At 40.6% G+C, this 269048-nt stretch overlaps 2 protein-coding genes, 1 long non-coding RNA gene and 2 pseudogenes across 15 annotated transcripts; 2 read left to right on the top strand and 3 right to left on the bottom strand.

Annotated features, from left to right (window-relative positions):
* Positions 1-6847: 6847 nt before the first annotated feature.
* On the top strand, positions 6848-36312 carry LOC130842067 (uncharacterized). The gene is made up of 3 exons (XR_009050338.1): positions 6848-7317; positions 8280-8350; positions 36106-36312. It is a non-coding gene; the product is annotated as an uncharacterized LOC130842067 (long non-coding RNA).
* On the bottom strand, positions 12454-13199 carry LOC130842066 (60S ribosomal protein L7-like; annotated as a pseudogene).
* A 30585-nt stretch (positions 36313-66897) lies between the features above and the next one.
* On the bottom strand, positions 66898-215774 carry HUWE1 (HECT, UBA and WWE domain containing E3 ubiquitin protein ligase 1). 13 transcript variants are annotated; one of them, XM_057717533.1, is made up of 85 exons: positions 215668-215774; positions 215369-215470; positions 209440-209576; positions 183696-183764; positions 178523-178621; positions 177741-177947; positions 176226-176378; positions 158469-158531; positions 156796-156873; positions 155884-155931; positions 155734-155802; positions 155195-155294; positions 153802-153923; positions 153356-153506; positions 153090-153217; positions 152389-152529; positions 152081-152186; positions 149360-149485; positions 148740-148841; positions 148205-148285; positions 138607-138713; positions 137602-137779; positions 136659-136750; positions 135802-136013; positions 130674-130731; positions 129505-129681; positions 126774-127019; positions 125114-125247; positions 124254-124348; positions 121590-121781; positions 119102-119318; positions 118581-118703; positions 117688-117925; positions 117075-117305; positions 115671-115793; positions 115129-115224; positions 114262-114531; positions 112570-112722; positions 111323-111450; positions 111032-111113; positions 110191-110367; positions 109549-109708; positions 108886-109244; positions 106281-106476; positions 104920-105087; positions 103757-103902; positions 103276-103342; positions 100506-100720; positions 96808-97019; positions 96171-96353; positions 93854-94026; positions 93353-93501; positions 92515-92590; positions 91592-91690; positions 90871-91004; positions 90515-90683; positions 88958-89186; positions 88150-88328; positions 87774-87863; positions 87444-87598; positions 86224-86269; positions 84442-84729; positions 83163-83418; positions 82835-82965; positions 82092-82306; positions 81722-82010; positions 81479-81581; positions 80055-80601; positions 78754-79357; positions 77934-78055; positions 77666-77822; positions 76311-76443; positions 75863-76065; positions 75134-75261; positions 73749-73845; positions 72713-72868; positions 72066-72311; positions 71680-71797; positions 70873-71013; positions 69592-69879; positions 69363-69468; positions 68617-68734; positions 68128-68309; positions 67650-67840; positions 66898-67123 (listed from the first exon to the last, which is right to left on the bottom strand). In XM_057717533.1, exons 4-85 carry the CDS (start codon positions 183738-183740, stop codon positions 67021-67023), a joined length of 13275 nt encoding a protein of 4424 aa, XP_057573516.1. In that variant the 5' UTR covers positions 183741-183764; positions 209440-209576; positions 215369-215470; positions 215668-215774; the 3' UTR covers positions 66898-67020. The 13 variants fall into 13 exon arrangements, with proteins under 13 accessions (XP_057573516.1, XP_057573520.1, XP_057573518.1 ...); XM_057717537.1 differs by lacking the exon at positions 209440-209576; XM_057717535.1 differs by lacking the exon at positions 215369-215470 and having other exon boundaries at positions 215668-215748.
* On the top strand, positions 180312-180503 carry LOC130841357 (cytochrome c oxidase subunit 7C, mitochondrial-like). Its single transcript, XM_057717546.1, has one exon. The coding sequence runs from the start codon at positions 180312-180314 to the stop codon at positions 180501-180503; it is 192 nt and encodes a 63-aa protein (XP_057573529.1).
* Positions 215775-241641: 25867 nt separating the features above from the next.
* LOC130841515 (REST corepressor 1-like) lies at positions 241642-248865 on the bottom strand (annotated as a pseudogene).
* Positions 248866-269048: the final 20183 nt, after the last annotated feature.

Below are 269048 nucleotides of genomic sequence, written 5' to 3'. Positions count from 1 at the left end.
TGACAACATGAAGCCCCCCCCCCCCGGCAGTCTATAGCACTCTTCACTAAGCCCAATATCTTCCATCCACAGTGCCCTCTTTGTGTTCATCTTTGTTTTGTTTTGTTTTTTAATTTTTATTGGGGTATAGTTGATTTACAATGTTGTGTTAGTTTCATGTGTACAGCAAAGTGCATCAGTTATATATATATATATATATATATATATATACACACACATATATATATATATATACACACACACACACACATATATCTGCTCTTTTTCAAGATTCTTTTCCCATATAGGCCATTACAGAGTATTGCGTAGAGTTCCCTGTGCTACAGTAGATTCTTTTTAAAAAATATTAATTACTTTATTTATTTGGTTGCCCTGGGTCTTAGTTGTGGCAGTCAGGCTCCTTAGTTGTGGCATGCATGTGAGATCTAGTTCCCTGACCAGGGATTGATCCCAGGCCCCCTGCATTGGGAGCACAGAGTCTTAACCACTTCACCATGAGGGAAGTCTCAATAGGTTCTTATTAGTTATCTATTTTATATATAGTAGTGTGTATATGTTAATCCCAATCTCCCAATTTATCCCTCCCTGCTGTGTTCATCTTTGAATTAGCTATTCCCTCTGCTTGGAATGCTCTCCTCCTGATCCTTGCATGACTGCATTTGTTGCTGTTGTTTGCTCATTCAGAACTAAGCTTAAATGTCACCTCCCCTCCCTGACCTCTCAAACTGTAAGCCACCTAGTTACTATTCCATTGTATTGGAGGATGTCAAGAGGACATGAGCTCTCGTTGACTGCAGAGTTGGACCCAGGCATTGGGAGGCTCCTTACCCCCTCCTCTGTCCTTGGAATATACCCATCATTCCCACAGGTGGAGCTGTTTCAAGGACGCAGCCTTGAGAGAGTAAGGTGTTGAGACCATCTGAACTGAATACATGACTGAACCCAATTAATGCCTCTATATAAACTTTAAGATTCTGGCAGGTGGGTGAGGAGATCTACTCATCTTTCGGCCACCCAAAACAAATGTTGGAAGTTCCCTTGCTCATTAAATCTGCCACCTACCAGTCTGGAGTGGTCTGCCTCTTTCTTCAGTCTCTCCTTGCCCTCCCTGTTCAGGGGCCAGTTTTTGAGTCAACACATTGCATGTTTGAATTCTCTGCATAGCACTTACAGGTCCATCATCTTTTTTCCAAACTTGGGGCCAGATGTGATTTGGAATTCAGAATTGATTTTTTCAATTTTAGAAAGGAAGACAGATACCCTATATTACATAACTCTATAGACTGCATATACTCTATATTACATAACTACTGAGAAAGGTCTGGAGCATCACATAAACATTAATTTCTAGAGTCAAAAGTATGAAAATTCACACTGAGTGAATCAAGACTACAAATAACCTCATGCTACTTCAGATCAGGTTTTATCACCTAATGAGTTTGGGCTCCAAAGTATGAAAAAACAACCTTATACTTTTCAGAACTTTCTTGGCATTGTGGAATTGTGCCTCAAGGCTTTTGAGTCTTGTCTAACCTGGCCTTGTTTGTGTGCGTGTTTGTGTTGTTCTCCTTGTCCTGGAAGGTAAACCCCATGGCAGCAGGGTCTTGTCCTGCTGGTTTACCTCTTGGCTACCTAATGCCAAGAACACTGCCTGGCATGTACTAGACACTCAATACAAATGAAGCAATTAATCAATCAATTGATCAGCCAATCTTGGGAGAATGTGCAGGCCCAGCTTCATGATTCTTTCATCTACTCAGCTCCAGGGACCTCCTCTCTACTTTAACCACCTCTGTCTAAACCGCATTGTTAACCTTATCATGCCCTGGAATGACTCTTCCACATCTACACACCAACGTCTCTCACTCTGATCATATTCTTCCAGTCACCTTGGGTCTTCTCCTCTACACGACTTCTTTTATCTCCTTGAACCCTATTGATCTGTGGGCCTTTCAGTGCCCTCAACCCATTTACCCCTTGGCATTCTACCAATTCACCTCCTTGACTTTTCAGCACAGATTCTGAAGCCAGAGGTCTGAGTTTGTTTGTTTGTTTATTTTTGGCTGCTGAGGGTCTTAGTTGCAGCATGCGGGCTCTGTAATTTGTGGCATGCAGGCTTAGTTGCCCTGCAGCATGTGGGATCTTAGTTCCCCAACTGGGGATGGAACCCACAACCCCTGCATTGCAGGACAGATTCTTTACCACTTAACCACCAGGGAAGTCCCCAGACTGTTGTGCCTCATTATCCTTTTCCATAAAATGGGTATAATCAAAGCACCTCCCTTGTAGGGTTGTTAGGAATAAATGAGTTAACAACTACATAAGAAAAAGAAAAAGGTACTTAGAACAGTACCTGGCCTTTAGGAAGAGGTATGTAAATGTTATCTACTGTTACTCTTCAGAGTAGTGTCTCTTAGCCTTTTTTATGCTAAGGACACTTCTGGCAATCTGGTGAAGTCTAAGGAACCCCTTACCAGAATAATGCATGCATAAGATAAATAAGGATTACAAAAGAAACACAATTACCAAAATAAGAAAGACATCTGTAATGTAGTTATATAATTGCTTCTTTGTTAATACATTAAATCCCAAACTCTATCTACAGGTCTAGTGACTACCATGATTTCAAAATAGTGATGCAATTTTGAGAGATCTGCAACAACCATGATATGCTATGAAAATCTGATTTCTATTGGTGACAAAGCCACAGGGACTGCTAATACTACTGTAGTTTGTTATCCACATCCCCTAGAAGGACATGCTACATATCTGTTAGTGATAGTGAAAACAAAGATGCAATCCGCCCCCCCCCCCCCCACCGCCCCGGTCCATGGGCTCCTTGAATTCTCTCTACAGACTGAAAGGGCTGTGGACCCTGGGTTAAGAACTACTGCATTTAAAGCAAATGGAGGCCATTAGGTGAAGACCTCCTCTCTTTTCACTGCCAACATTGTCTCTACCCACACTCTCCTTTCCTTGGGTCTCAGAGAAGAAAGGTCCTGTTTGAGGCTTGCCCTTCCCACTGGGCTCTTGATCCCAACCCCTTCCACTTCCTTGGGGATTTGTGCCATTGAGCATCCCCTCTCTTTACTGTTCCCACTTCTGTCTCAAGATAATTAGAAAATAGGGAACAGGACTCCCCTGGTGGTCCAGTGGTTAAGACTCCACGCTTCCACTGCAGGGGGCACAGGTTTGATCCCTGGCCTGGGAGCTAACCCCACACGCTGTGCCCCCACCCCCAAATAGGAAACAGAGTGAACTTTTGCACACAACAGATACTCATCAGTTAGGATGCAGAAGTCCAGAAGTGAGCAAAAAGGCATCTCAGGGACACCAGAGCCAGCAACATCCAGCATTACCCAGGGGGTATTAGCTCTACCAGGAGGTGAGAGAAGGACAAAGGTGGTCTTCACTCCTGGGAGATAAAAACCACAGGATAACCCATTTAACCCTTGTGGGTGCCTGCAGTTATCCCTGCAAAGGCAGAGCTGCACTAGCTCCAACCCTGAGGTGACATTGGCAAATATAAAGGACCCCAGCTGATGAGTATGGAGAGCATCTGAATGTGTGCCTGTAATTTCCGAATGAGTCGGGGCACAATTTGAATGAATGGTTTAAATTCTGAAGGAGTGTGTGGGATGTGAGAACTGTGGTGAACATCTGAGAGAATGCTGAGGACGCATACTAGCTGAGTGTTTATCATTTGAATAAATGAGACTGATGTCTAAATGAGCCTGTTCGATGTCAGCCTAAGGTCATGATGACTTTACCTTTGCCCAAATCAGTGGTCATTGTTCAGCCTTTGTGTAATCAGAACTTTCTGGCTGCATTTGACATGGCTGATCACTTCCCCCTCCTGGAACCATGGCTTGGCTTCCATGACACCTTACTTTCCTGGTTCATCCTGCTTACCTGTTTCTTCTTGGCCTTCTCCCTGAGTTCCTTTTCTGGGGAGCTCATCCATCTCCTGGTTTCAATATTGCCTCTCTGCTGAAGACTTCCCAATCTCAAGGCTCACCTTCTTCATTGAATTTCAGAATGAGATAGCCAGTCATTTGCTGGCCTTGTCCCTTAGGCACCAGATGTCCCTTAGGCACCTCCAACACATGTCCTAAACTAAACTCAATCATTGCCTCCAACATCTGTTCTATCTCAGTTGGTAGCAATACCATCTTCCCAGACACCCAAGCTGGACCCTGGGAATGATGCCCTCCTCACTCCATCTAATCAATTGCCAAATCCTGTTGATCTAACTCCTACATACTTCTTAAATCTGGGACCTCCTCTCTCCTATCTTCCTACTATCACTACCCCAAATCTCTTGTTGATACTATTATAACTAGTGAGGTCCCACTGTTGTCCCTCCTAAAAGGATCCTCCAAGAAGCCAGAAGAAATCTCTTCCTAAAACTAAAATTTTATTATGTTACCCCCTCCTTGCTTTAAACCCTTTGAGTGGTTCTCTCTCACTTTTAGGGCTCTCCATAAGTTGCTGCATTCTGACTGTCTGACTTCAGCCTGTATAACACTGTACTTTCCAGCAACAACAAGTGACTTGATACCCCCCACAGTAGTGCTGCCAGATGAGATACAAGATGCTCAGTGATATCTGAATTTCAGATAAACAACAAATAAACAAAAATACAAACACACAAATATATACAAAAATACAAAAAAATACTAAAAAACAAATATTTTTAGTATATCTCCCATGCACTACTTGGGACATACTTATACTAATATTATTTAATAATTAAAATTATTTATTTATCTGAAATTCATATCTGAGTGGGACTCCTCTGTTTTTGTTGACCAAATATGGCAACCCTACCCCACAGATAACCCCCGAGATATTCCTCCTCAGGCTCCCACAGCTCTCTATGCCCACCTCTGAACCAATACATACCCTCTTGAGAGATCAGGGATATATTCTGATTTCTGTATCTTTCATTTGCCATACAGGACCTGGTGCAGAACAGACAGCAGTTTGCTGAGTGAATGAATGCGTATGTGTGACATCCCAATAAACCTGCATCATTTGGTGGAATCAATGTGTTGTGATCAGTACACAGGGTCAGTTCCACTTGTCACCTTCCCTCCACAGACTTGGAAGAATTACCTCATGGTTTACATATCCACCCAGCAGGCCAACTAAAAGGCTGGCAGTCGTCCGCAGGCTTAGTGCAACCATTATATTACCAGTTGGGTTTGGTTTTTGCTTGTTTGGAGAGGAGGAGTGGGAAGGAGACGACAGTATTCTGGCGATATGGAGGTCGAGGAAGGCAAGGAGGACGGGAGCAAGGGAGAAAGTGGGGAAAGAAGGGAAGGGGATGTGGACAGCCGGTAGGAAGGCAGGAGAGGGAGCAGGTAGGGATGAAGGCGGAGAACCAGGAGCCAGCTGGCGCCGGAGTGAAGAGTGACAGCCGCCGCACTCAGGGGGCGGGAGCCGGGAGGAGGGAGGCTCCGGGAATGCGGGTGGAAGCATTCTTCTCCCTCCGGGCTCCTCATCGCCCTTCCTCCAGGCGGCGCGGAGCACCCCCGCCCTGCTCCAGGCCGGAGGCGGACACTGGAGCTAGCCCTCTAGGGGCCTGCCAGCTCTCCAGCCCGGGACCTAGACTAGTTTCTCCAACAATGCTCCGGGCCCCCAAATCCCCTCCGCGTCAGCCCGGGTCAAGTTAGGAAAGACTCGTAACAGAATAAAGGGGTGTGAGGGAGATGAGTCAGCCCGGGCCGGGCGACAGTGACTGTGAAACCCCCGCCAGTGTGACTGGGCAACACCCAGAAGTGGGGGGTCCGCGGGGCAGGGGTGCCCATTCTGGGTGCGAGGCTTTAGAGGCACTGTCTATGATAAGTCTTGACCATGCACCCACTAAAGGGGCCGCTGTGGGACCTGGGTCGAGTCTTCTTCGTCTTCCGGCCTCAGTTTCCTCCGCCATCAAGTGGGAATAGGAAAACTCGCTTTATCCTAGTGTATCACGTCTGGCATAAAAGGTGGTCAGTCAGTAATAACTGTTGTGTTTAGTGCTTGTGCCCTCCACCCTAGGCCACTTGTGCCATGTGAGACTGTCCCATTGGCGGGGATATGGGACACAATGGGGAGACCCCGATCCGTCACCACAGGGAGCTCAAAGGTGGCTCAGGCCCTCAAAGAGACTGGCGAAGGGGCTCGGCAGGAGCGAACCCAAAGAGTCCAGCGAAGGGGATCGGCAGGGGGCAAGTTCCCTTTTTATTTCTGCCACTCCCAGGTGGGTTGGAAGAGTCGCCTGCTCTGGAACCAAGGATTGGTTGGCAATGTACAGGCTGCACCCACTCTAAGCAAGTCAACAGATTCAATATGCTTGTTACTCATTCTTTTTCTTTATTAGAGGGGTTGCTAGCTAAACGGAAGGATTGACACTAAGATTTCAACACGGAGCTGTTCTATAGTCCTGACTGATTGTGGGAAGACGAGACCCAGGGAGAGGAAGGAGGGCGGCAGGGCGAGCAGAGACGGACAAGTCTAGTTTAGTCACCACCCACTCAGCCCATCTTCAGTTCTGGAGCGGTGTACTGCATCTGCGCATGAGCAATCCGCCCCTATCAGGCCCTCCAGTGAGGGTCGGGCTGTCCTCTGTAGAGACGCTGTCCGCGCATGCGCTTTCGGCTCACCTCTTGCTCCCAGTGGGGTCGGAGAGTGCCTTGTGGAGCTGGCGGTGTGATTGAGGGGAGGACTGCGGCCCGACCCATAGGGGGTGGATGTTACGAGATGTGGACAAAGCGGCGTGTGACAGCAACAGGTCACAGAGAGAGGAGAAGTGCGGCAGCCCGGGGCGGTTTAGGCAGGCGCAGTCTTCGGAGGTAGACAGGCACTTGTGGTTGCTCCTTTCTCCCGGATTGCAGTTTGCAGTCCCCTGGGGAGGCAGAAAACCAGAAGACGGAAGGGGTGGGTGTGTTAGACCCAGAGGAAACCCCTCTCGATCCCGTCCTCACATCTCCATGCACTAAAAGGGACTCAATCTTAGGTCCAGTGGACCCCAGATCATCCCCCCGAAGAAAAGCTAAATTTGGACAGAGATGGCGCCGGACACAACCCCCAGTCTTTTAGTCAGTTCCAGGGGCTCGTTCCACACTCTGGGGACTCTGAATCGAAAAGGGGGTCCCTGGGGCAGGGTGGGGTTAAAAAGAATTACTGTGGAGCTGTCTCTGTGGCCTGGGAAAACCGCTGCTTCCTCATTGGCCACTGAGGTCGAGGAAGACTCCCCTCCCCCCCCAGACACGCCCAGCCAGCGCCCAGAAGAGTGACTTCAGACCACAGATCAGGCAGTGAAGACTGAAGGAGGTGAGAATTGGCCCAGTGGGAGACTGGGTTAATGACTCTGACCTCTGACCCCCAGACCCCTGTAAGGAAAGAGAGGGGAAACTTTGGCTGCTCCAGCTGCAAGTGTGAAGTCACAGAGGCTCCAGGGACCTTAAAGCCTGATACTTCTTATGAATGAGGATCCCTAGACCCAATCATACTATTTAACACTTATATATGACGTTCTGCTCTGAATGTATTTACTTTGTTAGTCCTCACCGACAACCAACCCTATGAGGAAGGGATTACCATCATCTCCAGTTTACAGATAAAGTGAATGCTGAGAAGTTAAGCCACTTTCCAAAGTCACATAACTAGTAAGGAGCAAAGCGGGACTTCACATTCAAGGCAGTCTGGCTCCAGAGTCTGCACTCCTAAGAGCACAAGCTATAGGCACTGTGTAAGAGACCAGATAAGAGAGACCCAGTAAAAGGTCAAGCTTGGAACTCATTTCCTGAGCACCTACTCTCACATTGTTCTATTTCTCTCATGCCATTTCAGTTTCCCAACAATCCTGTGAAGAAGGGATAGCTTGGAAACTGAAACAGAGAGGTTCCATATCCTGCCCCAGATTACACAGATAGTAGTTGGACCAAGTTGATGAAGCAACTTGACTCAGGTAACAAGTTAACGAAGACAAATGATGAGACTAAAATCTGGGTCTCCTATCTCCCAACCTTGGGGTCTGTATGGTCAGACCGCTCAACATGGCAGTTCTCTTGCTCTCTGTATGTCCCCTGCTTGACCAGTGCCGGCTTCACCTATATCCTACTCACATGACTAACCTTCCTACATACTTGCCCCAGGCCCCAGCTACTGACGAATGTTCTTATCAGTGGGGCAGTGAGGGGTGTGCTCCTCTGCTAGTTTCCTTGGTAACTGATGAGCCAACCTGACGTCAATTCGCCCTATAACTGGCAATCTCCCCTTCCCCTGGAGCGAAGACTGCAGCCATGTCCTGCCCGCCATCCGCAGCACACGGTGGGATGTCACTCCAGGACCTTGCTTCAGACGTGTAAGTGATTATCTATTAAACCACTGATGCCTCTGTCTTGGACTCTGGGCTCTTTCTTCGGTCTTGAAGCTGGGCAAGCACAGGGCTTGTAGGCCTGTGGGGCAGGGTGCAGCCCAACAGGGTTTTTTTTTTACTACATGCATTTTAACAAACGTTTATTTGTTCATTGAGCAAATGTTTGTTGTGCCAGTCATTCTTGGAGACACTTAGGATTCAGCAGTGAACAAAACAGACAATGGTCCCTGTCCTGGAGTCTCTGAGGGAGGGTGATGGTGAGAGTGTCAAAGATCAACAAAGCTGGACTTTAGTTAAAGCAGTGAAAACAGATTTTGTTTAGTAACTACTGACAGTAGGGGAAAGAGGTTAGTTAAAGCAGTGAAAAGAGATTTTGTGCAGTAACTACTGACGGTAGGGGAAAGAGGTGAGCCCCGTTGTAATTTGTGCAGGGTGTTTTAAAGGGCAAATGAGAGGAGGGAGGAGGAGCAAGCAGGGGCTCAAGTAGAGTGAGGGAAGTGAAAAATTACAGAAAGCAGGTAAGAGGGTTGGTTGGTGTAAGAGTGATTATGTTATTCAAAAACTAGTTTGCCTCTTGGTGGGTGTTGAGCCAAAAGATACAACCAAGTCAACAAGCAGGAGAAGGAAGGATTTATTACTTGCAGCAAGTAAGGAGAACACTGAGGATTTTTCACAAAGCAGTGTCTCCCCCCAAAATTGGGGAAGTTTTAAGCTAAGGGTATATAAATATTCATGAAGGGGATTGGGCAGTGTATGCATATCCATGGAGGGGCTTGAGCAGAGGAGAATTCAGCATAGAATTGGGGCAAAGGTCGTCAGAGTCCAAGCTATAGTTGAAGTCATGACGTCAGCAAAGGTCAACATCATCATCCCTTTAGGTTCCAGTTGATCTGGTGGTTGAGCACTTGAGCAGGGGTTGAATTCTGCAAAACAGCTCAAGAAAGTGCTTCAGTCTAATTTTTACCCTTGAAGCAGAACTGGGAGTCTTTACCACTGATTTATTATCTTTGCTATTATTACTTCTCTTGTTTGTTCTTTTGTTGCCTTAAGATCGTTATTGCTGAGACCTGTTCAAGGGCAAGCATTGTGCCTAGGCTTAGATCACAAAATGGCTTAGGCCTAAAATGGCGTCTCTCTCTCTTTTATTTATTGAAGTATAGTTGATTTACAATGTTGTGTTAGTTTCTGGTGTACAGCAAAATGATTCAGTTATACATATATACATATATTTTTCATATTCTTTTCCATTGTGGTATATTGTAGAATATTGACTATAGCTCATGGTGCTATACGGTAGGACCTTGTTGTTTATCCATCCTATATATAATAGTTTGCATCTGTTAATCCCAAACTCCTAGTCCTTCCTTCCCCCACCCCTATTCCCCCTTGGCAACCACAAGTCTGTTCTCTATGTCTGTGAGTCTGTTTCTGTTTTGTAGATAAGTTCGCTTGTGTCATATTTTATGTCACATTCCACATATAAGTGATATCATACGGTATTTGTCTTTCTGTTTTTTTCTGGCATGCCATGTGGCTTCTGGGATCTTAGTTCCCTGACCAGGGATCGAAACTGGGCCCCCAGCAGTGAAAGCGCCAAGTCCTAACCACTGGACTGCCAGAGAATTCCATCTTTCTCTTGATTTACTTCACTTAGTATGATAATCTCTGGGTCCATCCATGTTGCTGCAAATGGCATTATTTCATTCTTTTTTTATGGCTGAGTAATATTCCATTGTATACATATACCACATCTTCTTTGTCCATTCATCTGTCAATGAACATTTAGGTTGCTTCCATGTCTTGGCAATTGTAAATAGTGCTGCTGTTTCTCTGAATATATGCCCAGGAGTGGGATTACTGGATCATATGGCAACTCTTTTTAGTTTTTTGGTTTTGAGTGAAAGCAGATTTATTCAGGGAGATACATACTCCATAGATAGAGTAGGCCATCTCAGAAGGTGAGAGCTCTTTTTAGTTTTTTAAGGAACCTCCACACTGTTTTCCATAGTGGCTGCACCAATTTACATTCCCACCAACAGTGTAGGAGGGTTCCCTTTTCTCCACACCCTCTCCAGCATTTGTTATCTGTAGACTTTTTAATGATGGCCATTCTGACTGGTGTAATAAACTAGCTTCTCATGTCAAAAAGCTGTATCTGGTTCTTTTCTACCAGGGAACCCCTACCCTATTGGCTTACAATTAAGCCAGCTGTGTCTGTTAGCTGGCTATTATTAGGATTGTTCTATCCTCTCACAGTCACTGGGAGGAAGAGGAGGCCCTATCCTTCCTTGATGATCACATTTCAGAGGAATGGCTCTCAGGACCTTGAGAAAGACGTTTCTGAGTCCTAGGAGATATGTATACATCTCAAAGAGACAGAGGAATTCACAACTGTAAGCCCTTTTTAGTAAATGCTCTAAGAAAGGGAGGTCAGGGGCCTATCATCTGGTGTTGACTAGAACAAATGGTAGCTTCTTTTGACAGCCTTGAGCTTTTTCAGACAGGAACTCAAAAGGGGGCTGGGTCATCCTAGGCACTGAGGCGTAGGCTGTTAGAAGTCAGGGTAAAATTTGGGCAAGTCCCTTAGTACAGGGTTTGGGGTGGTGGTGGTGATGTTTGAATGGAGTGTTCCCTGTGGAGAGTATTCCCTTTGCAGTTCTCTAGGGAGGTGGAATCAATAAACTTGTAAATAAGACTTTCACGGGTAGTGAGGGTATTGAAGGCCTGGGAGACTTGGAGAAGGGATTGACCATATTGGTGAACTGAGAACCCTGATCTGCAAAGGTTTGGGAAGGAAAGAAAGCAATGGGGGCAGGGGGTGTGTATATGGGGGGGTGGAGAGCAAATGAAAAGCCCTGAGGCAGGACCAGGCTCCTCTTGGCCAGGGCCAGAGTGAAGGCCTGTGCCCGGGATTGCAGGTAACATGCAGCGAAAGCAGTGTATGATAGCAGGGGAAGGTGGGACAATTGAAGTCTGAGGTCTTGGGGACAGTCAGGGGCCAAATCACAAGCACTTATTATGTGCCAGCAGTACTGCCCCATAAAGGTGTGCGAGTTTTCCCTGTACAGGAGGACACCTTGTGCTGAGGGGGTGAGGATGGGGGGCATTTTTTTTAACTTTCTCACTTTATTTTAAAATTGAAGTATAGTTGATTTACAATGTTGTGTTTAATTTCTGCTGTATAGCAAAGTGACTCAGTTATACATGTATAGTCTTTTCATTTTCTTTTCCGTTATGGTTTATCACAGGATATTGAATATAGTTCCCTGTGCTGTACAGTAGGACCTTGTCGTTTATCCATCCTATATATAATAGTTTGCACCCGCTAATCCCAAACTCCTAGTCCTTTCCTCTCCGCCCCCACCCCTGCCTTGGCAACCACAAGTCTGTTCTCTATATCTGTGAGTCTGTTTTTGGTTCATAGATGTGTTGATTTGTATCGTATTTTATTTATTTTTAATTTTTAAATTTTATTTATTTATTTTTGGCTGTGTTGGGTCTTCATTGCTGCACACGGTCTTTCTCTAGTTGTGGCAAGTGGGGGCTACTCTTCGTTGCAGTGCGAGGGCTTCTCATTGCGGTGGCTTCTCTTGTTGCGGAGTATGGGCTCTAGGCACCAGGGAGGGCTTCAGTAGTTGTGGCACACAGGCTCTAGAGCGCAGGCTCTTAGTTGTGGCGCATGGGCTTAGTTGCTCTGCGCCATGTGGGATCTTCGTGGCCCAGGAATTGAACCCGTGTCCCCTGCATTGGCAAGCGGATTCTTTACCCCTGCACCACGAGGGAAGTCCTGTATCATATTTTAGATTCCACATATAAGTGATATCCTGTGTTATCTTTCTCTTTTTTTTACACTTTAAATATATGCAGTTTATTGTATGTCAATTGTATCTCAATAAAAGTTCTCAAAGAAAAAAATAAAAAATAAATATCCTCAAAAGGAGAAACCAAACCAACTACGATCATATAAGATGGTTGATTCCTTCCCCCACCTCTAAATACTGCTTAGAACTCAACCAAACCCTTATCAGCATTTAAGGCACTTTTACTCCAGTATTAAGTAAACTTCTTTCAGGATGTAGCTGCTCACCTTAGTTCATTCTTCTAATAAGCCTGTTGATCTGGTCTTCCCTATTGCCAGCATCTCCACCTTCTACAAAATGAGTGGTCTTTTTCTTCATTCACCCTCGTGGAGAAGACAATTTGAAGGGCCACAGGAAGTTGTTTGCTTCTTTGAAACATTTTCCAACAGTATAGATCTCATGAGTCAGATCCTCCATGCAGATGATGCCATATTTGCCAAGAGATTGAGCAATCAACGCGTTATCTGTCAGGACAATTTCGCTTCTTGTTGATTTTGCCATAACCATGCTTGTAGATTAATTCATTTACTGACTTCAGGTTTGGGTACTCCCATGCAATGTATGGTTCCACGATTCTCAGCATGTTAATTGAAGCCTTGTTGAGCTTCACAAAGGTGCCATTGAAGATCTGAGAAGCGAAGAAGCTGCAGCACCTTTCGAACCTTTGGGCTCACACCATTGATACCTCTGATCCTGATGACAAAAGCCAATTTGGGTTCCGCAGGTACATAGAAGTTGCCAGCTTTTCTTGCCATCCTAGCTACTCAGATTTCAGTTCTGTACATCTGCCTGTATTCTTTGTGATAGTGCTTGGCTTTTTCATAGATAAGTTTCCTTCTTGCCTTTTGAAGCATCTTTTGGGCAAACTTCTTTCTCAGGCGCTTGATCTTAAGCTCTGCAAAATTCTTTCGCTTTTTCTTAAGGGTTTCTGGCACAGCAGGAACCTCCTTTTTCTTCTCTTCTGCACCCTCCATGGTTCCAGCCGGGAAGGAGCTATCTTCCTCTTTCTGACTTACTTCACTTAGTATGATAATCTCTAGGTCCATCTGTGTTACTGCAAATGGCATTATTTCATTCCTTTTAATGGTTGAATAATATTCCATTGTGTATATACATACATACATATATACCACATTTTCTTCATCCATCTGTTGATGGACATTTTGGTTGTTTCCATGTCTTGGCTATTGTAAATAGTGCTGCTATGAACATAGGGGTGCACGTATCTTTTCAAATTATAGTTTTGTCTCAGTGTATGCCCAGATGTGGGACTGCTGGATCATAAGGCAACTCTATTTTTAGTTTTTTGAGGAACCTCCTTAGTTGCAGCTCACTGACTCCTTGGTTATGGCATGCAAACTCTTAGTTGTGGCATGCATGTGGGATCTAGTTCCCTGACCAGGGATCGAACCCTGGCTCCCTGCATTGGGAGCGTGGAATCTTAACCACTGCACCACCAGGGAAGTCCCCCATTTGTTTGTTTTTGCCTTTATTTCTATTGCCTTGGGAGACTGACCTAAGAAAACCTTGGTACAATTTATGTCAGAGAATGTTTTGTCTTTGTTCTCTTCTAGGAGTTTTATGGTGTCTTGTCTTACATTTAAGCCATTTTGAGTTTATTTTTGTGTATGGTGTGAAGGTGTATTCTAGCTTCATTGATTTACATGTGGCTGTCTAACTTTCCCAACACCATTTGCTGAAGAGACTGTCTTTTCAGGATAGGGGATCTTAAAGTCAACTGTTCCTATATTCAGTTCCTATATTCTGTGCAGTGTATCCTGGTGCAGGGCTGTGCCATCCAGGAGAGAAGGGGGGCTTTTTCTAATAATCACAAGCTAGTCACACTGAGCCAGAGGAGCTGCCTCTGTTCAGAAGGGCACCTTTGTCTAAATTGAATGAAAGTGCTAGTCGGGCAAGCTGCAGCTTGTATGCCAGGCCCTGAGCTAGTAGTTGCCAGAGTAGCAGATCAGTTCTGAGGTTATTGAAAAAACTGAGCAGCTGTCTTATAAAAGAGCACCATGAACAATGACTTTGTTACCTTATTACAGGGCCCCTAGTTGGCCACGCAGTGGGATTGTTCAACCCCTCCACAGAGAAACTGCAGTTGCAACTGAACAAGGTAGAGGATGATAGTTGGGTACCCACTGACATCTGAGGGTAACTTCATCCAGGTGAAGGAACTCCTCTTCCCCCTCCTCCTGCACTCCCTCCCCTCTCGCCCTTCAGGCTCTTCCTGGGTCTGTCTCTCCCATTCCTTTCGTTTCCTTCAAGGGAACATATTGTGCATTCATTACTTGGTGCAGTGCATGCAAAAATGTCCTCAGCAACATCTCCAAAATCAGGTAGAGGAAACAGACAAGTTTGTAAAAAATTTATTGTTATTGATTTATACATCTCTATTTTACAAAAAGGATTTGAAGCAGCTGTCAATTCCAAGATTTATCATTTCCTGATTCTATACCAGGGTGGACAATAGAACTAAGCTAGGGCAAGATGATAAAAATCTCTTTTATTTATTTTGCTTTAAAAATGTTTATATCTTTCTGTTGTATAGTTATTTTATTATCTTCTTTTCAAGTGTGTGGAAAAATAGAGAATAGTATAAAACACCCCCAAGTTTATCAAACCTTCACATTTTGTCATAGTTACTCCAGATTTGGTTTTTAATTTTTTATTTATTTTATTATTTTTTCTTTTGGCCACGCCATGCAGCTTGTGTGATCTCAGTTCCCTGACCAGGGATTGCACCTGGGCCACGGCAGTGAAAGCACCGAATCCTAACCACTGGACCACCAGGGAACTCCCCAGATTTGGTTTTTTAAAGAGAGCATTAACAGTACAGTTGAATCCCCCTCAGCAATTCCCCAGGTGCATCCTTTCCCTGCCCCAGTGACCACTGTCCTAAATTTGGAGTTTTTCATGTCCATACGTGTTTTGTTCTTCAACTTTATATGAATGTATCCATAACTGTCTCATTATTTTGCAAACATGATATAGTCTTTTTCTTTTTTTTTTGCCACACTGCGTGGCTTGCAGGATATTAGTTCCCTGACCAGGGATCAAACCCATGCCCCCTGCAATGGAAGCTCAGACTCCTAACCACTGGACTGCCAGGCAATTCCTAATATAGTCTTTTTATTTATTTTATTTATTTATTTATTGGCTGCGTTGGGTCTTCATTGCTGTGCGTGGGCTTTCTGTAGTTGCAGAGAGCAGGGCTACTCTTCATTGCAGTGCGCAGGCTTCTCGTGGTGGCTTCTCATGTTGTGGAGCATGGCCTCTAGGCGTGCGGGCTTCAGTAGTTGTGGCACACGGGCTTAGTTGCTCCGTGGCATGTGGGATCTTCCTGGACCAGGGCTCGAACCTGTGTTCCCTGCATTGGCAGGCGAATTCTTAACCACTTCGCCACCAGGGAAGCCCCTGATATAGTCTTGTTTTGCATGAGTGGTATTAACACTGTATGGCCCCTATGCTGGTCATGCAGCCCTAGATATTCCCTACATCTCCACAGTGCTCTCCAGCACCCAAAGAACTTTAGGGTCTGTTATTTCCTGTGCTCCTCACACAAGCTTCTTAAGAAGCAGAATAAGAGTTATGATCCCCCATTCGACTCAAGAGGAAATGAAGATCCAGAGTGAAGGGCCAAGACCACAAAGGGCAGAGGCCCAGGCTCACTGCCGGCCTTCCCAGCTCAGTGTGGTTTCCACTATTCAGTTGCCTTGTGGGTCATATCAAGGCAATAAGTATGGGGCTTCCCTGGTGGCGCAGTGGTTAAGAATCCACCTGCCAATGCAGGGGACATGGGTTTGATCCCTGGTCCAGGAAGATCCCACATGCCACGGAGCAACTAAGCCCGAGAGCCACAACTACTGAGCCCACATGCCACAACTACTGAAGCCTGTGTGCCTAGAGCCCACGCACTGCAACGAAGAGTAGCCCCCACTCACCACAACTAGAGAAAACCCACACACAGCAACGAAGACCCAACACAGCCAAAAAAAAAAAAAAAAAAGGCAACAAGTACGAATGCCTGGAGAACAAGCCAGTGGAAGGGAGAAGAGAGGAATGTGGAGACAAGGGTAGGAAGGAAGGGTAGGACATGGGAGGAAAAAATAAAAGGGCAGAGCCAGTGGTGGCAGCTGTATTTCTTTAAATCTACCAGTGACTCTCAACCTTGACTGCTCTTTGGGATTGCTTGGGGAGCTTCAAGAAACACTGATGCCTGGGACCCACCCCCAGAGATTCTAATGTAACGGGCCTGCCAGGCATTCTGAGCAGCAGGATGTTGAAAGGCTCCCCAGCTGATTTTCTAATGTATAGCCTAGGTGAGGACCATTGAGTAAGCAAAGCAATTTGTCAGGCAGTGAATTGGTTGAGGGGGCGGTACTCAAAGGCTGGCTTGTTAATCTTAATAAGATCTTAGACCTCAAAGCCTGGCTTGATAATACAAGGTAAATAAGGTATTGAGATCTTAGCCCTAGAGTCTATGGACAGAAAAGGGCTAAAATGAAATAGGTGATATAATCCGGTTTCCTCAGTGCTGCTCATACTAGTCTTAGATTATTTTGTTCAGTTATCAGGGCTTTAACTTGAAGGGGAGACCAGCAATTTTCAGAATGAATACCAGTAAATCCCCATAGAGTAATAGAATTTGTCAAACATTCTCTAAGTACTTCCTTTGTGCAGGATCTGTGCTATAGGGAAGTAAGAGAGATGGAAAAATCACAATACTTGCTCTCCAGAAGCTCAGACTAATTGGCAACCCAGACAAATATATGACAATTAACACAATGTGCTGAGTGTTAGAAATAAGTCCAAAGTGTGAGGGAACAGAGGGCAGAGACTACCTAACTCTACCTCAGGGAGACTAGCAGAGGGGCTCAGAGTAGGCTTCACAGGAGTGCTGCATGAGCTGCATCTTGAAGGATGACTAGGAGTTGGTTAAGGGTATGGTTGAGGCTGGGGGTTTGGAAAAGCATGTGCAAAGCCTCAGGCATAAGTGCGGTGGCAGAAGGGCAAATAGTTTGGTATGATACAAGCAAAGGGAATAAATATGTGTTGGGGGAGAACTTTACCTGTAGGTAGCAGGAAATCATCAAAGGGAGGAGTGTGCGGAGAACAGCAAGGTCCTTATGGAGGAGAGGGCATCTAAATTAGGTCTTGGAAGATGAGCAGAAATTCAATAGGCAGGGATGTGGGATGGAAAAGGCTTCCCAAGACAGGGTGGGAGTGGGAGGGGGGATAGTGTGAGCAAAGTTGTGGAGGCAGGAATGAGCCTGACATGTCAGGTGCATAGAGGAAATTAATCTGGTAGGCATGATCAAAATCATCTGGGGCGCTGTTTAAAAATGTCAATGCCTGAGCTCCACTAACCCACTTCCCTAGAGATTCCAATTTATACGGTCTCTGGGGGCGGTGTCCAGGCCTCAGTATTTAAAAAAAAAAATTCTCCCAGGTGATCCTAACATGCAGCTGGGCTTGAAAGCCACAGCTGTAGGGAAATTATTGAGCATGTAGGTGGAAAGGTAGGCTAGAGCTAGATAATTGTGATGATAAATGAGCTAGTGTTTATTAAATGTTAACTATGTGCCAGACGCTCCATTAATCCATTTTATCCTCATAACTCTATGAGGATAGGTACTATTATCCTGTGTTGCAGGTGAAGAAACAGTAATTTGACCAAAGTAAGTGGCAGGCAATCTGGCTTCAAAGCATATCTTAGAAGGATGTTGGCTGGTATTCCAGGCCAAAGAGCTTGGGTTTTCTTCTGTAGCCATCTTTGTTAGTTTATTGTGTCCAGAATACCTTTATGCGTGTACAAGCAAGTATGAATACATATTCCCCCCTTTCTTACACAAAAGGTAGCATACTAGATACACTGCTTTGCATCTTGCTTTATTAACCATATATCTTGGAAATCTTTACAAATCAATACATAGAGAGCTTCCTCATTCTTTTTTATACACTTCCTGAGCATTCGTTTCTGTGTATATACCATAATTTATTTATTCTTGGGTTGTCTTCAGTTTCTAGCTATCAAAATGCTGTAATGAATAGTCATATATGCATTGTTTTGCACATTTCCAGAAATGAAATTGCTGAGTCAAGGGGTATGTGTGCATTTGTAATTTCAATGAATATTGCCAAATTGTTCTCCATAGGTCTTGTATTATTTTGCATTCCTACCTGAAGTGTATGACAGTATGTAGCCACAATTTTTTTCATGAAATAAGTTTTACTAATCATTTCAAAGGTCAATATAATTGAAAAATTTCTAGTAGGACTGATCAAGAGAAAAAATGAGAATTCAAATCACTAACACCAGGAATAAAAATTAGGACATCACCACATATATATCCTACAGATATATGAAGGATAATAAGTAAATACAATAAACAGCTTGAATAATTTGATATCTTACATAAAATGGGCAAGTTCCCTGAAAATAAAATGACTAAGATTGACATTAGAAGAAATAGTTAATTGTTCCATAAGTGTTAAAGAAATTGGATTCAACAACATTCCCCCACAAAAAACTCCAGGCCCAGATGGCTTCACCAGTGAATGCTATCTAACATTTAAGGAGGAAATATCAATTCTACATGCTTATTTACAGAAAATAGAGGATGAGGGGATATTTCTTTTTTTTTTAACTTTTTTTCTTTTTATGTTTTACAAGAAACTGCATATATTTAGAGTGTACAATTTGGTACCCCAATCTTCCAATTCATTCCCCCCCCAACCCTCCCTGCTTTCCCCACTTGGTGTCCATATGCTTGTGCTCTACATCTGTGTCTCTATTTCTGCCTTGCAAACCACTTGATTTGTACCATTTTTCTGCAGTCCACATATATGTGTTAATATAAGGGGATATTTCTTACCTCATTTTATTTCAGCTTACCGTGACCAAAACTTGATTGTCTGTATCTTCTCCTGTTCATTTGGAGAGTTGTGTTTTTCAAGGAATTTGCCTATTTTAACCTAAATTGTGAAATTTAGTTGCATAAAATTGTTCATAACCATGTTTTAATACTTTCAATGTCTATAAGATCTGTAGTGATGTCCTTTTTTAAAAAAAATCTATCTATTATTTTTGGGGCTGCATGGCGTGGCATGTGGGATCTTATTTCCCCGACCAGGGATGGAACCTGTGCCCCCTGCACTGGAAGTGTGGAATCTTAACCACTGGACCGCCAGGGAAGTCCCCTTCTCTCTTTATTCTTGATTAATTTTTCTAGGTGTATATCAGTTTTTAAAATGTTTTCTAACAACCAACTCTTGGTTATTAATATATATTTTTTTGTACATTAATTTTCTGGGTTTGTTTTCTGTACTTCCTTTTTTTTTTTCCTTTTCGTTGCTGCCTTGGGTTTTATTTGTTCCTCTTTTTCTAGTTACTTAAGATGAAATCTGAGGACTTCCCTGGTAGCGCAGTGGTTAAGAATCTGCCTGCCAATGCAGGGGACACGGGTTCAAGCCCTGGTCCGGGAAGATTCCACATGCCATGGAGCAACTAAGCCTGTGCTCCAGAACTACCGAGCCTGCTCTCTAGAATCCGTGAGCCACAACTACTGAGCCTGAGTGCCACAACTATTATAGCCCATGCTCCACAACAAGAGAAGCCACCACAATGAGAAGCTTGCACACTGCAACGAAGAGTGCCCCACTCACCACAACTAGAGAAAGCTGGTGCAGCGGCAAAGACCCAATGCAGCCAAAAATAAATAAATAATAAATCTTAAAAAAAAAGATGAAATCTGAGGTAATTTTAAAAAATAAATTTATTTATTTTGTTGGCTGCGTTGGGTCTTCGTTGCTGTGCGCGGGCTTTCTCTAGTTGCTGAGAGCGGGGGCTACTCTTCGTTGCGGTGCTTGGGCTTCTCATTGTGGCAGCCTCTCTTGTTGCAGAGCATGGGCTCTAGGCGCTCGGGCTTCAGTAGTTGTGGCACACGGGCTTCGTTGCTCCTCGGCATGTGGGATATTCCTGGACCAGGGATCAAACCCGACGTGTCCCCTGCATTGGCAGGTGGGTTCTTAACAACTGCGCCACCAGGGAAGTCCAGGCTGAGGTTATTGAATTTCAGCTTTTGCTTTTCCCAACATAAAAGTTTCTTTAAGGACTGCTTTGGCTGTACCCCCTAGTTTTGATATATTTTATGCTCATTATCATTCAGTTTCTAATTTGATTTCTACATTGATCCTTCTGTTATTTAATGATGTACTAAATTTCCCAGCAGTTCTGGATTTTCTAATTATCATACTGTTATTTATGATATCACATATTTCTACTATGATCAGAGGATATGCTCTGAATTATTTCGGTTCTTTGAAAGTTATTAAGCTTACTCTATAGCTCTGGATATAGCTAATTTTGGTAAATGTTCTATATGCATTTCAAAAAGTTTACTTTGTTGTCATTGGCTGTGGTGTCCTGTATATGTCAATTATTAACAGTTGTTCAGATCTTTTATATCCTTCCAGATTCATGGAGTGGAACTGGAGATGTTTGGGTCTAAGTTCTTATTTTTTGTATTGAAGTATAGTTGATATACAATATATGTTTCAGGTGTACAACATAGTGATTCAAAAATTTTAAAGGTTATACTCCATTAATAGTTATTATAAAATATTGGCTGCATTCCCTGTGCTGTACAATATATCCTTGTAGCTTATTTGCTTTATACGTAGTAGTTCGTACCTCCTGATCCCCTACCCCTCTCCTGCCACCCCTTCTCTCTCCCCACTGGTAACCACTAATTTGTTCTCTATATCTGTGTCTGTTTCTTTTTTGTTATATTCACTAGTTGTTTTAATTTTTAGATTCCACATATGTGATATCATATAGTATTTGTCTTTCTCTCTCTTACTTATTTCACTTAGCATAACACCCTCCAAGTCTATCTATGTTGTTGCAAATGGCAGAATTTCATTCTTTTTTATGGCTGAGTGGTATATATATACACCACATCTTTATCCATTCATCTGTTGATGGACACTTAGATTGCTTCCATATATTGGCTATTGTAAATAATGCTGCTATGAACATTGGGGTGCATGTGTCTTTTCTAATTAGTATTTTCTCTTTTTTTCCGGTTAAATACCCAGGAGTGGAATTGCTGGGTCATGTGACAGTTCTATTTTTGTTTTTTTGAGAAACCACCATACTGTTTTCCATAATGGCTGCACCAATTTATATTCCCACCAGCAGTGTACAAGGTTTCCCTTTTCTCTACATCCTAACCAACATTTGTTATTTGTGGTCTTTTTTGATGATAGCCATTCTGACAGGTGTGAGGTGAAACCTCATTGTGGTTTTGATTTGCATTTCTCTAATGATTAATAATGTTGAGCATCTTTTCGTGTTTTTGTATGCACTCTTACTTCCAGAGTTGTCTGATACTGTTAATTTTGGAGTCTTCTGGGGATTCCACTTTAAATATTATACTGATTTTTATCCTACCAACCAACTGCTAGTATATGATTTTGCTTTCTCTGGTCTGCTGTATCCATTACTACTCATCCATATGCCTCCCACATACCAAAATACATTCCAGAATTTTCTTCTCCAATTCTTTTCATCCTTATGGGTTGATGTCTTTTTTTTTTTTGTAGGCACAGTTTAAAGAATTGCTTAAATTTGGGATAGGTGATATGCATTTACTTCAAAAAATGAAGATTAAAAGGTGTGCAGTGGAGGGACTTCCCTGGTGGTCCAGTGGTTAAGACTCCACCCTCCCAATGCAGAAGGGGGCATGGGTTCGATTCTCGGTCAGGGAACTAAGATCCCGTATACTGCATGGTGCAGCCAAAAAAAAAAAAACAGATTAAAAAAAAAAAAAAAAGGTGTGCAGTGGAAAACTTCCTGCCATCACTATCCATCTACCCAGTGTCCACCCTCCCCCACATTAACATTATTATTATTATTATTATTATTATTTGCCACAAGGCTTGTGGGATCTTAATTCCCTGACCAGAGATTGAACCTGGGCCCTCAGTAGTGAGAGTGCAGAGTCCTTAACCACTGGACCACCAGGGAATTCTCTAACATTATTCTTTATTAATAATATTCTAGTGTTTTCATTCTCTTCACCCCCCACCCCGTCCAACTCTCTCTCTCTCATCTCTCATAGGGATTTTTAAAAATTTATTTATAGAACTTCTCATAATATATACAAAAACAAAGAATAATTCTGAAAGGAGGAAAAGTCTGAGTCCTATGAACTGTCAAAACAGCCACACTGGAAACACCGGGAGTAGAATCCAATGTGAGTAGGGGGAACATAGAGTTAAAGGAAAAAGAAGATCCAGATAAAAGTGAGGGAGAACAGAAACCCCAATATCTCAGAGCAATTTCCCACAGTTTTGAGCTCTTCACAAAAACGGAAGAGGGAGCTGTAGAGCCATGAAAGTTAAAAAAGCGACCCTGAACCATGCTTCCCTTCTAAACATTCAAGAAAATTGATTTCATTTAAAAGAAGGGAGGTCAAATCCCATATAACATTATAAGAAAAAAAGAGGATAAGGAGCAGAAAAACATTCCTATGGATACTGAGAGAATGCCAGAAGGACATGCCTACGAAACCAATGAAAATTCCATCCTAGTATTTCCAAATGAGCTAAGACATTAACAAATGGTACAAGATATGAAAGAGCAGCACAAATCAGAATGAGAAAAATCCAGAAATGAAGTAATAGAATTAAAGAATTAGAAACAAAACAAAAACTCATTTCTGAAACAAAGACTAAACTAGAAGGAACTTAAGAACAAACACAACAGATGATGGCTTAAGAGAAATGGATGAAAAGGAAGAAAGCTTTTAAGATAAAAAATAAGTGAAAAGGACTTCCCTGATGGCGCTGTGGTCAAGAATCTGCCTGCCAATGCAGGGGACACAAGTTCAAGCCCTGGTCCCGGAAGATCCCACATGCCTCGGAGCAACTATGCCCGTGTGCCACATCTAGTGAGCCTGCGCTCTAGAGCCTGTGAGCCACAACTACTGAGCCCATGCACCACAACTACTGAAGCCAGCATGTGCTCTGCAACAAGAGAAGCCACCACAATAAGAAGGCTGCACACTGCAATGAAGAGTAGCCCCTGCTCTCCACAACGACAGAGAGCACGTGCGCGCGCAGCAATCAAGACCCAATGCAGCCAATAAATAAATAAATAAGTAAATAAACAATTCTAAAATAAATAAATAAATGAAAAGACTTCTGGTTTCAACTTGGACGCGTAAGGAACCGAAGAAAATAAACCCCCATCCTTACAACAAAAAAGAAGTTGGACAGAGAGCAAATTAACAATGGTGTGAACTCATCAGAGAACTGAGATCACAGGACAGATGGTTATCCTGAAATCTGGAGAGAAACTAGTGCCTGCAGGGAGACACAGGACCAGAGCATTTGCTCACCTGGGGCAGAAGCCATTAGATGCTATATGAGCTGAGAGGAACATTAAACTGGAAATTTTGACAGATTGCCAGAGGCTGAGTGCAGGCTAGGAGAGAGTATGAAGCTTCTGGGGGCTGCAGTGCAGGTTTTTACTCCAGGAACCCCACCAAGCTCTCACAGGGAGGATAAGGGACAATCTGGAGGAAGTTCCTTCCCTGGCCCCATGGTGGGAGGAGGGAGAAAGCAGCCACAACACCAGACCATCCACACTGTCCCCTTATCTGCAGGGGGCAGAGTAAGGCTTCTAGGGTGGCTTCGGGACAGTGTCCCAGGTGTGAGATTTCTTAGTTCTTTGAGGATCTGTGTCCTAGGGTGCAGGGTCCATAAACTGTTTGGGGCTCTGCTTCCCAGTATGTGAAGACTTTGAGTACTTTGGTCTATGTTTCTTTTTCTTTTTTTTTTTTTACATTTTATTTATTTACTTAATTAATCTGTGTGTCTATTTATACATTTATTCATTTATGTTGGAGGGGATATTTTGATTTATTAATAAACACATGTAACAAATTTCATCTAAAGGCTATTCATTAGATTTTCCCTGACTTCAACTGTGCTGTCCTGCAATTTATTTATTTATTTTTTCTTTTTATTTATTATTATTTTTTTGAGGTACACCAAATTCATCTGTATTTATACACATATACCCATATTCCCTCCCTCCCTCGACTCCCCCCCACCCTCCCTGTCCCAGTTGGTCTATGTTTCAAGGATATAAGCCCTCTGAAGTATTTGGGGGTTGCTGACCCACAGTCTGAGGTTCTGAGATGTTTGGGAGTCTGTGTCACAGGATGTGAGGTCACTGAGATACTTGTGTTTCTTTGTCTCAGGCTGTGAATTCCTTGGGATGTTTGGGGGTCTGTGTCTGAGAGTGTGAGGTCTCTAGGCTGTACTCAGTCTGTGAGGCTTCTGAACCCTTTGGGGTTCTCCTTCTCAATGTGTGACATCTCACACTTTCTAGCATGTGCAGTCTCTGAGCTGATGTGTTTTTAACCGTGGCATGAGTTCTCTGAAGTCTTTATGGGTCCATTTCCATAGTTGAGAGGTGTTTGATATTTTGAGATTCTCTTCTTGAATTTGAGGCCATGTTGCTCTTCCAGGGTGTGTTTAACCATGTGTCAGGTTTCTGAGCTGATTTAGCAATTATGTCTAAAATGTGGACATAAGCTTTGCAGGATGTTAAATGCACAAGTAATTTTGGGAGTCTGTCTTCCAAATTGTGAAATCTGAAAGGCTGATGGGGGCATTTTATCATGATACTAGTATCACCTGGTGATACTAGGTATTTAGGGGTTCTGTGTCCCAGGGTGTGAGGTGTCTGAGCTGCTTGAGGGCCTTTGTCTATGTCATGATATCTTTAATCTGTAGTTTATTTTTTAAAAAGTATTTATTTATTTGGTCGCACTGGGTCTTAGATGTGGCACTCGGGATCTTTGTTGCTGCGTGCAGGATCTTCAGTTGCGACATGCAAACTCTTAGTTGCTGCATGCGAACTCTTAGTTGCAGCATGTGGGATCTAGTTCCTTGACCAGGGATCGAACCCAGGCCCCCTGCATTGGGAGCACAGAGTCTTAGCCACTGGACCACCAGGGGAGTCCCTAAACTGTAGTTTTTTTTTTTTAATAAATAAATTTATTTATTTATTTATTTATTTATTTTATTGGCTGTGTTGGGTCTTCGTTGCTGCACACGGGCTTTCTCTATTTGCAGCGAGCGGGGACTACTCTTCATTGTGGTGCGTGGGCTTCTCATTGTGGTGGCCTCTCTTGTTGCAGAGCACAGGCTCCAGGTGCGTGCGCTTCAGTAGTTGAGGCATATGGGCTCAATAGTTGTGGCTCACGGGCTCTAGAGCGCAGGCTCAATAGCTGTGGTGCACGGGCTTAGTTGCTCCACGGCATGTGGTACCTTCCTGGGGCAGGGATCAAACCCGTGTCCCTTGCATTGGCAGGTGGATTCTTATCCACTGTGCCACCTAGGAAGTCCCCCCTAATCTGTAGTTTTAATATGTAGAGTCTCTATACCATGGTGTGTGATATCTGAGTTACTTGGGTCTTTGTTCCATAGAGTGAAATCTCTGAGCTCCTCTGTGTCCCATGATGTGAGGTCTCTGGGCTTTTGGGGGATCTGTGTCCCAAGTATGAAGTCTCTAAGCTGTTTGGTGTCCTGTTTTCTATTTTTTTCTTTTTTCTTGGCCACACCGTGCAGCACGTGGGATCTTAGTTCCCCAACCAGGGATTAAATTCATGCCTCCTGCAGTAGAAGTGCGGAGTCTTAACCACTGGACTGCCAGGGAAGTCCCTGGTGTCTTGTTTTCTAGGTTGTAAATTCTTCAAGCTGATTTGTCCATTTTCTACCTGAGTTTGAGGCCTCTGAGCCCTTTGTGCTTTTGCTGTCCAGGGTATGGGGACTCTCAACCTTTGCGAGACTCTCCCTGATGGTGAGGTTTTGATATTCTGTGGGTCTGTGTCCCTGAGTATGGAGGCTCTGGCATTTTAAGGTTTTCCTTCTTGGTTCCTGTTCAGTGGTATGTTTCAGGCCTCTGAGCTGAGCTGATTTAGTACCTATGTCCAGATTGTGAGGTCACTCAGCTGTCTGGGTTTCTGTTCAAGACGATAGCGCCCAAGCAGTTTGTGGGTCTGCATCCTTGGATGTGTGGCATCTACAGTTGTTTGGGGGATTTTGTTGTAGAATGAGATGTCTCTTCTCTGTTTGGGATCTGTTTCCAGGATGTGCTGTCTCTGAACTCTTTCTAGGACTGTTTCTCTGGGTGTTAAGTTCTCTATGATGCTTTTGTGGAGATGGGCCACGTAATGAGGATCTTTGAGCTGATTTAAGTTTTCTGTCTTAGGATGTGATGTTTGCAGTTTTCAGGGTTTCTATGTCCCAAGGTGTAAGGTCTCAAATCTGTTTGCGATTCTGCACCCCTGGTATGAGATGTGCAGACTTTTGGGGGTCTGTGCCCACTGTATGTGGCCTATGAGCTTTTGGTGGATCTGTGTTTCAGGGTGTGTAGTTTCTAAGGTGTTTGGGATCTGGTGTGGGATACCTCTGAGCTCTTTGAGGATTTGTGTCTGATGTGTGAGGTGTCAGAGGTGATTGGGGTCTCTGAGGTTTGGGCAGGTTTGTGTCACAGTTGGAGGTCTAAGAACTTTTGGGAGGTATGTGTTTAATGTATGAGGTATCTAAGTTGTTTGCTGGTTTGTTCCAGGGGATGAGGTCTGTGCTATTGGTGGTCTGTGCCCCAGGTTGTAAAATTCCTGTGCTTTTGGGGAGGTTCTTTGTCCCAGGGTGTGAGATACCTGGGGGATTGGGGGGTTATGAATTTTGGAGGTTCACTCCATGTGGGAGGTTTCTGAGATTTTCACGGCTCTTTGTCAGGATTTGAAGTCATAATGATTTGGGGGGATGTTTTCATGGTGACTGGTCTCTGATATGCCTAGGTGTCTGTGTCCATGGGTGCAAAGTCTTTAAGATGTTTTGGTGTCTGTTTTTTAGCATGATTTGTTGGGTACTAGAGGAAATGAGCTCAAGCAATGAGAAGAGGTTGCCTGAGAGTGGGATGCATGAACTTAATATTGTACAGGTTCCAGTTTGGGTGATGATGTCAAGATTATTTCTGTGGGAGTGAGTGACTGAGAAGATCAGTGGAGGAGAGGAGGTCAGGGAAGGGAGGCCAGGTCTCTGTGTGGAGGTGGAAGGGTCATTTAAATGGAAATGAAATCAGCAAGGTTCAAGGGAACGGTTATATTAGAGAGAGGCATAGCAACCTAGGAGCTAAAATTCTAGAGAAATGAGAGTTGGTAGATGACTTCGACCAAATTGGGACTCTTGTAACATGAGCATTGAAACTGAGGGGCTTTGGTGGGGAGGGGCAATATAGGGGTAGGGGAAAAAGGGTTATTATGGGATTATATGAAATTATGTGTGTGAAACTTTTGGAAATGTTAAAGCACTATAGAATTTAAAGAATCTTTCATTCAATAATTGTTTTTTAAAAAAACTGAGGGGTTTTAGGACAAAGGAAAGCAGAGTTGTTTGAAAGTAATCTCTGTGTAACAAGGATTTTAAAAATAACTCATACTGAAGAAGGGATGATGGACTCTCATCACTTTGCATACCCCTAATGAAATAGTGGATCCAGGCAATGGCTCTCTAGGGCCACAAAGTCACAAGAGAGAGCTGGACAGACATCCCTCCTGATGGAAGACCTCACAACACCACCTATGAAGGATTCTTGCCCCAAACTGAACATGTAGCCTGTAAACTTCTATATCCAACTACCAGTTTATAGATATCAAGGCGTCAGAGGAATATGTTGAACTAGACCATGAGAAGCAATCAACCTAATAATCCAGGCTTCCTTCAGGTCTCTGCTTGAATGTCACCTCTTCAGTGAGATCTGCCCTGACCAGCCTCCCTATCCCAACCCCCCTGCACTCCCTCTCCCTTTGTTCTGATTTGCACTCAGTATCATCATCTGAGTTTCTTATTTTTATTACTTGTTTATTATTTGTCTATGTCTTGTGAGAAAGTGACATTCATGAGGGCAGGGGCTTTGTCTAGTTGCTGTGTTGTGTGTCCCCAGCACCTAGAACATGGCCGGGTACAGAGTTAAGCAATGCATAAGCATCTGTGGAGTACATGCGGGCATGAGTGAATGGATCTGGCAGAGCATCAGAGCAGTAGTCCCAGCCCAGCTCAGCCCTCATGATAATTCTCCCACCTGCTTTCTGTCCATCAGGAAGCCCTTCCCCCCACCCCCAGGATGTTAAGGCAGATGTGGGCTTGGGCTCACAGCTCATCTTCAAAGGCCATTGCACCTTTTGTCATAAAACATACTCCCTCAATCCTAAACACAATAAATATAACTTCTGCTTCTCTTTTCCTGGAGTGTGGGGAAATGTGGAATAAAATTCTATCAACATTCTTTTCTTTAAAATTGGGATATATTTGTTTTATAATGTTAGTTTCTGCTGTACAGTGAAGTGGAGTTCCCTGTGCTATACAGCATGTTCTCATCAGTTATCTATTTTATATGTATTGGTGTATATATGTCAATCCCAATCTCCCAATTCATCCCACCCTCGCCTTTCACCCCTTGGTGTCCATACATTTGTTCTTCTACATCTGTGTCTCTGTTTCTGCCTTGCAAACCGGTTGATCTGTACCGTTTTTCTATATTCCACATATATGTATTAATATACGGTATTTGTTTTGCTCTTTCTGAGTTACTTCACTCTGTATGACAGTCTCTAGGTCCATCCATGTCTCTACAAATGTCCCAATTTTGTTCCATTCTATGGCTGAGTAATATTCCATTGTATATATGTACCACACCTTCTTTATCCATTCATCTGTTGGTGGACATTTAGGTTGCTTCCATGACCTGGCTATTGTAAATAGTGCTGCAATGAACATTGGGGTGCAAGTGTCTTTTTGAATTATGGTTTTCTCTTGGTATATGCCCAGAAGTGGGATTGTTGGGTCATATGGTAATTCTGTTTTTAGTTTTTTGCGGAACCTCCATACTGTTTTCCATAGTGGCTGTACCAATTTACATTCCCACCAACAGTGCAAGAGGGTTCCCTTTTCTATCAACATTCTTTAGGTGAATTCCTAGTACGTGGAGTTACTTGAGCCACAACAAGTCCATTGGGGAATTTCCTTTTTTCTCTACTCTAGAACAGTTTATATCAAGTTTGAGACAAAGTGATGGAGACATATTATCTAGAGCTGCACTGTCCAATATGGTAACCACTAGCTACATGTGTCTATTTGCACATAAATTAATTAAAATTAAAGTATTTGACACATGCTACAACATGGATGAATCTTGAGGAAATTATGCTAACTGAAATGAGCCAGTCACAAAAGGACATATACTGTATGATTCCACTTATATGAAGTACCTAGAATGGTCAAATTCATAGATACAGAAAGTAGAATGATGGTTGCCGGGGGCTGGGGGAGAGGGTAATGGGAGTGATTGTTTAATGGGTACAGAGTTTCAGTTTTGCAAGAAGAAAAGAGTTCTGGAGATGGTTGGTAGTAATGATTGCACCACAATGTGAATGTACTTAATACTACTGAACTGTATACTTTAAAATGGTTAAGATGGTAAATTTTATATTACTTTGTATATTTTACCACAATAAAAAAATTAAAATAAAAATTCAGTTCCTTAGTCACACTTGCCACATTTAAGTCCTCAATAGCCATATGTGGCTAGTGGCTGCCATATTGAATAGTGTAAAAATAGAACACTTTCATCATTCAGAATGTTTTATTGGACAGTGCTGGTCTAGAGTTATGGCAGAAAGCACTGGAAGAACTAAAATCAGAAAGAGGTTGAAGAGGTATAAATGGTTGTCTCTGGGCCTGTGATATGGGGTGAGGAGGGGCAGGCAGAAACCTTGTTTTTCACCAAAAGCCCCTCAGGACTGTGGGACTTATTCCCATGCTCATAAATTACTGTGATAAAAATGTCTAAAGGTTGAAGGGTACAAACTTCCATTTATAAGATGAATAAATTCTGGGGATATAATGTACAGCAAAGTGAATATAGTTAACAGTACTATACTGTATACTTGAAAGTTGCTATGAGAGTAGTTTTTATGTTCTCACCATAACAAAAACAAAATGGTCATCATGTGAGGTAAAGGATGCATTAACTAACCTTATTGTGATAAGCATTTCACAATATACAAGTGTATCAAATCATCACATTGTACATCTTAAACTTACGCAATGTTGTATGTCAGTTACATCTCAATAAAGCCGGAAAAAATGTCTGAAGGAAAACCCACTCCCCCAGGCCCCACCAGAGAGTTAGATTCCCTTCTCCTTCCCCTTCTTTCCTCCTCCTTCCCTCTTTTTTTGCTTTCTTTCTTTTTATTGAGGTGAAATTCACTTAACATAAAATTATTATAAAGCGAGCAATTCAGTGACAATTAGTATATTCACAATATTATGCAGCCATTACCTCTATCTAGTTCCAAAATGTTTTCGTCACCACCATAAGGAAACCTTGTACCCATTAAGCAGTTGTTTCCCATTCCATCCCCACTACCCTCCCAGCCCCTGACACCGATCTGTGTTCTATCTCTGTGTATTTATCCATTCTAGAATCATACAGTATGTGACCTTTTGTGTCTGGCTTCTTTCACACAGCATAATGTTTTCAAGATTCATCCACATTGTAACGTATATCATATAGCATGTACTTCATAACTTTTTATGACTGAATAATATTCCATGGTATGTATATACCACATTTGGTTTATCCATTCATCTGTTGATGAATATAATGGGCTGTTTCCATATTTTGGCTACTGTGAATAATGATGCTATTAACATGCATGCATATCTATTTGTTGAGTACTGGTTTTCAGTTCTTTTGGGTGTCTACCTAGAAGTGGAATTGCTGGATCAGGTGGTAATTCTATGTTTAGCTTTTTGTTTGATTTTTGAGGAACCACCAAACTGTTTCCACTGTGGATGAACCATTTTACATTTCCACTAGCAGTGTACAAGGGTTCCAATTTCTCCACATCCTCACCGACATTTATTTTCTGTTTTTTTTTTTTTTTTAATTATAGCTGTCCTATTGGGAATGGTACCTCATTGTGGGTTTGATTTGTATTTTCCTAATGATGAATGATGTTGAGCATCTTTTCGTTTGCTTTCTAGCCATTGGAATATCTTCTTTGGAGAAATGTCTGTTCAAGTCCTTTGCCCATTTTAAAAATCAGATTTTTTTTCTTTATGTTGTTGAATTTGCTTTTTTTTAATGTAAGTTTTTTTCCATATCTTTATTGGAGTATAATTGCTTTACACTGTTGTGCCAGTTTCCGCTGTGCAACAAAGTGAATCAGCTGTATTTATACATATATCCCCTTATCCCCTCCCCCTTGAGCCTCCCTCCCACCCTCCCTATCCCACCCCTCTAGGTCATCACCAACCATTGAGTTGATCTCCCTTTGTTATGCAGCAGCTTCCCACTAGCTGTCTATTTTACATTTGATAGTGTATATATGTCAGTGTTACTCTCTCACTTTGTCCTAGTTTCCCCTTCCCCATCAGTGTCCTCAAGTCCATTCTCTACATCTGCATCTTTATTCTTGTCCTGCCACTGCGTTCATCAGTACCATTTTTTTAGATTCCATATATATGCATTAGCATATGGTATTTGTTTTTCTCTCTCTGGCTTACTTCACTCTGTATGACAGACTCTAGGTCCATCCGCCTCACTACAGATAACTCAATTTCATTCCTTTTTATGACTGAGTAATATTCCATTGTATATATGTGCCACATCTTCTTTATCCATTCATCTGTCGATGGGCATTTAGGTTGCTTCCATGTCCTGGCTATTGTAAATAGTGCTGCAATGAACATTGTGGTACATGTATCTATTTGAATTCTGGTTTTCTCAGTGTATATGCCCAGTAGCGGGATTGTTAGGTGAGTTGAAAGACTTTTAAAAAATATATTCTGGATACTAGATCCTTATCAGACATATGATTTGCAAACACTTTCTCCTATTCCATAGTTTGTCTTTTCGCTTTCTTGATAATGTTCTTTGATGCACAAAAGTTTATGTTTATGTTTATGAAATCCAACTCATCTATTTTTTCTTTTGTTGTCTGCACTTTTGGTATTATACCTAAGAATCCATTTTCTTTTTTAAAAAAATTTATTTTATTGAAGTATAGTTGGTTTACAATGTGTTAATTTCTTCTGTACAGCAAAATGATTCAGATATACATATATACATACATATATATGTACATACTTTTTGCTTTTTGGGTGGTTTTTTTGGCCGACCAGGGATTGAACCCAGGCCATGGCAGTGAAAGCCCAGAATCCTAACCACTAGGCCATCAGGGAACTCCCTATACATTCTTTTTCATATTCTTTTCCGTTATGGTTTATCACAGGATATTGAATATAGTTCCCTGTGCTATACCGTAAGACCTTGTTGTTTATCCATCCTATATATAATAGTTTGCATCTGCTAATCCCAGACTCCTAGTCTTTCCCTCCCCCAAGCCCCCTCCCCCTTGGCAACCACAAGTCTGTTCTCTATATCTGTGAGTCTGTTTCTGTTTCATGGATATGTTGATTTGTATCATATTTTAGATTCCACATATGTGATGTCACATGGTATTTGTCTTTCTCTTTCTGACTTACTTCACTTAGTGTGATAATCTCTAGGTCCATGCATGTTGTTGCAAATGGCATTATTTTCTTCTTTTTTATGGCTAATATTCCATTGTATATATGTACCACATCTTCAAGAATCCATTTCCTGTTTTTTTAATGTATTTTTTGTTTGTTTTTTGGTTTTTTTTGACCATACCACACGGCATGAGGGATCTTAGTTCCCTGACCAGGGATTGAACCCATGCCCTCTGCAGTGGAAGCATGGATTCTTAACCACTGGGCAACCAGGGAATTCCCAAGAATCCATTTTCAAATCTAAGGTCATGAAGATTTACTAGAGCCTCTTCTTGGGATGGGGCTAATCTCATGGCTCCTGGTATCTTGGTATGTACTCCTCTTGGTCACTTTCTAGCCCCACCCCATCTCCCACCCTGGGCCCCAGTGGAAAGAGGCCACTCCACTGTCCAGGATCCTCCCCTGGATGCCCGATTGCTAAGTGACCAAGGTAACCCATATCTAAGGATTTTTCACCCCAAGATTTTGCTTTACCATCATCCATGCTGCTGCCTCTGGCTGCAAAACAGTTGTAGTGAATTGACCTAGACTTGATTGAAGGTGTTTTTCTGGTACCACCCAGGACCGGAGCTAAACTCAAATTATTTCCAAATCATAGAGAATTCAGCACATTGATTTTTCAGCAAATTAGCTTTCAGAGGTTTGATGGTTTGGTGAATTGGCCAGTTAGTCTATTGGGTTTTAAAAAGAAAGTGCTATCTTTTAATAATAATAAAGAAGAAGGAATAAGAATATAGACATGTATCTGCTTATTTTTGCAAAAAGAAACAGAAAGGATAAAGGAATTCCCCGGTGGTCCAGTGGTTAAGACTCTGCGACTTCACTGCCGAGGGCACGAGTTTGATCCCTGGTCTGGGAACTAAGATTCCACAAGCCACGTGGTTAAAAAAAAAAAAAAGAAAGAAAGAAAAGAAAGAAAGAAAAAGAAACAGATAGGATAAACCATAAATGAATGTAATTGTTCACCACAGGGCCAGGGTAAGCTTATGGGAACTCTGAAAGCCTTTGAGTTTCTGCCACTTTCAGGGCCCCGGGGTGGTGGGAAAGGCAGGGGAACCCTCCCTAGAGGGACTCTGGGCCTGCCTGGGCAGGCAGAGGCTCCTCTTAGCTGAGCAGCGTCTCCATGATACTGCTCAGCGCAGGCACAGTTAGGGCAGTGACCCTACCCAGCTCCCAGGTGTAAGGTCCCTAGGAGCCAAGGGTGGGTACAGGGAGTGTGTCCAGTGTGGGAACTGCCGGGTGCAGGGTAGCCCAGTGCCCTTGACCTGACTGGTACTGTGACTTCACCTTCAGCCCAGTCCGTCCTGCCCTGCTTCAGGGCTGTGAGCAGTGAGGCCAAAAACCGAGGGTGGGGGAGATGGAGGACACTGAGAGATCTTTTAATTCAACCAGTCACTTCCTTACTGAGCACCTACACTATCCTAGGTGCTGGGGACACTGTGGTGAACAAAACAGATATAAACCCCTGTACCCTGGGAAGCTGTTATTCTGGCAGAGACAGCAAACAGTGAACAAAGGAATCAGTACATTATGTCAGGGTGATTATGCCCTGAATAAAGTGAAGCAGGGAGGTGAGGTAGAGAGGACTGAAGGGGTGGTCACTTACCAGTGGTGATCAGAGAAGGCCTCTCTGAGGTGACACATGGACTGAAACCAGAATGATGATCTGAAGGAGCTAGCTGTGCATTGGTCTGGGGGATGGGTGTTCCAGGCAGAGGACAGTGGAAAGATCCTGAGCTGGGAATAAGCTTGGCTAGTGACAAGGATCCAATAGGAGCAGAAGTGCTTTGGGTTTGAGTTTTTCCAGGCACATACTCCATCTTGGGTCAGTCTGGTAGCACAGGGGGAGAAAGAAGACGGGGAAAGGAGGGAGGGGAGAGGCTCTCCTGGAGTGGGGCATGTGCAGGTGGTGGTGGGAAGATAGGCACAGGAGGTAGGTGTGGGTATATGGCATTTGGGTGACTCCGCTGGGAGTGGGGCCAGCATAGAGTTAATCCTTGAGGGCCCAGTGAGTCAGGGTTAGAATAGGGAGGGGGGGATAGGAAGGATGAGGCATTCCTGGACTCTTGGGAGGGCCCCAAGGGGCCACCTCACCTCCCTCCTTCTTTCCTTCCTTCTCTCTGTCCCTGGGGGAAGCCCTACATCTAGGGAGAGCCCTGGGTATGGGTGGCAGGTGCTTCCCACCCAGTGGATCTTGCAGTGCATGCCTGAGACTGCAAGATGGTGGCCTTGACCTATGGGAGTGGGAGGGGAGAAGATTCTACATCAGAGTCTTCTTGCTATCTCCCTCTCTTTCAGTCAGAGGTACAGATACAGTCCCCTGAGTGACCCACAGACACCCACATACAGTGACCATGTGTTACTCACACACCCATAGCACACAAACCCAGACATAGGCACACACACTCTGACACGTGGCAACAGCAAACAGAGACACATGCAGATACAGTCACCCAGGGACACACAGTATAGTGACCATCAGTCACTCACAAAGAGACACAAATCCCATAGAGACCCATATGCCATGCAGAGACACAGCCCATGAGCACAGATATGAGCAGAGCCCATGAAGGCTAACACACAGCAATGCCACACCAGACCTATATAGACATAGCCACACAGGCAAAGGTGCGGAGAAACAAAGGGGTGTGCAGCCTGGAGTCACACACACCCATAAGCAGCCATAGAAATTCTCCTAAAACACACTGTCAGACACAGGCACACAGAAGGGAATATGGTTATCACATCTGGTGATATCCAGTGTGTCTCTTTTTGGGATGAGGCAATCATTAGTGATCACTTCCTAAATCTATATTTTCATTAGGAAATAGGCTGTAGTGAATCAAATGAAATAAGAGAGGTATGAGCAAACATAATTATGGACCATAGAATTTAAGCTGGGTAAGGAGGGAAGTGAGGACATGAGAGAGGTCTCAAACAGTGGAAAGGTAGTAGGGTCAATAAATTCTGGGTCCTGATGGGGTTGGAGGGTGTGATGGTTAATTTTATGTGTCAACTTGACTGGGCCATGGGGTGCTTCCTGTTCCTACATCCGTGTGCTCTGCTGGTCTAGAGGCCTTAGTTCCAAAGGGAGGAATGCTTCCACCAGGAGATGCAACAGTAATTCCATTGAAATGAAAGTTGACTGCTGCCCCCTACCACTTTGGTCTTTTTGTGTCTCTGAATCAACAGGCAAAGAAGGGAGTTATTGTGCTGGCTGGGATGAGTGATCCTGACTACCAAGGGGACATTGGACCACTACTTCGTGATGGAGGTGAAAAAGAGCATGTCTGGAATACAGATGATTCCTTAGTATTACCAGGCCCTGTGATTAAGGACAATGGAAAACTACAACAACCCAACTTAGTCAGGGCTTATAATGGTCCAGATCCTTCAAGAATGAAGGTAGGGAACCACAACCAGCTGAGGTTCTTGCTAAAAGTAAAGGGAATATGGAGTGGGTTGTGGAAGAGGGTGAATACCAGCCACAAGCACATGACCAGTTACAGAAATGACGACTGTAATTGTGAGTACTTCCTCCTTATTTTGTGCTATACTGAGTTTTTGTGTCCCTCAAAATTCACATGTTGCAGCCCTAATCCCCAATGTGTTGGACTTTGGAGGTTTTATTGAAATTTTATTTTAAATTTATTTAAATTTTTTTTAAATTTTATATTGGAGTATAACTGATTAACAATATTGTGTTAGTTTCAGGTGTACAGCAAACTGATTCAGTTATTCATATACATGTATCTATTCCTTTTCAAATTATTTTCCCATTTAGGTTATTACAGAATATTGAGCAGAGTTCCCTGTGTTATACAGTAGGTCCTTGTTGGTTATCTACTTTATTATTTATTTATTTATTTATTTATTTATTTATTGGCTGCGTTGGGTCTTCATTGCTGGATGCCGGCTTTCTCTAGTTGCAGTGAGCGGGGGGCTACTCTTCATTATGGTGTGTGGGCCTCTCATTGCAGTGGCTCCTCTTGTTGTGGAGCGCAGGCTCTAGGTGCGTGGGCTTCAGTAGTTGTGGCACGTGGGTTCAGTAGTTGTGGCTCATGGGCTCTAGAGCGCAGGCTCAGTAGTTGTGGCGCACGGGCTTAGTTGCTCTGTGGCATGTAGGATCTTCCCGGACCAGGGATTGAACCCTTATCCTCTGCATTGGCAGGTGGATTCTTAACCACTGTGCCACCAGGGAAGTCCTGGTTGTCTATTTTAAATGTAGCAGTGTGTACATGTCAATCCCAAACTCCCAATCTATCCCTCCCCCCACCCTTCCCCCCTGTTAACCATAAGTTCATTCTCCCCAATGTATTGTACTTTGAATGTGGAGGCTTTGGGAGGTAATTAGGTCATCAGTGTGGAGCCCTTAGAAAAGGGATGGGATCAGTGGCCTTAGAAACTCCAGAGAGCTCCCTTGCCCCTTCCACTATGTGAGGACATAGTGAGAAGATGAACATCTATAAACCAGGAAGCAGGTCCTCACCAAACACTAAATCTACCAGCACCTTGATCTTGGACCTCCTAGCCCCCAGAACTGTGAGAAGTAAATATTTGTAAACCACCCAGGCTATGGTATTTTTGTTATACTAGCCCACATTTTGGTGTGTGTGTGTGCGTGTGTGTGTGTGTGTGAAATATCTTTTTCTTCTCACTCTTATTCTCTTATCATGGAACATAAGATGTTTTCAGTTTATATCATAGTATTTAAGTATTATTAACTTTACATCATAATATTTAAGTTGTGAGATATCAAGGAGAAAATTAAACATCACTCAGGGACTTTACCTCCTCTTCTGGGGAAGGAGTTAGTGCATTTTTGGTGTACGCAGGATAGCTGAATCATGTTAGGTAGAAGGATAACCTTGTTATTTTTTTATTTATTTATTTATTTTTGAAGGATAACCTTGTTATTATCTTCATTTGGAGATTAAGTATAACTTAAGGAGATGTGTGTGTGTGCCAAGTTGATAAGGGGTGGACTTGTGGTAGTTAATTTTATATGTCAATTTGACTGGGCCATGGAGTACCCAGATATTTAGTGAAACATTATTCTATATGTTTCTGTGAAGATGTTTTTAGATGAGATTAACATTTAAATCAGTAGACTAAGTAAAGCAGATTGCCCTCTCTGATTCAAGTGAGCCTCATCTAATCCATTGGAGGCCTGAACACAACAAAAAGGCTGACCTTCCCCCAGGTAAAAAAGAATTCTTCCTGCCTGACTGCCTTTGAAGTGGGACATCACCTTTCCCTGCCTTTGACTGTGAACTAAAATATTGACTCTTCCTGGGTCTTGAGCTTGCTGGCCTTTGAACTGGAACTACACTAACAGTTCTCCTCGTTCTTAGGACTTCAGGTTTGGACTGGAACCACACTGTTGGCTCCCCTGGCTCTCCAGCTTGCTGAGTCACCACCGTGAAGATCTTGGGACTTGTTAGCCTCCACAATTGCATAGGCCAATTTCTCATCATAAATCTCCTTATATACATCCTATTGGTTCTGTTTCTCTGGAGAACCCTGACTAATACAAGAGGAAAGTGAGTTGGAAGAAGAGGTGGTGGTCCAAGAGTGAGAACCTTGATATTGAGATTGTAGAGAGGCTGCACTTAATGTTACCCATACAGGTTAGGGTGTAATGATGGGAGTGGGTGACTGAAGGAGGGTGGGCACAATATTAATGGAGAAGAAGAGGTTATGGAATAGAGAGGCCAGAGGTTTGGAATGTGTATTTTGAATCCACCATCATGTAGATTTTGAAATCACCAAGGTTCTGAACAAGAGAGGAATTGGAGAGAGTGACAGCGAGCCAGGAAGAAAAAAACTCCTCAAAACCTAAAGAGAATGACAGATGAATGGATGAAGAAGATGCGGTACATATATACAATGGAATATTACTCAGCTGTAAAAAGGAATGAAATTGGGACATTTGTAGAGACATGGATGGTCATAGAGACTGTCATACAGAGTGAAGAGAGTCGGAAAGAGAAAAAGAAATATTGTATATTAACAGGTATATGCGGAATATAGAAAAATGGTACCAATCAACCAGTTTACAAGGCAGAAATAGAGACACAGATGTAGAGAACAAACATATGGACACCAAGTGGGGAAAGCGGGGGCAGGGGGAGTTGGAGGGGATGAATTGGGAGATTGGGATTGCCATATATACATTACTAATAAAAAATATCAAATTGTACACTTTGGATAGATGCAGTTTATTGTATGTCAATTGTATGTCAATAAAAGTTCTTAGGGAAAAAAACAAAAAACCTAGAGAGGAGTTATGAGGGGTGTGGTCAATGACTGTAACAAAGATGCAGAGAAAGCCATGTAGACTGATGCTTATGCCTCAAAGGACCTGGAAGACTTCCTGAGTAGGAAGGGAGCATGATCTGGGGGCTGTGTGTGAAGTGCAAGGACATCTATGCCTCCTAAATCACTGGTCTGAGAGCTATGGGAGTGAATTCACTGTTCAATAGGGCTGCACTATTGTCCAGGAAGACTGATGTTCCCACTGCAGCAAGAATGCAAACTTAACCTTCAGAGAAGAGGTTGAGGATGGAGGGATTCTGCTGATGACTAAGTATAAGTTCCAGAAGGCACCATCTCGGGAGATGGGTCAGAAAAGAGAGTTTGGGGACTCTGTTTCCAAGCCATGATGGAGTAACAGGGACTAGATTTACTTTCTTGCCTTAAACAACTAAAAAACCAGATAAAATATATGGAACAATGGTTTATAGATATTAGACAACAGGAAACATGGGACCATGTTTCCTCAGCGAAGGGAAACGAATGAACCATATGATTACCTGGAGAGAATTTCCGTGTGTAGTGCAAGGATGTGAGTGGGGAAGACTCAAAAAGAACCTGGTGGTCCTCCTGAGCTTAGAAGACACAGTTAAGAGTTTTTGGAGGTCACAGCAGCTAGAATTCGCAGGACAGGGCAGAATTCTCTCTCTCCTATGGAGGAGAGAGCTAAACACAGAGAGAAAGCTGTGGAGACCTACAGAGGGTTCCCTTCAAGTCTTCAACCAAGTACCAATCTGCAAGCATATGTGATGAAACTGCCTGAGGCCAGGGAAAGGCCACTGAAAAGGATCAGGAGGAACAATCCTCAGAGGCAGGAATAGTTCATCTCCACACCAGCCTGAGTGGAAAAACATCCTAGCCCATGAGGCATTGAATAGAGAACTCAGAAAGACATTGCCTTAGTACTAAAGGTAATTATCAGTCAAACTAGCCCTGGGCTAAAGGCTGTTCAGGTCCTGCCTAAAAAAAAACCTTAAAAGCAAGCCTCAAAAGGATCAAATTGATTTACTATGTCCTAGAACAAAGCCCCCCCAGCCCCCCCCCCCCAATTTTTTAAGTAACAACCCCCCCCCAAACTCAACAAGGGATAATTTACAATGTCTGGCATCCAATAAAACAAGGAAGCAGGAAAATACAACCCATAAGAAGGAGAAAAAGAATCCATAGAAAATGACGCAGATGATAGAACCAATAGACAAAGGACATTAAAACAGCTATTCCAAACATAATCCATACAATCAAGAAGGTAGAGGAGAGCATGAGCAGGGCTGAAATACAGCACCCAAGGAAAACCCTACCCCACCCCTGCTCCCCCAAACTGAGATTCAGTCCTTGTTGGAGAGAATATGCTTGTGGTTCTCTGAATGGTGGAACTTGCTGGAAATCTGCTTTCTGGAACTTGGCAGAAATCTACTCTTTAGGGAGCCAAAGAAGGCTGTTCATGGGGAGGTGTGTCATCAGAGGCACTCCCCTACAAAACTACCTGAGGAGGGGTGCTGGGGCGGGGGGAAGGGGGGAGTGGCCGACTACTGGTCACTGCTGGTTGTCATGCGTGCGCGTTGCAAGAACTGGAGAATGGTGATGCTGTGTGAGTGTTTCAGAAGCCGCAGGCAAACTGCTGCTGAGCCGGCTGATGGGGGATTCCAGAGAGGGGCTGCTGGCCACTGGGTGCTGGCAGTTACCACGCATGGCAGGAGCCAGGCACTGAAGAATGTGTGGGTGCTTCAGGCCCCCGGTGCTGGAGAAGGCTGTGTGTGCCGCAGGACCCTGATGAGTGGGCACCCCAGAACCAGTAAGCAAAACCATTTTCCTCCTTGCAATCTCTCTCTCGCGCCCTCTACTGGCAGAGCCTCAGTGCCGGCTGACAAAGGAAAAAATATTTAAATAGACCAGATCCATTTGTGCAGAGCAGTTATAAAGAGTGGATTTGAAGCCAAGAGGCAAAAAATCAGCAAGTGGCACAGTCCACTCCTTTGACTACTCAGCTTCTGTGTGAAACCTTTTTGAATTCTTGAACAAAAAAACAATTTTATTTCTACCTAACAAGATATAGCTACTCTTCTGGTAAGAGAGGAAGTTATCACTCTTTCCCCCAAATGAGGAGACATACAGTTCCAAAAGTCATTGTATCCATTAGAGGCTGTTAATTATTCCTTAAATTTAGTCACAGTTCCACTGATATTGTTATCTAAAGACTAAATTGTAAAGTTAACTTCCAACAACTATTTGTATATAAAATAAAAATGGGAAGGAGAGAGAAAAAGAAAATGGCTAGCATATACAAATAAACACATAAATTTAACAAGCAAAAAGAAAATAGGCAAAGCTACAATAGTACTCATTTCTGTATTTGATCATGAGGCTGTAATCTCCATCAATGGCTTCCTTCTTCCTTCTTCCACTATCCATTCTATATTTCCCCTGCCTTCTTCCAGAACCTCAGATGCTTTTTCACCTGATGGAGTGACTCAAACTTTTATTCCTGAGTCCTCAATCATCCTGCCAGTTTTTAGTTGCTGTAGTTCTCTATTATTTTTTACTATTGGGCATGGAAGTACTAAGAGGCACCCCAGATAATCCTCTGGGTTGCAGACATAGTTCTCCTTCCCTGTGTTATGCAGCAGCAACCCATTTTCCCCTTGGTAATGAAGAACAATTATTCCAGCCAGTAAATTAACTCTGCCTTCCCCCATTTTTTTTTGCCTGTAGTTTCATTGGCATAGAGCCTAAAATGTCTCATCTTACCATTCAGTGGAACCATTGATGTGCCTCCTGGTAGAGGCCTCTCCCACTGACAGAGAAGGCTCATCGGAATTTAGGGCACAGTGTCCCCAGCTTCATTAGGGTCTTCCCACATGTACCCATTCCATCTTACAGGATCCTATTCCTTCTCCATCAATATCCTCAGTTTAATAGTAGATACCCTGCGAGGCTAGGAGTTCAACTTGCATTGTAATTCAGCCAGTCACAGGATTAGAGTCTGTGTTTGAATTTTCAGCAGAAGACTGATGTCCCAGTTCAAAGACAGTCAGTCAGGCAGTGAGGGAGTGAATTCTCTATCACTCAGCCTTTTAGTTCTATTCAAGATTTCAGCTGATTGGATGAGGCCAACTCACATTGGGGAGGGCAATCTGCTTTACTCAGTCTACCAATTCAAATGTTAAGCTCATCCAGAAACACTCTCAAAGGCATATGCAGAATAATATTTAACCAAATATCTGGGCACTCCTTGGCCCTGTCAAGCTGACACATAAAAATCAAAGGGACTTAGATATCCAAACTAGAAAAGCTCCAAGTTTCCAAGATGGGAAACAAAAATTCTGCGAGTGAGTTATTAGGTGTAATAATTAGAGGGACCACTCCTAATTCTACCCCTTGATTTCAGGACCCATTTATACTGGCTGTGGAGGGAGACAGCACCATATAATGGTCTCTGATTCAAAGTATATACATCCTATAAAACAAAATCCTATCCTTTTAGGGTGTTGTTTCCCAACTAGCATCATAACTGAGTCTTTAAAGCCATTCCACCTCTCAGGCCAGCTGCTTCTAGATGATATGGCATGTGGTAAGACCAGTTAATTCCAAAGGCATGAACACTTTGCTACACATCCTTTGCTGTGAAATAAGTTCCTGGATCACTTGCAGTGCTGTGCAGAAGAGTCCACAGATGGTGGTGCTGGCACAAGCATTGTGGGCAGGGAAGGGAAAACCATATCCAGAAAATGTGTCTATTCCTGTGAAGATGAATCTCTGTCACCTTCCATGATGAAGAGGTCCAATATAATTAACCTGCCACCAGGTGGCTGGCTGGTACCTATGTGGAATAGTGCCATACTAGGGGCTTAACTTGGGTCTCCATTGATGGCAGATTAGTCACTCTGCAATAGCATTAACCACACTATCCTTAGTAACACGAAGACCATGTTATTGAGCCTCGGCATAGTTTACATCGCTGCCACTTTGTTCATGGGCTTCTATGGACTGAATTGTGTCCCTCGAAATTCATATGTTGAAACCCTAAACCCCAGTGTGATGGTTTTTGGAGATGGGGCCTTTGGAAGGTAATTAGGTCATGAGGGTGGAACCCTCATGATGAGACTAGTGCCTTTATAAGAAGAGACATGAATTTGGGAGATTGAGATACCAAATTGTACACTCTAACTATATACAGTTTATTGTATGTTAACTGTATCTCAGTAAAAGTTCTTAAAAAATAAATCGAAGGCAGAGAAAATCTGTCTGCCCAAGTCAAAAAAAATAAAAATAAAAATAAACTGCTAAGGGAGACACTGAAAAAAAAAAAAAAGAGAGACATGAGAGAGCCCTTTTTCTCCACAATGTGAAGACACAGCAAGGAGATGGTTACCTGCAAATAAGGAATAGGGATCTCACCAGAAACCAGATTGGCCTGCACCCAGATGGTGGAACTTTCCAGCCTCCAGAACTATGGGAAATACGTTTCTGATGTTAAGCCACCCTGTCTATGGTACTTTTGTTATTGTGGCCTGAGCAGACTAATATATATGCGCCCATTGTTTCTTTTTTCTTTTTTAATTAAAAAAATGATTTATTTATCTATCTATCTATCTATCTATCTATTTATTTATTTATTTATGGCTGCATTGGGTCTTTGTTGCTGCATGCGCGTGGGCTTCCTCTAGTTGCTGCTAGTGGGGGGTACTCTTCATTATGGTGCTCGGGCTTCTCATTGCGGTGGCTTCTCTCACTGTGGAGCATGGGCTCTAGGCAGGCAGGCTTCAGTAGTTGTGGTGTGCAGGCTCAGTAATTGTGGCACATGAGCTTAGTCACTTTGTGGCATGTGGGATCTTCCTGGATCAGGGATGGAACCTGTGTCCCCTGCATTGGCAGGCGGATTCTTAACCACTGTGCCACCAGGGAAGTCCTGGGCCCATTGTTTCTTTTACCAAACACTAGGGTCACTGGTGAAAAAGGCTGATTGATAGGCAGAAAGCACATCATTTTGTCCACCCAGTTATTAAGAGTCTGCTCTGCAGTGTGTGCCTTTTTGTGGGCATTCACATGGGACACAAATATCTTCACTGTCTGTGTCCATTCAGAGGTCCGTCCACCTCTCTCTTCCCTAGACTTCCTGGTCACTAATATTCCAGTCCTGTTCCTTTCAAGTCCCTGACCACACGTCAGCACAGGTCTATACTTTTGACCATCTCTCAGTCTAGACACAGTGGACAATGAATATACTGCTCTGTGTTCTGCTCACTGGAGAGGATTTTCCTTCACTACTGTTATTCAGGGTCACCCCTGCGTAGAGCTGTAATGTGCATCTGCCCATTTTCAGATGGTACCAGCATATCATGAAGATGCATATGTAAGTCAGGCTTAAGTGTTTTCATCCTCAGTCAACTGGTCATAAGGAACACCCCATGACACCATAGACATTGATTGAAGGAGAGGAGGCAATACAACAGGAACTGGGGTCGAAAGAGTCTGAGCCACTTGCTCAGGCAACTTACTTGGACCTTCTGGACCTGCCCAACTTCGTCTCTTCTATACCATTTTCATTTGATAATAGATTGCTGCTACACATGGCTTATGGCATTATGGCTATGTGGGTCACACAAGACACCTACGTGGGGATCTTAGGCTGTATGGTTACCTGCTGCCTCATGGTTAGGTGTTCAATCTCTGCCAAGGTCCAGTACTAAGCCAGCAGCTGTTTCTCAAAAGGAGAATAGTTATCTGCAAAAGAGGGCTCAAACTTGCTCTAAAATCCTGAAGGCTTACACTGCGAGTGATTCTTTCATTGGTGCTTACCAGAAACCATACAGCATTCTTCTTTGTCACAGACACTTCAAGTGTGATTGGATCTGCTAGATCATAAGGTCCAACTTGACGAGCAGCTTGTCCTGCAGTCTGAACTGCAGAGCTTTAGCTTGTTCTGGCCCCATTCAAAACTGGAAACCTTGTGGGCAACTCTGCAGATAGGTTCAAAGTATCACACTCAAATGTTGCTTCCAAAATCCAAAGAAGCTTACACAGGTGTCTTAATCTGTTTAGGCTGCTATAACAAAATACCACAGATTGGGTGGTTTATAAAGAATAAACATTTATTTCTCACAGTTCTGGAGGCTGGAAGTTCAAGATCACGGTGCTGGCAGATTTGGTGTCTGGTAACATCCCACTTCCTCATTAATAGCCATCTTCTCACTGTAACCTCACATGGTAGAAGGCATGAGGGAGCTCTGTGGGGTCTTTTTCATAAGAGCACTAGTCCCATTCATGAGGGCTCCATCCTCATGACCTAAGCACGTTCCAAAGCACCTCCTAATACTCACACTGGGAACTAGGATTTCAACATATGAATTTGGGGAGGACACAAACACTCAGACTATAGCACAAGAGTTATACTGCTTTGTGGTAGGAGGTGTGAAGTGTGGCAACTTGCCTTTCCCCTTGGAGGGAATTTTTCACCATGCTCTAGACCATTTATTCCTAGAGACTTCATTGAGGCAGCAGGCCCCTGAATTTTTGCAGTGTTTATATCCAACTGTATTCATCAGGGTTCTCCAGGAAAACAGAACAAATAGGATATGTATATATTAGAGACAGCTTTATCTTAAGGAATTGACTCATGTGATTATGGAGGCTAGCAAGTCTAAAATCTGCAGGATAGACTGGCAGGCTGGAGACCCAGGGAAAAGCCAATGTTGAAGTTCAAGTATGAAGGCCGTCTGCTGGCAGAATTCCATCTTCCTCAGGAAGGTTAGGTCTTCAACTGATTGGATGAGGCCCACCCACAACATGGAGGATGATCTGCTTTACTAAAAGTCAACCAATGTTTTTTTGGCCGCGCCTCACAGCAAGTGGAATCTTAGTTCCCTGACCAGGGATTGAACCCGTGCCCTGTGCAGTGGAAGCACAGAGTCCTAATCACTGGATCACCAGGGAACTCCCCACCTATTTACATGTTAATCTCATCCAAAAAAAACCACCTTTGCAGAAACATCCAGAGTAATGTTTGACCAAATATCTGGGCACTGGCCCAGCCATATTGACCCTTAGAATTAACCATCACCCAACCCTTTCATTCTTAGTAAGGCATCTAAAGTACTTGCTACTTCCTGCTCACCAGATCCAATCAACATGTCATCAATTTAGTAGCCCAGTGTGATGTTTTGTTGAATGTCAAGGTTATGGAGATCTCTGCAGACTGTATTATGGCAGAGATTGAGAGGTTTGACATAGCCCTGAGGCAACACTTTAAAATTATACTATTGTTCTTATCAAGTAAAAACAAATGGTTTCTGGAAGTCCTTGAAAATTGGTATGGAGGGAGAGTCATTAGCCAGGCCAATACCTACCAAGTTCCAGGGGTTATGTTGAGTTGTTCCAGTAAAGATACTATAGCTGGAACAACAACTACAATTGGAGTCACCTGATTAAATTTATGATCGTCCACGGTCATTATTCAAGATTCATCTGACTTTTACACAGACCAGACTGGTGAGTTAAATGGAAATATGAGAGGTGTCGGCACATCTACTTTAATTTCTTCTACAGGGCCATTAATCTCTGTATTCCCCCAGCGATGCATTATCACTTCTGGTTTACTAACTTTGAAGGGAGTGGAAATTCACTTCCATTTAGCCCTTCTTACCATAATGGCTCTCATTATTATCAGCAAGCTGATGTGGGGATTATGCCAATTTCTAAGTATGTTTATTCCAGGGATAAATTAAGGAATTGGAGAAATAACGACAAGGGGGGTTACTGGACGAACTGGGCTCAATGGGAATCAGATCTGAGCTAAGACTGTATCACCTGACCATTGTAAAGCCTCCCACTTTAGCTGTTGGGCCACAGTAGCATTTTGGGTCCCTAGGAATTAGTGTCAAATCAGAGCCAGTATCTAGTAATCCTCATGAAGTCTGGGTATTTCCTTTTCCCCAATGCTCACTCATTCTATTAAATGACCACGGGTCCCTCTGGGGAAGGCTTGGAGGGAGATTTACAGTATGTTCTTACAGCAATGGTACAGGCTCCTTCTTTGAGGGGACCTGGCATGTCCTTCAATCAAGGGGCTCTGTGTCTGTGAATTTACATCTGAAAACAGTGAGAGGCTGACTCTCCACTGTGGTGACTTGAGTCAGATTTTTGACTACTGGATCTAGAACTTTTCTGGTCAGATAGATTGAGTGATATTCTAGTAGGCTATTCATCTATTTTACTCTTAGGGACATTATGATCAACTTGTCTGTACAACCATGCTGCCCTTTATGGTAGATGTGCCCACTTTGTCTTTGGCAGTTAAGTGCTGCCACTTGGCCTCTGCTTCTCTGGGATTCCATCATCACCTTTGAAGCCAGGGAGCCTGTCTTAGCCTGTTCTGGCTGCTGTAACAGAGTATCGTAGACTGGGTAGCTTATTAACAACGGAAATTTACTTCTCACAGTTCTGGATGCTAGGAAGCCCGAGATCAAAGCACTGGCAGATTCAATGAGGGCCTGCTTCCTGGTTCATAAGTGGCTGTCTTCTTCCTGTTTCCTCACTTGATGGAAAGGGCTAGAGATCTCTCTGGAGCCTCTTTTATAAGGGCACTATTCCCATTCACGAGGGTTCCACTCTCATGACCTAATCACTTTCCAGAGGCCCCATCTCCAAATACCATCACACTGGGGATTAGTTTTCAACATATGAACTGGGAGGGGGGAGGACATATTCAGTATATAGCATTCTGCCCCTGGCTCCCCACATTTCATGTCCTTCTCACATGCAAAATACATTCATTCCATCCCAACAGCCTGAAAAGTCTTAATTCATTACTGTATCAACTCTAAAGTCTGAACTCCAAAGTCTCATCTAAATATCATCTAAATCAGATATGAGTGAGACTCAAGATACAATTCATCCTGAGGAAAATTGCTTTCCAGCTGTGAACCCAACAAGTTATGTGCTTCCAAAATACAGTGTTAAAACAGGCATAGGGTAGACATTCCCGTTTCAAAATGAAGAAATAGAGAAGAAAGGAGTGACAGGGTCTGAGCAAGTCCTCTTTGGCCAGGTGCTCTACTCTCCAGGCCCGCTGGGGTGGAGGCCCACCCTCCAGATACACTGGGGTGAAGCACAATGGTGTGGCTTTGCTAGGCAGGGGTTGGACCCCCAAGGCTTTGGGCAGCCAGCTCCCAGGTTATTCTCTGCCAGGGCCCCATGGCTCTTGCATCTGGAGTCCTGAGCCTGCAGCTCTGCCAGGAGGCCCAGTCCTTTGAAATCTGGGTGGAGGCACCATGTCCCTTTGGTTCTGCTGGATGTAGCCCATACCACCCCGGGCCGTCGGAGCTGCACCTGGGGCCAAGTACGGTAGCGGAACCCACCACTATGTGAGGTGGTGTCAGGCAGTGTGCCAGTGGCCCCTCCTTTGAAATTATGGGCCCTTGCACTCTGGGCCTGTGATCAGTGGGGCAGCCCTGATGCACTCTGGATAGTCATTCCTGGCCTACAGAAGAGAGCAACCACAGAGCTTTCCAGGGTGCAGGTACGCTTCTTACTAAAGGGTTTTTCAATGTCTTGGTGAAGATAGTGTCTCCTGAGCCTTGTTTTGGAACATAGTTGGGGGTTGCGTGCGAGTCATCATACATGATAATTCCTGTCCAATATTCCCATTGCCCTAAGCCTTTAGATTCCCTCCTCCATATCATGCCAGGACACCTCTGGCATCTCAACTTCATTAACTGTAGGCCAAAATTGAGTCTCAGTTTCAGTCAACCGACCAAGTAAGCCCTCAGAACATGTGCTGACACATTAAATCCAGAATCTCTAGTAAGTGTACCCATGTCAATGAATTCTGCCTAATCTAGAGTTATATTCTGCCCTCCTTCATCTAATACCCTTAGAGTCCTCTTCTGCACATATTCCCCAGATTTCTGCCAATATATATTAGCAAAGTCTTGCAATTATTTTGGTGTATAAGTGATTTCCAACTTGGTCATAGTGTGCACTTTTTCCCCTGGACCATGCTGAGATTTGACCTCAGTTATGGGTCTATCAGCAGTAGGGGTGGTTGTGGTGGGTCTTGAGGAGAATGAGCATCCCTTTTCAAGGCACCTGGACCAGGTGAGTTTATCACAGTGTTTTCAAGGAGAGAAGGGTTAGTTTTGGACACTGAAGGGTAAGCTACTTCCATTAGTAAGGAAGGCTCAGAGTGACTTGGTAGTTCAAGACTGTTTCATTTGGGACCAAACAGATGTCCCTTTTCCAAGTTTCAGGATCCTATTCTTTACCAGTCAATACCATAACTTTCACATGGGAAACTTGTCAAGACTGTGAATTTAACTGTCATCGTAATTTAACGACTTATACAATTAAATGTTGCGTTTGATGTTCAGCAATATTAGCCCTGTCGCTAGGCATCATGAAAGCTCTCTGATTCTTACGTTGTGGCTTGAGCTGAGAAATTAACGGACCCAAGCTTGTTATTTTTCTCTTTGTAAGTGCTCATGCACATTCAAAATAATCCGTCCTCCATCACGGTCCTCATAGTCACGATTACGGCCATAATAGTCAAGTGCGCAGCCATTTTGGCTTCCAGGGCACGTGCTTCCGTTGGCACTTCATCACAATCAACCATAGGTTGATTAATTGTGATGCCACGGCATGCCATGGATTACTAGCATCCATCTCTCATTGGCAAGGAGTTCAGCACCATGCGTAAGCCCAGAGGTGTGAACAAGCCAATCCCGAAGTCCCATCTCTGCAGATCTATTTCCTGGCACCACTCCTGGTAACAATTCTGTATCAGTCTGAGTCCTATCTGGATAGAGGAATAACACAGTAATTTGAACAGGGAAAGTTAATATAAGGAATTACCTATAACAGGGGATTGTAATAATGAGGGATTGGTTAGTGAGATGTGAAGAAAACTCTAAAGAATATAGAAAGGGCAGATATAAGAAGTAGTCACAGGGAATTCCCTGGTGGTCCAGTGGTTAGGACTTGGCGCTTTCACTGCCAAGGCCCAGATTGGATCCCTGGTTGGGGAACGAAGGTCCCATAAGCCACGCAGCATAACAAAAGAAGAAGTCACTATCCCTAGGCTGACATAGAATGCCCCTGGGGCTGAGATCCGGATCTTGTTGGAGAGGCATGACTGTAGTTCACTGCAGGTCAGAGAAGTCACTGCACTGGTGGAACTTGCCAGAAATCTGCCTGTTGAGAGGCAGGAGAAAGCTGCTCACTGAGTGCTACTGGCCTTTATGCACTGCAGGAGCCAGGCCGTGGGGAAGCTGTGACTGCGGCAAGATCCAGAAGCATTCTGCTTGCTACCAAACTGCCTGAGGGTGAGTTCTGGGGCGAGGGGAAAGCTGCTGGTCACTGGGTACTACTGGCCACCACGCACAGTAGAAATCAGGCACTGGAAGTGTTGTGAACGCTGTAGAGTCTGATTCTAGACAAAGCCGTGCAGAAGGAGCCTGCCAACCAAGCATGCAGGAATCAGGAAGAAAATCTCTTTTCCTCTTGCAAGATCTCTCCAGCACCCTCTACTTAGAAAGTTTCAGTGCCAGCTGGCAAAGAAAAAACAAAATTGCTTCATTATCACAGAAAAGGCAGAAAGGGTGAATTTGAAGTTGAGAGGCAATAAATTGATAACCAGCACACCATGGGTCAAACAAGAAATCCTAAGAAAAATTAGCAAGTATTTTGAATGAAATTAAAATGAAAACATGGTGTATCAAAATGATATGGAATGCAGTAAAAGCAGTGCTTAAAGAAAATTATAGCATTAAATGCTTATATTAGAAAAGAAAAAATCTCAAACCAATGACCTCAGCTTCTATCTTAAGAAATTATGATAAAAAGAGGAAATCAAACCTAAAGTAAGCAGAAGAAAGAAAATAATAAAGAGTAGAAATCACTGAAGTAGAAAATAGAAAAACAGTAGAGAAAAGCAAAGAAACCGATAGCTGGTTCCTTGGGAAGATCAATAAAACTGATAAACCTCTAGCCAGATTGATGAGGGAGAAAGGAGGGAAGACCCAAATGACTAATATCAGGAATGAGATTTTGAACAACACTACAGATCCTACAGAAATCAAGATAGTAATAAAGGGATGTTATTTATTTTTATTTTTTTTAAATTTTATTAAATTATAGTTGATTTACAATGTTGTGTTAATTTCTTCTGTACAGCAAAGTGACTGTTTTATAGATATACTCAGTCATATCTATCTATATCTATCTATCTATCTATATCTATCTATCTATCTATCTATCTATCTATCTATCATCTATCTATCATCTATCATCTATCTATCTGTTCTTTTCCATTATGGTTTGTCACAGAATATTGAATATAGTTCCCTGTGCTATACAGAATGACTTTGTTGTTTATCCATCCTATATATAATGGTTTGTCTCTGCTAATCCCAAACTCCCATTCCTTCCCTCCCCTCCCCACCCTTGGCAACCACAAGTATGTTCTCTATATCTGTGAGTATGTTTTAGTTTCATAGATATGTTGATTTGTATCATATTTTAGATTCCACATATAAGTGATATCATATGGTATTTGTCATTCTCTTTCTGACTCACTTTGCTTAGTATGTTAATCTCTAGGTCCATCCATGTTGCTGCAGATGGCATTATTTCATTCTTTTTTATGGGTGAGTAAGATTCCATTGTATGTATATATACCACATCTTCTTTATTCATCTGTCAATGGACATTTAGGTTGTTTCCATGTCTTAACTATTGTAAATAGTGCTGGTATGAACATAGGAATACATGTATCCTTTCGAATTATAGTTTTGTCTGGGTATATGCCCAGGAGTGGGATTGCTGGATCATATGGCAACTCTATTTTCAGTTTTTTGAGAAACCTCCATACAGTTTTCCATAGTGGCTGCATCAGTTTACATTCCCACAGACAGTATAAGAAGGTTCCCTTTTCTCTACACCCTCTCCAGCATTTGTCATTTGTAGACTTTTTAATGATGGCCCTTCTGACTGGTGTGAGGTGGTTCCTCATTGTAGTTTTGATTTGCATTTCTCTAATAATTAGCGATGTTGAGCATCTTTTCATGTGCCTATTGGCCATCTATATGTCTTATTTGGAGAAATGTCTGTTTAGGTCTTCTGCACATTTTTTGATTGGGTTTTTGTGGGTTTTTTTGTTATTGTTGTTGTTGAGTTGTATGAGCTGTTTATATATTTTGGAAATTAAGCCCTTGTTGGTCGCATCATTTGCAAATATTTTCTCCCATTCTGTAGGTTGTCTTTTTGTTTTGTTTATGGTTTCCTTTGCTGTGCAAAAGCTTGTAAGTTTGATCAGGTCCCATTTGTTTATTTTTGTTTTTATTTCTATTGCCTTGGAGACTGACCTAAGAAAACATTGGTACGATTTATGTCTAAAAGAATGTTATGAAGAGCTTTATGCTCATAAATTTGACAATTTAGATAAAACAGACACATTCTCTTCTTAAGAGACACAAGCTACTGAGCTCACTCCAGGAAAAGACAATCTGAATAGCCATATATCTTTAAAGAAATTTATTTCATAGTTTAAAACTTTCCTATAAAGAAAACCCCATGCCAGATGGTATCACTGGTGAATGTGACCAAACAGTTAAGGAAGAAATAATAGCAGTTGTATACAAACTCTTCTGGGAGATAGAAGAAGAATGTATTAATTTTCTGTTGCTGCATAACAAATTACTACAAACTTAGTGCCTTAAATCAGTATCCACTTACCATCTCAGTTTCTGTAGGTCAGAAATGTTGTGTTATAAATAAATAAATAAATAAATAAATAAATAAATAAATAAATAAATAAATTTACATACAATGGAATACTACTCAGCCTTTAAAAAGAAGAAAACTGCAATATGTAACAACATGGATGAACTCTGAAGACATTATGCTAAATGAAATAAGCCAGTCTGAGTAAGACAAACACTGCATGAATTTACTCATATGAGGTATCTTAAGTAGTTAGATTCATAGAATCAAAGAATGGAATGGTGGTTGTCAAGGGTTGGGGTGAGAGGGCAATGGGGAGTTACTAATCAATGGGCATAAATTTTCAGTCAAACAAGATGAATAATCTTTAGAGAGCTACTGTGCAACATTGTACCTATGTAGTCAACAATAATAATTTGTACACTTAAAAATTTGTTAACAGGGTAGATCTCATGTTAAAGAGTTCTTATTACAATAAAATAAATGGTGCTGAAACAACTTGACATCCACATGCCAAAAAAAGGGAATCTAGACACAGAACTTACACCCTTCACAAAAATTAACTTAGACCCAAATGTAAAATGCAAAGCTATAGAACTCCTAGAAGACACCATAGGAGAAAAATCTAGATGACCTTGGGTTTGGTAAAGACTTTTTAGATACAACACCAAATGCATGATCAATGTAAGAAAGAATTGATAAGCTGGACTTCATTAAAATTAAAAACTTATGCTCTGTGAAAGATGCTGTCAGGAGAATGAAAACACCAGTTGCAAACTGGGAGAAAATACTTGAAAAAGAGATATCTGATAAAGGACTGTTATCCAAAATATACAAAGAGTTCTTAAAACTCAACAGTAAGAAAATGAACAACCCAATTAAAAAATGAGCGAAAAACCTTAACAGACACCTCACCAAAGAAGATATACAAATGGCAAATATGCACATGAAAAGATGACCCACATGCTATGTCATTAGGGAAATGCAAATGAAAACAATAATGAAATGCCACTACCACCCATCAGAATGGCCAAAATCCAGAATGCTGACAACACCAAATGCTGGCTAGGATGTGGAACAACAGGAACTGCTGGTGGAAATGCAAAATGGTACAGCCACTTTGGAAGACAGTTTGGCAATTTCTTATAAAACTAAAGATACTGTTACCATATGATCTGGCAATTGCACTCCTTGGTATTTACCCAAAGGAAATGAAAACTTATATCCTTACAAAAACCTGCACGTGGAAATTACCAAAACTTGGAAGCAACCAATATGTCCGGAAGCAACCAATATGTCCTTCAGTGGGTGAATGGATTTATAAACTGTGGTACCTCCAGACAATGAAATACTATTCAGTGCTACATAGAAATGAGCTTTCAAGCCATGAAAAGACATGGAGGAACCTTAAATGCATATTGCTAAGTTAAAGAAGCTGATCTGAAAAGGTATGATTCCAACTATATGACATTCTGGAAAAGGCAAAACTATGGAGACAGTAAAAAGATCATTGGTTGCAGGGGCTAGGGGGAAGGAGTGAGGGGTAAATAGGCAGAGCACAGAGGATTTTTAGAGAAGGGAAAATACTTTGTATGATACTGTAATGAATACATGTTATTACATGTTTGTCCAAACTCACAGAGTGTACAACACCAAGAATGAACTCTAATGTAAGCTGTGGGCTTTGAGTGATTACAATGTGCTAATAACGTAGGTTCATCAGTGTTAACACATGTACAACTCTGGTGCAGAATGTTGTTAATGGGAGAGGCTATGCACGTGTGGGGGCAGAGGGTATGTGGGAAATCTCTGTACCTTCCTCTCAATTTTGTTATCAATCGAAAATTGTGGGACTTCTCTGGTAGTTAAAAATCCGCCTGCCAATGCAGGGGACTCGGGTTCGATCCTTGGTCCGGGAAGATCCCACATGAAACAGCTAAGCCCGTGCACCACAACTACTGAGCACTCTAGAGCCCGAATGCCACAACTACTGAGCCCGTGTGCTGCAACTACTGAAGCCCGCACACCTAGAGCCCATGCTCTGCAGCAAGAGAAGCCACTGCCCTGAGAACCCTGCACACTGCAATGAAGAGTAGCCCCCGCTTGCCACAACTAGAAAAAGCCCGCACAGCAATGAAGGCCCAACACAGCATAAATAAATAAATAAATAAATAAATAAACAATTTTTTTTTAAAAAAGAAAATTGCTCTAAAAAAATAAAGTCTATTAAAAAAACAAAGAAAACTACAGATCAAATATCCCTCATAAACATAGACACACAAATGAAGGGTAGAAAAAAGATGTGGTATATATATCTACAATGGAATACTACTCAGACTTAAAAAAAAATGAAATCTTGCCATTTGTGACAACATGGATGAGGGTATTATGCTAAGTGAAATAAGTCAGACGGAGAAAGATAATTACTGTATGATTTCACTCATATGTGGAATATTAAAAAAAATGAACAAACAAAACAAAAACAAACTCATAGATACAGAGAACAGATTGGTGGTTACCAGAGGGGAACAGGTGTGGGAGAGGGGGAGATGGGTAACAGGGGTCAATTGTATGGTGATGGATAGAAACTAGACTTGGTGATGAATATGCTGTAGGGTATACAGAAGTTGAATTGTAATGTTGTACACAGGAAAATTATATAATGTTATAAATCAGTGTTACTTCAAAAAAAGAGAGGAATAGACAGTTGTGGGGATCCTTTCACAATGTATATAGGTATAAAATCATGTTGTACATTTTAAATTACAATTTTATTTGTCAGTTATACCTCAATTGCCGGGATCAACTCGGCGACTCGAGGTGAGTGACGGGTGCCGCAAGCTTGAAGAAGACACAGACACAGACTGAAGAGAAAGATGGGACCGGGGGACTCAAGACCTCTAGGATCAAGAGCATTGATGATTGATCCCACGTTGCTTTTATTGAGTTCTCGGCATAGCCTAAGGGTCTAACACTCCCAGGTTAATCCCATGAACAATCAAAGGCCTCACATGACTGGGGGCAATGATCTTTGCCCCCTGGGTCCTGATTTGAGCTGGGCGTGGAGAGCAAAGCAGCCCTGGGGGCAGGAGACCTCTCTCAAAAGGATTAAGGGTCTGTGCCCCACCCATGTTGGCCCCTCTGCGACTGTGCCTGTCTTAGGTTGTTCCTCCCTTGAGGAATCTTACCCGTCTCTGGCTAACCAGTCATCCTCCAGGGCCAAACACGGTGATATAAGGAAGGCTCTATGCACCACCCCTGTTGGCCCCTCTGCAGCTGTGCCTGTCTTAGGTTGTTCCTCCTCTGAGGAATCTTACCCGTCTTTGGCTAACCAGCCATCCCTCAGGACCAAACAGGGTGATATTAGTCTCCACGCCCCGCACCCTCAGCTCCTCCACTGCTCAAGCAGGACATTCTGAATCCCATCGCTCGGCCCACATACTTCAACATTTTCAATGTTTCAAAAAGGTTCCAGAATGTCTTCCCACACTCAATAAAGCTCAAAAAAATCCCACAGATACATGAATTTTTAACAAAATTCGAGCAAATCAAATCCAACACAATATATGAAAAGGATAATACATAATGACCAAGTGGGTTTTAATCCCAAGAATACAAGGTTGGCTTAGCACTTGAAACCAATCAATGTAATTCACCATATTAATGAACTAATAAAGAAAAACCATATGATCATCTCAATTGATGCCAGTGAAACATTTGACAAAATCCAACATCCATTTCTGATAAAATGAAATAAAAAAGAAACGAAAAATCTCTTAGAAATTTAAGAATTTGGGGGCTTCTTTAACCTGATAAAGGGCACCTACATAAAAACTACAGCTAATTTCACTCTTTTTTTTTTCCCACGCTGCGTGGCTTGCAGGATTTTAGTTCCCTGATCAGGAATTAAACGGGGGCCCACAGCAGTGAAAGTGGCAAGTGCTAACCACTGGACTGCCAGAGAACTCCCTCATTCTTTTTTTTTTATTGAAATATAGTTGATTTACAATGTTGTGTTAATTTCTGCTGTACAGCAAAGTGATTCAGTTATACGTATATATACATTTTAAAAAATATTTAATTTAATTTATTGATATTTTTGGCTACGTCAGGTCTTTGTTGTGGTGCATGGGCTTCTCTCTAGTTGTGGCATGTGGGTTTTCTTTTCTCTAGTTGTGGCGCACAGGCTGCAGGTCGAGTGGGCTCCAGAGTATGTGGGCTCTGTAGTTGTGGCGCGTGGGCTTAGTTGCCCTGCTGCATGTGGGATCTCAGTTCCCCAACCAGGGATCCAACCCATATCCCCTGCATTGGAAGGCGGATTCTTTACCACTGGACCACCAGGGAAGTCCCTACATATATATATATATATATATATATATATATATATATATATATATAAAATATATACATTCTTTTTTTAATATTCTTTTCCATTATGGTTTATCACAGGATATTGAATATAGTTCCCTGTGCTATGCAGTAGGACCTTGTTGTTTATCCATCCTATATATAATAGTTTGCATCTACTGATCCCAAACTCCCAATTCATCCCCCACCAACCCTTGGCAAGCACAAGTCTGTTCTCTATGTCTATGAGTCTGTTTCTGTTTCATAGATAAGTTCATTTGTGTCACATTTTAGATTCCACATATAAGTGATATCGTATGGACAGGATGCTTTGATGCTTCCTTCCTTCCTTCCTTCCCTCCTTCCCTCCCTTCCTCCCTGATGCCCACTTACCTGGGTCTGCAGCTCTGGCTGAGTCCACGGGGCCAGGGCCTCAGGCTGCTCTCCCACCAGATGGTAGGCTGTTTAATTTTAATTTTTATTTTATAGTTTATTTGAGTATAGTTGATTAACACTGTTGTGTTAGTTTCAGGTGTGCAGCAAAGTGATTCAGTTATATACATACATGTATCTATTCTTTTTCAAATTCTTTTCCCCTTTAGGTTATTACAGAATATTGAGCAGAGTTTCCTGTATTATACAGTAGGTCCTTGTTAGGCTGTGAGATCTTAGTTCCCTGACCAGGGATCGAACCCGGGCCCCTGGCAGTGAGAGCACCAAGTCCTAACCACTGGACAGCCAGGGAATTCCCTAGGCTGTTTCTTTTTAATTGTAGAAATACATGCTCACTGTGAAAAACAGACAATGAAAATGCTGCCGCGCCGCCAGCACCACCACCACCACCACCACCACTACCAAAATGATAATAATACAGATAGGGAATTCCCTGGCAATCCAGTGGTTAGGACCCTGCACTTTCACTGCCGAGGGCCCGGGTTCAATCCCTGGTTGGGAACTAGCATACGTTACAAAATGACCACCACATTGTCTAGTTCCCATCTGTCACTATACAAAGTTATTACGGTATTATTGACTATATTCCCTATGCTGTACGTTAGTTCCCTGTGACATTTTTTAACTTGAAATTTGTACCGCTTAATCCCCTTCACCTATTTCACCCAACTCCTCCCCCACCCCCTTCCCTCTGGCAACCACCAGTTTGCTCTCTGTATGTAGAAGTCTGTTTCTGATTTTTTTTTTCTATTTTTTGGCCATGCTGCGTGGCATGCAGGATCTTAGTTCCCTGACCAGGGATTACACACGTGGCCCCTGCAGTGGCAGCGTGGTGTCAACCTCTGGACCACCAGGGAAGTCCCTGTTTCTGTTGTATTTTATTTGTTTGTTTTGTTTTTGAGATTCTACATATAAGGAAATCATGATATTTGCCTTTCTCTCTAATTTATTTCACTTAGCATAATACCCTCTAGGTCCATCCATGTTGCTGCAAATGGCATTATTTCCTTCTTTTTTATGGCTGAGTAATATTTCATTGTATATATGTACCACATCTTTATTCCTTCATCTGTTGATGGACACTTAGGTTGCTTCCATATCTTGGCTATTATAAATAATGCTGCTGTGAACATTGGGGTGAATGTATCTTTTTGGCACACAGGCTTAGTTGCTCCGTGGCATGTGGGATCTTCCTGGAGCCGGGATCGAACCCATGTCCTCTGCATTGGCAGCCGGATTCTTAACCACTGCGCCACCTAGGAAGCCCTGAATGTATCTTTTTGAATTAGTGTTTTCATTTTCTTTGGATGAATATCCAGAAGTGGAATTGCTGGATCATATGGTAGTTCTATTTTTAGTTTTTTGAGGAACCTCCGTAATATTTGGAACACTCTTCCTTGAGCTCCCCCAATGGCTTATACCCTTGTTTCTTCCAAGCAGATCTTTCAAGCTCAAATGTCACCACCTCAGAGAGGCCTTCCTCTGAGCACCCTGGCTAAAATATGTGCCCCCTCAACTCTCTATTCTTTTACTTTGGTTTATTTTTCTTCAGAGGAGAAAATATATCACTCACTCTCTGACATATTTATTTATTGTCTGCCTTCCTCATTAGAATATCAGCTTCATGATGGCAGGGATTTATGTCTGATGTGTTCACTGCTGCATCCCCAGCCTGGCACACAGTAGGTGCTCAGTAAATTTTTTTAAATGAATGAGTGAACAAAGCAGGAGGGTATAAGGAGTGGAGGTGACTGTGGGACCTAAAGAAGATATGTCCACCCCAAACCGTTCACATTAACTCATACAAACACACACCCACCCACCCACCCACCCACCATGTTGTGTCTGCAAGTCAAAAAGTTTGGGCTGCCAGTTTCCATCTTAACTTGTGAATAATAAAAAACATTGAAGTATAGAATACATACTCTTTGGTACTTTACTATGTATGTTTTAAGACTCTTCATAGTGTCAGTACCTCTGCAACCAAAGGCCAGGGGCACAAACCTGTCCTGAGTCAAGCAAGTTGGCAGTGAGGAGAAAGCCCAGCATGGGGGATTGTGTGGAGCGTCTCAGTACAAGAAAAGATGTAGCATAGGATTTGAGCTTGCTTTAAGTGATTTAGGAATAGTTTAAAGAAGTGATGTTTTGCTCTAGATTGAATATTATCCAGGAGTGGGGGTAATTTTATGATCAGGTATGCTAATACATCTCTATAGAGAGGACAGACTAGAGAGAGACTAAAGCTGTAATTGGTTAAAAAATAAGTAGCAGCCACTCATATTAATCAGGATAGGGAATGTTTGGTTAATTTTTGTGGTTTGGACAATGTTTACATTTTGTCTGTGTCCAGATGTGATTAGGGAGTGGTCTCAATTTTTTCTTACTCTATTACGGTCACAGAGTGGCCTTGTCTGATATTGACGTTTCGGGTTTATGTTCAACAGAACACCAAGGCCTGACTGTGAATGCCAGGCCAGCTCCCAGAAGTTAGGGGCTGTTTTTCTCTTTCTCAGTAGATATTATAAAGTCACACATCGGAAAGGTGGTGCCAATTTCTCAGCAGTGTATAACAGCACCTGTTTCTTCACATTCTCTCTCACTCGTGTTAACACATACATACACGTGCACATGTATAGATTTCAGTTTAAGTGGTTTTTGTTCTGCTTTTATTGGGGTCGGTTACTGCAGAGATAATAATTATCATAGAGGCAAGCAATTATATATGCTTATCGCTCATTTGTATTTCTTCTTTTAAAAAAATATTTATTTATTTGGCTGCGTCAGGTCTTAGTTGCAGCACGTGGGATGTTTGTTGCGGCGTGTGGGTGCTCGGCCTTCTCTCTAGTTGTGGTGCATGGGCTCCAGAGTGCGCGGGCTCAGTAGTTGCAGCACATGGGCTTAGTTACCCCACGGCATGTGGGATCTTAGTTCCCCAACCAGGGATCGAACCCGTGTCCCCTGCATTGGAAGGTGGATTCTTAATCACTGGACCACCAGAAAGACCCTCTTCTTTTTTTTCAAATTAATTTTTATTGGATTATAGTTGGTTTACAATGTGGTGTTAGTTTCTACTGTACAGCAAAGTGAATCAGCTATATGTATACATATATCCTCTCTTTTTTTGGATTTCCTTCCCATTTAGGTCACCACAGAGCATTGAGTACAGTTTCCTGAGCTTTATAGTAGGGTCTCATTAGTTATCTATTTTATACATAGTATCAATAGTGTATCTATGTCAATCCCAATCTCCTAATTCATCCCACCCCACTTCCCCCCTTGGTGTCCATACGTTTGTTCTCTACGTCTGTGTCTCTATTTTTGCTTTGCAGATAACTTCGTCTATACCATTTTTCTAGATTCCACATATGTGTTAATATGTTGCCGGGATCAACTCGGCGACTCGAGGTGAGTGACGGGTGCCGGAAGCTTGAAGAACACACAGACACAGACTGAAGAGAAAGATGGGACCGGGGGACTCAAGACCTCTAGGATCAAGAGCCCTGCTGACTCATCCCAGGTTGCTTTTATTGAGTTCGTGGGCTAACATTCTCAGGTTAATCCCATAAACAATCAAAGGCCTCACATGACTGGGGGCAATGATCCTTGTTTGCCTCCTGGGTCCGAGCTGAGCAGGTGTGGATTTGAGCTGGGTGTGGAGAGCAAAACAGCCCTGGGGGCAGGAGACCTCTCTCAGATATTGGGGGTCTGTGCCCCACCCATGTTGGCCCCTCTGCGACTGTGCCTGTCTTAGGTTGTTCCTCCCTTGAGGAATCTTACCCGTCTCTGGCTAACCAGTCATCCTCCAGGGCCAAACACGGTGATATAAGGAAGGCTCTATGCACCACCCCTGTTGGCCCCTCTGCGGCTGTGCCTGTCTTAGGTTGTTCCTCCTCTGAGGAATCTTACCCGTCTTTGGCTAACCAGCCATCCTTCAGGACCAAACAGGGTGATATTAGTCTCCACGCCCCGCACCCTCAGCTCCTCCACTGCTCAAGCAGGACATTCTGAATCCCATCGCTCGGCCCACATACTTCAACATTTTCAATGTTTCAAAAAGGTTTCAGAATGTCTTCCCACAATATGTGATATTTGTTTTTCTCTTTCTGACTTTCTTCACTCTGTATGACAGTCTCTAGGTCCATCCATGTCTCTACAAATGACCCAATTTCATTCCTTTTTGTGGCTGAGTAATATTCTACTGTATATATGTATCACATCTTCTTTATCCATTCCTCTGTTGATGGACATTTAGGTTGCTTCCATGTCCTGGCTATTGTAAATAGTGCTGCAATGAACATTGGGGTACATGTATCTTTTTGAATTATGTTTTTTTCTGGGTATGTGCCCAGTAGTGGGATTGCTGGGTCATATGGTAGTTCTATTTTCAGTTAAGGAACCTCCATACTGTTCTCCATAGTGGCTGTATCAATTTACATTCCCACCAACATTGCAAAGAGGGTTCTCTTTTCTCCATACCCTCTCCAGCATTTATTGTTTGTGGATTTTTTAATAATGGCCATTCTGGCCAGTGTTAGGTGATACCTCATTGTAGTTTTGATCTGCATTTCTTTGATAATTAGTGATGTTGAGCATCTTTTCATGTGTTTGTTGTCCATCTGTCATTTCTATTTCTTCTTTTGTGAATTGCCTTTTTATGTCCTTGGATGTTTTTCTGTTGGGGATTTTGTGTCTTAGTGATTTGTAAATTTAAATATATATATATATATAAATTATTATATATATATAAATATGATATATATATATAAAATATAAAATATATATAAAGGATTAACCCATTGCCTGTTAGAGATGTATTTTTTCCTAGATTGCCATTGCTTTTTTTTTTTTTTGGCTGCGTTGGGTCGTCATTGCTGTGCACAGGCTTTCTCTAGTTGCGGCAAGCAGGGGCTACTCTTCGTTGCAGTGTGTGGGCTTCTCATTGCAGTGGCTTCTCTTGTTGAGGAGCACAGGCTCTAGGTGTGCGGGCTTCAGTTGTTGTGGCACGCAGGCTCAGTAGTTGTGGCACATGGGTTTAGGTGCTCTGTGGCATGTGGGATCTTCCCGGACCAGGGATTGAACCTGTGTCCCCTGCATTGGCAGGCGGATTCTTAACCACTGCGCCACCTAGGAAGCCCCCTGCCATTGCTTTTTAATTCTGCTCGTGGTGTTGCCAACGTTTTAGTAGTCAAATATATCAGTCTTTTTCGTTATAATGTCTTTTGTAGTTTTTAGGTTAGATTTTCCACATCCCAAATCAGTTGTTATTTGCCCCCCAGAAATAAGTTCACATTTTTCACACTTGAGTCTTCCATTTGGAATTTATTTAGTGTGAAGTGCAGAGCAAACTTTCTATTTCTTCCCTCTCCAATACTTAGGCAAATTTCCCAAACTTAACATTGACAAAGCTATTCCATCCCCAACTGGCTCTTGGTGCTTCATTTTCTCTTTACAGTAGACCACAGCACACTGAATAGTCATGGCTTGAAGCCATTCTCTGTCAAGTCCCAACCAGCTTAGCATGTCAGTTTGTTTCTCAAAGTCTCAAGCCCAGCTATACTTGTATTTTTATGCAAATGAGCACAGTAAGCCTGTTCATTTATTTGCCTCTTTTTATGCTTCTGCTTTTATGTTTTGCAGCTTTCTTCTTCATATGGATCTCAAACACTGCTTCTTAAGATTATTCCTAGGTATTTTATGTTACTGTTGTGAAGGGAATCTACTTCCTGTTGTTTTCTAACTGGTCATTGCTTGTATTTGAGAAAATGTTTAATCCTGCTACCCCTACCTATCAAATCTCTTTGTGTACCCATTGCCCCCTGGACTTTCCCAACATCAGCCCCCTCCCCTTCAGTGAATTTTTGGAAAGCAGAGGCTTCTCAGTGTTGTTAGTACATGGTAAGCGCTTAGTAAAAATGTTTATGTTGGGTAAAATAATTGTTTCTCCAGCCAAGACATGTATGTTTCATAAGTATAGATCCATAAATCCCAGTTTATTTGGGTTTGTTTGCACTTGTGGCCCAGCATTTTTTTTTTTTTTTTGTGGCTGTGCCATGTGGCATGTGGGATCTTAGTTCCCCGACCAGGGATTGAACCTGTGCCTCCTGCAGTGGAAGCACAAAGTCTTAACCACTGGACCACCAGGGAAGTCCTGCAGCATAATTATTAATAACTTTTTATTTTTAAATTTGCCCAATTTTGGGTGATAAATTATATGATCACCCTAATTATAAGAAAATGGGACTATTTTAATAAGGAGATAACCAGTAGTAATTATAACACACACATGAGTGGAGGGAATTATTAGCAGGTAAAAAGAGACATGTTTAATCATATCATGAAAGCAGCTGTTAACTAGCCTTCACGTAGAATTAGGCCTGTTATTGACTCCCCTGATACCTGCCTCAAATACATTGTGAAATTTAATAAATTGTCCATCTCAAAAAATTCATTCTCAGGTGTAGAAAAGTTATAAAGTATTATATTATAAGGAATACCTATGTACCCAGCACCACTCAGCTTAAGAAATAAAACATATAGTTTAAGCCCTCTGGGTAATGTACCTCTTCCCAACTGCATCCCCTTCTGTCCCCCATAGCTTATCCTGAACACTGTACAGTACTATCATACTTATGCATGGGCTTCCATATTCTTCATACACGTGGATGTGGTTTCTCATGTTCTTGGTACACATGTAGTATTTTGCAATTTTTAAGCAGACAGGCCTCATACTTTTTTGCTTATCTTTGAGATTGTGTATGTTGATATATGCAATGGCTATTTTTACTATTGCATAGGATTTCATTAATTATCAGATTTTTTATACTTGTTGGACAATAAATGTTTACATGAATGTTTTGTTCATTATAACCAGGCCTCTTGTTGGATTCATTTAAGCTCTACTAACTTTTGATTCTCTTGGTTTAGGAAAATAGTTTCTCTTCAACAGCTATACCTTGTTTCCTGCTTTATGGAAATGGTGAGAACTTGCAGAAGTGTTAATGGTGATAATTGACTTTATGCTTGCAGTGTGATGTTGGGTGTTGGTCTGAGACTACCTTATTAAGGTAGTATCTTTAAGTTACCAGGAATAGTTACTGTTAGCAAATGCTTTGCATCTACTGTTAAAAGGTTTTTCTCTTTTGACATCGAGGTGATGAGTATCACACCATATGCATATCCCAAAGGCAAATCATACTACTGTCACATTAGGTTTTTTGTGGTATGCCATTGAGTCAGATTCATTTATTTCCTTTGGGATTATTCCATCTGTACTCCCAACTTCCATACCTGACTCCCAAACCCTTCTACCCCTTTCCAATTTAAATGGTCAGTTTTATTGTACTTTTTTCAAAGAACCAGTCCTTAAAGTGTATTGATCAATTCTACTGTATTTCCGCTTATTTATTCCTTTCTGTTTTAAAGCCCTGGTGGACTCCCAGCCTCATCCCAGGCCACTATCCTTTGCTTAAACCTTGCCCTATCAACTGGACTCCTGCTGCCTTGACCTAGATTATCCCGTCCTTTTTTAAAAAAATATTTTATTTATGAATTTGGTTGGTTGTGCCAGGTCTTAGTTGTGGCTCACTGGTTCCTTGGTTGTGGCATGCATGTGGGATCTAGTTCCCTGACCAGGGATCGAACCCCAGGCCCCCTCCATCGGGACCGTGGAGTCTTAACCACTGCGCCACCAGGGAAGTCCCTACCCTGTCCTTCTTAAATCTTCACCCTCACACAGCCTTATGATTCAACCCAAATGCTACTGATAATAGAAAGCCTTTCCTGATCTCCCAGGCTAGACCAGGTACTGCTACTCTGGACACCCAGAGCCTATATCTGGTCACAGAACTAATCTATCTCCTCCCCTTGAGTAGAAGCTCAATAGAAGGGACAGGGTTGATTCATCTGTCTTCTCAGTGGTCAAGAGGGCCAGGAACAGACCAGTATGAACACTGGAAGAGAAAAAAAAAAAAGACGAGCAGCCATTTGCATCAGGACCAAGGGATCAGGTTAAGGACACACACACCACTTTCCTAGATTCACACTTTGGGACATGGTCAAGGGGAAAAATCTTTAAGAAGTAGAGCCTCAGAGAATGAGAAAAACGACACAAAGCAAGTACCACTTGAGGTTATTTTTCTAACTAATAAACTTTTTTTTTTCTTTGAAGGCTGGAACCATCAAAGTCGTTAGATCAACTTTAAGTGCTGGATGGAGTAAAAAACAAAACAAAACAAAACAAAACCAAACCCACAAGAGACTGTTGGGCAATCTGTGAACAGACTGGCAGACAAGCAGATGACAAAACCAAAAAGGATGGAAAGACTGTTCTGGGGAGCTAGTCAAATTATTTGCTTATTAAAGTTTGTTAGAAATAAACTGAAACATTAATAAATGAAATCAAAATTTAAACTGAGCTCCAGACTTGAAACTGTTATAAAGGCTCAGGAAATAGAACCTTTGTTTGGGTTGAGTGAATTCTCTGATAATCTGCTGGTTTATTTCCCTAGAGCAAGGCGATGCTTTGTCCTTGGCTGCAATCTCTAACACCATCACCACCCCCTAGTGCAGATTCCATTCTGAAAAAGATCCCCCCAGTTCCTGATGACTCTGAAGGAGGAGGATGCACCTGTGTGGTGACAGAGATGGCTTTCTGGAGAGTCCATTTGGATTTCTTCTCCAGCCATCTAGCCTGTGCTCAAGAGGTGTTTATTTCTTTTTAAACTTGAAAAAAACTACATTGTGAAAAATGAGTTATGAAGAGTGCTCTTTATTTGAAACCTCCACAACACAGACGCCAATCTTGTCTCGCATTGAATCATTAGCTGTGCACATCAACACATTCCAAGCACAAATTAAGAAATGCAAACAGAACAAAAAAATATATATATATATAATTTTTTCCCCTATCCAAAGGTTTCAAGTCTCAATGCAGCAAATCCTTCTGAACACAGAATCTGAGGAGCACACTGTTCAAACAGTTGGGACAAACAGGTCCCTGTAAAGGCTATTGCCTTTTTAACACATGGGGTGGGGGATCATGGACGGCATGGAACGGGGGAGAGGAGGTGAGGAAAAGGAAGCGGGGAGAGAGAATGAGCAGGAAAGGGGGAACAGGTATGCACTGGGGAAGATGGGGCAGTTGGGACACACACATGGTGAGTTGGTGGATTTCGTTTACTGGTTTTTGACATTTTCTTTCTGGTTCTTTTTTGTTTTCATTTCCCCCCTTCCCAGGTCCAACAATGGTAGAAAAACCCCACAGTGGTGGGCAGGGCCTTATTAGGCCAGCCCAAAGCCTTCAGAGCACTCCTGGATGGCCAATAGTAGCATGTGGCGGAGCTTCTCAAAGCTCTCATAGGCAGGCAGGTCCAGCTGATTAAAACTAGGGAAAGAAGAAAGATCAGTTAGTGATGAAAGATGATAACCAAATCCCTGTGTTCCCATGGTGCCCACCAGACTTTTGCTCATAGACTCCCAATCTTGTCCTAGTCTTGTCTGCCCTCCTCTAACCTAGCCACCTCTAACCTGGCCACCTGGCACCTAAAACATAATCTGATCCTCCTTAAACACCACGCCCCAACATAAAAGCTCCGAGGCATTCAGGGTCACTGGTCACTTCTGCCGGGTTCTTTAGCATTCTGCTCCCTGCAACGCCTTGCTCTGGCCATGCTAAGCCCGAGAATACAACTTGTTCTCATATGGCAGTGCTCTCCTTAGCCCCACTGTGAGTCTGGGCCAGCTCCTCATCTCAAATATCATCATCTCCACAAAACCCACCAAATTGTGAGCTATCCCATGCCCAGGGTAACTGGGGCCAGATTTGGGTTCCTGACCATGGGTAGGGGCCTAGAAGTGGCAAATATGCTAGTTCAATCCAAATGCTGAAAAGGATAAGCCCTTCCTCTTACCATGTGTGAGCTGAAGGCAGGCGGTCTGTGGACCTGTCATCTCGATGGATCTGAAACTTCTGAATGCCATTCATGCCTTCAAGGGCAGCAAAACCTTGCAGGGGCACCTTGGAAGTACCCGTGACAAACTGGAGGAACTTGGCACGGTCAGCTTGATCGAAAGAACGCAATGCTCTCCAGAACCACTGGATCTACAGGAATGAACACAAGAAGCCAGCATTAGGTAGAGAGCTCCTGGAAGGAAGAGGGATGGGATTTGGAATGTTAGGCAAGTCTCTTCTGTGAGACAGGTTTCACTTCCTCCATTTACAAGATGAGCAAGGACATCACCTGAAAACTGAAACTCCAGAAGAGTGAAGAGTTAGGTACAGGTAAGCTGTCACTCAAAACCCCCTTTCCCTAAGAGTACTGGTTTATTTGGTGTCATACAAACTAGCACTGCTTAAGGATACAGGGAGAGATGCCAGCAGCAGCTCACCTGAATAGAGTTGGACTGGTACTTGTGGTATTCAGTGTTGGATTTCAAATCGTCAATGTCGATTGTGGGCAGTCCTGATATGAGCAGCTCTAACTCCTGCTCAGTGAAGATGGAAATGAGGCGCTTTGGAATGATCTCATAGAAACCTTCTAAGAAAGCCGCCAACTGTTTGCGGATGGCTCCTGGGGAGAGAACCAACAAGCCACGTGGCATCTGAACTCACACAACTGTTAGAGGTCAGAGATCCCCAATCTGGCAGGATGCTGACTGATCCTGCCTACCTCACCTACCACTCTGTTTCTAGGCCCCCATATGAAGGTGGATGAAAGGAAATACTTTGTGGTCAGGTTTTTGGACTCCTTTTATGCAAGGCATTTGTGGCTAGCATAAGGGAAGAGAAGAAACAATGTCTGTGAGTGAGGCCTGACCTTGTCCTATATTGAACAACTGGGGCAGGGCGGGGGGGAGTCTAAGGGACATTTCCCCTACCTGTCATTCTCATCTGGCACACCAGGTGTACATACTCCTTCTTGTTCTCCTCTGTTACCAAGATGTTGGCCCCATTGGGTTTGAGGTCACGAACTTCACAGACTCCAAACTCTTGGACCTAGTATATCCAAAACACCAATAATATGAATCAGGCTTGGTCCAGGATTGAACTTACACAGATACTTGGAAACACACCCTAAACTCTTTGCAGTATCCTCAGCAGAGAGATGAAGCAAGGTCATAAAAAACAGGGACTTTTCTCATGAGCTCATAAATCCCTGACAGAGAAAGGCCAAGAGTTTGGTCCTAAAACATATGGAAACTGTCAATAGTAAAAGGGAAAGGGGCATGGAAAATATACATAATGTAACACAACAAAATCTTTATGGACAGCAATTTAAGGGAAAAGTAACCTTGAAATTTTTTTCATTTATCTCTATTTATATAATTTTTCTAGAGTGAACTACCTTTGGGAATGAAGAATAATGTACTAGAGCATTTTTTTTTTCAAAATATAGGGGAAACTAGGAAACAACCTGGATTGTTTTACAAATACTGGTTTTTCTGCTGTCTCATGCAAACACCCACTGTTCTCTGCCAGATGGGGAACGGGGCATGGGACTTTTAAGATATCAAGATGCTTCCTTAGAAACATTAGAGGTTATCCAATGCCAGTTCAAAGACAATCCCGCAATGGGTTTCCTAGACTACCTGGGATGTGCCATGGTCAGGATTTCCTGACCTACCTCAGTACTGAAGGTGAGGTCGTAGCCTAGCGTGGAGACATCATTTTCTAGCAGATAAACCAGGCCCTGGTAGAAGTGGTAATCTTCGCTCTCCATATCTGTATATCTAGATAAACAAAATTAGGGTCATGGGTTAGGATGAAGGAGAGGCAGCCTAGGGATGGCACATAAGAAAAGGTACCAGATTTCCAGGACTGAGGACAGTCGCAGAGCTGTGCCACATCCTCACCTGACAGATTTGCCCAAGATGTGTTTGTAGAAGGACCGAGTAAAGTAGCACTCCAAGAGGCGGTTATCATATACAGCTTTGGCCACGATGCGTCCAACAAACTTGAAGTAGCTGAGGTGGTTGGGGTTGCAGTGGGAAGATGGATTGATGGTATATGTGACCCGATCACCAGGTGAGGTACGGAACAAGGCATACATAGGGTTAAACATCTCCCGAGAGATGATCATATACCACTCACGCAGGAGCCCTCCAGCATCCTGCCCTTCTTCTCCTTCAAACACTATATACCTGTATAAGAGAGCAGAAACAGGTATGGGCAGAAAGCCCAGGACAAATAAATTCTTTTGCACAGCATGACCTGAGTGAGTGAGCGAGTGAGTGAAGCAGTAGTTGGGGAGTGCAGGGTCAGAGGACAGTGGTAAACACAGAATGCCAGGAGAGCCCAGAGGAGAGGTGGGGATCTGGGACAAAAAAGGGCATCATTGGTGGAAGAGATGTCCCAGTATCAGTAAAGGCTCACTGATATTCCAGAAAACAATAATAGGAATGGTATAAAGGCCTAATAAGGCCTCCCTTAGGGAAAGCAGGAGGAGTCATGAAGTGGCATCAAAAGAGAGGTGAGCTCAGAGTCTGACATCTATAAGGATTTGGTGGTGGAGAAGTAGAATCTGGTTTGTCTTGGAAGCCCCTCTGACTTCCTGTGTGACTACATGGATAGTGAGCCCATGCCATAAGGGAAGGGAGGAATCAAGTTCCTGAGTTCAGGAGCATCAAACTAATTCAATAGGTCTATCATCTCAATGGCTCCCATGACACACTGCAAACTGCCAATCTCCTCTAGGTGGAGTCAGAATCACCAGTGAGTGATTACCGATTTTGGGGGGGGGCGGGGGGGGGGGGGGTCCTCCCTCAACCCAGGGTACCATTTGCTCCCAGCAGGCTTCCTGTTCCTAGTGTAACAATGGAGAAAGCTCTCTTTGCGAAGCCATCAGGTGTACCTCTGTAAATGCCAAAGACTTTCCTGTCAGTATAGGAATTGTTGGATAGCTCAGCCCAAGGGCCAGCTGGCCAGCAGAAGACCAGTCTCATGAGACTGGGCAGAGAAGACAGGCGACAGCTCAGTGAGATTATCTAAGCTGGATTCCTCTCAGGAATTCCTACTGGGCAGGGCAGCACTTCCCTAAGTTCCTCTACATATTTGGGCCCCGAGTAAGCCTTCACTACCATGCAGGAAGGGTCCCAACCCTCCCATCCTGTTTATTCTCTGCTCTGCGTTCTTACAATCGATTCTTCATTTCTTCAGGGGATTTCCGGTGCAGCTCACGATAGGAGTCTTCAAACACATGGTCACGGCGGACATGCACAGCCATGTCTTCTTTCCGGAGCCCCTCGTCCAAACGCTCCAGCTCTTGGCGGAAGTATCTTGGGAGGTAGGAAAGAAAGGAAAATAAGACTGGGGTGGTAGAGCAAACTTCTGTTTACCTGATTAGGATGAAGACCCACAGTGATGTTGTCCCCATCCTCCAGACACTTTCACCCCTGCCCCCCACCTCTTCTCCTGGGGAAATGCCCAGTATTTGGGAGAGGCAGGTCATTCACCACCAACTCTAAATTTTGCCCATCTCCATCGAATAGGGGCCCACAGACATTATGGCATGGAATTTCTGCAATGAGCAGGTAAGCATGTGTAGGTGCACAGGAAGGAAGAGAAGAATAAAAAATGACAGGAGTGTTGTGGAGGCCCCCCACCCCCTCTGAGCCCTGCTGTAAATATACTATGGCTACCTGCACCCCCTGTATTATCCCAAAGGATGGACTGGGATTTTAGAAATCATGTGATTAAACAAAGGCTCGCATTTCTCTGATGAAGAATGGAGACTGGGTTGGAGAAGGCCAAGGAGTACTTAGGTACAATGAGTGTCAGTGGCATAGATGAGTCTCTCCCCTTGCCCAGCACCATTCCAAGGGCTGCCACCAAGGGAAACTTCTTTCCCGGAAGATATTACCCCAGAAAGAATTTTGGCTCCTTTCTGGGAGGGGAGATACCACTTAGAGTGTTCCCATCCCCCCAACATTCAGGGCACATACTTGCGCTTGACATCAAAGTCGAGGACACGAATGTAGTCTACCAAGACAGCAAAAGGCCCATCAGCGAGGTGGGTGGTGGACTGCCGTAGGATCTGGTTTAACACAGTGCGATGAGTCTCTGAGGGGAGAAAGGACAGCAGGAATCAGCACATCATGGGTCCCAGAAGAATGGATGAAAGCCAACCAGCCAGCAACTCTCTCTTCCTTGTTTCAGGGAAAAAAAGTAGTGTGGCACACAAGGACTTCCAGACCCAGTCCCTACCTCACTAGCTTCACTCCCTGCCTGCCCCGCCCCCGCAAATCGGCTAAGAACAAAATGTATGAAATGACCCTGTTAAAAAAAAAATGAAGCCTTCTACATTTGGTGGCCTAAGAGTTCCCTGTACCTGCAAAGCGAAGAAACTTCTGTGTGTCAGGGGGCAGGCTTGAGGAGATGTGCATAGACGAGGGCTCCCGGGAGAAGAATGGGTCAAGGGAGGAAGGAGTGGCTGGGGTTAAGGGGGCAGGGGAGAGTGGAGGAGGCTCGTCCTTGATGTGTGCCAGCTGGCTCTCACGGGTGTCTCTGACAGGAGGCTTGCTCTCCCGCTCCGTGGCATGGACCAGAAAGAAGGCCTCGACGGCAGGCTGTAGCACTGGGGGTAGGAATGATAGGATAGTGACATTTTACTCTACAAACTTAAAACATATAAACCTCTTCCCCTCATAATCAAATTTCTAAATACTATATGAAAAAGTAATGAAAAGTTGCAGGAGAAATATAATGGTGCCACAGAAGAAGTCAGAGCTTCCAAAGAAAAATGGGATAGGCAACCAATTATAAAGATTCCCCTGGTCTAAAAAGTAAAAGATACCAGCTACCAAAAGGGAAGACAAATCTTTTTTCTGACGATGAAGTCAGAGAAAGAAATCCTCTTCTTTGAACTCTCATTATGGAGATCTGAGGAAGAGGAGTGATCTGGAAGGAAGAAAATTAAGCTGGCAGAAAGGGCCCCAGAGCAGATCAGTGGGCCTGGGCCCTCAAGCCACAACTCACCTAGCACTGCATGCTGGTCATGGGATTCCTCCAGTTCCTTTAGACACTCTCCCAGCATGTCCCACAGCTCATCCAAGCTCAGCTGCTCGCTGAGCAGGGGTAACTCAGGTGGCCTCTCCTCCTTCTCCTTCTCCCCCTGTGGAGTTCCATCTGAGCCTAGAGGGCACAGAGAGGAGATTTGGGAAGCCCCCAGGGCTCTTCCTTCATTTAGACCAAATATGCAGGCCATTAGACAGATCAAGTAGAAATCTGTTCACTGTCCACCGAGTAACTGAGAGACATCTGAAAGCAAGCTCTAATACTACACTGGATGGCATTTAAACTTAAACTGAATAAAATAAATACAAGAAAAAGTTTGTCTAGTTGCACTAGACACTTTTCTAGTGCTCAATAGCTACATGTAGCTAATGGCTACTGCAGGAAAATTCTACCAGACAGCGTTGGTCTTCTCATTGCCTTAGCTCCCAGAAAACCTATGGATTATTAAATGATTTGATACATTTGAAAAAATTCACGTCCTATGACAACACTATTCCACAGCAATCTGTTAAAAGGGTGCCAAAAAGTGTTCTATATGAAATTAACTTTGAGAAATGCTGCTAATAATAGCATCTACCGTGTGCCAGGTACTGCTCTAAATGCTATATATACACGTGTTAACTCAATCCTAACTATGAACATCCTTATTTTAAATGAGAAAACTGAAACAAAGAGAGGTTTGCCTCAGGTCCCAGATATAGAATATGGGGAGACAAGACTCAAACATATCTGCCTCCACACAATATCATCAGAGTTTCTTTACTACAGAAATTGCAATGTGTGCTATGATTCTCACCATTCATCACTATGACCAGGTAGTGATGGTTAGTGATCTTAGTTGATTGGTACGGGCCTATCAACATACAGAAATCAGGGTTCACTTGAGCAAACTGGAAAACACTGAGCTTATGTATGTTGCAAAGCAGGGGATCCAGCAGTCGTTCCATGAAGACTGGCTCTCCCTTTTGTTGGGCTGGAAATAGGAAGTAGTACTGACCAATGGACTGAGTATCTTGAGCACTGGGAGATGGCTGGTCCACATCCATGGGTGACTCTTCCCTTCGGACAGATGCCTCTGACTGGCTTGACTCCGACTGGATAAAAGGGAGACAAAGTCACATAAAGGTGCAACTCTTCTTTCCTCAGGGACAGGCCAGAGGCTGTCCTACAATCTCTCACGTATCATAAGCTTGGAAAGAAGCCTCTCATATCTTTCCATATGGAAAGAAGTTTCCTTAGGTAGCTCTCTAGGACAAAAGAATGGCCTTCCACCTCCTTTGCTGTCCTCCACCCTGAGCTAGCAAGCTTTTCCAAAGAGCTCCCTGGATGCCTGCATTTGCCTCCATTCTATTCCAGGCCTGTGTCCAGTCAGGCACCAGCCTCCTGGACTTTAAGACTTCTAGGGACAGTTTACACACATATATATAAAACTCAAATGGGCAGAAGGTAGGTTTGCTCTTTGTTCCTTTTTGCCCCCAAAAGGGGAAATAATGGGAATGAATTAGTGCAATCTTTGATGGGTAGGATTGGTTTTTTAAAAAAGCCAACATCTGTCCTATCAGGTGTGAGAAAGAGAAAAAATACTCCAGAATAATAGCTCTCTATTCTCCCTTTCTACCCTGCTGGAGCCACAGCCCTCAAATTCTAGGCTGTTAACAGCATGCTCAATCAAATCACGCTGTATAATAGTAATTACATAAAAAGAAAAAACAGGCCTCGAGATATCCTTATTTCCCAGATCTTGGGGAGGTGGCTTGCATGTTGTACAAGGACAGGAAAACAATGAGTGCCATAGCATACATACATGATGCCAGGCTTTCCCTACAGCCACTCTGTGCTGAGATCCCAACAATGAACTGACTACCTAGGAACCTGAAGGCTTCCTCCTAAAAGTGCCCGAGTGCCTGGGTGCCAAGGAATTATGAAGAATAGAGGCAGAGACCAGGGTGGAGGGACCAGCCATAGCTAGAAGAGGCAGTGCGGGATGTATACTAAGCTTGGGGGACTTTCAAGGGTAGGATTCCTGACATGTCTCTGATGTACTTGCATTGTTCCATGAGACTGAAAAATCTTTATCACAAATACCCTCAGAACCCAGACACTTAGCATTATGCAGTTTGCAAAAGCGCCACTGTTGACTGGATAGCTGGGAGTGGGGTATGATGGCCAAGCTTTAAATCAAACCAAACCAAACCAAACCAAACCAAACCAATGAACAAACAGTAAAGAAAGCACCAAAAGAAAGTAACCCTGTTGTCCAGAAGCATTCATATAGCAAACAATGCAAAAGCATACACGGTAAGGGCAATGAAACCCCACTGATGATGTGGTGGGGGAGGGAGGAGAGACAAATGAATGAGGGGCCACAGGCATCATGCTAACCGTTGCTGCTTGTTGCTGTCTCCGCGCCCTTTGACCCTCACGTACCATTTGTATAATGGCATCAGCCTCAGCCTCCAGCTGCCGAACAGCTGCCTGGATGCTGCTAGCTGAGCCTAAACCGGAGGAACCTGGGAGGAAGAAAAAAGAAGGTAAGATGTAAACCGTAGAGAGACGGAATGATCAATATTCTCTGTCCCATCTCCTGGGCCACCATAGGGCATCTTGCTGAGGTCTCTGAGCTTTTAGCTCAAGTAGCCTCAGAGTGCTCATCGTCAGGCACTAACAGCTACCATTACAGACAAGGGCAGGGAACATGGGGCTAGGCAAGACGGATGGTGGCAGGTCAGAGAGTTCTGTGGGACAGGGGAAAGGATATAGGATTTGGCAGCCATAGATGAGGTAACACGGCTACAATATTTTAGCCAGGAGTGACCAGGGAAGCAGAGAGGAGACAAATTCAGTGAGTTAAATCTTGTTCACCAAAAGATATGTCCCTAACTTCCTTGCCAGATTTCCACTCCCCTTTAATTCGCACTTGCCCTAGTGAAATTTCTTATGTAGACAGCTTGAGTGAGATACAGAATGCAGCCACCAACATTTTAAGAAAGGATCATCACTTCCTTTAGAAAAGGTCAAACAGGAAGGAGACATGACATTAAGTCTTGCCCTCCAGGGTCTCGTTTTTCCACCACCAACCTTGCCCCTCAACTGGACACCCCAGTTCCATACCTAGCCTGCCTGTCTGCTTGGCTTTCTTGTTAGCTCGGCGTGTGTCGTCCCGGAGCTGGATGATGACCTGCAGTACCCTCAAGAAGAACTTCTGGGTAGATGTCTTGGATGTCAACATGGACATAGAAGGCAGCTGGAGCTCCCGGCCACCCAGAGGTCGCTTCTGAGATGCCACGATTACCACATTCTCAGCCATGTCAAACCTGGATAGTGTAGAGGTGGCTCACGTATATTGAGAGCATCAAAGCAGGGCTTTCTTATGTCAACCAGGGGGTAAAGAATCTCAGAAGGAAATCATACAAGTAGGAAAAACAGGGCCGAGTGGGTATACAACAGAAACAAAATCTTCCCAAAGAGGTGGGAAAAAATAACCAGGAAGCCAGGAAGAGCCACTTTTCAGAATGTCCCAGATCCCAACCTCACAGCCAAATGGGCAACTGTCACCTACCTGCTCTGCATCTTGCCTTTCAGCTTGGTGGTCTGTGGCTGCTCCTCAGGCAGGCCATCAGGGGAGAGGGTCTCACACTGGGCTCGCCGCTGCTGTTCGAGATTGTATTCCCGTAGCTCAGCTAGAAGGGTTCCTGGGCAGGCAGATAAGTCAGCAAGTGTTCAGAGACTTCCCTAATGAAACAGCTAAAAGCCAAACCTTTCCAAGAAACTGTCCCAGGCTCTCTGCTCAGCTGCACTGAACCTGGAGTGAGCAGGAATTTTGCTCTGTTCATTTTACTATGTGTGCTCATGGATCCAACTGCTCAGGGGCCACTGGTTTATGTGGCCTCAAGCATTTGTGAAATACAGCTCACAAAATACACGAAATACAGCTCAGTGCAGAGGGGAAAAAGCATCTCTTTTGAAGCCTGTATAGCTTTCAAACTTCTTAGGTTTCTGTGGTAATCTCAGGCAAATTGCTTAACCTCTTTGCCAATTTGCTTACCCATCTTAATAACGGGGCTAATACTACCAACCTCACAAGGCTGCTTTGAGAATTAGGAGATCTGTCTAGCAGAGTTCCTAGGACACTGTCAGGCCTATTGATGTTGAATAAATGGTGGCAGTCAAGAAAGGTCAGAGGCCTCTTCTGGTAGAACTTTCTAATTCTCATGCAACAAAGAACACCCTAGGTCATATAGTCTAATTGACTCATATCATTTCAGCTCCAGGAATGTTTGTGAGAAGGAGATAATTACACATGTAGCTGAGATCTAGGGAGACCCATGATTGGGAGAGGTGGGAGAGTCTCTATGCTGAAGCAAATCTGGCTTCAACCCTTGATTCAATCACTCCATCACCTCAGGTTTTAGTCTTTTTCTTCGTAAAACAGGAAGAAGACTGAAACTAGATGATTTGCAAGTATTCTTAGAATTTTTATATCCTCAACACTGCACAAAGGCAGAGGGTATTGTTCTTTCAATTCCTGAGCCCAAATGTAGTGTAGGTGCATCTCTGAGGTGGTGAACTGCCTCAGCAGGCTCACCATAGGGCTCTTATGAGTGCCCAGAATGGAAAAGCAATGCTGGTCCTATGCGTGCTCATTTTCTTTCACTAAGCACCAATTACCTGCTGTGTGCCAGGGATTGGGAATGTAGAGAGAAGACCAGCCTTGCTCTAAGAGAAGAACTGAGCAGAGGAAAACAGATGACAACCTAGTATTATCAGTGCTGTGACAGAAGAGTGCATGCGGCTTGTGCTACAGATGCACAGAGGAGTTTGATTCAGCCTGGGGTTTCAGGAAAGGTTACCATAAAGAGGTGACACCTAAGTGGAAGGTTTCAGAGAGATAGGGTGCTTTACTCCTGTTATTACCTATCTGTTTACAAAGGGTATAACCCAGATGGCGGGCTCCATTCAGTAGCAGCTTCAAAACAGTGTCCCGGGTCCCAGGGTCCCCCCGAGAGAGCTGCAGTAACACATTGGCTGCATCCTCTAGACCTTCTTCAGAACAAGAATGGGATGTCAACACCTGGAAAAAAGAGGGAGATGGGGTAAGCCCCAACTTGAGAACTAAAACATTATCCACCCCAGTCAACCCTTTCTCCCCCAACCTTGGGAGGTCAGAAGAGCTTGGACTCACCTCCACAGAGAGCTGGAGCTGATTTTCAGTGAGGCCAGAGGATACCATCTTAAAGTCTGTGCTGCCGCCGCCGATATCACCCACCTTCGCTGGAGATTTGCTGGCCTTAGTAGTAGTAGAAGCTTTGAGTAAACAGACAGAACACTGTAAGCCTCTGAAACTCACATGCCAGGAATTGCTGCACTGCCCAGGGCTTCAAAATGGGAAAGTAGTGAAAATGAAGATCCATCCCCCATAGCCAAATTCAAATTACTTGGGATACCAAGGACTCTTATGAGTATACCGTCTAAACTGACAAAGAATCCCAGACATTTCTCTCAACTGTTCCCCTACCATCAGAGGGCCCTCTGATTCCTCTCCTTCAAAATCTGTTTCTTCAAATAATTCTTATTGGTCTGCTGCAGGGCTCATTCCCTTCACTTCCTGGGATGGCCTGGCTACTTCATTCTACCCTAATTCACATTGTATCCTGCCTGCTCTTGAACTGTTTCCTTTGAGAACTGGATCCCTCAATTAGGCTAGAAAGACTGGGGGTTGTTTAAAGACAGGGACTTTCTCCCCCTCCTCCTTTTTGTGCTTAGCCTAGGGGAAGCCAGATTCAGTGGTCTTCACAGGCATGAGGGGGAGGAGTAGGGAGGGGAGGAAGTGGTGGGGAAGACAGAGAGAACTTGGACCAATGAGGGTGAGAATTAATACATTTGGCTCTCACAAACACAAACCAAGTTGACTGCTGTCATTTAGGGAGGAATACCTGGATGGGGGAGTTGGGGGTGAGGTGAGTGAACATACCTCACAGTTTCTGGCCTACATCCACACTTACTTGAAACAGTAGTGGTAGCAGTTGTGGGGGTAGTCACTGTGGTCGCAGCAGCTACGGCAATGGTGGATACAGCCGTGGCAGCAACCAGGGCTGGAACAGAAGTGACAGGGGTGGTTGCAGCAGGGGGAGTAGGCGTGCTGGAGGCGGCAGTGGTAGTGGTGGTAGATGTGGTTGAGGTGGCAACAGTGGTAGAGGAAGCACTGCTGCCAGAATTAGCCTGTGCTTCTGACACTTTGTTTTCTGGGAGAGCAATTGAGATGAGAGAAAGGAGTCTGAGGAGTTTCTCAGTTAAGAGAGAGCTCCGGCGGATGACTGGGTGTGACAACATGTTCATGAGCTGTCCCAGTGGAGAGGCCTCGAGGCTATATGGGGAGGTCTCCCCCTCACCACCAGCGCTCACTGGCACTGACTTCACGGAGTTCTTGCCTTTCCGGCTGACATTCATGTTGTCCAGTTTTACCAATAAGTCCCAGAAGTCTGTGCAAATGCCACTGCTGGTGGACTGTGAAGAGCATGGGCTACAGGCCTGCTTACTGCCCCTCTCCCGATCACTCTCACAGTTTGTTTCTTTGGTCCGCTGCTGTGTGAAGTGGCTGGGAAACACCTGCCAGAAAAAGAAGGACAGGCTTGGTCCAGGAGATCTACATAGAAAATGTCTTCCTGAAAAGGAAAGACAACTGGTTCCTAGACTCTCCACTCCTTTGGACAGCTTTGGTAACACTGGAGAGATGTAACATAGGAGTTTTATCCAACTGGTGTTGTGAAGCAGCCTACAGAAAGGAACAAAAGCTTTGTAGGGATACAGACAATAAGCAAACTTTTCTGAGCATCGATCTCTGTACTTATAAAATGGGGAGGATACGTACATTGTTGTGCAAGATTGTTGAGATTAGAGGTAATGTATTTTGCACAGTGCCTGGTATAAGGCAGGCCCTCAACAAATGGCAGCAAAGCGTATTAAAAAGAGGACTGAGTTAAGTTTCGGGTCCAGCCAGCTCCATCACTTACTAGCCACATGACAACACTAAAGATTTCTGTATCTCAGCTTCTTCATCTGTAAAATGGGAACCATACAGACCACTGAGGGTCGTTTGATGACTGAATGAGACAATGCGTAAAAATTGTAAAGAGTGAAGACAAAAAGCCCACAAAATTATTTACTGGATAATTTCCCAGAAACAATACAGTCCTCAGCACCAAGGGTGAGAACCTATTAGCTCCCTCAGAGTTCAGATTTCACCTAGGCTATGGCTGACACGTCTCTTACATCCCCAGGAGTTGGGTTCCTCAAAGTTTCTCACCTTGGCTAACTGAATGAGGGTATCCAGAACATGTCTGCAGACAACAGGAGCAGCTTGGGGGTGGATGTGGACAGTGGAGCCACTACTTGCATGCTTCTCAGTATGTTTGCGCCCCCCTGACCGCTGGATCTGGAATATGTTAGTCCTACAGCCTAGGGCTGCATCCATGGATACTGAGAGCCAGGAAAGCTGGTTGGAACTCTTAGACTCCATCTTGTGTAGCAGGTCCAGGGGCCGGTTCTCATGGCTGCTTGACCCGCAGCTCTTGCTTGACTTTTTGCCCTTTTCCTCACTTGAGGAGAGCTTGGGTGTTTCAATGCAAAGCTCACTCTCACTGCTGCGCTGCAAGATGGAGAGCAGGCTGCGGATCACCCAGTGGCGGGTCTGGGCATGGTAGCAGAGATTTCTCAGTACTCGATGTAGACGGCTAGTATTGAGCTTCGGCTCATCCACAAAAAGTAGGACCAGGAGACAAGACAGGGCTTCATGATCCAGGAGGAGCCGTCCTCGGAGGCGTAGGAGAGTGTCCACATTACTGCCAGAAGGCCTGAAACAGAGCATGGTTTCTGGCTAACACTTCCGCTATAGCTCTGGGGTCAGGACTAGGACTAGGCCTAGGCCTAGGCCTAGGCCTAGGGGAGGGGGATGAGCTGGATACATCCCAGGAGGCTCAAGAGGGGAGGGTGTCCAGTCCAAGGACTCTATAAATAGTAACAACAGCTCCCCCCTTGAGTGCCTACTGACACTCTTCAATACCTGTAACAGCTTCCTCGTGGGGCTGCTGTAAAGACTAGAGAACCACCTAATTTTGAGACAATGAGCAAGAGGCTCAAATGTGTTAAGTGACTTGTCCTACATCACAAAACGACTGGGAGGAGAGCAGAGATTGCCGCCCAGGTCTGTATTATCAATTGGTAAAATTGGACTGCCCCTAAAGTCTTAGGAGACAATGCTTATTTTGGCTTTCTATAGACTACCAGCAGGTCGCCTGCTAATAGGGACTGATCACTCTCTTCAGTGATCAGTTTTGGCATGTTAGGACCTAACAGTTTTGGCATGTTAGGTCCACTCTGCTTTGGCCTGGTTAATAATGAACTCTTCTGCAGCTGAGATGCTGTAATCTCAAGGCAAGTGGTTCTCACTGTTCTCCTATTTGTGTGGGAGGCACATGGCTTTCCTTGTTGTAACCACAGCTAGTGCCTGCTGCCTGCCTACCTGACTTTGTGATTATGGTCTACCGTAGCTACACTAACCCAAAAGTGTGGCTTTCTGAAGGGGGAACCCAAAGATCTGACTTCCCCATTCATTCAAGTAAACATCCTAGAGAGGTCATCCAGCCTCTCCATCTATAAATAAAGGGAGTTGGATTAGCAGTAGACCCAAAAGGTGGTACGCCAAGGAGAAAAAAGACAGGCAAAGGGTACCTATTATGGCTGCTGCTACCCCCCATCTGGAAGGTACCGCCTCTCTGCACAGCAAGGCGAGTGTATTGGACCCCACGGTTGCCACTCAGGCGACTGGTAAAGGCTGGAAAGAAAGAAAAAGGAAACTGAAATTGGGGTGGGAGTGTGTGCTGAGCTGGGTCCAGGTAATACAAAGGAGAACAGAGAGTCTCATGTGGCCAAAGCTAGACATCCCAGAGTCCTCCCACCTGCCTCCCTCTGTACCTGGGCTTCGGAGGATGGCAGAGAGTGCAGAAGTGCTGCTGTGCCCAAAGAGCCGCTCATGCATGAGCTGCCTCTGCCGGGCTTCCTGCTCTCGCCTCAGGGCCTGAGCCTCGGCTGCAATGTCAGGTGGCATCACAGCCAACACGCTGTCTTCCATGTCCTCTAGGACACTACGGCGCAGGTCTGAGGGCAGAGTCTGGATGAAGGTCACAGGGTCCATGGGGGTGTCTGAGCTGGCATTCTGTGCCAGTTCCCGTCGCTGTTGCTCAGCTCTCTGCTGTGCTAGTACCTACAGAACAGGAGGAGTCAATGGGGGCATATTCACAGCCAGGCAGCCTGGCACCACCAGCACCCCCCCCCCCCCACATACTTCCTCCTGGATGGCTGGAGGCAGGGCAGCCAGGAACTCAGGGCTCACTTCGGTCACACCAGGATTCCCCACCACTGCAGGAGCTGAGCTATTTGTCGAAGGGGCAGTCCGTGTTGGTGGACGAATACCCAGCTGGTTCTGTAGAACTTCTCGGCGGATGTCATCAGGCAGAGCAGCCAGAAAAGAGGGGTCCACACCTTCAGGGAGACTAATACCTGAGGGGAAGATGCAAGATGTGAAGGGACTCTCACTTCTACTGAAGCCTAAAGATGTACTTGGATGAAAGAAACCCATGGCCTTGCATGAGGGAGACCAGCTTTGTCTGTCCGCATTGCATGCCAAGGAGAGAGGACACACAGAGAAGGCCCACCCACCCTACCCTAGGCTAAGAACAGCTCTTGTTATGTGCCAAATTCTATGTCTGCACTGTCACTTAATCTTCAAGACCCCACCATGTGGCTCTCATCACCCTCTCAGTATCAATGAGGATCAGGGAACTTAAGTAATGGCTCCAGGTCCTAAAAGTGGGAGGTGGCAGAGAGGGGATTTGAGCTATATTTTGACTTCAAAGGCCTGGGCTCATTCCACTGTATAGCATCAGCATCCCTTTACTGCAGGTCCTCCTCCCATATATATGCCACCCTCCATCTGGATGGAATGGTTTGACTAGTGGGTATGTTCATGCTAAGGGCTACTAGAGGCCTAAACAACCCCAGGATGGCCTGAGCATACATGGAGCTCACCTGCAAGAGGATCTTCTTCTTCACTGCTTGTTGAAGGCAGTGGTTCTTCTAGGATTCCCCGGGAATCTGCTCCAGAAATGGCCACGGCAGAGTCTCTGGTGGAAGAACTCTCAGAGGATGCAGGGGGAGAGCTGAAGGAAATCATTTTCAGGTTGTTCTCTATATTATACTTTCCCACTTATGAAATACTCCTATAGTACCTCTTTTCTCATAGAAGCCAAGTTGATTTCCCCAGTGTACAAAGCATGTACATTGGTTACTAAGTAGGAATGTGGCTTGAAACACCCACCAACACACCCTGCCCTCCTCTCACTCACACAGTGCTTACCTGTCCTCAGGGGGCTGCGTAGGTTCCCCTGACCCATCAGCCCTGCCCTGCACTTCTGTCACAACTGGTGGGGCATCCCCAGGAGTGGAGCTGCCTGCTGTAGGCTGCTCAGAACTGCCAGCTGCTGAGGTGTCACCCACAGCTTCCTCCAGGGTGCAGGAAGCCAAGCTGCTGGTGTCCATGGGAGAGCCTTCCAGTTGACTGCTGACAGCTGTCAGAGCATCAGAATCTTCAGCTCTCTCTGGGGAAAGAGAAGCTAGGAGGAAGTCACATGGAGAGGTTAGATCTCTGCTTCAAAGTGGCGGAGGGGGGGTGGGGGCGAGGCTGAATTAAGAAGCAGCCAGATCAGACTTCTCACTTCTTCACCTTCTTTTCATGCTTGCCTGATGCTCCTCTCTCAATCTCATCTGCTTTAAAGAACTCAGCTCAAGCCTTTTCTATCATCTGTTGAACATTTATGGTGTTCCAAGCATGCCTGTGAAACATCTTCTCTAGGCACCCCAGGTAAGGGATCCTGTCACTTTCAGATTTCCTGTGGGCATCATTTACACAAGCTCTTTGGGTTATGCTTATCTAAACAAACAAGGTTCTCCTTTAAGGCAAAAACCCCTACACCCTAAGTTTTCTCCAGAGCATGTCACAGGCAGTATGGTAAAGAGCAGGGATGGCGAACAGGCTTGTTTACCCTGTCGGAACACTGCTGAGAAGAGTTTTGAGGCCCCATTTCAAACCAGTGGGAAATAGTGCCATGAGATAAATGGCCAGGATAGGAGAGCTGCTATGTATGTGGTCACATGTTTGCCATTCCCGGAAATGCTGAAGGAAAGCAAGCTTCAGAGTTACACAGATCTGGATTTTAATCACAGCTCAACCACTTACTGAGTGACCTTGGGCTGATTATTTCACTTCTGAGTTTTAGTTTATACATGGAGATAATACCCTCTACTTTGGAGGACTGTTTTTTTTTTTTTTTTTTTTTTTTTTAAAGAAGTTAAATAATAAGCTTGGCATGATAGCCAGGAACAGGATGATCACCTCAAACTGCTGGCGTCATCACTAGTATCATTAAGACACTCAGATGTATATAATCACTTGAGGACACAGAGAAGAAACCTCAACTTTAGCCAAAAAGGTAATGTGTAATATAAGACCCTACTATGAGGGCTTGAGCTTCTACTTTAGAAATTCTCTAAAGTAAGAGAGTAAAGAGAAACTACAAAGATGTCCATCCTTCCCTCTTGGTTCTACCCCTATCCCCAAACCTTGAAATTCTACTCACTTATAGTGGGAGCTGGGGATAGCTCCATTTGAGTTGTTTCTGCTTCTCCACTTGGCCTTGTGGGACCCAATTCCTCTGGCTCTACAGGCATCAATAGCTGTGTAGAGCTTCCCCCTTCTCCACTTGGGGACTGCAGCTCTTGAGGAATCTCTCCCAAGGCTGGTGGGGGTGGGAGTGTTGGTTGCTGTTGTGAGGGCTGCAGAGTGACAAGGGTCTCCTTGGGCTCAGATGTAGCTGCATCAGTTGAAGATGGGGTTGTTGGGTAGCTGTCAGGCATGGCAGTCCCATCTTTCTCGGAAAGAATGACAATGGTGTTGTTAAAGGGCAATCAGCCAAGGACTGGGGGAGCCACTCAATTCACACATGTGGCATGAGAAGTATCCCATCAGTCAGTGATGCAGGATTCCTCTCAACCACCACTTGCTCCTAGGGAACAGCTGGTCTGGTATACTCAGGATGAGGGCTAAGGCACAGTGCTATCTTAGTCCCAAGAAACGAAGATCTGACTGTTCACAGACCCTAAGAATTAAATTCTTTCTGTGTCCCGGGTAGAAGGGGGAGAGTTCAAGTCACTTTATAATATTTGCCTCACCCTAAATATCACCTGTCCCCTTCCACCTCCCTTTTCTTGCAGTCCTGATTATCCAAGGAACATCAACAACTCTGTCTGATGGAGGCAACAGTGTTAAGACTAAATGTGAATATGCTACACACCACGGAAAGTAGTAAGTTGTATAGTTATCTTCTAATTGGGGCCTAAAATCCCTACCCCACAACAATACAACTTACTACCTCACCCCGGCATGAGCAGAATCCTCTAGCAAGGGCAGCAGGCAAAGGCCATTTTACCTGATGACAGACCCTTTCAAAGACCTTTTGCCAGAATCAGGGCACCAGGACACCTACCCTCTTTCACTGCTTTAAAAAATATTGTCTAGGCTTTGGTACAATCATTTCCCAACTCAAATGACAAAGGAGACAGAAGGTATAAGGAAGCAGAAGAAAGTTCTCAGGAAATAGGGATGGGGGAGACATATAATACCACATGGACCAGTTGTTAGAATCACAAAATGGCTATTGACATTAGGAAGATTAGGAAGAATAGAAAGCATATAGTAGTAAAACCATTTAGTCCACGGAGCCACCTTCCCCAAAAGCAGACTGCTCAAGGCAATAATCCTAGACTTTTAGATTCCACAGACCCACAAAATTGATGTAAAAAGGGAAAAATAAAAAGAGACTAACATAGGGTCACCAACTTTTAATTTAGCCAAGTAAGAAAAAAATCCCATTTATATCATTTAATAAAAATATTTTGATACCAAAGAAGTAGGAAAATACATAATCTCTATAATTTATAAGTCCTTTAAACTGAACAAATTCAGCTTTCTGAAAAACTCATTAACCCCCCTTATCCTGTTCACTTCCACTGAGGACTAGCATTGAGGAACTACTGTCATCAGGTGCTCTCATGAAGCACCACATCATGGCGGTCACTAAAGGGGACAGGACACATGGCCTCACTACACATGCCAGAACACAGTACAGCATAATCAGAATGAGAACCTAAACAGAGCACGTCGGAGGGGAAGCGCACTACCGTGGGAAAGACAGTAGACTGTATAGTTATCTCCAAGATGGGGTATGACCCTAAAACTATACAATCTACTACCTCATCCCACAGAGCACCAGTGTTCATCTTCAGCCCACTTGGGCCAGCTACTTGGGTCAGGATAAAGAACCAACCGATTAGCAAGAAGGGGAAAAGGGAGGGAGAGTTACCTGAGAGGTTCTGTTCAGTGGAGTCATTTGTCTTAGATGTAGTACACTGCAAAGAAAAGGGACAAACCAACGTGGGACTTTGCAAACACACGAGATAGAGGTCAACTTTAATAGTCGCCATCTCCCACATATGACACACATGACTTGGATGGAAGTTGTGCACTTTAGCATGCAAATATACCTCAAATTTCTCTAATACATACTCATGTTCAAGGATGGCTTGGGGACAAGGGGGAAACTGTCAGGGGGCTGACTAAACAATGAGAGGAAAGGATAATAAAAACCACACTGGAGCTGGACTTGGATACAGGACATGACCTGAACACAACTGTTGAGACCAGCAAGAATTTCTTAAAGTTTCATCTATATATATTTCCTGTCCTTGAGCTCATTTTGCACATTCCAGCTCTTTCAATCATATGCCAGGCTTGCTTACTTCCTATCCCTTTTCATGTGTTTGAAGCAATGTTATTATTTATTTGGCAAAAGTTCTATACAAAGATATTTATTAGATCAAGTTTATCATAATTGAACATTTCAATATCTTTTAAAATATATCTGACACCCGTACTGTTGAGTGAGGTATAATAAAGTCTTTCACTCAAGTCTTTTGATTTCCTTGTATTTCTATCAGCATTTACGTCATTTATTTGAAAGCTATACTATTCAGGGTTCCAGAAGTTTCAGAAAAACCAAAATCATGTAGAGATTTCACAAAACGAGCCCTAGAAAATAACATGTGGTGGGGGGATTCAGGGTAAGAACACTTTCTCTGATCTGAAGCCTAAGCCCAACTTATTCAAATGTTGGGATGGAATCATATTGGTAAGGTTTCCCTGACACTTGGGAAGGCAATCCACTGAAATGGAATTGAACCACTAAGAGTATGATGGGCTTAGTCAAGGTCATTCTTGTCTAGTTGTAGTCACCGAAAGTAGAGACTATATACAGTGTAACTGGTGAGTCAGGAGCTGCTCCGGTTCTGGTTCCAGTTTTCCCCAGCAAAACACTGTAGAAATAATTTTCCCTCTGGGTTTGAATTCCTTCTCCTAAAAACCACATGTGTGTACGGTGAATTTGGAGTGGATCATTTCTCAGGTTCAATGTGAACATCCTAGAATCTTCAAAGACTCTTGGGGCCAGTCACATGTATTCTAAAACTGTGGGAAAGTTAAGGCAGTCATAGTCAAAAATGAATCCTCCCAGCTCTTGGGAATCACCTGTGCACTCTGATCCCTGTTCTCCTTATCTTCTTTGCCTTTGTCGGTTATCTTTGTTTCTTCCTCAGCTAGTTGCTTCCTGCGTTTCTCTCGCCTTTCTTCCAGCTCCTCATCCCTCAGGAATTCCAGGTGATTGACAATAGGCACTTTAACAACTGGATCAAAGAAGCAAAGATCAGAGGCTGCTCAGGAGAGGTGGGGGAGAAAGCCAAGAGGCAGAGCTTGTGAAGGCAGAGCTTGTGGCCACAAAGAACCAGGGAAACAACTTTCTATGCACTGTCCCAGCCCTGGAAGACTCACTACTGCCCTGATAACCAAGATGCCACACACCTGAAACACAGTCATGCATGCTCTCAGCATCAAGAACTTTGCATTCCTCTGTCCATCGGGTCAGGGCTGTGGGGATGCTGGACAGGGTCCCTGTAGAGAAACAAAGGAGAGTGAGATTCTTGGCCTTGTCATACATCAACTGATCCAAAAATTGCAGTATTTCCCTAACAGGACCCAATGTCTATCACAAGATTTGGCACATCACAGGTATCCGGATGTAATACAGTTTTTATCACCCTTCACTAAATCACTGAGTGGTTCTGGCTCCTATAAAAAAATGGGTTCTCTCCAGGCAGGACAGATACCGTCCTGCTTTCCCTCAGCAGGGAAAAAGGACCAGACAAACGTTACCCCCTCTTTCACCACATAAACTTGCCTGCTTGGCTGGTAGCTGTGCTCTGATCATGGAAAAAGTCATCCAGTAGTTCATCATCAGACCGGGCAATAATGTGGACATCATCGTTGCCTACCAGGAGGCGGGCCCGGCCCCGGCTTTGCAGGGGAAGGCTGCTGCTCAGCTGAAGGATGTCAGCAGCAGCAGAGGGACCAAGCAACCTGTAGGGTGATGGGGGGGGGGGGGGGGGGGTGTACCATGGTCACTGTACATCCTGTAGAGGGGCCCTACAACCTGTTATTGTGAGATCCTTTCTGTATCCTCTATGAAATGCATAACATTATTATGGAGCTGATCATTTTACAGGTAAGTCTTAGTTACTTTTCTGACTACTCCATCAGTTTGGGAACTTTTTTTGGGCGAAGGTTGCATGTTACTCCATAGTTCCCAGAATGGAGTGAGCATCACTGATAACGTCAGGCACTGTGTTACGGTACATTATCTCTCTTGTACACCCACTACTGTCTGTATATTGACCATTATGACACCTATATTCCTTCCTTTCACTTCTAAAACTCTATGCCAAAGGGCAGGGATCCTGTCCTGACTATATCTTAAGTGCTAAGTGCTTGGCATATGAGATGCTTAATGACTGCTGAGTGTATGCACAGGATACTTAAGCAAAAGAACATGTTATACAATTTGGTATTCTCCCAAGGCTGCACATATACTCCACAAAGAAACAGGACAAATACATTATGCGTGTGTGTGTATGTGACAAGAGCATTATCCCCCCAGGTCAAGATAATGCTGAAGTTCAGTGAGCCCAACAGTCTTCCCTGTAACTCACCTCTGGAGTATAAGAGGAGGATTGGGCTGGCGATTCCCAGGGTAGTGAACGTGAATGGTGTGGCCTGTGTTGGCTGTCAGCTGCCTCAGGGTCCTCTGACTGCGTCCAATGCCCTGGGTGAGACGCGTTGTAGAGGAGCCACTGCCCAGCGTTAGGGAACTGTGGTCTGCATGGCGTACCATCAGTGGGTGGGTGGTAGGGATATTTCCTGGGGATGGGGGGATGTCTGCTGCAAGGACAATATGCAAAGGGGTCAGTGCCAGAAAGAAATTTCTTCCATGGTTGTTTAAGCAGAACCATGTCTCCTGGGCCTTACTTCCTCACACGGAAACCTGAGCTTTGTCCTTTCTCCCTCATTCCCATGCCTCATCTACGATCACTGACACTACCATGGCTTATGCCACCATCTCTCACCTAGATACTGCAACAGCCTCCTAAACAGTACCTTCTCTCAATCCGTTCTCTATACTAAGCCACAGTGATGCTTGTAGGGCCCCTCAGAAACATGCTGTTCTCTCCACCTGGGTGACTCCTCTCCCCTTTCATCACCTGTTCTTTTGTTCTTGGCTTAGATATCACTTCTTCTGATTCTACAGATGAGCCTAATAACCCTTTACTCTGCTTTCTTACCATACTACAATGTAATGCTTGCTTAATGCTTGCTTACTCATAATTCCTAATAGACCATAAGCTCCTATGAGGGAAAAGGACTGTTTTCTTTTCTTAATTGCTGTATCCCTAGTACCTGGGACACAGTAGGCAACTCCTCAAATATTTGTTCAATCTGCTGAATGGAGAGAGGCTCAACTTAACAAGGAAGATTGATGGAAATCACAAAAATGCAAACAAAATCACAAAATAGAAAGTATCCTGAAAATTATGTAATCCATCATTTTTTTTTCTTTTCACATTTTTCATTTACAGGTGACAAACTGAGGCTCAAAGAGGTAACAGACTACTTGGCCAAGACAATAGACCAGAACAGTTCAGTGTTTTCTGCTGTATCATGTTTGTGATTTGGGAGTAAAAGACCTGCCTTCTCAAGACAGCTTGATTTTAAGAACTTGATGCTAAAAGGGAACTCTGATGTTGATGGGGGAGGAGGGAAGAGATTCACTCTCTCCTCCGAAAAGATCCTTGATGAACAGAGTGAATGTGTTCAAATCTACTCCCCAATGCCAAGCTCAAAGGTGTCCATCCAAACTCTCAAGATCCAGTGTTACAGACATAAGGATTAGTGATTGCCCTATCACTGTAGGGTGCACATGGGTGCCTGATGGAGTCAGCCTTGGTCTCGTTTTTTTTTTTTTAATTCAAGCAAATCAAGTTGTCCAGGCTCTAAAATGGCTGCCTGTTTACTGAGGTGGAGAAAACAAAAGCAGCCTCTCACAATTCCTTCTTCTAGGTATACACTTATTGAGAGAGATGGATTCAGATATCCCTTGCCCCAGGAAGTCAGCATAAGAAAAGAGGTGCTTTCTGTATCAGATTGATAGCTGCTCTGGTTCAGGGTATAAGAATCAAGCGATAAAACCCAGCTGAGCCCCTGTATCTTACTAGCACTGGAGAACATGTTGTCAAACTCAATGATGAGATCATCCTCCCGGTCAAAGCGCTCAAATCGGACCAAGGGAGAAGCGTTCATATCAGGGTAATCCTCATCCAATTCCATTTCAGAGCCATCGTCGTCATCGTCTTCATCTCCCTCTTCACCTTCATCATCCTCCTTAAGGGGAAAATAGGAGATGGAGAATTGCTGGAGGTAAGGATTTTCTGAAGTCTGGTGTCATGGCCACATTTGCACATGAGGGAGGGAGGCGCTGAGGCTAGCAACCCAGACTGTTCGTTTTTTCCAGCTCTGTGTTCCCATGGAAGAGGTTGTCTGAACCAACCCAAACACAGTCCCCCCTCACCTGATCATCTTCCTCATCTTCCTCCTCCTCCTCCTCTTCATCCTGACTATCATCCTCATCCTCGTTACTGCCACTGCTGTCCTCTTCCTGAGTGTGCTCCTCCTCATCCTCAGGGTCCAGGATATTCATGGAATCTAAAACAAAGGGAGCACATTGGAGGACTATACTGAGTAGCTAGAAAACAGGCTACTGTGCAGGCCAGCAGATTGAGTGGGAAGGCGATGGGGTATTTGACTCTAGGAGAGGAAGAACCAGATCTGGGGTGATATACAGACTTAGTGAGCCAGCCCCGATTTCCTGAGAGTGCCAATCAATGCATCAATATGCTGAGCCGCGTGGCTGAATGTGGAGGCTGGCTATAGGGTGGTGCTTGAGGAGCCATGGTCTAGGACTTGGCCAAGTCTGTTGGTGCCCCCTTGCCTTTCCAGCCCTACTTTGCTACTAACTGCATCCTGTTGGTAAGAGGGAATCTGGAGCGATGACAGCAGGTGGGTGAGAAGAAAGCGAACCAAGTAAGAAGTGACAAACTTTTGGGCAAGCAGTAGTAACATGTTATTTGAAAAACTGGCTGAGGATAAAGTGGATGGTGTATGTCAGCGCATGCAGACAGATGCTTCCTTATTCTGCACATGTGGGCAGCTGCCTCCAGGAAAACCCTAGTGTAGTGTCTGTCAGACGTGCAGGGCAAGAAGGGAGGCCTTTCTGGCCTCGGCACTCTCACCTTCTCGGTTGGCCTGCAAGGTGGAAGCTTGGCTGAGGTTGGAAGGAGCTTCATCCATCAGCACGTCCTCTTGTGATTCATCCTCTCCACTTCTGCTCACTGAAGGTTACAGAGCAGAGCCTTCACTGAACAACAGAGGACTTCCCTTTCCAGATTGGGTGCGCCTAAAGTAGCTATGCACACCCAGCAGATATCCATATTTTTTTTTTTTGGATGAGGGAGAAGACCTGGGTTCTCTGCTGTTGACTAACTAGGTGAGCTTGGCCAGTCACTTTACCTGTCTGAGTCTCAGTTTCCTCATCTGTAAAATGGGATGATCACATCTGCCCTGCCGATCCCACTAATTGTGAAACCACAGAGGATAATAGGTGTGAAAAAGCCTTGTCAAATTTAAGAATACATGTCTACTTTCATTTAGCCTTTGATTTCCTTCATCAATAAAATAAAAACAAGTAACATATACCCTTGGAGCCAGGTGATAGTAGAGTACCTTTGCCGTTTTCCCTCTGAGTTGTAAAAAGGGAATAATCACTTATCCTTAGGGAATAATCACTCTTTTTTATACTACTGAGACTTAGAGGCAGAAAGCCCCTGGATTCACTGAAGAACTGAAAGGAAAGCGCTTTCTCATCCTACAGCCTCTATAGCCTCCATGAATAAACACTCTTGATGTACCTGATGTATTATCTATACTGATGGCCCCCCCCTCCACCTCCCCCACATAGGCAACACTTCAAACCAGCCACAGGTCTGTAGATGGCTTGTGAATTTCTCATCTGTAAGACTCAACATCAAGACAAGCAGCAATCTAGGCTGGCTATGAGCCCTTAGGCAGAGCTGAGCAAGCAGATGATGAGAAAAAGGGTCCTCCCAAGAGAGACTGAGGCAAAGGAAGAGGCTATACTCAGTTCTGGGGCTCTCACCTATAATTGTACTGTTCCCAGATCCGCCATCCCTCTCAAGCAACTCATCTATCAGGTCCTCCAGCTCATTCTCAACCTGGAGAGAAATAGAACATATATATGGATGCACACAAGTCTATCATCGTGCTAGCGCTGAAACCCTAAAAAAAGCCAGCAAGGGAGCATATATTTCTAGCATAGTATGTGACAGAGGATGTTACATAAACACCACACACTTGGTGCTAAGAGCACAGAAACTACCACGTGCTGCCAATCCACACTCAGACTGTCCTTCAAATGGGTCCATCCCAGTTATCTGAGACCAGATTAAGTCTTTATACTCTTCAGGAATTCAGGAATTCATGCAGATCTCCTTAGAGCTAGCAGCTCAGGACTGTAGGCCCCATTTCTTACCATTGCTACCAGGTCCAGAAATTACAATGCTTTCTTTAGGGTCTTTAGAAGACTGCCATTTGAATACCCCAGTGAGAGGTGGTGCTACAGGCACAACAGTGACGTTAAGGAGCGTCCATTAATGACCAGAACCAAATAAATCAAAGACCCTGGGCCCAAAGGGCTCAGGCCAGCTTTCTATATCAACATTTCACCTGTGCCTACGTTTTCTTGTTGGGATCTACTCCATTTCATATTGATAGTATACGGCATCCTGGCCCTGCACCCACCCCTCATTTAATACAATTCAAACACATTTACTGAGCATCTACTAAGCATATCATCTGTGCTCCTCTGCAAAACAGACAGCATTTAGGCAAGGATCTAAAGTACTCACCCACCCACACCACTTGAGGGTTTGGTTCAGCGCCACAATAGGGGTATGCCGGGTGATCTGCCTCCCTACCTGCATCTCTTGTGAACTGAGCACCTCAGGCTGCCCAGCAATCACCACTGAGTCGGTTTCAGCCTCCCCATCCATGATATCCCCATCTGCCACCTCTGTCTGAGTGACATCATGATCCTCCTCCTGCACTTCTGCTTCCCCAGGCTCGCCTGAAACAATCAACCAACCAGCAAAATAATCAAAGGGTGCCTATGTGCGGGGCACCATGAGGCAAGCATGAAGACAGTAAGTTCCCTTCCCTGGGCAAATTTATAAGTTCTCAGAGAATAAATGAATGGGTGACAAAGGAAAAGACAAGGCTACGTGTGAGGATAGCCAAATAAGGCTGCAATTTTACAGAATTCTTTGTGGGGCAGAGTCCCACGCCACTATGACAGATCTGTGGAAGGCCAGCAAGTTCCCAGGGAAACAATACTAAGCCAGAACAGTTGTGATGCCATGCCCATAAAATAACTATGCCCACCCAGCCAGCTCTCCAGTCCATTGGCTCTGATTCCCTACCTGGGTCCTGTTGGTTGCTATTAGAGTCCTGAGCAGCTCCTTGGGCATCCTGCTCAGACTTGCTCTTGCTAGAAGCACTCTTGCTGCCAAAAAGGCTACTGGGCTGGTTCACAATCCGGGAAAGTGTTTCCAAAGGCTTCAGAGCAGCATTGACTGTGTTGGCCATGTTGGGACTGAGATAAAGGAAGATACACAGATGAACTGAGCACAGAAATCCATACGAAAAGGAACCAAGGCTCATCAGAGTAACAACTGATTCCAAGAATGGGACACGGAAGGTACAAGGTGAGCCTGAGACATCTTGCTGTACCAGAAGGCCTTCAAAAGCAAGAAGGCTTTAAAAAATTATTGGGGTCATTACCACAGGCCAAATCTGAGCATCATAAAAAATGATGGTAATGGATTATAACACATTAAATATAATCTGCAGCCACAGGGATATAAATGCAGGCAGAAAGAGGTCTTCATTACATAGACTGCCAGCTAATAAACAGGAATGAGAGAACCAGAAAACTATCACTTTGCAACCAGCAATGTTAAGTGATCTAGGCAAAAATCACTCATGAATGCTAAAACTACTGAGTTAAAAATCTTCAGGGCGTAGTATATTCACATGATCTTCATGTGAACTCAAAGCATCACTTCACGGATAATCTATTAATACAAAGGGGAACTCTATTAACTATGTGATCAAACTTAGCATCACCCAATAATGGGACAAATTGGCATTATGCATCTCCTGACGTGATGCACTGAGAAAGGCAAACATCACCTATGCAGTATTCTTGCCAAAAAATTTACCCCTGAACCTAACCATAAGGGAGCAATTAGACAAACCCAGATTACTGGATGTTCTATAAGACATTTGACCTTCTGGACTCTTCAAAACAGTCAAATGTCAAAAAAATAAGGGACGTGGCAATCAAAAGCAATAAGTGATGATTACTGGATCCCGGATCAACACACTCTCCCCCAGGCTATAAAGGCATTCTTGGAATAACTGGAGATACATGAACATGAAATATATAGTATTATTATATTAATGGTAAATTTCTTAGTGGTGATGATGGTATTTTAGCTATGTAAGGGAATGTTTGTTCTTAAGCATCATGTTTATAACAAATTTCAAACGATTTAGCTCACGAAAAGAGGATGGGAGGAGGGAACTAAAGCAAATAGGACAGAATGCTAACCACTGGTTAATCTAGGTGAGATATATAGTGCTCATTATACTACTGTGAGCTCAAAATTTTTAAACATTAAAAAGATTGATGAGGTTGTATCAAAAGGACAAAGAAATCAGTTTGAAGAGTTTCCTCAAGCTCAAAGGTGTAATGAAAAAGAGCATGAAGGATGAGCACGAAAGGAAGGATAACTGTAGTGATCCATTCAATCAGATTTTAAAACTCAAGGAAAATTCCTGAGTCCATAATACTACACAGAAAACAGAAAGCCAGAGCTAATACCTGAGGTGGAATTTAACCCATTTTTGACTTTACTCTGAAAATTGGTGACTGAAGGGAAAAAAGTTAGTTTTTATCCTGCCTTTTTATTTTTAGTAGGAACTGTATTATAGGATAACCAACTTTCCCTCTTGAACTGGAGCTATAATCACAGAAATATAGCAGCTAATAATGTAGAAGGAATGACAGTAATTAGAAATTTGTCACTGATAACCCTCTAAGAAATTAAAAGATGCAGGCAAGGATTATCAACTGGTGTTAAGGCCATTAATTAGGTATATATAGTTGATAGGGAACTAGACACTGGTACAGTGCCAAAGTAATAACACAGTTTATTTTCCAGTAAGAAGGAGGAAAATATAACAGTACAATGACGATTATCACTCTACCCTAGTGGTCAATCTTATCATGATTAATGGTAGTTCAAAGAAATGCATCTTCCCACGATACAATATGAAATATACATTATATATGATATATCCTAGCCAATAATGCGACCTGTATTAGAATAACAGAGACCCAGAGGACATAACCAGATGTAATACAAGGTCCACAATAATCTTCTTATAATAATTAAGAGGGGGGAAGCTTGGAAAAAAAATTACTGATACAGATCAACTCTTAAGAGTTTGCAGCAAATGAGAGAATTAAGGTCCCAAAAAAGGAAAGTGCCTTGTTTAAAAGCAGCAATACTAAGAACTCAGGTTCCCAACTACATCCAAGCTTTCCCTATCACACTGGCTGCTAACTACTTATCTGGCAAGGATACATGAAATACTAGGCAAATGGAGAAGTATGAAACACAGTTTAAGAGAGGGCAAAAGCCTGAGGCTGGAGCTCAGGAATAATTTTACCTGGACAGGTCCAGGCTGTGAGGCACTCTGGCCAGATCATTAACCAGTCCCTTCTTCAGGAAGAGTCGAATTATGTTGTTCATGCCATTGTGTTGAGTCTTGGCTGTTGCACTGCTGTAGAAGCTGGAGGTGGAGGGGCAGGACTCCATGATAGTACTGATGATACACATCACTGCCTGAAGCCTGGGAGAGAAGTTTGACATCCCTATTATGTGAATACAGCCCATTCTTAGGCCACGTCTTCACTAACTTGCCTCAGATAACCCTCCTGGTTCCCTTTGTGTTTCCTTCTTAACATCTAAACAGTTAAGAACTCACTCCCTGGGTGGAGGTATTCTTTATTTTCTTTAAACATAATTTAAAAAAGTAAAGCTGAATAACCTCTTCAACTTCCTGTTTGAAGACCCTAGAAATATAATGAAAACATCCCCTTGTTTTCTCTAAGCCATTTACCCACCTCCTCCAAGTGTCATTAGTGCTTTGGGTGTTTTGTAGCACTAGAACCATCTGAGAGAACCAGAGAATGTACAGTGCCAGTATGACCAGAACTTTGTTCAAATGCAAGGAATGCCATGGGCCAAGAATGGAGTTAGGGCATGCTACTGGTTACCAGCACTAAGTCAGGCTTGGATTTTACCTGGCATGTTTCTCTGTACTCTCAGCCATAGCCAGTGCTCTTCCCAGGGCTGCTTTTACTTCATTCACAAGGGCCACCTGGGCATCTGTGCCACTCCCTGCGGCAGCCAGGCTTGCGAGGAATAGGCGGGCCAGGGCAGGTGTGTCCTTGTCTTCTGCATTCTGGGTATGTGGGAGGAGGTGGTCCAGGACAAAAGCTAGCACACTGCAGTCCTGAAAAGTCATTAATCATGACATTTACTCACAAACACAATTATGCCATACTGTTTGCACATCAACAAGGTGCACGCACACAGAACTGATTCTTGTAGTCACCCAGTCAGTGATTATCAGGCCCACTTTATAGATGAAAAAACCAAGGCTTAGAGGTGCAAGCTAAGTGAGTAACAAATTTAGAGTTTATGCTTCCAAATCCTGTTCATTTCTCACAAGTTTATACATCTTTATTTATCTGAAGCCTAAAGAAATGTGGCTTGCACAAGGAACTTAAGTCAATGGCGATGATTCAAACCTTGATTCCTAATTCAGTGCTACAATTACTCCAGTTTCTTTCTTTCTTTCTCTTTTTTTTATAGCTGTGGCACACGGGCTTAGTTGCTCCGCGGCATGTGGGATCTTCCTGGAGCAGGGATCAAACCCGTGTCCCCTGCATTGGCAGGCGGATTCTTAACCACTGCGCCACCTAGGAAGCCCTCCAGTTTCTAATTAAATTGCAGTACTTCTTGAAACCTACAATGTGCGCAGGACCCTGGGCTAAAATTGGCAGGGGCTGAATGAGAAACATACAGCACAGTCACAGATACACAGAAACATTTAATGCAGGGTTACTTAAAATAGCAAAAAAGGCCCAATAACAGGGAAGGAAATTAAGCCAGAACCCCCCCCCCCCAAGATTTCTGCCCTGATAATTCTTAGAAAGAAACTTAGTGCTGTTGTCATTCAAGTAGATTTTGGATCAAAACGCATTGGTGATTTTGGAATTGCACAGAGATGATGGTTGCACAACACTGAATGCACTAAATGCCACTCAACTGTATGCTTTAAAATGCTTAGTTTTATGTGCATTTTACCTCAATTTAAAAAATGCATTGAAGGGACTTCCCTGGTGGTTAAGATTCTGTGCTCCCAACTGGGGCGGGCGGGGGGGAGGTGGTGGTGATGCATGACCAGGTTCAATCTCTGGAATCTCTGGTCAGGGAACTAGATCCCACATGCCACAACTAAGAGCCGGTATGCTGCAACTAAAGATCCTGTGTGCTGCAATGAAGATCCTGCATGCGGCAATGAAGATTCTGTGTGCTGCAAATAAGACCCGGTGCAGCCAAATAAATCAATAAATAAACAAATAAATAAATGCATCAAAGAATTCTAGGCTCTGGGAAATTAGATAAGGTGACTGGTAAAGACAGAACTATTAGAAATAAAAATTTCCTAGTAGTGAATAAAATACAAAGTTAAAACAGTTTTCTGAATAAAAGTATAACATTATCAGTAAAAACTGGAAAAAAAGCCTTGCAATTTGAGCAACTGAGTGGATTTGTGAATTTGGATTTGAAACCAGAGACCTGGGCTCTAATCCTAGTCCTGCTACTCTGCTGTGTGGCCTTGGGCAAGTTATTGACCTCTCTGAGCCTTCTCTTTTCTCTGTTAAGGGACGCAATACCAACAACCTTGCAGCGCTGAGGTGAGGATAATCAATAGTATCTGTAAAGCACCTATGAGTATCCAGTACCATTAAGTAGGTCACTTGACATATTAAAGCAGATACTTAATAAACTTGCAATTAAATGTCTTATTCCATGAGTAAGCTATTATAACTACAACTGGCATAAATGAGTATAAAGCTTTGAAATAAACATCTAATGTATATTTAATACACACACTCTATAAAGGACTTATATCCAGAATATATAAAAAACTCAGTAGAAAACAAGAATAAAAGACTTCGACACTTCACAAAAGAGAATATACAAATGGCCAATAAAGACTGGGAAATTTTAACCACAATGCAATACCAGTACGAACCTACTAGATTGGTTAAAATGAAAAACAGGAATACCAAGTACTGGCAAGGAGGTGAAGTAATCCAAACTCCCATATGCTGTGCTGGAGATTATACAAATTGACATGACTGCTCTGGAAAACTTGACACCAGTTGCTAAAGCTGAAGAGACCAGCAATTCCACTCCTAGCCATATACCACCCAACAGAAATATATGAACTTATGTATGAAAATATATATACACATACATACATATATATAAAACACATGTATATACCACACACACACACAAATAATATGAACTTATATATGTTCACCAAGACATGTATAAGAGCAATTGTAGCAGCACTACTTTTAATACTTCCAAAACTAGCCAACTGCCTATACGCACTAGAATGGATAAAGACAGTGTTACATTCACACAATGGACTTCTATACAGCAATGAAAATAAACTACAACTACACACAAAGATGAATCTTGCAAACATGTTAAGCAAAAGAAGCCAGATAGGAGGACATTCTCTAAGATTCCACTTATATAAAGCACAAAACCAATTCATGAATGCAAGATAATGCTGACCTTATGGAAGTTCAAAGGGGAAGGGGAGATGCGCAAAGGTGTGAGTGGGGTAGCCTTTGTGGAGTTTCTAATGTTTAACTTGGGTGGTCGTCATCAAAGAAAAATTAACTGGTGAATCACTCAGGAGTTGTGTATTTTTGTATGTATTTTAAAAGCCTGGATTAAGATAAAAATAGCTTAAAAAACGGCAGCTGCTTTCACAGATTCTTTGTAACATTATTGCCCCTGTTCCATTCTCACACCCTTTACTGTTTACTAACCATAAAATAACTATGTGACCTCCAAAACAAGGTCTCCTTTATGAAAAAGACATTCTTGGGCACCCCTTTTACATATATGGCAACATGATATGGTTTCTTAAAATGCCCTTTCACTTGAAAAATCCAACCTGAAGATAATTCTGTATCAGGACATACAAAATATGACTTCATTCTTTCCCATGCTCTATTGATGAACATTTAGGCTTTTCTTATATTCTACTTATTACCAATACTGTTACCATATCAGATGTCTTTGCACAGGTGTGAGTACATCTGGAAGATAAACACCAATATTGTATATTTCATTTATTCTCCTGTCCCTTATATACCTTTACCTAGGTGACCCACAGATACCTCTCAAATTCTGTTTTCTCTTCAAACCATTTCCTCTTCTAACAAAAGAAATAAAATAACATAAAACAAGAAACATCTCTTAAGTCCTTGATTTCACCTTTATCCTCTAAATCCAATCTCACTCATTTCTATCATTAAAACATCTCTTCAACTCATTCATTTCCCCCTTCAATTTCACCAAGGTCCTGTATTACCTAGACTACTATATCAGCATCCTGACTGGTCTCTCTGACTCCAACCTTACCTTTTGCAGTCTCTAATAAGGCACACCAAGTGATTTTCTACAAAACAAATTAACAAACTGCATTAACTCACTCCCTGCAAATGAGCCTGATGGCTCCACATCGTGGAAAAAAAGGCCTAGCTCTTTAATGTGTCTTAAGAGGCCTCTGCCTCTCTCATCATTGGGCTAGCATGCGTGGGTTTCTAGCAAAGCATCCAACACATAGCGGGTATCCAAATGATGACAGTATAAAATACTAAGCAGAAATTAGAAATATTACCTCTTTGATCAGCTCAGACTGACCCACAGTGTAGCTATAGTTGGCAATCAGGGTAGCAATACCAACATATGATCGCACCAACTCTGCCAGAAGCCGAAGAATAGTGGAGGTGGGCATTAAAGGTTTGCTGCCCTTGCCTTTCTGCTTGCCTTCCTCAGAGGCCCGGTCCCCTTCTTTATCTTTCTTCCCATCCCGAGACTCCTCCGGAGTCGAAGCTGTTAAGAAAGAGCCAAACATTGGTTCAATGCCACACTGGAATACTGGAAACGATACCACTTCAGGTCACTAGTACAAATTGAATGCCCTCCTCCTACTGCAGTGGAAGGACAGATAGTTAAGATGACCTAGGTCTCAGATGTACTCTGTGGATATAGTACAACAGGGAGGCTTTACCCAACTGTTTACACATCTTCCGCCATTTCCCTCCTCTTATACATTTTATGTTCCAGAAATACTGTTCTAATAGTAGTTCTCCAAACATGCCTTGTATACTCTTTTTTTTTTTTGGGGGGGGGTACACCAGGTTCAATCATCTGTTTTTATACACATATCCCCGTATTCCCTCCCTTCCTTGACTCCCCCTGAGTCCCCCCCACCCTCCCTGCCCCAGTCCTCTAAGGCATCTTCCATCCTCGAGTTGGACTCCCTTGGTTATACAACAACTTCCCACTGACTATTTTACAGTTGGTAGTATATATATATGTCTGTGCTACTCTCTCGCCTTGTATACTCTTTTACCTCTTCTTCCCACATTTCTGTGTGGCACACATTTACTTAATCTAGCTAAGCTCAAATGCTGATCTCCTCTAGAAATGCTTTCCTGCTTCATCCAGGCATACTCAGATACTATCATATCATGTGCCCACTACATCTTATTCTAGCACACCTCCATTCCAGCAGTCATCTTGTATTAGAACCACTGCATGTCACTTTCACTAGACAAAATTCTTTAAGTGTGGGGAATGAATCTGATTCATTTTGGTGTCTACTAGTTTGCCACATAGTGGGCAATGATGCTTCCCTTGAATGATACATCACCCATACTATATACTACATATGAGCAGTAAGTCCACCAGAATGAACTTATCTCCAGGGACTAGACTGGTATTAAGTACAACATCTTAACTTAGGTTTCAAAGATCTTTCCTGTCGGGCTTCCTAGGTGGCGCAGTGGTTGAAAATCCGCCTGCCAATGCAGGGGACACGGGTTTGATCCCTGCTCCAGGAAGATCCCTCATGCCGCGGAGCAACTAAGCCCGTGTGCCACAATTATTGAGCCCATGTGCTGCAACTACTGAAGCCCATGCACCTAGAGCCTGTGCTCCGCAACAAGAGAAGCCACGGCAATGAGGAGCCTGTGCACCACAACGAAGAGTAGCCCCCACTCACTGCAATTAAAAAGAAAGGCCGCAGACAGCAAAAAAGACCCAACACAGCCAATTAAATAAATAAATAAATAAATAAATAAATAAATTTATTTAAAAAAAAAATTCTTTCCTGTCAAGGAGAAGCAGCTCTTGAAAGGTCTCATTAGAAGTGCTTCCACATGACATTCCTTTAATTCTTGGTAACTAGTCAATTGGCTCTGTTGAAACTGCTAGAAAGGAAGAATCCACCATGCAAATCTTATAGCTAGAAAAGTGTCACTAGCACTAAAATTCTACAAGCCAGCATGGAAGCTACCAAAAGAAATATATGGGGAGGTTTGAAGAGTAGAACTAAAGGATGTTACCATAGCAACCACTACTGGGTTAGTTAAATCACAGTTCCATTAACTTTATTTATTCATTTTATTTTTTAATTGAAGTACAGTTGCTGCACAATATTATATAAGTTACAGGTATACAGTACAGTGATTCACAGTTTTAAAGGTTACACTCTATTTGTAGTTATTATAAAATATTGGCTATATTCCCCATGTTGTACAATATATCCTTGTAGCTTATTTTATACCTAATAGTTTGTACCTCTTAATCCTCTACCCTTATACTTACCCACCCCCTTCCTTCTCCTCACTGGTAACCACTAGTTTGTTCTCTATATCTGTGAGTCTGCTTCTTTTGTTATATTTATTAGTTTGTTTTTAGATTCCACGTACAAGTGATATCACACAGTATTTGTCTTTCTCTGTCTGACTTACTTCACTTAGCATAAAGCCCTCCAAGTCCATCCATGTTGCTGCAAATGGCAAAATGTCATTCTTTTTTATGGCCAGTTCCACCAACTTTAGCATATAATGAAGGGTGGGTACGAGGCCAGAACGCTATATAGTATGAAATGGAATAGATCCCAATAAGAAAACGTAGGCATGGGCAAAATGTTGATACAGAAAGCTGGCCTGAGCCCTTTGGGCCCAGGGTCTTTGGTTCTGGTCATTAATGGACGCTTCTTAACGTCACTGTTGTGCCTAGAGCACCAGCTCTCACTGGGGCATTCAAATGGCAGTCTTCTAAAGACCCTAAAGAAAGCATTGTAATTTTTGGAGCTGGTAACAATGGTAAGAGATGGGGCCTACAGTCCTGAGCTGCTAGCTCTAAGGAGATCTGCATGAATTCCTGAATTCCTGAAGAGTATAAAGACTTAATCTGGTCTCAGATAACTGGGATGGACCTTTTGTTTACAGAAGGTTGAGCTCAGCCTCGAGAAAGTTCACTTAGGCAAGTAAATGTGACAATTATGTCTGTATTCCCCTATCGCCTGCCCAGGACATCCAGTTTCTTCAAGCTGTCTTCTCAAGAAATAAGAATGAAAGAAAAAAGAGAAATATTACCTTCTCCTTGGGATGTCCCAGATGTGGAAGTCTCAGTGGAGGCACCATCTGCAGCAAAGACCTGACTCTGTGGAAGAAGAAAACTCTTGAACCATTATTAATTTCAAAGACAGTTGTTCCCAAATGGCAGGACGCCTTTTCAGGGTACTGACTGTAAATGTTATAGACTCTCTTTGTCTATCTTTTAACCACCTTTCCCTTCTATATACTACAATTTGTGGGAAGCCATCATTATAAACAGCAAATGGAAGATTGGGGGGAAAGGGAACAGGGGAAGATGAGAAACGGAAAATGAATTAAAGAAACATTTCTAATCCAAGGAGAAAAAAAGAAAACCCCAGGGACAATCCAATCTTACCTTCATTTTTAGGCAATAGATAATGTATAGATACATCAAAATTAATACCTTTGAAAGATCCCTCTATCCCATAACAGGTATTTAAAAGGGTAGAAGGGAGATAGCAGGTTGGAACTGACTTACATTAATGGAAAATCCTGACTGTGTATCAAAGTCACTGCTCTGACGGGTAAGTGACCGGTACTGCTGGTATACATCATCACCCATGTCTTGCAGGAGCTGGCCAACCTCTTGAGTCATACCCCCAGGTTTAGGATCAGATTTGTCTGCTAGAAAAACAAAAACAAAACAAAACTCTTTAGACAGTGCAATGTTAATACCCATCTGGTAGCTTTGTCAATTTTGCTCCAAGTTGCTACAACTATTTTACATAGTAATATTGCTAGGCTTTGATTTAAGAATGAGAAATGTAGAGAGATTATGGTTGAAAGCCTTATGCTATCATTAGTTTTGTGATCACAGGCAATTTAGTCTCCTCACTGTCCTTAGCTGTCATTACTAAGCTTAAATGAACATACCTGGCATTTTGCCTAGTACAGTGGGAGGTCAATAAATGGTTGATATATATAGCTAAGTTATTATTATTATTTTTTTGAAATGGGGGATGAGGGTTTAGGAGGTGGGGTAAAGGTTTTGTGATTGTGAGAAAAGCAAGGAGCTCTATAAGGAGCAGAGTTCTGTATGGATGAAAAGCACCAAAGTAAAGACTCAGATTTTCTTGACTTGTTAAATACACTATTCATCAACTTTTGGCAATTCTGTGGGACTTTCAAATAAGTATGCCCTGAATAAAATTCAGAAGACTTTGACTGGAATGGAACCTTGGGTTCCAAGCAATTCATTCATGACTTTCCTAATACTTAACAGCAGCACTGTAACTAAGGACAAAAGATAGGGATGGTGGTCTCAAAGGTTAGGAAGCCTAGCCACACCTTCTAATATTATTCCCAGATCTTTGGGCCACAAAGATGTTTTGTTTCCGAGAGTGAAAACATCTTCTTGGTATTTTATTTTCAACCTGCTCATAAGATGTTATTATCTCCTTTTTAATCTTTGTTCATTCTTCCCTCTGTATGGGATGTACTCTCATACCAAAAATTCTGGCAATCCCTTATCCTTATCATTCATACCATATGACTACAAACTTCTTCAGAGAAGTGGGCTATGTGTCTTATTCATCTTGATTCCCAGAGCGTGCGCAAATAGTTGAGTGCTCACTAAGCCATGAGTTGGCTGAAGTGACCTAAGCAAAGTGCCCAGCCTCCTCAGGTGGGCTAGTTACATACCTTCCTCTGGAGCATGGTATGCAGCCAGGGCATTTAGCATGTCATAGATCACTTCCTTGATAGTATCAGGAATGACAGGCAGAGGTGAAGGCTTCAAAGGGGTTGTCTTCACCAGCTGTACAGCATTAGGGCCTTTAATTCTAAGATTCTCAAATTCATCATCTGAAGCTAAGCCAAAGTGAGACAGAGAGAAATCAGTCAATAATGAATGGATACCTACATTTGGTTACTGATAAAAGACTCAGAAGCAGAGGGCGACTTCCAAACAATATTCAAGTAGTCTACTAGAAAATCTGGCTTTTACCTTCCCTAAATCCCATAGGATTTAATACAGTAGTATCAAACAGTAAAAAAAGAATACAGGCTTTGGAGCTGGGGACACTTGGTTTTGAAATCCAGTTCTGTTACAGGATCATGGCCAAATTATTTCAACAAACCTCAATTGTCTCATTCTTGAAAATTTGAGGATTAAAGGAGACCATACATGAGAAATGCCCAGCACAGGGCCAGGCTGGGGCTCTCAAAATAATTAGTCCCTCTCCCAACTTTTAATTTAAAAAACCAACCAATCAACAAACCCTCCCCAAACCCCACAACCCTACAGAAAAGTTGAAAGGTTAGTACAAAAAACATTCATATATTTTTCACCTACAATCAACATTTGTCCACCCCTAAATATGTCTACCTGCACCTAAGATCAAGGATATTTTCCTACATAGCCAGAATACCATAATACCCAAGAAATTTAGCACAGATACAATTATGTTATCTAATACACAGTAATTTCTCCAAATCTCCTTTATCTAGATTCAGCATCCCATCAAGGTTGGTGGTTTTCTCTCATCTCCTTTTATCTAGGAGATCCTTGCATTTTTTTCCTTTCACAACATGAGCATTTTGGAAGAGCCTAGGCCAGCTGTTTCATGGAGTGTCTCACAATTTGCACTTATCTAATTGTTTCCTCATAATTATAGGTCAAACATTTTTGGCAAGAATACACCGATGATTCTTCCTACTGCATCACATAAGTCACATGTCCATTTGTCCCTCAATCACCACTCTATCTGTAAACCATTCACTGTATTGTAATCCCTGTTGTCACATCAAGCTAAGCTCTTTGAAGGCAAGGACTAGACTGAATGAGTCCTTGGTATCTCTGGCAAGAATTACCACAGGGCAAGGACCAGAGAAGCTACTTAACTACCTCTGAATTGACCCACTTAATCAATGAGCCAATTCCCCCCACGCATGTCTAAGGAGGTTTTACAAGTTACAGACCTCCTCACGGAAAATATTTGGAGTTATATGAAGCCACACACAGACCTCAATGTTCTCAAAGGCCAGGAGAAGGGTAAACTTACCAGTTCCTGAGCCTCGAGGGGCTGGAAGGGCAATGCGGATACAGCAGTTGGCCACTTCTGTGAAAATGTCTGGATTGCGGCATGCAGCTGGCCCAAGGACACGAAGGATGTAGTTGATCTCCCGAGAGCCGAGGCTGCCAGATACAACACCAGAGGTAGTGCTTCCAGCTCCACTTGTAGCTGCTGAGCGAACAACCTAGTAAAGAGAGCAAGGACGCTGCTGATTAAAGACCACTTTCTAAAACAAAACTGCATTCAAGGAAGTTACCAAGGATTAAAATATCAACCAAGCTCTGCCTCAAGACAGTGGATGACAGCCTTTGATTTTTGGGAGACAGATACACTTGGTCTTTTAAGTCCTATTCCTCCCCAATTCAAAAAAAAGGGGCTTATAAAAAAGTTACAGCATTCAGCATACCCCCCAAAGTATCAACTATTAGACTAGATGATATGTGACCTTTATAGAAACTGAGAAATGTATCCAGATCATTGATCATCCATCCACATTATGGCTCCCAAATTTAAGTGCCAGCTCCTAGCCTTCCCACATGCCGTCCCAATTTTAAACCAGAATGGTTCAAACTCTAAAAATATGTAATATTAACATCCACTTAGTGTGTAAGAACAAAATTAAATACTTTCATGTTTAAAAGTCAATCATCAGTCTTGGATAATGATAGCCAGGAGATATCAAACTACTTATGGATTGTTTGCTTTGATACCACAGGGCTTAGACATGACTTGTTAATCACGGAAAACATAGGAAGGTATAAAGAAAATTATATTTTCCATTATACTTTATTATACTTTCACTGTATTTTCCATGAATTATTCCTTTGTGAACTATGTTCGTAAAGGTAAACATCTTTTGGACTCAACGCTTTTCTTACCAAATCCGTCATGCTCTTCAGTTTAGTGTAATAAGCTCTATATCTTGCCTGTCAGGCTAAAACTGTAAAATAACTCCCATTTTTTAAATACAGAAAAGTGTAATTCCACTATGTGCCATCATATATTTATTCATCTAGTCTTCTGCTAGACATTAGATCTCTGGTCTTGATATTACAAGCAATTCTACAGTGAACATTCTTGTATATGTACCTTGGCATACTTGACTTTAGTTATCAGAAAAATTCTTAGCCATAGAATTTCTAGGTCAAAGGATATCTTAAACTGACAGTACCAAATTGCCCTCCAATGTGGTTGCACCAATTTCCACTCCTACCAAAAGTAAGAGTATGCCTGGTTCTCCACACCCGTACCTGCAATGGATATTATCAAGCATTTACATTCTGCCACTTGATACGTTAAAACTGCCACTAATCTTCCTTTGCTCCCCACATCGCCAAATAAAATTTCCTTTAAGCTTAGAAAGTTTTCTGTCATTGAAAAAGAACCAATATTTTTTCATAGCATTAAAAAAAGTTGTATAAGCTCCAAACATTTTAAATATTTTTGCTTTTAAGCCAGAATCCTGTCTGTATATAGTTGTTTCTTCTCTGTTTGGCTGTCTCCTGACCTTGGATCAGTATACATGCTGCCTTTAACAGCCCTCCTTCTTTTGGCTTTGCTCATGTCAGGTGAAATCAAACAGGCTGGCTGAAGAACTGTCTGAAGAATGTGAGATATACACTCATATACACATAGAAGTATGAAATGGCACCACCTTTCTGGCAAGCAAGGTGAAAAATAATTTATACCTTTTGATCCAATTTCTAAGCATTTATAAGAAAAACAATCTTAAACGTGACAGAGCTATGCACAAAAATGCAAACAGCAACACTATATAAAAATATGGGAAACAACGTTCCAAGAGAGGAAATTGGAAGTGAAATCCGATAACATTTACCTGATGATTGTTGACAAAGAATTAGCAGAGGAAAGAGGTTTTTTGTGAAAGTAATATGGAGGAAAAAAGCCTTACTAGTAAGATGTTAGCCCCCAACCCATCTATTGATGTCTTAAAGTTGATGTTACAAAGGTTTTTATTTTTCTAATTACTTTGTTACTTCTTCTACTGCTTTATATGTTTCCTAAAGTAAACAAACCTCAGTTTTCTCATGTGCAAATGCATATATGTAAAGAGCGTATCACAGTCGTAAACATTCCAAAAAGTTTACTACAGCCGACCCTTGAACAACATGGGGATTAGGGGTACCAACCCTCTGTGCTGTCGAAAATCCACATATAACTTACAGTTGAAACACAATGTTTGGAAAATAGGCTCTTGGGTGAAGTACTCCTATAAGAGAACGATCTTTAAAACATGAACTTGGTGGAAGGTATCCCAATTTCTTATTAACAAGTTTTGGTTCAAGAAACCTAATTGCTAGAGAGGATTTTCTAGATAAGAGCTATTGCTATAGTAAATTTAAGGGTAAAAAATGTATTTTCTAGTACTTTTTAAATGTCCCTCAATGGGATAACCTACCATACCTAAGCAAGTACCTGAGCACACAGCTGGGAAATTTTGCTGGGCAGAGCATATCATCTATAACACCTAGCTATATACCTGATGAAGAACCAGAAGTCTATCTGTTCTGAGACCAAGGAGAATAGGGTATGATGTAAAGGTAAACCAGCATTGGACATTAAAAAGACTCACCTTTTCCATGGTATGGCGGAGGGTGCAGGGGTCCTCAATAATGTGTCTTAAGAGAAGGGTGACCAGGGGAGTAAACCCATTGAAGCCTGAACTCTGGGTCAAATTCAAGATCATGCGGGTACTCTTCAGCTCTGCAAACATCATGGCATATTTGTGGTCTCGGGTGAGCCTCAGGCAGAGGCGAAGGGTGGCATGCAAAGTATCTGGGTCCACAGGGACCCCTAGCATGCTCACACAGGCCCGGATTAAAACAGTCACCATATCCTCTGTCAGGCCCTGGATCAGGATCTCCCCAATTTTTGTTTCTTCCAGGCTTGTCTCCTTTTCAGTATTTGTGCTGTCTAGGGCCAAGGGGGTATCTACAAATGGGAAAGTAAGTGGTTAGACAGTTAACTTGACATTTCCTCCCATCTTCTCCCTCTTAAGTAACCAGTCAAACACTTAGGTCCTATTAAGAGAAATATACCAAATACCAATTCAAAGACCAGATGAAAAGGCATATAAAAAGGAAGACTGTGTATCTTTAAGTCACCAAGCAATCTTGAGATAATAACTCATCATGAGATAATAACTCATGATGAAATTGGCCAGAATTTAAACCACAAAGGCACACTAGCTTTATATAAGACACTCCTTAAAAGATTCAAAACTAAAAGTCCATACCACTGGCTTTATTTTCTTTACGTTTGATATCCATTTCTTTGCTTTCTTCCAGTGTCTTCTCTAGTTCCTGTCCATTGCTGTTTTTAGAATTTTTATTCAGCCGTGGTACCCTCAGGAGTGTCAGCATCACAGGGCGCCGGTTCCCTGTTTCCTCATTAACCTAGGAATTCAAGCAGACAAAAACATCTCTACTGAAAAAAGAACTGTAAGGAAGTGGGGGTGCAGGAGTTGGAACTCCATGGCAAAATGCTATAACAGGAAGGAACCCTGGCAATTTATCCTATCCCCATAATTTACAGAGAGAAAGCCTGAAGGTCTTCAGAAGGGAAGTGGCATACACAAGACCCTACAGCAAATTATAAACTTTCCAATAGAGTGGACACCATCCCAACCACTCCCTAATCCTTGACTGAACTCTTAAAATCATTTCCGGGTGGGACAGTAACAAATTGTCACAGACTCATGGCTTTTAAATGGCTTTAGGAAGACTCAGTTTTCTGAAAACTATACTCCATTTAGTAGTGGTATTACTATCCTTATAATATGTCAGGACTGCTGGATCAGGAAGAAGCAAATGGAAAGGCATACTCAGCACCTTCTCCTCTTTTTCATTCAAGTTTACAGCACTGAGTGAGCATATACCTGCACCATTGTAGTGAACTGGACAGTGTATCTTCTTCGGCCTGCAGTGAAACGCACACTTGTCTCTCCAGATTTCCAGGCGGAATCAATAGTGCTGTTGTTGCTTGCACTGTAACTACACCAACGTCCAGAGCGGTCATCAAACCAGCGCCAGTTATTGTTGTTGGACTGTAGGTACTAAATACAAGAGCACAAAGTTTCATTTTATTTCCTTACAAGGTTGATTGTTAGAAAAAATAGTAATTTCATCAGTGTTCATTGCTAAAGCTAACCCAGGAAAAAGAAATATACTGGGCATTTATTTTGCAAACCAAGAGAGAAGTTTTCATATACCTTAACCCCCACATTCCTGAGCCTCTCCATAGGCATAAAACACTCTATACCCTTATCCTGTGATCCTCTACTTTCATTTCCAACTATTTTTCACAAGAGGTAAACATTTTAGATGTACTGGAACAAAACTTCTATTTCTGAGAAGGTACTGAGATGATGTGGCGTATATAATTTTCGTATAAGGAGCACTTGGTTTTGGAGGAATTGTTGCACACTCAGTCCTTCACATAACAGAAGAGCCATGCCTCCTGCGGAGACAGCACACTTCTTTAACATTTACTTCCAGGGTAAGTTCTTGGACCCTTTAGCAATCAGCTCCATAAAAAAAAAAAATTCTAACTTCCAATTCAGAAGAGAACTCTAGCTATCAAGATCCTTCAGGAGTTTTACGCCTTGATCAGAAAGCTTTAGTTTTTTTTTTTTTTTTTTTTTTGCCACTATCCCATATTCTATTTTGGTCTATTCTTGCCTCAAGAAGCTGAGCTGTTCTGCGCACCATATAACATACCTTAGTCATTTGGGCTCTCCTTTTTGAGGAGATGGCAGTCTTTTCATAGAAATCAATCAGAAGCAACACTGGGGTGATCCACCTAAAACAGGAGAAATGATTTACTCTGGGCCAGCCAGAAACCTGCACAACATGGGAAAACTTATCTGGATTTCATCAGGTACCTCATAATTTTCAAACCACAAAAGGTACCCAAGATTTGTCCCATACGTGCCCCAGAAAACTGCCTGATTCAAGCACTAAGCTTGAGGGCCCAAAGCCCGAGGACAAGAGAAACACAGGGTCACTCACTTTGGAGTCTGGACCTCCTTTTGTTCCTTGGCGGCCTGTAGGCATGGCTGAACCACTTCCAAGAGTTTGATTAGGACATTAAGGATGCCACTAGACTCAACCACCCAAGCACAAGGTAGCTTCAGCTCCTGATGGATTAATCAAAGGAAAAAAAATAAAACAAATAGCAACTTCTACTCAGTATCAAGGATTAGCATGGTATAGAACATAAGAGTGAACATTAATAGAATTGGTTGAATTCAAATTCCACTTTCCACCACTTACCAGCTGTGTGATCCAAGATTAGTTACTTAAATTCTCTTGGTCTTGGTTTCCTCATGGGTCAAAGGGAATATTAATTTCTATCTCCAGGGTAATTGTGATATACAGTGCCAACACAGTGGCTGGTACATTAGCATGTGCTTAATATGGAAACTGTTACTAGTATTATTAATATCATTAAGAACTGTTATCTAGGCTAGTTGAAAAGCTTCTGATTTACAGAGAACCTTTATAATCTTCCAAGGATGATGGAATGATGGAATAATTAAACACAGCAACATAGTTAACGGTTCCCCCTATAGGGGCTATATAAAGTGTTACTAATGTAACAGGAAATCACTGGAAGTAACTTAAATGGCCAACAACAGGTAATTACTTAAACTAGGGGACATCGAAAAGATGGAATATATACATGACATGGGAAAATATTCATAATATAATACTGAGAGAAGAGAATACAAAACTTTCTAAATAGCCTAATCCCAACTGTTTAAATGTATAGAAAAAAGACTAGAAGAAAATATGACTGTCATCTATGATTTTTTAAAAAAGGAGGGCCCACAAATGATTTCTCTTTATATTATAATGTTTTGGAGGACCCCCAGCATTCACTACTTTGCAAAAATATTCCACAACTTAACTATGATAGCCATTCTAAGTACCTTCTTATAATTACACCCCATCGCCTAATCCTCTAAGACCCAATTCAATCGATTAACATTTGTTCTGAGAAGCCCTTCTTCTCTCAATATCCAGAAGTAATGCATACTGCCCTCAAGTCAGTTAAAACTGTTTATGCCATTCATGTGGCACAGAATGCTGTATTTTGCACTTAATTGTGTGCATTACAGCCTATCAGAAACTGTAGGCTCATGAAATGCAGACACGTTCTATACTTCTCTCTACCTTCTTCAATGTCTCAAATGGTAGGTATTTGATGCTTTTTTGATGAATGAATCACAGGGACCAAGCGGTCTAAATCTTACCTCAAAAAGCAGTGTTAACAGCAAGATCCTAGTAGCCAAATTGGAGGCCTGGGGCAGGGTGGCCATTTGACTGATCCACTCTGACACTGTTTTTGTGTCACTCGTTGTCAGGGGAAGAGCGGCTTTGATCAACACATCAGCAGCTTCCCACACCTACGAAAGGAGAAAAGCGACCAAGTCAAATAACTGTAGATAGAGTATGATGAAGTTTGTCAAAACATTCTCAACCTTGTAAAATACTCCTTCCACTTCTAACACAGTCGCTGAAGGGTAAATATTAACATTTACTATCGGGTGTCTATATCAAAAGAAGATGCATGCTACTAAAGGAGCACCTCTAAAAATTTATTTCCTTAGGCTAGTTTACAAGAAGTGTAAATTCTAAGTTAAAGAAAATGAATATTTTAAAAATTTCTAGTGCATAGTCAACCCCAAAAAGGTTCTGCCAACTTATAATCTTTCACTACACCTGCCTCAGAATTATCACTAAAAACAGAAAAAAAACCCCAGAATGTTAGAAACACCAGTCTTGCTTTAGTATGCATGTCAAAAATTTCTTGTAATGAATTTTATGTAACTGCTCTTTTCTATTAAGGTTTTAGCTTTCATAAAAGTCACTTCTATAAGTTCTTAATATAAAGATAACTAAATGTTGAATGTATCTCGTGGGGGAAAAAACGGTTTACTCAGTTTGCCTTTTACTCTTGTGATTTTCCATATATTAAAGTTATGTTTACAGACATAATTTTATTTCTTCCTGCCTCTCAACTTAAAAAAATATATTAAACAAGATTCTAATGATTTAAATACATAAATAAAAAACAGTAAACAAAATACAACCAAAATGTTAACTGGCTATCTGGGAATTTAGGGTAATTTATTTCTTATTCTACTTCAACAACTAGCATACATTAATTTCATAATGATGGGCTTCTGTGGTGGCGCAGTGGTTAAGAATCCACCTGCCAATGCAGGGGACACAGGTTCCAGCCCTGGTCCGGGAAGATCCCACACGCTGCGGAGCAACTAAGCCCGTGCACAACTACTGAGCCTGTGCTCTAGAGCCTGTGAGCCCCAACTATTGAGCCCACATGCTACAACTACTGAAGCCCGTGCACCTAGAGCCTGTACTCTGCAATAAGAGAAGCCCGTGCACCGCAACGAAGAGTAGCCCCTGTTCATCACAACTAGAGAAAGCCCCCGTGCAGCAACGAAGATCCAATGCAGCCAATAAATAAATAAACTTAAAAATATTCATAATGAGGAAAAACACTGCTTAAAAAAAGACAAACAACAGGTCACAACTACTCATTAGGATGGGGACTCATCTGTCAAAATGGTTGCTGCATAAGAGAGGGAAAAACATTTAGTCAGTCCAGGGGGCCTCATCTGGCTCAAGAGCGAGAGACATTTTTGACATCTTAGATGAATCTAAGAGATACCTAGAAAAAGAGAGTTTTGTTTTTTCCTTCAAAAACATTTTTTTTTTGGTGAAGTAGGTAATTCATGTTTTTCAGGAAAACACTCAAGAAAGAGCTAGATTACCAGATCTACAGAATTCAAAGAAGGAATACATCCATATCAGATAAAATGCAAAAATACTGATTTTTTTTTTTAAAAGAAATCAGGTTTTGATAGATGGCAGGAAAACCATTTTACATACTCCTCTCTTCTGGCCCCTGAAGAACTTACCTGATTGACTACTTGCTTCAGAATCATGTCTCGATAGTCTGCTCCATTACGTTTGATTGCTGTCATGATCAGATCACATACCCGGTATACTGTGTCTGGCAACTCATCAAGAAGGTGAAAGCAGCCTGGCAACATGGTATCTGTGAAAGTGTGGAGCTCATCTTGCTCCAGTGGATCAGCATCCTGGAATTTCTCTAGACATTTAGCCTCTTCCTCTTCCTGCTTTTCCCGAGCTTTCCGTTCCTCCTCCTCCTTCCGGCAAGCAACTTCCTGAAGGCAAGGAAGGAAGAGCGATAGCATACTGGAGAGTTGAAGGAAGAAAGTGAGAAGACTCTAAGAATGTATCTGCCCTACCATATAAGTATTCTCTACCTTCTCCTCAAGCAGGTGATACATGCGTTAGAGTGTGGCAACGAGTACGAGGGCAGCCATACAGGCTAAGGCAAGACAGGGGAAGGACACCTCCGATCCTCAAAGCACTGGCAACTTATTTGCATCATCCTACATCACGTCCCACAAAAATCATTTGTAGACATAATCCTGCATTCTCTGCTGGTATGGTAAACTGAAGTAATTATTATCCAGATTCCTAGGTAATAAAGATAGCCAAGTTTGGCCTAATGGGTACTAGCAAGTACATTTTGGGCCTCTTATTTGACAATAAATACCAATGCTTCATCTGTTTCACTTAAAGCTTCAGATCAATGCAATGTAGATTAGTGATGACAAGGTTGGGATGAACAAGTACTCCCATGTCTTTGTTGAGACTTCTATTCTACCAGTTACTCTGCAAAAGTAGCAGAATGTTGATAGAAATATTAAGATTAATGTGTCAAGACCCTCTTGGAAGCCCTGTTCCCTAGTTACCTCGGGTGACTCTGCCCTTTGATCCATTGGGATATCCTGTCCCAGAGACATGGCAATTGCTCTCATCATCTGGTCCTCTTCGGACATACTCAGATCCTAAAGAGCAACAACAGAAAATCCAGCAACTACACACACCCCAACTCAAAAGGAATCAGACATCCTGTGCTCAAGCTTTAGAGAGGAAGAGAAGGGGCTTTGAATGCTGCTCTCTAGAGTCAAACTCAATTAGGCTTACCTGGTCACTACAAGAATGAGAGGGAAAAATCACAACGAAATTAGATATAGGAAAGGAGCTTCAATGTGACCACTTATTTGGCATCTCAGAAGAGAGAGTTTTTCCTATCACTTTCTGACTATCGATAATTTAAGAGTTCCTCTGCAAAGTCCAGTAATTTGCATGACTGGGAGATAGAAAGCTTCTGCTCCTTATATTCTAGAGCTATGAGAGTTAGCACGTAAAGAAAATATTGGCATGGAGAAGTAAAGCACCATCAGCAGCCAAAGCAATGCCCTGAGAGATTAGAGGCCCTGAGCCAACTCACCCGAACAACTCCCCCCATGATTGGGGGAGGGTGGGTTAGAAGGTACTCTGTGGCCTGCTCCATGGTGCTGGTGTTCAACAGGGCCTCCATGGCATGTTCCCTTGTGAAGCCCATGTCCATGAGCTACAAAAAGAATGCAGGACCTCAGAACCACAGCAAAAGAGAAATCCAAACACATTTTAAAAAGAGAGGAATCCTTTTAAGATGGAAACAAGTTTTCCTAACTTCACACGAGCTGAGAACATTTATAAAGCTAAGGCAGTTAGGTAACACGAATGATCCTTCTGCATGGAGCTTCCATACCATTTAAACAAGAGCTACACATTGAGGCAAGGAACCAAGGTGATTCTCAATTCCATCCTTTAAGAAAATTCAGCTAGATAGTTATTAACATTAGCAAGATCATTCTAATTCAAAGATCGAGAAACACACAGAAGCAAAACTTGGTCCCACTTTTCTTGAAGACAAACTGGCAACAGAATAAGAACCTGAAAAACTGACCCAGGAAATCTACGACTAGGAAATAATCTTGAGATGAATAGAAAATTCTGTAGAAAAAGAAACTACACACCACAGCTTTAAAACATCAAATAAGAAAATCAACATATCCAGCAATAAAAGAATGACTAAAAAGTAAAAAGACCCATTTTCTTAATGACAGTGGTATAAGCCTACATACTGTATATGATGTTACTATGTAAAAATTAGGCATAGAACTAAGTGATGAACAAAAGGACACAATGACTATCTTGTGTGGTGACATTATGAATGCCTTTAAAAAGTATTCTGGTATATTTCTAACTTTTTTTAAAGTGAGCACTATTATAATTTAAAATATGTGGCATATACATATAGAAGACATGTTTGAACAGGAGTCTATATATAGAGAACAGACATACATATACACAAATTACCAGAGAAGTATGCTAAATGTTCTTTGAGATTGAAATATCAGGATCACAAGTGCATTCCGCCCCCCCCCCCCATTCTAGCCTCCAATTTTTTAAAATCTAAAAATGAAAACAAAAGTTTTGTAGGTAAGGTTTCTGAAAGCTCTTGTTGGAAAATAAATTCGGGTCACAATATCCCTTCTCTTTATAGATTAATCAGAAAGTAGCTGAGGACAGTTTGCCTCCAAAGAACATGGCAGCCACAGCCTACTGAAAATACATGAGAGACTTCCAATATTAAACAATACACTTGGTAGGACACACATCTTTTACCTATTAGGAGTACTGAAACTGCACTCCAGCTTTCTCAGGAGAAAAAATAAACAATAAGAGAGGGAGCAAGTTTAAACCCATCCCCTGTCAGGAAGAGGCCACTGAAAAACTTAGAAATCCCACAAGCAGTATACTCTCAGGTGCGAATTCTGGGCCCTAGAGTGTGAGGCCAGAACCCCACCTGTTGTAGTTGTTGCTGGTTGACTTGAGGTTCTCGGCGGGAGCCACCTTCCTCTTGTCCTGTATCCTCTTCTCCTCGAGATCCCTCCTTCTCTTTGCTCAGTCTCTCTCGAATCACAGGTTCTCCTCGGAGGATGTGGCACAGGATGGCTAGCATGGACTCAGCCATTCGCCCACCATACACCTTCAAGGGTTTCCGGTTCCACAGGTTCTTGATGCAAGTAAAGGCTGCCTGTAAGTTATTTGAAAAGCTGTGTGAAGATCATTTTGTCTCAATTCAAAACCCCAGGAAGAGTAAGTCAAAGACCTATGGTCCTTCCATAATCAGTGCCAACAACAAAATCCTAGGCAGTACTGAGGGGGCCCAAGGAAGCACAGAGAAGGGGCATTTAACCCAACCTGGAAGTACCAATCTGAAGTTTACAGTTCAAATGTTTACACCATAAAAAATTATCAGGTGGTCTCTATCCCATTCTTCAAGGCAGCCCTAACTGGGAGTAGGATCCAGCTGTTCTCCACCAATCAAGTTATTTCACTAAGGAGGACAAAACAGAGTGGGAGTTACCTAGTTGGCATGAGACACTCCTCTTGGTTTTAGAATGCTGAACACTCACTTTTTGAGTTACCACAAGGAAGCGGAGGGCGCTGAATTGCGGGAAGTTCTGAACACCTCCAGGCAATTTGGCAGGCAGTGAATGTGGAGACTCAAGCACCGTGGTGGGATTCACCATCTTCTCCACCAGCATTAGCCAGGCATCTAGGAATTCTCCTGTGCCATCAGGTAAGTCTGAATGTTCTAATCCCTCAGCAACAGGAACTTTGCCTCCCATGGACAGAGCCCAATTGAATGTTCTGAATTCAAATAAGAGAAAGTATGGAGATGTAATATTAGTATTTTAGATTGTGTTAGTTTCTGGTGTAGAGCAATGCGATTCAGTTATATATATATGTATTCTTTTTCATTATAGGTTATTACAAGATGTTAAATATAGAGCTTTAACTTTTTTTGGGTTTTTACTCTAGCTTTATCGATATATTATTGACATACATCATATGTAAGCTGAAGGTGTACAAAGTGAAAATTTGTTACACACATACATAGTGAAATTACTACCGCTTCTAGCTTTACTTTTGAAGCCAAAACAAACAAAACCCCAAAGTGAAACTTAGCTTAGAATCTTCTGACCAAAAGTAGCAGAAAAACTATCATATTCAGAGAAACCGCAGAAAAGGACAAGTCTATTAGAAAAATATGTACCAGGCATTGCAAACCAAATGAAGAAAAACAGAGACCCTTACAAACATCCCTAGGACAGGCTGAATCCCACCCTCCAGGAAGACTGAGATAAATGGTTAGTCCCTGAAACGTGAAAGGGTACAAACAATGGCTGTCTCTACGTATCCCACTGTCAAAGGACAGGCGGCTTAGAAAGTTGTGGGCTGCTAAGGCACACAAAAAAGACCAAACTCCAGACAATGCTTCTCTGCAAAGCAACATGATCCTTACTCAAAAAGAGCATTGTGGCCTCCAGAGCAGAGAAATTTTTGCAGCATGAGGTGGTAGGGATACTTCCTCTCATCAAACAACATTGGGGATGTAAAACCAACTGAACAGATGAAGAATGTCAGCCTGGAAGAGGGAAAAAGCAAAAATTTAACCTTCTCTGAGGCAGACACAGAAGCAATGGGAAATTCAAGTAGAAGCCAAGAGTAAAATTTAACATTGCACTGAAGTGACTGACTGACTAGAATGCAGATGGGTGACTAGTTTGGATATTAAAATTTCTAAGGCAAAAAAGGGTGTCAGTTCCCACCTAAATAAAAGGTTATTGGAATGCAGTTTGATTATAAATGCTTTTAAACTCTCTATATTTTAGACCAGGCAGAACCAAAACAAGTACCTTAAACAGTATTTGGGGTACACATTTAGAGTAAAACAAGGTATCTCCAAGTCCTCTAATTCAGTGGCTCACTCTGCATTCAAGTGGAGAAGGAACCAATTAGATCCCATCTCAAGCAGAACCTCACCTGAAGCGCGGGGTAGGCGTATACGGTGGAGGCTGCCAAGATAAGCCCTTTGTGAGGAGCTTAGTGAGGGCAGAGGCCGTTGATCTAGCAGCGGGTGTTGGTGCTGTGGTGGTGCTGGCAGCATGATGGCTCCTTCTCTGGCGGACCGGAGACCCCACACAAAGTTTAACAAGGAGTCCAAATAGCTCAGCCAGTGCTCTACCTAATCTAGAGGAAGCTGGAACCCAAAAGTCAGAGTAAGGCTGTACATAGTATTTTCAGAATCGTTTCATTATAACAGACACATTACTGTTAAGACATTTCAATGTCTGACTATTCCCTCCCACACAACATTCTATGAAACATTTGGACTTATTTCTACATAAGATATTTGAAAAGGAAGTTCTACAGGGAATAAATAACCCTTTTGAAGGCAGGAGACAGAGAAGTATGTTGGCATTCAATATATAATAAATATGAAAGACAACAAGATAAGCATTTGCACTGTTAGAGGAGATATAAATTGAAACCACCTTTGTAGAAAGGAATATGCAATAATGAACTCGTTAAGTAAATGATATATCTATGTATTGAATTATGGAGTCACTTAAAATGCCTACAGAAAACTTTAAAAATGGCAAAAATGCTAACAACTTAGACTAGAAAAGAACATCACATATATACTAATACCATCACAACATTAAATGTATGGTCCTCAAAGGAAAAAAGATTGTTAGGAAAAGCATAAAAATTTAAAAAGTGGCCTTCTTATAAAAATCTTATAAAGTGTTAGGTAGATTACAAGTATTTCAAATTTTCATCTTTGTAGGATGCTTTTTGGTATATATTGCAGAACCAAAAAAAGCATGTATCCAAATATAAACATGTAAAAGGAGATGTACAGAAAAAAGGAAAGAAAATATATCAAACATATTATATTTGGGTATTTCCTTGCTTTTCTTAGAACATCTTTGTACTTTTTCTACAGTGAATATTTATTATTCTTAAAATCACAAATAAAAATGCTGTCTTATTTCATCACGATCCAGAGATAAGACTAGGCCTGAATCAAAGCACATCTCTCAATCATACACATGTACATATGAACCCACTGTGAAAAAACAGGTTCTACCTGAGCTGGTGCCACATATCATACCCCCAAAATTCAGTAAGCTCTGAGATACACAGCATAAAAAGAAAGGAAAAGGTCTTTCTTCTTCCTAATCCATCCAAGTTAGGATCTCCCAATCCTAGTGAGGGAATAGGCTACAGATACTTGCACTGCCTGGCTGGAGCTTGGGTGTGCCCAGATTCTGAAAGCCTAATGCAGGTAAACATTAAGTTTGTACTTTTCCACCACCGCTTTCAGGTGAATAGACAGCAAAGTGGCCCAAAGGTAGTCAGCAAGGATAAAAGAGAAAAACAAAACCACAGAGAAACAGACATCAAAAGCATGGGCTGGGCCCGGACAGAAACCCCAGATTGTCCCAAGGTCACAGAGGTCTAACAGAGAAAGGATCAATTTTTCTTCAATTTGGGGAAAGCGGCAGCAGACTTTCAAATTAAAGCAAAGGAGTAGAATTAAACAAATTAAAACAGAACATAAAATTCAAGGGGGTTTAAAATAACAAATGGAAACACCAAAGGCCATGTTTTGCTTGCTTTTGGGCAGAGTCCCCAATTCCCAGGAGTTGTCTTCATTTTCCTCCACCTTACAGTGTCAGAAAGTGGCAAATATACAAAATTGGTATAGGTACAGAACATACAAAATAGGTTCCCGAAACACTGATTTTACATTAAGGAGCAAAAGATGGCAAAGACAGATCAGTGCACATCTTTATGTTTTTGGTCGTGCCACGCAGCATGCAGGATCCTAGTTCCCCGACCAGAGATCGAACCCATGCCACCCCACAGTGGAAGCATGCAGAGTCTCAACCACTAGACTGCCAGGGAAGTCCCCAGTGCACATCTTTAATGTGGTCTTGTATCATGTTACTGTAGTCTCCACAGAGCTGGCAAAGTAACTATTAAAACACAAATCAACTCTGTCACTTGCCAGATATGTTTGAGGGACACAGAAAGGAAGAGGAGACTGAGTGCAGTAGCCAGACAGGTAACAGGAAAGCAGGAGGGCTTAATACCACAAAAGCCAAGAAAAGAGTATTTTGAGAAGGAAGTGACAGGCCAACCATCATGCTACAGAAAAGTGAGAAGTGGACTGAAAAGTATCCAATGGACTTAGCAACAAGGAGGTTACAGACCTTGCTGAAACATTTCAGGGAAATGGTGGGAGCAGAGGTCATCTGCAGTAGTAGAAGAGTGAGTGGAAAGAAAAGGAGGGGTAGACTTGGCTTTCAGGAAGCGATTCTCTCATCTCCGTATCCCTAACACTACAGAGCCTGTCACATAGCAGACACTTGACAGAGCCACCAAGTTTAAAACTTTCTTAAAGGAAACAATACAGCCACACCAGGCTCTAAAAGGGAGTAGAAGGAAGAGAATCACTCACCTGACAATAAAGGCTTAATTTGCTTGATTCTGGCAGCCATGGCAGGTGTGATTTTAGATTTGCCCTTAGAGTCTGAAGCAGTAGGTTCATCTGTCTCCATAGGAGCCAGTGTGTCACCATCAAGCCCAATGCCTTCCAACAAGCCCTGGGTAGAAGCATCCATACTTCCAGTGGTTCCATCCTGTTCCCCATCTGTAGACATAAGAGGGGAGCAATAAGACTGTGTTGAGCCAGCACTTACCTGGTTCCTTGTTCTGAAGAGTCCCAAGAAAGAGCTATCTATAGTGCCTGTTACTCCTTAAAAGTCCATAACTTCCTAAATCTGAAAAGAAAAAAAACAAAAAAAAAACCCACAAAATTGTACCAATATGCTTCTTTCCCTGGAGTCCTTCTAAGTAGCTAACACAGACATCTTGCAATGAGAGCATGTTAAAAGTCTTAACCCAGGGCTACCTGGGAAGACTGTAGACACACTGCATGACCCAGAAACTTCACATAGACTACAGTGTGCATGGTGACCCCATGCTCTCAAGGCTCATGCCCTGCTAGAATTTTATAGCTCGTTAATAAACTCAAATTGGACATCATAGATTACCACTGGAGAAATATATTTCCTAGAATTTAAGATTTTTGTTTATGAATGTGAGACATGTCATAAGTCAGCATTAGGCAAACTATAAAACACATCAAGTTTTCTTTGTAATATTCTGGAAAAACTATGTGGAAATGAAGTCACCTTTGTTAAATGTGTGAAAGAAACTTCTGGGGAAAAATATAACTAGATTGTTATGCAAGGCAATTCTTTGACCATGAGTCTAATTTTGCTCTTGGTTTTTAGTAAATTACTTTATTCTTTCCTTGACTTAAAGTTGGTATACTGAATACTTTGACAAAATTTGAGATTCTAACTTTTGGTTTCATCCATTTTCTCCAAAATTAACCTTGCCAGACGTTTCTGTATATTTTATTAATTCTGTCCCCTTCCCCCACAATACAATAATTAGCTGTCATATAAGTCCTTATCTGTTTCATAACTTATGTCTGCTTTCTTTATTAGTTCCTTAGCATTTTCTCTATCTTTAGTAATCTCAATACAATTTTAAACCATATCTGATAGGTTTTTACACATAGAATTGTCTTCACTATTTTCTTAATAGTTTACTAAATTTATTTTCTCCCTGATGCAGAGTATAGGAGAAAAAAACTTTCTAGAAAAGCTGCTTTTATTAATTTCAGGTTTGTTGCATTACGGTCAGAAGATTGTATAATTTCTGCTTATTGCAACTTGGAACTTCTATTGTAATATAGCATAAAAGTTATTTTCTAAAACGGCACTGTCCAACAGAAATATAATGTGAACCCCATACATACTTAAAAAATTTCTAGTAACCACTTAAAAAGTAAAAAAAGCTCTAATTTTTAATACACCATTTAACTCAATATAATATTATTTTAACATGTAATCAAATAAAAAATGACAGATTATACATTTTTATACTAAGTATTTAAAAATACAGGTATCTATAGTTCTCAATACAGACATTAAATTTTCATTAATTGATCTATATTTATATTTCATACAATTTACTGGGGAAAAAAAAAGATTCACATACCCAAGTTTTCCAAACATACTTAAAGTCTTCCAACAACTGAATAGAGTAATAGTTGTTATATTTAATAAAAATTAAAAATTCAGTTTTCTCCACTCAACCTATGACTTCATCTTAACTACAATACATCTACAACAACCCTATTTCCAAATAAGGTCACATTCTGAGCTGTTAGGGGGTTAGTACTCCAACATAAAATTCTTGGGGACGGGCACACAATTCAACCCATAACACCTTCCCCTTGACAAGAGTGGGGAGAGAGAGACAGATTGGGTGGCTGGCGGGGGGGGAAGGGAAGGAAGGAGAGCCAGTGTGCACAAGGACAGGAGGAAGGAAGGAGGCAGCGAAGGAGCAAAGAAGAAAATTCAGTTTTTTAGTTGTACTAGCCACATTACAAGTGGTCAACAGTCACACATGGCTAGTGGCTACCATATTGGACAGTGTGTGTCCAAAGTGTTCCACAGCCACTTAGAATAATTATTTACCATTTTAATCTAAGAAATTAAGTTTCTGAAAAATAAGCATACAAAAATATTAAAGCCTCACCATAACCTTTGATATAGTAATTTCTAAGAATCAATCTTACATTCTCAAAAAACTACATACAAAGATGTTCAGTTTTCAAAATAGTACATTAGAAACTTTACAGGTAATGGTTAATTCATGGTATCTTTACACGGCACTTAATATTAAGTGAAAAGAGGTTTATAAAATATTATGGCTAAGATAATCACAACTATGTTAATAAAACATATCCCCTCAGGAAAAAAGATTAGGCAGACACTTCCAAAATATTTCTTGTAGTACAAATATGGGTGATTCTTCTTTCTACTACATTTTCTAATTTTTTATCATTGTGGGTATGTATTTTTTAAATAGAGAAAATAACTGAAAATAGTTTAATTTTAAAATAAATAATTAAAAATTAATGAATGGGAAAAAACTGAAGACTACAGATGAGAGACCTAACTAAAATTTCACAATAGATCTATAAAGACACAGAGACAGAACTTAAGAGAATTAATGGCTAGTATTTTAGTTTCCTGGGAGTTACCTGATCTCTTTCCGCCCTGGGTCGTACCTGCCTTCTCATCCTTTGGAACCAGTTTCTGCATGTCCGCCTGACCAAATTCACACCCAGATGGCAAGCTGCAAGAAGAGAAACCGTGAGCAAAAAAACCTCCAATAACTCATCTTTTTATGTTGTGCTTGGTCTCTGACCTGCTTGGCTGACACTATCCCCCTCCTACATCAGATAGGTTAACCTAATAAAAAATTTGCAATGGTGGAATTCCTGAGGTAGTACTCATCAAGGTTTCCAACTCAACTCTTTAGATTTGGCTAACAACAGGACCAAACTGTAAACACCCACCATGCTGACACAACATCATTGGGATATCAGGTTAAAGATGACACATTTGTAGCAAGTCCTCTGGCTGATAAGTGGGAAGGACAATGCTATTGGTTAAATGTTGGTGTCTCCTCAAAATTCAAATGCTGACATCCTAATGCCTGATGAAATGGTATTAGCAGTAAGGCCTTTGGTAGGTGCTTAGGTCTTAAGGGTAGAACTGTCATGAATGGAACTAGTGCCTTATAAAATTATGAGGCTCCAGAAAAATTCCTAGTCCCTTCTGCCACATAAGGATACAATGAGAAGTCTGCAATGTGGAAGAGAGCCCTTACCCAACCATGCAGACTTCCGGCCTCTAGAACTCTAAGCAATAAATTTCTATTGTTTATAAGGATCCAATCTGTGGATTTTGTTATAGCAGCCCAAAGGAACTAAGAGAAGGAAGGCTCTGAACTCTTTACCTTTCTATCCTTGACCAAAGCAACCCTCCAGGCTCACTAAGCTTAGTTTCTCTGTTAGGAAAGTCAAAAAGATAATAAAAGAGACGACCATTCCCTTACCTGTTTGGGGTACACAGGGAGAGGAGGACAGTGCTTTCCCATACCAGGGAACAGTATAACTGGCTCAGCTTGCTCAGAACACTCAGACCCAACTGAGAGCCCCACTGGTTTACGGAGATGGAACGAATTTCACTCTGCAACCGAAGTAAAAAAGAAGGTGATCTTTGGGATGCCCTCTGAACATTTATATTCAGAATCAACTTTCAGTTACTTGAGAAGGATAAGATGGACTTCCCTGGTGGTCCAGTGGTAAAGAATCCATCCTGCAATGCAGGGGATGTGGGTTGGATCCCTGGTCAGGGAACTAAGATCCCACATATCTTGGGGCAACTAAGCCCACGCGCCACAACTACTGGGCCCACATGCCTCAACTGGAGAGAGCCCCTGTGCTGCAAACTACAAAGCTCATGCACTCTGGAGCTTGTGTGCCACAACTACAGAGCCCACGTGCCCTGGACCCCTCGCACCACAACTAGAGAAGAGAAAACCCACACACCACAACTAGAGAGAAGCCCACATGCCACAACAAAAGATTCCACATGCTGCAACAAAGATCCTGTGTGCTGTAAATAAGACCCGACACAGCACCCCCCACCCAAGAAGGATAAGGGATTCTATTTTTCCTTCCTTATTATTCTCAGAGTTATCTACTTTATCACAATTTCCACACTTAAGATCACAGTTCCACAAGGTATTCTCTTACAATATTTACAATTTGTCCCTAACATTCCTTCTCATTTCTTTTTTGTAAAAAGAAAAACATGAGTCATAGACAATTCTGTTTTTTTCTAAATGAAAGAAACAGTTTTACAGACTTATTGACAGCTTCCTAATTTTTTTTAGATGGTGAAGGGGGCTTATTATTTCTCGTTTATTTCTTTATTTCAACAAACAAATCAATCCCTAAAGCTCTGTTATGTAATTTAATTATTTTCTAAATAGTTTATAATTGTGCTTTTCATTTACTTTGATCCAAGGAACACACTCCTGGCTCAACAGCATAAAACAGGGCTGCAAAAAATATGACACCAATAATCTTTAGACTTGGTTACTTGACAACTAAAGGTAGTGAAACTGTGAACACTCAAAAGAACACACATCCCCCCCCCCCACCCAAAACCTCAACTTTCTGTAACCAAAAGAGGAACCTCACATGCAGTGCAGACATAGGGTTTGATATTTAGGAACTCTTTAGTAATCTGTTAATTACCACTGACTCAAATGTTCTGTGGTCAAATTTCCTTCTTGCCATCTTATTATCAAGCCTACATGCATTTGTAGAAAGATTAGGAAGTAATAAGGCCAGAGGAGCACCCAACTGAGGCTTGTCTGCTAAAAAGGGGGTGAAAATACATCCCTAAGGCCTATATGGATGCTACAGATCTATTAATGCCTGTATTTATCTCAACCTCATTCACTCTCAAGAAAGTCCAGTCACAAACCCAACTTCCAATGAAAAAAATACTAAGGGAAAGCGAAACTAGACAGCAACTTGAAGCATAAACTTAAGTCACCCACCCAAAAGAACTCACCCTAAAACCATTCTTTCAGCAGCTAGCCTAGATAGAACTGCTTCTAAGCACACTAATATGCCACGTATATGCCCTAGGTATTTTACTTACTTTAAAACAACATGTTCACCCCTTAACATAATTCTTACCTGTCCAACTCTGCAAGTATGAACAAACATCATGATGTAGGCGTGGGCAGCAGTGAGCGCATGCAGCAGAGGTGTGGCTTGAGCTGAGAGGGTAGCATCAGCAACATTGCCAGCACAAGCCAGTTCTCGCAACAACACTGAGCCCCCAGGGGATTCTATTGGGCGGTGTAAGGGCTCCAAGGAGGAAAGAATGGAGTCCAACTGAAGGAGACCCTCCTGAAGGACTTTGGGTTCATGTGACAGTGTCTGAAATAAGAAGAATAATTAAAGCATTAATGTACAATGAACTTCATATACATATATCTTAACAGTCACAATGAAAGAAGTGGAAGAAGTGGAAGTCTCACAAATTTCAGACCTGGCCATGGTCTCGCACCTCGTAAATGGTGGACCCAAAATATGAATGCAGGTATGACATACCTAAACACTTCCTTTCAGAGCAACACATTACTTCTCTTAAATGAGAGGCTTTCAAATGTGGCAAGCCTATCAAATTTAAAAGATCGTGATGGCCAAACTGGAATACTGTTACAGCAAGGACTCCATGCTGTAAGATTAATTCCAAATTTTGCACAACAGGAAGCAATGTTAGGCAAGGTTCCAAAGCATGGAAATGAATCACTATTACAAATGTTTTTTTCTTATCACTATAAGAGAGACAATTCTAGGATAGGCATCAGCTAGACATTTTCTTATTCTGGAGACAACTCAAGGATTACATGGCCCCTGTAATTTCTTTTTGAGTCTGAAGAAAAATCTTGACAATGAACACTATCACTTGCCATTCAAAGATAGGAACTTATGTGCCTTTCCTACGGCTTTAAATAAATCTATCCACCCTCACACAGTATCTTACAGGTAGGATAAAGATGGAGCAGCCCTTTCCCCCTGTCTCTTATGAATAGCACTTAATTAAATACCTGCAAAAAGAAAAGCAAAATAAAATATTAAATGCAGATGTCACAATTACAGATCTTTCCAAGTCTGCAAGAAATTGGATTTCTGATTTTTAGCAGAAATTACTTAACACTGCACAACTCAGCTAATAAAGAAGCTTCACGGATTTAATCCAATTCCTATAAAAATCCCAATGGCTTTTTTTTTTTTTTTGCAGAAACAGAAGTATCTCTCTTAGAATTCATACAGAATCTCTAAGGACCCCAAATACATATAATTATCTTAAAAAAGAACAAAGTTAGAGGTCTCATATCCCCAGATTTGCAAACTTACCACAAAACTACAGTAATCAAAAAGTATAGTACTGGCATAAAGATAGACATCAACACCAACGGAATAGAGAGCCCCCAAATAAACCCGTGCATATATGGTCTAATGATTTTTGACAAGGTTGGCAAGACAGGGTGTAATAGGGAAAGGACAATCTTTTCAACAAACAAACAGTGCTGAGAAAACTGGATATCCACATGCAAAAGAATGAAGCTGAACCTTACCTTACACCATATAAAAAAATTAACTTAGATCAAAGACCTAAATATAAGAGCTAAAACTATAAAACACCTAGAAAAAGCCATAGGATAAAAGCTGCACAACACTGGATTTGGCAGTGATTTCTCAGATATAACACCAAAGGCACAGGCAATGAAAGTAAAAACCAAAAACAAAACAAAAAAAACCCCACAAAAAACAAACTGGACTTCATCAAAATTAAAACCTTTTCTCACATCAAATGATACTATCAACAGAGTGAAAAGAAACTCGTGGAATGGGAGAAAATAATCTGCAAATCATTTATCTGATAAGGGATTAATATCCAGAATATATTAAGAACTCCTACAACTCAACAACAAAAACAAACAGCCCTATTAAAAAATGGGCTCTCCCCTTTCCTCAGAAGCTTTAGGCTGATGAGAGAAGGAAAGCATCAGACAACTGAGGGGAAAAAAAGTGCCAGGCTATCTAGAGAAAATGTGAAGAGATGCTCCAGGCCAATGAGAAGAATTAGACAAGAAATACACAGACGTGCCAGCCTTCTGAGAAGCACTAGCCAGCAACACCTTACTTCTTTGAGCTTGGAGGAACAGCTTCATCTCTACCCTTCTATCTCAAAGGGAATCTATGACAAAATGATCCGATGAAAGGAGGACACACTTGGAGTTGTGAACTGAAGTGAAATGCAGAATCTCTGAGCCTTGGTTGAAGACTGAAAAATCTTGTTCAGCATGGATAATCACCAAAAAAGCAATCTAAAGCCGTCTATGTCACAACTCAGACAAACTGGGGAGTTTGTTGTCAAATAAACTGTACTGTTCTGGGAAAAAAAATGGGCAAAGGCCCTGAACAGACATTTTTCTAAAGAAGACATACAGATGGTCAACAGGCACATGAAAAGATGCTCAACATCACTAATCAAATGCAGAGAAATGCAAATCAAAACCACAAGATCTCACTTCACATCCACATAACAAGTGTTGGTGAGGATGCAGAGAAATCAAGCCTTGTGCTTTGCTGGTTGGAATGTGAAATGGTGGAGTTGCTGTGGATAATATAGTATGGCAGTTCCTCAAAAAATTAAAAACAGAACAAACACTTTGACTTTTCAAGGAGAAATAACGTGGCACACTATTAGTCACAAAATCTACTTGTAGTACATAACCACAAATTTCTTAATTATATTTTAGTTGAAGGGGAGACCACAGTAAAACACGTATATAGAAGTACTGCAAAACTGATTTCTAAAAGAAATGAAAATATTCAGTCAGATGCTTCTTACCAATATGGATTTGCAGACACCTGCAACAGCCTGACAGGCTGCCGATGTGGGAAAGTCAATGGGCAGATTGGGAAGACCCAAAATGGTAACTAAAGGCAAGAGTCCTTTCTGATTCACAAATTCCTGGCAGTGGTCATCGGTTGTATTGTTGCTCAGAATAGATTCCACAAATTTCATCTAGGTAATGAAAATTTAAAAAAAAAGTTAGAGCCTGACACTTGGAACTAAAATGCCAGCTTGGAATAAGGACGGGGTAACCTTATCGTCATGAAATCGGTATTTTCTAGAATATCAAAACCTCAGGTAAACAGGGATAGGTATGATATGAACCCTAAACATCCAGAAAATAAGGAATAATTACAACTTTTCCTCAATCTATCTTTTCAGCCACACCTGAAGTCACATAATTTGAGAGCACAGAGAGGTTAAATGACTTGCTTAAGGCCACACCATAAATTAGTGGCAGAATCAGGTCTGATCTCTTAATTTGCTCATTTAGTGCTTCTTGCATGATAATGTGTCGCCTCTCCCCTGGAAGCAAACATCATGGATACTTTCCTTCAAATGTGCTCATAATGCAAATGAAACCTAGAACTCTGGAAGAGTGATTCAGACCAAAGAAAGCATTTTGTAAGGGTAAGAAAGTAAAATATGTGCAACAAACACAGAGACAAAAGATAAACCATCCCTGTAAGTCTTGTCTGGAAGTGTTTACTGGGCTAGAACAAATGCTAAGTGGGCTTCCCCTTATAGGTAAATAACTGGGAAAATTCAAACTCTTCACTTTTTCCTGTGAGACACACAGGAAGTTAAAAGAAAACACATTATTATTTTTTTTGGTAAAAAAGAAGTTAATGGGAAAAAATGGAAAGTAATGGGGGACACATTCAAAGAACATAATACTTGGATTGGCATAACAAAGCCCGTTCTCCTCCCGTCTGGATTCCCAAGGGGAATGAACAGAAAATTGGGAATATTCAAAAAAGGGACTGTTAGCTAATTTTTGGCAAATCAATCTCACAGAACAAAGTTTGCACATCTTTCCCCACTGCTCTGCACTTTAAGGGCCCCAGTGAAAATAAACACAAGTCATTAGACTATTTGGTAACCCCACACATTTTCCAGAAAAGCACACAGCTTTACTCAGTTTGCCCTACCAATAATCTTACCACATTAAGGATGTAATCCATGAGGGGAATAGGAATACGTTCTTCTGTACCAACAACCCTGTTAAGGGAGAAAAGAGTGAGTTACACAGAAATTCACAATACCAGTGCAAGAGAAAACGAAAAAAAGGAAACCATGAAATTCTAGGCCTTCCTTTAAGTGAGACTTATAGCCTTTAGTATATAGCATAGAAAAAGAAAAGAACAGAGCTGAAATCAATTCTGAAGGTAGCTTTACTAGCCTGAGTAGGTTGAAAGAACAAAAGGAAAAAACAAGCTTTCAACAAACTCAACATTTGTACATATCTCAAAAGAAATTATTCTATCTTAGGCAAACTACTGTAGGAGGAATTCATCAATATGAAAATATAGAGACTATTTAAATATTTGCTTGAAGAAAGGAGCAAGGCAAAGAAACAAATACATAAACATCTTACCAGGTTCTTGCAGATTTAAAGTTACAGAGAGCAGGAAATGGAATTTAATTTTGGTCATGCTTAGATTGATAAACCATTCAGAACAGTCGAAGTTAGTCAAAGATGAAGGCAACACCCAAGGCCTCCTTCTCTAACAACCTTTTCCTGAACTATCCAAAAATTGTGATCAGATCCTTTTGCTTCAGATGCCTCAACGATGCATTGAAAATAAAAAGGCTAGAACAATGCCACAGCTGCAGAAAATGCAGTCTTTAGCCCGATGGCTTTCGTAAAAAATATACAGAGGGAAAAAACCCACAAAGTATATTGAAATGAAACAAAATCTACCTAAAAGATAAACCCTAGGAAAGGGCAAAACTTGAGTTGAATAAGGAATATTTTAGATATAGGCCCTTGGGAGAAATTTGGGAGAAAAGCGCAGAGATGGAAGAAGGAAGAAGAAGGCAGAAAAATTGGCAAGAAACTAGTAATTTCCATCTCTGGAGCAAGATAAAATGTAAACAAAGATTTGCCAAACATGAGGATATTTGGCAGCAAAATGGAGATGAGGCAATAGGGAAAGGGAGTGGAGAGGTATGACGAATGGCTTTAGAGCTAAAATATCCAGAGCTAGGGCTTGGGTAGGATGTTGTGAACATGCTCAATGAAGAATCTGGGGAAGAACTTTGTATATAAGCCAAAAGTGAAATGATTCCATAGGAAGACTGCAAACCTCTCCCTGACTGTAAACTTCCTCCTCAGAACCAAGGCCACATTCCCTGCTATTTACACCAATTATCCACCCCAGCTTGACTGCACCTCCTTGGGAAGAACTCAGAGATCCATCTTTACAGCTAAGAAGTACAGGTGTGGCTCTAGCCCAGGGAGATACCTGCCCCTTTGCAGAAGCCAAATATAATGGTAAAGAGCCAAAGTACTATCATGAAATGGGACCTAGGTACTTTCTTCATTTGCTAAATGGAAGTTGGGGAGAACAAGAGAGAAAACAAACCAACAGTGGTTCTTAAACTCCAGGAACAAACTTTTTTAGTTTTCTCCCTATCCTCATCTTTTTGGCTTCCAGGCTCAGGACATAATAGAGGAATAGTAAAAATGATCAACTCTCTTCAGTACAAATCCCCTTACCAAATGGTTTTAAGAAAAGTCATTCTAATCCTAACCTCATATGAAACTTTGAGCCATAGCATCTTTGAACCAATGAAAGACTGCATTTCCATGAAGAACGAAACAATTTACCTTAACTGTCCAATTAAAAACTTCTGCCTCTCTCCCTTCTCCAAAACAGACACACATTCCCTAACTTCATTTTACTCTAGTCACTTTTACATGGGTATTTATGACGTTGGAGCCCATAATCAGATGTAGAGGAGAAGGATTCCAATTGGGTGTCATAGTACACGGGTATAAGACAACAGATCTCATATTTTGGGTTTGGCGGGCAGGTAAGGAAAATCAGGTCTTTCTCCCACTCTTGAGACCTACAGCCTCCTCTGACAAAAGAGCCCTCCCAGTGGGCCATGATTCAGGGAACAAACTGCTTCTCTGTATTTGATGCCTTTAAAGCACAGTCAGTTGCCATTCAAGTTCCAAAGATCATATGGATTTATATAACCCGTTTCAAGTTGTTCAGGATAGGTGGTTAAGTTAGGCAAAATAAATGGAATCAATCACAAAAATAAACCATGGTGCCTGAACTGAAAACCTTGGTTACGTACTGGCAAGTATATTCATCCCCAGCAATATCAGTTTTGCTGATCTCAAACCATTATTGAAGGTAGAAGAAAGAGGCCAAAAGACAAGTTATTGAGAACCACTTGTGGTGAATGCTTTTGAATGGAGAACAGAACTCCATGTATCTGGGGTAGACTGTGGTGCTTAAGTTTCCTTATTTCAGATTTCCAGCATAAAACCATGTGTGTCTCAAGATCAAATATAATCAATCTTTTTTCCCCCCCAAATGCTAGCTGCTGATTTTGGGAAAAAACCAAGGGAAAAGAACACTGTCTTTGTCTGGAAAAAAACTGAAAACTCAAAAGTTCATCAACAGGCAAATGGATAAATGCTGTAGTATACACATACAACGGAATACTATTCAGCAACAAGAACAACATACTGATAGACACAACATGGATGAAACTCAAAAACAGACTATGCAACAAAAGCCAGAAACAAAGTACATACATTAGATATGATATACATATAAAACTCCATTTATTTTATTTATATGATGTTTCAGAACAGGCAAACTTATTCCATGAATGACAGAAAGAAGATAGGTTGCTGCCCCATTTTAGGGTAGGGAAATAGGAAACAAAATTTGTATAGTTTACTGTATAGGAATTACACCTCAATTAAAATCAATGGAAAAAATTTACTCATGCATGTATTTAAGGCACTGGAAAACAGATGCAGGCATGGGAGGCAAGAATTTGGGAGTCTCACTGAAGAATTTTGCGTTGGGTGGGGGAGGGATACAAACAAGACTTCTGGGGAGAGAGGTGGCACACACTGCAAATTTTTCTAAGCTGCATCCCAACATTGGCAAAAAGTTCATAGCAACTCCCACATAACTGTCTAAGATAAGGAGATAAAAGAATTTTACCTTTAACAGATAGTGGTTTTCAAAATGTAGGTTGAGTTTATTTAGATAGTCTTTTGCGTTTCCTTCCAGCCAATAATCCATGTAATGACCCAATTGAATCTTGTGAAGGTGGCACAAGTGGAAAAGTATACGTGTCAATATTTGTGAGATTCTTAGATATGTGAATGAGGTGCTGATGAACACCTAGACCATACAGACTATATAGAAAAACATCAATACCATGGAACAGCAACTATTAGAGTCCTTTGCAGCTTAGAAGCTACATACGACTAAATACTATGATAGAGTATTAATGTTGTGGGTCTAGATTTTAACTATTTCTTCCTTCTTGTTCATGTTTCATTAGGCCCAGCTCTCTTGGCATTTAAGACTCAGGGAATCCTTAATCTAATACTCTTGATTCATTCTATCAATCCACTAAATAAACAGTTATTGACTGATTATCTACTATATACAAAGTGACTGGGATACACTGTTGAATGAGACACTGTCCCTGCCTTGGAGAAGTATATAGATTAGTGGAGAAAACCATTAAAATATATAAATAATTTTAACAAAACTGATGAGAGAACACAAAAGATCAACTTCCTATTTGGAGGTTAAAAAAAAAGTTCTAAAGATAAGACATTTCGGGTGGACTTGCAGGAATTTGATAGACGGAAAAGAAGGAGATAAGAATTTGGGGATGGGGGATAAATATGAATAGAATATACAGTGACACATGATATTCCAAGAAAAGCATGCAGAGTGAAGACACATGAGGGCTTGAGAAAATGTCAATTTACCAAAGCAGCTTAAAACTGGGCATGTTGGACAAAAGGTTTAAGAAATCCAGGTAGAAAAGTTTTATTCAGACAAATGTGACTCAAAATCACCACCACTACTAACGTTCAAGAAATCCTTCCCTAGTTTGTAGCCAGGAAAGGGAACCCTATGCCAGCAGGATGGCTGACAATCAAGGATGTGGCAATGAAGCACTAAGATTCCGACTCCTTCGCAAATAGTCTTGCTTTCTTTTAGGGTATCCTCCTTTCCCGGAGAGAACATTTAAATCAAAATGGAAGATGGTGCTAGATGAAGGCAGGGTTGCCTTCTTGGATAAGGAAAACATATCTGCCCAAGAAAGCAACGTACCTAAAAGTTAATGCCTCTCCTCCAAAAAAAATCCATACCAACAGGCTCATTACTTTCTAGAGTTCCAAGAGGGCACACCTATTTTGGATTCTAGACCTTCGCTCCTGCTGTCTACTCCACCACAATCTTCTCTTAAGTCCCAAGCCACCCTTCGAGGTGAGCTCAAACCCATTCATATCCATGCCTAAAATGCTCACGCTTTTCTCAGAATTACTTCTATATATACATCAAAAGAGCACTTATTAAATGAGTGAATGCATGACTGTCCAGAAGGATCACACCCACTTCTAGCATGAAGGTGATTAAGAGTTACAGCTACAGCAACTGCTTTTCATCCCTTACAAGCAAACACTGTAAGCTCAAAGAACCAGGTCTACCAACAGTCTTTAAGCTCACCCTCATCCCCATTTCACCATTCAGGTAATCAATTTTTATGTAGAACAAACCTCAAATAAATAAAAGGAAAATCTACTGTGCCTGGTTACAATCGTACAGTACATTCCAAAGCCTTCTGATTTATCTGGAATGAAGAGATCAAATAAACAAAAACAAAGACCAACCAACAATAAATCCTTGTAACTCTTAACTTCTTAGGAGATAGGCTTCAAAAGTGCAATGTGTTTGAATATAGGCTCACTTATGGAAGCAATCAAGCAGTCAATGATGTGGAATATCAAATCAACAAAGGGAAATCCTCTGAGGAAAGCCCTTTAATTTGATATACTGAATTCTGATTCAATTGTATGAACAGCACTTAAGAAACGACGTTTGCTAAGGTAACCAAAACAATTAAACACCAAAGCACAAATGACACACAAGGGTCAAAGAAAGAAAAATTATAGAAATTTAGGGCCGGAAGAACCTTATAACTGGATTTAATCCAACTCCCTCATTTTTACAGATGAAAACAACATGCTCAAGATCACAAGGCTAGAGAACCTGCCTTGTGAACACTTACTGCTGACTAGGCTCAGTTTCACTCTGCTGGGTAGAATTAAAGCTCTGCATGGCCTGCACTTCCTCTTCCTCCTCATCCTCACTAGAGGCCTCTTCTGCAGCATGATTAGATCTCGGTGGAGGAGCAGTAGCAGTGCCATCTGCCTTCTGGATTGATGGCTTCTGACAGATGTATTTAGGGTCTCTTCCAAGATTACAGATTTCTTCAAGTAACTGAAAGGCAAAGGAAACAAGATTATTTATTAGTAATTAAGGAATGGGGAGATGACTAACATTTTAGGAGCACTTTCTATGTGCTATATACAGAAGTGCCAAAACACTGTGTATACATGTTATATACACTATTCCAGGAATGTAGTCATTAATTGTATTTTACAAACAAGGAAACTGAAGTCCTAATGAAGTTAAATCACTTCTTAAGGGTCACATGGCTGTTAAGGGACTGACTGACTGATCTGACTCCATGTTCTAATTCACCAACCACCAGTAACTCATATATCAGTTTTGACAATCCTAAGAGGCAACTGGCAGGGCTAGTAAATGTGAAAGAAAGAAAAAAAAAACAAACCAAAACAAAAACCAAGCAACAAAGATTAGAAAGGGTAATATGCTTTTACAAATAGAAGCTAAGCCTTAGCAACTTCTTAATATCCTATAAGAAAGCTATACTTAAGTGACTTTTTTTGGAGGGTGGGGGTGGGGCCAAGGACCAACCAAGGACTTGGAGAAAATGAGGCAGACATAATCCTCTTATAGGCACAGTCATTCCAAATGACCTTCAGTAGGCCATGCCTTTTTCTAAAAATTCCCACTTCACTGCTCTCTCATGCCCATGGTCATAGCCGTATCACTTCCCACCTTGATGATCGCTGTCGTTGCATCTGTTTTGAGGGTGGGCTGATGTCTCATGAGCTCATCAACAGCACTCCCCAGGTTGGAGGCAGTATCCCCTTAAAGCCAAAAATGGAATTGTTAGACTGAAGAAAACAGAGCTTGAGCTATTTTTCTGTGTGTACCAATATAAGGAGGAAAGAAGAAACTGAGCTAGTTGTGATTTTCTAATGCCATGCTTTCTCAAATGAATTCACACCAACCTCTGCAACCAAATCACTGGGGAGGAGGAAAGAAACTTATCAGTCTAGTAAACACATTTTAAAGTAGCCATGTATGCTGCATTCTACCCTAGTAATCTCTACTGTCAAGGTCTGAACTAGTATTGTAGAGTGAAGAGCGAGCGAGGAAAAAAAAAAGAAGCATAAACCATTAACTCTGACTGCCTTGGTAAAGAATGGTAGTGGCTAAAATGCTACAGTGGTGACAAAGTACAAAGCACAATTTTGAAAACCGGATTCTTTCTGGAACTCTACCTTCTTGTTATGTCTCAATGATCTGGTCTCAAACACACTGAGAAAGAAATCTATTCATTGGTGACTATCTTAGGGACTTGGATATTAGAACAGAAGATTACCAGGATCTCCTATTGCTGAAGACTAGATGGTGGACCTGAAAATCTACAGCTGGTTTTCTAATACCTATTTCTCATCAGCACTCTAACAGTACATTTTACAGTGAACTGTTGAGAAGCATGGAAATATTATAAGAAGAGGTTAAGGATGAAGTATTCCTTTTTACCTGCAATAGAATGTATGTGATAATTCCTATTAAGCTTAGCATGCCTAGCCACAGACATGAAGTGAGGTCAAGGAAGGGTTTCCTTGCCAGTCAGTGGCTTGATAATCACCTAAATCTTGGCACAACAGCAAACAAATTATTTATTGTAAGGCAAATCCTTTTGACTTACCTAGAGGATCAGAACTCCTCCTCCTCCGCATGGCTGGGAGGTAATCTGGAGACAGAAGAACTTTGAAGAGACGTTCAAAAGGCTGACACTGTACAAATGACTGAAGACCTCGGGCATTCAAGCAGAGTGCACTGAATACATTTGGGAGGGAGCCAAGGACTTCACGGGTAGCAGGAACCTAGAGAGAAGATAAAGTGAGTTTGAAGACATCTGAAAGAGTCCAGGTACAGAGTTAGGAAACTTGGGCCAGGGATAGTGCACAGAGAAATAAAAGGGATCTTGATGACCAGGTCCCAATGGTTTCTTTTCTTTTCTTTTTTTAAACTTTTTATATTTTTAAAAATTTTTAACTTAAATTTTTTTGGGGGGGGGGGGGTCCCTGCGTTGACTCTTCGTTGCTGTGTGTGGGCTTCTCAGTATGGTGGCTTCTCTTGTTGCAGAGCATGGGCTCTAGGCACGCGGGCTTCAGTAGTGGTGGCTCGAAGACTCTAGAGCACAGGTTCAGTAGTTGCGGCGCACGGGCTTAACTGCTCTGTGGCATGTAAGATCTTCCTGGACCAGGGATCAAACCAGTGTCCCCTGCATTGGCAGGCGGATTCTTAACCACTGCACGCCAAACTTTATTTTATATTAGAGTATAGTTGATTAACAACGCTGTAATAGATTCAGGTGTACAGCAAAGTGATTCAATTATACATACACATGTATCTATTCTTTTTCAGATTCTTTTCCCATTTAGGTTGTTAAAGAATATTGAGCAGAGTTCCCTGTGTTATACAGTAGGTCCTTATTGGTTATCCATTTTAAATACAGCAGTGTATACATGTCAATCCCACACTCCCTAACTATCCCTTCCCCCCACCCTCCAATAGTTTCAATACTACATATAGAAAACAAGAGATAGGATTTTCATGCCATAAGACTGCTTTTCAAGTATATGTCTGTATATTTTATGAAAAAGGGTATGCATGAAGCATTCTTTACAGAGCAGCAGAAAGGACTCACGTCTTTGATAAGCAGTGCATGCAGCATGACATCTGTCAATCCATTGTCCTGGAGTGAGGAGAGCAATGATGGTTCTTGAAATACAAACACAGTCACCACTTCAGTAGCTAAAAAAAGATGAGAACTATAAGAAACTGAAAGATTCTTCACAGGCATTAAAAGCAAAATTCCACAGGCTCAAACAAAACAAAATAACAACAAAAAAACAGAAGACTCAATGTACAACAATTTAAATGTGTGTATGTGCTTACTATGAAGTAAAAAGTTCTAAATACTGCTCATCAGAGATTGATCACTATTAGGAATTCAGTGACTACCCTCAAAGATTTTTATGGGGCAATGTACAGGCATGACAGTTATAGTTAATAATATTGTAATGAGAGAGATTTCAGGTGCTCTCATCACACAAAAAAGGGAAACTATGTCAGCATATAATGCGTGACTGCAGAAATCATTTCACTATGTATATCAGATTATGTTGTACATCTTAAATATATACAATATAATAAAAAATATAAAAATAAAACCTGAAAATTTTAAAGATTTTTATGAGCATATTTTGACAAGAATGAAGGTAACTTGTTTTTTTTCAATTGTAATATGCATATAATATCAGATAATCTCCATTATCTTTCCCATGTCACTACAACTCATTCAATTTGAATGGCTGCATACTGTTCCACTAAATACATGTACCACCATATATATAAACCAGTCCATAATGGTGAGAATTGATAAACCTAAAAATACACCCTTTTTGGTCTGCTTAAGCAGGAAAAAAATGTAAGTTGGGGGTATGTGTTTGCTGGGTTAAAGTGAATGTAAACTTACTGATGAAAATAGACAAAATGTCTTCTAAAATCCCTGAAATCCCTTTCAGCAATTTAAAAAAACCATCAGCAATATTAAGAGTCTTTGGGGGGACTTCCTAGGTGGCGCAGTGGTTAAGAATCTGCCTGCCAATGCAGGGGACAGGGGTTCGATCCTGCCCTGGGAAGATCCCACATGCCAAGGAGCAATTAAGCCCGTGCGCCACAACTATTGAAACTCCGCTCTAGAGCCCGTGAGCCACAACTACTGAAGCCCGCATGCCTAGAGCCTGTGCACCACAACGAGAAGCCACCACAATGAGAAGCCTGTGCACCACAATGAAGAGTAGCTCCTGCTCGCCACAACTAGAGAAAGCCCGTATACAGCAACAAGGACCCAACACAGCCAATAAATAAATTAATTAAAAAAAAGGAGTCCTTGGATATTAATCTGACCAATTTGTGACAGTATTTAGAAATGTGCCTTAAGACTATTATTGCTTCTACAATACGGCAAAAACTCTATGCAAGAGGAAACAGTACAGCATTAATGCATTCATTAAAAGTAAACAAAAGAGAAGCTGGAAGAAACAGAAAAAAGAATTTAGTGAAACTGTAAGCAAAAAGCACGAATAATTAAAACCAATAACCAGCCCTCTGAAAAGACTGAAAAAGCTTACAAACTTAAGGGAAATCTAATAAATAAAAGAGAGCAATATATACTAGCAATGAAAAAAAGAGATTTAACTGGATTCAGAACAAATAAAATTTTATAAACTGTATGTTAAGAATGAAATGCCATGCTTTTGTAAGAAAATGTCATAAAAACTGACGATCAAGAAATGATAGTTGGGAGTTGTTGTATAACAAAGGGAGTCCAACTCGAGGATGGAAGATGCCTTAGAGGACTGGGGCGGGGAGGGTGGGGGGGACTCGAGGGGGGGGAGTCAAGGAAGGGAGGGAATACGGGGATATGTGTATAAAAACAGATGATTGAACTTGGTGTACCCCCCCAAAAAATAAAAAAAAAAAAAAGAAATGATAGTTGGGGGCTTCCTAGGTGGCACAGTGGTTAAGAATCCACCTGCCAATGCAGGGGAAACAGGTTTGATCCCTGCTCCAGGAAGATCCCACATGCCGTGGAGCAATTAAGCCCGTGTGCCACAACTATTGAGCCCATGTGCCAAAACTACTGAAGCCCATGCACCTAGAGCCCATGCTCCACAACAAGAGAAGCCACAGCAATGAGAAGCCTGTGCACTGCAATGAAGAGTAGCTCCCGCACACCACAACTAAAGGAAGCCCACGTGCAGCAATGAAGACCCAACACAGATCTCCCCTCCGCCCAAAGAAACAAAGGACATGATAGCAAGGCAGACTAGACCATTACAAGAATTTTTAAAAATAAAAAATACTGCCCAGTAACAGAAAGGAACCAAGCCAACAATTTTAGACATGTTATTAAACCTTCTAGGAACAATTAAAACAAGGCTTCCTAACTCAATTAATGAGATTTTAAAGTCTCATTTTAAAACCTGACAAGGAAGGTACACACACATCCAATATCCACAAACCATGTAAAAAACAAACTCATAATTGCTGATGCCTGAGATCTAAAAGAAACCAGAGGATTTTCAGTTCATGATGGTGAACAGGGCACCTCTCATCAAATGTTATCGAAATGGCAGGTGTATGATAATTACTGAGACCAACAGTTGTGAATGGCCTTTGGTATTTCTGATGAGCTATAAACTTAAGGAAAATTTAAGCCCTTTTTTGTGTTTCTACTGATATATGATAAACCCTTCAACAGACTTTCATTTGTACAAATGTCTAAATTCTAAGGCACTACTAAAATTGAGTACTCATAAACTGAAATTAGTCTTCTATTAGAGGTTACTAAGACATTAAGTCTGCTATTTTAAGGAGGTCTAACTATTCAATATAATGCTATGTCATAATGCTACTGTGCAACCGGGACAGTTTAAACTCTTTTAAAATTAATAGATGATTAAGAACCAAACAACTAACTCCTAAAAGAATCAAGATAACTCTTAAAAAATTTATCATTAAAATCAAATTCTAGAATCCACGAAACCCATAAAACAGCAATAATCTAAGACAAAGGTCTCTTAAAAATAAGGTTAATAGTTGGCAATCAAAAACATTTGTAAAAAATTAAAGATCTGATAATGCAATAGGCATCTTAAAAGATTATATAGAGAAATTCTCTCAGAAAAGTGACATAAGATCAATATGGTAGTCTAATTAGTTATACAATAGGATTTCCAGGAGAGAGTATGTAAGTTAAAAGGAACCAAACTAATTTTCCCAAAGCAGGAAAAAATATTTAGATTTTTAAAAGGGCCTAACCAAGTGCTACGAGGGAACACTGAAAAGAAACAGAACTAAATACATCCTGGTAAAGTCTGGGAACTTCAAGGGTAAAGAGAAAATGAAGTTTACCTACAAAGGAACAAGAACCAGTTTAACATCATGGTTATCTACAATATGTAATGTAAGACAACAGTGGAGAAATGCCCACAAACTTTTTAAAGAAAAGGAAGCATAACACCCTAAAAATTACCCAAAGATGTACTCCAACAAAATTAAAAAATGAATCAAAGGGAGGGAAAGCCAAAGGTTACTAAAAAGAAAGCAGAGAATGTTGAAAAAGTAAGGCAACGTAAAGGTCTTATTTTGTCCAGTTTAGCAGAAGACAGAATAAGAAATTTTAAAAGTTTAGTTGTTGATAAAGCAATTTAAGGATAACAATTACAAAAAAAAAGAAGAAAGAAAATTAACGTAAGATTCAGAATATGAAAAAAGCATGAGAACTTAGAGCCTCAGGCTTTCGTCTTGCTGGTAACTTACCTAATCAAGTGACTTTGGTTTTTAACACTGTTTAGGGTACTTGGAATAGGACATAAAAGCATAGGGACATACCTTTGTTGAGTAGAAAATCAAGTTAAAAGGGTTTTCATTTATATTATGGATAACAATCACATGTGATAGAGCCTGCTGGAGAGTTGCTGCTTTCCACCCCATGACTGCATCATTTTTGATAGAGGATGGGACTTAAAGAGTCAGCTCAACTTGAGAGCTGACTGTAGTCATTTTGGCACTGGAGAATACACTTCAATAACTGTATGCCCATTTTCCATGTTTATAGATTTCTGGGTGGTAGCTAATGGCCTGTTTATTTCTGGTCAATGGGCTCAAAATAATTATCCTATTCAGGACCATGCCCTATGGGGCCTTCCACATTGGGGATATATTGCTGCTTGGACTTTGCATATTACAATTAAAGTTTCACATCTCAGCTGACGCTAAAGCCACCAAGAAGAAGCTCATTTTAATGCCACAGCTGACTAACTTGCTCACACTTCTCAAACAAGCTCAGATATTATCCCTTGCCCTTGGTTCAGGGGGTCCATGAGATGTCCAGTCACCGCAGTCCCCAGACCCTTAGATATGGGCTAAATACCATGGCAGCCCCATGATACTGGCCTTAACCCAAACTATGCCCTCTCAGTGTGATCTTTGTGTCCTGCCATTGGCATTATGGCCAATGGAAATCCATATAAAGGAATAAATACCCCTTCTCTGACTGGCAAATTCGTTTTGTTAAGCCACTGCCCCAATATGCTGGTGCAAACTGCTATGCCCTCAACAAAGATTGATTGTTAGACAGGCCTGCTCTTGGTTTATCCTTCCTGCCATCCTACTGCTAACAATAGTATTATTACAGGCCCCACAAAATATTAGTTCCCTTTGGGCTTCCTGGTAACGCTGACTCTGATGAGCATACATATTTTACTGCTCATTCAGTCTGGGCATGGGCTGTAAAACAAGGTATCACTTGAGCTTCCAATCTGTCTTACTGTCCACAGACAGCAGACCTAACAGATAAACATAATGGCCTACTCAAGGATGCTCTCTTAAATTTACAAAATGGACAATGGTCTCCTAAATGGGTCTCTCTTTTGCCCACTTTCTTAGTTATTCTGAACTCTTAATCTCTTTTCCAGCCACAAAAGGGGACACTCCCCATATGTGAATATATATGAATCTATGATTCCAAAGAAAATCCCCCCTCACTTAAAGATGCCTTCCCTTTTTGATCCTGGTACAATCTATAGATTATATAGACAGTGCATAATAGACTGGGATTGACTGAAAATTGATGGCCCTCACTCTCCCAAACAGGCTATTCTATATGTCACGAGAAAGGTCTCTGCCAAAGACCTTTCCCAATATATTGGGCTGGCCAAAATATTCATCCCCCCCCCCCCCCCCCGTTAAGATGGCTCTAATAGCTTAGTTGTCTTTAACTTCATTCAAAACAATTTTGTTGGAGTATATTGTGACAGCTGTCATATCAACATGCATTTAAAAAAAACCTCATCAAAATTGGTGAATTTTTGTGTAGCTATTTTAATATTGAAGATGGAAGGAGAAAAGCAACATTTCCGGCATGTTACGCTTTATTATTTCAAGAAAGGTAAAAATGCAACTGAAGCGCAAAAAAAAGATTTGTGCAGTGTAAGGAGAAGGTGCTATGACTGACTGAACATGTCAAAAGTGGTTTGCGAAGTTTCATGCTGGAGATCTCTCGCTGGACAATGCTCCACTGTTGGGTAGACCAGTTGAAGTTGACAGCGATCAAGTCGAGACATTAACTGAGAACAATCAACGTTATACCACATGGGAGATAGCTGACATACTCAAAATATCCAAATCAAGCGCTGACAATCATTTGCACCGGCTTGGTTATGTTAATTGCTTTGATGTTTGGGTTCCACAAAAAATTAAGGGGAAAAAAAACCTTCTTGACTGTATTTCTGCATTTGATTCTCTACTTAAATGTAACGAAAACATTCCGGTTTTAAAACAAATTTTGATGGCTGATGAAAAGTGGATACTGTACAATATAATGTGGAAGGGAAGAGATTGTGGGGCAAGTGAAATGATCCGCCACTAACCACACCAAAGACCAGTCTTCATCCAAAGAAGGTGATGTTGTGTATATGGTGGGATTGAAAAGGAGTCCTCTATTATGAGCTCCTTTCGGAAAACCAAACGATTAATTTCAACAAGTACTGCTCCCAATTAGACCAAGTGAAAGCAGCACACAATGAAGCGTCTGGAATTAGTCAACAGAAAACGCATAACCTTCCATCAGGATAACGCAAGACTGCATGTTTCTTTGATGACCAGGCAAAAACTTTTACAGCTTGGTTAGTTCTGATTCATCTGCTGTATTCACCAGACATTGCACCCTTGGATTTCCATTTATTTCGGTCTTTACAAAATTCTCTTAACAGAAAAAATTTCAATTCTCTGGAAGACTGTAAAAGGCACCTAGAAGAGTTCTTTGCTCAAAAGGATAAAAAAATTTTGGGAAGATGGAACTATGAAGCTGCCTGAAAAATGGCAGAAGGTAGTGGAACAAAACAGTGAATACACTGTTCTTGGTGAAAATGAAAAATGTGTCTTTTATTTCTACTTAAAAACTGAAAGAACTTTTTGGCTAACCCAATACTTTTAAAGGTTTGCTAACTGGAGATCCCTCTTCGCAGAAAATGGAGGTCTTGGTGCCTGGCTGGCCCCATGTCTACAACTTTACGGTTCTTCCAAAGAGGAAAGGAAGATCTTAAGTTAGTTCCCAGTATCAATATTCTTAAACAGGATGGTAGCTATTACAGAGATACTAAATGAGAAACCACTACATAATCTGGGATAACAATGCCTGTGGCTCCTATAATAAATGGGCACCTCTACCATGCCAAGGCCCGTAGACCACAGGTTTGAAAATATTATGCAACATTCTGGCATAACATTATGCCAGGCTCTGGTTGGCTTAGCAATGCCTCATTTGGCTGGCCTGGGTCTGGGAGTCTACCACTCCAGCTTAATGCCAAATTCCTTGGGCTCTTTCTTATCTATGCTGTGACTTCACTTGTTTGAGGTATTCAGTCCACAGTTTTCCTGTAAGGAATTATGCTGTAACTCCTGGAGACAAAGGAATACTGACAACCAGTCACTTCTGCAATTATTTCTCCAATATATAAGACTTTCCATCAAAGTTTTGGGGCTAGACCAGGACTCACATCAACCCAGCATCCTAGATGATGATTTCAGCATAACTGATAGTCCCAGCCTTGATGCTGACACCCTTAAATGTTAATTGCCCCTATATCTGCTGCCATTGTGTGGCTCCATGAGTTGATTTCCCCTCATCAGACAGTCCCATATTTCATTTTCCATTATTCTACTATCACTACCCCACATTTCCCTCTTCTTCAACCTGATGGACAAAATTTTTTCTAACAGAGAATGTCACCTGAGCACTAAACCTCCAGCAATGTTACCAGGTGCCCCAGGCCGGGCAACCACTTACACAAATAACTTGCTGCTTTGGAGATATTCAATATTCATAATACTGACTACTTGTCACCCTCTCTTGTTAAGTACTCCACGATAACCATGTTGGTATTGCCATCAGCTAGGCTAGAAACAGAGCATATGCAGACCTGAACAGATTAAAATGTGGCAAGGCTAAGATAGGAGGTGAGAAGAAAAGGCAGTTGAAGAAGTTAAAGGGGACACAGTTGGGTATAAAACTGGGGTAGAAGAGTCAAAGGTAGGATATGAGAAGAGTCAGAATCTTCATTTGGTGGGTTTCAGCATGGAATTGCTGCAGCAGGACATCATAACCTCACCAGGTGCTTTATCATTGACTTTCCCTTCATGCCCTCCTTAGTCTCCCCCATCAACTGGCTATAAAAGGGAGCACTGGGACATGTTTTTACCTATTACATTAGGTCTCATCACCATCTCTGGTAGAACAGGCACAAGTTCAGGTATTTTCAATTCTACAACAGATTCATCTCATAGAGGCTACCCAGATAATGGCATAACTCCTGGCTGACTACATAAACCAAACAGCTCAGGTCTTAGAAGCCCTTAATGAGGGACAAAGCAATCTATTTGCCATGATAATTGAGAAGAGATTGCATTAAACTACCTACTGGTATTCTGAAGTAGAGCTTGTGCCTTAAAGGTGACCTCCTGTTGCATGTGGGTTAATAATATAGGAAAGACATCCAGAATAGTTCAACAAATAAAACAACAAACCCAAAACAGCCATTTATATTACTAAAATACTCCATGAGATTCTCAGACCCCTATTAATTTCTTTTTCTGGCCATCTCCTTCTGTCTGAGGTGAAAGGCTCTACACTATTATTTATGGAACTAAAATAATTGCTGGATTAATTATTTTGGGTTGGCCTTGCAAATTTGGTCCCTCTCAAGCACAAGTTTATTTACAGGGAACCTGGGAGGTTGTTATGCTAACTCAAATGCTAGGGATGAATTAAGACTTTAAAGAAGGAATTTTGACCTCCATGGATGTTTGCTTTTATGCTCCAGGTCTCATTTACTGCTTCCTACATCATCCTGAGAGGGCTCACCTGCTCCCACCCCAATGCACAAGCACATGTATCCTCTTGCTTCCTCTTTCAAACTTCCCCTTTATAAATAAAGACCTGTGCACTTGCTTTTCTCTGTTTTGGGGCTTTCTCCCAAAGAGAGAGTCATCCTTCCCTGCCCCTTGACCTGGAACTTCTTCAACTATGTAACAAATCTTTCTTTGATCATACCAAAGGACTACTATCAGGAGTTTTTCCATCTGAAACTAACCTTGGGAGGGAGCCTCTCCGTGTAAAAATGGAGTTGCTGTAACACAAGGGAACACTTCCTTAACTTGATCAAGAGGAACAAAACATTCAACACAAAATCTGCTAACCTCGAACTTTTTTTTTTTTTTTTTTTTTTTTTGGAGAACCTCAAATTTAATGGTGAAATACTGACTGAATGCTTTCCCCTCTGAGTTCAGGAACAAAAAATAAAATAAAAAGCATAAAGATTATAAAGAAAGAAGTAAAACTATTCAAGTTTTAAAACATACAAGACTATGTAGAATATCTTAAGAAATCAACAAAACAATTATGAACTACTAATTTAGCAAAATCACAGGATACAAAGTTAATACACAAAAATCCTAAATTGCTTTGGCAAGGGAGTTAAGTATCTGAATCTGTAGTAGCCAAAACTACTCCCTCCAGACACCCTGAAGTATTAAAATGTGTGTGCTACTGGTACAAGGAGGCTTTCTCTATTTCTATACCTCCCACTAAATTCCTTTACAGTTTTAGGGAGAATTCTAGAAGCATATATATCTCATGTATTGTCCTGAACATGTATGGCACTCAATAAATGCCAGTTAATAAATATGAGGTTTTAACAACAGCAATACTCAAAGTAGTGGTAATGTCAAAATGCAAGGACATTTTCTATAAGTAACTACCCACAGATTCCAAAACTGAATTTTCTACAGTAAGAAACAATTTTCTATATTACAGCTTACAGGTCTGACATTCAATTCTGAGAGTGGAAACCATTCTGATTGGGCTTTTTAGACCAAGTTTAGGGACTAACCATTGAATAAAGACATGTTTCTTAGTACACCTGCAGCGTAAGTGTAGCACAAAAAGCCAAGTGTACAATGATACTACTGATTACAAATGATTCACAATACACTGCAAATGGATATTTATTTGAAACAGGACTTTGACCTTTCTGTATTTCATCACCAACTAGAAAGATACATAATCACACAGTGGACAAATGTGGATAGTAAAAATCTTCAAGGATGTAAAACACACAGAGAACACTGCCAGGTTATTATTCTAGCTCAGTATAAACAAATTCAACTCCACTTACCTAGGAGAAAGAGTGATGGGCCATAGTATTCTGCATTGCTGATGATGTGTTTCAGGGAGGTAGGCAGAGAACCATCCATCACTAAGAGAAAAGCAAACATCAGGAAGAATATGATCAATCCAGTAGTAGTTTGATGGGTGGGGATGACGGATCAATATATTACATATACCACACGATGGTAAACAAAGTCTATGTTGATTCCAATTTAATGGCCCCCACTCGTCGCCTCTTAATGGTCTATTATTTATTCCTTGTCCATGCAATAACCTTTTAACAGTAGATCAACTAATAAAAGAATACAGACACTGAGAAACAGTGAGGTAGCAGGCTGGAAGTGAACATAGATTCAAAAGCTGGAAAAGGAAAAGAATAGGTGAATCATTATGAAAATAGCTGAACAATTGTTAGAGAAAAAGTGACACTAAAGGACTATAAAAGTTATTCGAAATGGCATGGCCTTTTCCAAAAAAGTATGAAAAGGACTAATCTTTGAGAGAGTCAAACACCCTTCCAGAAAGTATCCAGAATCAAATACCATGTCTTATGCCATCCGAGAAAGCAGGGTCTTGAATGGCCTTCTTGAGGAAATTCAACATGGATTTGAGAAGTGCGGCTCGTTGTGGAATACACTGGACTCCTGGCAAGGGAGAAAGAGGATTATACTGGTTCACCATTATATACAATGAGCATGCACATAAAACTAATTTTTAGGAGATCCGTATACACTATAGCAACACTAGCAGACATTCGAAGTGAAATCTCTGGATGTTGGGAAGAACATTTACCTAAACTTCAAAATTGAAAAAATAAATCACCAAGGACTACACAAAAACTTATACTAAAATTAAAAGTCTAAAGTAAAAAAGAAAAAAAAGTAAAGATTAACTCTGATCTTCAATTTCTATTTTGAATATCATCTGCCCTCAAACATGGATGTTTTGATAAAATAATCAATCTGTGAATAGTTGGAAAATTATAAAATACTATGAAATAAATGTTAATATGAGAAAATGAACACCAGAATGGCAAAGTAACAGTCATAGTCATAAAAAGCAAACCTCCAAATGTACTGCTTAAGCTCCCCCAAAGCACCCTGCTTCACTAGGTTAGTAATTCAATCACTGTGATTGGCTGTGTCTCTATGTGTCTACATACCAGGACGAGGGCCAGGGCCAGAGGAGATGCTAGCACTGCTGGAACTCGATGCCCTTAATTCAACATCCAGCCGGTGCTCCATAGAGATGGATGAGCCAGGACTACTATCCATAGTCACATCTGCAACTAAAGTAAAAGTTATGATAAAGAAATTAGAATAAAAGGCACCACCAAAAGAGAAGGTTATTTGAGAACTTTTTTTTTCCCCAAAATGTGAGACAAATGATGTCAAAATGGAAAAGGATCAGAATACTGAAACCCACAATAAAAATACAGTTGACCCTTGAACAACACAAAGGTTAGGGGCCCCAACCCTCCATATAGTTGAAAATCTACATCTAACTTTACAGTTAGCCCTACATATCCAAGGTTCCACATCTGTGGCTTCAACCAACTGTGGATTGTGTAGTACTGTAGTACATATTCACTGAAAAAATCCACTTATAAAAGGACCTGTTCAGGACCTCCCAGGTTGCTCAGTGGTTAAGAATCCACCTGCTGGGACTTCCTAGGTGGCGCAGTGGGTAAGAATCCGCCTGCCAATGCAGGGGACATGGGTTTGATCCCTGCCCCAGGAAGATACCACATGCTGCAGAACAACTAAGCCCATGCGCCACAACTACTGAGCCTGTGCTCTAGAGCCCGTGAGCCACAACTATTCAGCCCATGCGCCACAACTACTGAAGCCCACGCGCCTAGAGCCCGTGCTCTACAACAAGAGAAGCCACAGCAATGAGAAGCCTGTGCACCACAATGAAGAGTAGCCCCCACTCGCCACAACTAGAGAAAGCCCATGTGCAGCAATGAAGACCCAACACAGCCAATAAAATAAATAAATAAAATATATATAAAAAAAAAAAAAAAAAAAAGAATCCACCTGCCAAGGCAGGGGACATGGGTTCCATCCCTACCCTGGGAAGATCCCACATGCCGCAGAGCAACTAAGCCCATGCGCCACAACTATTGAGCCTGCGCTCTAGAGCCTGCGAGCTGCAACTATTGAGCCTGTGCACCGCAACTACTGAAGTCCATGCGCCTAGAGTCCATGCTCCGCAACAAGAGAAGCCACCACACCACAATGAAGAGTAGCCTCCGCTCACCGCAACTAGAGAAAGCCCATGTGCAGTAACAAAGACCCAATGCAGCCAATATATAAATAAATAGATAAATAAATTAAAAAGGAGGACCTGTTCAGTTCAAACCTGTGTTGTTCAAGGGTCAACTGTTTTCACAAAATAGAAGGGTATTTAACATCACTAGTTATTCAAGATATGCAAATTAAACACAGCCCTACAAAAGAAGTCCTTCAATATTTCTCACCCATCAAATTTGGGAGGAAAAAGGTGGTAAGTAAAATATGCAATTTCTTTACTACTGGTGGGTAGTAGGCAGAGGGTTTTTGGAGGGTAACAATAATAAATATAAAAAGCACTAAGACGGATATGGAAGGATGTCTATGATACAATGAATCAACAATGTTAAACTGAACAATATGTTAATGATCTCATCTTGTTTTAAAAAACTATATACTTACATCAACATGTATTTGAATATGCATAAAAGACTGGAAAGAACTACACAAAAATAGTAGCTATGGTGGGTAGAGAGTGACCATCATTTTTATTTTATACACATGAATAATTTTAATCGAGTACAAGATACACAATTACTTCTTACAGCTTATAAAATACGATAAAAAGCTCCATTAGTGATAAACCACTGTTTACATTTTGAAATATTTTCTTCCAATCTTTTTTACACATATACAAACATACATACATGTGCCTACTTATAGACAGGAAACACAAACTCATGGTTCTGTAACGTGCTTTGCGGTGAATATACAATTTTCTCTCTGAGTACATTATAATCACCAGGATTAGTTGTTAAAAATGTAGATTTCCTGGTCTTTCTTACTAAATCAAGCACTGCACTAAATCTTTAGCAAGCACTTTATTCGTATGGTTACTGAAGTTTGACAACCACTGATTTATAGTGAACACTGAGTGAATCTTTAAATTGTCTTCCACACCACAACGTTTAGGAGATGTCACATTTTAAACAACACTTGGGATCACATGACCACACCCGCTACCTCAAATGCCAAGTCACCCACTGAAGACTAGAGATAGAAATTGGGTAAAGGGGCTTCTAGGGGTAGCAATGCACATAGTTAATTGTGTTTGGAAAAAAAGAATGAAAACTTATGGATATTTAGTGTCAAGAATGAAAGCATTATAAAAATTAAAAAATATCTTTATTATTAGCATGATAACAGATATATGTAATGATATCCTGGGTCATCAAGATAAGATTAAATTCTAAGAAAGCTGTTTTGTGGAACAGTTTTTTATTTTTGGTACTATTCTTAAGAGCTACCCATTGGGGGAGGTTTTAAAAAAGGACATACCTGATGCACCCCAAAATTAAGAATACCTGGTCTTCTATCTTTCAGATTTTATGATTTAAAAGTTGTTCCCTATCCAACAACTTTTTCAACTCTCCCTTTCCTTCTCAAAATAGCCACACAGTTTCATAGGGTCCCATTTTAGCATCTATATTCTCCTTATCTTAAATGTGTTACATCTTTAAACACCTACAACATATGTATCAGGCACTACTGGAGGTTAGTGAACAAAACGGTATCCTGATCTCATGGAGTTTACACTTTAGTGGGAAAAAGAAGATAATGAACCAATACTTTTAGTAACTGTTAATTACCATCCATATCAGTTTCCATTTCTTCTCCTTCTTGTGTAGTACTGGGTCTCTGGATCTTTGGCTTGATCACAAAAGGACATTCTTTTCGGCACAAATCTACTTCATGCTACGATCAAGGGGAAAATAGTAAGATAATCCTATATACATACCAGAGATTAAAAACAATTATAACAAAAAAAAAAGGTCACAGGCGATTACAGAACTGGTTTCTAAAAATAAAAGAGGGATAAAATGGCTCTTCAGGGTCATTAGCATCCCAGGCTCAACTCTCACGACATATAAGTATATGCAAAGTGCTTCTTGTATACCTCAAGTCTATAAATGAAGATAGAAAGTCCACTATGGGATTGAAAAGCTGCCATGTCCAGGTTGGTGATGAGGTCAACCACTCTGACAGCTCTGGTGACAAATGTTATCTGGTCCTGTTCATCGCCAAGAAACTTTATGACCTATTAGGGAGAGGAAAAGGTGAATCCAATCAAATGAAAAGACACAAAGCTGTAAATAATGTGCTCTTTTGGAAACATGCAGTCTAGGGTCTCAGGGAGGCAGCACAGTACAGGAGGAAAAAAAACATTTGATTTTTGGTGCTTGCCAAATGACAGCTCTATCACTTCTGAGACTCAACCTCCTGAGGTACTAGGGACATACATTACCTTTCAGGATTAAATAAAATATTCAGGGAGGAAAGAGCTGGTGCCCAGTGCCCAGCACATGGCATAGCCTATCATGCCTAAGGTCCTAAGATATGGCAATGTCTTAATTAGTACACAGGGCCTCTTATCATACCATGCTGGACTATGATCAATTCTTAATAATGGAAATAGCTGCTCTTAAAAGTTGTTAATGAGATAACTATAAGGCCAAACTTGAGAAATTAAGTATAACATTTTCTGGGTAAGCTTTCTTATGCTAACTGTTCTCACTGTGAACCATTCCAAACTTAAAACTCTATACCCTCTCTTAGTTAATTTCCCCACAAACGTATATTTTAAAAAAAGTAGAGCACCTTCAATAAGGCTTCCATCATTCCACAGGAGACCAAGGCTTCGCCACCAGCATCGTAGCTGGCCAGATGGTATAAAAAAGAGAAGAGTGCAGTGGCAAACTGGTGAGGGTATGGATCCATGGAAGGATCTAAAAGGGAAGTTGAGAGAGGGAGAGAAAGAGCAAGCTCAGAATTTGGTGTTAAGTTGGCAGGATGCTAAACAAAGGCAGACAAAGCAAAGGGAAGGGTTCCTCTTCGTGCCTAGGATAATCACCACCAAAACTTACCTATCATAGCCTGGATACAGTTTCGCACCAGTACAGGCAAAAATCCATGGTAGGAGGCAGTTCCAGTACAGTCAATAATACTGCTGAGTTTGGGAGTTCTTTCCAAGTGGACGATTGATGTTAATGTTCGTAAAGAAGCAGCTTTAATCTCCTATGAAAGCAGAAGGTAAACATGGGAGGTGTTAAATAAGAAGCACATGACTGAATCAAGTTGCTAATACCCACTCTAAAATTTAAGTCATTCTACTGGTAACTGCTTGTAGTAGATGGAGGTCTGTTGAGAATAACATTGAAAACCCAGCACTTGTTAAATGTGCAGCTGAAAATCCAAGGAGGAAAGGGCTAAGCTTTCCTCTTGGGGTTCATTCTAACCTCTGGGAAAACCCAAAAGGCATATAAATACATACGAGCCTGATATACACAGGAGAATATTAATAAATACTTACCATAAGCTGCTTATCTGTTATCTGAAGGACATCTACCAACTCCTCTATCAACCCATTATACAAGATACTGTTTGCAGACTCCTGCAAGGCATTGGAATACACTGCAAAAGGAGAAATAAACACTTTAGGCAAGAAGGCAGTGGTCAAGCCACTGCCCAATGACAAACCTTTTGACACCTACTGGTTCTGGGGAAGGACTTCCCTCCCACCAGCATTGGTGGGCAGAATCACTGAATTCTAGAGGATTGAATCAAATATAGTGATAAGCTCTAAATACCCACCAAACTGACAGATTCTCCTATTAATAGTATCGATTGTCTTGAACAAGGATTTTCAGGAATGAAAGTATGAAAAGAGAATGAAGAATTAATATTTTATAACATCACTACTTGATAACTCTATTATGTCTTGGACTTCCATTTTAGTCTCTCCATGTGTTTCTGTTTTATACTGGAAACACTTACACAAGCTGTAAAGAACAGAATTTATGGACTATTGTAGACTAAATCAGAAACTTGTATGACACTGTAATAAAACTTGAGAGAATACATGTTATCCACTTCCAGAAAATCCCACACAAAGGTAATACTGAACAGTCTCCTGAAGTGCAAACTAATTGGATTTGAATACATTCATCTAGTTTTCAACAAACATTTCCTGGGTACCCACTAACATACCAGAAGTTATGCTAGGTATGAATACAAATAGGATAAGCAGAAATTTCATTTCAAGGAACTCATAGTTTAAAAGAGTAGAAAAACAAGTAATGACATAATGAAGGACAGTAATATTAACAGCAGGTATCATTTTATACCTTCTATGTGCCTGGCCTATGCTAGGTACTTTACAGGTTTTCATTTAATCCTCTGATCAGCTTATAAAAGACTTATTAAATGAGGAAACTGAAGCCAAAAAGATAAACAGGTGCCTAATAATCTGCAGAGTCAGGGTGAAAGCCCAGGACTGATTCCCAAACCAGTGTGCTTTCCACTATACCACCCTACAGGAAAAAGCAAAATGCACAATAGTGACTAATGAATTTCAAAATTATATTCCCGAAGAAGAGAAAGATGAAATGGCCAGAGGAAAAACAGGGCCCTGAAGATGATGACTATCTGAACACTCATAAAAAAACAAAAACAAAAAACCCCCCACAAAAATAAAGACTAAACGTATGTGATATGTCAATCATGTTCTCTTTCTGATCGAACATTAAAGAGCCCAAGAATGATGAATACAGTGAACACTAGGAATGTTGGCAATTTTACAATTCAACTTGCCACCTAGGTAACTACAATAAGCCCTGTAGCAACAAAGACAGATGAAGTTCAAAGGAAATCAAGTCTAAACTGCCTAACCAGGGCCTATTAATTATAGGGTGTTATTCTCTTACCTAATATAGATATTGCATGCAGCCTGGCTTGAACAGCTTGCAATCGCTTCCTGTGATTAGAAAAGCCATGGGCCAGCCGTATGTGTGTAAATAACAGCATCTGTAGAGACATAAGACCTAAGTTAGGAAACCCATGGAAAAAGTGACTATACTTTCTGAGAGAGGGCTAAATCTTACTCATTGGGCTACTTGACATTTAGCAAGAGTTCTGATGGTTATTAATCAAATATTTGATTACCATTACAATGAGCAGAAAAAATAACACAACTCCTTTGGTATCTCAAGTGTTGAGCTACCACCACTTATTAGATATTCATGGTGAATAAGGCTGCTTCTGTTTTCCTCAAACTCTCACCAGGACCTAGGAAGTCAGTAAGGGTTGGCCTCATAAAAGATGAGGAACCTAAGGCCCAAAGAGGCTAATTTGCCCATAGGCTGACTCCATTCTTTCTGCTATGTTATCTCCCAGCCCCAGCACATACCACTGATCTATATCGATAACAACCACACCCTTTAGATATTTTTAAGACATAGCATACCTGCTTATCCTTAGGAATGCTGTACATTTTGGTAAGAGATTCCATGATTTCAGAAGGGCTTTCTGAAATCTACATCAGAATAGAAAATAGTTAGGAACAAAAAGTGAACCAAATGTTAAGAACTAACCAACAGTCAAAGATTCCTCTTACCTTGTCAAGTTGCTCTATGTGAATATAATGTAGTGTGTTACTAGATGTCTGAAATTAAAAAGACAGAAGAGTTGTTAGGAGTCACTATATACCTCAGCTTCCCCTTGCCATAGGACTGCAAGTTATCTGAAAAACATGTCACCCTAGGTTGAAGCCTCAACTGAACGCTCTCAAAAAGTGTTCTTTAGAATCCCCCCAAATGCTCATTTTATATAGTCTCAGCAAAGCTTCTTTGAAACCAGATTAAAAACATAATGCCCATAGCCAGACACATTTCATACTCTTCCTTATCCCTTTTTAACCTTTACTGACTTAATACCCACAGCCTCTGTATTCACAGCAAAGAGTAAATCCATGAAAATGGTTTCTCTCTAAACATGCATTAGAACTGTTCTCAAGGCACCAATAACCTAGAAAGATTACTTATTATTATTAGATACTGTAGGCAGAAAGGAAAAAAAATCTTATTCACTAGGTCACTTCTAAACCAAAGTCAATTTTGGTATCTCCTCAAAGAATATGGAATGACCAGATAACTGAAGCAGGACCCTGTAAGCAATACACAGACTTCTTGCAGGCTGGCTTGAGTAGAGAAAGTTGAGCCGATTGCTACCTAGACTATTATACTAAATGGTGGAATTCTCAACTGAGACTGAGAAAAATACACCAGTCCTAACAGTGCCTCATAAACAGAATCCTGTCTTTTGGCAGTTCCAACATAAGTGAGACTCAAACCTATCAGAGCTGGGCAAACAATGAACACTTATTCCTGAGAAGCTGCTGGATATATTTAGCTTGGAAGGGCAGCAATGTAGCTCAACATCATTCCCTCATTTTACTGAGGAGTCCTAGAAAAGTCAACCCCAACTACAGATTATTGACTCTATTAGAACAAGCGCGAATGAGACTCACCCTTTTCTCAATTTTGACCTCGGCTCCAGGGTCTGCATAGAATTCAAAGTGTAGTGTAGTTGCACTGGGTGGGTATTTCTGTGTATAAGGCACATGAAAGAATCAGATACCATCTTCTCCCAAATCTTCCCTCAGTCTTAGTCACTTGTCTGACTCAGTGTGACAGCAGAATGAGCAGTGTCGCCGGCAGTTACAGTGCCTTTAATCCTTATTTTAGCAGAGCTCAGATGTCTTGTGACGACACAGAATCAGGAGGGTGGAGCCCAGAGCTCCAAAAGCTTTCATATTCCTTATTGATAACTCACACTATCAGTTGCTCTTTCTTTCAAGAGATCAATTTTGACTGCAGCTATCCTCAAGAGGGAAGAGAGGCAATTCTGCCCCCCAAAATGAATAAGAATCCAAGGATGAAGGACAAATACAAGGGTCTAGGTACCAGTTTGAGAATGGAAAAGAACATTCTTATGGAAATCTTAGTGAGTAAAATCTCCTTTTGAAATATTTTACTCAAACTATGCCTCATGGGCATACCTTCATAATTCTTTAAATACTCCTTTCCATACCATCCTACATCATTTCTCATCATATCCAACTGCTTTTCTGCACAGGTAGATACATGTATATGTATTACTTTCCTTTAAAGCACACAAAGTGTTCAAAGTCCCATGACATGCCAAATATCAATAACTAAAAGGATGCATTATTTCTTAATACAGGCTGAGACCAAGATGGGTAACAGACATCATATAAGCCTAGTAGAATATTGCTCAAGTGGGCAAGAACAAGCTTGATATACATAAGGAGTCTCAGAATTAATCAACTAAACTTTAAGATGAAAAGTAATTTTCTCAGAATTAGAATTCCAAAACCGAATACCCGTTAAGATTTATATAGCTTTGATTATTAAACACTAACCTCCAATATTACCCAATACCCACTCATATAATGCACACTAAAGAAAGTATACTAGCTAAAGTGGAAAAGTAACTTGTTCTATTTGTAGTTTTCTGTGACCAGAAAAAAGAACCATTCTCCTAGGCAGAATTTCATTGCACCATTTGTCCTATACATGACACAGTGACAGAAGAAGCAGTACATCTGTTGGAAAATATAGCTGCTTCTTGGCACAGAATTGTATTATAATAATCCAATTGTGCTTTGTGGTTATATAGCATCGTATCAAAACAGAGGGGAGGATGGCCTGAGTTCATAATTTAAACATAAAGGTATAGAAAGGACAGGCATGAGGGGTAAACAAGGCACACAGAACACTGCAAGTTCTCAATAACCAAAATGGCAGAACTGTTCTCCAAGCAGCCATTCTTAAATCATGCCAGACTGCCCAGAGTTCTGATAGTTCCAGTGAGAACATGCAATGAAGTGTAGTTTCTGGGGTTTTTCATCACTTTCAAACTGACTCACCAAATGCACTTTCTTGAGATGGATATGATCATATACTATGTTTCTGAGATTCTTCATTTACCAGCAGCACATTGAAAACCCAAGCTTTTCAAAAATAGGTATGTTATGATCTCAATTGATCTCAGGTTCCTCAAGAGTCCTGATGTGAAGTGGCAACTTTAAATACTGTATATTCATTGTAAGAGTAAGGCTCAAAAAGAGATCACGTACAGCTCTGTCAAAAGACAACCATATCCCAAAGAGTTACTTACCATCATATGCAAGTCTCTGCAACATTCTGCGAGTCCAAAGCCATTCTCCTTTCCACCCCAGCTCTTGGAAAAGGAAAAAAAGACAGTGTTAAAACGGTGCTTAAGGAAGCCTTGTGTATAAAGTATTTAAGAGTATGTGGTTGCTTGGAACACAGTGTTGAGCAGACATCCAATGTTAAAGTCAAACAAAAAGAGGGGAAAAATTAGAATCAAGAACTTAAGACTCCAGGCAAGATGGTCTGCCTAAAGGTGATTTCTCCAATGAGATCAATTTCATTATTCTGTGAGGATGCTAATGGGAAGAACATAAGCAGCTCCTGTAAGCAAATGCATTTTATATGCCTGCAGTCGTGCTTGCTGAAAGTTCAATCTTGATCCACTGGGTCTTCAGTACTGTACCATGCTTTTCATGCTCAGTCTACTCACCTCTTTCAGAGGGTGGAATCATGTGCTCTCCAGTTCCTTACTTTTTGACATGAGTCAAAGTGCAAAGCAGAAGATTCTGCATTGCTTGCCACTACTGTACTCTGCCACCACAAAGTCTAAAAAACTCACCAACAAGTACTAGCCCTTAAGGTAATGGGGGAGAATGGCTCAACTGTACACTATTATTGACTTTCAAATCCCAAACCCCAGCCATATAATCTTGCTTAAAAACTAGCCTGCATTTTCAACAGCATTTGAGATATCAATCATTTTTGGCCTAATTCTGAACTCTCCTGGGGTGGGGTGGGGATTTGTTGAAGACATTCAAGAGTACGTACATTAGTTCCCTGGGACAAGGCATACAGTTGGGGTAAATAACAGACAAACTGAAAAGCTTGGGAAGAAAGACTGGGGAGTGTGCTGCTTTGTGCAATAAGGGCCTTGAAAAGCTCCACACACTCCTGGGACTCTAGAAGGCCACACGTATGCCACGTTGGGCACATTCTCAGACAGAGAAGACCTGAGAAAAGCACTAAGTTCCCACATCTCTGGCTGACATCAGGCTCTATGCAAGCCAGAAGTAAAGGCTAAGACAGAGTTGTAAACTTCCTGGTTGAGTATCAAAGATAGTGAGTATTAACACTGAAGATACCAACATACACACAGAACCCACTGGCAAAGACAGAGATATTTCAGTTCCAAGAGTTTAATGGAAATCACTAGCTGACTACTAAGCTAACAGAGACTTCAATGACCACACAAAACAAAAAATTATGAAATCAGTTTAGAAAACTCTAAACAAACAACAACAAACCTTGGACAGGGATGAGAATCTGACTTTCAGAGTTGCCACGTTATAATATCCAAAATATCCACTATAGCAACATAAGGAGTGATGTCAGCAAGATAGCTGAGTAAGATGTCTCTCACTATGCCCCCTCCAGCCCCTGCAATAACTTGGCATCCATTCATGGAGAAAAGTGCCTTTGCGGGAGCTGTGGAATCCAGCCTCATATGCAAAGGGACCTGGAAGGAGGCATACAGACCTCAGTCCCAGCTGTGGACCCTGCAGTGGCCTATGAACTGGCTGTAGCCACTCTCAGCAGCTGTTTGAGAGCCCCAGAACACTGTCTTATTCATTCATGGATGATAAAGGTTAAAGGACGAATGTTTAAAAAAAAAAGAAATAAAATAATTTGTTAATGACTACACAATATAAAAAGAGGTAAACTGTGACATCAAAAACACAAAATGGGAGTGAAAGGGTAAATTAAAAAAATTTATTTATTTATTTGGTTGCTCTGGGTCTTAGTTGTGGCAGGTGGGCTGCTTAGTTGCTGCTCGCTGGCTCCTTAGTTGCGGCACATGGGCTCCTTAGTTGTAGCTTGCAGGCTCCCCAGTTGTGGCATGCAAACCCTTAGTTGCAGCATGCATGTGGGATCCAGTTCCCTGACCAGGGATCGAATCTGCGCCCCCTGCACTGGGAGCATGGAGTCCCAACCACTATGCCACCAGGGAAGTCCTGGTAAAGGTTTTCATATGTGATCAAAGTTAAGTTGTTATCAGTGCAAAATAAACTATTATATCTATAAGATGTTTCATATAAGGTTCATGGTAACCACAAAGCAAAAACTTAGATCAGATACACAAAAGACGAACAGAAGGGAATCAAAGCATGCTACAATGATAAACCATGATTCACAAAGAAAGGCAGCAAGAGGAGGAACAAGGGAAATACAAAACAACCAAAAAAGAATTCATAAGATGGCATTACTAAGTCCCTGCCTATTAATAATTACTCCAAATGTAGATGGATTGATTTTCCAATCAAAAGGTATATAGTAGCTGGATGGAAAAAAAAACCAAACAAACAAGACCCAACTATATGCTACCTACAAGAGACTCACCTCAGCTTTAAGGACACACATAGGCTCAAAGTGAAGGGATGGAAAAAGATATTTTACACAAGTGGAAACCAAGAGAACAGGGATAGCTGCTTATATCAGACAAAACAGGCTCTGAGTCAAAACCTGTAACAGGAGACAATTAAGGTCATTATAGAATGATAAAGGGGTCAATTCAAAAAGGATATAACAATTGCAAATTTTATGGAATTAATATAGGAGCATCTAAATGTATTAAGCAAATACTAATAAATATAAAGGGAGAAACAGGACAATACAATAAATATCTCACTTTCAACAATGGATTGTACTGAGAGGAAAATCAAGAAGGAAACACTGAATCTGAACTATACTTTAGATCAATGGACCTAGCAGGCATATGTGTAACATTTTATTCAACAACAGAATATACACTCTTGTCAAACCTACATGGAACATTCCCCTACATAGATTAGGTAAGTCACAAGACAAGTCTTAGCAAATTTAAGACTGAAATCATACCAACTATCTTTCTGGACCCCAACAGTATGAATCTGGAAATCAGTGACAGGAAGAAAACTGGAAAAATTCGTAAAGATGTGGAAATTAAACAATATGCTCCTGAACAATCAGTGGGTCAAAAGAAGAAACCAAAAGGGAAATTAAAAACATCTTGAGACAAATGAAAATGGAAACACAACATATCAAAATGAATGGGATGCACCAAAAGTAGTTCTAAGAGGGAAGTTTATACATTAAGAAACAAGAAAGATCTCAAATAAACAACCTAATTTTACACCTCAACTTGGAAAAGAATAAACTAAGCCCAAAGTTAGCAGAAGAAAGGAAATAAAGAGCAGAAATAAATGAAATAGAGACTAGAAAAAACACAGAAAAGATGAATGAAAATAAGAACTGTTTTTAAAAGCTGCTTAACAAAATAGATAAAACTTTAGCTACACTGAGAAAAGGCTAAAGACTCAAAATCAGAAAACAAGAGACATTACAACTGATACCACAGATACAAAGGATCATTAAGAGACTACTATGAACAAAATGTCAACAAATTGGATAACCTAGAAGAATTGGATAAATTCCTAGAAATATACAACCTACCAAAATAGAATCATGGAGAAACAGAAAATGTGAACAGACCAATAATAAGCAAGCAGACTGAATAAGTAATCAAAAAATACCCCAAAAAGAAAATTTCAGGACCAAATGGTTTCCCTGGTGAATTTCACCAAACATTTAAAGAAGAATAACCAACCCTCAAATTTTTACCAAAAAATTGAAGAGGAGGAAACACTTCCAAACTCATTGTTTAGAAAATTACCATTGCTTGGCCAAAATTACTGATACCAAAGCCAGGTAAGGACACTACAAGAACAGAAAACTACAGGCCAATATTCCTGATGAGCAAACTTGTGAAAGTCCTCTCAGCAAACTACGAGCAAACCAAATTCAACAGCATCCCATTTACAATACCATAAAAAACAGTAAAATACTTAGAAATAAATTTAAAAAAATTAATTTTTTTATATCTTGAGACATTGAAATTAAAAACAATAAAGGGAACAATGAAATCAGAATGGTAGAAATAAATTTTACTGAGGTAAAAATCTGTACACTGAAAACTATAAAACATTGATGAAAGGCATTAAAGAAAACAAAAACATCCCATGTGTTGGTCAAATTGCACAAACTTGCAAGTATGTGATGAAAAAGATCAGGGGATCTAACCCCCAGCATGGTGATTATAGTTAGCAATATTGTATTATATAATCCAAAGTTGCTAAGAGAGTAAATCTTAAAGGTACTTACCACAAAAAAGAAAATGGCAATTATGTGAGGTGATGGAGATGTTAATTAATCCTACTGTGGTAATCATTTTGCAATATATAAGTGTATCAAATCATCATGTTGTATACCTTAAAGTTACACAATGCTTTATTTCAATTATATCCCCATAAAACTGGGGAAAAAATTAATAGAAACCATTCCTGAGCAAGTTCAGACATTGGATTTAGTAGGTAAAGACTTTAAATTGTCTATTTTAAATATGCTTAAAGAGCTAAATGAAATCCTATACAAAGAACTAAAGGAAACCATGAGGATGATGTCTCATCAAATAAAGAATGTCAAAAAAGAGTTACAGATTATAAAAAGGGAAGCAAATAGAAATTCTGGAGCTGAAAAAGCAGAATAACAGAAATGAAAAATTCACTAGAGTGGTTCAACAGCAGATGTAAGCAGGGAGAAGAATGAATCAATGAACTTAAAACATATATAATGTTAGATGGCAATATGTGCTACAGAGAAAAATGAAGCAAAATATAAAAGGGAGTATGGAAGGTGTTCTAATTTTAAAACAGGATGGTAGGGAAGACTTCACTGAGATAGTGGCTGTTAAGACTTAAAGATGAGAGAGCAAGCCAGAGAGACAACTAGGGATGTAGCTGCACGGAGGTCCTGCAACAAGAGTGGGCCTGGCACTGTTCAGAAAAGCAAGGGTGCCAGGTATCTGGAATGAACTGAGCCTGGGGGAAAGAGATGTGAGGTGAGATGAAGTTTGATGTTGTACACATCACAATTCATATCCAGTAGAGATTTTGAGAAGGCAGTAAATATACAAGTTTGAGGTTCAAGGAAAACATACAACTTTTGGAGTCAATGGTCCTTAAAACCATGAAATTGGATAAGATCACCTAGGCAGAATGTATTGGTAGCTGGATAAGAGACAGAGCCTAGGGTGGAGCCCTGAGCTACTCTAACACTCAGAGGCAGCAGAAGAGGAGGCACCAGTCAAGCAAACATACAGGCAGCAATGGAGGACCAGGAGGGTGCTTTGGAAGCTAAGACTACTGTCCAATCTTTAAAATTGGTATTTTCAAAGAATATGTAATGCTGTGGGAAAATACTCACCATAGGTTACATGGGGGGAAAAGCAGCATATGAAACACACTGTTAGTTATTTTTTCTACATGGTGGTGGTTGAGGATTACTGTTATTTTCTTCTTTATAATTTTCTGTATTTTCTTAATTTTCAACACTGAACACATACTACTTTTTGTAAAAATTCTGACAAATTTATTGGAAAATAAATATCTGAAGGTGAAAAAAAGAATCATTGAACCTGAAAATAGGTCAAGTGAGACTACCCAGTATGAAGAGCAGATAGAAAAAAAAAAGTAAATAGAGGTTAAGAGATCTGTGGGACTTCATCAAGTATACTGACATATACATAATGAAAGTCCAAGGAGAAGAGAGAGGAAAATGGGCAAGGAGATTATTTAAGGAAATAATGGCCAAAACACGTCAAATCTGACAAAAGACATGAATTGGGAGCTGGGTGGGGCAGGGGTAAAAAAAAAAAAAAAAAAAAAAAAAAAAAGATATGAATCTACAAATCCAAGAAGCTCAATGAATTTCAATGGGATAAAACTATATAGATTCACAGAAAGACACATTATAATCAAATTGTCAAAGGCCAAGACAGACAGAATAATCTTGAAAGCAGAAAGAGAAATGTGACTTGTTATGTACAAGGGATCCTCACAGCTGATTTCTCATCAGAAACCTTGGAGACCAGAATGCAGTGGGAAGACATATTCAAAGTGCTAAAAGAAAGTAACTGCCAATCAGAATTCTGTATCTGGCACAGTTATCCTTCAAAAATGTAGGAGAGAGAGGAATCAAGATGGTGGAGTAGGAGGACGTGCACGCACTACCTCTTGCAAGAGAACCGGAATTACAACTAACTGCTGAACAATCACCGACAGAGAGACACCGGAACGCACGAAAAAAAAAAAAAAAAAAAAAAAACAACAACACACACACCATACATCCAGAGATAAAGGAGAAGCCTCAGTGAGATGGTAGGAGGGGCGCAATCGTGTTAAAATCAAATCCCATAAATGCTGGGTGGGTGACTCACAAGCTGGAGAACAGTTATATCACAGAAGTCCACCCACTAAAGTGAGGGTTCTGAGCCCCATGTCAGGCTTCCAAACCTGGCAGTCTAGCAACGGGAGGAGGAATCCCCAGAGAATCAGACTTTGAAAGCCAGCAGGATTTGATTGCAGGACCTCCAAAGGATGGAGGGAAACAGAGACTCCACTCTTGGAGCGCACACAAAAAAGTGTGCTCACCAGGACCCAGGGGGAAGGAGCAGTGACCCCATAGGAGACTGAACCAGACCTACCTGCTGGTGTTTGAGGGTTGCCTGCAGAGGTGGGGGGCAGCTGTGGCTCACCGAGGAGACAGGGGCACTGGTGGCAGGGGTTCTGGGAAGTGCTCACTGGCGTGAGCCCTCCCAGAGTACACCATTAGCCCCACCAAAGAGCCTGTAAACTCCACTGCTGGGTCACCTCAGGCCAAACATACAACAAGGTGGAAACACAGCCCCACCCATAGGCAGACAAGTGTCACTGAGCTCTGCCCCCCAAATCGGATTAAAGTCTTACTGAGCTCTGCCCACCCAGCCCAACTCACCATCAGTCCCTACCATCAGGAAGCAAACACGAGCCTCCTAGACAGCTTGTTCAACAACAGGGCAGACAGCAGAATCAAGCAGTATCAGCAGTATTTCATCTTGTGGAACTGAAAACCACAGCCACAGAAAGACAGAGAAAATGAAAAGGCAAAAGACTTTGTACCAGATGAAGGGAAAAGATAAAAACCCAGAAAAACAACTAAATGAAGAGGAGATAGGCACACTTCCAGAAAAGAATTCAGAATAATGATGGTAAAGATGATCCAGGACGTTGAAAAAAGACTGGATGCAAAGATCGAAAAGTTGTAAGAAAAGTTTACCAAAGACCTAGAAGAATTAAAGAACAAACAAACAGAGATAAGTAACACAATAACGGAAATGAAAAATACACTAGAAGGAACCAACAGCAGATGAACTGAGGCAGAAGGGCGAATAAGTGAGCTGGAAGACAAAATGATGATAATCACTGATGCAGAAAAGAATAAAGAAAGAAGAATGAAAAGAACTGAAGACAGCCTAAGAGACCTCTGGGACGTTAAATGCACCAACATTTGCATTACAGGGGCCCCAGAGGGAAAAGAGAGAGAGAAAGGACTCGAGAAAATATTGGAGGAGATTATAGTCAAAAACTTCCCTAACATGGGAAAGGAAATAGCTACCCAAGTCCAGGAAACACAGAGAGTCCCAGGCAGGATAACCCCAAGGAGAAACACACCAAGACATATAGTAGTCAAACTGACAAAAATTAAAGACAGAGAAAAGGTATTAAAAGCAACAAGGGGAAAAAGGACAAATAACATACAAGGGAACTCCCATAAGGTTAACAGCTGATGTCTCAGCAGAAGCTCTGCAAGCAAGAAGGGAGTGGCACGATATACTTAAAGTGATGAAAGGGAAGAACCTACAACCAAGAATACTCTACCCAGCAAGGATCTCATTCAGATTCGACGGAGAAATCAAAAGCTTTACAGACAAGCAACAGCTAAGAGAATTCAGCATCACCAAACCAGCCCTACAACAAATGCTAAAGGAACTTCTCTAAGCAGGAAACATAAGAGAAGAAAAGGACCTACAAAAACAAAAACAAAACAATTAAGAAAATGGTAATAGGAACATACATATCGATAATTACCTTGAATGTAAATGGACTAAATGCACCAAACAAAAGACAGACTGGCTGAACGGATACAAAAACAAGACCCTTCCATATGCTGTCTACAAGAGACCCACTTCAGACCTAGGGACACATAAAGACTGAAAGTGAGGGGATGGAAAAAGATATTGCATGCAAATGGCAATCAAAAGAAAGCTGGAGTAGCAATAGTCACATCAGATAAAATAGACTTTAAAATAAAAAATGTTACAAGAGACAAGAAAGGACACTACATAATGATCAAGGGATCCATCCAAAAAGAGATAAACATTATAAATATATATGCACCCAATATAGGAGCACCTCAATACATAAGGCAAATGCTAACAACTATGAAAGAGGAAATCAACAGTAACACAATCATAATGGGGGACTTTAACACCCCACTTACACCAATGGACAGATCATCCACACAGAAAATTAATAAAGAAACACAAGCTTTAAATGACACAATAAATCAGCTGGATATAATAGATATCTATAGGACATTACATCCAAAAACAGCAGATTACATGTTCTTCTCAAGTGCACATGGAACATTCTCCAGGATAGATCACATTTTGGGTCACGAATAAAGCCTTGGTAAATTCAAGAAAATTGAAATCGTATCAAGCTTCCTTTCCAACCACAACGCTATGAGATTGGAAATCAATTACAGGAAAAAAACTGTAAAAAACACAAACACATGGAGGCTAAACAATACGCTGCTAAATAAGCAAGAGATCACTGAAGAAATCAAAGAGGAAATCAAAATGACAATGAAAACACAATGATCCAAAACCTATGGGATACAGCAAGGGCAGTTCTAAGAGGGAAGTTTATAGCGATACAATCCTACCTCAAGAAACAAGAAACATCCCAAATAAACAATCTAACCTTACACCTAAAGAAACTAGAGAAAGAAGAGCAAACAAAACCCAGTTAGTAGACAGAGAGAAATCATAAAGATCAGAGCAGAAATAAATGAAATAGAAACAAAGAAAACAATAGCAAAAATCAATAAAACTAACAGCTGGTTCTTTCAGAAGATAAATAAAATCGATAAACCTCTAGCAAGACTCATCAAGAAAAAGAGGGAGAGGACTCAAATCAATAAAATTAGAAATGAAACAGGAGAAGTTACAACGGACAGCACAGAAATAAAAAGCACAAAAAGAGACTACTACAAGCAACTATATGCCAATAAAATGGACAACGTGGATGAAATGGACAGATTCTTAGAAAGGTATAAGCTTCCAAGACTGAATCAGGAAGAAATAGAAAATATGAACAGACCAATCACAAGTAATGAAATTGAAACTGTGATTAAAAATCTCCCAACAAACAAAAGTCCAGGACCAGATGGATTCACAGGTGAATTCTATCAAACATTTAGAGAAGAGCTAACACCCATCCTTCTCAAACTCTTCCAAAAAATTGCAGAGGAATGAACACTACCAAACTCATTTTATGAGGCCACCATCACCCTGATACCAAAGATACTATCAAAAAAAGAAAACTACAGTCCAAAGATACTATCAAAAAAAGAAAACTACAGTCCAATATCACTGATAAATTTAGATGCAAAAATCCTCAACAAAATGCTAGCCAACAGAATCCAACAACACATTAAAAGGATCATCCACCATGATCAAGTGGGGTTTATCCCTGGAATGCAAGGATTCTTCAATATATGCAAATCAATCAATGTGATACACCATATAAATAAATTGAAGGATAAAAACCACATGATCATCTCAATAGATGCAGAAAAATCTTTTGACAAAATTCAACACCCATTTATGATAAAAACTCTCCAGAAGGTGGGCATAGAGGGAACCTACGTCAACATAATAAAGGCCATATATGACAAACCCACAGCAAACATCATTCTCAATGGGGAAAAACTGCAAGCATTCTCTCTAAGATCAGGAACAAGACAAGGATGTCCACTCTCACCACTACTATTCAACAGTTTTGGAAGTCCTTGCCACCGCAATCAGAGAAGAAAAAGAAATCACGGGAATCCAAATTGGAAAAGAAGAAGTAAAACTGTCACTGTTCGCAGATGACATGATACTACACATAAAAAATCCTACAGATACCACCAGAAAACTACTTGAGCTAATCAATGAATTTGGTAAAGTTGCAGGATACAAAATTAACACACAGAAATCTCTTGTATTTCTATACACTAACAATGAAAGTTCAGAAAGAGAAATTAAGGAAACAATCCATTTCACCACTGCAACAAAAAGAATAAAATACCTAGGAATAAACCTTACCAAGGAGGTAAAAGACCTGTACTCAGAAAACTATAAGACGCTAATGAAAGAAATCAAAGACGACACAAACAGATGCAGGGACATATCATGTTCTTGGATTGGAAGAATCAACATCGTGAAAATGACTATACTACCCAAAGCAATTTACAGATTCAATGTAATCCCGATCAAATTACCAGTGGCATTTTTCACAGAACTAGAATAAGAAATTTTACGATTTGTATGGAAACGCAAAAGACCCCGAATAGCCAAAGCAATCTTGAGAAGGAAAGACGGAGTTGGTGGAATCAGGCTTCCCAACTTCAGGCTATCCTCCAAGGCTACAGTGATCAAGACAGTATGGTACTGGCACAAAACCAGAAATACAGATCAATAGAACAGGATAGAAAGCCCAGAGATAAATTACAGTCAACTAATCTATGACAAAGGAGCCAAGGATATACAATCGAGAAAAGGCAGCCTCTTCAATAAGTGGTGTTGGGAAAATTGGTCAGCTACATGTAAAAAAGAATGAAATTAGAATTCTCTTTAACACCATATACAAAAATAAACTCAAAATGGATTAAAGACCTAAATATAAGGCCAGACACTATAAAACTCCTAGAGGAAAACATAGGAAGAATACTCTTCGACGTAAATAACAGCAAGATTTTTTTTTGATCCACCCCCTAGAGTAATGGAAATAAAAACCAAAAAAAATAGGTGGGACCTAATGAAACTTCAAAGTGTCTGCAAAGCAAAGGAAACTATAAGCAAGACGAAAAGACAACCCTCAGAATGGGAGAAAATATTTGCAAATGAATCAACAGACAAAGGATTAATCTCCAAAATATATAAACAGTTCACCCAGCTCAATATCAAGAAAACAAACAATCCAATCAAAACATGGACAGAAGACCTCAATAGGCATTTCTCCAAAGAAGACATACAGATGGCCAAGAGGCACATGAAAAGCTGCTCAACATCACTGATAATTAGAGTAAGGCAAATCAAAACTACAATGAGGTATCACCTCACACTGGTCAGAATGGGCATCATTAGAAAATCTACAAAGAGTATATGCTGTAGAGGGTGTGGAAAAAAGGGAACCCTCTTGCACTCTTGGTGGGTATGTAAATTGATACAGCCACTATGAAGGTTCCTTGCAAAACTAAAAATAGAACTACCATATGACCCAGCAATCCCACTACTGGGCACATACCCAGAGAACACCATCATTCAAAAAGACACATGCACTCCAATGTTCACTGCAGCACTGCCTACAATAGCCAGGGCATGGAAGCAACCTAAATGAATGGATAAAAAAGATGTGGTACATATATATATACATATTACTCAGCTGTAAAAAGCAATGAAACTGGGACATTTGTAGAGACATGGATGGTCCTAGAGACTCATACAAAGTGAGTCAAAGAGAAAAACAAATATCGTATATTAACACATATATGTGGAATATAGAAAAATGGTACAAATCAACCAGTCTGCAAGGCAGAAATAGAGACACAGATGTAGAGAACAAACATATGGACACCAAGTGGGGAAAGTGGGGAGGGGTGGGGGGCAATGAATTGGGAGATTTGGATACCAAATAGTACACTCTAAATATATGCAGTTTATTATATGTTAACTGTATCTCAATAAAAGTTCTTAAAAAAATGTAGGAGAAATTAATACTTTCTCAGATGAAACCTGACAGAGCTTGTTGCTAGTAGACCTGCCTATAAGAAATGCTAAAAGGGAGTCTTTCAGGTTGAAATGAAAGGACACACCAAAGTAACCTGACTCCATGTGAAGAAATTAAGAACACCAGTAAGTTAATTTCATAGGTAAATATAAAAGGCATTATTAATATATTTTTGGTTTCCAAATACTTTTTTCCTGTGTGTTTTAAAAAACAACAAAAAAAAGTAAATTCTACATCTGTGTTGATGGACACACAATATATAAAGATATAATTTGTGGCAACATAAAGTAGGAGGAAAGTGCTGTATAGGAGGAAAGTTTTTGTTGACTCTTAAAACTCATTTGGTATTAATTTGAACTAACCTTTCATTAATGAAGACGTTAGTTGTAATACACAGGGAAAACATTAATAACTAGACAAAAGACGAAACAAGAAAATAAAGACTTGAACATTAAATCAACTAGACCTAACAGATTTATACATATATACAGAACAATTCACCCAACAACAGCAGAATATACATTCTTCTCAAGTACATATAAAACAGTCTCCCATACAGACCATATGTTAGGCCACAAAACAAACTTGAAGAAACTTTCAAAAAAAAAAAAAGAATAAAATCATACAGAGTATCATATCCAACAACAATGAAAAGAAATTAGAAATCTGTAACAGAAGGAAATCTGGAAATTTCACCAACACATGGAAATTAAACAATATACTCTTAACAACCAATGGGTAAAAGAAGAAATCAAAAGGGAACTTGAGACAAATGATGAAAATACTTCATATCAAAACTTATGGGATACACTTACGGGATAAAGCAGTGCTTAGAGGGAAATTTACAGCTGTTATTTGTCTATATTTAAAAAAGAAATGGCCATCATCACAAAATCTAGAAACAACAAATTTTGGAGAGGGTGTGGAGAAAAGGGAACGCTCCTGCACTGTTGGTGGGAATGTAAGTTGGTACAGCCACTATGGAAAACAATTTGGAGGTTCCTTAAAAAACTACAACTAGAATTACCATATGATCCAGTAATCCCACTACTGGGCATATACCCAAAGAAAACCATAATCCCAAAAGAAACTTGTACCATAATGTTTACTGCAGCACTATTTACAATAGCCAGGACATGGAAGCAACCTAAATGCCCATCAACAAATGAATGGATAAAGAAGATGTGGCGTATATATACAATGGAATATTACTCAGCTATAAAAAGGGATGAGATGGAGCTATATGTAATGAGGTGGATAGACCTAGAGTCTGTCAGAGAGAGTGAAGTAAGTCAGAAAGAGAAAGACAAATATTGTATGCTAACTCACATATACGGAATCTAAAAATGGTACTGATGAACTCAGTGACAAGAACAAGGACGCAGGTGCAGAGAATGGACTGGAGACCTTGAGGTTTGGGAGGGGGCGCGGGGTGAAGGGGAAGCTAAGAGGAAGCGAGAGAGTAGCACAAACATATATATACTACCAACTGTAAAGTAGATAGCCAGTGGGAAGTTGTATAACAAAGGGAGTTCAACTCGAGGATGGAAGATGCCTTAGAGGACTGGGACGGGGAGGGTGGGGGGGACTTGAGGGAGGGTGGGGGGGGGAGTCAAGGGAGGGAGGGAATACGGGGATATGTGTATAAAAACAGATGATTGAACTTGGTGTACCCCCCCAAAAATAATAAATAAATAAATAAAATTTAAAAAAAAAGAAAAGAAGAAAGAAAGATCTCAAAGCAGTAACCTAACAGTCTACCTTAAGGAACTAGACAAAGAGCAGCAAACTAAACCCAAAGCAAACAGAAAGAAGGAAATAGTAAAATTGGAGCAGAGATAAATGAAACAAAATAGAAAGACAGAATCAGCTAAACCAAATTTAGTTCTTTGAAAACATCAACAAATATAGACAAACCTTTAGCATGCCCCCCTGCCCCCAATGTATGTTCTTGCTCTCTCATGCTTGTTCTTTTAAAATATACATATAGGAGGAACCAGTAAAATGGGAAAGATTTTAAGCCAGCTATTATGTTCATCTTCAATAACACCCAGAACAAGTTATTTGATCTCTCTGATCTTTACCTCAAAATTGAGCATATACACAGGGGTATACCTTGTTTCACTGTGCTTTGCAGACATCCCCCCCCCCTTTTTTTATTACAAACTGAAGGTTTGTGGCAACCCTGCATTGACCAAGTCTATTGGTTTTTTCATTTTTCCAACAGCATTTGCTCACTTCATGTCTCTGTGCCACATTTGGGTAATTCTTACAATATTTCAAACCCTTTCATCATTATTATATTTGTTATGACGATCTGTGATCAGTGACTGTTGTTACTATTGTCATTGCTTTGGTGTGCCACAAACCATGCCCATACAAGATGGCAAATTTAATGGAAAAAAAATGTGTGTTCTGACTGCTCCACTGACTGGTTATTCCCCCATCTCTCCCCTTCTCCTTGGGCCTCTCTGTTCCCTAAACACAACAATATTGAAATTAGGCCAATTAATAAAACCTGTAGGGGCCTCTAAGTATTCAAGTAAAAGGAACAGTTGCACGTCCTTCATGTTATATCAAAAGCTAAAAATGATTAAGCTTAGTGATTCTTACACGTTGGATCCATTTCTGGAAACTTTCCACTGTTGTTACCACACTATCTTTTTTAAATAAATAAATGTATGTATGTATGTATTGGCTGCATTGGGTCTTTGTTGCTGCACACGGGCTTTTTCTAGTTGCAGTGAGTGGGGGCCACTCCTCGTTGTGGTGCGTGGGCTCCTCACTGCAGTGGCTTCTCTTGTTTTGGAGCTCGGGTTCTAGGTGCATAGGCTTCAGTAGTTGCGGCACACGGGCTAAATAGTTGTGGCTCATGGGCTCCAGAGCACAGGCTCAGTAGTTGTGGCACACGTGCTTAGTTGCTCTGCGGCATATGGGATATTCTTGGACCAGGGATCAAACCCGTGTCCCCTGCATTGGCAGGCGGACTCCTAACCACTGTGCCACCTAGGAAGTCCCTACCACACTATTTTAATTTCTTGTAGCTTTATAAAAGAAAGCTTAATACCCAATAAGGAAAGTACTTCCTCATTCCATTTTCTATATTTTCTTGGCTATTTCCAGGACTTCCAGTGAAGTAACATGGAATTTGCTGAAAACTGTGAGGATAAGGGATATATAAATACTTGATGCCACATAGGGGTGACAGGTAAGTCAAACCAAGGATCTGAATTTGCAAGACGCAATAAGCTTGAAAGGCTATACATCTTCACAATTACTTTGTTTCTTCTGTTGTCACAACTAATTGTTTTAAAATACAACTACTATTACTGTCACTACTAAGTCTTTCTATCTTTTGTGAGCTAACAAAAATCAAGCACCTATGATAAAAAAGTTGTGGTAAGCTGGGATCCTTAAAAGACCATGTCAAGCCAAACTTGATTCATGAAGGTCTGTGATGTTGTGACATTTCTGAGATATTACCATTATTAAATATAAAGAAACATTTCTTACAAAATTATGTAAAGTTAATATGGGAACACATTGATGCTATATGTTAAGTAAATAAAGTAGGATATAAAGTTACCATGTGTTCAGCTATGTAAAGAAATGTGTTAAGACTAAGAAAATGTACCAAAATGCTAACAGTATATATATAATTATGATAAATTTTCTTCTGTACATTTCCAAAACTTTTAAATACTGAGCACCTATTTTTATTATGATGTTTGTTTTGCAGTCAACAAGATAAATCTACGGAATGTTTATGATTCCAGGGTACTTATTAGTTAGTACTACTCAGAATAACTAGTTCTTTGTCCTTTTAATTATGCACATATATCACTTTCTCAACTACTATGTGAGCTTTTTAAAGAAAAGACATTCAGCACAGAGTTAGTCATATACTTCTTGAATGTTACTAAGTGCAAGATTTGGATGTGGATTCAAGGAGCTTACAACCAGGTTGGAATAAAAACCATGCTCAGCCAACTCAAGAAACAGCAGATATCACATTTCACACTTTATCAGGAGTTAAAAGCCCATGGGCTTTTCCTAAAAATAATGTAACTTCTGAATCTCATCATCCTCACCTACTCTTAGAGTTACCATATGATCCTGGCAATTAAGTAGACACCCAATAAATAACATTTATATCAACATGGCATATTTGACACCACCTCACTTGATGGGATTTGCTAAAGAACAGGTATATATTCAGACATCAGGGAAAAGGTCTTGATGCCTTTGGAATGGAACTGTAAGAACCTGGTAAGGTTTTAAAACTTTGCCCAAAAGGCTAGACTAGACGAATGGTTCTCAAAGTATGATTCCTGGACCAGCAGCCTCAACATCACCTGGAAACTTGTTAGCAATGCATATTACCGGGCTTTGCCCTACGCCTACTGAATCAGAAAGAGTTGATGAGACGAAGCGAGAGAGTAGCACAGACATATATATACTACCAACTGTAAAATAGCCAGTGGGAAGTTGTTGTATAACAAAGGGAGTTCAGCTCCAGGATGGAAGATGCCTTAGAGGACTGGGACGGGGAGGGTGGGGGGGACTCGAGGGAGGGTGGGGGGGGGAGTCAAGGGAGGGAGGGAATACAGGGATATGTGTATAAAAACAGATGATTGAACTTGGTGTACCCCCCCAAAAATAATAAATAAATAAATAAAAAAGTGTGTGTGTGTGGGGGGGGGCGGTGATGGTGGGGGGAACTGAGGTAAAGGGGTGGAGCGGGGGGGAGACTAATCTAAGCTTTAATAAATCCATTCTTTCTCATGCATGCTCGAGTTTGCGGACCAGTGTCCTAGACCCTCACAAACCCCAACTAACTGGATTTAACTGATTCAAGTCTTCTTGGGAAACTTCTATTACATTTGCAGTTCACTAACATCTGTGCATATTCACAACTGGCGCACATCACTGGGTTAACTGAGTCACTAAAAACTATCACGAGAAAATGGTTAAAAATAATCTCATATTCACAAATCCAAGAAAATATGCTCAAATTTTAAGGCAGGCTCCATTTGGATGAATATTAGATGATTAACATTCTCTTTATACTTTCCTATACATCCTAGAATTTTTACAATACACGTTACATTTATAATCATACAAAAACAATTTTTAAGTAATCATGCACCTAAAAATAGCCTGAAACTTGAGTTGTATGACTTGTGAGGAAACCATTTATTACTCAGCTTTTAAAAAGTTAGCCCTACCAATTTTCTTCCAAGAAAGCTTTCTAGAAATGGCTACCTCTCTGAAACTTGAGTATATATTATCAATTTGCCTCTAGGAACATTGGACAATAGTTTGACCAAACTGAACTTTAACATGAGCATTTTTGCCTTCAATTAACAATTACTACCACCATCACAGACCAATTACTAAGCACAGCACTAAGAACCCTACATTTTATTTTATTCCGAAAATACTCTTAAGGTAGATAAAACTAAATTCTCAGATGAGAAAACTGATATCAGAGCTAATACAGCAGGCCAAGACTCAAAATCCAGATCTTTTATTGCAACTAGTATTTCCCTCCAAGTAGAATCTGATTCTAAACTTTCTTTCCAGAAGATAAGGGGCCATTTCTGAAAAAAGAGATTCTCTTTGTGAGCAGTGATTCATGAAATCCCTCAAAATTACATCATAAAATTAAGAACACTTCCTAGGATGTTTTTTTGGAACTTAGCTAAATGGGCCCCCATAGTTCTACTCAATTAAGGTCAGTAAAGTTAACTTAGGGATTCCTATCCATTTTGACACTGCAAGAAACACCTGTGAAAAGGAATAATAGGGTCCAACTTTTGTGCCCTTCCAACTCTTCACCCACAACTCACCTCTGCCAAATGCTGTAGCCGGGTTAGCAGTGGGGTTCTCTTGTCAGATCCAAGACGTGTAATATAATTTGATCTTTTGCTAAATACATACAGAAGGTTGAGGACTGCCAGCACCACTTGCATATCAGAGGAAGCCAATAAAGTTGTCAAATGCTACAGGGGACAAAAAAAGGGAGGGGGGCAAGTTCATGGTATTAGGCATAAAAGACCTTGAAAACTTGAAATGCCAATGGAGTAATAGATTTACCAACATTTACAAAGCTATCAAGAAGTTTAACAATACAAAAAAATTTATAAATATCTGAGCACCTACAACATGCAACCTTATGCCCAAGAAGCTTACAATCTGGCAGCAAGCCAGAAAGTCCAATTTAAGTTTAAAAAAAAATGTGAACAATAGTTCAAAGTTACACAGGCACCTCCACGGGAAGAAACAGATTATAAAAGAGACAAATTTTAATACATAGCAGAACTCAAGAACATTAAGTCTCCAACTAGACTAAAAGTAGACTAAAATAATTTTATGTTCCTTCTGTATCATTTACAACAAATATAAAATTGGAATTAATTAAAATACAGGGTTCTTCATATAGAAACTGAAAATAACAACAGCTGGTGGCACTCATGACTGTTACAATACAGCTCATGTAGCAATAACTCAAGAGTGACTATTTTTGCTTTTTAACACAATCAAAATTCACCAATATATTGAAACATTTGGTTAGTGTTAAAATCAGTATGTAACTTAGCTGGAAATGAACCAAAGTATTTCTGGTTGCTGATTATCCAGATTTGCTGATTTCCTTTTGTAGCTTATCTATTTCATCTTTAACAGACTGCTTAGCCATTCCTTACTTAAAACTGCAGGTGCTAAGCCTTCAATTCAGTTATTCCACTTCTCTTTTTAAGCCATTTATTTTCTACCTATTTGTTCTGATTCTGATTCTGTTTCTTTAATGGAGACTTAGGAAAAGTAACACATAACAGAGCACTAAATCAGCAGTGATAAAAACTCTAAAGCTAGGCTAAATGAGGAGAGTTTCTTCTTATACTGATTTTTGACCAATTCAAAAGTTCACTAATTCCTGTGCCCACTTTAAGAATACATAGCATGTTATTAATATACATTTTGGGGAGAGGGGGAGAAGAGACTGACACTAAAACTTAGGAGAGCAGCAGTGCAATAATGTGTCAAGGAAATCAAATTATGTCTAATATTTTAAAAGTAATTTGGGGCTGCTCTGATAACCTGGGACAAAGATCAATTCCTGCAAATTCCCAAGAATACTTCAATACATGTATTACATTCTCATTAATTTCTTGAATCTTAAAAGGCAAGGTGAAGTGTGAAGGGCATCTTTAGCCAAGAAATATCCTACCATTGTTTTTGACGTTGAAAACATCAGAACTCCATAATGAAAAGAAAAGAATCATCAGAAAGAAGAACAATTTCCTTATTCTGGACATGAACAATTCTGGCTGAGAACAGATCACATAGGCTTGAACCTCTCCTACCTCTATGGAACTATATAGATGCCGGGAAAAGCTGTACTCAATGAGCAAGGCTGTGAAGTTCAACACAGCCAAGAGAAGCATTTTCAGTTGTTCTCTTTCTGGCCTATCACACACGAGCATCCATGACATATTCTCCACTGTCTGTCCAGCGTCTGCCAGAATTCCATCGAAGCGGTCCAACAGATCCACCCAGTGATATAACTCGCACTAGAGAGGGGAAGAGAAAGAGGGAGATATAAGAGTATCTATGAGATATTCATCTTTGAAACCTATGAGAAAGATCATACTCTGAGCCACATGGACTTGAGTTCATTGTTATATTCATCAAAACATATATGTGCTAACACCAGGAGACACTACAAAAGCCCTATACCTAGGTCTTCAGAGGGAGAATTCTGGCTACACTTTGAGGTCTAAAAACACAAGGATTTTCCCTGCCAGAATCCATTTTATCTGAATTGCTCATTTTTAGAGTCATTTAAAGAAGTCTTTTAAACTAAAAATAAAAATCCTGAGACTATCTCAAACTCATATTGTCAGTCAAACTAAAAGAATTTTGTGGTTGAGATTCATCATCACCTGTATAAACATTCTTCAACCTCAGGCAGCAAAATTTTCCTTTTACATTTCTTTCAAAATTTCCTTGGCAACCATTCACAGGCTAAAAATTACCAGTTTACCGGTCTAGAGCTGTGCCAGACACACACTAAATGCCTATTAAGTAATTGCTGAATGAGGCTACCTCACTGTGGTTTCTCTTTTGGGAGCATGGGTTTACATACCTTTCCAATGTTCCATGTTTTGATCTGCTGCAGTTCCAAAAGGAGTTGCTCATCATTACAAACTTTGAGTTTGTCTATTAAGGCTCTGCAGTCTGCAGGCTGAGAAAAACAAACAGCTATTCACAAAAGGGTGTTTTGGAGTATGAGGGAGACACAATGAGGAAGAATAGGGGGGAAAAACGCCCTTAAGTCAACTTACTCAGCAATTTAACTTTTGATAGAATGCACTCCTTAAGAAAAGTGGAAATTTGCCAGACAATCACTTGAGATTTATATGGAAATCTTTTAATGAAACAACACATCTGTGTATTTCTTTAAAACCTGGATGAACTTGTAGATGTAGACAAACCACTTGGAAGGGTACAAAAAGAAATAAAGGAAACAAGCTAAATGTCAATAAAAACAAAATGAAGGAATCTGTATCATGGTCTGAAAGTTAACCAGAATGCCTGAAGAAATGTTCAGTTAGAGGAACACTGAGGAGCCCTAGTGAATTCAAAGGTGAAGGGTAGCACTGGTTATATTTTTCTGCAACATTAAACCATCCAATTCTAGGAGGCAAACAGCTTCTGAACTGTGTAAAACTAGGACTCCATTCTTACTTGGGGTTTCCATTTCCATATATTGCTGCTCTGTTTTACTGATGAAAGGGCTGTTTGCCGGTAACAAGGTGTGGATTCAGAGTTCATGGTAAGTTTCTGAAAGTGGAGCGGGTGGTGGAGGGGATAGGGACTGGGACAGAGAAACGTCTATTAATGGATGGCAGCTGAAAGTGATTACAAATTTGCTCTTTAACTCTGTAAAACAGTATGGTATCCTAGGAATGGGCCTAGATTTGGAACCAAACAAATCTGGGCTCAGTGTTTAGCTTGATATTTACTAAGTTGTTTGATCATGAGCAAATCCAACCTCTTAGCCACAGTTTTCTTACCAGGAAAAAAGACCTAAGAACTACCTCGGAAATGTGAAGCTCAAGTGTTTGCACATACATAAAGCACTTATCTCACATAACAGGTGAGATAAGTGCTAAATATTGAGAGACAGCATACTGTTACAAAGAGCATGGGCTTTAGAATCAGGTAGTTGGTAAGCTACCTCTCTGAATCTCAGTACCCTCTTCTGCAAAATGAACCAACATGACCTATTTATCCAGCAATGTTGTGAGATTTAAACTAGGGGCATTTTCAGCAGCCAAAGGGAACGTGGACAATAGGGGCTTAAGGGCAATTTTTTTTTTAAGCTAAGTCTGAAACCTTTTCTCTCTATAAAGTAAGCATTATTAAGAGCTATCTCAAATTTCTGTGGTAATTAAAGGCATGTAAAATTCTTGGCAAAAACCTTCCACAAACCAGACCTGCACTTTTTCTTCCTCTCCTTGAAGTCATACAGGTTGAAGGAGAGGTAGTGAAGCACTACAAACAGATAATATGGGAATGTGAACCACCTGTTCATGCAGTTCACTTGTGCTTTCTGGACCTACTTGGGCCTACTATCAAATATATCACTTCAATTTCTAATGGATTGCAACTATGCAGATTCAATTTTATCATTCTGTGGGTTAGATAACACCCAGTTCATGACAAACATTTGGGTCCTGCAATCATTTGGTATCTCATAATCAGGCATTCAGTCTTTATCAAGGTCCAGTAGCAAGCCAGAGGCTGCTTTTCTGAATATAGCTGTTGGCGACACAAAGGAACAAGGTCGTGAGGAAAGGAGTGCTTGCTGTGCTGCCGCCATTTTTTTGGCCTTCAGTCTCTGCGCCTTTTGCAGGGTTTCCAACAGCATTATGCTGAGACAAAGCATCCGGAGGTTCACAACCTCTGTGGTCCATAGGAGCCACTATGAGGAGTGTCCAGGGAAGAATTTACTGTTTTCAGTGGAAAACAAGTGGCGGTTACTAGCTATGATGACTTTGTACTTTGGGTCTGGATTTACTGCACTTTTCTTTATAGTAAGACACCAACTGCTTAAAAAATAATCCATGAGACACATATGAAAAGAAGCATTTTAAAATGTGCAATCTCTTTGAAAAAAAGGATCAAACTCTTGAACTCAGCATCCTAGATATGTTTGTAAATAAACCTATGGCATAAATCCTTAATGCCTCTTCTCTGAAATATGGAACATGAAAAAAAAAAAAAAAAGAGAGAGAGAAGAAAAAAGAATAGCTGTTGGCAGAGCATAGCATGGCCAAACTCTACCCCCTACCCCCTAGGTCTTAAGCTGTGATTCTCCTACTGGGGCTTGCCAGAGGCATCATATAGCATCTTTGGCTAACACTTAAGTCAGACACCTGGATCTACTAGGCCATAATGTCCACGGAGTAGGGCAGCTTACATCATAACCTGAACCTTCTGCAGAATCTTTTCTAGATCCAAACATTACTATCACTTTATTTTTTAAGAACTTTTATTGAGATACAATTGACATACAGTAAACTGCATGTATTTAAAGTGTAAAATTTGATATTTTTCTTATTAGCCAAACATTACTATCACTTTAGAAGTTATCCAGTAAATGGATCAAAACAGCATGCCTAAGTGTGATATATGCTGGCTCCAAAATCCAAAGAGGCACCCCATACACTATTACTCTTTCTTCATGGTGTGTGGTACAAGGCGCAGACACGTCTCTCACTTTAGAAGGGAAATCTTGATATTTCCCAGACCTTTGGACCCCTAGAAAATTTCCTGACATGTCAGGCCCTCAACCTTCAAAGGGTACTCTCTGGCACATGTATGTCTAAGGCATCTACAGTGCTTGTGCTTTCTGCTCACAAGCCCCAGTTAGCATAATAGCATCAACTTAATGTACCAGTACGATGTTGCTTTATCAGGAGTATCAAGATCCCTATGTACCTTGCAGTTTGCAAAATGCACCAGGGACAAAAGTGTATCTTTACTGTCTTGACCCTGATACATAAATGCAAACTGAGTGTGATTTTTCTTACTCATGGTAATGCAAAAGAAAGCACTTGCCAGTTCAATGGCTGCATACAAGCTGCCATGGTTTATATTGATTTGCTCCAATAAATATGTCAAATCCAGGGAAAAAATCCTTTGCACAGCCGCCAATACATAAAGTGATCAATAAACGTCTTTTTGTGCAGCCACTATGGAAAACCATATGGAGGTTCCTCAAAAAATTAAAAACAGAACTACCATATGATCCACTTTGGGGTGTTCATCTAAAGAAAATGAAAACACTAACTTGAAAGGGTATATGAACCCCCCATGTTCACTGCAGCATTATTTATAATAGCCAAGATATGGGAACACCCTAAGTGTCCATTGACAGATGAATGGATAAAGATGCGGTACATATATACAATGAAATGCTATTCCACCATTAAAAAGGAATAAAATCTTGTCATTTGTGACAATATGAATGAACCTTGAGGACATTATGCTAAGTGAAATAAGTCAGAGAAAGACAAAATACCACAGAATCTTACATATGTAATTAAAAAAAAAAAACAACAACAACAAAAGAAACCTGAGCTCATAGATATAAAGAATAGACTGGTGGCTGCCAGAGGTGGTAGGTGGATGAAATGAGTAAAGGGGGCCAAAAGGCAAATAAATAAATTAAATGTCTTTCTTAAAAATAATACCTAGTATTGATCACAGTATGGGAAATTGGGTATGCTGCCTGAGGAAAATAGACATCTTCAAGCCTTAAAAATGTACATAGTCAATGATCTAAAATAATTCCATTTCCAGGAGTTTATCCTAAGTAATTTTCTAGTAGCTATCAACAGTCATGAGCCAGGAATTTGTACATAAGTGTGACTCCAAGAACAAATCTGTAACAATCTACTAGATAAAAGAAAAAGAAACTGAATTTCTCTATCTACAAGGTTGAATTATCGTGGAAGTTAAATGACTTCAGCCAAGTTTTCTTTTTGCTCTTCTGTTTCCAAAAAATTTGAGTATATAATTGTCAAAAATTCTAGATGCCAAAACATATCAAAAACAAGATGAAAAGGAAATGAACAGGTATGTAAAATGAATATACTCAATATGTATGGCATTCAGTCAGAAACTGATGTTCCGATGTCAAACACAAAATAAAATAGCACGAGCAGACAATTGATAGAAGGCCAATAAATGTGAAAATATATGTATTAAGGCATGCAAATCAGAACAGTGAAAATATTTTTTTCTCCACCCGTTAACAGAAATTTAAAAGATAATCTGCAATGCTGGAGAGGATGTATGAAGACAGTACTTCTCATACTTATTAGTATAACACTGAATGAAAAGGGCAGGAGAACTGACCATGCAATAATCTTTTAAAGATTGGAACAAATATCAATAGTGATACCCGTCGGTGATACTCGCCAGGTAATTTTTAAAAAGCCAAGTGGCCTGTATTTAGAAAATGAGCTAATTAATTATGCACCAGATACTTTGTTGAGCAGCTGCCTCACATTAAGGAGGGAGGAATTATCAACTCCATTTTATAGCTGTGGAAACCAGGCAAGTTAATAAACTCTCAGACACAAAAATCTAGTAAGATTCAAACTCATGTCTGATTCCAAAGCTTGTGCTCCTTGAACTACAGCACATGGGGTCTACAAGAGTGTCATAACAACACAATACTTTCTTAATTTCAGAATGCACTTTAAGTGAGCCAACAGAATATTGGACAGAGAAGCTGGGATTTCTACTGTTGACATAGGATCAACTGACATGTTCACCCAATACACAGGTTAGTACAGGTTAAGCTGAATTGTATGATTAAGAATCAGTAATAAAGAAAGCTACAACACTGGCCTCACAAGAAACCTAGTAAGAAAGGTGTTACCACCTTAATTTTCTAGACAACAAAATTGAGAAAGATCCCGCAAATACAGACAGAATTTGAATCCACACTTGCTCTTTCCATTATACCATTCTGCTTTTCAATGCACAGGAAAAGCAGTCAGACAGCCTACTTCAGGTACACACAACTACAAACTGTTCAGTGCTCACTCTCCACTGATCACTAGCTTATTCACTTTTTTAACCAAAGGAAATTCAAAAGAAAATTTGTTTCAAAACAAGTTGCTGTTTTACTGTGCTGTGTGTATATAAGTGATGATATATTTGGAAGATCAATATGAGTGAACTGACTGCAAAGATCTTTTTCTGATATGAAAAAAATAGGCAAACTTTTGGATACTTACAGCCTCAGTAGGTGTCTTTTTCAGTTTAGTCCTGTCTACTTTCATGTTTTCGATTTTCTGTTTTATGATCTGAAAAGAAAATTCCCCCAAAAGTGAGAACTTAAAGTTGCAAACTTGAGCTCTACATGCTTGGAGATAGACAATATAGAATAAAGAGCATTCAAAAACACTTAAGATTGGAGTTACAATGCAGGCCAACTCAGAGGCACAGATATGAGGTAGGGAAGGGTAAAGAATCTCTCCAGATAAAACTAGTCCATATTCTTGTTACACAAGCTTATAACCACTATAAGCCTAAATTAAAATGCCCCCCGCCCCCATACTTGGAAATAAGAGTAAAACATTTTTAACACACCTCAGGATGGAAAAATTCACCATATCCTGCAGTTTTCTAGAAAACTTAGCAATTCCACTTCTGGGAATTTACCCAAAGAAAATCATAAGAATGTATATAAATATTTAATCATAAGAATCCATACTGCATGACCATGCATAATAATGAAGAACTGAAAAGGATCAAATATCCAAAATACGACTGGTTTAAAACAGACTACTACACAGCTGTTAAAAACACTGCACACAATTATATAACAGCAAAGACGTTCATGGTGAAATAAAAAGGTTACAAAACAGAATAAATAGTATAAACCCATGTCTAAAGAAAACAGTTTAGAAGGGGTATGCGTCAAAATGTTAACTCAATCTAACCAAAAGGATTATGTATGATTGTTTTACCTGTGCTTTTCTGCATCTTTTACTGTTTTAATCAATAAAAATATAGTGTCATAAGAACAAAGGAAACAACATACTTTTATTTTTTTTAAGCTCTTTATTGGAATATATCTGCTTTACACTCTTGCACCAGCTTTTGAGGTACACCAAAGTGAATCAGCTGTACTTACACATATATCCCCATATCCCCTCCCTCCCACGACTCCCTCCCTCGCTCCCTGTCCTGGCCATCTAAGGGATCGCCCATCATCAAGTTGATCTCCTTTTGTTATACAGCAAATTCCCACTAGCTATCTATTTTACAGTTGGTAGTGTATATATGTCTATGCTACTCTCTCGCTTCATCCCAGCTTCCCCTTTGTACCCCCCCAGCCCCATGTCCTCAAGTCCATTCTCTACTTCTGTATCTCCACTCTTGCCCTGTCACTGGGTTCATCAGTACCATTTCTTCAGATTCCATATTATGAGTTAGCACATGGTATTTGTTTTTCTCTTTCTGGCTTACTTCACTCTGTATGACAGTCTCTAGGTCTATCCACCTCATTACATATAGTTCGATTTCATTCCTTTTTATGGCATATACCCAGAGAAAACCATAATTCAAAAAGAAACAGGTACCATAATGCTCATTGCAGCACTATTTACAATAGCCAGGACATGGAAGCACCCTAAATGCCCATCAACAGATGAATGGATAAAGAAGATGCGGCACATATACACAATGGAATATTACTCAGCCGTAAAAGGGAATGAAATTTAGTTCCTCTTCATTAGCTGCATGGCCCCTGGGGCTTAGCTGTGGTTTCAGCCCTATTTCTGTGTGTGGGCCTCCCACCGGCATCTGGTCCTGAGGCTACCCAGGAGCATGTGTGCACACCCAGGCAGGTGGGGGCCGAGGCGGGACAGGCGGGTCACAGGAGCCCGTTCAGCTGGGAGCCCCTCCCGGTGTCTGTGGAGGCAAAGGCCAGTGCGCGGGGAAGGCGGCTGCACTGGCGGCCCCGCCCCTTGCTTATCACCACTCAGCGATGGCGCCCTGCGTCTCTGGCAGCCTGGGCTTCTTCCACAAACACTCCCAGTTGTGGAACTCCTTACTCCCGTCCCTTCAGGCTGTCTCTTCACAGCCAACAGCTGTCCGATGCCTGGGTCTGCTCTCCAACTCCTACGTTCCAGCTTCCAGCCCCGTCCGTCCCAGCAGACACACGTCTCAGCTGGCGCGTGCAGGGCTGTGGCGTGGACCGCCCGTGTAGCTCTCACTCTGTCCTGCCTGCCACAGACCAGTGGCTGCGCTCTCCTCTGAGCCCCCGAAGCTCCCCTTCTGACCCAGCTGATCTTCCCACCGGGGAAGGGGCTTCCTCGGCTGTGGGAACCCCTTCTCTTCTTCAGCTCCCCACCTGGGGTGCAGGTCCCATCCTGTTTCCTCTTTGCTTTTCTTCTTTCTTCCATCCTACCCATTTGCACAGGGATTTTTCTTGTGCTTTTAGCTGTCTGAGGTCCTCTGCTAGTGCTCAGCAGGTGCTCTGTGAGAAATGTTCCATTTGTAAATGTATTCCTTTTTTTAAAAATTTTATTTATTATTTTTTGGGGGTACACCAAGTTCAATCATCTGTTTTTATACACATATCCCCATATTCCCACCCTCCCTCGACTCCCCCTCTACCCTCCCTCGAGTCCCCCCCACCCTCCCCGTCCCAGTCCTCTGAGGCATCTTCCATCTTTTACTGTTTTAATCAATAAAAATATAGTGCCATAAGAACAAAGGAAACAACATACTTTTATTTTTTTAAATTAGAAAATGAGGTATAAGACTCCCGCTAGAAATGTCCTGAGCACAGAACACAATCACTTTACTAAGGTCCTTTAAGATGTTCTGGTCAAGGCACAGGAAGAAATAAAGGTTTCCCCCGTTAGCAACTAGCACATATGCAAAGGAAGAGAGAGGTGAACTGCAGGGCTCTTTACTTCTAATAATGTATTTGCTATACAGCAGTTACTGGGGGTCAATGTCCCTCCTCCAAGAAGGCTGGCATAATATAAAGCTAACCAAGCATAAGTATAAATTTTAGGCAGCTTTTGGTCTAGAGTTAGTCCAAAATGCTCAGTATTTTGGAAATAACGTGTATTTGTCTGTATGGCTGGCATCCATTCAACCAATGGTGCAAAATCCAGAATATGTTCTAAAATGTTGCTATAGGGATCATCCCTGAAGAAAAAAAGTGTTTTCCCTCTAAAGTTCACATTTAGGGTATGTGATTCCAGATTACTTTAAAAAAAATTACCTCAGCATCTAATAAAAAATAAGCAAAATGCCTTCTGCCAACAACTTCCAAATATCTAAAATGAGGCCAAACGGGGTTCTGGCAACAATCTGATCCATGTAATGGAAACTATAAGTGAGCTACTTGCACACTTACTCTCAGGTTTACTTTGTCTCACAAAACCTCACACCCATTACTTAGAGCAAGTGGCTGTCCCACCACTGTGGCTGTAGTCATTTGTGGGAGGCTATTATACTGCCTCAGCTACAGGAAGTAGCAGTCAGCCCCAACACCATACAACCCAAATCACTGAGAGCTCTCCCTCCAAAATTAGGACCAAAGTAAGGAGGCCTGTTCTTACCAGTTTTATTCAACATAGTGTTGGAAGGTCTAGTCACTGAAATAAGGTAAAAAAGGGAAGTTAACAGGTATATAGATCAGAAAGGAAGAAACAAAACTGTCCTTATTTGCAGGTAAACAAAGGATTATCTAAGTATAAGATTCCAAAGAATCCACAAAAAACCTGAGAGAACAAACGATCTCAGCAAAGTTGTAGGACACAAGATAAACATACACAAATCAATCATATTTCTGTATACTAGCAACAGACATGTGGACTCCAAACTTAAAACTTTTTACAACACTGCTCTTAACTGCTCCAAAAACATCTGAAATACTTAGGTGTAAATATATCAAAGCATGTACAGGCCTTGTATGCTAAAAACCACAAAACTGTTGATTTAGAAAATCAAGACCTAAAAATATGAAGAGATATACTATGTTCATGGACTAAGAAAGACACAACATACAAAAGAAAGGAACTACAATAGCTAAAACAATTTTTTTTGTTTTTAATTGAGTACAATTTATATATAGTACAGCAAACAGATCTAAAGTATATACTTAAAAGATTTTGAAAGAGAGAGGGAATCACTCTACCCAATTTTAAGACATACACACACACGCACACAGCTACAGTAGTCAAGACTGTATACGTAGTAATAGAGGAGGGATACACACGTATGCCAATGGACCAGAACAGAGAACGAAGAAACCGACCCACACAAATATGCCCAACTGATTTTTGATAAAGGTGAAAAAGCGAGACAATCGAAGGATATTTTTATCAACAAATGGTGCCAGATTAAGTAGACATCTATAGGCAAAAAGATGAACTCTGACCTCAGTCTCATATTTTATATAAAAATTAAATCAAAATGGATCACGTGGCAAGGATGTGCAGAAAAGGGAAGTCTTGTGCACTGTTGGTGGGAATGTAAACTGGTGCAGCCACTGTGGAAAACAGTATGGAAGTTCCACACAAAATGAAAAATATGATCTAGCAATTCCACTTCTGGATATTTATCCAGAGGTAACGAAAAAACTAACTTGAAAAGATATATGAACCCCCATGTTTACTGCAGCATTATTTACAATAGCTAAGACATGGAAACAACCTAAGTGTCCAGTGATGGATGAAGAAAATGTGGCTGTAGATAAAATGTACACCACATTTTATCAGTTTATATATATATATTAAAGATACATAAAACGTAATATTATTCACTCTTACAAAAAAAGAAGGAAATCTTGTCAACTGTGATAACATGAATGGAGGGCATTATCTCGAGGGCATTATGCTAAGTGAAATAAGCCAGACAGAGAAAAGACAAATTCTGTATGATCTCCCTTATATGTGGAATCTCAAACAAACCCCCCAAAAACAAAAATTCAAAACTTACAGATACAGGAAACAGACTGGTTTTTGCCAGAGGCGAGGTTGTGGGGGGTGGGGGTGGGGTGGGGTGGTGATGAAATAGACGAAGGTAGTCAAAAGGCACAAACTTCCAGTTACGAAACAAAGAAGTCATATGGATATAACGTGCAGCATGATGCCTATAGGTAATGCTGTATTGTGTATTTGAAAGTTGCTAAGAGTAGATCTTAAGAGTTCTTATCACAAGAAAAAAATTGTAACTATGGTGATGGGTGTTAACTAGGCTTGTGATCATTTCACGATATATACAAATACGGAATCATTATGTTGTACACCTGAAACTAATATAATGTTAAACGTCAATTACATCTCAAAAAAAAAAAGGATCATGGACTTAAATGTAAAACTATAAAATCTACTGGGAGAAAATACCTGCAAACCACATATATATACTATCTAAAATATATAAAGAACTCCTGAAATACAACAACAACAAATGCTCCAAAACAAGAGCACGGACTAAAACTTGTGCAAATAACCCCTAATGATTTTACTGGTTTTAAAAAATGTAGATGAAGTCACTGGCAAATCTTCACACAAGTATGTATCTCACTTTAACTAAAGCTATTCTGACTTATTCTGTACCAGTCAAGGATCTGGGTTGAAAACAATAGACTCTGGCTAACTAAAGCAAAAATGTGATTTGCTGGAAGGATAACTTATAGCTCACGCAATCAACAGGAAAGCTTAGAGATTCACATTCAGAAAACAGAAGGAACTAAGGAAACTAGGCATCCTGGAACTACAGCCAAGGACCTCCAACAGACACAGCTTAGTTGGGGGTGCCTATGTTGCCAACACCAGACTCTGGATGCCTAGAAGCTACTGCTGGTGGCAGTATGATTTCTAAATGGTCTCAGGTTATTTGCATCAGTGGCTCTAGATGCAAAGTCCCAAGTGTGAGCATCTAATTGGTCAAGCTGAGGTCCCGTGCCTATGCTCTAGCTGTCAAGGTTCTGGGAGAGCAAGTACATTTGGCTTTTTCAGTTTCCACATTGTTCAGCTTCCAAATTTTTCATAAGCAGATTCTAATGATAGGCACCCAATTAAAAAAGCCAAAACAAATCAATGATCAAGCACACGTTCCTATAACAAGTGCAATGTAACCTGGCTTCTATAATTTTGTTGCAAGAAATACCTGTAGTTTAAAAAGAAAGATATCATTGCCTGTGAGACATCAATTAAGAAAATTCAAGTTTTTTTTTTGTTCCTAGTATTCTGTTTCTAAGCTGGTTGCACAGTGGGAAGGGAGGATACTTTTTGAGTGACCACTACAAGCCAGACGATACTTAGGCTCCTGTTTCCCAAAGCATTTTAGAGCATCTTGCTCAATGAAGTCTAGGTTCCAGTAATTTGGGAAATGTTACAAATTTCTCCTCCTTTAGGACAGTCACATGGCTGACTGGCATTACTAACAGTTCCAAAAACTCCTGGGTAAAGAAAACATATTAGGGCATAGAACCATTTCCCCCCCAGGTGGCATCTACTGAAAGTCCAATTTAAGAATCCCAAAGAAGGGACTTCCCTGGTGGTCCAGTGGTAAAGAATCCACCTTCCAATGCAGGGGACGTGGGTTTGATCCCTGCTCAGGGAACTAAGATCCCACATGCTGTGGAGCAACTAAGCCTGCACACCACAACTAGAGAGCCTACATGCCGCAAACTAGAGCCCAAGTGCTCTGGAACCTGCACACCACAACTACAGAGCCCATGTGGCCTGGAGCCTGTATGCCACAACTAGAGAGAGAAGACTGGCATGCCACAACTAGAGAGCCTGCAACGAAGAGCTGGGCACATGCCGCAACGAAAGATCTCGTGTGCCTCAACAAAGACCTGATGCACCCAAAAATAAATAAATAACATAAATACTAAAAAAAAGAATCTCAAAGAATACACTTTGACACATGCTGCACAGGGGCTTCATAACAGTCTTTCATACAATCCTCACCACTCAAGCCAAGTTCTGTCCCCATTTACAGATAGAAAACTGAGGCTCAGAGAAATTAAGTACCTTGCCTGGTTAGTGAATGTTGGCTCCAAGATCTAAATCCTGGCCTTTCTGACTCCCAAGCCCAAGTTTCAGTAACATGCTGTTCACATCACCAGTTTTACTACAACAATAAATGCTTGCAGATGAAAATACAAATTTGTGATAACTTCCTCTACACTGTTGGATCCTATTGTTCAAAAAAAAATATCGTAAGAGAGGAAGCTGGGGCACAAGGTGAAAAGCTGAGATATCCATCTCACTAATGAGGGAACAGTAATTAGAGAATGAGTTCTACCTAATGCTCATAAGTCAAACAAATGAAAATCCCATTACATAAAAAAGCCTCTAACAAAAACATTAATTCTAAGCAAATTCCTGGAAATGGCCTACTGTCTTTGTTGGGTCAGACCAGAACTCTGTGCACCAAGCAATCTCTACACATAATAAATATTTCTTCCTAAACTTAGGTTAGAAAGATCAACTTGCAGAAAACTAATGAATTATTATGAACCACCATCTTTATCAATTACCATTACACTTAAATACTTCTATTTAACCATTTCTTTTTTTTACTTCTTCGTTCCTCCCAACTTCACTTATCTTTGAAGTTTGAATCTTGGTTTTTGTAGGGTTTACATCAAGATAAGAGTGTATGAGTAAATTGGGAGATTGGGATTGCCATATATACATTACTAATTAGAAAAAAAATACCAAATTGTATACTCTAAATATATGCAGTTTATTGTCGTTAAAAAAAAAAATTGGAAAAAAAAAGTGTATGAGTAAAATACACTGAGGGAAGCTACTCTTTAAATGGTAACTGACTCTGAGGTAATCACCCCCAGTTGATCAAATTTAGAATAACTTTCAATACTGAAATCAGCTTAAGGGCAGAGGATACCTGTGGTTCCAAATCTGGATCAACAGCAGTTGAGTGCAGTGGGAGACTGGCCTTACTATTCAAAGTATGATTGAAGGATCAGCAGCATTGACATCACCCGGGAGTTATTAAAAATGCAAAATCTCAGGCCCCACCCAGACCTGAAGAATCAATCTGTATTTTAATAAGATCATATATTAAAGTTTGAGAAGCACCAGATCATAACACAGACTCCAAACCAGGACACCCAGGTTAGAATCCCTGCTATATCACTTACTTACTGTATAAGCATGGACAAATCAGTGTATGTGTACTTCTGTTTCCTCAACTATGAAATATGATCACCGATCTCCCCACTTCCATACTCACTTTCAACCAATCCATTCTCCAGAAAGCAGCAAAAGTAATCTTCTTAAAACATAAATCAGCTCATGTTACTTCCTTGCTTAAAACCTTTCAACAGTTTCCCTAGAATTATTTCAAAATTCTAACCATGATCCAGAGAGTCCTGGCATGATTTGGCTCCTGGAACTCTCTCCAATCTCCTCTATGCACAACCACATTAGTCTTTCCGTTTAGTTTCTGGAACACTCTAAATTCTTTCTGGCCTCTAGATCATTACAGGTGCTATTCCTACTGGAACGCTTCTGCTCTACACTCTCATTCTTCCCACAGCTAGTTCTATTTGAGGAATTGACTTTAAACTAAGACCCAAAGTGGCTTCCCAAGGAAACCCACCTAAAGCTGGTCTAATCGTTATTTTTTAATGATAGTACCCTGCTTATTTCTCTCACAGCAAATATCAATTAACATAACTGGTTTGATTCTCTACAATGTTAAGCTCTCTAGCACAGCATCTTCCATGTGATAGGTATGCAAATATTTGTAGAATTGAGTTCAGGAAAGAAGTATGCACTGAGAATAAAATCTGTGATTGTCAGCATATAAACAGTACTTGAAGCATGGAAGGAGAATCCAGCAAAGGAGAGACTGGCGAGGTAGAAACAAAACTAATTCATCATGCTATCATGAAAGACAAAAGATGGCAAGGCTGATCAACTGGGTCAAATGTCAAAATGAGGTATGTCCAGAAAAATGTCCACTGAAATTGGGACTGGAGATAACTTGACAAGCATTAGGTTCCAGTGGGATAGTTGGAAAGGAAGCCAGACTGAAATGAGTCAAGGAATCAATAGGAAGTGAGGCAATATAGATGGCATGTGTAGAACACTCTTGAAAAGGCTGATTGTAAATGCAAGTAGAGAATTACGGGTCTCATTGAAAGGTAAAGGGTAAGGGAGGGGGAAAGGAAATAATGGAAAGAAAATCCCTAAGAAAGTTGAGGGTAGGGAACTATTCAGAATCTCACTATTTCACATTAACATAGTGAACACTTATGTGGGTTTTGAACAGCAGAAATAGTACTGACCAGAATTAGGACAATCCTCTTCTTAATCTCTTAAAACTTGACAGTGTCCCTCCTATGTCCTCACACTGTACCCTGTACCTATCATTTCGACACTAATGAGAAAATGTCTGTCACGGGGAGGAAGAACCAACCAGCCAACCCACCCACCCACCCCAGGAAGGGAAGAAATATACAACATTATCAGTACTTTCCTCTAGGTGGCAGGATAACACAGTTTTATTTATGCTTCGTTTTCAGAGCTTTCCAAATTTTCTATAATCATGCATCCATTTCTAATGAGAATTTTTCTTTTGTACAATTTTTCTTAAGGTAGAAAACAGTGGCCCCTGAGCCAAAGGGCATGCATCAAATTAAGAAAAACATCGTCTAAACAAATGCCTTGGATTGGCTGCTGTCTGCTTTCGGAGCTTCTTTCCTATACCTCTTGCTGTTTAATCCTGAAGTATGGCACCCAGCAAGCACTCAATATTTACTGATTTAGTTTATTATTGGTAGGTTAAGAAATGCTGCACACATGCATGGGAGTGAGGATGAATCAAAGTCAGCCTACCTAAAGGAATGTCAGCTCCGTGAAGGCATTTTCCCTATTTGATTGTTTTGTTCACTGCTGTACACTAAGCTCCTATAGGAAACAAATATTGCTAATTAAATGAAAAACAAAAAGACAAAACAAAACAAAAAAAGTCAGCCTAAAATTCCCACTGAAATCAGGGAAAAGCATTATGATGGTTTTTAAGCAATGCTTTAGAGAATACTAAACTCCAACGTCCTACAAAGCAAAATACTCGCTTATATTTGCCATTTGCCTCTCTGCAGTCTCTGAAAGTAAAATCGGGTGAGAAATGCCCAGACCATTCATGGCAGGAAACAGCAAGCTGAATCTTGAAACCCAGACTGCTATTCACCATTTGATTAGAGGCAGAGACATCACATTAACTGATTTGTAAAAGGGGACACTACCTGATTATCAGGCCTTTCCATCCAGTCTACAGTTTCTGATTATTTACATTAATAACCGCCAAACAAATATTCTGAGAACCCATTTATCACCATAATAACAGATAATACTTACCAACCACCTATTATTTATTATCTCTAATCCTTATAACAACTTTGAGATGAAGATCATTCCTGGTTTACTGAGGCCAAGAGTAGCCACATACCCAGTAAGTTGTAGAACCTAGGTTCAAAACAAATTTGCTCTGCAACTCTATAGTACACAAAATGTCTATATGTACAGTCCACCTCACTACACCCCTCCTATAGACACTGATATCCCTGTCCTTGGCCACATTTGAGGATTGCTGACCTAGATTTTATTGGACATTGATAGTAAGATGTAATAATAAAGCAACTGAGGTACAGCCTTTACTTACTCAAGACAAATTTGGAAATTATCTGCAGAAATACCTCAACAAGTCCTCTCCCTCAAAATCTGAAAACACTATACCTCAGATAAGTTTTCATGCTTGCTCTTGGTGTTTTTCTGCACTGTAGTATACTCAAAATAAGGGCAGGGATACTGAGAAGGAGGAATGTGAAACCTCCAACACTGACTTTGGAGGTGAGAATGGTGTCTGAGAAGGCATCTCCTATACACCCTCTACCCTAGTCCTGGGAAGCTGCAGACCCAGGAGTTATCCTTCTGGTCATTACTCCCAATTATTTAGAGAGAGAAACTGGCATCAAGGAATTTAGGCAACAAAATAGGGCTCACCAAAGTTGTAAATCAGTTTTGTCAGTGGAGAGGAAATGGCAGCATGCCAAGGAGCCCTCCCTTCCTAGCATTCCTAAGAAAAAAAAATAAAAACAGCAATGCCTGTGTCAGAGGAAGACACTCCCTGTCATTTTAAATTGGTGCTCTGGAATAATCTTAGTCTACCCTTTAAGAATGATCTGTCTCCCATCCCCATCCTTACTTGTGGCTGGATTTGGTACAAAAGATCAATTATAACAATGACTGATTATTCCCTATCTCATCACATCCAATTTCAAAGATGTACTTTTTCAGTCTTGCCCACCTCTAACAGAAAATTAAAACATCAGCTTTTAAACTAATACCCTCTATTGAACTGTCAACCACTTAACTACACAAAAGCCTGCCACTATCTAATAGGTGAACTTCACCCAGAACAGCCACAGGCAGCATTCATTGAGTTCAGGAAAACACATCCATCAGAAGTCAAAGCTAATTTAAAAATATCTTAAAAATAATCTACTTAAAAATTAAATCCAGAGTTCTCAAACCCTGGCTGTGTAAAATCAACTGACACTTATTTTGAAAACTAAAAATGTCTGGCCATACAAATATCTGACTCAACAGATATGAGGTGGGAACTTTTTTTTCAAGCTGTGTGGGTGATTTGGCAGCACAGCCAGACTTGAGAGCCACTTTGTTACCTATTATTAATTATGCTTTGCCACGCTGTGATTCATTTAGGAATTTGCTTTAAAATAATGGGGGAGGGAGTGGGATATAAGTATAGCCATGTGTTGACAACTGTTGAAGCTGGGTAACAGGTACATGGGGGTTCATATACCCTTTTCAAACCTTTGTGTATGTTTGAAAATCTCATAAATTTAGAAATATTTTAAATAAGACTTTATCTTGCTAATCCCCCCATTCCATCCTCCACATTGCTCCCAGAGCTATCTCCCTCAAACTTAAAATCTACCTACATCATCAAGTGTAAACTCCTTACCTAACCAGCATCCAAGACCTCTAGGACCTAGTGCCTGCTTACCAAGGCCATGACATTACATAATATTCCTCTTGGCTCCCCACATGCCTTAACCACATCAAGTTTTTACAGTTTCCCCACCATTCAAGACCTTTGATACCTTGCCTCAGATTGTTCTCTCTGCTAAAATGGCTTATCCTTACATATGTTCCCTAGAACTCAGCTTAAATGTCACCTCCTCTGTCAAGCCTTTTCAGATATCCCCTCCCTCAGAGTAAAACTGATCACTCTTTTGTGTCCCTACTGTATCCTGCACATACCCTCAATCAACACACCTCTTTATTTACATGTCAGTCTTCCCACTAGAGTGAGTTGTGCATGAGTGGGACTTTGTCTATTTATCTTTGCATTCCTGTTGCAAGCATAAGAACTGTCACTTAGTAGATTACTAAATGAATGAATGACTACCTAGTAAATGTTTAATGAAGCTAAAAAATCCAAATCACCTTAAACTCTTGGTGACATTTTCAACTAAGAAAACCAATTCATACAACTCATTCAATCTGCATCTTTCCTTCAACAAATAGTTAGTTATGAATATGCTATATGCAGGGCATTGTGATAGGTGCTATGAGATGCCCAGGTATAAATAAGAGAAAAAGGAACACTAGAAGCAATGGTAATATAAAAGCAAAAAAAAAGGCAGTACACAAAACACAGCTAAATTACAGCTTCCTAGTGGTCAAGGCAAAGCTAAAAACACAATTAATTACAAGATCAACACAGTACATAGGATAAATCCTTATGTAATACCAGTAATAATCCTATTGCTTTTTTAAAAAATTGGATTCTTAGAGATTAAAGTTGCATAAAGCAGAGTACATCTTTAGCAAAAGCGAAACAATTAGCCCAGTTTTCACCTTTGGGCATAATGCTTTGGTCTAGGTGAAACACACACACACACACACACACACAAATATAAGCACAAACAACAGCAATTTGGACATCCTCTTAATGACGTGGATTTCTTCGTGTCCTATATTGAGGGATCACTACAAATATCCTAAAATTCTATGGAAAATTTTCACGTATTTGGGTATTTTTCTAAGATAGTTGGCTTTCTTTCACTGGCTTCTTAAGGAGATCTGTGACCTGAAAAACATTAGGAACTATCACCCCCCAGAAATATCTCCAAGTCGCTATCTGCTTAGCCACTACAATGTTTTCAACTTCCATTTATGAAACACAGGTGTATGATATTTCCCTTAAAGCCACATGACAGGCCACTGTCAAATACAATAAAGACAGTACAGGAAACCAAAGAAACAGAATTCCAACCCTTCTGCATTATTCAGATCCAATTCTCTTATGTCCCCTTTATAAAGAAATATGCAGCATCTCTAAAATTAAACCTCCTCTACATAAGGGGAATTCTGTATTCCTGGATAAAATCCTCTAGTTCTGTATCCTGCAGAAAGGTAGGGAAGGCACAATCCTTTTATTAAAAGGCTAAGTATATTAGTGTATTACTAAATAAAAGCTAGGTTTTAATGCCTTAAAATATTCTGACAAAAGATATATCTATATGAGGGGAAGAGAGAACTTAGTAATGTATTTATCTGCTACCATACATGTGGATTATTATTTTTTTTTAATTTAAAAGTAGAAACTGAGGAATACTACTAGAAGAAAGTAAAAATGAAGTAGAGGACAACAACAGAATGGAAAGGCCTGGGACTCAAGCTGGGCTTAAATTCCATTTACTAGCTGTATAATCTCAGACAAGTTACTCTAACTCTCTCAGTCAGTAACCTCTGTAAAATAAACAAAGAACACAGTCTATCTCATAGGATTGTGCCTGGCAAAGAGTAAGTCATATTACCATGTCTTATGTTTTTTTAGCTCCAGATTAATCTAAGGGCAGCAACCTTATGCTGAATATTACACACACACACACACACACACACACACACACACACACACACACACGATCAAGAGCCAAAACAAGCAGTTTTCCCCCCAGCCTTTCTACATGTTATCTGCATATGAAGAACATAAAGTATTTACTAATCTCCAAACTATTAGCCTTAAGTAGGGACATAAACTCAACTTTGACGACAAAATTAGGAAGCTCCAGGTCTTATTCTCAAGTTAGTTATAGTTCTCCAAAGGTTAAATATTCTACTAAATAATGTTTGGGCCATGCCACTTAAGAATCAGAAACTTTAAGTGTATCTCAACTATTCTGAGCTACTTTAAATGCATTTGGAAGGAACAAAGATTCTTTTATATGGTTAAAAGATACAAGTTATTTATAGCAATTATCAGCATGGCAGCAAACTCCTTTCAGTATGATGAAAACAATTTCAACTTCATGGATTTGTTATGAGGATCAAATTAGTTCATTGATAAGAAAGCTTTAAAACAAAGACTTCAGGGACTTCCCTGGTGCTGCAGTGGTTAAGAATCCACCTGCCAATGCAGGGGACACGTGGTTTGGGAAAATCCCATATGCTGCAGAGCAACTAAGCCCATGAGCCACAACTACTGAGCCCATGTGCCACAACTACTGAAGCCCATGTGCCTAGAGCCTGTGCTCCGCAATAAGAGAAGCCACTGCAATGAGAAGGCTGCACATTGCAGCGAAGAGTAGCTTCTGCTCACTGCAATTAGAGAAAGCCCATGCACAGCAACGATGATCCAATGCAGCCCCAAATAAATAAATAAATAAATAAATAAATAAATAAATAAAACAAAGCCTTTAGAAGAAAGATTATGTCCCAACATATAGACAAAACTGGCTCTGTCTGAGTAAATTTAACACCACTACTTACAGCCCGGCATAGTCACTTCTAATGTTCTTTAAATAAACCAGACAATGTGAACAATCTGCTGCTTTAAAACATTCATAACTGAAAGGCGTTTGCTAAAAATGAAAGAATAGTATGCAAACATTCTCTAGTTCCCTGCCACAAACTGACTTTGTGACTTGAGGAAAATCTGGGCCTCAAACATATGTAAAATGGAAATATAATTAATAAGATCCCTTAAAACACTGTCTATAACACTATGCCTTCAGTTTAAGACAAATGTTAAAAGTATTAAACATGAACAACCTGAATAATCCTCAAAACCCAAAGAGCAGAAAGTAACCAATCCAGTTTTCTCCTTGGCCAAATTCCAACTTAAAAAAAAGCTATTAAATAGAATTAGAAGATAATGCAGGGAAATATTCTTATAATCTTGGCAAAGAAAAGATCTCCCAAGAAAGATGTGCAACCTAGAAACTATAAACGAAAGAATTCGACCACATAAAAATTCCAGACCATAAACATAGAAAATATCTGCAACAGGAAAAAGAAACGGTTACTATTTCTAATATACAAAGAACTCCCCAAACTCACTAAGAAAATAATCCAATCGAAAACCAAGTAAAAGGGAACTTGTAATTTGCAGAGGATATAAACATTTGCTTATCCTTACTAGTAACTACAAAAATGCTAATCAAAGCAAGGAGATGCGATTTCTCACTCATCGGACTGGTTAAAATTAAAAAGATCAACAGTATCTTGTTTTGGCAAATGTAGGTGGAGAAAAGGACACTCACAAACACTTTGGTGGAAATGGCAATTCAGTATAGCCTTTCTGGAGGTCATTTTGGCAGTATCTATCAAAAAATTAAATGGGTACCACCCTTTGACCCAGAATGAATTCTATTTCCAAGGCTCAACAAAAGGGAAGAAATTATAGCAGATTCACGCTTTGGGATGCAATGCAACCATTAAAAAGAATGGAGTCCAGCCATATGTCCTAACATAAAAATACTCACAGAACATGAATAGATAAGCATAACATGTAAATGTTAAAAGGTATAAAAGAATATATATACATTGTTAGATATAAAAGAAGACCGTCATTTGTGGCGGGGACTAATTTTTAACTGAAATGTTTATTTTGTTTGAATCTTTTTTTTTTTAAACAGCAAACGTTACTTTTATAAAGCCTGGCATAGTCATTTCTAATGTTCTAATGTTTGCGGTTACTTTTAACTGCTGGCATATTTAGAAATACAGACAATAAATTCAGTTTTAAGGAAAGATAGCATAGTGGAAACACACCAGACTAGATAACCTGGGTTCAATGGCCAACTCTGCCACTAAGCAGCCACGTTACCTGGGGGAAGTCATTTCCCCAAAATCTGTACCTGTAAAATAAGGAGTCTGATGTGGATAATACCAAATACAAGGATCTTATTCAGCTCTTCTGTTGGACATGGAGAGGACTACCATTTTTAAAGCCACTGGTAATTTGTTTTGCAAGAGGTAGATATCTGAATTCACCCATGCAAGGCAGTCTGTCTTTACTTTTAAAAAGCACAAATCTAAAATGCTCTATGTAAAAGGCTGTATTCAAGTGACATCTGTACCTCTCCAGACTATACTTCCTTTTAAGGCTGGCCTCACCAAGATAGTTAAGGAAATTTGAGAAGCAGGGAATTGGAGTACCAGATTAGGTCAACAGACTGCAAGGCACTCTAAGCTGGAGTAGTCAAGCTAGCCTCTGCAAAATATGGCAGCAGATACAGGTATAAGGAGAGAGGCGTCTATAGCAATGATACTGGATATATCCAGGTTTATACTCTTCTCTTATACTAACGGATCAAAGCTTACCCTGAGGTGCTGTCATACTGTAAATCAACATGGACTATATGCTAAACATACCACAGTGAATAAATCAGGATAGTCTTTCTAAAGGGCAATCTGGCAACAAGTATCAAACAAAAGCCTTATATTTTTGCATTCCAGGTCTAGAAATGTCTTAAGGAAATAAATGTGTATGTCACAAAGATTTCACTATTAGGGTGTTCCTATGCTTCCTTCCTTCATTCAACATTTACTTACCAAACGCCTACTGTGTGCCAGAAAGCACTGCTTAATACCATGAAAAACTAGGACTTGAACATAGGGAACTGGTTATAAAATTATAAATCATGCATACAATAGAATGCCGTCATTAAAAACATTATAGAAGTATACAGTATGACAGGGAACAGAAGTCAATTTATTAGGTGGGACTCACATTTCAAAATACCATTTCTAGATTGGTTCAGAGAAACAGCCACTCTCCCCAAAAAAAACACCAAAACCCCAAAACCAAAATTTGGGAACTGAGGAAATTTGAATAGATAATATTAAGAAGAACAAATTCCCTAGATGTGATAATGGTGATGTGGTTTTGTAGGTATTTACTCTTAAGACATGCATGCTGAAGAATTTAAGGATGAAGTATCATTCTTACTTCATATGCTTTACAAAAATTAAACATACATATGTACATATAAATCAAATATGGCAAATTCTTAACAACTGTTGGATGTAGCTGGTGATATACAGATGCTCATTGTGCTCTTCTTTCAGCATTTCTATGTTTGAAAACATTAATAAAAAGTTAAAAGGTAAATTAATTTTTTAAAACACTGTTTTTGAAAAAAATGTATGTTTATGCCACACAGGCATAAAGAAAAGCCTTGGAAGAATATACTGTATACCAGCATGTTAATAGTATTTATCTCTGAATGGTAGGATTTTGGGAGATTTCTGTGCTTATCTGTACTTTTCAACAATAAGCCTTGAAGAATATTACTTAAAAATAACTACTAAAGTTCCACTCTCAAAGCATTCTTAGTAAATCTAAAGTAGTACGTGAATTTATCATATGAGTAATAACAGATTGTTGTGTGGACACCACATAGGTTTTGAATTTCTACTTACATGCGTAATTTATACCACTCTCACAGTATAAAAATTCAAGGAATTCATGGTAGTGATTGCAAGGGGGAGGGGAAAGACTTAAGGCAAAAATAAATGTTAAAAATGATCAGTCTGGGAGGGATAGGGTAGGAAAAGGTATTTGCTGCAGTATTCTTGGTACTGTTCAGTATATTTACCATTTCTTACAAACACAAATGCGAACATTACCAAAAAAAGCTAAAGTTCCTTGACCACTCCTTCCTCCCAAATAAACTCATCAGTATACCCTAGTTTAAAAAAAATATATAAACAGCATCATATAGTATATGCAACTTGCCCAAACTATCTCCAAAATACCTTTATTAATTTGTATCACTTGTGGGCAGTATTATAAGACCAGACTCTTCCCTATATTTTTTCCATGACTTGATATTACCAAATTATTTTTTGCCAATCTAATGGTTAAAAAAGATTTCATCTTAATTGGCATTTCTGATATTTAGTTTGAGTATCTTTTCTTATTGCTAGACGTTTTTAGCTCCTATTCTGGGAAAAGCCTGTGCCTAATTTTCTACTGGATTTATTTTTAAAATGTTACTCTTATCATTAAGATGGGAACAAACCAACCAAAATGTTAATGGTGACTGAACATCACCGTGGGAGTAGGAATCTTTTCCTAAAATAGGAACACATTTTCTAGTTTTTCCTAAATAATTTAGTAATAGAAACTAGAAAATGATAAAGTGGGTAAGAAAAAATCCTTTTAGATGCAAGTATTACTTTCAGGGTACTCTACTGTAGGAGTGCATAACACCCTTAAAGAGCTCATAAAATATAGCTCAAAGAAAAAAACACATCTAAAGTTCAAGTCATGAGAAAATGGAATAATGGTTGAGGCTATTGATTCATTTGGGATACACTTAACTAACTTCATTTGTATAGCATTTTTGAGTTGATTTCTGTAACAAAATTCTGTGTGACATTCTGATGCCCTCCTATGAACTACTGTAGCACAATTTTGCTCACTCACATTATTATACTGTCCTTTGAGTATGATTTACAAGTCTCCCTCCTCTAGTAGACCATGTGGCCCTCCATTCTCCACTTGCTCATCTCTATATTCCTAGTATCTGGCACTACTGAGTATGTTCTCCAATATTTGTTGAGTGAATGAGATATCATCACCCTCATGTAAAGGATGAGGAAACTGGCTCAGTGATGATGTAATCTGCCCCAAGTAGCACAGCTATTATTTACTTTACATAAATTATAATCGCCTTATTTTTGTAGGATACTCTATAATTTAAACATTTTAAAATACACTGTCTCACTGCAATGCTCACAGCAACCTATGAAGCAGGTTTTTTGAATACCATTTTTTAGATAAGAATGAAAATTTAGTGATAAACCCTAGGCCCACTGAAATCCTAGTTTATATGAGGAAGTACAGCTAACTGTCTATTTACATACTTGACAGATCACTAACTGTGTATAGAGCCTCTATCTTGGGGGGTGGTAGAGGGGAGGGAAGGGGAAGGGAGAAGGCAAAATGAAGATAGTTAAAGCAACAGGACAGAGGCTGGTGTAGGTCCATCTAAAGACAATAAACTGATATTGTAGCACATGCCACTTTGAAATCCAATCTTGGCCCAAAGATTTTTCTTGATATTACCCTGTATTCATAGAAGACAACTGCAGGCTGTCTCACCTATCAGCAGTTACAAAGGCTGGGAAGGGAAAAAAGAGGTCAAGAGGGCTTTGAGGAACAACAGACCAGTTATATCATTCATAGACAAAGCAAGGGAAGAAATGATAACACAAAGGAAAAGGCTAAGGAACTTTAAACATGATCTCATTTACAGTCCTAAACTGGACTGTGAGTTTCTCAACAGCAGAGACTAACTCTCATTCATTTTATGTCCCTAGCTCCTCGTGCTTAGAAACACTCAGCGAATGCTTGTTGAACCAAAGAGAGGTAAGATGCGAGAGGGAAAAAGAAGATATAATATTAACAACAATAACAACAACAAAACCAACAATGGTTTCCAGTTTATTGAGCACTTACTATGTGCCATATGCTGTATTTTATACAATATATGAAATGTTAAAAGTGCTACTCAAGTATGTTAATAGTGGTGATACTGTTGACCATTAGGAAGACTCATTATGGGTTACTAAGGTTACAGCAGAACCTTGAACAAACTAAAACAGTAGGGGGCTGTGTAGCTGGAGGGTGGGAGACCAAGGCAATTAATGTATTTCCACATCACCACAGAACTGGGTAAGACTCTTCAGAGGGTATGAATGTGACTCCAAAGGCCTGGCAAAGTGAAAAAACTACTCTGGTGGAACATTCAGTTATCACTGGCCAGAGACTTTGCCCCCAGATGATCAAAGAACAAATATCATTCCTCCTTAACCACAGACCTGAAGGATCCAGACAGGCTTTGCTAATTGGCCATCAGTTCACCACTGTGACTGCCCATCTTTGAGCTGTTAGAAGGGTTAAGTGAAATAGTAATGTTAAAGAAATTACCAAATACTTAACCACCTACAGTATACTAATACCTTATATTTTCACATTTAACTCCAATAAACCCACGACTATGGTATTTTCCCCAGATGAAGCAACCGATAGGTTATTAACTTGTCCAAAGGGACAGAACTAGTTAAACTGCCAGAAAAAAAAATTGAAAACTGAGCATTTATTCTGCCTTTCTTATATAAACTATAAATTATTCCAGCCAATATATGAAAACAAAATGAGAGCATTAAAACACCATTTTTCAATTCTCAATTAATAATGGACCTAAGATTTGGGCAACAGTGGCTGCTAACATCAAAAAAAAAAAATCAAGACACCACTACAACCTAACAAATGTAACTCAACATACCACCGCCAAAGGGAATTAATCTGAATTTATAAAGCCTCTGGATCTAGCTATCAATTTTCAGGAAATACAGAGGACAGAAGAACATGTTGAAGTATACTGAGTATACAATCAGCAAAATTCAGTCTGTGGGAAACTCTACAGGTCAAATGGCCTGAGTTCTTCAACAGACAAAGTATAAAGAAAAGGACGAAAGGGAAGCTAAAGATACTTAAGAGACAAATTGAGTTTTTAAAAATGGACAAAGTAAATCACACTGTCCAGGGAGGCACACTTGTATGATTAAAACCATAAAAGAATGCAAAGAAGTGACTACTATAAAGTCAGAATAGTAGTTACTTTCCAGAGGGAGGGAGGATGCTGTGATGGGGATGGGCACATGGAGGGACTTCTGGGTGACAGGCAAAATTCTGTTTCTTGACTTGGGTGGTAGTAACAGAAGTGCTTTAACCATAAATTTGTTTTGGGGTGGTTTCCCAAATTTGCTTTCTATTTTTTTTTTTTAACAATAAAAGGAAAACATTTTAATCACATTAAAGTTTCTCGGGCTTCCTTGGTGATACAGTGGTAAAGAATCCACCTGGCAACGCAAGGGACACAAGTTCAATCCCTGGTCTGGGAAAATCCCACATGCCGCAGAGCAACTAAGCCCGTGCGCCACAACTACTGAGCCCAAGTGCCACAACTACTGAAGCCCGCGTGCCTAGAGCCCATGCTCTAGAAACTGCAATGAGAAGCCCGCGTGCTGCAATGAAGAGTAGCCCCCACTCTCCGCAACCAGAGAAAGCCCATGCAGCAACAAAGATCCAACACAACCAATAAAAAATAATTAAAAAAAAATAAAGTTTCTTACATATGGTAAGATTCCATTTTGTATGAAATGCCCAGAATAGGCAAATCTATGGGGACATAAAGTAGATTAGTGGTTGCCAAGCACTGGGGTGGTTGGGAAAGGAGAAAGGGAATGACTAATGGACACTGGGTTTCCTTTAAAGGTGACAAAAATGTCCTAAAATTCATGTAGTAATGGTAGTACAACTGTGAACATACTAAATAAAAACCACTATATACTTTAAATGGGTGAATTGTACCTCAATAAAGCTGTCAATAAAAGTCTAAGACACCCCAATTAAGTCAAGACATACTTAAAAAATAAAAACTGGGGTGGGGCCTGAGAATCTGCATTTCTGATAAGTTCCCAGGTGATGGTGCTGATGCTGATCTGGGGACCACATTTTGAGAACCATTGCAACAAAGAATTTCAACACTGCTTCTAGCTAATCAGCACTGAACAGTCAAGTGTTTCACTCAGGGACTGGGAAAGTAGTCCTGGATAAAAATTTAACATTTTGTACCAAGCACTGTTCTACTCCACTGGTTCCCTGACCATCAACACCAGCATCTCTTTGGGAACTTGTTGGAAACAAAATCTCGTTGCCTGCACCTTACAGAATCAGAAACTCTGGGGGTCGGGCCCATCAACCTGTGTTTTAGCAAGCCCTCTAAGTGATTCTGATGTTCCCTAAAGTTTCAGAACCACTGTTCTACCAACTTTATATACATTACTTCAGCTAAACTTCTCAAACACCCTATAAGGTAGATAACACTATTATTACCATTTTACAGATTAAAAACTGTAGCACAGAGATTAAATAATTTTCACAAAATGGATGAACAGCTGGTAAGAAATGGACTCAGAACCTGAACCCAGGGAGTCTGGTTTCTTAATTACTGTGCTGAAAGCTCTTTCCATAATCACTGTGCTGAATGCTCTTTCCACCTATAAGAACTCAATCAGCAGAATGCGGTAATAGAGAATTAGTAGCGAAAGTTTAAAAAAAAAAAAGGCAAAGACCAGAAGATGGCAATTCCCTGGTGGTCCAGGGGTTAGGACTCCACGCTTTCACTGCTGAGGGTCCAGGTTCAATCCCTGGTCAGGGAACTAAGATCCTGCAAGATGCGCGAGACGGTCAGAAAAACAGAACCCCTCCCCCTCCCCCCGGCAAAGACCAGGAAAAATACACCTCACTATAAAGACAGGAAAATAAGAAAATAATTGTAGCAAATAAGGTAATTATTAAAGCAATCTTCCAAATGTGTTCCAAAATATAAGCAGCCACCTAATACAATATACCCAAGTATTTCCAGAGCAATTATCTCTGGTACCTAATTATAAGGACTTTAAATTTGTGTTATGCTAAAGATGGTACATAAATTCATGGCAGTATGTTCACACTTACCAATCTTTAAAATCTAAATGACTATACTAAAAAGTCATCCCAGAATAATTTGCATCTCCCTACTCCTAGTCCCTTTTAGTCACTACTTTAAGATTACTGAAAAGGAAAGGAATCTCAGAGTTGAAAAAGAATTTTCTCATTCACCTAGTCCAGTCAGCAATCCAAACTGAATCAATCTACAATATCCTCTCCATTTAAAGATACATTAATAAGTAGCTGAAAGAAATCCCAATTTTCTGTAAAATCACCAATTTTCTGGAACCAATCCATGTCACCACTGTAATTTCTAAAGCCAAATGATTAAAACTTTTATGGGAACTAAAAGTTGAAAATGCTCAGGTTAACAGCCCAAACAAAACCTACAGTCGTTTTGCTCAGAGAGAATTACTCCTTCACTATCTGAAAGTGTTTCTATAACCAAGCTGGTCAACAAGTACATCAAGTTTTAGCAACTCAACCCCTATGACACATCAAATGAGAGGGCTTCCAAAGAATCTCCTGAGCTGAATTATCCCTGACATTAACATACAAACATCTGGTAACCAGTCATTGAGGAAACCAGTCAGAGAACAATATAGCAAAACACCCAATTGTTTGTGGCTATCAACTTTACAGATAGTGAGATCATTGTAAAGTAGCCACACATCAGATTTTAACAACTTAAACTGCAAAACAGGTAACATGGAATATGAAGGGCAAATATTTTCAGAGCAACCAATTTTGGCATTTTGGTAATACTTTGAATCCACCATTGAAAACACGCAACAAAAGGGAAAAAAAAGCAACAGAATTTCCATTGTAACTCTGTAAACAATTCAAACATTAAAATGTCTACTGTGTGCAAAGCTCTGTCCCCCAAATCTAGTTATTCTGGGGGACTTCCCTGGTGGTCCAGTGGTAAAGAATCTGCCTTGCAGAGGACGCCAGTTCAATCCCTGGTCAGGGAACTAAGATCCCACATGCCGCGGGGAAACTAAGCCCGGGTACTGCAAAGTACAGAGCTCAGGGGCTCTGGAGCCTGCACAACACAACTAGAGAGAAAACCAGCACACCACAACTAGAGAGAAGCCCGTGTGCCGCAATGAAGAGCCCAATCACCGCAACAAAAGATCCCGCATGCCGCAACTAAGACCTGACAGAGCCTAAACAAACAAACAAACAAAAAACTAGTTATCCTAGTTTCACCAACTCAGGATTAGAAGATTTAAGTAATATTGTTCGAACTCCCTAACTACAGAAAACTCAGGACAAGGGTAAATATCTAATCACTATACATAATGGGCTCAAATTATTTTGTTGAATGAATGGATTTCACTGGAATTTCCAAGAAATCAGTTTTTTAACACTTAGTCAATTTACAACTAAGGATCTGATTTCTCCATTAATGAACAAAGAACTGAAAAGCCTGAACTCATGATCCATAGCACTGGTGATTCACGATCACATTTCATCTAAATACCTCAGAAACTTTCATTCACGACCTCTAACCTTCTCTGCCCCTTCAACTTGTAATCACTCATTTCAAAGGTAGGCACAAGTGGCCTTGTTCTGCCCCCACGTGTGCTTAAGTCAAAGGCTGCCTGGAGCATATGTGCCCAACTTCCATTCCCAGGTTTTGACCATGGAAGGGACATACAGTAGATCCTATGATGGCCAATGCTGAACAAGGTTAAGAAATTAACAGTTTAAAGGACTCCATGCTGGGCGAACAGCATTTCCAGAAGAAATAAAATGAAAAAATAACAACAGGAAAACTACAATTGCGTATAATAGCTGAAAATCAGGACGTAAGTGGAAGTTCTCAAAAATTGTTTAGTATTGCCATTTCAAAAACTGTATTACAACCAGAGAAACCCATCTTAATAGCTTAGAAGTCTTAATAGCTTAGAAGTTATGGGTCAGAGCCTCTGAGATACCAACATCAAAAGAATAAAAAGCAACATTATAAGACAGCATAAAAATAACTAAACCACCTAAGGAAACTGAAACCATGATGAAAAACCCCAAAGGCACAATCAGGTCATTATCTAGGAAACATTAGCTTCTTCCACAAGGAGGCCTACTTTCCATGTGGAGCAGTAAGCAGAGCCAAGACATAGAACTGAAGTCAGGTATCAATTAAATCAGACTGCCACAGAAAAAGGAAACCATGACTAGTTATTTTGGGATAGTGCCTAGACCAGCAGTATCAACTCCAACTGGGATACAAGAGATTACTGCCATTGTTCCATTATAATGGGGTCCTACAGGGTCTTTAACTTAGTAAGAATAGGTTAGATACCACTTTGAGGATGTAATCACCAAAAGTGGGGGAAACTCCACAGGACAATTTCATCAACAAACAAATCAGAAGAAAAAGAAAAGGGAGGGAACCTGCAGGTTAAAATAGATTTAAGAGATATATCAATCCTCCTTTGTAATAAATGGACTTTCTTTGGATCCTGGTTCAAACAAACTAAAATTTGAACACTAGTTTCATATTTGGTATTTTACAAAATCAGTTAATTTTCTGAGATGTGGTAATGGTTTTGAAGTTATGTTTAAAAGAGCCCTTTATCTTTTAGATACAGATATTTTGCGAATAAAAAGAAAACAAGAGCAGGGGTTATCTCAAAATAATCCAGGGGGTAGGGAGTGAGAGGCCGCAGCAGGTACAAGTATAGATGAAAAAGAATGGCTGTAAGTTGGTAACTGTTAAAGCCAGTGATGGGTACACAGGGGGATCATCCAATTTTTATATGTTCGAAAAATTCCAAAAAGAATTGGTTAGACATAATATCTTGCAATTTTATTTTCTGAATGATGCTTAGGGTGATTTAAAAAATCATGTACAGACAAAATTCACTTAAATTTTAATTTAGTAATGAGCTCTACTTAAACATAAGAAACAACTAGTACCACATCAGATCCAGACAATGGCAGAAACCAAAGTAGCACAATTACAGAATGGCAATACATACACCCCCACCATCTCCATTCCAAGAAGTATGAGGGTGTCAAAAATTATCCACACTCTGGCTGTAGAATTTATAGAAGTTTTAATATAACCAGAGTGCAGATAATTGTTGACTCACCCTCGTAAAATACAAATATTATCCACAAAAATCCACAAAAACTAACCTAAAATCACAGCCAATCATACTCATCCTGGTGGGAAATCCCAAAACTGCTCCAACAGCTTCCTGAACCTTCCTGACCAAGTTGGTCTGCCGGTTCCTCTGGAATGCTAACCCACTCAGGTCAGACTACTGGAGGACCTACAAAAAAAGAAAAAGAAAAAAAGAGGGGGAGAGATACACAACACATTTATTAGGGTGTGGGGGAGCTAACCATTATATCAACCTTCAAACATAATCAGTTATTATTTCTTAAGCAATAGCCCTCACATATCAATTTGCATTTTTTAGGACCTGCTTTGAGCAGCAACGAGAATTCAGAACCAAAGCTAAAGCAATTCTTCTAATCTGACATTTAGACAACACCCCTGAAAACTCAACTCTCAATCTAAATGAAATTACAAGGGATAGTGGTTATCTTATAGACAATTTTATATCCTTGTTATGAATTGACACTAAGACAATGTTAATTTTTTTTGTGAAAAAAATTGCACACATAAATTATTTTTCACCATCATGCATGCTTTTTGGCCATACTGGGAAACAAATGATAAACACCCTGGAAACGCAGGTTGAACTTTGCCACTGAACCTTAGACAAAGTTTTTAACTGGTATTGCCACTCCTTCCTCCCTTCTCAGAGATCAACCTAGAATAAATTAAACCTTTTAGGTCACACCTAGATTATCATTCCCAGATTTATTCTAGTTCTGAATGACAGAAGTCAAATTAAGGTTTAACTTCTGATCACTGCTTGACCCACTGTGAAGAATATCTAGGCAAAATCTCAAAACAGAAAGCAATCTCTTGTCCTCCAATGAAAAAGGGGGAAAATTATATTACCTTCGAAGCACTTTCGACTAAACAAAGTAAACCCTAAAGCGCAAAACCAGTGTCTGCATATAGTTAATTACCAGATGGTTACCCATGGTAAAATTTTAATCCTATGTAAACTTTTCACCATCATATTTCTATTTCAAACCCCATCATCATCCATCCAAGGTAATTAGAAAAAAGCACTCACTTTAATATTGGTCTAATTAAGATATTAACAGTAAGGAAAACTACATCCAAACTGAATAGTCACTTCTACTTAGTAAGAGTGTTGGAAAATATAAAACGACAAAAACACAACAGGATGTAGTGTATTAAAGAATTGTCGGTAATTCACCTTGGAAAAGAAGCTTGGTATCCCAAACAACCTTTCTAAACCCTCTCAGATAGGAATTATCCTACTCAGGTAAGGCCAAATAATAGATCACCACACTGATCTGAGGGAGATGGGGAAAAGCAATATGAACACTTAAAAACTAGGCTAGCATAAGTTCTCTTTCTTACTGTGAAAAGCACAACACCAAACTTCATTGCTGTCATAGGGTGAATGACAGGACAGACTGCCTTTGAAGGAGTGGAAGGAGGGAGTAGGCAAGGGATGAAACATCCCTTCCAAAAGACAGAACATCTGGGTGTGGCTCTTGACAGGAACATTATTGCCAGTGGTCATTCCAGGATGGTGATTTTGCACTAAAATTCCTAGACTAGAAAGTTAACATAGGTGGGAATCACATTCAAACATAATAAACCATTGGAGATAAAAAGTTTGGCCTACAGGGGAGGGGAGGATATACAAAAATGATAGGACTGGTCTAGAAATTCACCAAAAATTTAGTTAACTGTTTCTTTAAACAAAAATCTATTCTCTCCCAGGTCATAAAACTACCATGACACAGATGCATCTGCCAACGTATTTTTACACCAAAAAAAAGTAACCACAATTTACTATATGCCTACCATAGGCCAGGCACTTTATAAACTGTTTAATTCTAGCAACTATTAAGAGCTACTATCCCCATTATACAGATAAAAACTGAGAATCTGAAAACTAACTTCCTCAAGGTCACAAAGTTTAATATGAACCCAAACCACACAGTATTTCTATCATACCAGGCTGCCTCCCTTGAGTGGGGAATGTTGGTGTCTCCGCAATATACTCAACACTAGGGCTAAAAGAAAACAATGCTGAACATGTAATCTAAAAAGGACACAAAATGATAGGGAATTGTCTATAGTAATTGTGGAATGGGAGGGGGGAGAAAAAAGTAGAACAAGGCAATGACTGAGGGGCAAGAGATAATCTATCAAAGCTATTTTCTTTTCTAGCACATGGAGGGGGGTAAATGTAGTGGAGCCTGACAGGAGGCTACCTTCTCTCTAGAGGATTCAGCTCCCAGAAAAACAGCATGGAGGGGGGGAACAGAAGGATTAAGAAACCCTTAATGATTACATGAGAAACATGTTAAGAGGTGGTTAGCAGCAGAAAAGAGATGTCCAGACCAAGAGGCCACAGGAACTCAGAGCAAGGCAGGGAAAAGGGGAGGTTCCCAAGCTTGCAAAGGGGATGGCGGGGGAGGAAGAAGAGCAAAAAGTTGGTTTACTGGAGCGTTAGTCTCTACAGCTTTTTTTAAAGTTTTTTTTCCCCTCTTTTTTTGGGGGGGGAAATGGGTGTTATGAGGAAGGGGAAGGCTAACAGCCCCGAGAACGAAGAGGTCACGAAGACTGCAATCATCCAACCACCAACCCATTCATTGTTCCACCTAAGAATGGTTGAGCAGCAGAGTTGGAGAAATCAGTGCCCTGTGCTCCGATCAGGGTCATACAAGCGTGAAGGCTACTATGACTCCATCCACAAATATGGAATAAATGAAAGGAACAAGAAAGGGTCAACGCCTGTGTCACGGGGACCAATGAAGGGGGTGGGGGGAAGGGACAGGTTAGGGGGCTTGCACTAAGCTCTGCCTTAGCAGGACCGGGGAGGGGGTGACAGGGAAAAGCTTTAATTCTCCCTCTTAAATACGGGCCTCAAATATCCATGTAGATGAGGAAGATTCAATGGGACGGTGGAATTAGGGGAGAATGGGGAAGGAATACGTCAGAGGCACCAAAGCTTGACCCCCATACCTTTGTTCAAAGACCATGGGAACTGGGGAAGTAGAGCCCACCTCAAGAAAAACTAGATGGTTCATTTGGGCGCCGAAGGAGCGGAAAACCGAGACGGGCCCACAAAATGGTAGGGGGAGGGAACCAGTCTTCGTAGGTTGGTCCCCTCTCCCCCACTGCCCAATCTAACCCCCAACCCCACTCCCCAACGAACTCCAGGACTCTCGCCCCCCACCCTTCCCAACCCGCCCACTGCGGCGGCGACAACGGAGGCATTGACCGATTGGTGGGGTAAAGGCGGGCCCACACGCGGCTGAGGCCCGGGAAATGGTGTCGCCTCAACCGACTAGAGACGGAGTGGACTTCGCCTCAGGTTCGGCTTATTGGCACCTCGGCTTTTCGCCAATCGTCACCTCCTTAACGTCGGGTACCTGAGAGGCGTCACAAACGCGGACAGCCCACACCTCAGTCCCGGGTCCTGGCCGGACAGACATCAGCTTCCGCCGCCATCTTAAAAGCAGGCGGACCGACCCTAGTCACTGCCCCCCCCCCCCAACCCTGAGCTACCTCCGCCGCCGACAACGGAGCCCACGAGGACGTAAGCCCGCTCCCGCGAGAACTCACCGGCTACGAACACCATGAGCCGAAGACGCTGCCGCCGCCTCCGCGGCCACTGCAGTCTGTAAGCCGAACCGCGGCCGTCTCCTCGCGATCCCGCGAGAACCTCTACCCGACGGGAACAGCCTGAGCCCAGCCCTTCCCAGACCCCTCCTCCTACCAAAGCCGAAGTCGCTAAGACTCCGCTCTCACCCTACGCGAAGCAAAAAGCAAATGACGCACAACCTCACGAAGAGCCGCGGGGCGGAGCCACTCTGCAGCCGCCAGCTCTCGCATGCGCCGTAAGAACTATCGCGATAATACGTTTGGTCTCTGCGAGACCTTTGAATTCACTGCAGGATGCCGCCCGCGCCTCGCCTTTAGGAAACACGAGATCTCGCGAGACCTGGGGCACGCTCCTAAAAAGGAGAGAGGCGGGGCTCCATGAAAATGACTGGGAGTTTTCAGGGGAAAGGAGGAACCTCCCGTCCTGCAGGGATCTCGCCTACCACGAGGTTTCCAACCCACTGCGGAGCTGGCTGCCAAACCTCGCGATGACACAGCTCAGCGCCAAATCTCGGCCATGTCCTGAAAACTGCCTCCGCCCCCGATCTAAGGTGTCTAGAGCCTAGTGCTTGAGGAAAATTTAAAAAGTCAACCTGTTTATTCTCACGCTTCCGGGCAGAGCTGTACCAATTAGCCAAACTCCATACTGGAAGAGGAGCAACAGATCTCCCATTGTTACCTGCCTCCAGGAATCACATATTATTTTGGACTAACACATAAAAGACGTTCAACCTCACAATAAGCACGCAAATGCAAATGAAAACAATGACATAACATATTTTTGCCCATTTGATCGGAAAAAAAAATTTTTTAAGACCGATAATATCCAGACTCCTTCCCTCGCCGCACTGCAGGCTACCGAATCCATCTTAATCTAACTAAAGGCTCATATCGTTAGTTCCAGCTCCAAAACCACAATTTTTAACTCCTGAGGCTTTACCAAGGCATAACCAAAAGATCCAATAAAGTGGTTTTCTCCAAACAAAGAGGTCTACCCTCAAAGGAAAATTCAAGCTTCCAAGGGGGTGGGGTGGGGGGGGGAGTGCGTGCTTGAAGCTTTTAATATGGCAGTTTTTCCACGTCTAGCCAACAATGTTTCTCCAATAAATCTTGGATCCAATCTGGCTCGATTTGTGGGCTTTCCTATTCTAATGCATTGTTCTATTCTAATTTATATACTGTTCCTTTAGTGTACATTTTAATAGCTGGCTGTACAAATACCCCATCTTTACTTATCTTTAAAATATTTTCTCGGTTATTCTTAGCCATCTTTTTTCTGGATGAACTTTAGAATCATATTAAGTTCCGAACACTTGGTATATTTATTGAAATTGCATGAATTGTATAAATCAACACAGAAAAAATGGACATCACTACAAAATTGAGCCTTCTTATCCAGAAGCATGGTATCCCCTTCTCCATGTATGCAAACGTTCTTTTATTATATTCCTCAATAAAGTTTTGTAGTTTACTTGTAGGTATTTTTATTTGTTTTCCTTGCTATTGCGAATGGGGGTTTTTTTGTATTAAATTTTCGAAATGCTTACTGCTTAAAATAGGAAAACTATTGATATGTGCCTATTTAGTTTTGTAATCGGAGAAATAAAAAATGTGTTCAACTTCACTAGTAATCAGGGAAATAAAAATGAAAACAATGACATACCATTTTTTGCCCTTTAAATTAGCCAAAATCACAAAGATTGATGATAATTCGTGTTGGCACAACTGTGGAAAAATAGGCACTCTCGCACAACACTGACGAGTGTAAATTAGTATAGCCTTTTGGGAAGACAATTTGGACAAATCTATCAAAATTCAAAATGCATATACATTTTGACCCAGTGATTACTCTTCTAACAATCTCTCCTACAGAAATACCCATACATGAAATACACACACACACACACACACACACAAGCCCATTCATTACAGCATTGCTTGCAATAGCCTCTTCCCTCCCCCAAAAGGAAAACAAGCCAAAGCACATCAATCAGGAAATGGTTAAAAAAAACTGTAGTACAATCATACAATGCAGCTGTTTATAAATGAGATAAATTTAGATTCCCTGACATAGGAAGATCTACAAGACATATTAAGTTTTTAAAAAGCAATTAGCCGAAATGAATGTGTGTGTGTGTGTGTGTGTGTAGTACCATTTAGATACCAAAACCTACATATACGACGCCTAGTAGTTACCCGCGAAGCCTGCCTGCCTGCCAGCCCCTCACCTTCCCCCTCCTCTGAGGCCGCCTTCCTCGAACCCCTGAGAAAAATGACGAAGGCCCGGCCTTTACTCCCTCTCTAGGGCCACTTGACCACGACTAACGCCGGTACCTCGCATCCCCACTGTCGGCCGCTCTCTCGCCGCACTGCCTGGCCACTGCCAGGCTGCCCCCGAAGATGCGGCGAGCTCTCTTCACTGGCGCCTGCCGAGGCCTGGGGGAGGGGAGAGAAGGCGGGGTTGATGGAGGGCTGAGGCAGGCCGCCGGGTTCCTTCACCAGCCTCTCCCGCAGGCTCCCCAAGGCCGCCACCTCCGCGCCTCGGCGCAGAGTCCCGTGGGAACAACCCCGGCGAGGAGCCGAAGACGGCCGCGCGAGAAAGCCCGCCCCCCAGCCCGGAGGAAGACGCTCACCTCTGCGACGCTAGCTCCGCAGGGCCCGCAGGAGCGCGCTGGGTCCGCGGCCCTGCTTCAGACCTGCTCCCCTCGATCGCCCTCCGCGAAAAACCTCCCCCTCCGGCTCTCCTCACTCTTGGCCTGAGGCTCCGCCTCCCGTTCGAGAAGCCCCGCCCCTGCCCCTTGGGAGGGCGCTCCCTCAGCGGTGAAGCCGGGTACCCTACTGGGGAGCGCGCCTGAGCTACTCCAGGCCTGGCAAACCCAACCGTAGAGGATAGTAGTGTCGCTAAGGAATTGGATTTGATTCGAGGCACGATGGAAACCGCTGAAGGGTGACGTGATTTGATCTGACTAACGTTTAAAAATTAATCTCTCCAGCTGCCTAGCGAAGAATGGGGGGCGAGAGGGCAAGCGGGGACACAGTGTGGAGGGCGGGAGACGACGGGGGCGCCTACCACAGTGAGTTTACATGGGTGAACCCTTAAAACACTTACTTCAGGCACGTAGTGAGCCCTCAGTAAACATTCTCTTTTTCTCCTTGGTGGTATTATTTGGGGTGACAGTGCGATTGGCAAAGAGCTTATAGAGGATCTACATCTGTGAATGCTTAGGAATAAAAAGGATCAGGTAGGAGTTATCTCTATTAACCGTGCTTCTTCTGGGGTGCAAAATGACATTGAAGGGGGAGAGAAGAGAGTTTGACTCGAAATTCTAGATACTTTGGTAAGGTTTGAATTTTTAACAAAAAGCATGTATTAACTCAGTATTTTAAAGTATAGAGACGAAAGCACTATCTGAAGTACTTTTGAGACACAGAGCAAATAAAACCTGTAATTGTACCCTCCGGTTCTAATTTCAACCCTCCAGAGCATGCCCCGAATTGAGAATCTGATGTATGGATTCACTGCCCGCCACATATATATATTTACACAAAAATTTTTGTGTATAATCTCAGCTTTATGGAGGCCCCTTTGAGATAGATTGACCCATTAAATATTATTACAATGCTATTTTTAATGGGTGAATGTTATTCCATTGTAATGCTAATTATTTACTTAACTAAGACTCGATGTTTGTCTTTTTTAATAAGAAATACAGACACGAAATTTGATGTAACTAAATATTTGCATATTTCTGAGACTTTTCTCAAGGAGAAATTTGCAGAAATGAAGTAGCTAGGGTCCCACCAGAAATATATGAGAATTCCAGTTTATTCAGATATTCCCATACCCTCACCAATATTGCCATTATAGTTTTCAAAAAACCTTTTAATTTAATAAGGACTTTGATTTTAATTCCAATCTCTCACAGCATCTGCATTAATTCTAATAATCCATGGTCTCTACTCCTAATTCTAACCTTTGAATTTCTACTGTCAGTTATAAAGTCTAGTTCCCCAACTCCTAATTCTAAAATCCCACATGCCCCACAACCCTAGTTTTAATTTCAGTCCGCAGCACCCTTTAGTATTCTTGCCAACTCCACTCCTTTTAGTCCTAATTTCAACCAACATCCCCCTACACACACACACCTGTTGTTTATAATTTTTTTAAATTGTAGACTATTCAGAAATTATATGAAAGCATAAAGAAGATACCAAAAGATAAAAAACTTATAATCCTACCACCCAAAGAGGAGCATTATTAATGTTTTGGTTTTATGTCCTCCCAGCCTTGTTCTATGTATTATATATATATTTATTGTTCTAAACAAAATTATCACAGCATGTTATTAATTAGTAACCTAGTGAATATTTGTCATGTCATTAAATATTTGTAACATAATTTTAATGGCAATATGAAGCATTCCTTTCTTTAACATGTAATTAGCTTCGTTTTTGTTCTTTTCTCATTTAAAAAATGTTTGCCTAATTACACATGAATGAATAATTGCAAAACACTCAAAACAGAAAAATGTAAAGTTCCTCTTATACACACATATAGAAATACATAGCTTTGTTTTGTGTTTTTTACTTTCTAAAAATATAGATGACGTCCTATTTTATGTATAGTTCTAATTGCTTTATTCACTTACTATGGCTTAAAGATCTTTCCATGGCAGTATATATAAATCTACCTCATTCATGTTACGTACTGCATAGTATTCCATTGAATGAGTGTACTAGAGTTAACTGTTAAGTCACCTACTGATAGACATAAATTGTTTTCAATCTTATACTATTACAGTGCTTTTTTTTTTTACTATTAACAGTGCTGAGATGAAAATCTGTGTACATGCTTTTTTTGTGCATATGCTAAAATATTTCGATAAGATAAATATGAAGTAAAATAGGTGGCTCAAACAGCACATTTTTGGAATTTTAATAGGTAATGCCAAATTGTCATGGAGAAAGATCCACCAGCTATGAATAAGAATAACCATTTCCCTGAATTCTTATCGATGCTGGGTATTAACCAATCATTTCAATGTTGTACCAGTGTGATGGTTGAAAAATGTCTCATTATTTGTGTTTCCCTGATTATTATGGAAGTTAAGGAATATTTCCATATGTTTGTTGGTCATTTGCTTGTATTGTTTTGTGACTTTGCCTATTCATATCTTTTATCTGTTTTTCAATTGGATTGTCTGACATTATTAAATTATGTAGTCTGGATATAAATTTTTGTTACAGATGTGGGAAATATTTTTGCAGACTTTTCCTTATTTTTAAACTTTGCTTATGGGGTCTTTTTGGGTATAGATGTTTTAAATGTTGATGTGTTCAAATTTATCATTCATTTCTTTTATGGCTTTTGCATTTTGAATCTTGCATATGAAGACTTCGACTCAAAGATTAGAAACGTTGTTCTATATTTCTTTGTAATATTTTAGAATTTTATAGATTTCACTCTTTAATTTTCTGGAATCTTCTTGGTAAACATTTTTCTAGGTCATTAAGTGTTCTAACAATGGTATGTTTCATAGGTGAATATTATTCCATTGTAATACTAATTACTTATTAGTATTTTTCATAGGGCCCTAAGCATTAATTGAACAGATCATTCTTTCCCTCTATCAAAAACCAAATTCCTAAGTATGTATATGGGTTTGAATGTAAATCATCAGTTCAGTAGTCCTAAAATCCATACCAGCATCAATACCATACTTTTAAAAAACATTTAAGCTTTAAATTATGTCATCTGCTAGGGCAAGCTCCTCTGTCTTTCTTGCTCACAAATTTCTTGGCTATTCTGGTGCATTTTCTTTCCCAGATGAATTTTTAAATTAGCTGGTAAAGTTCTATAAGAATTCCTATTGGGCTTTATATTGCATAAATTTATTTCATCAAGTGGGTGTAAGATATTATATTTGACAAACTAGTCTTCTATTGCCATATATTCATGTTTCAAATTGTCCACTGTTAATAAGCAATTCTGTAAAGGACATTTAGAAAAATCTTTCCTCACCACTATAATTATGTTTTTTAATAAATTTATTTATTTATTTATTTATTGGCTGCATTGGGTCTTCATTGCTGCACACAGGCTTTCTCCAGTTGCAGTGATCGGGGGCTACTCTTTGTTGCAGTGGCTTCTTCTGTTGTGGAGCACGGGCTCTAGGCGTGCTGGCCTGGGTAGTTGTGGCAAGCGGGCTCAGTATTGTGGCGCATGGGCCTAGCTGCTCCGCGGCATATGGGATCTTCTTGGCCCAGGGATAGAACCCATGTCCCTTTCATTAGCAGGCGGATTCTTAACTGCTGCGCCACCAGGGAAGTCCCCTCAACACTATAATTATTTAACTACAATAAATTTCAATAAGGCTCAGCATATCCACATTTTGGGAGAGGTTGCTAGGCATTGCTCAGTGTACTTTGGGAAAGATTTTGCCAATTTATATTTCCATGGGGTGTATGAGGTGTCATCTCCCTATCCTGCTGCATGACTGGGTCATTAACAGATTTTGAACTTTTGAAAATCATTGTTTTGCTGGTGTAGTGTATTTTGTATTTGTTTTCTATTGTTGCATAACAAATTACCACACATGTACCCATTTAAAACAACACTGTATTGTCTCACAGTTCAGTAGGTCAAAGGTCCTGGTGGGCTTGGCTGAGTTCTCTGTTTAGGATCATACAATGCCAAAATCAAGATATCCCCAGACTTGGCTTTTATCTGGAATTCTCTGGGGTAGAATCCACTTCAAGTTCATTCAGGTTGTTGTCACGATTTAGTTCCTTACTGTTGTAGGACTGAGGTTCCTCATGCTGCCAGTTTCTAGAGACTGCTCACATTTTTCCTTATGTGTCCCCTTCCATCTTCAAGCCAGCACTGGCACACTGAATCCTTCTCTTGCTTAGAATCTCTCTGACTTTCCCTTCTGCCACTAGCCTGAGAAAACTCTCTGCTTTTCAAAGGTTTATTTGTTTAGATTAAGGCTATTGGGATAATACAAAATAATTCCCCTGTTTTAAGGGGAACCTTAATTACATCTGCAAAATCTCTTTTACCAGGTAATGTAACATAATCACAGGCATGGTATCTCATCACATTCAAAGTCCAGAAATTAGGGTGGGAAATCTGGGGAGGGGGCATTCTGCCTACTATAGATTTATTTTCCCCTTTCCAAACAACTACGTGAATCATTCTGTTTGTAAAAGATTCAAACATTATGGAAGTACTGTACACAGAGCAAAACATGAAAGATGTGTTTCACCAGCCCTACCCCTCACTACCACCTCTATTTAGAAGTAGCCCTTTATATTTTTTGTGCATAATAGGACATCTTTTTGTAACTGGCCATCCTACTTAGCTTCCTTATATGTTCTAATAGTTTTTCTATTCATTTTCTTTGGTTTTCCAGTTGGATGATGATTTCCCCTCTTTGTCATATTTATAATTCCTATGTGCATTTACTTGCATAGTATGTTTTATTGAATTTCCAAGGAAAAGTTAAATAGTATAGGCAACATTGAGCATCTTTGTCTTTCTCCTGATTTATTGAAACTTCTAGGGCAGTGTTTCCCAAACTCATGTTCTGGATGATAATAGGTTTTTAATGTATTTAATTATGAACATTTCAAACATGGAGTTGAAGGAGTTTTACAGTGAACACTTGCATACCCACAACATAGATTTTATCATTAATGTTTTGCTATGCTTTATCACATAGCTATCATCTGTCTATCCATCAATCAAACCATATTTCTCGGATTTATTTTCCTATTCTACCACTTTCCCGCATCCTATTCACTACTTAATAAATTATTTTCAGCTTTTATATTTATTAATATCTTCCTCTAGTTCTTTCTAAGTTTGTTTTGCTGTTTTCTTTGAAATGGCTTATGTTAAATATGTGACTTATTCATTTTGTCTTCCTTACTTATTTCTAAAATCATTTAAGGTTATAATTTTTTTCTGTTTGACCTTAATATGTAGTGCTTTCATTCTCATTAATTTCTAGTCTATAATTTTGGTTTAGATTTCTTCTTTGACCATGAGTTATTTAGAAGTGTTATTTGATTTTGAAGAGACAACTCTTTTTGACTGTTTTTGTAGTTGGAAGTTAGCTGTATTGCACTGTGGTCCAATAGCATGGCTTTTATGATTCCTAGCATTGGAAATGTATGATGCTTTCTTTTGTGACTTAGTACATGATCAATTTTTGCAAGGGTTGCATAGGCATTTTTTGTAGTTAGCTGCTTTTCTTATATAACTTATCTGCTTTTCTTATTTCTTTATATATTTTAATGGAATATCATTTGGTATATATGTTTATGACAGAAGATATTCTTGGTAGATAGTATCTATTATCAGTATCTCTTTTACCCTATTTAAAACTTTTTGCCTTGAATACTAATATTTCTAATGTTAATGTTGTTGCTCCTGTATATATATACGTCTTTATAGGTTTTTTCTGATTACAGGATGTCAGACAAACAAATTATTCAAATAGAGTTAACAACTGTTAGCGTGGTATATACTCTTCCAGACCTTTTTCTATCTATACATTGATAGATATATGTATTATGATATATATTTTTAACCATAAAAAGGGAGAGAATCATGCTATATCTGTTTTACAACTTGCTTTATTGACAATGTATTCTTGACATGCTTTCTATTTCAGTGTGTGTATATATATATTATTTTTAACTAATCTCTGGAGTGAACATTTATACAAAATGCCTGGCCCATCACTATATCTATTTAAATTCAAATATCACTTCTGGGAAGCCTTCCTTCACCACCCCCCCCCCCCCAAAAAAAAAAACCTAGACCAAGGCGGCCTATAATACACTTTCATGGTACATTGCTATTTTACTCCATAGGCACCAAAGACAGTTGTACAGTTGTGTGATTAATATTCCCCCCACCACACACAGACATACATACACGCTACACACACACCTTATAGTGGACAGTGAGCTCATTGAGAACAGGGACTATGTCTGTTTTGTTTGTAGTTTTACCCCAGCACCTAGCACAGTACCTGACAATTGTATCTGTTCAATGAATATTTTTTGAAAGAATGCATAAACAACCCTATGAGGCAAGTATTACAATTATGCCCATTTTACAGGTTATAAAGCTGTGTTAATTTAAGTAATAGTCACCCTATAAGAATCCCCTGAGGATCCTCAGAAATAAGTAGATTATGGGTTACTTAATATGTCAATACTTAAAAATTTACCTTTTTAAAAAAATTAGTTGCATAGGGTCGGTGCTCCTTTGGATTGTTACTGATTTTTCATAACTATAGGGTGCTAAAATGAACATCCTTGTAAGTAGCTTGGTATATGTGTGTACTTCTGCAAGACAATGCTGGAAATGGAGTTACTCCAATGGGTATGCACATTTTACAGTTGGATAGCTATTGCCAACTTGCCCTCTGAAAGAATTTATACAAATTTATATTCGTAGTACCAGAGTATGAGAGTGATTTTCCCCCATACCCTTCCAAAACTGTGCAATTTCATTTATTTTTTTCTTTGTTAGTCTGATAGGTCAAAGTGATATGTCATTGCTTTCATTAGTTTTGATTTTTGGTAAAGTTGAGCACCTTTTAATTTGTTTCTTAGCCATTTGTATTCTTTTTCCTTTTTCAAAAGTGTCGTCAGTGTTGTTTGCCTATGTTTTTATTGTTTAGCATTTTCTTACTGATTATGAATAGTTCTCTTTTTAAAATTTTTATTTTAAAAAACTTTTATTGAGGTGACTGATTTATAGCATTACATGTTTAATGTATACCACATTATATTTCTACTTCTGAATACATGCTAACTTGCTCACCACCAAAAATTTATTTCCCATTTGTGACCATACAGTTGACCCCCTTTACCCATTTTGCACTACCCCGTGCCCCATCTCCTCTGGTAACTGCTACTCTGTTCCATATATACATGTTTGTTTTTGTTTGGTTTGGTTTATTCATTTATTTTGTTTTGTTTGTTTTTGTATTCCACATTTGAATGAAATCATATACTATTTGTCTGACATTTCACTTAGCATAATACCCTCAAGATCCATCCATGTTGTTGTAAATGGCAAGATTTCATCTTTTTTATGACTGAGTAGTATTCTGTTGTGTGTGTGTACATTCTTTTTATCCATTCATCTGTTGATGGGCACTTAGGTTGTTTCCATATATTGGCTACTGTAAATAATGCTGTGATGAACATAGGGGTGCGTATATCTTTTCAAATTAGTGTTTTTGTATTCTCTGGATAAAGACCCAGAAGTGGAATAGCTGGATCACATGGTAGTTCTATTCTTAATTTTTTGAGGGATCTCTGTACTGTTTCCCATAGTGGCACAAATAAATGGAAAGATATTTCATGCTCATGGATTGGAAGAATTGAAATTGTTAAAATGTCCCTATTACCTGAAATAATCTACAGATTCAATGAAATCCCTATCAAAACCCCAAGGAAAATTTTCACAGAAATAGAACAAAAAATTCTAGAATTTATATGGAACCACAAAGACCTCAAATAGCCAAGGCAATCCTGAGAAGAAAGAACAAAGCTGGAGGTATCACACTCCCTGATTTCAAACTATGTTACAAAGCTGTGATAATCAAGACAGCATGGTATTGGCAGAAAAACAGATACATAGATCAATGGAACAGAATTGAGAGCCCAGAAATAAACCCACACATATATGGACAATTAACTTACAACAAAGTAGCAAAGAATATACAATGGATAAAGGATAGTCTCTTCACTAAAGGTGTTGTTAAAACTGGAGAGCCACATGCAAAAAAAAAAAAGAAGAAAGAGAGACAGACAGAAAGAATAAACTAGACTATTATCTCATAGCATACACAAAAAATGACTCAAAAAGGATTAAAGGCTTGAATGTAAGGCCTGAAACCATAAAACTCCTAGAAGAAAACAGAGGCAGTATGCTCTTTGATGTAGATCTTAGCAATATCTTTCTGGATATGCCTCCTCAGGCAAGGGGAACAAGAGCAAAAATAAACAAATGGGACTACATCAAACTAAAAACACTATAAAATTCTTTCTCTATGTTTTCTTCTAGCACCTTTATGCTTTTAATTTTTACCTTTGAATACTTTTCCCATATAGGTTTTGATGTACAGAACAAATGTAGACTTCCAACTTTAATTTTTCCCAATGGCTATCCAATTGTTCCTACATAATTATTGAATAATTGACATTTTACTCATTCATTTGAAATGCTCCCTTAATTAAATGCTAATCTCCTAGATATTTTAGAGTCCATTTCTAGAATCTTATGTTCCATGTATAAAACGTGCAAGTGCTGGAGCCAGACAACCTGGGTTTGTACCCAGCTCTGCCACTTACAGTTTCTGCATCTGTAAAATGGGGAAAATAGTACGCATATCATAGGGTTGTGATTACTAGATAAGTTCATTTATGTATAATTTTTAGAGCAGTCCCTGGCACATAAGGAGTACTGGTATTTTTGTAATATTACTAAAATTTTTATTATTGTTTTATCATTTTTCTTAGTACACGATGACATCATCTGCGTATGATGATGTTTCAATTATCTTGTTGTAGAATGACTTCTAAGCAACTTGAATAATTTGCAGGTGACCTATAACAACTCTGCTTATCCTCCACTCTTACATTTCATCCAAATTAGGCATCTTAATCCTAGGCAGTTAGGGAGGGGGAGGAGAGGAAAGAAGGGAGAGGAATATAAAACTGTCCCTATTTGCAGATGGCATGATTGTCTACACAGACAGTCAAAAATAATACACGCACACACACACACACACACTCACCCCCTGGAACTAATAAATGAATTTAGCAAGGTTCAAGAATACAAGATCAACACACAGAAATCAAACACATTTCTATATACTAGCAATAAACAATACTACTTAGCTCCAAAAAATGAAATAGATAAAAATCTAACAAAACACATGCAGGATCTATATGCTGAAAACTGCAAAATGCTGATGAAAGGAATCTCCAAAGGCCTAAATAACTGGAGATATATACCATGTTTATGGACTGGAACTCAACATTTTAATGATGTCAGTTCTCCCTAAATTGATCTGTAGATGTAATGCAGTTCCTACCAAAATCCCAGTAAGATTTTCTGTGTACACAGATGAGCTGACTCTGAAATTTATGTGGGGACTTCCCTGGTGGAGCAGTGGTTAAGAATCCACCTGCCAATGCAGGGGACACAGGTTCGAGCCCTGGTCCGGGAAGATCCCACATGCTGCAGAGCAACTAAGTCCATGCGCCACAACTACTGAGCCTGCACTCTAGAGCCCGTGAGCTGCAACTACTGAAGCCCACACGCCTGGAGTCCATGCTCTGCAACAAGAGAAGCCACTGAACTGAGAAGCTCATGCACCACAACCAAGAGTAGTCCCCGCTTGCCACAGCTAGAGAAAAGCCCACGCACAGCAACAAAGACCCAACAGAGCCAAAAAAAAAAAAAAAAAAAAAAAAAAGAGAGAAAGAAAAAAAGAATATAGCATTTTCAAAATAAACTCAATTTGAGAATAATATATTTTAAAAAATAAGAAACAATAAAATTTGTGTGGACAGGAAAAGGAAGTAGAATAGCCAGAATGATATTGAAAATATTGGTAAAGTTGGAGGAATCACACCATCGGATTTTAAGACTTAACTATACAGCTACAGTAATCAAGACAGTGTGGTATTAGAGAAGGGATAGACATATAGACCAATGCAACGAAGTAGAGAATACAGATATAGACCCACACAAACATGTTCAATTGATTTTTTAAAAAATAAGTTTATTTATTTTATTTATTTATTGGCTGCATTGGGTTTTTTTTTTAAAGCTCTTTATTGGAATATAATTGTTTTACACTGTTGTGCCAGTTTTTGAGGTACACCAAAGTGAATCAGCTGTATTTATACATATATCCCCATATCCCCTCCCTCCTGCGACTCCCTCCCACCCACCCTATCCTGGCCCTCTAAGTCATAACCCATCATAGAGTTTATCTCCCTAAGTTATGCAGCAACTTCCCACTAGCTATCTATTTTACATTTGGTAGTGTATACATGTCAATGCTACTCTTTCACTTCATCCCAGCTTCCCCTTTGCCCCCCGCCCCTGCCACCCTGTGTCCTCAAGTCCATTCTCTACATCTGCATCTTTATTCTTGCCCTATCACTGGGTTCATCAGTACCTTTTTTTTAGATTCCATATATATAAGTTAGCATACGGTATTTGTTTTTCTCTTTCTGGCTTACTTCGCTCTGTATGACAGACTCTAGATCTATCCACCACATTACAAATAACTCAATTTCATTCTTTTTTATGACTGAGTAATATTCCATTGTATATATGTGCCACATCTTCTTTATCCATTCATCTGTTGATGGGCATTTAGGTTGCTTCCACGTCCTGGTTATTGTAAATAGTGCTTCAATGAACATTATGGTACATGTTTCTTTTTGGATTATGGTTTTCTCAGGGTAGATACCCAGTAGCAGGATTATTGGATCATATGGTAGTTCCATTTTTAGTTCTTTAAGGAACCTCCAAACTGCTTTCCATAGTGGCTGTACCAACTTACATTCCCACCAACAGTGCGGGAGGGTTCCCTTTTCTCCACACCCCCTCCAACATTTATTGTGTCTAGATTTTTTGATGATGGCCATTCTGACTGGTGTGAGGTGATACCTCATTGTGGCTTTGACTTGCATTTCTCTAATGATTAGTGATGTTGAGCATCTTTTCATGTGTTTGTTAGCCATCTGTATGTCTTCTTTGGAGAAATGTCTATTTAGGTCGTCCACCCATTTGTGGATTGGGTTATTTGCTTTTTTGGTATTGAGCTGCATGAGCTGCTTGTATATTTTGGAGATTAATCCTTTGTTGCTTCATTGGCAAGTATTTTCTCCCATTCTGAGGGTTGTCTTCTTGTCTTGTTTATGGTTTCTTTTGCTGTGCAGAAGCTTTTAAGTTTCATTAGATCCCATTTGTTTATTTTTTATTTTATTTCCATTATTCTAGGAGGTGGCTCAAGAAGGATCTTGCTTTGATGTATGTCATAGAGTGTTCTGGCTATGTTTTCCTCTAAGAGTTTTATAGTGTCTGGCCTTACCTTTAGGTCGTTAATCTATTTTAAGTTTATTTTTGTGTGTGGTGTTATGAAATGTTCTAATTTCATTCTTTCACATGTAGCTGTCCAATTTTCCCAGCACCACTTATTGAAGAGGCTCTCTTTTTTCCATTGTATATTCTTGCCTCCTTTGTCAAAGATAAGGTGCCCATATGTGCGTGGGTTTATCTCTGGGCTCTCTATTCTGTTCCATTGATCTATATTTCTGTTTTTGTGCCAGTACCATACTATCTTGATCACTGTAGCCTTATAGTATAGTTTGAAGTCAGGGAGCCTGATTCCACCAACTCCTTCTTTCCTTCTTAAGATAGCTTTGGCTATTCAGGGTCTTTTGCATTTTCATACAAATTATAACATTTCTTGTTCTAGTTCCGTGAAAAATGCCATTGGTAATTTGATAGGGTTTGCATTGAATCTGTAAATTGCTTTGCATAGTACAGTCATTTTCACACTGTTGATTCTTTCAATCCAAGAACATGGTATGTCCCTCCATGTGTTTGTGTCATCTTTGATTTCTTTCATCAGTGTCTTATAGTTTTCTGCATACAGGTCTTTTGCCTCCTTAGGCAGGTTTATTCCTAGATATTTTATTCTTTTTGTTGCAATGGTAAAGGGGAGTGTTTCCTTAATTTCTCTTTCTGCTCTTTTGTTGATGTATCACATTGATTGATTTGCATATATTGAAGAATCCTTGCATTCCAGGGATAAACCCCACTTGATCATGGTGTATGATCTTTTTAATGTGCTGTTGGATTCTGTTAGCTAGTATTTTGTTGAGGATTTTTGCATCTATATTGATCAGTGATATTGGTCTGTAATTTTCTTTTTTGTGTGACATCTTTCTGTTTCGGTATCAGGGTGATGATGGCCTCGTAGAATGAATTTAGGAGTGTTCCTCCTTCTGCTATATTTTGAAGAGTTTGAGAAGGATAGGTGTTAGCTCTTCTCTAGATATTTGATAGAATTCGCCTGTGAAGCCACCTGGCACTGGGCTTTTGTTTGCTAGGAGATTTTTAATCACAGTCTCAATTTATGTACTTGTGATTGGTCTGTTCATATTTTCTATTTCTTCCTGGTTCAGTCTTGGAAGATGTACTTTTCTAAGAATTTATGCATTTCTTCCAGGTTATCCAATTTATTGTCATATAGTTGCTTGTAGTAGTCTTTCATGATCTTTTGTATTTCTGCAGTGTTGGTTGTTACTTCTCCTTTTTCATTTCTAATTCTGTTGATGTGTGTCTTCTCCCCTTTTTGCCTGATGAGTCTGGCTAATGGTTTATCAATTTTATTTATCTTCTCAAAGAACCTTCTTTTAGTTTTATTTATCTTTGCTATTGTTTCTTTCATTTGTTTTTCATTTATTTGTGATCTGATATTTATGACTTCTTTCCTTCTGCTCACTCTGGGGTTTTCTTGTTCTTCTTTCTCTAATTGTTTTAGGTGGAAGGTTAGGTTGTTTATTCAAATTTTTTCTTGTTTCTTGAGGTAGGATTGTATTGCTAAAAACTTCCCTCTTAGAACTGCTTTTGCTGCATCCCATAGGTTTGGGGTCATCGTGTTTTCATTGTCATATGTTTCTAGGCATTTTTTGATTTCCTCTTTGATTTCTGCAACGAGTTCTTGGTTGTTTAATAGTGTATTGTTTAGCCTCCGTGTGTTTGTATTTTTTACAGTTTTTTTCCTGTAATTGATATCTAGTCTTACGGCATTGTGGTCAGAGAAGATGCTTGATACAATTTCAATTTTCTTAAATTTACTGGGGCTTGATTTATGCCCCAAGATGTGCTCTATCCTGGAAAATGTTCCATGTTCACTTGAGAAGAAAGTGTATTCTGTAGGTTTTGAATAGAATGTCCTATAAATAAAAATTAAGTCAAGATGGTCTAATGTCTATTAAAGCTTGTGTTTCCTTATTTATTTTCTGTTTGGATGATCTGTGCATTGGTGCAAGTGGGGTGTTAAAGTCTCCTACTATTATTGTGGTACTGTCGATTTCCCCTTTGATGGCTGTTAGCATTTGCCTTGTGTATTGAGGGGCTCCTTTGTTTTGTGCATAGATATTTACAACTGTTATATGTTCTTCTTGGATTGTTCCCTTGATCATGATGTAGTGTCCTTCCTTGTTTCTTGTAATAGCCTTTAAAGTCTAATTTGTCTTATATGAGTATTGCTACTCCAGCTTTCTTTTGACTTCCATTTGCATGGAATATCTTTTTCCATCCCCTTCCTTCCGGTCTGTATGTGTCTCTAGGTCTGAAGTTGGTTGCTTGTAGACAGCATATATAAGGGTCTTGTTTTTGTATCCATTCAGCCAGTCTGTGTCTTTTGGTTGGAGCATTTAATCCATTTACATTTAAGGTGATTATTGACATGTGTGTTCCTATTACCATTTTCTTAATTGTTTTGGCTGTGTTTTTGCAGGTCTTTACCTTCTCTTGTGTTTAGTGCCAAGAGGAGTTCCTTTAGCAGTTGTTGTAAGGCTGGTTTGGTGGTGCTGAATTCTCTTAACTTTTGCTTGTCTTTAAAGCTTTTGATTTCTCCATCAAATCTGAATGAGATTCCTGCTGGGTAGAATATTCTTGGCTATAGGTTTTTCTCTTTCAAGACTTCAATTATCTCCTGCCACTCCCTCCTGGCCTGCAGAGTTTCTGCAGAGAGATCAGCTGTTATCCTGACGGGTTTTCCCTTATAAGTTATGTGTTGCTTTTCTCTTCCTGCTTTTAATATTTTTTCTTTGTGTTTAATTTTCATTAGTTTGGTTAATATGTTCTTTGGTGTGTTTCTCTTTGGATTTATTCTGTATGGGACTCTCTGCACTTCTTGGATTTGGTTTACTATTTCCTTTCCCATGTGTGGGAAGTTTTCCACCATAATCTCCTCAAATATTTTCTCAGACCCTTTCTTTTTTTCTTCTTCTTCTGGGATGCCTGTGATTCGATTGTTGGTCCACTTAATGTTATCCCCAAGGTCTCTGAGACTGTCTTCCATTCTTTCTGTTCTTTTTTCTTTTTCCTGCTCTGTGGAAGTTATTTCCCCTATTCTACCTTCCAACTCACTTACTTGTTCTTCTGCCTCAGTTATTCTGCTGTTTATACCATCTAGAGTATTTTTAATTTCAGTTATTGTGTTGTTCAGTACTGTTTGTTTGCTCTTTAGTTCTTCTAGGTCCTTATTAAATGTTTCTTGTATTTTCTATATTTTGTTATCGAGATTTTAGATCATCTTTACTATCATTACTCTAAAATTTTTTTCAGGCATTTTTCCTATTTCTTCTTCATTTATTTGGTCTTGTGCGTTTTTATGTTGCTCCTTTGCCTGCAAGATGTTTCTCTGTTTTCTCATTTTGTCTAATTTATAGTATTTGCTGTCTCCCTTCCCTATGCCACCTAGTAGTAATTCCTCTTATCTCTGTTCTGTTTGGCTTGAGGTGTCAAGCACTGGAGCTTGCTGGCCTTTGGTTGGATTTGGAGCTTGGTGTTTAGAATGAGAACACTGGGGGAGCACTTGCTGATTAATATTCCATGGGTCAGGAGTTCTCTGGCACTCCAATGTCCTGGACTCCGCTCTGCTGTCTCAGAGGTCCAGGCTTGACCCCTGGCCAGGACACCAAGACCCTGGATGCTGCACAGCATGGAGAAAAAGGAGGTAGAAGGAGAGCAAAGAAAAAAAGGAGGAAAAAAGGGAAGAAGGGGAAAGGACAGACAGAACCACAAGACTGGTGGTAAAAGCAACCCAAGTCAGAATCACACAAGATGTGCACACTTGCACTTGCAAAAAGAGAAGAGGAAAAGAAACAAAGGAGAAGAGAAAAAAGAGAGAGCAAAGAAAAGAAAGAAGGGAGTACTCATACCAATTACAAACAAATCCACATACAAATATATACAGTAAAGATCTAACTAACAAATCCCTAAAACCAGAAACAAGACAAACATATCAAGAAGTCCTTCAATACTTCTAGGTAGGGCTCTGCACCTGCTATGAGGAGGACTGTGGAGAGCTCAGACTGTGATCTGCGTATTAGTCCTGTGTATATTTGTCCCCACAGTCCCCAGTTGCCCCCTATGTCTACAGTCTCTATTGTAGAAACACTTGTCTATTCAGGTGATCCACAGATGCAGTGTCTATCAAGCCTGTTGTGGGCATTAAATCTGCTCCTCCTGTGGCTGTTTCTCTTTCTCTTCTTTGGTCCTGCAGTCCTTGGGGATCAGTTTTGGTTTTGGTCCCTATTTTGTGTGTGGGTTGCTCTCAGGAATTGGTTCCCCACCCAGTCAATAGGGGGTGGAAGAGGGTGATTGGGGCTCACTTGCAACTTCAGGTCAGGGGTAGGGAGGGATATGGCAGTCTAACTGAAATCTGCAGGAGTGCTTGTAGCAGTAGAGGTCAGCATGAGCCTGAGGTGTGTTGTGTGTTCTCCCAGGGGAGTTGGTCCTGATCGCGGGACCCTTGGTGTTCGTGGGCTTCCCCTGCTGCTGGGAGGGTGTGGCCAATGACTTGCGTTACACACAGGACCCTTGGCAGCAGCAGGTGGGCAGGCACCGGGGCACAGAGGCACATGGAAGGGGAGGGGTGCAGAGCAGTGGGCAGGCAGGTGGGCAGTAGGTGGGGCCTAGTGGTGCACGGCGGGGTGGGTGCACGGCCCCAGTGGGCTGGTTGTTCGATCCAGCAGCTGTGGGTCGTACAGCTTTGCAGCCTGTGAGTTCTTGGAGAGGGAAGTTCCTCCCACGCACTCCGAAACAAAAGTCCCCTGCCTCTCCATCTGGCCCAGGATTTTCCCCAAACTCCCTCCTAGCTTGCTGGCGCACCTGCCCCCCAGGCTGTTCTCATTCAGCCAGCCCCAGCTCTCTCCCTGGTGTCTGTTCTCCGAAGCTCAAGCCTGGGCACCCGGCCCCCACTGCAGCCACGGGTGAGCAGATTAGCTTCTCTGGCAAGGGAGTGCTGCCTGACTCCTCCGGGCAGGGATCTCTCTGCTCTGCCCTTGGCACACCTGACGTTGCTCTCTCTTCTGGGGGCTTCGAGCCTCCCCCTGTCCTTGCCTGCCAGTGAGGAGGCTCCCCACTGTGTTCCCCTCCTCACAGCTCCCTCACAGAGAGGCGGGTCTCCTCAGGATTCTTTGTCTCTCTTTTTCCCTTCTTTCCTTTGCGCTACCCAATTACATGGAAACTCTCTTGCCTTTTTTGGCGGTCTGAGGTCTCCTGCTGGCATTCAGAAGGTGTTCTCCTCAATTGATTTTTGACAAAGGTGCAAAGAATTCAATGGAGAAATGACAGTGTTTTCAACAAATGATATTGGAACGATTAGAAATCCATGTATAAGAAGTGAACCTTGACCAAAACCTTACATCTTGTGCAAAAATTAACTCTAAAGTGGATCATAGATCTGAATGTCAATTATAAAACTATAAAAATTTTACAACAAAACATATAGAAACATCTGGGACTCTCATATTGCTGGCAGTCATGCAAAATGGTACAGCCACCCTGGAAAAGAGTTAGGCAGTTTAATATAAAGTTAAATATATACTTAACGTATGACCCAGTAATCCCAATCCTAGGTATTTACCCTGGAGAAATAAAAACTTATGTTCACACAGAACCTGTACATAAAATCTTAAAGTGTTCTATTCATAATCACCAAAATGTGGAAACAACAAATATCCTTTGTGGAATGAATGGATAAACAGACCGGTACATCCATCCAATGGACTACTACTCAACAATAAAAAGGAATGAACATGCAAGAACTTGAATCAACCTCAAAGGCATTGTGCTGAATGAGAGAAGATGATCTCAAAACCTTACATATTGTATACTTCTATTTATATGACATTCTAAAAATAAATTTATTTAACGTGGGCTTTCTGTAATTGCAGAGAGTGGGAGCTACTCTTCGTTGTGGCGCACGGGCTTCTAATTGCAGCGGCTTCTCTTGTTGTGGAACACAGGCTGTAGGCACACAGACTTCAGTAGTTGTGGCACGTGGGCTCTAGAGCACAGGCTCAGTAGTTGTGGTGCATGCATGGGCTTAGTGGCTCCATGGCACGTGAGATCTTCCCAGACCAGGAATTGAACCCATGTCCCCTGCATTGGCAGGCAGATTCTTAACCACTGTGCCACCAGGGGCGTCCCCATTTATATGACATTTTTGAAAGGATAAAAATATAGTGATGGAGAACAGATCAGTGGTTAGGAGTAGGGGGAGGGTGTGGCTGCAAAGCAAAAGCATGATGGAGTTTTATAGGACAATGGCACTGTTCTGCATTCTGATTATAGTGGCAGTTACACAAATCTGTGCATGTGTTAAAATAGAACTATTTACACAAAAAATCAAATTTACTATATGTTATATAAACACCAAGTGGGGAAAGCGGTGGTGGGGGGGAAGGTTGGGGGGGGGATGAAGTGGGAGATTGGGATTACCATATATACGTTACTAATAAGAACAAAAATCAAATTGTACACTTTAAATACATGCAGTTTATTGTATGTCACTTGTATCTCAATAAAAATTCTTAAAGAAAAAAAATTTACTGTAAGTTAACTAAAAAATAAAATACAAAAAATGATGCTAGAGTTAGAATGACACATGCTATGTCTGGTGGATCAGTGCACAACTGTGACTTTGTTTAACCATTTTTTATTTGAACAATTTCTTCTGAGAATTCTGAGCTCACTATAAAATATCCTAAGTACACCTATGCCTCTGTACTCAGACTAGTTAACCCTGCCATGTCCTGCAAGGTGCATCAATTAGAATTCTTTCTGTTGCAGGTAACAGCAAAGCCAACACAAAGTGGATCAACCAGTAAGGCCATTTTATTATGTCCCATATATACATAGAGGGAGGGATTCAAGAGTATGTGAGTCGGCAGCTCAGCAACATCAAGTACCCACTTTACCTCCATCCTGTTCCACTATCCTCAGCCTATTGGTCCTTCACTTTATAATCCCGAGATGGCCGCAGCTACTCAGTCGTCACGTGGTCATATACCAACATCAAGAGTCAGGAAGAAAGAACATAATTGTCATGTGTCTCTTATTAAGACTAAGAGAAACTTTTCCCAGGAGCCCCCAGTAGACATCCCCTCTTAGCTTAATGGCCAGAAATCATGTCTCATGCCCATGCTGAAACCAACTATTTGGCAAAGTAAATGGAATTAACATGATTAGTTGCCTCAGACGAGTGCCACTCTCAGTATGGTCCCTGGACTGGTACTAGTCTGCAGACTGTTGGTTACCAACTAGGTGCAGAAATTGAGATTATACGTTTAGAAACTTTTTTTTTAATGGAAGTATAGTTGATTTACAATGTTATGTTAGTTTCAGGTGTAGAGCAAATTGATTCAGTTATGTATATTTCAGTTACATATATTTTCAGATTCTTTTCCATTATAGGTTATGACAAGATATTGAATATAGTTCCCTGTGCTATACAGTAGGTCCCTGTTGGTTATCTATTTTATATGTAGTAGTGTGTGTGTGTTAATCACAAACTTGACTTATCCCTACCTCCTTTCCCTCTTTGTTTTCTATGTCTGTCATTTAGAAACTTTTATAACAAGTTGACTGAGTAGTTGTTATGTCTTTTGAATGAATAAAAATTGGGGGCTGGCATTTTGTAGGTAGGTCTTCATTTGAGAATCCCAGGTCCCGTGATGCACAGGGTTGCCCTAAATTTTCACAAAAATGGGGACTGTATTAGAAAGGAAGAAAGTGAAGAATGGCCATTGGGTAGGATACCAATACTGTGGGCCATGCAAAAAATCATGGGAATGATGTTGCTCCTAGAAACCCTGGAAAATTCCAGACAAGAACAGATTTTGGGTCCAGCACTGCAGAGCAGTCTCTCCTATTGGCTTCACTTGCATACTCACCTTTGGTGCTAACACTCCCAGGAGGGAGAGTCTTGAGTAGCCAGGTGGAGTTGTGCCTCTCCTGAGAAGCCACACCCCAAAACCTGTTTCCCAGCTAGCCCAACATTACCTGTGTTTTTTCTGATACCAGAGAGTCCTCCTTAGAAGTCTATAATTGACCTACATCTGCCATTCTTGCTCACAACAGCAAAAACAAAAACAAAAGAGAAAAAAATCCACTAGACATGCCAAATTAGGCATATGCAGTCAGCTGGCCACAGTGACTCACTCTGTAGCCTGTGACAGGGGTTCTCAAACTTTTCTGAGCTCAATTCACAGAGTAAGAAACATATTTGACATTATAACTCAGTACATGTGCACCTGCGCACACATGCACACACATACCTGAAACCAGCGTTTCACAAAACAGTATATACTGTGCGTAATGCAACTCTGTTTTTTAAAAAATTGTACTTATTTCTTTTCATTAAAAATTTATGATCTTAAAAAAAAATTTATGATCTTGTCCCACTCAATCAATTTCACAGCCCACCAATGTGTTACAACCTATAATTTGGAAAAAGGTGCCCTTGAGGGGGGAGATGTAATGGTTTTCAATTACAGAGGCCTTTACATCCACAGTGGGATGTATGGGATGTTGTGGCTCCCTCTGTATCTACTACCAACACTTGAGGCCTAACCCCAGGATGGTGCTTCTGCAGCCTTATCTTTTTCCTCATAAGCTTCCTTGACCTCAGAGCTCTGGCCTCTTAAATCAGTTGCCTTAGCAGTGAGAAGGCCAGAGGCCCTCCAGGGTGTTCATGGAGCCTGAGTTGCCCTAGCAACCCTTGGCTGTAATTGACTCCTGCTGTCGCCTGCTCCAACCTAGCCTGCTTCTCCATGCTGTGCGCTATGGCCCCCTTTTTCTCCTGCCTTTCATAACAATCTCTCCATCCTTGTTACATAGACAGATGTCTTATCTTTCTCCCTCCTGATGGATGGTCAGGTTCTTGGCACATACCTCCCTGGCACTCTCCACATTGCCAAATACTTGCTCTGACATGATTAAACACTCATGGAGATGGATGATTTGCATGTCTTTCAGATCACAAACAATATGTTTTTTAAAAATTAATTAATTAATTAATTAATTGGCTGTGTTGGGTCTTCTTTGCTGCACACGGGCTTTCTCTAGTTGCAGCAAGTGGAGGCTACTCTTTGCTGTGGTGCGCAGGCTCCTCATTGCCATGGCTTCTCTTGTTGCAGAGCATGGGCTCTAGGTGCATGGGCTTCAGTAGTTGTGGCACATGGGCTCAATAGTTGTGGCTCACAGGCTCTGAAGCACAGGCTCAATAGTTGTGGCACACGGGCTTAGTTGCTCTGTGGCATGTGGGATCTTCCTGGAGCAGGGATCAAACCTGTGTCCTCTACATCGGCAGGCAGATTCTTAACCACTGTGCCACCTAGGAAGCCCCACAAGCCATATCTAATGCTGGTCAGTTTAAATCAGAGATCACAAGCTCAAATGTAGGCAAGGGCTAGGCAGGTCACACAAAAGCCTACATGGAGACTGTACCTCTTCCTAAAAGAAGCAGGGGCTTCTCTGTACAGCTGACTTTGCCACACAGAAATACACATCCACGTGGCCAGAATCTCCCCACTTTTCCAGAGAAGCCATAAAATCTGAATTTTTATATGAACTCTACCAATTTTTATATGCTGACAAGTACTTTAAAAATATTCATAAAAATTCTTATGGGCCAAATCAAACACATCTGTAGGCTGGATCTGTTCAGCAGGCTACCAGTTTGCAAGCTCTGCTTTAAACTCTTTTATCCTCTGCTGTGCATTGGATTTGATGTCTTTTGCCATCTGGGGCAAAAGAAAAAAAAAACCACCACCAATAACTGGGCTTAAATTGACTTTAAAGTTCTCTCTCTCCCAGATGGCCACAGTAATCAGCCAAGACTCTTAAGAGATGTTCATGGAATGAAAGCAGCATGTTACACTGTTTCTACTGGGCACTGGGGCACCCATTTTTACATATCACTGTGTTCAAGTTTGTTCCAGTCATGCAGTAAGGATGTAAGGCCGGCCACTGGAGAAAGCCCTGACTTCTTGGAGAGAGAGCCCTTCTCTTGGTGCTTCTCCTTTCACCATACTTATTGATTACATAATATTTCCGTTTCTAGTATTCCCATCTGTACCTGAACTAGAAACTTTTGCCCTTTCAGAAGTATTGGGAAGGGAGCTTCTTAGCACCCCCTGCACTACCCTCACTGATGGGTGAGATTCCAAAATGTCATTGAGGGCTTATTACTCAGCCCCTGTTGAGCATCCTGCTATTTTTCAGAGCTCCCTTGTTCATAACATGCTTGTGTCCTCCTCTCTGCCCCTCCATATGGTCAGCCCTGCTAGGGTGAGCTCAGCAGGGTTAGGGTCTGCTATACTGACCCACCTATTCTCTCAGGAAGTTGCAAAAATCTAGGCTTGGGATGAAAAGGTTGAAAACCTTATTCAGACTGCAGGCCATAGACCCATTCTCCAAACCAGTCTTGTCAACAGTAAATCTCAATATTCCTATCCCTCTTTGACTGCTGTATATATCACTCAATTAGTTTGGAATTCAAGGGGAGAGATTGTGGTGATTATAGGACCTTTAGAGAGATCCCATGGGTCAAGAAACTTTGGAAATGAATACAATGACTGGCATTTGACATCTAGAGTAACATTTGAGGGAGGCAGTTCTCCTTGTGGGAGTGTGGTGGTTCACATGCACAGGTGTTGCAGCTGCTTTTTTTTTCCATAGGGGTAGGCCTTAGTTTGCAGAAGTTTATATTATGATTGGTGTCTGCAGGCACACAACTACTTATAATAGACAGCAGCTTTAGACTGTGGCTGGTGTCTAAAAGTGGGTGGGCCCAAGTGGACCCTAGTAAGAACAAACTGTGTATGCTTTTGTGGCAGAGACAGGGATTAGGGTATCAGGAAAACAATATTTTGGTACCCATTAAGGTTCACCTCAAAACAGCATCAAAGGGCTGAAAAATTTTTGCTTCTTATTTCCTATTTTTTTAGCCAGGACCATAGGCTGGGTCTTTTAACTGCAAAAGTAGCTAAGTTCCAGGTGAGTACTAAGGAGTGAGATTATATCTTTACATTCAGTAGCTGGCATTCCATCAGTGCTGTTTCTCTATCTTGATTTGAATTGCATCCTGTCCCAGAGGCAAGGAAAAACTCTGGAGAAGCTGCCTTCTTGAATTTTTGTGGCACATCCACAGACTTCTAGACTTACCCCACCAAACATACACCACCTCCACGTGGCCAGATTGGCTCTGAATTTACTGATGACATGAGCCATGACCATGACTTTGGATTTTAAAGACCCAGACTATAGGCTTAACCTAGGAAGGCAGGTGATTTTTATCAAGGTACAGATAGAGAAGTGGGAGTCCTTACTATATATAGGATATAGCATCTTCTTGTATTGAGGTGGAGAAACATGTCTTAAAATTATTAAAATTCCAAAGGCTAAGCAAAAAATTTTAAAGACCACCTTATCTAGGAATACAGTTCGCTCACAAAATCAAGGAGGTACTGGATTTCTTTCAAAATAATGCTTCATACTAATTTATTTGTGAGTGATATGATATTTGAGATTAGCTTAATATTCCAGAAAAAAATGTGTGAATAGATGAATTTAAATTGGCAAAGTGTTGATAATTGTTAAAACTGAGTGATTCATTATTATTCATAGGGGTTTGTTATAATATTCTCTCTAATTTTGTGTATGTTGAAATTTTTTTAACAAAACATTAAAAAAATAAAAATAAGCTTTGGTCTTACTGTCAGAACAAGATCAGTGACAGAGTGAAAGAAAAAGATCTAAGAAGATATACTATTTAAGCTGGAGAAAGAAGGATTTTCTTAGGAAAATGTGATCTTGGAGAACAAAATACACAGAGATGAAAGGGAAAATGAAGATACATCCATATCTAAAGGTTCTTAAAGATGTAACTACAAAACAGAGATATTTTAACTGTTACTAAGTCAGAGAGGTTGTCTGGATCCCAAAGAAATCAAGGAGAGATAGGTAGAGAAGAAAGAAAATGCACTGGAGTTACTCTACCAGCAAGAGTGCTAATCTACAATGCTATGAGCAGGTATTCCCATAGAAAACTGTTCTCTAAAAGGTGACCCTAGACAGTATATTTAGAACAGCTGGGAAAAAACCCAAGTAGTATAGACAAAATGTGCCCCTCCCCAAGATGTTCACACTCCAATCCCTAGAATCTGTGAATATGATATATTACGTGACAAAAGGGACTTTGCAGATGTAAATAAGGGTACAAACTTTAAGATAGGAAGATTATCCTGGATTTTCCGGGTAGGCCCAATCTAATAACATGAGACTTTTAAGAACAGTGAACCTACCTTTGCTGTCATCAAGAGAAATATGGCAGAAGTCAGAGGGATTCCAAGGGTAGGATGTAGGGGTCTATGTGCAAGGACTGAAAAGAGGCCTTTAGAAGCTGAGGGCTGCCCTCAGATAATAGCTGACAAGGGAACACAGTTCTCAGGTCTATCAGAGTATAGAACTAGATTTTAACAACAACCTGAATGAGCTTGGAAACAGATTCCAGAGCCTCTGATAAGAGCCCAGCTGGCCAATATCTTGATTATGGCCTTGTGAAACCTGGAGCAGCGAAACCAGTTGAGCAAATCCAGACTGCTGACCTACAGAACAGTGAGATAACAAATTTGTATTGCTAAGCCTTGAAGTTTGTGGTGATTTGTTGTAACAGCAATAGAAAAATACTATATACCATAATATTAAGTGGATATAAAAATTTGAACAGATTTATGAAAGGGATATAAGAATATCATAAAATGCTTAAAGCATTTTATTTTATTTTTTAGAAGCAATATAAAATATTTATTCAAATTTTATACATTTATAGAGATCTTTACTTCAAGCATTTTATTTTATTTTTTTAATTTATTTTTAGCTCTTTATTGGAATATAATTGCTTTACACTCTTGTAGCAGTTTTTGAGGTACACCAAAGTCAATCAGCTGTATTTATACACATATCCCCATATTCCCTCCCTCCTGCAACTCCCCCCCACCCACCCCGTCCCAGCCCTCTAAGGCATCACCCATCATCGAGTTGATCTCCCTTTGTTGTACAGCAACTTCCCACTAGCTATCTATTTTACAGTTGGTAGTGTAAATATGTCTATGCTACTCTCTCACTTCGTCCAAGCATTTTAGATGAGCTTCAAGGCAACAAAATTATGGGTGGAGAAGCAGGTATGACATGTCGTTGCGGGCAGAAGTTCAGAACATGTGTGGGGTTAGGACTTCAAGAGAAAGAAACAGGGAAGATGACACACATAACAAGAGAATGAGGCAAGACACTAAAAGATTGAGTTAAGCCTGGAATAGATATGGATTTTTTTTTCTGGAAGTTTTAGAAAATTTATTAAACGTTTGTACTTGTTCCCAGTCCAACCAAAAGGCATTACATACCACTTTGCAGCTTGTTTCTTTCCGTCTTGGTCTCACTAGAGCCAATAACTGATCACGTCTCTGTCCTGTACTACTGACACACTACTCACACTACTGAGAAAGAGGATGGTGCTCACGTGGTCACATCCGTACATGACGGACACAGAGGCTATGTGGAGCGACAGGTAAAAGGGCAGGCATACCAAGAGGATGGGAAACAAACAGCACGGAGCTTTTATAAAACCACCACCAGCTACTCTAATACCCTTTATTATTACCCTAACCTGACATTTAAAATCTGCACTCTGTCAAGAACCTGCAGCAAGTTCTCCCCGGTCTCCTAATCTCAGTGATGTCATCTTTGGCAAGCAATAAACTTTAAAGAAGAAATAAGACACTGAAACAGAAAAAGCAATGAAAACATGGTTGCCAAAAGGAGAAGGCACCAATTCCAAATATACAAGCACCAGGTACAGTGGTATGGACCAATTCTCTTGGAGCTGGGTGGTGGGAGGGGCGGGGGATCAGGAGCAGACAGGTTGGCGCCCATCCTGGGGTGACAGTGATGAAAGCTGAAGGCAGATAAGTGTTGAGGTCCATGTTCCCTGTAAGCTACAGTGTCCAAGGACAGCTGCTGTGAATGAGCTTTCTACCAGGCGGGGAGGGAGAAGGGAGAGACTGAAGCCAACAAATTTATAAACCATGATTATACCTGCGTTCAGGGACATGTGAGTTGTGTCAGGGTGTTTGGCATGATGCAGGTTGTGATGCAGTCTGCCAATGTATTGTGATCTCCAAAGAAGCATGATATCACTTAGATGGATGCCTCAGAAAAGAACAAAGGAAACTTCCTAGAAGGCCAATGGGGTCACGGTTACGCTGAAAATTACATTATGCACAAAGTAGAGATTGCAGGCCATGCAGGAACAGAGTCGCACCTTCCGAGTCGACTACCGGTTCTGAAGCCGCTGACAGGGCAGAGCTGCCGTCGGTGGGCCAGGGCTCCGACTGAGGCGGCGGTCCCGAGTCGCGGGAGGCGTGCAGGCCATGGGATCCACCCCCGCACTCAGGCAGAGTGAGAGATGCAAAAAGCTCTCCGGGAAGTGGTGCCAACACAGAGGAACAAGCAGAGAATTAAGGCAGATGTAGCACGGGACTGGAAGTGTATGCCTTTTTTGGTAATAGCTGCTTGTCCACAGAGACGTGATGCAGATGGCCAGGTGATGTCTGTAATACCTGAATCCTGGATAGCACGGTCGTCCACACCAAGTGCTCAAAGCCACCGGGGTCTCTCATGAGGCAGACGCGTATCTGACATCCAGAACAGAAGCAGCCTCATCTTCCTCTTCAGGCATCTTGATAGAATTATCTGGGGACTTTACAGGTTTCTGGTTACTGGGACCATTGGTTTCTTCTTTCCCATGTTCTGCCTCCCATTCTTGTAAAACTTCATCTATGTTGAAGTGGCGTCGATAATTTACAAAAAAGTTTTTCACTTGTACCACTGATTTGTTCCCAATCACATCTGAGATTGCCTGAAAATCTCGGCCATACTTCCTGATGGCTTGTACGGCGAGAAGCTGCTCTTCTGTGGTCCACCGTGCGTTACATTTCTGAATGACCTCTGGAAGTCGATACAGTTCTATTCCACCATCAAGTTTTTCTTTTAGAGCACTGTTCGTCTGTTTAATATTCTGAATCTGTTGCTTGATAGACATGAGCTCCATGTCCAGCTGTCTCAGCACCGTAGTAGCAGCAGTGGCATTGGCAGAAACAGCCTCCACGTCTTCTTGAGAAAGAAACATTCCTTTGGGAGGTTTCCTTTTTGCTCTATTTTTAGCTTGTGTACTATGTTTTTCTTTTTTGATCTGAGGAATTGTCTCAGTAGGGGGCACCTCCTTTTTGCTTTCTTTGTTTTGATCAATCTCAACGTCAATGGGGTTATTTCCATTTGTTTCTTCCAGTTCATCCTCTCTCTCCTCCCGCTCCCGCTTCTGTCTGCGAACGTGGCGGTCCATCACGCTGGTCTTAGTCCTCATCTTCTTCCAGGAGTAGTAAAACCTCACCAGACTCGCTATAGACTTGTCAGGGAGCATTTGTTGGATTCTATGAAAAGTTTTCCCGTGAAAACTAAAGGCTTGCTCAAACAAGACTTTATCTTCCACAGTCTACTCATCTGCTCCATGTTGTACCCGTGCTTCTCCTTGGTGATGGCAATGTATTCGTCCACTGCTGGTGTTGGAGGGTTGCCTGCAGAGGTGGGGGGGCAGCTGTGGCTCACCGAGGAGACAGGGGCACTGGCAGCAGGGGTTCTGAGAAGTGCTCATTGGCGTGAGCCCTTCCAGAGTCCACCATTAGCTCCACCAAAGAGCCTGTAAGCTCCAGGGCTGGGTCACCTCAGGCCAAACGACCACCAGGGTGGGAACACAGCCCCACCCTTTGGCCTAGATATGGATTTTAATGGGAGAATATCTCCTGGTGGAATTATCCAATTCTGGGAGGTGAAAGTAGACAAATATTGTTGAACTGGGGACACTTTTCGACATCCAAAATTTCTTTCTTCCCCATGTCCAGTTTTATTGAGGTGTAAGTGACACATAATACCTTTCTCACACCTAAGGAAATAAACAGTAATATTCTCACAATAAAATTTTAATGTCATCTAATAATATCATCCAAGCCATATTAATATTTCCCTAGTTGTCCCCCCAAATGTCTTTCATAGCATTTTTAAAAACCAGGATCCAGTCGAGTTTCATGGATGTTTTGTTATGTCTCTTATAGTTTGTTTGAATTTGAAACATTTGTTCCACATTTTTTTTGTTCTACATTTTTATAAAATATTTTTGAAGTTAAAAAAATGGACAGCTGAGCTTGAAAACTAACAAAAAAAAAAGGAGCTCCCCAGGGATCAGCAACAGAGAGCCCAGTCTAATCACAATCATGTGAGTCTTTAAAAGTGGAAGAAGAGTGGGTCAGAGAGATGTGACATGAGAAGGATTTGACCCATGTTGCTGACTTTGAAGGTGGGGGGGGGGGCACAAATCAAGGAATAGAGTTAGCCTGTTTATAGCCAGCAAGAAAATGGGGACCTCAGTCCAACAACTGCCAGGAACTGAATTCTGCCAACAGCTCAAATGAGCACCAAACAAATTCTGCCCTGGAACCTCTAGACAGGAATAAGCCTTGTGACATTTGATTATCAGCTAGTGAGACCTGTATGGGACATCTGACCTCCAGAACTGTAAGAGAGCACACGTGTATTTTAAACTGCTAATTTTGTGGTAATTTGTTTCGGCAGCAATAGAGAACTTCTATAGCATGATTCTGAACCAGGCTCAGAGCCATGCTTACTTTACAAGGAGGTGGCTGCTCACAAGAGTGTGGAGGCTGGGTCACCACACCAAGCCCATCCTCAGGGCAATATTGGAATGCCAGGAGAGTGAGGTTCAAAATGGGGATGTAAGTTGTTTCAAATAGAAACAAGGATGACCTAAGGACTAAGGGTGCTACCCCAGGAAATCTCTTAATTTTTCAAAAAGACAGGATTGTCCCAAATGCCACCCTCCAAGAGAAGAAACAGTAAACGTGCATGAAACTCCACTGTCCCCCGTATGGTAAAATGAGTGCCATTGTTAATCTCTTGATAAATCCCAGTAGAGTTTAAACTGAGAGGTTGTGGACCCTAGCCTAGACAACTAACACACTCTAAGTTGCCTCCTGTTGAGGCTGAAAGCAAGATTCTCTCTTTCTCTCACATTTTCTATGGTTACCCTTCTTTCCTCCAGATATCACTGTCTTGGATACACACTTTGCTTTCTGACAACAGTGTGGGTCTGGACACTATTATGTTTTAGTTTCTAGCAACGTGATTTTGCTTGGGATAACAGCTTCAGGGGCTAAGTTTTGTTTGTGGTTAACAATTTTTTTCTTTTAAATAACTTTTTATTAATACAAAAGCAGTACAGATGGATTGTAGAAAATTAGACAATATAGACAAGTAGAAACATAATAAATTATTAAATAAGTAAAATTTCCACTACCCAGAAATCACCACTGTAAGACCCTAGTGCATAACCTGCAGGATCCACCCCATCCCCCACCCCTGCCGTGTGTGTGTGTGTGTGAGTGTGTTTCTATACGTGCTTTTATTTTATTACCAAACTGAGATCTTACTACACATATTGTTCTATAGCCTGTTTTTTTTCCAGTCATCAACCTCTGTTTTGCTATTTTAGTAAATTTTCAACTTATTTAACACCTAGACCATATTCATATTTTCCCAAATGACCTAAAAATATCCCTTACAGCTGCTTCATCCAAAGCAGTACCCAATCCAGACCATGTATTGTATCTGGTCCTTATGTCCCTTAACCCTCTTTTAATTTAGCACAGACACCATTTTTAATGATATTGATTTGCCAAAGATACTAGGCCAATGGTTCTGCAGAATGTTCCACTTACTGGGTTTGTCTGATTGCTTCCTTGCATTATTTTCTTCTAAACTTTGTACATGTGGCATTGGTACAGGGAAAATCTTACATGTCCAGTTAACTTTTTGAACTCTTGAACATGTGACTCAGAGTTGGATTAATTCTTTTTTGGAAGTCCTGCGTGAACTTCACCTATTCCAGTGGATGACAGTCCAGTTTGCAGTTGCCAAAGGAACTTCCACTCTCCTCACACCTCAGAGTGATATCCTTATAGCTGAAAGTGAGCAGCAACAGAAATTGAGGAGGAAATGATTTTGGACTTAAATTTCTTTGTAATTTTGGAATTTATTTTCTTCCCAAGTATTTCAGAAGAGGAGAAATATCACATTGTTCAAATCTAGAACATTTATATATTATTTGGGACATTTTAATGCTATCATTTGAGCTGAATGTGTAACTTCTGGTGAACCATACTGGACAATGTGGTTGGGCTTAATTTAGGATGGGAAAATACAACAGGGATAGACTTCACAGCCTAGGATGTGGCAGGGAACTTGGAGTTAATTTGATTAATGTCCTATTCTGATCCATTTCCGAGACTTCTGGAAACAAAGCAGAATTGCCCAACATTTGTCCTAGAAGGAGCAGGGGTCAGTATTGGGAGAATGGTCTTATGTGAAACCTGGACTACCCTGCTGAACTCTAGTTCCTATCCCTGATGCAGGCAGCCACATTCCCAAAGGATCAGTTTGGCTATTAACCCAAGAGGTTATGATAACAAAAAGGTTGAGAAGGCTTAGAGAAATCTTTCCTTTGTAATGGGCTGAATTGTACCCCCCTCCATTTCATATGTTGAAGCCCTAACCCCCCATACCTCAGAATGTGACTGTATTTGGAAATAGGGCCTTTAAAGAGGAAATTCAGTTAAAATGAGGCTGTTAGGGTGAGCCCTAATCCAATCTGACAGTGTCCTTATAAGTAGAGGAGATCAGGACACACAAAGATACCAGAGGCAAGTGAGCACAGAGAGACGACTCTGTGAAGAGGCAGCAAGAGGGCATTCATGTGCAAGCCAAACAGAGAGGCCCCAGGAGAAGCCAACCTTGCTAATACCTTGATCTTGGACTTCCAGCCTTCAGAACTGTGAGAAATAAATTTCTGTTGTTTAAGTCACCTAGTCTGTGATATTTTGTTATGGCAGCCTGAAGAGACTAAGACATTCTTTTTCCTCTGTTCCTGTCAGTCCATGATATAGAAAATTGCCCCCTTTTAGAAGTATAGAAATCACCTGAGGTGTTTTTAAAAAATACTGCTATTTGGGCTCTTCACCCCAGAGATTCTTATTGAATTACTCTAGGTGGTGTCCTGGGTATCAGGTAATTTTAAACTGTTGAGAGTCTGAGAACTGTTAGGATAGGAGGTCAACCAAGAGCTGTGTGGCACAGCAACTGGAGATGAATGAAACCAGGGCTTCACTAACAAAGCAAGAGAATGGTAGGAATCCAGCCACCCCATTCAACTTTTAGGGAAAATTGGTCCTATTATTAGGAATTTGGACCCTGTGGACTGTTGTTCAGTGCAAATTGCTTTCCCAGCATTCAGGAGTGATTCTACCAGGCCTTTTATTATGCACAGAGATATCAGTTTTTAGTAAGTAACAAATAGTACTATAGCAATGCAAAAGGGGAACAGATTCAGCCTTCAGCAGAAGCCTGATAAAAAGCCATGCCCAGTAGCCTCCTTACAAATCTGAATTCTTGGCCCTAAAAAGGGCAGTCACTCACAAGTCTTAGAATTTCATATTTAAGATGGTTATTGAAGTATGATAGCCACATAGTACTTTCAGATTAGCTGGAGACACTGTCCTCCACTGTGGTCATATGCCTGCGTGCTGCGCCACTGCACAGCCATAATTCACACATGGAAAATGGATATTATAACACTCATATTCTTTAAAACTTTTAAATTCATTTTTATTTACATACAATAAAATTTACTCATTAGTGTACAGTTCTATCAGTTTAGACAGAGCCTAGAGTCATATAACTACCACCACAGTCAAGACATAGAACAGTTCCTTCACCCACCAAATTCCTTTACCAGCACATATATACTTGGTATGCATCCCCACAAGCCCCAGATGCTTAGTGCCTCTGTGGACAGTTTTGGCACAACACCCAGTGCAGCCCACTTTTGACTGTCCTGAAATGGGCACAGCAAGTAGAGATAAATAATAAAGGTGAGTCCTGGTAGTCTTGAGAAGGAGGATGGCCCTATCGCCTTCATGACTGGAATTCAAAGTTTTAGCAAGGGGTGGCCCTATTTTGGTTAGGTTTTAGGGCAATGTTAGTGCCTTATCATTGAGGACTAGATTCTGTACCAGAGTTTAGAGAGAGAACCAATCGCTTACCAGATTTCAAATGTATCAAGATAAACTTTGAAAGCCTTCCTGCCAGCGCACTCTGGAGCAGCAGACTCAATACCAGGCAGTTATTGCATCATCTCAAAAGAAACACTCTTATAATCAATTAAACTCATTATAGTTGAATATTTAGTTCCTGCCAAAGCACATTTTAAATCCCCATTTCGAAATAATGTATTCACAGAGATCGGGTCTACTATATAAAGGATGTCATGAAACTAATTACTTCAAGAAGCGTTATAAAGTTTTTGCTGGGGCAAAATATCTTTAAAAGGGGCTTTCCAACATTGCTCAGAACATACGTGCTCACTGATACTAAACTAGATACTGTGGGACAATGATGGGTAGACTTACTGTTTCTAATTTTAGCATTCATAGCAGAATGGACATCTACAAAGAATCCCCTTCAACTCTCCCTGGGGACAAAAAAAGCCCTTAGGGACTTCTTGGAAGTAGAACAAATTCCTAAAGGACTTATAGCTGTGTATCAGTCCAGATCTTTGGTTGTAAGCAACAGAATTTGGCTCTGGATGATTTAAGCAGGAAAATAATTCATTAAAAGGATATTGGGCAGCTCCCAGAATCAGCAGGTGGGCTAGAGAAGCAGGTTTCAGACAGGAACAAACACTCAAACCACGCCTCAGAACTGATCTGGTGAGGAGCCCACTGCAGCACCTCTGAGTACTCCAGTCTTCAGCTTTCACCACTGTCGCCCTACAAGGAGCTCTATCTTTCTGTGAATGCTAGTGCTACCCTCGAGAGAGACTCTGCCTGTGTCCCTGGTTCTTTGTCTCTAACTCTGACAAAATCTAGGGTTATGTGCCAACACCCTAGCTGCAAAGGAGAGTAAATGTGGCATTCTCAAGTCTGTAGGGGGAGGCACGCTCTGCCTCCTTCCAAGAATCATAAGATGGGGAAGTCCCTAACCAGAGGAAGTGGGTTCAAATGCACACTCAAAAAGAGTAGCGAAAGACCCAGCACAGGATGACAGTTGGGGGCTGCTTGGTGTCACGTGGCACCAAGTTAGTCATTGCTACCTCATTTAGGAGCAGAGTAAAGGAAAACAGAGTGGGCTGACCCTGAGCTGAGGAAAGTGATCAAAGAAAGGAACAAGGGCTCTATTTCCCATGGGGCCTTAATATTTTCTTGCAAGTTTGGAGGGAATGAGAACTGCCTAATCTTTGGAGGTGGGGGGCTATATTCGGAGCTTCAGTGCCCTATACAAGGCAGAGAAAGCAATCGGTGTCATCCTCAGAATATAACTTCCTTGTCTAGAGACTGTGGCATGATGACTTGGGTGATCTGGGAGCAAGTGGGTGGTGGTGGTAGGTGGAGGGAGAGAATTTAGAGTACTTTTCTCAGCAAGCCATTGCGTTTGATCCCTTGATGAAATGTACCTGGACATACCTGGGGACAAAATCAGGCATCACAGTATATTTTCTGATTGTAGCCATTTGGTTCGAAAGCTAAGAGGTTTATGTATAACAACTTTAAGAAGTTCCTGCTCTAAAATTATCACTCATTGTTCAACTGCTCTTAGTATCCTTAGTAGTGGCTAGTAAGGATAAGGGGTCTGGGTGCTGCTGTGAAATTGGGGGCTGCCCTGTGAGCAACAACTTCCTAGCATATGGTAAGGAAACTTGGATCCCTCTACTGTGTACAAAGTGTAGTCAGAAAGTGGGGCAAGTCCAGATAAAGTGATTTACCAAAATAACCTATTGCTCATAAAGGAACTGGTTAGGAAAACTACCCCACATACTCCAGTGTAGAGAGGGAAAAACCTTTCCACACCCAGAATAGAAGGCAAGGACAAATCCTTTGAGGGATTCAGCTTTGTACTATATTGAAGGAAACAGCACCTTAACCATCAGAGAGTGAGGGAGTAGGGTGGTGAATTGAAGTGGGGATATGGAGACAGCCACCTATCAAGCTGCCCACCCACCTACAGCCTGGGAGAATCCTGTGCAGCACTCTTTGAACCAAACAGTCCATATGTGGGGAATCTGGTTGTAGGTGGGTAAAGCAGATAAGGCCAGTTGTTTGCCCACATCCATTTCTCCCTCTTCTTCCTTGCTGGCATGGTCCTGAAGTGGTCATGTGCTTAAGGATGGGTTGTACCCCAGCCCCATGTTGAGGTGGTGGTGGAATCTTGAATAGTCAATGCCAATCATTGATGGCCTCATTCTCCTTGCCAGTGATTGGTTTAGGTATGGGAATGTGACCCAGTCCTAGGACCTGAGGGGAAGTCTACTGGGGGACTTTTGGGAATGGTTTTCCTCAGTAATAAAAGGATATGTATAGGAGGAAACTCTCCTCTTGTTTAACAGGATGTTGTTATGTCTGCATGCAATGCTGGAACTGCTACAGCTGTTTTACAACCAGGAGGAAAGAACTGCTGTCAGTAGAGGAAGGCAGAGAAAAAAGAATGGAAGCCCTTTTGCCTTTGATGATATTTGATTACTGAATCAATCATCCCTGAAACTACCATACAGGAATTTTTGAACCAGTTTTACAAAATGACCCATTCCTTTTTCTCATGGAGAGGGATGTGGGATGTGGACTGAGTTTTCTTTGTGGAGGCATAAAAATTTTCACTGGGAGCACAGTATAGTAGGTTATGAGAGCTTAAATTGTGACACACATATTGTGTCAAGAAGTCCTTCTTGGGGATAGGCTGAAATCATGAAAAAATAAAAACATTTACCTGTGTTTTAAGGTAATGGAGACCAAACACTGGGTGTAGTTACATAGCTGGTCAGTGACCTGAGAAGGGCCAGGTCAATAGATGAGGGATATTGCCATGAGAAACACTGATTTGGACCAGAGAACCCAACCCAGAACCATGGCCAGGAGCTAGAGTATCCATCCCATGAATGGAAACATCACCTTACTTGTGCTTTGACATCTTGCCACCTGAGCATCTGCATAAGCGAACAGTTGCCCCACCTGTACCTCCAAATGTTACCTTCTCACTGCCTTCTTGTTACATGGATGGAAACAAGATCCTGTCTGTGCCTCAAGACCTTGTACCACAATCATCTAGCCAATGTGTGAGGACCCTTAGCCATGGGACTTGAAGGGGTGCGTTCTGTTCACCCTGGACATCTGTAGGTGTCAGAGAGGAGATCCCATATCTGTACTTCGAGACAAGAACTGGAACATGTTAGTGTATCACTAGCTAAGGACAGAGGGACATAGGCACTATTACATACCTGACAACTGAAATAAAAAGTTTTTGTATCAACCTTAGAACCAAAAGTAGTGGTAACGTGTATTAAAATTATATGGCTGGACTTGACTATAGGACAATCATCCAAATCTAGAATCATAATTGTTGTAATTATATTATAATCAAAAGAAAAATACAAAATTAAAGTATTTTATGAAGAGTTTGTGGACAAATGAGAATACACTTTTGGAACCCCCACTGGCCATGGACCTTAGTTTGAGAAACATTAGGTTGGGACAGTCTCAGAAGGGATTATCAATATGGGAAGAAATAATATTGAAACCTAAATTGCACTTTTCTTTGTATGACATGACACTGACAATTCAAGGCTTAATCCAATGTTTCTTAACTACAATATACCCAAGAATCACCTAGACTGCTTAATGGAATGCAGATTCCTAGGCCCCCAGCAATTCTGATTCAGTAGTTCAGGGGTGAGGCCCAGAAACCTGCATTTTAAACAGGTGGTTTTGATTCAGACACATCAGGGATCATACTTTCAGAAACACTGAATCTGCCAACAAGAAGTGGGCCACTAAAGTGATACAGCCCCAAGAAGAGGAATTCTCCTCAATAACCATCTTCTATGGGGCGAAGGGGGACAACAGGCTGGAGAAATTTTCCGAAGACAGACCCAGAGGTGGGAGCAGACAGATTGGTTGATCAAGGGATACATTCTACTCTCAGAGGAAGGGAACTTTTGCTACCCCAGTAGAGTCTGGATTTTGGATTGGTGGCCGACTGCTATGTGCTGTTTCCTTTTCTCTTTTCCAAAATGCTAGCTTTAATTTCAGTCATCTGGTTTTCCTTCCACCATTGTGCAACTGGGTATATTAGAGGTTGGTTAAATATATCATTTAGACATAGTTTGCCTAACTATGACAATTGTATCAGTTTAAAATTTTAGTTAAAAATGATAGAAAACCCATATAAACTTATGTAAGCAAAGATTTTTTATTTTAATATTTTATTGAGATTTAATTGATATGTAATAAATTGCACATATGTAGAGTGCACAATTAATTGTGGTAAGTTTTGACATATATGTATATACATACATATATATACATATATATATGAAACCATCACCACAATCAATATAATAATGAATATATCCATCACCACCCCAAATTTCCCTATGCCCCTTTGTAATTCCTCTCATCTACCCTTGCCCCCCTGATCCCCAGGAGACCACTACTCTGCTTTCCATCACTATATATTAGCTGTAATTTCTAGACCTTTATTTAAATGGAGTCATGCAGTATGTAGTCTTTTTTTGTCTGGCTTTTTTTACTCAGCACACTTTAGTTTGAGATTCATTTGTGCTGTTCTATTGTAGTTCACTCATTTTTATTGTTGAGTAGAATTCCATTGTAAGGATGTACCACAATTTGTTTATCCAATTCACCTGTTGAAGGACGTTTGCATTGTTTCCAGTTGGAGACTTAAAAATAAAGTGACTATAAACGTTCTTGTACAAGCCTTTGTGGGAAAATATACTTTCACTTCCCTTGGATAAATTCCTAGGAGAATGGTTGAATCATATGGCAGATGTATACCTAACCTTTTTTATTGTAGTTAAGTTTTTAAGAAAGTGCTAAATTGTTTTCCACAGTGGCTGGATCATTTTATATCCCACTAGCAGTGTATGAGAGTTCCAGTTCCTCCACATACTAGAACAATTGGGTTGGTTAGTTTTTTTTTTTTTTAATTTTTGCCATTCTATAAGGTAGTAGTATTATCTCATTGTAGCTTTAATTTTCATTTCCCAAATGACTAATGGTGTGGAGTGTCACTTTATGTGCTTATTGCTATCCATATATCTTCTGTGGTAGAATGTCTGGTCAAATATTTTTCCTGTTTTTAATTTAAATTTTTATTTTATTTTATTTTTTCCAGATCTTTATTGGAGTATAATTGCTTTGCACTGTGCCAGTTTCTGCTGTACAACAAAGTGAATCAGTTGTGTTTATACATATATCCCCATATCCCCTTCCTCTTGAACCTCCCTCCCACCCTCCTATCCCACCCCTCTAGATTATCACCAATCATCGAGTTGATTTCCCTGTGTTAAGCAGTTGCTTCCCACTAGCCATCTGTTTTACATTTGGTAGTGTAAAATGTCAATGCTACTCTCTCACTTTGTCCCAGCATCTCCTTCCCCACATCCTTGTGTCCTCAAGTCTGTTCTCTACATCTGTGTCTTTATTCTTCCCCTGCCACTGAGTTCATCAGTACCATTTTTTTAGACTCCATATATACGTGTTAGCATACGGTATTTGTTTTTCTCTTTCTGAGTTACTTCACTCTGTATGACAGACTCTAGGTCCATCCACCTCACTACAAATAACTCAATTTCATTCCTTTTTATGGCTGAGTAGTATTCCATTGTATATATGTGCCTCATCTTCCTTATCCATTCATCTGTTGATGGACTTTTAGGTTCCTTCCATGTCCTGGCTATTGTAAATAGCACTGCAATGGACATTGGAGTGCAGGTATCTTTTTGATTTTGGTTTTCTCAGGGTATACACCCAGTAGTGAGATTGCTGGATCATATGGCAGTTCTATTTTTAGTTTTTTAAGGAATATCCATACGGTTTTCCATAGTGGCTGTATCACGTTACATTCCCACCAACCGAGCAGAAGGGTTTCCTTTTCTTCACAGCCTCTCCAGCATTTATTGTTTCAAGTTGGTCATTCTGACTGGTGTGAGGTGATACCTCATTGTGGCTTTGATTTGCATTTCTCTGATGATTAGTGATGTGGAGCATCTTTTCATGTGTTTGTTGGCCATCTGTATGTCTTCTTTGGAGAAATGTCTATTTAGGTCTTTTGCCCATTTGTGGATTGGGTTATTTGCTTTTTTGGTATTAAGCTTCATGAGCTGTTTGTATATTTTGGAGGTTAATCCTTTGTCCGTTGTTTCATAGGCAATTATTTTTTCCCATTCTGAGGGTTGCCTTTTAGTCTTGTTTATGGTTTCTTTCGCTGTGCAAAAGCTTTTAAGTTTCATGAGGTCCCATTTGTTTATTCTTGATTTTATTTCCATGATTCTAGGAGGTGGGTCAAAAAGGATCTTGCTTTGATATATGTCATAGAGTGTTCTGCCTATGTTTTCCCCTAGGAGTTTTATAGTGTCTGACCTTACATGTAGCTCTTTATCCATTTGGAGTTTATTTTTGTGTATGGTGTTAGGAAGTGTTCTAATTTCATTCTTTTACATGCAGCTGTCCAATTTTCCCAGCACCACTTATTGAAGAGGCTGTCTTTTTTCCATTGTATACGCGTGCCTCCTTTGTCAAAGATAAGGTGCCCATATGTGTTTGGGCTTACTTCTGAGTTCTCTATTCTATTCCATTGATCTTCCTTCCTCTTTTTGTGCCAGTACCATACTGTCTTGATCACTATGGCCTTGCAGTATAGTTTGAAGTCAAGAAGGCTGATTCCACCTACTCCATTTTTCCTTCTCAAGATTGCTTTGGCTATTCGGGGTCTTTTGCATTTCCATACAAATCGTAAGGTTTCTTGCTCTAGTTCTGTGAAAAATGCCATTGGTAATTTGATCGGGATTGCATTGAATCTGTAAATTGCTTTGGGTAGTACAATCATTTTCACGATGTTGATTCTTCCAATCCAGGAACATGGTATGTCCCTCCATTTGTTTGTGTCATCTTTGATTTCTTTCATCAATGTCTTAAAGTTTTCTGCATACAGATCTTTTGCCTCCTTAGGCAGGTTTATTCCTAGGTATTTTATTCTTTTGGTTGCAATGGTAAAGGGGAGTGTTTCCTTAATTTCTCTTTCTGCTCTTCTGTTGTTAGTGTATAGGAATGCAAGAGATTTCTGTGCATTAATTTTGTATCCTGCTACTTTACTAAACTCATCAATGAGTGCTAGCAGTTTTCTGGTAGAGTCTTTAGGGTTTTCTATGTATAATATCTTGGCATCTGCAAAGAGTGACAATTTTACTTCTTCTTTTCCAATTTGGATTCCTTTTATTTCATTTTCTTCTCTGATTGCTGTGGCTAACACTTCCAAAACTTTGTTGAATACTAGTGGTGAGAGTGGACACCCTTGTCTTGTTCCTGTTCTTAGAGGGAATTCTTCCAGTTTTTCCCCATTGAGAACGATGTTGGCTTTTGGTTTTTCATATAAGGCTTTTATTATGTTGAGGTAATTTCCTTCTATGCCCATTTTCTGGAGAGCTTTTATCATACATGGATGTTGAACTTTGTCAAAAGCTTTTTCTGCATCTATTGAAATGATCATATGGTTTTTATCCTTCAAGTTGTTGATATGATGTATCACGTTGATTGATTTGCGTGTATTGAAGAATCCTTGCATCCCAGGGATAAACCCCACTTGATCATGGTGTATGATTTTTTTAATGTGCTGTTGCAGTCTGTTAGCTAGTATTTTGTTGAGGATTTTTGCATCTATATTCATCAGTGATATTGGTCTGTAGTTTTCTTTTTTTGTGACATCTTTGCCTGGTTTTGGTATCAGGGTGATGGTGGCCTCGTAGAATGAGTTTGGGAGTGCTCCGCCTTCTGCAATATTTTGGAAGAGTTTGAGAAGGATAGGTGTTAGCTCTTCTCGAAATGTTTGATAGAATTCACCCGTGAACCCATCTGGTCCTGGGCTTTTGTGTGTTGGGAGATTTTTAATCACTGCCTCAATTTCCGTACTTGTGATTGGTCTGTTCATATTTTCTATTTCTTCCTGGTTCAGTCTTGGAAGATTGTATTTTTGTAAGAATGTATCCATTTCTTCCAGATTATCCAATTGATTGGCATATAGTTGCTTGTAGTAGTCTCTCATGATGTTTTGTATTTCTGAGGTGTCCGTTGTGACTTCTCCTTTTTCATTTCTAATTCTGTTGATTTGCATCTTCTCCCTTTTTTTCTTGATGAGTCTGGCTAATGGTTTATCAATTTTGTTAATCTTCTCAAAGAACCAGCTTTTAGTTTTATTTATTTTTGCTATGGTTTCCTTCCTTTCTTTTTCATTTATTTCTGCTCTGATCTTTATGATTTCTTTCCTTCTGCTCACTTTGGGGTTTCTTTGTTCTTCTTTCTCTAGTTGTTTTTGGTGTAAGGTTAGGTTGTTTATTCGATAATTTTCTTGTTTCTTAAGGTAGGACTGTATTGCTATAAACTTCCCTCTTAGAACTGCTTTTGCTGCGTCCCATAGGTTTTGGGTTGTTGTGTTTTCATTATCGTTTGTTTCTAGATATTTTTTGATTTCCTCTTTGATTTCTTTAGTGATTCCTTGGTTGTTTAAGAGTGAATTGTTTAGCATCCATGTGTTTGTCTTTTTTGCAGTTTTTTTCCTGTATTTGATATCTAGTCTCATGGCATTGTGGTCTGAGAAGATGCTTGATATGATTTCAATTTTCTTGAATTTACTGAGATTTGATTTGTGACCCAAGATGTGATCTATCCTGGAAAATGTTCCGTGTGCACTTGAGAAGAACGTGTATTCTGTCGTTTTTGGATGGAATGTCCTATAAATATCAATTAAGTCGAGATGGTCTAATGTGTCATTTAAAGCTTGTGTGTCTATTTATTTTCTGTTTGGATGATCTGTCCATTGATGTAAGTGGGGTGTTCAAGTCTCCCACTATTATTGTGTTACTGTCAAAGTCCGCTTTTATAGCTGTTAGCATTTGCCTTATGTATTGAGGTGCTCCTATATTGGGGGCATAGATATTGACCATTGTGATATGTTCTTCTTGAATGGATCCCTTGATCATTATGTAGTGTCCTTCCTTGTCTCTTGTAATAGTCTTTACTTTCAAGTCTAATTTGTCTGATATGAGTATTGCTACTCCAGCCTTCTTTTGACTTCCATTTGCATGGAATATCTTTTTCCATCCCTTGACTTTCTTTTTTTTTTTTTCTTTATTTATTTATTTATTTATTTTTTGGGGGGGGTACACCAGGTTCAATCATCCATTTTTATACACATATCCCCGTATTCCCTCCCTTCCTTGACTCCCCCCCCAAGCCCCCCCCACCCTCCCCGCCCCAGTCCTCAAAGGCATCTTCCATCCTCGAGTTGGACTCCCTTTGTTATACAACAACTTCCCACTGACTATTTTACAGTTGGTAGTATATATATGTCTGTGTTACTCTCTCGCTTCATCTCAGTTTCCCCTTCACCCCCCGCCCCCTCCCATACCTCGAGTTCTCCAGTCCATTCTCTGTATCTGCATCCTTGTTCTGGTCACTGAGTCCAACAGTACCATTTTTAGATTCCGTATATGTGAGTTAGCATACAATATTTGTCCTTCTCTTTCTGACTTACTTCACTCTGTATGACAGACTGTAGTTCTATCCACCTCATTACATATAGCTCCATCTCATCCCTTTTTATAGCTGAGTAATATTCCATTGTATATATATACCACATCTTCTGTATCCATTCATTTGTTGATGGGCATTTAGGTTGCTTCCATGTCCTGGCTATTGTAAATAGTGCTGCAATAAACATTATGGTACAAGTTTCTTTTGGGATTATGGTTTTCTCTGGGTATATGCCCAGGAGTGGGATTACTGGATCATATGGTAGTTCTATTTGTAGTTTTTTAAGGAACCTCCAAATTGTTTTCCATAGTGGCTGTACCAATTTACAGTCCCACCAACAGTGCAGGAGAGTTCCTTTTTCTCCACACCCTCTCCAACATTTGTTGTTTCCAGACTTTGTGATGATGGCCATTCTGACTGGTGTGAGGTGATACCTCATTGTGGCTTTGACTTGCATTTCTCTGATGATTAGTGATGTGGAGCATCTTTTCATGTGTTTGTTGGCCATCTGTATGTCTTCTTTGGAGAAATGTCTATTTAGGTCTTCTGCCCATTTGTGGATTGGGTTATTTGCTTTTTTGGTATGAAGCTTCATGAGCTGCTTGTATATTTTGGAGGTTAATCCTTTGTCCGTTGTTTCATAGGCAATTATTTTTTCCCATTCTGAGGGTTGCCTTTTAGTCTTGTTTATGGTTTCTTTTGCTGTGCAAAAGCTTTTAAGTTTCATGAGGTCCCATTCATTTATTCTTGATTTTATTTCCATGATTCTAGGAGGTGGGTCAAAAAGGATGGCGCTTTGATGGATGTCATATAGTGTTCTGCCTATGTTTTCCTCTAGGAGTTTTATAGTGTCTGGCCTTACATGTAGGTCTTTAATCCATTTGGAGTTTACTTTTGTGTATGGTGTTAGGAAGTGTTCTAATTTCATTCTTTTGCATGTTGCTGCCCAGTTCTGCCAGCACCACTTATGGAAGAGGCTGTCTTTTTTCCATTGTATATTCTTGCCTCCTTTGTCAAAGATAAGGTGCCCATATGTGTTTGGGCTTACTTTTGAGTTCTCTATTCTATTCCATTGATCTTCCTTTCTATTTTTGTGCCAGTACCATACTGTCTTGATCACTATGGCCTTGTAGTATAGTTTGAAGTCAGGAAGCCTGATTCCACCTACTCCATTTTTCCTTCTCAAGATTGCTTTGGCTATTCGGGGTCTTTTGCGTTTCCATACAAATCGTAAGATTTCTTGCTCTAGTTCTGTGAAAAATGCCATTGGTAATTTGATCGGGATTGCATTGAATCTGTAAATTGCTTTGGGTAGTATAGACATTTTCACGATGTTGATTCTTCCAATCCAGGAACATGGTATGTCCCTCCATCTGTTTGTGTCGTCTTTGATTTCTTTCATCAATGTCTTAAAGTTTTCTGCATACAGATCTTTTGCCTCCTTAGGCAGGTTTATTCCTAGGTATTTTATTCTTTTGGTTGCAATGGTGAATGGGAGAGTTTCCTTAATTTCTCTTTCTGCTCTTCCATTGTTAGTGTATAGGAATGCAAGAGATTTCTGTGCATTAATTTTGTATCCTGCTACTTTACTAAACTCATCAATGAGTGCTAGCAGTTTTCTGGTAGAGTCTTTAGGGTTTTCTATATATAATATCATGTCATCTGCAAAGAGTGACAATTTTACTTCTTCTTTTCCAATTTGGATTCCTTTTATTTCTTTTTCTTCTCTGATTGCTGTGGCTAAAACTTCCAAAACTATGTTGAATAATAGTGGTGAGAGTGGACACCCTTGTCTTGTTCCTGTTTTTAGGGGGAATTCTTCCAGTTTTTCTCCATTGAGAACAATGTTGGCTTTTGGTTTTGCATATATGGCTTTTATTATGTTGAGGTAATTTCCTTCTATGCCCATTTTCTGGAGAGCTTTTATCATAAATGGATGTTGAACTTTGTCAAAAGCTTTTTCTGCATCTATTGAAATGATCATATGGTTTTTATCCTTCAATTTGTTGATATGATGTATCACATTGATTGATTTGCGTATATTGAAGAATCCTTGCATCCCAGGGATAAACCCCACTTGATCATGGTGTATGATTTTTTTAATGCGCTGTTGCAGTCTGTTAGCTAGTATTTTGTTGAGGATTTTTGCATCTATATTCATCAGTGATATTGGTCTATTGTTTTCTTTTTTTGTGACATCTTTGCCTGGTTTTGGTATCAGGGTGATGGTAGCCTCGTAGAATGAGTTTGGGAGTGCTCCGCCTTCTGCAATATTTTGGAGGAGTTTGAGAAGGATAGGTGTTAACTCTTCTCGAAATGTTTGATAGAATTCGCCTGTGAACTCATCTGGTCCTGGGCTTTTGTGTGTTGGGAGATTTTTAATCACTGCCTCAATTTCCGTACTTGTGATGGGTCTGTTCATGGTTTCTATTTCTTCCTGGTTCAGTCTTGGAAGATTGTATTTTTGTAAGAATGTATCCATTTCTTCCAGGTTATCCAATTGATTGGCATATAGTTGTTTGTAGTAGTCTCTCATGATGTTTTGTATTTCTGAGGTGTCCGTTGTGACTTCTCCTTTTTCATTTCTAATTCTGTTGATTTGCATCTTCTCCCTTTTTTTCTTGATGAGTCTGGCTAATGGTTTATCAATTTTGTTAATCTTCTCAAAGAACCAGCTTTTAGTTTTATTTATTTTTCTTATGGTTTCCTTCCTTTCTTTTTCATTTATTTCTGCTCTGATCTTTATGATTTCTTTCCTTCTGCTCACTTTAGGGTTTCTTTGTTCTTCTTTCTCTAGTTGTTTTTGGTGTAAGGTTAGGTTGTTTATTCGATAATTTTCTTGTTTCTTAAGGTAGGACTGTATTGCTATAAACTTCCCCCTTAGAACTGCTTTTGCTGCATCCCATAGGTTTTGGGTTGTTGTGTTTTCGTTGTCATTTGTTTCTAGATATTTTTTGATTTCCTCTTTGATTTCTTTAGTGATTCCTTGGTTGTTTAAGAGTGAATTGTTTAGCCTCCATGTGTTTGTCTTTTTTGCAGTTTTTTTCCTGTAATTGATATCTAGTCTCATGGCGTTGTGGTCTGAGAAGATGCTTGATATGATTTCAATTTTCTTGAATTTGCTGAGGTTTGATTTGTGACCCAAGATGTGATCTATCCTGGAAAATGTTCCGTGTGCACTTGAGAAGAACGTGTATTCTGTCGTTTTTGGATGGAATGTCCTATAAATATCAATTAAGTCGAGATGGTCTAATGTGTCATTTAAAGCTTGTGTGTCTTTATTGATTTTCTGTTTGGATGATCTGTCCATTGATGTAAGTGGGGTGTTCAAGTCTCCCACTATTATTGTGTTCCTGTCGATGTCCCCTTTTATAGCTGTTAGCATTTGCCTTATGTATTGAGGTGCTCCTATATTGGGGGCATAGATATTTACCATTGTGATATGTTCTTCTTGGATGGATCCCTTGATCATTATGTAGTGTCCTTCCTTGTCTCTTTTAATAGTCTTTACTTTCAAGTCTAATTTGTCTGATATGAGTATTGCTACTCCAGCTTTCTTTTGACTTCCATTGGCATGGAATATCTTTTTCCATCCCTTGACTTTCAGTCTATATGTATCCCTTGGTCTGAAGTGGGTTTCTTGTAGGCAGCATATAGAAGGGTCTTGTTTTTGTATCCATTCAGCCAGTCTGTGTCTTTTGGTTGGAGCATTTAATCCATTTACATTTAAGGTGATTATTGACATGTGTGTTCCAATTACCATTTTCTTAATTGTTTTGGGTTTGTATTTGTAGGTGTTTTCCTTTTCTTGTGTTTCCTACTTAGAGAAGTTCCTTTAGCACTTGTTGGAAGGCTGGTTTGGTGGTGCTGAATTCTCTTCACTTTTGCTTGTCTGGAAAGCTTTTGATTTCTCCCTCAAATCTGAATGAGATTCTTGCTGGGTAGAGTATTCTTGGCTGTAGGTTTCTCTCTTTCAGGACTTTCAGGATATCCTGCCATTCCCTTCTGGCCTGCAGAGTTTCTGTATAAAGGTCAGCTGTTATCCTGATGGGTTTTCCCTTATATGTTGTTTGTTGCTTTTCTCTTGCTGCTTTTAATATTTTTTCTTTGTGTTTAGTTGTCGTTAGTTTGATTAATATGTGACTTGGTGTATTTCTCCTTGGGTTTATTCTGTATGGGACTCTCTGTGCTTCTTGGACTTGGTTAATTATTTCCTTTCCCATGTTGGGGAAGTTTTCCACTATAACCTCTTCAAATATTTTCTCAGACCCTTTCTTGTTTTCTTCTTCTTCTGGGATGCCTATAATTTGAATGTTGGTTCGCTTAATGTTATCAGTGAGGTCTCTGAGACTGTCTTCTAATCTTTTTATTATTTTTTCTTTTTCCTGCTCTGTGGCAGTTATTTCCCCCATTCTATCTTCCAACTCACTTATTCGTTCTTCTGCCTCAGTCATTCTGCTGGTTATAGCATCTAGAGTATTTTTAATTTCAGTTATTTTGTTATCCATGGCTGTTTGTTTTTCTGAATTCTTATGAACTGTTTCTTGTACTTTCTCTATTTTGTTATCGAGATTTTGTATCATTTTTACTATCATTACTCTAAATTCCTTTTCAGGCATTTTTCCTATTTCCTCCTCATTTATTTGGTCTTGTGGGTTTTTTTCCTGCTCCTTTGCCTGCATGGTGTTTCTTTGTTTCCTCATGGTTGTCCAAACTTTTGGGGTTGCTTGTCCTTGGGTTTTTTTGCGTTATTCTGTGACCAGCAGAGGTTCCTTTATTGTTCGTCTGTAAGCGTTGGTGTGTGGGGAGGGAGAGGGTACAATAGTGGCTCCTTCTCCTGGGAGGGAGTGAGCAGTGGCGCACTGATGTCTCAGTCAGGCTTGGAGGTGCCTGTTGCAGAGGGTGCCGGTGGCTCAGGCGTAAACAGAAAGTCTTAGAGTTGGGCCTCTCTCGGGGTTTTTTTCTTTTCTTTTTTTTTTTTTCTCTCGGCAGCCTCCCTGCTGCTGGCGTTGCAAGGGGTTTTAATCTAGCCCCACCCGAGTGCCTGAGGGTACTTGTTATCCCTGAGCGCCTTAGGTGGCCCGCAGGGCGTCTCTCCACTGCCTGTTGCAGAGGCACGGATAGAGAGAGAGAGGCTATGCGCGTGGCTCCTCCCAGCCGCCAGTGAGCCTGCAGCCTCCAGCCGCCATCATGGCCGGGCAGCTCTCAGGAACGGGCACTCCTCTCCGTGGGCCTCCTCCCTCCTGTCCTCTCGGTCCGTCACCCTACCGGCAACAATGTTTCCCACACTGAACCAGCTCTCCTGCTCCCACACTCCCGCTCTTGGACCCTCCGTTCAGCCGCGGATCGATGTCTTGGTCCGGGAACGCTGAGCTGCGCTGCGGACCCTCCGAATGTTTCTCACTCCCTCCCGTCTGCCACAGCTCCGCCGCTTCACCCTCTTTGAGCCCTCTTAGATGCCTCCCTACCGGCTATGTCGGGCTCCCCGCAGTCCCATCCGGTGTCCGAGGCCGTCTGCTGGTGTTCAGCTGGTTCTCTGTGAGAATTACTGCGTCCTTCCGTGCATTTCCAATGCATCTGTGGGGAGGGATGCACTCCACGTCTCTCTACTTCGCCGCCATCTTTTTTTGATCCATCCCTTGACTTTCAGTCTCTATGTATCCCTTGGTCTGAAGTGGGTTTCTTGTAGGCAGCATATAGAAGGGTCTTGTTTTTGTATCCATTCAGCCAGTCTGCTTCTTTTGGTTGCGGCATTTAATCCATTTACATTTAAGGTGATTATTGACATGTGTGTTCCAATTACCATTTTCTTAATTGTTTTGGGTTTGTATTTGTAGGTGTTTTCCTTTTCTTGTGTTTCCTACTTAGAGAAGTTCCTTTAGCACTTGTTGGAAGGCTGGTTTGGTGGTGCTGAATTCTCTTCACTTTTGCTTGTCTGGAAAGATTTTGATTTCTCCCTCAAATCTGAATGAGATTCTTGCTGGGTAGAGTATTCTTGGCTGTAGGTTTCTCTCTTTCAGGACTTTCAGGATATCCTGCCATTCCCTTCTGGCCTGCAGAGTTTCTGTAGAAAGGTCAGCTGTTATCCTGATGGGTTTTCCCTTATATGTTGTTTGTTGCTTTTCTCTTGCTGCTTTTAATATTTTTTCTTTGTGTTTAATTGTCATTAGTTTGATTAATATGTGTCTTGGTGTATTTCTCCTTGGGTTTATTCTGTATGGGACTCTCTGTGCTTCTTGGACTTGGTTAATTATTTCCTTTCCCATGTTGGGGAAGTTTTCCACTATAACCTCTTCAAATATTTTCTCAGACCCTTTCTTGTTTTCTTCTTCTTCTGGGATGCCTATGATTCGAATGTTGGTATGCTTAATATTATCAGTGAGGTCTCTGAGACTGTCTTCTAATCTTTTTATTCTTTTTTCTTTTTCCTGCTCTGTGGCGTTTATTTCCCCCATTCTATCTTCCAACTCACTGATTCGTTCTTCTGCCTCAGTCATTCTGCTGGTTATAGCATCTAGAGTATTTTTAATTTCAGTTATTTTGTTATCCATTGCTGTTTGTTTTTCTGAGTTCTTATAACCCAGGGAAATTCCCCATTGGAGAAGGGGTTTCCCTGTCAGATAAGGGATGTTTCCCCGAATTCAGTGATCTCCCCTCTGTTTCAGATCCCCCCACCCCAGAGTGTGGGACCTGTCTCTTTCCTTTCTTCTCCTCCTCTTTCTTTTCTTTCCCCCCTCTGTCCTACAGAGTTATGTCGGGATCTTTGCAGTCTTTTCTGGTGTCCAAGGTCTTCTGCTGGTGTTCAGCTGGTTCTCTGTGGGAATTATTGCATCTTTTGATGTATTTCTGATGCGTATGTGGAGAGGGATGCATTCCACGTCCTTCTACTTTGCCACCATCTTTCTCCCCCTGGGAATTCTTTACAACAGGTTTTTTTTGGGGGGGGAGGTCTATTATGTGTGTTGCAAATTTCTCTTCCCAGGCTATCACCTGTCATAAATTTGTTAATGATGCTTTTATTTTATAGAATTTTTAATTTTAATAAAAAGTCTCACTAATTCTTTTTTGAGTTTTTATTGGAGTATTGTTGATTTACAATGCTGTGTAAGTTTCAGGTGTACTGTAAAGTGACTCAGTTATACATTCAAATTAATTCTTTTCCTTTATGATTTGGGCTTTTTGTAACTTGGTTAAGAAAACCTTTCCTACTCCAAGGTAATATTGTATTTTCATATATTTTCTTCTAATAGATTTAAAAATTTGCTTTTCACATTTAGAGCTTTAGTCCATCTAGCATTGTTTTCTGTATTAGACATAAGGTAATGATCTAATTTTATTTTTTTCCATATAAAAATACATTGTTCTAACACCATTTATTGGTGTTGAATATTTATTGAATATTAATTCCTTTCCCCAGTGTTTGAACTGCCACGTCTATAACATTCTAAGTTCCATGGACCTGTTTCTGGGTTTTCTATTCTCTTTCAGTAATCCATTTGTCTATTCCTGAGTGAGGCTCACACTGATCTAGTTACTGTAGCTTTAAAGTAAATCTTGATATCTGGTAAAACAAGTCACCTTCTCTCCCCATTCTTCTTCAGATTTGCAAATTAATTATTTTTGAAGAAATCTACTTCATATGAATGTTAGAATCAGTTTGACAAATTTCATGAAAAATCGTGTTGAGATTGGTTATTTAATTTAGGGATTAATTGGGGAGAGTTAATAGCTTTATTATACTGAGCTTTACCATATAAAAACTTGTTATATAGCTCTCTCTTTATTCAGGTATGTTCTTTTTGATAGCCAATAATGTTTCATATTTTTTCTCAAAGCTATGTTGCACATATTCTGTTATATTTACTCTTAAGTGAGTAGGCAGAATTCTAAGATGGCACCCAAGATTTCCACTGTCTGGTATGCATGCCCTGTATAATCACCTTCTCTTGAGTGTGGATATGAATATGATAGGATAGTTGCTCCCTTGATTAGATTACACTATATGGCAAAGGTGACAGGATTGTCACTTTCATGATTATGTTACATTATTCAAGACTCCATCATAGCATACTAGGGTGAGATTCTCTTGTTAGCTTTGAAGAAGTCAGTTGCTATGCTGTGAGATGGCCTCATGGCTGGGATCTGAGGATGGCTTTTAGGAGCTAAGAGCGAGACCCTGGCTGACAGTCAGCAAGAAAATAAGGCCCTCAGTACTACAACAACAATTCTGCCAAAAATGATGTAAAATTAGAAAAGGAGCCTGAGCCCAAGGTGAGAGGACAGGCCCTGCTAACACCTTGATTTCAGTCTGAGACCCTGAACAGAGGATCCAGCTAAGCTGTGCCAAGACGCCTGAACCACAGAAACTGTGGGGTAATAAATGTGTGTTAAGCCTCTAAGTTTATGATAATTTACTATGCAGCAATACGAAACTAATACACCAAGTATGTCATTTTATCACCCCCCCTTATACTGTGAATGGGTTTGTTTCCTTCTTTCTGAGAATGGATTCTTTTAAAAATTTTATTTAAGAGTGGTTACCTTTTTAAGCTCTTTATTTGAGTATAACTGCTTTACACTGCTGTGCCAGTTTTTGCTGTAAAACAAAGTGAATCAGCTGTATTTATACATATATCCCCAAATCCACTCCCTCCCACAACTCCTTCCCACCCTTCCTATCCCAACCCTCTAAATCTTCACGATTCATTGAGTTGATCTCTGTGTGTTATGCAGCAGCTTCACACTAGCTATCTATTCTACATTTGGTAGTGTATATATGTCAAAGCTACTCTCTGCCTTCATCTCAACTTCCCCTTTGCCCCCCATCCCTTGTCCTCGAGTCCATTCTCTACATCTGCATTTTTATTCTTGCCCTGTCACTGGGTTCATCAGTAATAAGATTTAGATTCCATACATATGAGTTAGCATATGGTATTTGTTTTTCTCTTTCTGGCTTACTTCGCTCTGTATGACAGTCTCTAGGTCCATCAACCTCACTACAAATAACTCAATTTCATTCCTTTTTATGGCTGAAAATATTCCATTGTATATATGTGCCACACTTCTTTATCCATTCACCTGTTGATGGGCTTTTAGGTTGCTTTCATGTCCTGGCTATGGTAAATAGTGCTGCAATGAACATTATGGTACATGTTTCTTTTGGGGTTATGGTTTTCTCAGGGTATATGCCCAGGAGTGGGATTGCTGGGTCATATGGATGTTCTATTTTTAGTTTTTTAAGGAAACTCCATACTGTTTTGCATAGTAGCTGTACCAATTTACATTCCCACCAACAGTGCAGGAGGGTTCCCTTTTCTCCACACCCTCTCCAGCATTTATTGTTTCTAGATTTTTTGATGATGGCCATGCTGACTGGTGTGAGGTGATACCTCATTGTGGCTTTGACTTGCATTTCTCTAATGATTAGTGATGTTGAGCATCTTCTCATGTGTTTGTTAGCCATCTGCATGTCTTCTTTGGAGAAATGTCTATTTAGGTGTTCGGCCCATTTGTGGATTGGGCTATTTGCTTTTTTGATATTGAGCTGCATGAGCTGCTTGTATATTTTGGAGAGATGAATCCTTTGTCAGTTGCTTCATTGGCAAGTATTTTCTCCCATTCTGAGGATTGTCTTCTTGTCTTGTTTATGGTTTATTTTGCTGTGCAAAAGCTTTTAAATTTCATTAGGTCCCATTTGTTTACTTTTATTTTATTTTCATTATTCTAAGAGGTGGGTCAAAAAGGATCTTGCTTTGATATATGTCATAGAGTGTTCTGCCTATGTTTTCCTCTAAGAGTTTTATACTCTCTGGCCTTACATTTAGATCTTTAATCACTTTTGAGTTCATTTTTGTGTATGGTGTTAGGAAGTGTTCTAATTTCATTCTTTTACATGCTGCTGTCCAATTTTCCCAGCACCACTTATTGAAGAGGCTGTCTGTTTTCCATTGTATACTCTTGCCTCCTTTGTCAAAGATAACGTGGCCATATGTGCATGAGTTGATATCAGGGCTCTCTATTCCGTTCCATTGCTCTATATTTATGTTTCTGTGCCAGTACCATACTGTCTTGATCACTGTGGCCTTGTAGTATTGTTTGAAGTCAATGAACCTGATTCCTCCAGCTCTGTCTTTCTTTCTCAAGATTGCTTTGGCTATTTGGGGTCTTTTGCATTTCCATACAAATCATAAGATTTCTTGTTTTAGTTCTGTGAAAAATGCCATTGGTATTTTGACACGGATTGCATTGAATCTGTAAATTGTTTTGGGTAGTATAGTCATTTTCACCATGTTGATTCTCCCAATCCAAGAACATGGTATGTCCCTCTATCTGTTTGTATCGTCTTTGATTTCTTTCATCAGTGTTTTATACTTTTCTGCATACAGGTATTTTGCTTCCTTAGGCAGGTTTATTCTTTGGTATTTTATTCTTTTGTTTGCAATGGTGAATGTGACTTTCATTAATTTCTCTTTCTGATCTTTCATTGTCAGTGTATAGGAATGCAAGTGATTTCTGGGCATTAATTTTGTATCCTGCTACTTTACTAAATTCATTGATTAGTGCTAGCAGTTTTCTGCTAGCTTCTTTAGGGTTTTCTATGTATCATATCATGTCATCTGCAAAGAGTGACAAGTTTACTTCTTTTCCCATTTGGATTTCTTTTATTTCATTTTCTTCTCTGATTGCTGTGGCTAACACTTCCAAAACTATGTTGAATAATAATGGTGAGAGTATGCACCCTTGTCTTTTTCCTGTTCTTAAAGGGAATGCTTTCAGTTTTTCACCATTTAGAATGATGTTGGCTGTTGGTGTGTCATATATGGCTTTTATTATGTTGACGTAACTTTCTTCTATGCCCATTTTTGGAGAGTTTTTTTTTTTTTAATCATAACTGGATGTTGAATTTTGTCAACAGCTTTGTCTGCATCTATTGAGATGATCATGTGATTTTAATCCTTCAATTTGTTGATATGATGTATCACATTGATTGATTTGCATATATTGAAGAATCCTTGCATTGCAGGGTTAGACCCCACTTGATCATGGCGTATGAACTTTTTAATGTGCTGTTGGACTCTGCTAGTATTTTGTTGAGGACTTTTGCATCTATATTCATCAGTGATATTGGTCTGTAATTTTCTTTTTTTGTGACATCTTTGCCTAGTTTGGGTATCAGGGTGATGGTGGCCTCCTAGAATGAGTTTGGGAGTGTTCCTCTTTCTGCTGTATTTTGGAAGAACTTGAGAAGGATAGGTTTTAGCTCTTCTCTACATGTTTGATAGTATTCGCCTGTGAAGCCATCTGGTCCTGGGCTTTTGTTTGTTGGGAGATTTTAAATCACAGACTCAATTTCAGTGCTTGTGACTGGTCTGTTCATACTTTCTATTTCTTCCTGGTTCAGTTTTGGAAGATTTTTTTTTCTAAGAATTTATGCATTTCTTCCAGGTTATCCAATTTATTGGCATATAGTTGCTTGTAGTAGTCTCTCATGATCTTTTGTATTTTATACATTTACATTTAAGGTAATTTTTGACATGTATGTTCCTATTGCCATTTTCTTAATTGTTTTGGGTTTGTTTTTGTAAGTTTTTTCCTTCTCTTGTGTTTCCTGCCTAGAGAAGTTCCTTTAGCAACTGTTGTAAGGCTGGTATTGTGGTGCCGAATTCTCTTAACTTTTGCTTGTCTGGAAAGCTTTTGATTTCTCCCTCAAATCTGAATGAGATTCTTGCTGGGTAGAGTATTCTTGGCTGTAGGTTTTTCTCTTTCAAGACTCTGGGTATGTTCTGCCACTCCCTTCTGCCCTGCAGAGTTTCTGCAGAGAGATCAGCTGTTATCCTTATGGATTTTCCCTTATATGTTATTTGTCACTTTCTCTTGCTGTTTTAATGTTTTTTCTTTATGTTTAATTTTCATTAGTTTGATTAATATATGCCTTGATGTGTTGCTCCTTGGGTTTATTCTGTATGGGACTCTCTGCACTGCTTGGGCTTGATTGTTTCCTTTTCCATGTTGGGGAAGTTTTCGAGTATAATCTCTTCAAATATATTCTCAGACCCTTTCTTTCTTTCTTCCTTCCTTTCTTTCTTCCTTCCTTCCT

This window comes from Hippopotamus amphibius, chromosome X (assembly GCF_030028045.1).
Source record: "Hippopotamus amphibius kiboko isolate mHipAmp2 chromosome X, mHipAmp2.hap2, whole genome shotgun sequence".
NCBI lineage: Eukaryota > Metazoa > Chordata > Mammalia > Artiodactyla > Hippopotamidae > Hippopotamus > Hippopotamus amphibius.
The sequence above is the reverse complement of the archived record's forward strand: the minus strand, read 5'-3'. Positions and strand labels throughout refer to the sequence as shown.

Bases quoted from the DNA above. Each gene is read 5' to 3' on its own strand.
- LOC130841357 (XM_057717546.1), top strand. From the start codon at position 180,312: ATGCTGAGACAAAGCATCCGGAGGTTCACAACCTCTGTGGTCCATAGG.
- HUWE1 (XM_057717533.1), bottom strand. From the start codon at position 183,740: ATGAAAGTAGACAGGACTAAACTGAAAAAGACACCTACTGAGGCT. The intron at 148,842-149,359 runs GTATGTAGACAC...CTCCCTTGCCAG, and splicing joins TGGCCCTGGCCCTCGTCCTG to GAGTCCAGTGTATTCCACAA. The intron at 93,502-93,853 runs GTAGGGAATCAG...TGATTGTTTCAG, and splicing joins TAGCAACCAACAGGACCCAG to GCGAGCCTGGGGAAGCAGAA.